Below are 288,358 nucleotides of genomic sequence, written 5' to 3'. Positions count from 1 at the left end.
GCCTCGGCCGTTGAGTTGGAAACTGTTTGCTGTTTCTTGCTGTACCATGAGACTAGCCTGCTTCCTAGGAATTGACAACTTCCTGAGGTGCTTTTCCTATCAACAACACTTCCTGCGTAATCAGAATCTGTATATCCAACAAGGTTAAAACCAGATTCTTTAGGGTACCAAATACCTAGATTTGGTGTTCCCTTAAGATATCTTAAGATTCGTTTAACAGCAACGAGATGAATATCTCTAGGATCCGCTTGGAACCTTGCACATAAACATGTAGCATACATAATATCTGGTCTACTTGCAGTAAGATAGAGTAACGAGCCAATCATACCTCTGTAGCTTGTGACATCTACCTTAATGGAGTTTTCACATGGTCCAAGCTTGACAGCTGTAGTTGATGGAGTCCTTGCTGATGCAGAATCCTCTAGATTGTACTTTTTGAGGAGTTCCTTGAGATACTTGGATTGACAAATAAATGTTCCATCTAACCTTTGATTTACTTGTAATCCAAGAAAGAACTTCAGCTCTCCCATCATGCTCATTTCAAACTTGCTGTGCATTAACTTAGCAAATCTCTTACAGAGATTATCATTAGTAGACCCAAATATTATATCATCCACATAGACTTGGACTAATATAGTATCCTTCTTATGTGTTTTAGAAAAGAGAGTTTTGTCTATGACACCTCTAATAAAGCTATTTTTAATAAGAAATTCAGAGAGAGTGTCATACCATTTTCTTGGAGACTGTTTTAGCCCATAGATAGCCTTGAAAAGAAAGAAGACAAAATCCAAATGATCTGGATCTTCAAAACCAGGAGGTTGCTCTACATATACCTCTTCATCCAGATTTCCATTCAGAAAGGCGCTCTTGACATCCATTTGATAAACTTTAAAGTTTGAAAATGCTGCGAATGCCAGAAATATCCTGATGGCCTCAAGTCTAGCCACTGGAGCATAGGTTTCATCATAATCAATGCCTTTAGCTTGAGAATACCCTTTAGCTACCAGTCTTGCCTTGTTTCTTGTAACCACACCATCTTCATCTAGTTTATTCCTGAATACCCACCTAGTACCAACAGCTTTCTTGTGTACAGGCCTAGGTACCAGTTTCCAGACTTGTTGACTTTCAAACTGATTGAGTTCATCTTGCATAGCAATCACCCAATCTGGATCAGTCAGTGCTTCTTCAATTTTCTTAGGTTCCATCTCAGAAAGAAATCCTGAGAACAGACACTCATTTTGAGTAGCACGTCTAGTTCTGACTCCAACATCTGGATCACCAATAATCAACTCAAAAGGGTGAGCTTTATTCCAGACAGTCTGTCTTGGAAGATTTGATCTTGATGATTCGCCTTGAAATTCATTGTGATGTTGTGTCCTACTAGATGATCCTTCAGCATCTCCCCCTGAGTTGTTGCCATGTTGACTTGAAGATTCTCCGTCAGTACCAGTGGTATCTCCATTATTGCCAAAGTTTCCATCACTATTACCTTGAGTATCATCAGGATTAACAGGTTCTTCACCAGCAACAACCTCAGGTACTTGACCATGTTCTGATTCTGAATCTGACGTATCATCAAACTTCAGTTTCTCAGAAGGATCTTCAGTTTGGATACTAGGGAGTTTAGTGTCATCAAATGTAACATTGACACTTTCAGTTACTTTGTGTTGATCAATGATATACACTCTATATGATCTTCTTCCATATCCAACAAAAATACCCTCATATGCCTTTGCCTCGAACTTACCACGACGATCATCTCCATCCTTGAGCACGAAACATCTGGCACCAAATACATGAAAGTATTTGATAGAAGGTTTCTGTTCATTCAAAATCTCATAAGGAGTTTTAATGAAGTCTTTGTTGATTAGAGTTCGATTCTGAGTATAACATGCAGTATTGACAGCTTCAGCCCAAAAGTACATTGGAAGACCTGATTCACTTAACATCGTTCTTGCAGCTTCAATCAATGTACGATTCTTCCTTTCTACCACTCCATTTTGCTGAGGGGTTCTAGGAGCTGAAAATTGTCTGGTAATCCCTTTGTCTGTACAGAATCCATTGAGAAGTGCATTCTTGAATTCTGTCCCATTATCTGACCTTATTGCTCTAACAGGGACGTTAGAATCTAACTCAATCATCTTGATATGATCAATCACAACTTGTGGTGTTTCATCCTTAGAGTGAAGAAATAAAACTCACGTATACTTGGAATAGTCATCAACTATCACAAGACAGTAACACTTCTTTGACATAGAAAGGATATTAACTGGACCAAATAAATCCATGTGCAATAATTGCAGAACACCAGTTATGGAAGATGTGTCAGTGCCTTTGTGACTTGCTTTCTTTGACTTTCCTTTCTGGCAAGCCTCACATAGTCCTTCTGGAGAGAATTCCAGCTGAGGCAGACCTCTTACCAATTCTCTTTTGACAAGAGAATTCATTGTTTTGAAATTGAGATGAGAAAGTCTCTTGTGCCATAGCCAACTCTCATCTGACGATGCCTTTGCATAGAAACAATTGACTTCAAGATTGCTTCCAGAGTTCATGTCAGCTACGAACAGATTTCCTTTCCGGATTCCCATTAAGGAGGGTTTTTCACCTTTCTTGTGCAGAATCTGACACTTCAGCTTGTCGAATAAAACATTGTAGCCGTTGTCACAGAACTGACTAATGCTAAGCAGATTGTGTTCAAGTCCTTGCACAACATATACATTTTCAATGATAACATTTCCAGCTAGCAAACAGCCATATCCCTCCGTTAAACCTTTGTTGTTATCTCCAAAGGTAACCACTGGGCCTGCTTTCTCAACCACATTTGATAGCAGGGCTCTATCTCCGGTCATATGTCTTGACGATCCGCTGTCAAGAATCCACACTACCGGTTGTACCTGTTTAATGCCCTGCAATACAAATGGATTAGACCTTCTTCGGAACCCAAGCTTGGCTGGGTCCGGCATACTTGTAAAATTGGCCTTTATCAGGCAAAACAACATTCTTAATTTCAATATTCTCAACGTTCTCAATGACTGAACATTTGACCTTGTGAACAGCCTTGACAAATTTCTGTTTAGGCTTAGGCACAAATGTCTCCTTTCTAGCTTTAGGAGGACTAGCAGTCTTAGACCTATCATGCTTTCTATTATTCACATGCTGACGAGGAGTAGTCTTATCATTAGAAACATGCTTACCATTAAAATAAGCAAACAACAGATTAAAAGCACAAGACATACAATCAGGAACACCACATGCTTTATGAGAAGGATTAACAATAGGCAACTTATGCATGGTAGACATGGCATTTGTGTTATCCAACTCATGTGTGTCTGAGTTAGTCTCAGTTGCTTTCACAACCTTGACTGGAACTTTTGACACACTTGACTTGGAGACAGCTTTCCCATTAGCATTATCTTCAGCACGGATTTCTTCTTGAATAATAAAAGAGGTCTCATCAAATGGTTCAGCAATTGATTCTTTATAGAGGGGTTCATCAACACCCTTAAGCACATGTGGTACTTCCCTGCCTTTAGCACATACATGAGGAGGGGAGTTTATGCCTAATTTTCCAATAGCAGCATTGTAATCATAACCTATTCCATGTGTTTGATTAACAGCTTGCTTATTGTAAAACTCTTTAGACTTCGAACAAGAATTAAAGTAAGCTTTAACCTTAGCCTCAAGACCGGTGATCTTGTCTTTGAGAATAGTTTCGAGTTGTCTATAACAGTCAACTCTATTCTCTAGAAAAGATACTTGTTCTTTTAGTTTATCTTGATTAATGTGCACAAGTCTTAATTCATTGACCTCTTTCTCAAGGTCTTTGATTTATTGATTTAACAATTCATTATCACGACGAGCACAATCTAAGGAACCTCCTAGATGATAAACTAATTCAGCATCAGTAAATTTTACCTCTTTTCTTGACGATGAGGTGCTTGCATTACTAGCCATGAGAGCAAGATTCCCAACTTCTTCATCTTCACTGTCAGTATCATCCCAGCTTCTTCCCTTTGCCAGGTACGCCCTTTCAGATTTACTCTTCTGATTAGAATCGTAAGAGTTCTTCCTAGCTTGTTTTGGCTTTCTGCATTCTGTGGCAAAGTGTCCCAACTCATTACAGTTGAAGCATCGAATGGTGCTTCGATCAACCATCCCTGTTTTATACCCACCACTGCTGGTGTTAGAGGATGAAGATCCACCTTTCAGGAATCTGTTGTAGTTGGACTTGTACTTGAACTTGGGATTCCTTTTGAATCTGACATTTGAGAATCTCTTGACAATCAGGGCCATTGACTCATCCTCCAATTGCTCCAGTTCTTCCAAGGAATAATAATCATCTCCTGATTGGTTTGTAGTAGGAGAATCAAATTCTGCTACTATCACATTATCTTCAACCTTGGAAGACTGTACCATTCTTTCTGACTGTTGAGATTGTTGTTGATATTGTGGTTGTTGTTGTTGTTCATCAGCTACTAGAGCAGTAGACGTGCTGACCACTCTTCCTTTCCCGTAAACTTCCTTCTGCTGAATCTGCTCCAACTCATAAGTCTTTAACACACCATAGAGCCTTTCCAAAGAAATCTCACTCAGATCTCTTGCTTCTCTTATGGCAGTGATTCTATGTTCGAGATGAGTTGGCAGTGTTAAAAGGAACTTTTTGTTGACCTCCCTGATGGAATAGTATTTACCATTAATGTTCAGGTTGTTGATCAATGCATTGTACCTCTCAAACACTTCAGTGATTCCTTCTCCTGGATTGGATTTAAAGTATTCATACTCAGAGGTTAGGATTTCTAGTTTGTTCTCCCTAACTTCCTCTGTGCCTTCATTAATAATCTCAATAGTTTCCCAGATATGTTTGGAATCTTTACAATTCATCACATGTCTATTCATCAGGGGATTAAGGGAATCTACTAAGATTAATTGAAGGCTAGCATCCAGGGAAGCTTCTTCTATTTCAGCAGGAGAGAAGTCCTCAGGATCCTTCACATAAGTTCTCGCTTTGGTGATCACCACATCATTTTCTATTACCTCTGGTTCCATAACCATAGGAATTTTTGGACCCTTCTTCAACACTTGCAAATATTTGGGATTAGCAACCTGTAAAAACAGTAGCATCTTCTTCTTCCACATAACATAATTTTCTTTATCGAAAAGTTGAATTTTAACGGTTCCAACTTTTTGTGTAGTCATTATGAATTTTTTGAGTGAATAAAAAATTCAAGAAGTGAAAGAAACACAAAAGTCTAGGATCTAGATTTGTACGTTAATCAGAAGGCTCTGATACCAATTGTTAGGTCCCAATTTGTTTGTAGAAGGGGGGGGGTTGAATGCAAACAATACCGTTTAGTCGAATAAAATGCGGAATAAAATTGTGAAACAAAATTCAAGTTAAATAAAACTTTTATTAAACTTGAAAGGTGTTACAACTACGGTATCGGTTACAAGGGATTAATCTCAAATCAATTATTACAAATCTAGAATAAATTCGACATGAACTTTTTCTATTTTTGTAATTAAAAGATCAAATGCTAAATGCGATTTGAGATTAAGTTCTAGGGATTTTAATCCGCTAGATTGATACACAAGAACAAGATAAGTATTTCTAGTTGATTGGATTTAACTTTACAATCTAGAAATTGATCTTGAAATTGCAGATGAGATGAAATATTTTTCTGCTCCTTTTTCTTTTGTTCTTGAGTTTGTGTTCTGCCTTTTTTTGATTGATTGTGAAATAACAGACTTCTACTCCTTTTTATCAAACAGCCGAATGTAAACATGTACTGGCATGACAATCTCTTTGGCCAGCAAGACTTTCGGTATGACAAAATTTACAACTAGCAAGACAATTAAAATGAGCTAGCAAGACTTTCGGTATGACTATTGATTGTCATACCGATTGTCATATTAGTTCAAATAAATTGTCTTGCTGAATTAATAACAGATTTTAATCTAAACAGAAATTCTAATAAGACAATTAAATGTATTGGCATGACTTTCGGTATGACTATCAATTGTCATACCGATTGTCATACTAGTTCAAATGAATTGTCTTGCTGAATTTAAGCAGATTTTAAACCAATTAAAATCTTGTAAATCCTTAATATTAATTCTAAATTAATTAATCAATTTAATTCAATTAATCAATAAATTAATCTTTGCAGATATAATTTATTTTCTTAATTAAATTATATGACTTAATTAATTAATAGAGAATTAATACTAACCCTGAGCAGCATCCATTCTTCTGACAATCTTCTCAAAGTCACTGAGACTTATGAATCAATTCCGCCACTTCAATGCTGACACTCGATGTACTGTCTGGTTCATGAGTGACTAACTTCCGTGACGTTTCTTCATGTCTTGACTTTGATATTCTGATTGAATCCTTGTAATAAATGATACCCTGACGAGATCTCTGTCACTTGATTAAATCCACGATCTTGATTTATATCACTGAGGCATGATCAAATTCTTGAACTTCTTCCAGTGAATCTTCAAGTCTGCAGATGAACAATGTTTCTTTCTTCTTTGACAGATGTTACTTTGTGAGATCTCTCTGATGATAGATCCACTATTTACTTATTACATTCTTATTTGAGTTGAGTTAAATACTCGAATAAACGAGTAGGCTATGACATATGCCTTTCAATCTCCCCCTATTTGCTTGGCCAACTGAAAGCAGTTAAAAATTCTTGATCTTGGAAACAACAAAATAATTGACAAATTTCCACTATGGCTAGGTAGGCTTCCGGATCTTCAAATCATTGTCTTGCGATCAAATTGATTTTATATTAAGTTAAGTGTTAGCAAGATGGAACGTCTATTCCCCAAGTTGCAAGTCATGGATCTCTCTCACAATCTTTTTAGCGCCACCTGCCAAACAATTTTTTTGACAATTTCAAAGTTAATTTGAATCTTGATAAACTTGTGGATACTGAATTAACAAATACAGGTTGAGGTTCTTATTATGAAGATTCTATTTTGCTAACAATTAAGGGACAAGATCTTGAAGTGAAGCAATAAGTTCATTGGGGAAGTTCCTGAGGTCATTGGAGAACTCAAATCCGGCTTTTTTTTCTAGACATCTGATCACTGGTTGGTTTTAGAAGAAACAGCTTTGTAATTCTTGAAAAGTTGTGCGTTTTGTCCGTTTGGATAATTTAAGAAGAATTGAATGTTAATTAGATACTTTGGTGATGGCTTAGAATCTGATTAATGTAAGTGGGCATTGGCTAATCCTGTACTACTGAAAGCTTTTTTTGTTAAAAAATTATGAGCTAAACTATCTATTACTCTACTGTTCTTCAGTTACATATGAAGTATCCATGCATCAACATAAGAACTCATTAAGTCAAGTTTCGTCCACAAAAGACTTGCATGCCATCCCCAAATTCCATTTTGACAATTTCCTTGACGGTCTCGCCAAAATGCATGACAATGACAGCTTCAGTTAGTCGAAACCAAAGCACCTCACCCTGCGCACTCTCTTCCTCTCCCACCAAATTAAAGCAAAATGTGTTCCGTGCTTCTTCTCCTTCTCCCCCTCCTCCTTGAAATTCCTAATTGACGATTATTGGATGTGAGTGTGTCAGTGATATATTAACTGTCCAATCTAGTACGTTAGCTTCTAAATCTGCCTTTTCTTTAAGTGGTATGGTTATAAATGAAAGAATAAGCCATTTAAATCCACAAATCTTTAAAAGTTTGCATTTGCTTTAAGGATCATCTGGATGCGAAAGAAGAATACAAGCTATATAATTTCAATTCTCAGGGCACGGAAGTAGGGGATTGTACTTTTTAATTCTCTCAGCGTCTTTATTTAGACCTAAAACAAGGTTCAGATTAAGTCCCTTGAATGGACTAAGCTAGTCTGTTTCTGACATTGAATTTTGAAATTGATTTGATTTCTTTCAGTTGAATTTGTTGAAATTTTCAGTTGTATTTGATACCTTCTATTGCAGGTTTTAAGTTGTATTTCAAATCAGTTCTTAAATCAATGGAACTTTATTTTAAGTTCCATTGTTTCTGAGGTTTCATAAAGATTTATACACGATCAGATAGCTGAGCTGCAAATTTTTTTAGAAAAAGCCCAGGCCTAATAATTAAAATAAAATATAGCAAGTGAGTTATTTGGACATGTAGTTTTCAATTGACGAGTCTTCTTGAATCTTTAGATTTCTCTTCCAGTTGACGGGTATTATTCCTTGGTAATTGACTAGTCTGACATTTCTTTCGGCCTTGAACCTCTCAAAAAAACCATCTTTCTGAGCAATTCCACAAGACAATTCAACACTAGTAATGAGTCATTCATAGTTAACTTGGCCCTATGTGGTGTTCCTCTGAGGAAGAAATGTAAAAATGATGAGTCACCAACACGAAAAGTAGATGGTGATGATCACACAGAAGAAATGTCTGGGGGTTACATTGTTTTTACAGTGTCGAAGACTAAAGTGTTTGTGATACTCATTGCAGAAGCTCAGCAAAAGTTGAGTAGAAGATACGGGAAGAACAAAAGCCGAACATTTTTCTGGTCAGGTCAAACTGATTAATGGATAGTTATGGTTCAAGCCAGGCCATACTGATCACTTCTCGAACAAAGTCTTATACTCCCTCTTTCCATTTTTTGTTTTTTTTAATTTGTTTTTTCAATGTTACTCCGAGCTGGAATTTGGAAAATGTAGGTACAAGGAAAAAAATGTGAACTAATTAGTGAAAGTTCATTTTGACAGAAGACGAGGAACAGAAGTTAGAATCCAGTATATGTATATTCAAGTTGATTAGATTCAGAATGGTCCATCATAATCCGAGAGATTTTTGGAGCTGAATCATATAACGCGTCGCCATTGGAGGCCTGTCACAGATGTAATAAGGTGTCCGTGCTGCTTCAAGGTCTACGTTGGCTAGTGGCGTATTACTTTCATTAGTTTAAGGTGCTAATTATGTTAAATAAGTTGTAGAGCAATTATCAGAAGAATGATGAATGTTGCAGATGATGGAATTGCTAAACTGAATGGAATTTGGATTGCAGAATTTCCTATAAATTTTCTCATGTCTGCACATAATATTGAACTACACGAGCCTCCACCTAAATTTGAGCTCAAAGTTTGATTATTTTACCGGATTAGCCTCTCAAAAGTCTTTAAATTTGGATTCTCAAAAGATTTTAAAGCTTGGATTAATTTAAACTTTGCATAGTAAGGTTTAAATAGTTATTTGCAAAATGCATCCCTTGATTTGGCCCAAATGCGTTTTTTATCTATATTTTATATAACTGCACTTTGCATCCCCTAACTATTTTTGGCGCGACAAATTGCACCATTTTCGTTAATTTTGTTAAAATTTTTAGGGGTATTTTAGGAAATTAAAATATTTAATAATTTTTAAATCTTTATTTAAGGTTTTTAACCCTCTAAACGATACATTCTGAAAAAAATTAAAGAATGAAAGTTGCAGGGAATGAAAAGATTTTCCTTAAATAAAAAGGTTCAAAACTGAAATATTTTTTTTATAATTCTTTTTAATAAATTCATTAAGTATAGATTTAATTTAATTTTGGCTTCGTTAAATTTTTGATAATTTTTGAATGTTATTATTTTGAAAAGATTTTTTCGTTCCATACAACTTCCGTTCTTTAAATTTTTTTGAAAAATATCATTTAGAGAGTCAAAAAGCTGAAATAATAATATAATTATAATTTAAAAAATTAATTTCCTAAAATACCCCTGAGAATTTTAACAAATTTAATAAAAAGGTGTAATTTGTCGCGCCAAAAATAGTTAGGGTTGCAAAGTGCAGTTATATAAAATATAGATAAAAAACGCATTTTGGCCGAACCAGGCTATACATTTTGCAAATAACTCAAAATTTAAACCAATTGACATGTATTGTTCCTTGGCAATTGACTAATCTGACATTTCTTTCGACCTTGAACCTCTCGAAAAACCATTTTTCTGGAGCAATTCCAAAAGGGAATTTGACACTTTTAGTAACGAGTCATTTACCAGTAACTTGGTTTTTATGAATTCCTCTGGAAAAATGTAGGTATGATGAGTCTTCAACACGAAAAGTCGATATATGGATGATGACGACAAATGGTTTGAATGGAAAATAATGCTAATGGATGTGGACTGGAATTTGGTTTGTTCATGAATACATTTTTTCCACGAGACAGAATCTCCAGAAGTTTGAATCTGCTACAATTTTACTACTGTTACTGAGAGAATAAAGATCTGGGAGTACAACTCTCAGTTACGGAGAAAAGAAATCGAATCGTTGTGTCAGTACACTTATTCTCCGAGATTAATTACAGAGCTGAGTGTGTGTGCTATGATGATGAATGTCATCTGTGATTTGTGAAGTCAGGGCAATGGAATATGATCTATGAATCCAAAATTTAGTTAAGCAAACGCATATCTCCACATAAAATAGAACCCTGTATAACAAAACTCAGTGCTGGTAGAGAAGTCATTTTGCAAAATCTACGGTACTCCCGTAACATTAAAAATTTAGTAGCCGAGCAGCTCAACAAGTTCTGCCTCATTGCCCTCAACCGGGTGTTGCATTTCTTCAGCTGAAGTTATTAACACGCCAGGAAATTTTGTAGACAAGTTACAGGCTGCAGTGTCAAGAATGATAATACAGACTGCACTGGGGTACTCTTTTTTGTTTATAAATATGGCTTATAGCGAGGGTCGAGCGCAGGAGATGGAACGACAGATCGGATAAACTCTTAACTACTTGCATATTCAACCGTGCTCGCACTGGGTTACTACTTAGTGTGCGCGCTAAGCTTAAACCAATATGAATTGAGTTAATCACGATAAAAACCAATCAACTGAGCAACATTGCTGGATCATGATAGGCTTATAAATTGCTCAGTATTTTATAAATGGAGATTATTATGATTTATTTAGATTTAAAGGCTTTTATCATCATTTAAATTTTCTTTGGGATGCCCCGTATCGGGATATATAAAGAATACTCCCTCCGTCCCGTTATACGTTTCCAATTTTGACTTCTGACACTATTCGTGGTAAGCGATTGACTATTAATTTACGTCTAATTTATAAGATCAAATATAGTCACGAGTGATCTTATTAAATTCGTATTTATGAGTAATTTAATATAATGAAGTTTTTATATTTAATACTAATACGAAATTAAAGATATTAACAATCAAAAGTGTGCATTGGCAAACGTGTCCAACACAAATAGAAAACGTTTTTAAGGACGGAGGGACTATCAAAGTACTCTCTCAATATTTAATTACTTAAAAGCGGATCGAACCCTTCACCTCTGACGAAAAAGATCACTGCCATCGAAATATTTCCGGGTTAGCAATGATTATGGAAAAAAGATCACTGCCATCGAAATATTGTACATGGCTATCTTGTTTGTAAGAAAATTCAGAAAGTTGACCTCACCATATTTTCAAAGTCAAGTGTCATAAAATTCACGATGCTAAAATCCAAGTTTTATTTATGAACTTGATGTACAAGTAATTATGGCTTCAAGTATGAACTTGTGGATTGATATTGATAGTCTCTCCTAGCGTCAGAGATGACCTCAAACCCCAGCAACATATATAGCATACAATTAGGAGAAATTTTTTATTTGCTCAATACGAAATAATTGAGTATTTGTATAATATTACCATTATGGTTCCAGATTTCAAAAACCGGAACTAATCGGTTGATATACCAATATTAATAACTTTATAATCGTCATAACTTTTCAACTTTTCAAGAATACGTTACACCAATATTAATAAATAATTTACTATACCAAGTGAAATATTTTATGTCAATCTAGAAAATATAAAACGAATTTAATAGCTGAAACAATTAACAAGACACTAACAAATATTGACAGCTTGACAGAAAATATTGCACGAACAAATTAGCCTTTACGTAAGTCTAGTCAAACACTTCGCTAGTATTTGACCACATTCATAACAAAGCAAGCCCCTAGAAATTTCAAATGTTTGAATATTAGTTGTGATTTGCTTACTTTCCATTTCCTTCCACACTTATGCTCCCACCATATCCATTTTCCTCCACCACCATCAGTTCTGCATCCCCACTTTGTCACCCTGGATTCCTTAACATGTCGATGAGGTCCGTAGCCAGTACACAAAATTCCCGCATCATGTCGAAAACAACTCTGAATTCTCTCGAAATCCTTGCTGTTTTCTTCCTTATCACCTTGCCTTTCCTTGCCAACTCTCAGCAAACTAACAACTATGAGAAAAACATTTTACTACAACTTAAACAATTCTGGTCAAATCCAGTTTCACTTAATCACTGGTCTGCTTCTAAATCCAGTGATCATTGTACCTGGCCGGAGATCACGTGCAACGAAAACTCTGTTACTGGACTTGACCTATTCAGCAAAGATATAACTGGAAAAATCCCACCTTTTATATGTGACCTTAAGAACCTCACTGTTCTGGATTTTTCGAACAATTTGATCCCCGGATTATTCCCAACAGGCCTTTACAATTGTTCCAATCTTCAGCACTTAGACCTCTCTGATAACTACTTTGTGGACATAATCCCTGGAGATATCAACAAGTTGTCTCAACTAAATTTTCTCAATCTTGGAGGGAATAACTTCACAGGAGACATTCCTGCAGCTATCGGACTCCTTTCGGAGCTTGTGACTCTTAAACTGTCTGCCAATCAGTTCAATGGCTCTTTCGCGCCAGAAATTGGAAACTTGTCAAATCTTGAAGCTCTTGAATTTTCAACTCTTACTAAGTTACCACCTTGGACACTGCCTACAAATTTGTTCACCAAGTTGACAAAACTGAAGAATCTTTTCATGACTGGATCGAATTTGATTGGAGAGATACCTGAAAGCATTGGCAATTTAGCTGCTCTGGAAATTTTGGATTTCAGCGACAACGATTTGAGTGGGAAAATCCCAGACAGTTTGTTTTTGCTAAAGAATTTAACTGAATTGTATCTTTACGCTAACAAACTTTCTGGGCCTATTCCTCGGCCAATAGAAGCTCTGAAAATGGAGGTACTTGATTTGTCAGTAAATAATTTGACTGGATCAATCCCGGAAGATATTGGAAAACTAGCGAAATTATCAGATTTGTCACTGTTTTGGAATAAATTATCAGGTGAGATTCCGGTAAGTATTGCTAGACTCCCTTTTTTGACAGATATAAGACTTTACAACAATAGTCTATCTGGAGAATTGCCACAAGATTTTGGTAGATTTTCGATGCTGGAGAATTTTGAAGTTTCTATAAACAATTTGGTTGGGAATTTAACCGATAATCTATGCTATAATGGGGTGTTGAGAGGTTTTGTTGTTTTTGACAACAAACTTACTGGTGAAATTCCAAAATCACTCGGAAATTGCTCTAGTTTGAAGGTTTTTTATGTTTCAGGTAATCAGTTTTCTGGTAAACTTCCAGATGGTTTGTGGACTTCACTGAATTTAACACAAATGATGGTAAGCCGTAATTCATTCATTGGCCAGCTTCCTGATAAAATATCTTCGACTTTACTTTTGCTCGAGATTGATAGCAACAAATTTTCTGGTGAAATTCCTGCTGGGATATCTTCCTGGAAGAATCTGAAGGAGTTTGTTGCGAGCAACAATCAGTTCAGTGGTTCAATTCCTGAGGAGTTGACTTCACTTCCACTTCTGGAGAAGTTACAGCTTGATAGGAATCAATTTACTGGATTTCTACCAAAAAACTTGATATGGACATATCTGACAATGCTAAACCTCAGTCGAAATCATATTTCTGGTCCAATTCCAGCTCAGTTAGGTTCGCTGTCTAGACTTGTAGACTTGGATTTGTCAGAGAATGAGTTTTCAGGTACAATTCCAAGTGAACTCAGTCGTTTGATGCTACCCTCGCTTAACCTGTCATCCAATCATCTAACCGGAAAAATCCCTGGAGAATATGATAATGGAGCCTTTGTTAGCAGCTTCTTGAACAATACTGATCTTTGTTCAAATGACCCATCATTAGGCATCAAAACTTGCAATTCCAGAGCTAAAACAAGAGAATCTAATGGAACTTCACATAAATTCAAGACCACTATCATATTTGTTTCTGTGACATTGTTTATATTAGCTATACTTTTCTCGCTATATGTGATTTTGCTATATCGAAGGAGAAGGCAAGTGTCAGATTCAAGGTGGAAGCTCACTTCATTCCAGAAATTGAACTTCACAGAAAACACCATTCTGTCTAGTTTGACAGAAGAGAATGTAATAGGAAGTGGTGGATCCGGGAAAGTTTATCGTGTTCCTGTCAATCGTTCAGGTGAATATGTAGCAGTCAAGAAGATTGGAAACAGCAAGAAGTTGGACAAGAGGCTCGAGATTGAATTCAATTCAGAAGTCGAGGTACTAAGCACAATTCGACATGTCAACATTGTGAAACTTCTGTGTTGTATTTCAAGTGAGAATTCAAAACTTGTTGTCTATCAGTACATGGAAAATGGTAGTTTAGATGAATGGCTTCACGGAAATAAAAGAGCAGCCAAACACGCAAATGCAATGCCTCAAATGATCTTAGATTGGCCTAATAGGATGCAAATTGCTATAGGAGCAGCACGAGGCTTGTGTTATCTTCATCACGAATCATCTTCCCCTATAATTCATCGTGATGTCAAATCCAACAACGTGTTGCTGGATGCCGAGTTCAATGCTAAAATTGCAGATTTTGGATTAGCCAGGATATTGGAGAAAGATGGAGGTTCCAACTCTGTCTCGGTGGTGGCAGGGTCTTTTGGATACTTAGCCCCTGGTAGTCCTATAACTGACAAACTCGAGTATACATATAATTTTATGATGCCCTGGGACTTTTAATTGATTCTTGTTTTTGTTCTTCTTTGCAGAGTATGCTCATTCAGTACGAGTGAACGAGAAGATTGATGTATATAGTTTTGGCGTGATTCTTCTGGAGCTGGTGACCGGAAGAGAAGCAAATGAAGGAGACAAGGACATGACACTTGTGGAATGGGCATGGAACCATATCAAAAGAGGAAAGCCGATGATCCATGCTATTGACGGGGATGTTAAGGAGCCTTCTTACCTCAACGAGATGATAAGCGTTTTCAAACTTGGGATCATCTGCACAGGCACATTGCCGTCGACCAGGCCGAGCATGAAAGAAGTTTTAAAGATCTTGATACAAACTTGCCATTCAAAAGGATATGGTGAGATGAACAATGTGATTGAGGTAGACTCTTTCCCCCTTCTCAAGAACTCGTGATGTCGCAGCAGAAAAAGACTCGAGTAGAAGATGATAGTGAGCTCCAGGCCTTAAGCTAGTCACACCATTCACTTACAAGCTTAACTAGTGTTGATAGTCTTTAGTAAAGGGGCTTTGGCTAGTTCTACAAGTATAAATGCATACAAGTATAAATTATTAGTTCCAAGTATAAATACATACAAGTTCCTATAGTATAAATAACTCCTTGTAAACCTAAGAACTTCCATATAAGGACTTAAATATTAGATGCATGTTTGATCAGTCATCAGTCTAAATTATTTGGCAACAAAAATAAGCTAAAACGCCTCCATCAATCCCACAATTTTATTTCTCCATGCTCAAGAAAATTAACTTACATATGTACCATCCCCCTTGGAAGGGGAAGGCAGGTATGTCTTGGCCAAGTTTTTCTGCAAAATCTTGCTGCGCTCTACTCTACAACAGCATATTTAAACACACCGGCTTGGTTACAAGCTCATGCGATCATAGATCAAGGTTCTGGCATGATTCTTAACTAATGAAAGATACACATTGAAAGCTCGGGGGGTTATGAAGGAAGTGGGAAAATTTACAAGAACCAAATGTAAAGCTTCTTCCTTTTCAAGTAAACCGGCCCGAAGATTAAGGCTCCTCAACTTCAAGGTATTGTGAATGAGAGGCTGCTAGGAGGGCAGCTCCGATGCCCGAACCATCATTAGAATGCTCAATGACAATGGAATCACCAGCCTCCCCGAGCAACTCCTTCAAGGTGCTCTCCATTGTATCTCTGAATTTGGCGTAGTGTTCAAATAGTCCTCCATCTAGTGATATTACTGAAGTAGGCTTTTCCCCATCCTTTACTACATCTCTTCCTAGCTTCTTGAGGATACCCAAGATCCCAGCAGCTGAAAGGCGGGCCCCTCGAGAAGCAACAATATCACAGACCTCTACAACTACTCTTCTTGTTTTCAAGGATGTATTGGTAATCTATCACAAAAAGAACAATAATTGAGTAAAGGAGATAAATAAGTTGCATTGTTAAACAACACACAGATGTATTGTACAAGACACACCGCCCAACAAAATAAATTTAATACAGGTATTGCCAGGGACGGAGGCAAGGGGTGGCAGGTGGGTGCGGCCGCCACCCCAAACCCCAGTATAATCATGAAATTAGTATTAAAATTTACAGAAAAAAATTATATATTAATATATTTAGTATCAAAATATCGTTATTTCTAAATTCTGCCCCCTCAAAAATATATAAATTTTATAAATATAGTAGTAAAATTATTGATATTTACAATAATTATGAATTCAGATACGTGAATTCAAATATATTTGTACATTGAAATTGTTAAAAATAACTTCTATTGATTTATTTAATATATTATCAATTATAAAAATATATTAGTTACACCGAAAAAAATTTCGCCCCTGCAGCCTCTCATTTCTGGCTCCGTCCCTGGGTATTGCATGTCATGCATAAAATGGCATTCTAACGCATGTATTATTTAAAAAATTATACTTCTATTAAAATTGATGATTATACTTGCAAACGGCTTTATTGATACCTGAACCAGTTCATTATTAATAATTAAAAACTGCTTATTAAACTTTTTAAATCATGAGCCAAGAGAAGGGAAATTTTAAGAGCCAGCTTTCACACAGATACAAGAATTACAGTTTTACTTAAGCATGTGTTCACTCCAAGTGTCATCAAGTATCTGATCTATATCATCCTAGCTACTACTTAAATAATTATAACTTGTATGTGTATGTAAGCTACAATATATATTTGAATCATTATAATTATGATCAAGCTAATATGCTTACATATCTACTTGTTCCACGATAGATATGTTGTAACCACATATTTTTTAACTATGTCTATAAGTTTTTTCTTTTATCTGTATGTATCTTATTCTTCAGTATTGTACAATATGATTCATAAAATACAGGGATAAGGTTATGAGGTTCACAACTTCACCCCAAGACGGTTGTGGTCAACACAGGGAACTCACCTCTAAAATATCCTTGAGCTTGGTCCCAACCACTTTGAGATCAGAAGATGAGTCGTGATGCATCGCAGACATGACAGGAGTCCTGCACATATAGTTATAATGTTGGTATAATTGAAGATCAATGTGTAATGGTCAAGCAAAGAACATGCGAACTTTTTAGAAGTTAGGATTGAATAGTAAAAATACACATTCAATGGAACATCATGTGCAAGACCACTATAATAGATGCACGCTAACAATGACTCTATATCTTCTGTCAGTATTTATGAAAAGTATTCATATATAGGTTACAAGTATTATAACATGGAATGGGTAAAGAGGAAGAACTCTCCATGGACTCAAATATGTAAAATTCTTCATTCTTACTATCAAAGCTCCTTACGTTTACAAATTTACAGAACATAGTCAGCAGTTCCGACTACAGGCCGAATACAAGTAGATTAACTGATTAATGTACAGATTGTGGCAGTGTAAATTTGAGCGGCAAGTCATAATATCAGATTTAGCATGATCAGGGAACTAGGCTTATACACTAGCAGTAAAGAATGATAAAGACAATACCGCAATATAAAGGGAGTCCTTAGTTTTGGAGGTACGATATCACCAAAAAAGGCAGCTTCTTCAGCCATCCTGCACAGGACTCTGCGCACAATCTCTCCCAGATACATGCCAGAAATGATTTTTTCAAATATCTGCAGCAAAAAGTCATAGAGGACTATCAGAGTGACATCAATTTCCATTGATACAGAAAATCATGTAATGGCCTATAAAACTTGAGCAAAGGGCAACCTGTTCGCCAGGATTCAAACTCTCAACATCCAAAGCATGATCATACTCTGTAAGTGGAAGATGTGATGCCCGGAAGTTACCCCACTCCATATTAATAACCTTAAATTAAAAGGTAATCAAATAATCAATGACCAAGTAACAGATACATGGACCTGGTAGATGTCTGAAGCACAAATAGATAATATGCTTACTACAATAAACAAAAATAGTTTTGATAACTGAAAACACCTAACCATCTCTCCAGATTTAGGCAGCAGACCATGCCACTTGGGTATTGCTTGAGCCCGCTCTACATATGCTGCATTAGTTCCGGTACCCAAAATCACAGCGGCAATGGCATCTGGGTTGTTGTATCTTCCCCCTGCTAAGGTTCCAATTGTATCGTTGACCTGTATTACAAAGAATATATATAAACATAAAAATGAAAATATGTGCAACTGGAAACCATGGTATACATTACAAAAAAGCAGCGAGGTACTGAACAGTAATTTGGGATAAGAACTTACAAGAGCAGCCACACGCATATCAAGACCAACTCTTTCAATTGCTTTTGATAACTCAGCCACAATATCCTCTCCGATCTATAACATTGCACAGGAAAGATAATATTAGGATACAGAGATGTTCAAAAATGACATGTAGCACGAAGTCAGATAGCAAAACCCATAGAATCTTATATAAAGAAATACTGGAAATTCAGCTTTTAGAGGACCTATAGCATACATTTTTAGTAAAGCTCAAGCTTCGGTTATTACAAACAATGAAACAAGTACTACAAGGTTTCAGCTTTTTTAGCACATACAGTTCACTTTGCATGCTTCTCGATGCTTATAGACTAATATAACAGACAATAACGAAAACAGTTATACGAGGATCACATGAAACATCCAGTATCAAGCGGACCAACACAAGATGATGTATAGATCAAATTTTCAGCGGATCACATGTTTGGTGGTGCCCACTAGCCACCCAGGAGGCTTATTCAACTCCAAGCACAATTACGCATGCTCCGATACCAAGTACCTTGCTATTCTATTTTCATTTTTCTACTCAGCTCCATTCTCTAGTGTCATTTCTCAATGTCATTTTGTCATCTGGTATGAACTAAAAGTAGATCCAGAATACATATTTCTTGGGCAGAAACTTGAAACTGAAGCTGTTATAGTTAATATAGGAAAAAAATCTACAATGTAAACAGACATTGGCTAAATAATATACCGAAACAAAGAATTTAACATGATCAATTCATCTGCATATACCCCACATTTATCTCTGCTAATGATATGATTTAATCAGATCTTGAATTTAATGGTGGTACTTAAATGTTCTAAAGCAAAACAATAGAGCATAAAACTACGCAAAATAAAAAAGATAAATGGAATTTAACCGCGTCTTCTATAGAAAAGCCTTTTGTCCATGTAATGAGAGTTCCCGATGCAATTGACAGTTGTTTAACTGGAAACGAAAAGGTAAAACCCAGCTCTCTTTGTCTACCAGGGGATAGATGAAAATCTTCACCTTCAGTGGCAACAAATTTCGCAAGCGCAGTAGCAATAAAATCAAATAATGCCTGCCAATCACTGAAATGTTCAGTTCATAAATCAATCTGCAAAGCCAAACATCTTATCAACAACTAGGTAACCAGTACTTACATCAGATGTCCCGACCATTAAATTTGGAGGAATCGAGACTTCATCAAACTCTTGCTTAACAACACGCTTTTCCTTCCCACCCAACTGTACACGAAGAACGCGGAAATTTGTCCCGCCAAGGTCCAGTGCATAAAATAATCCTTTCTCATCCCTGGATAGGAAAAGGTAAAGCTCAGAGACACATTTAGAGTAAGCATTTTGCACCAGATTTAGGTATATGAAAATACAGGTAGGCAAAGCGCATTGGTGTCACATAAGTATATTAGCCCAGGTAAAGAAGGAAATAATGACGAAAAATTAAATCATCACCATGAACAAGAGATAACAGATGATTATTACTTGTTAAACCTAATAACAGAAATTGAATTTGAATAGTCATTCAAATTCAATTTATGTGTCAGCTCCATGAATTGAGAAATCGCCAAATAGTAAAAATTACCAGTCTACATACACAATAGACATTTAACAATTCATTTTACATTATGTACTAGCAATTTTCTATTGTGATCACATGGAAAGATTAGCAAGACCGAATTTGTTTTCACTAAACTCAAAGATCTTCCTAAAATTAAGTAAAAAAAAATTATCATTTAATTTGACTGTCGGTAATGATTACTTCCACATTTTTTCCATTCAACAAGATGATGACTTCTCTTCACAGTAGACGTACTCCCAAGTCATGGCTTCCATGCTTATCGTTGTATATTCTTCTCGTTAAACTCGTGTTGAGAGATACAGTAGCTTAATGTTAATATTACATGCATGTCGAGAGAGAATGATAGAGTGTGTATGTATGCTCACGCACTACATGCCAAAAAAAAACAAACAACGAATAAAAACGGAAAAACAGTAGGGTAATCTAAGCCAAAAACTGAAACAGATAAAATCAGATCTCTCTCTGTCTTTAAGAAGTCACCGTAACATAATTAAAAGTCCAACATAAAGTTATATCATTCCATTTGCTACTTTTAAAGTATCTGACCCCGAATTAATGAAGTTCCATGAATAGTTCAGCCCTCTTGTCACCTCGATAATTCATAAAAGTAAACATTTTGATACCTTTATTTTAAATCGCCGCTTGAATAATCTCAAAAGGATGTTCAGATTTTTTTTCCCAGCTAAAAAATTGTACTAGGGTCTAGACCTCTAGGGTTCGACATAAAATATCAAAGAACCCCCAAATAAATTCTGAATCTTACATATATACACATACAACAAAATTGTAGGAGCCTGCCATTGCACGAAAACTTTTTCCCACTTTTCAGGGAAAGTCCACACAAAAAAAAATATGTTTTTTGTTGAAGTATCAACAACATTACGTAAAAGGGTTTATGTTTCAAGCAAATCCATACTAAGAATTTCAAAGGTTATCCATACAACTTCTACTAAAACCAAAATCATTAACTTTAACTTCTTTTATCATCATTATTACAAAAAAAAAGAATCTATTAATAAAAGTACATACTCAAACCACTTTACATCAAGATTCAGCAATCTTAACTAAACCTAACTACTCATCACAAAACCAAATCAAACACATTCACACACTATAAACACATACATATATATACAAAAAAGCACAAGCACCTTTTTCTCCCTTTGTTCTAGGAGAAGTTCACATATCAAGAAAATATGTTCAAGGTTTACCTTTCAATAAAAACCAATCCGAACATATTCCAAATTTATCCCATAAAATTTCAAAAAATGCAGAATATAAAACTAACAATATGAATTAAAACAAAGCAAAAAAATAACTAATTTCACAGCACTTCAAAATGAAGAATCTTAATTTCTAGGCTAAAATTCTTAACTAAATTTAATCCTTCAATACAAACTCAATCAACTAAAACCACCACAAAACACATGAATTCACATGCTTCCTAGATTATCAACCTAATCAAAACACCCAAAATTACAAAATTCAAAGCACTTCAAATCGAGAATCGTAATCACTTAAAATACAACAAAAAAGATTCTTAACTAAACCTAATTCTTCAGCACAAACTCAATCAATTAACACCACCAGAAAACACAAACTTTCACACACTCACAAGATTTTCGACCTAACTAAAACGCAAATTACAAAATTCAAGCACTTTCAATTAGGAATTTTAATCACTTCACAAAAAAGAATCTTAACTAAATCTAATTAATCAACATAACTCAATCATATCAATAACAACACAAACTTAAACATTATAATTAAACACATTCATTTAAACACTTTAACACACACATACAAATCCCAAAAAGCTCAAAACTTACAACGCGATAACCAAAACCAACACACACCCACATACTAAAACACCAAAACACACCCAAAAACAAAAAAAATATATACACACATATATCCATTCAAGGAAATTGAAATTTGAACAAGACTAATAAGCATCTTAAAAATCCATAAAAGCTCAAAATATACAACGCTATCACAAAAACCAACACAAACCCACATCCTAAAACACCATAACAAACCCAAAAACACACAAATATACACACACAAAAAAAAATCATGAATTATCAACAAGACTAATAAGCATCTTCTAAATCCAAAAAAGCTCAAAACTTACCACACTATCACCAAAACCAACACACACCCACATCCTAAAATACCAAAATAAACCCAAAAACACAAAAACATACACACAAATATACAAACAAAATAATCAAAATTTGAAGAATCTTACCCAGTAGGAAGATTATCAACAAAACTAATAAGCATCTTCAGCTTACTTCCACCTTCTGAAGCAAGCCCAGCATGCATCTCCACACTCATCGCATCCGCCACTTGCCGGAGCTTCGACGCCGTCGTCTCCATATTTTTCGCCAGCTCATCAAGTATCGCCGCCGTCTTGGCGTACTTTCCGGAGCTCTTCATACGGTGCCGGATTATAAGAACGGCGGCGGCGGTAGCCGCGGCGGCGCAGAGTATGGTGGTAGTTGCCGCCAGCTTGCCCATCGGAGAAAGATCGGAAAAGTCGCCGGAGAGAAAGTGTGTGTGTGTGTGTGTGTTTGTATGTATAGGTGTGTGTATAGGTTAGGGGAGTGTTTGGGTGTTTTTTAAGTGTGTCTGAAAATGAGAGAGTGTTTTTAAGGAAATTTATTGAGTTTATAAATGTGTTTTTTTTCTTACATATTTTTGTCTTTATATATTAGAAGAATAATTAGGTAATTAGGGATGATTGAGATGATTATAATATTAAATTCAGTTTTAGTAACATAAAATTGGGGATGTTGTCTAATTATCCATTTCATTCGGAAAGGGGTGCTCAAATAACTATGGAAAACAATTTTGTCTTCACAAATATGTTTTAAAAAATAGATCTAAATATCTTGTTAGGGAGTTTATCTGACATATTTCATTTTAATGATAATGTTATAATTTAAAAAAAAATTATAATTATATTTATTATCTTCATATATTCACATTAAAAAAATAGTTACCTCAGTTATGTAATTACGTACGTAGAAACATTAAATTCATTTTTTTAAATATTATTTTCTTAAAAAAAATAATTTAAATAATATTTTTCAATTTCTAGAACTCGGTAGAGAAATAGTTGATAACAAAATCCCTCCACCAAAATTCTAAAATTATCTCCCTTACTTCCATCGACTCTTAGTGGCCGAAAGTCTCGACCTCTTTCTTTTTTATTATTACTAGCTTTACAACCCTGTACGGGTATTTATTAATATTTTTATATTATTTAAAATTATAATAAAAAAAATTGGATCATTAAAATATTATTTATATATTTTTTCATAAATAAAATATTTATTTGAAATTATTATAAAATATAATTAATATATATAATTAATAATACATATAATTAATAATACATATATTATTTATACATATAATATTATAAATATACTATTTTTTCCGAACTGAACTCGAGCTTAATGAACGAACCAAACTCGAGTCGAAAAGAACCGAACTCGAGTCGAACACCTTAAAAGTTCGGTTCGGTTCGTTAAGATTATCCGACAAGAAATGTTGTTCGAACTCGAGTTCGAGAAGCTTATTGGACGAGTTTATCGAGTTCGAACTCGAACGAATCAGAAGAGTTTAACGAATAATTCGATTTGTTGATGTTAGTCAAAAAAGTTAAGAGATTATTAGAGTATCTCTAATATACTCTCTAAACAAATTCTTAAATCAAGATATAAATAGTATGAAATAAGATAGAATAAGATCTTAAATCAAAATATAAATAGAGTTGAAAGAAATAGAGCTTCAACGAGCTCTTAAATTCCCAGGGGACTCTTCTCTCCCCTATACAGCCATTACATAACTTTTAAAATATCTACTTGCAGATATTTTTATTTAAATTTTTGTTATTGAGAAATTTTAAATATAAATATTATATAATTTAAGAGTCCGGATAAATAGTATTATTGGAGTTATACACGAAAATCTATGCAATAACTTGTTAAAATTCGCATAGTTTATATTATATTTAAGTACGAACTAGGTGACCGTTGAAATGTACTTCTTTAAAAACAAAGACAGTAATCATTTAAAAATTCAAAAAATGAAATAATTATAATTTTATATTATTTTAATTAACGATTTTAATGGACACTACCTGAAATTCTCTGTCAGTACTACGAAAGTAAAAATTTATTTTCTGGTCATTATTAAGTTTTGTTAACAATAAACAAAATTCCCATAAAATATAATTTGAGAATAAATACTGTCAATTAACTTTTACGACACGTGTGTTTCTAGTTACACGTGTACCACAGAAGGTACCACGTGTATATCAATTAGCTTGGGACATGATTTGGATTATGAATCTATTTTTCCTTGTTCTATTTTCTATTTTCTATTTTCATACACTTTATATCAAATTTTAATTCTTTTGGTGAAGATATATATTGCAAGTAAAGGTCCCCCAGGCTCGAGCATATACAAAATGTCAATTTGTCATTTGTTGAAAGCCAAGTAGGGTTCGAAACTTCACATCATCAATTACTAGTTAGATTTGTTCCTCGTTGAGCCACCGACGGGATACAATGCTAGGAAAGTGTCGCATATTAAACTCGAACTCGATTCTTAATCCGCTTTACTGAAAAAATAATAATTGGGACTTCGAACGTGTTAAACTCAAAAACTGATTCAAAATGAATTGTTATTTTTGCTAAGTACATTTTATTTAGTTTTTAGATGTTTTTAACTTGATCTGAAATTGTCTATCTTACATATACGAACACACGCTTCCTTGTTAACTGTTAAGTAGACAGTCTATCTTATCATTTTTGACACTATTCCTCAATCGTAAGAATATATTTCACTACAACTGATAATGACAAATATAACCAATATCAATATACATAAAATCTCCTTGAGCTCTGATATCATAATAAGTAACTAATTCATCTAAAAATTTAAAATAATAAAATAAGTTCCTAATAAAATCTTATAATTTTTTTAACACCTGCGGCCGAAATTGTCAATCCCTCCTTTATAGTTAGCTCAATTATTTAACTATTTTAACTAAATCAAGCTTGATGCTAACTTTCATGTGCTAAGTTAAACAAATGGCCGAACCTCATGTACATATAATTGTACAAAGACTATTAACAAATGCGACAAAGACACCCACATGTGTTTGGGTCCAATTAGTAGGATCCATCTTGTGTCATTATTTGATACTCCCTCTGTTTTTTATTATATGATATTTGACTTTTATACGCACACTTCTAAATATTTTAAGTATAGTTAGAATAATAATTTTTAATTTTTTCTTTTTGTGAATAAAAATATATAATTAAAATTTTAATTTAGAAAAAAAAAATAAAAAAAAATTATTTTATATATACAGTCAAAAAACTTAAAATTATGTGCAAAAAAGTCAAATGACACACGTTAAACAGTTGAATAATACAAGAACGAATAAACTTCCTTAAAAGGGTGGAATCTGCACGAGTGATTCATACCATTCTTTGCATTTTAAATTCATATGGAATGTGAGAATATGAATTTTCTTTTTGCCTACACTCGTGATCGTAAAAATTGGTAATCGGTACTAATCGCTCTAGGTACTGATTAGGATTAATTGACAAATCGGCTATTAATCAGAGAGATTATTCGGAACAGAAATCGAATATATTTAGATATTTTAATAATATTTAATATATTTACTTTATTTATTATGAAATATATAATTCAAAAATAATTTATAAATATTAATCAAATTTCAAAAAATAGATCGGCCAAATATTTTTTAAGAATTAATCGGGGATTAATTGAGATTTTTTTAAAAATCAGGAATTTTTAAAACACTGTCTACACTCTACATATTAGGAAATATACGTAGGATACAAGATTCGAAATATACTATCTGAAAATGGAATATACGTAATATCCCATTTTAAAGTACAATATCTCATTCGAAGTAAAATACGAGATCCGAAATATAGTTTATACATCGGATCACTCTAAAGTAGGATACGAGAGAGTAGTCGCATACCTTACCTCTACTTCGAACACAAAGAACCTTTTCGAAGGGCAAAATGGAAGGTATAGTGTCATGCATATATTACTCTATAACTTGTACATAAGGGTTTGAGAAAGAGAGGAACCAAAAAACAAAGAAGCCTGATTGAGAGGTGCAATAATATTGTCTCTTTCTCTGATTTGAAAACTACTACTAAAGGACTTGATAGATATGTTCCAATAATTCCATCTCCTTGAAAACATAAATTGTTGATACCGAACAACCATGTTATTATAGGAGTACTATTCTATAATTGGAGTCCATGAGTAGAGTAGGGGTGTACGCGGTTCGGATCGGATCGGTTTTGGGGTAAAAGTTAAACCAAATCGCGAAGAGCGGTTTTAATAAATTGTCATCCGCAACGTTGCGGTTAACCGCGTCATTTGCGGTTGCGAATTTGCGGTTATTGCGGATCGATTTGCGGTTCAACCACTTATTTTAAAATAATTAATAATTTATAAAAAAGTAAATTCGAAATATTAATAAATTGAAGTTTAAGTTACGTGATAAATTACATTTAAAAATAAAATATAAACTAATGTTTCGTGTGGAGTAAAGATATTAAAAACATACAAAAATGTGGGGGCGAGAGAAAAGAAAAAAGAAAAGGATAAAAAAAATTACATTTTGATTATATTTTTCATTTGTTTGGTTATATATCTTATAATGATTGTGAATTTTATAAACGAATTCTTAACATTAATCTAAGATTAGTTGATAAATGTGTATACTTATTAATTTTTATGATATCAACTATATTTTTGGAAATATATTTTATTATAAATATATGTTGTGAGTTGCGGTTGCGGTTGCGATTTTGCGATTTTCAAGAATTTAAAACCGCATCCAAACCGTGAATGAGCGGTTTTTAAAATTTAAATCCACAACCAATCCGTATTTCGCGATTATCCGCAAATGCGGTTCGGGTGGCGAACGGTTCAACGGTTGGATGCGATTGAGCGGTTTATTTGTACAGCCCTGTCATGATGACACATTCCAAACCTTTCTGGTTGTCCACATTCAAAACTACTATAATGGTAACCACCACAACTTGCAACCTAATCATGTGATATGTTGTTTGTATCTCACATTTGCCTGATTGTCACTATTTTCAAGCATGACACAAATCATTATACATAGGATAAGCAATAACATATGAAAAATAGTACTCCGATTCCGGCCAATAGTCACCGTTTCTAAAAGAGTGCCGACACGCATTTTAATATGAATATAAAATATAGTTTTATTATTTTTTAAATTTTTTTTTTCTGAATAAAAATAAAATATTTAAACTTTTATTCAGAAAAATAAACTTTTTTAAAAAAAATTATAAAACTATATTTTTTATTCATTTTAAAATGTGTGCCGGACACTAAACGATAACAATTAGGTGGGATACAGGGAATATGAAATACTAATGTTGCACCAGAGCTACAAATGTCAGTGAACAAAACAAAATCATCATTTGACTAATTCATTATACTAACAATGAAAGTGATTTCCTACCAACTTTTCTCACTATTTACATATTTTAATCTGATTTTCCTAATCCTTGCTTTTTCATATATTTAAATCTAATATTAGCAAGTCTAAGATTTATTACATACATGTATATATGGTCGCGCTCTATGAAAAACATATTTACGGTATCTGCACATTTTTATATTCTATTGTTCTCCACTATACTTTTTAAAGAGCGCAAAACAAATGTTCTCCCAATAAAAACTTTCCTGATCAGATTCCTATTTATATTTACACAAACAGAGGACATAGGTCCAAATCAGAATGCACAAACGTTTCGAGCTATTAAAGCTGAACTCCTTTCAAATGACCAGAGTTTTGTCAATATTTTACAAGGTGCTAACAATGATATAATTGGTCATCAGCCTAATCTTAAAAATCTATCAAATACCAAAATACAATAAGTGCATAGTAAAAAGGGAATACAAGGTCAACTAACGATATCGTATATACTGGAAACAATAACATAGAAAATTGCTGAAAAAAACTACAAAAATGGGATCCATAGACAACTAAATTATGGTCACAAGTAGCCAATGACATTCATTTTACACTAAAATGAGTAAAATGAGTAAAATGTCCAAAATGCAGGTTTGACAGATTAAAAGAAAGAAAACTATCTGCTGAGTTCCTCACGTGTTGGAATTACTGGAACAAGAAAATTTCCAAATGGAGAATCGAAGATTTTGAAATTTCCCATGCAACTGTCCTGTTGTGCCTGTGCTACTGCACAATCTCTTGCCTGTTGGATTTTTGGATCGATGCCCCTATTTTGAACCACATTAGTCTGTGCATGATCATCGACGCCCCTATTTTGAACCACATTAGTCTGTGCATGATCATCAACTCCCCTATTTTGAACCACATTAGTCTGTGCATGACCAATTGCATAACACAACGTTATTGGATTACTTGACGGTTATAACTAAAACTGACAAAATAAAAAACAATACCGTTGGTCTTCTTGGTGGTGGTGCAAATGATTTTTGCTTTTCAGCTGATGAAGATGCAGTCCTGTAACACGAAAACTTGTCAGCTCTACATAAAATTACATTTGACGGTAGCAATTGAACTGCAAGAAACATAGTTACCAACATAGATACAACTTCAGGAAATTTATGCACACAACAAGTGGATCATTCCAGTGTAAGTTGCTTGTTTTTCTGGATTTGAATAAGATTTTGTTGGTCGAAATCTATTCAACTAAATTGCTACTGAGCACTGCCTATGTCAAACAGCGAGACATTAAAAAAGGCACAATATTTGTATGGACTTAAGAGGCAAAATATAAGTTCATCTTCGTAAAAAATTCTATTGATCCTTCACTTGTTAGTTACATAGAAGGATAGGCTACACTATTAGAAAGTTCTAGGGAAAAAATAATTTGTAAACTGTTCTAGCTTTGGAAAAAAATTAACTCGGATAACTATTAACTCTTTTCATTCTGGTAAATCAATACATTACTACCTAATAGTCCACTAACAGATTTATCACGTAGATCAACACATAGTACAATAATATTATTACTGCGTAATAATACTCAGGCTGCCATGCTTTTCCACCCCACTCACCTAAAGCTTGTTCTATTGGTTTTAAGAAACGAACATCAAGTGAGATGTTACTTCATTAATTCATTTTTTTTAAGAAGAATATTAATTTCCACTAAAGTTTGCAGCGGAAGTAACTGAAACAGTATCTACCACTTTAAAGACTGCCCTTGACGTCTACCTCTCCGTATTAAGAATCCCCACATTATTCCGTAAAAGAAACTACAATAAATATCAGAATAAGAGATTAGGTTGATACTATAAAAAAAGAACTACACGATCATAAAGCAAATAAAGCGGTGATATCACTTTGATCTCTAGTAAGCACAATCAAACCAACACTAAATCAAGGACACTTAAAACAAATATCACTTTTGAGCTAATTTTAGTCCTTAGGCCTAAACATAACTTTTGAAGATTTTAAAGTTTCCCACGCAACCGTCCTGTTGTGCCTGTGCTACTGCAGAATCTTTTGACTGCTGAATTTGTGGATCGACGCCCCTATTTTGAACCACATTAGTCTGCGCATGATCAATTGCATAACACAATGTTAATGGATTACTTGATGATTATAACTACAACTAACAAAATAAAAAACAATACCATCGGTCTCCTTGGTGGTGGTGCAAATGTTTTTTGCTTTTCATCTGATGAAGATGCAGTTCTGTAACACGAAATCTTGTCAGCTCTACTTTAAAATTAAATTTCATGGTAGTGAATGGACTGAAAGAAACATAGATACAACTTCAGGAAAATGGTGCACATAACAAGAGGATAATTCTGGTGTTGTTTTTCTTGATTTGAATAAGATATTGTTGTTCAAAATCTATTTAACTAAATTGCTACTGAGGACTGCCTAAGTCAAACAGTGAGACATTAAATAATGCACAATATTTGTATGGAAGTAAAAGGCACAATATAAGTTAATCGCTGTAAAACATTCCATTGTTCCTTCACTAGTTAGTTGTTATGTAGAAGGATTGGTTACATTATTAGAAAGTTCTAGGGAAAAAAATAATCTGTGAAATGTTCTAGTTTTGGACAAAAATTATCTCAGATAAGTACCAACTCTTTTCATTTTTGAAAAATCAGTACATTACTCCCTAATGGTCCACTAACAGATTTATCACGTGGATCAACACATAGTGCAATAGTATTATAACTGAGTATAATAGTCAGGCTGCCATGCTTTTCCACCCCATTCACCTAAAGCTTGTTCTACTGGTTTTAAGAAACGAACATCAAGTTAGATGTTGCTTCATTAGTTCAGTCGGTGCCTGGTGGTCAATCCTTGCCTGAACTCTCAAACAAGAATATTGTTTGGCAATAAGCTGAATTTCCATATGCTCTTTTTATTTTCATTTTCATTTTCATTTTATTTTTTATAAAGAAGAATATTAATTTCCACTAGGCAGTGTCTGGTATCTACCACTTTAAGGACTCTCCCTAATATCTACCTCTTCGTATCAACAATCCCCATATTATTCCGTAGCTAAAGTTCAAAGAAAAGAGCAACTACAGTAAGAATCAGAAGAAGATATTAAGCTGATACTATAATACACCAGAATACGAGATATATGATCATAAAGCAACTAAAAGCTGTAACATCACTTTGATCTATAGTGAATACAATCGAACCAATTCTAAATCAAGAACACTTGAAACAAACATAACTTTAAATCAAGAACACTTGAAACAAACATAACTTCCGAGCTAATTTCAGTCCTTGGACCTAAACATTAGTACTGCTACACACATGACTGTCGCCATTGCACACATGTCCAGTACATCCTAATCCGACCCCTATTTCTGCATTATAAGCGAAACTTCCCGGCATTTTCCCTATAAACCCTTTTAAAATATTGTACTACAATTACTTTAGCAACACCTTCTAGTAAATTCACCAATTAACTAAATTGTTCTGCATTCAATAACCGTGGCAAATAAGTACTAAATCCTAAAACAATCGAAACACAATTAAATTAATCGAACAAAACATCAACCCCCAAATTTACACAACGACTTCAAATTTTCTTGATTACTACATTACATACAGATATATATATATATATATATATATATATATATATATATATACATATGAAACCCTAATATTTACCACAGCCTATAAAATCTAAACACTTCATAAAACAAAATTAAAAATTACAACAATTCAAAAATTAATATAGAAAATTACAATAAATAAATATATATGTATGTATAGGTACCTGCGGGAGGGTTTATGATCGAGCTTTCTCCTCTTGGGTTCACCTGCCATTTCAAATTCAACCCGGGAAGATTGAAGTTGTTAACGTGGATATTTATATATCCCAAGTTCCGGTTTACGCAAAATTTTCGATACAATATTCGTTTACATAAATCAATAAAAAACAGGATATTTTGATTCAACTTAAATTTTTTTACTAATTTGACTTAAATGATGTTCTAATAAATCTCGGGTCAACTTATAATCTGGGATGACAGCCTTAATTTAACATATTTGTTTGGATACATAGTTGATTCAACTTACATGTTTGGATATATAGGCCCATGTTTTGTTTTGGGCCAAGATGAGTCCAATTTAAGTTGGGCTTTGGATTGTTTATTTAAGCTTCTTTTGGGCTAATATTTATCTCATTCTTTTTTCAGGCTAATATTTATCCATGGCCCCCTTATATAGAACTTCGTAATGAAACATTATTTAAAATTTGTTATAAATTTTAATTATCAAATTAAGAATGAAGTTGCACATCTTTTTATATTAAAAAAATCATTAAAATTTAGTGAAATAGTTTAAAATTGGTTTTGTAGTAGAATTACATTAAAATCACATTTATTAAAAATTATTTTATAGTAAATCAAATTAATTTCTTTTTTCAAATTTCAAATTTTAAACTTTTTATTATATTCAAATCTAATTAATATTCTACATTGGCAATTAATTTCATATTTTTTGAAATAAAATTTTATAATTTTTGATGAAATTTAATAATAAAATCAAATATTTTTCGTAGTTATCCATATAGGTTTTCCTTAAAAAAGGCCTATTTATCTATTTGCTTAAAATGTTTAAGTAGAGGGTGATAGTATAATTTAGTGAGTGTTCTTAGAAAAAATATTTATTTGTAAGGTATTTAAATATAATTATTAGAAAAAAAAAATTGTTCAAGAATATAATATCAATGTTTTGAACAAATGTTATAATTACTTGGTAACACTAGTTAAGGCGTCGTTTGAAATATGAAATTATAATCAAATAATTGAGTTTTGAAACAGTACTTACTGAAATTTTATTCGCATTAATGAAAATGTTCTTTCTGATTTTTGTATTTTTTGTTTAAAAGAATGTATTTATAATCCTATTGGGCTAGGATTTCTATTTTATTAAATCTTTGACTCAGGAATCTTGAAAGCATCACTTTACGGCCCAATATATTGATAATGTAGCTGGGCCGAATAATTAGTAACCAATAGGTTAGATTACAAATTTATTATTACTCAATTTAGCATTATAAATTTATAAAATTACCAAGGTATTTGATTCACCACTACAATTTTTTTGCCAAAAGAATGAATGATTATGTTTAGCATTATTAGTCATAGAATCTGCAGGACGATTCTCCAAAACCTCCACCATTGTCATTCATTATCTAATTTAACCAAATTAACTTTAATTAAGTCAAATTGATCATGGGGCAATCCAAGCAAGAATATGAAATATTAGGAGTAAAGATAATATTATCAATGATCTGCTAATTGGTACCTAGATGAGATCTGTGCGATATATATATATATATATATATATATATATATATATATATATATATATTTCTGTATATTACTCTCTTCGTCCTATTTGAATTTTTTTGACTAGCACGTTTTAAAAAAAAATTGAAATTGACTTTAATATTAACCACAAAAATAAGATAAAGAGTGTTAGAGTAAGTGTTTATATGAATATGTAGTTGTGCTAATTTTAAATGAAGGCAAATTATCCACAGATATTGGCTTATATACAACAACCGCAATATTTTATTGCAACAGTTGCAATAAAATATTGCGAAAGGTAAGAGCTACCGTAATAAAATATTGATGCTGATATATACCGTCCAATCATTGCTGGGAATAAAGTTGCTTAAACGAATGATATAAATAAAACATGTTTATATATATAATGGGACAGAGAGAGTACTTGGTAAATTTATTAATTGTTCATAAAAAAAACTTTTCGTTAATGCGTTTACCATTAATTGCTAATCAGGGATCACCATGGACAAGCTCATTTTAATCCGAAAGAATAGTGAAAAACAAAGTATAATATTTTTATATGTCAGTAAAAGTTTTTAATTATGAAACTCATAATAGTATATTTCTTAGTTGTATAATATATTCAACATTACATTATATTGAATTCAAAAAGAGAAAATGCCCCTTATAAGTAACGGATTATATGAGTATACATTGTATTTTTAATGATAAAATTTTAATTTTTTATTTAAATTTTGAAATTACAAATCTATCCCTGCATTCACATTAAAATTCATTTACATTATATTTAAACTAAGATATCCAAGGTTGAACTTGATGCTTTAGCATATCCAAGGTTGATATTTAAAATGGTTAGTTAAATGATTATTATCTAAAATTTTAAAATCTGGAAGAGGTCGTGCTACAACGGTATTAGCTATAATTATTAACTATATTCAATAATTTTATGTTATTATTATTTTCAAATTCTTATATATATATATGTGTGTAATATTATATGTTGAAATAAATATAGTTTATATTTAATTGAATACAAGTGAAAATAAAATATAGTTATTTAATAATATGATCATTTAATATATATTAAAATTGAAATATTAAAATATATTTATAAATGACCAAACACAACTAATAAACATTACTTATATATCTATTATAAAATATAAATATTTATGGTAGATTAATTATATTTTATATTAGATTTATTAATCTTTATATAATTCTGCAATGTATATTAAAATAATTATTAAGGTTAAAAATATTAAATATAAAAAAAGAACTTTAAAATATATTTTAAATGTAATATGACTATACGTATGTATTAATCCGTAAAATTAGTTTTAGTTTTAAATTAATTACTACACAATTAATAAATATATAACACGAAATATAAAATATGTAAAAATATTGTTAACAAAAACATCTCCAATATGGTTGACTATAATTGTTGACTAAATTGGACCGATATTTAAAAATAATATGTTATTAATATTTTAAAGTATTATAAATAGAATATATCACGTAATAAGTAATAATTTTACAGATTTGTTACAGTCATCCATAAGAGGTTGGTTATAATTATGATAAGTGATGAGTATGTTTGAAGTGTGATTTTTTGAAGAGCTCAGCTAGATTTTTTTATTTTTGATATGTCAATTTAGTTTTAGCTAAGGATTATTCATGGTTAGAGTCACTCTATCTTTGTACAGTGATGGTCGTAAATGCTCTTATATATAATTTGACAATCCTGACAGTCTCAAATTCATGCTTCAATAGCAGAGGAAATTAGTGTGATCGCTGGGATCCCCAGAATCAAACCAAATCATAGTGCCCGAGACACTTGTAAGTTTGATTCTATATTCAGCATGTTAGTTTACATGATGTGACCCAATCGAATCTTACAGAATCAAGCTCTAATGATTCTGAAGTTTGATTGATTTGATGGCAATGGATTTGTAAAATCATTTTCTAAGGTACGGCTTCCAAATTGCCAACATAATAACATAGTTATAGTGCAGCATAATCACATAGTTTGATTAATTTTGTTAATGGTTGTTGTTGACTTATGTGTTCATCTGATTACTTGAGTAATCTTTTATTAAACATTTTCTGCACAAGATTATTCCTTCTAAATTCAATTAATCACCAAATTTTGGAGAAATACACAATGCTCATTTCTTTTATTTTTTAAATCTATCGGGTCGATTAATGGAATTTTAAAGTAAATCTTAGACAATCAGAATAACTTTTATCGTGAGTATATCAGAAATACAATTATTTTATTGCAAAATAATATTACTCTGCATTTCTTAATGTACATGACAATTTAACTTATATTTCTTACAATTAAATATATGTTACATAATAGTAGTTATGAAGATCTGTTTGTTTCCCACTTAAAAGTCAACTTATGACTTATAAGTTCATAACAACTTATCGACGAATGTTTGTCGACTCAACGTATCAGTTGAATTTACAACTTATAAGTAGATAAGCTGAATTTTAGTAACGACGTACTTTTTTTCAACTTATTTTGATTTTTCTCCTTTTTATTAACTTTACTTTCAAAAAAATTATGTTTTTAAATATTAATCTAATTTAAAATTCATGAATTAAGATAATTTTATTTAATTTTTTTTATTTTGATTCATTTAAATAAAAAAATTCTGACTTATAAGTAAAATTAACCAAACACTTATATAACTTGTAAGTGTTCATCTACTTATCACTAAAAGTTACTTATTCATTTTAAGTTATAAGTTACTTATTTTAAGATTTTCTAAACGTACACAATATAAGCAAACCAAGCCGGCCCTTATCTTTTAAGGATTACACTAACATTTGACTTGCAAATTTATGGGATTCCCACCGAGAAATGGTCAAGAATATAGCTAGCTTTACAAAACCATAATAGAAATATAATATCCTGGACAGTGGACAGTGGACAATTACAATCGTTGCTTTGATTAAGGAATCCTAATTATAATTAAGGTACGACATTCTTAAGTTTGATAAAAAGGTCGTAAAAGCACGGTTATTATTTAAGAGAGCATATGTAGTGTGTTAAGGCATCTGTGTTTAAATTAAAGTTCGTAACAAGTGAATGGAGCCAATTTTCTTAATTTGTTCGACAATGTATGTTCTCAATAGACTGGTAATCACTTTTAGTGTTTGACACGTGTCATTCATGGAAGGGAATCCGGCAAAATAAGTGCAGAACCTTGAAAATAAACTACTAAACTTTTAATGGTAACTGAGTTCATAGATTTTCATAATATACCCTGTAACGACCGGGATTTTTCGCTATGAATAAAATATATTTTTGTGATCTATTTGCGAATTACGTGAATTTATGAATATAAAATATAAAATTATATAATTATGTGATTTATGTGTAATTTCTGTGAAATAGTAAAAAAAACGTAAAATGTCTCGTTCCAGTTTGATGAGTCAATAAAAGACATAAGCTATATTTTTGTCAGGCCGTTAGGTAGAACGAGACCCATTATGCAAATGAATGACTTAATGAAAATGATTAAGAATGAGATAATATGTGGATTATGTTAAGATATGGAATATTAAATATTTTCGTGTATCTATTATTGTTGGATTCGAGCTGTGAAATTGTATCGTTATTTTAAAAGTGTCGGATATTTAGTATCCGCATCCAGACAATTATAAAATAGATATTTTTGTGTAAAAGTGTATGATCATAAGTTGCGATTGGTGTTATTATGTGAATATATGTTTACGTTTGTGATTCGGGAGTTTTAAATATTTTTAAAAGATTTTATTTGGTAAAATAAGGATTATTTGATCCTTACAAATTTTTATAAAATTATTTGAATATGATCAAAGTGTGAAATCTGTTTTATTATCTCTAAAATAGTCCTAGAGACTTTCTCAAAATGATAGATGAATTTATGTTGATATTCTGGTATTTTAAAATGATTTTTCAGAGTTTATTTTGTTATATGTGATTTATTTGTAAAATCTATAGAAAATAATTCGTTTGCTCAAAATATTATTTTAAAAATATGGGGATAGAGCTAATTTCATATTCTTTATTTTAAAAATAATTTTTTGACAATTTTCAAATTTTACAAAGCTGATTTATATTATTAAATTGTATTTATAAAGTTATGCATAAAATTAAAAGCAAAAGAAAAAAAATCAGAATTTAATTGGGAAATGACCCTTCTATCCTTGACCCCACCTTATACCTCCACCCCCCTTCTTTTTCTCCTCTCTCTCTCTCAAGTTCTCTCTCTCTACTCGGTAATTCTCTCTCGATCCTTCATATTTCTTGTTAAGTAATTAATCGAGTATGTTAAGTAATGATTTTAGATTTTTAAGAATTTTGAATTTCCATTTTTATTCAATTTTGGTTCGAATTTTTGAACAATTCGGTTCGAATTATGTGAATTTGTGTGATGTACGAATTGAGTTATATGCTTGAATGGAATTGAATGCACGAAATGTGGTGTTTGAATATAGAATGTAAATTATACTCGGTTTTAAAGAGAATGAGACTCGAGTCCTTGAATTCGAGTCTAGTGTTATAATTTGAATCGATATGTTAGGTCGTTAGCAGTAATAGTATAAAGTGAATTGCATGTTTCATTTTATAAGTTTAAGTGAATAAATGGTTGATCGATTAGTAATGGTATAATTAGAAGTACAAATAGTAAGTAGGAATTGATTGGGATGGTTGTTGTTGAGGAAAAGTTAGCGTATTTACGAATACGTCATGCCCAATTTTTGAAAGAAATGAAAGATATGTATCAGGATTATAGACGATATGATTTAATGAGATTTGGTTATAAGTGAAGTGTGTCGGAGTATGTGAATACGTGATTACTTGCTATGTGTAAAATGATAAGTTAATCGAAGGTATAAAGTGTATAAATGTGCTAACCTATTATGTGTTATGTGTGATATAAGTATAATAAGAAACATGAATAATACGTTGGGGTCGAAAGTTAGACGTTCTGAGAAACGTCGGGAATTGATATGGTTTCTAATTAGGTTTCATTTTGTATTGTAGATTTGGAAAGCGAAGGCATTCAGGCTAGGAAAGGAAAAGAGGTCTTAGGTGGCAGTAGCTCAAATCCCGTGAAAAAGAAAAGATTTTTGAGGCAAGTAACCCTGCCTTCGATTGTGATTTGATTATAGAGAGATGTTGATTATGCATTGAGAAAGTAAAAGATCTTCTTAATATTGTTATTGAACCTCGTGATAAACCCTTTTATTAGTTCATTTATTTCAAGTACATATACCTTGTCTTTATTTCTTATTACCCTTGAGATCCTTTGACCCTAAGTGATGTAATGAATCTTTCTTATCCAATACCTTGTTAACCTAGATTCTTATGGTGGTAAACTTGTGCCTTATTAACGTACCATTCCTTAAAACTATCCTGATAACAACCTTGTTAATACCCTGCTTGATGATTGATCATTTCCCCAACTTACGTTCCTTTCATTTCCAATTTGCTTACCCCCCTTGAATTCTTGAATAGAATCTAAGAATGATTTTCGAGTTCAAAGAGTCCAAATGATTTCACGTACTGGTAATGTTAAAATGAATTTAGTTAAAACTTCTGTGCTTTCCAATATAAAGGTTTTTCAATTGAATTCCTAAAGATTGAATAAAGACGTAAGAGGCTAGTGGGACTAGTCCAGTCACGTAGGAGGCTAGCGGGGATAGTCCAATATATAGGCTGAAATAATGCCATAGGTGTAACGGCCTCAACCCCGGGGTCAGGAGTTGACATTACGAAAAACAATAACAACAAACATAATACAACCCAACTCAATATAAATACATAAACACAACCCCCTTTTTCTCAAAATCTTTGCCAGGTTTAAGTATGACTTAGGTTACAAAATTATACAACCAACTTTATTTAACAAGTCTGACACACTAACTTATTACAACAACTCATCAAACCACATCCGGTCTGACACAACTACCTCCGAGGAGCCGGGTACGGGAGGAACTGGAACTCTGCCATGACTATGACAGATGGGTCTCCTAGGCATCTACAATATATATATATACAAAATATTTTGTAAGGATGAACAATCAATTGCTCAACAGTACCACTATATAAATAACAAGTAAAACATTTTATGATAAACAGTTGTAGGAACAGAAATCATAAATCATTTATGAAAACAAGTCAAACATGTATAAACTGGATATCAACAACTAGCATGCTCTGTAAAACAATAACATCATTCGCGTGTTGTGCAAATTACCAGAGTTCAATTTTAGCATGCTATTTTCATTTCCAAAACCATTGTTCCATTACAGGAACCATAAAACCATCTGTTTCGTTACGGGAACCACAAAATTTAAAATCAGATATATATTAGATGTTATCTAGGGACGGCTGATCAGGCCTCCACACAATTTATCTAGGATAGCTGATCGGGCTATCACACAATTCGTCTAGGAAAGTTGATCGGCCTTTCACACAATTCCTCTAGAAAAGCTGATCGAGCTTTCACACAATTCGTATCGGATCCACAGAGACTAGCTAGGTCTCTGATAAGTTACGCTGGACTAAGCGGTGTAAATCGGGCGCGCAACCGACTTAGCCGCTTACGACCGTTATCCAATGTCTGATTCGTTTTATCCAATTTTTAAAACCACTTTTACCTATCTCTTTTTAAACAATTCTATCACAACACACTTTCCAAAACCTTTTTCCATATTAATCACCATTTATAGATAGGAATTTTCAAAAGTTACTTTTCCCCAAAACATAATTTAAACAAACATTTTCAAATACTAGGATACGTAACTTAAAACGTTTTGTTCCACTATATAATTTAAATAAACAGTTATTCACATATTACTGAACCGTAAAAGATTTGTTCAGGGGTACTTGCCTTGCTGAGCTTTATCGACTAAATACTAGACTATTCTGGGTCCGACTTCAACACTCAGGTCCATCGATTGGAACCTTGTTGTTGCTGAGCTTGTCGACTGACCACTAGGCTATCCTTAGCCCGACTTCAACAATCGGGTCTTCTGACTAGAACCTACAGAATCGAAATACTCCACGTTAGACGACTAGCTATGCTTGACATATCTTTGCTATTAATTCTACCCGAATGATATCAAATCCCGACTCGTAATTACACGTACTATTATAATACACAGAATAACTAGGGGTCTACATATTCAAAATTCGGTTCGATAATCATTTTCAGAAAATACATATACCCGTCGTTTCAGAAAATAGGGGTGTCGAATATTTTACAAAATATTTTATCACGATATGCAAGTAGGCTTCGTAATATACTATATATATTCGATCGACAATTTCAATAATTACAGGATACATCCCCGTATTCCCGAAAATAATTTTTCGGAAATCGGGCAGCATTTCCTTTATTTATCGGACTTCCCGTCGAAACATAATTGACGTAACAATCACCAATTCGCAACCCAATCCTCGATATGACTCTTAATAATAAACATCTATTTTTCGTCTCGAAAATAATTTTACAAACTAAATTATTACTTTATAATTGTAGGACTAATAATAAATTATCACGGTCCACCGTTGACTCGCCGAGGCTCATCGTCGACGGCGGTAAAATTCGCGGGTGCCCGATTAATTCGGGTTTCCGACACGAATCCCACCGATTATCTTTTATAATTTCCTGCACGAAAATATTTATTCATATCACGAAATTACTCAATTAAAATTCTGCAGAAAGTATAAAAAATTCGATTAATAATCGCATAAACGGAAAACAACACAACACAAATTTAGAAGGCAGGAAAGAACAAGTCGGAACTAGCAAAACAAAGGGCAACAGTACTATCACCAACACTCACATAACCCGTACATACACGCACACACAGTATCACACACATAACGCACACACAAACGTGCACGCGTACACAGGGAGGAAACCAAGACAACAGACCAAGGGGGCGGGGTAATTACCGGGGAAAACACCAGGCGGCGACTAGGCAATCAAGAAGAGAAAAGAAACGGGAATAAAAGGGATGGGGGAGGAGAATTAAAAGGAAAGAAGAGAAGATTATAGATATAGAGAGAGATCGAACAGGGGAACAAGAGAGAACCGGGAGATATAGATTACAGGGGAGGGATAGGCTTGTTTGCTCTTATCTGTATTTTATTTTATTTTCATATGAAAAAAACAACAACTTAACATAGAAATTGGAAACAGAAGTAGCTGCCACGTGACAATTGATTTATAGGAGCGCGACACGTGTCCTGGCCTGCCCGAAAACCAATTTTTTATCCCAAAATTTACAATTTAACGAAGCAAGTTGCGGTTAAAATTAAACCGAAAAATAACCAAATACATTTTAAAGTTCTCAGAATAATTAAAAACTAATAAAATAAAATTTTTGAAAATTTTAAATTATTTTTGAATCACACAACATACCCTCATTTTATGATTTAACGAACAAACGTGAGGGTGAATTTAATCCGAAAAATTTCTGAAATAATTTTAAAATTCTCGAAATATTAAAAACTTAAGAAAATATGAGTTTTCACAATTTTTGAAACATTATGGAATTTAATACTAAATTTACACTTAAAAATAATCAGAAAATCATTTAGGGATAAATAATATATGAAATATTGTTTTATAAATTTTATAAATTCCCAAAAATATCTATTAAAATTAGAACGCAATGAAAATAATTTTAGAGACGATTCAAATATTTATGAAAAATAAATCTTCAATGAAACCAGTTTTAACAATAAAAACAAAATAATACGGCTTAACAATCAATTATACAAATAATCCTCATACACCAATAAGTCACACACAATTAATAATAAGTGTATTTTGTGCAAGACATGCATGTACTATAACATGACTAAGTCAAACTGACAACCCTAAGTAAGTTGTATGATAATCTAAGTTTGCATTTTGTATTGTAATACTAAAGTCTGTAAAAATGAAAATAGATTAGACTGGAGTATTTCTCTGTAAACAGTCACAAGCCTAAGAATAAACTCTGGAATAAGATCATGAAAATCATGCCTCAGAGAAAGTGTGGAGAAGCTTTGAGTTGAATAAATCTGTTTTGGGAAAAATATTCCAAGTCAAGAAATCCACAAGTCACAAATTAAGTGTTATAGAGAAGTCATTCGAGAACTTCAGAATAACTTATCGAGAAGTCAAGTAAAGCTTATAGAGAAGCCTCAGGGATATCGACAAGCCAAATTGAAGACATGAAGATTAGAGATATCGACAAGTCATTTCTTTACTAGAGAACTCTGAGATATCGACAAGCCAAAATGTGACTAGAGAACTCAGAGATATCGATAAGTAACTTCTACATGCAAAGAAATGAAGATCTCGATAAGTCAAGTTCATTCGAGGACTCAGAGATCTCGATAAGTCAAAGTTCATTCGAGAACTCAGAGATCTCGATAAGTCAAGATTATACTCGAGAACTCAGATATCTCAACAAGTCAATTTCACATTCGAGAACTTAGAGACTTAAATAAGTCATATCAACTATAGAATAATGCGAGATCTCGATAAGCCATTATACTTATCGAGATGTCTAGTTCTCTATATGACTAACTGGAGATCTCGATGTAAAGCTCAAGTACAACATCCAGATCAGTTTAAAATCCAAGATTATCAATCAACAAACAAATCAATCAATAATTTGAAAAGTCTACAAAAGCAGCTTGAAGAGTACAAGATCAAAGGCCAAGATTAACTGACAAAGTAAAGTCACAGACATGCACGATTTGCAAAGATACACTAAGCCAGAAATAGAAAGTTTTATTTAACTTAAAGTAAGGTTTAGTTTATGCTATTGCATGCTGTGTAAAACCAGTGGTTACTACTCTATAAAGTAAACACTGGATGCTTTATTTCAGTTGTAATATATAAATCTGAAAAAACTTGTAACTCTCAAGAGAGAAACTGAGTTCTTAACATAACAAGAACCCATAAATTTATAGCAAAACACATACATGATTTTAATACAAAATTAAGTGAGTTTTAAAAGATAGTGTGTTCTTGTGCATGCTTTATCATTTCTATTGAAACATATTATCTCTACAAACTAGATTACTTTGTCACCATACAAAAATAGTTCATAAAGATTTAAATTGTCAAAAACACTTCCCCCCATGTGTTGTATTCATTACCTAACAAGTGGTATCAGAGCAAAATCTGAAAGTAAACAAATTAAAGATCTTGGAAGAATGAATACACAGAAGCTAAGTAATATCATGATCCCCACCTTTGACAAATCTAACTATACAATATGAAAGAAGAAAATACTGCTGTTTATCAGAATGGCCCATCCATTATACATTCAGATCCTAAAAAATGGGCATTTCACTCCCATGGTAAGAGTTGAGGAATCTACAGATGGGGACATGGTTATTTTAGCACATTATGCTCCTAAAGATCCTTCAGAATATAATGAAACTGAAAAAAAAGTCTCTCTGGATAATGGCTTGCAGCTGATCTTAATAGAGTCACTTGACAATGTGATGTACAACAACATTGTCAACTGTGACACATCCAAATAGATCTGGGAGAAAATAGAGATCTTATGTGAAGGAACAGAGGAGGTTAGATCAAATCAAATGAGGATTCTGGTTTCTCAGTATGAGGGATTTATGGCTAAACCAAAAGAAGGAATAACTGAAGTTTTTGAAAGGTTCAATAAATTGATAAATGACTTGCAGCTACATGATAAATATTATGAAGCTGAGGAGGTTAACCTAAAGTTCTTGTTAGCTCTTCCTGACCATCTTGAACAGAAAATTTCAGCTATCAGAGAAGGAAGAGATTTAAGCAGAATAACTTTGGAAATTCTATATGGAATTTTGAAAACTTATGAACTTGAAATGATGCAAAGGAAATCATTAAAAGCACACCATGGTCATGTTGTTGATGGTTCAAGTTCTTTGATTGTTAATGACAAAGAAGAAAGTGAAGATGAGCAAGATGATCAAGTTCCAGTTACACTACTAGAAAACCTTCAATAGACATCGGCCAAAAACCGATGTTAAAAGTTTTCCTGACCGATGTCTATGCGGGTGTAGAGAAAGGTACCCCCATATGACATCAGTTGTGAATTGATGTCTAGGAACAACTTTAACTTCGATTCCAGATTAAAACCGATGTATATTCTCTGTTTTTATACAAAAACTGCATTACAATCTTTCCTAAATAGCTTGTATATGATCTAATTATGAACCTCGACTATTAATTTACAAATTATAAATCAATATTTACATCGTTTATAGAAATAAAACTGATGTCAAAACCTGCTTTAACATCGCTTTCGAACAACAGTCGATGTAAGTTCTTATTTTTGACATCGGTTATAGTTTCTGACCCGATTTGTTTTTTCCTTTTTAATATCGGTTTAGTTTTGGGAACAGTAGTCTGACTACCTATGTAACATCAATTTTTAACATTTGACCGATGTATTTTTTAAGTTTACATTAACTTCTTTGTAGTTTTGTTTAGGAACTAATGTCCATATACCTTTTTTAACAACAATTTTTAAGAAATTTCGTGTAAGACATGATGTCTAATCATATTTTGGACATCTGTTTTTAGAAATTCTGTGTAAAAACTGATGTCTATTGGCCTTAAATTTAGCCTAAACACTAATTGTATTATATGCACCTAAACATACCAAATGCCAAAACAAAAAACTAGCTAAAACGTAAATACAAAACCAATAAATTGAAATCTCCATACTCTGTTTGTAATTATCAAACCATATATCGTCTAAGTTCATAAATATTTCAACATCACTAATACACATAAGTTTGAAAATAACGGAAGCAAATGAGTTAGCTACATGAATCCTTCGATGTATATAGCCAAGAGTCTCCGTACGAACATCAAGATCCTTGTTATCGTAGGATTTCCGAATCTTGATGGACCACTATGAACATCCATATCATTCATAATATATTTCTAAATATATTGTGAGTCCTAGGTGGTATGCAACAGTATCTTGGCACATGCCTCTCATCTCCTGGCCAGCAGCTTTAAATGCCCAATCTGGTACCATAATCATGTCAACAAACACCTGACAAACAAGATGAGTATGGACAGTACGGTCAAAAGATACCATATTCAATAACCTAAAAATCAACGTACTTGGAGAATATAGTAGTATAAAATGGCACATCAGATACATTAACAATCTTACTGCCAGTAAATGATTCCCAACAGAGATATGTTAAAAGATCTAAACCTATCAAATAGAATGGGTCTCTGCCTAGTTGTGACTAGAAAGACACAAGTTGACAAAACCCATGATCCTCATCAACATATTTTATATTTCTATTTACGTTTATAAGCTCTGCACATTCCAGGTTTGACTTGTGTGTAAGGGTGATACAGAAAAAATACACAATATTGTCTATGAGTCGTACCCCAAACTGTGAGATATGTATCCCCTATTGTGCATGCAGTAAATGAGCTTGTCTCCTTGTTATCCACTGCAAAATTTTTTTTAAAACAAAAACAGTTTAAGCATATAACATAATGATCAAGCATAAAATTCATAAATAATCATACTTTACGGTTTATCATATTTGTGAAATGTACATAAATCTTTCAACTTGGATTTTTTTATCTCTTTAAGTAGTATTAAATAGAGAAAATAAACCTTCCCAATGGACATGCAAGCAATGCAGACGAGGCCACGGTAGCTAAAAAGCAACCAAATAAGGAACCCATACTTATGACCTTCTTCTGGAAACTGTAATATGTTTTTAAAACATCTACATTAAGTCTTTTTAATATACCCGCAAAAGGAAGGAATTGAAGTGAGAAACTTACACAACTTCTTGCACTAGTGAACCACATAGTACCAATTATATTTCATGCCCAGAGGAAGGGATAAAGTAGTAGCAATAGGATTGAAAGAACTACTACCCTTCCACAAAACCGAGCATATCTCTGCTGGAAACCAAAATCCCTGTATCGTAAAAGATAAAGAAATGCAATATCATGTATGATTATATATATTAAAACCGCTATTAAAAGAACTACAGTCAACTTTATAAATTAAAGCACTGAAACATCTAATTTCATGAGATTGACTTCCAACTTTTATAAGTTATATTCACATAAAGTAGTTCCTTGAATAAGATTTTGAATCTGGATTAAAATTCTTTTATAGGCTAACATATAGAGGTAATCTCAGTATACCTCGCATAGTTTGATAATCATCAGTGTAATGTAAAGAGGCTCGGTCAGCAACGGCACAATCTAACAGAAATTCTGGTTGAGGATGGAGCATAGACATTCAACGGATAGTGTCTGCCTCAAGGAGAAAGAGTACCCCCACTATATAACGTTATTAGGTTCTTCTAGTTGTGTGTAGCCATTATGTGCTCCACTTATCTGCATCCAAATAAAATTCAAATAAAACCAATATAAGAAAGCACAATTGCAGATATGAAATTGTAGAAATGAATAAGCATTTAAAGCGGGTCCATTTAGTTAGTAGTTGGTAACTGATATAAATTTTTTTGCATCTCTATCATTTTTAAAAATAATTATTTCACAAAAACAGAGTTACAATGGTTGTTGATGACAGCTTCTTCACATAAGTTTTTACTAAAACAACAACATAAACGATTAAGCTCTTTTTACATCAAATCATCAACAAAGAGAAGTGCATTATAAATTTTAACAAAATTTAGAACGGCACAGACAACAGTGGACATAAAATTGATAAGATGTTACATAAACCTAACATGTAAAGTATAATCATTCACGGTCACAATTGGTGGCATATCAGACATGAAATAGCTATTTTTATTGAACTGGAACTAGAAATGATTGTGATTTGTATTAAATTATAATTAAAAAAACATTAAAACAAGCCAAGTAATGAAAAAGCAAGCACGATGAATGGATACCATACCGAGCAAGAAATGCGGAAGCGGGAGGAGGTAGCAACTCTACTGCTTGTTCAGGCCGCGCAAACAACATTCAAACTGGAATCTCCTCTTCCCCTTATCTGTATCTATATATCACCACCCAAAAATGAAAATGATTCACTGCCACATTCTTTACAATTCGGATTTTCATTCTTCCTTGCCAGTATACTTAGAAATCACACTTACTGTAAAAACTGGAAAATTCTTCCTTGTCCATAAGATCAACCAAAACTACAAACTTGAGTAATATTTTTAAATATGGCAAATAAAAATCACAGAATATTTAGGACAACAAGTTACATTACATAAAAAAAATAGAAGTGAACCGCATTCTTGGAAATCTTGAGCACCCTAAAAACTCAATATTCTCTAAAACCTATGATAAATTTCCTGTTATTCTAATTTAATAAAAAACAAATGCTCACGGAAAACATCAAGTATATATTAAAATCATACATTACCAAAACAAAAAATGACACAAGAGTCTAAACATATCATATAACAGATTTACCAAGTGAGTAATTTGTTTTGAGGCTGACCCAAGTTCCCTCTGCAAGTAGAACTAATCAAATGCTTTAAACTTAGAGGTGTTTACAAACAGAGGCGCTCATATCTAAAAATAGGGTGAAGGCCCAGATACAAAAATTCTAACCTACAAACATTCAAAATTCGCTATGTAAACCTCCAAAATTCACTATATATTAGAAAAAATTCATCACGGATTTAGAAAACCCAAAATACGTTTTATCATACATAAATACACAAAATACACAAAACCTCTGTATCAATATCAAATTATTTAAAAATCAAAACCTCAACTTAAAAAACTAGGGTTTAAAATTGAAACCCTTAATTTAAAAAAGGTGTTTAAAGTATTTATAAAGCTTATCCAATCGTAGCTTTGACCTCTGCAACCTCCGACTTGTACATCTGAGTAATTAATTGAACACCTTCTTAACCTCTGACCTCAGATTTGAAGCACAATCGACAAGTTTAAGCACCTATTCAATTGAACGAGCACATTCAAGAAATCTTGAGTAGGATGAGCACATGTGAGAGCTTGAATTTTTTCATCATCGAGAACCGAGAGCTGAGTGATGAGAGTCGATGAGAGAGAGGGGGAGAGAGATGTTCTTCAGCTGTTGGGGGAAAGTTTTGTTCTGAGTTACATTTTCTTGATATTTTATGTGTTGGTTTAAAATTTGTTTAAATTTTAATATTTTAATGTTATGTGTGTGTAAAGTCGAAAAAAAGGAGGGATAGTTGAAAATTTTCTTAAGGCATGGGAGGTATTTTTAAGAGGGAGTGAAAATATTAAAATTTGGTTAAGGGGAAAATGAAAGAGGAACCGCGCTGTTCCTTTTTTTTTTAACACAAACCTAATACATTGGTTAAAGGATAAACTGATGCATACTTTAGTAAAGAAATTAGTTCTTGTATAAACGGTCTAAAAGAGCCCTTTTAACATCGGTGTCATTACAAACTGATGTCTAAAGGGCGAAGTCTAATGCACTTTTTCTAGTAGTGTTATTCAGGCCTTGGAACAAAAGAACAAAAGACCTCAGAAGAAGTTGTGTTGGAGCTGGAGGAAGATGAATATTACACCTTGAATGAGCTAGATGAAATGGATCAGTCCATGGCTTACTTGGCTAGAATTTTTTTTAATATTAGAGTCAAGAAGCCAAGGTTTTTCAAAGGAAAGGGACAATCTTCCAACAACAACAATTGGAAACCAAATACTTAGTACAATTCAATTAGTAAAGGTGGCTACAAAACAGGATTTACGGACAGATCAAAGATAAGGTACTTCAGTTGTGATGAGTTGGGTCACTTTGCTGCTGAATGTGGAAAACCTAAAAGGGTGAAGAAAGACAAAGCCTATCTTGAGCTAGAAGCAAAGTATGAAGCTCTCTTGAAGAAGTAGTCTGGAAAAGCTATATTGTAGAAGGAAAGAGTTGGGATGATACTGATATTGATGATGAGGATGAAGAGGTTAGAAACTATGCAATTATGGCTTTTGAGCATGGAGAAGCATCCACTTCTAAATCAAAGGTACCAACTCTAACCACTATTGATTTAAATGTTAGTCAATATAAGGAGACTGTGGAAAAGATGAGTGTGAAGATGTTTCATATACAAACTAGCCTAGCAGCAGCTACTGAGGAAGTCAATAGGCTAATAAAGGCTAATGGAAAGCTTGAGAGTGAAAAGCAAAAGATGGATCTACTGCTTGTGAAGCTTGAGTCAGTCAAGAAAGAAAATGAATACCTAAAAAACAAGTTGAAGTGTGCCAATCAGATTGAAGCCGTGTTAAGAGAGAAGATTGAAAAGAATGAAGTTAAACTGAAATCTTTCAGGAATGCATCCGGGTTGGTTGGACGGTATCATGAGAAGAACAAGCCATGCGCTAATATAGCTATTTGATTATGATGCCTTGAACAACAAAAAGAAAGATATAGGTGGTAAAGGAAAAGCAACAGAAAATGAAGATGTTCCAGCTATACTGAAAAAGGTTGATTCACCTATGTTCAAAGCACGTGAAGTAGACTTCAGTGAAGAAGAGTTATTCATAAAGCATAGAAATTGATGATGAAGACAATGAGAAGAAAAATGCAGAAACAACTCCATCTTCTAAAACTGAAAAGAAGCCCATGGTCAACCAAGATTCCAAGACACCTGTCAAAGAAATGAAAACTGAAGATGCAAGAAAGAAAAAGAAGAATAGAAATGGAAAGATTGGGATTAACAAAAGCAACAATTTTTCTTATATTGCTAATGCTCCAAGAAAACAATGTCAGAAATGTGGCTTTGTGAATCATCTAACTCACCTTTGTAAAAAGATTGTTAGCAAGCCAGTAGAAGGAGCATGCAAGTGCAATGAAGCAAATGCAAATGATCCCTACTCATTCCGTGACAAGTTTGATTGTATCCCTTGCAACTTGAAAGTGATGAAAAGTTACCACAAGCTGAGAGTAGACCTCAAAGAAGTAAAAATTGGGTCTACATCAAAAAGGGAAAATGCACAACAGTCAAAGAATTCTATTTTATCTGAAACAAGTCATTCTTATTCTGCTCACTTTGTTAACAAGCAGAAAGTACCCAACACTGCTTGGGTTGCTAAACATACTTAAACTCATTGTGTGCAGGGCAAAAAGAAGAAAGTCATATGGATCATAGACAGTGGATGCTCAAGACATATGGTGATATGGCCCTGCTATCACAGTTTGAGGAGAAGACCGGTCCATTAGTGACATTTTGGAGACAACAACAAAGGCTTCACAATGGGATATGGCAAATTGATTTCTGGAAATATTGTCATTGATGATGTAGCACTGATAGATGGTCTTGAAGTGAATCTTCTTAGTATTTTCCAATTTGCAGACAAAGGTTTTAAAGTTTTATTCAACCAAGAAGAATGCACTTTTATCAGCAAGAAAACTGGTGAAGTTGCTCTGAAAGGAGCAAGGAAAGGAAGCTTATTTGTTGCAGACTTGGACTCAGCAAATAAGGATGGAATGTGTTGCTTCTACACCAAGGCATCTGTAGAACAAAGCAAGCTATGGCATAAGAAGCTGTCTCACTTGAATTTAAGGCAATTAACACTCTGGTCAAAAAGGAGTTAGTGAGAGACATGCCTAATCTGGAGTTTGCTTAAGATGAAGTCTGTGATGCTTGTCAAAAAGGAAAAATGAAGAGATCAAGTCACAAGAGTAAAATTGTGAATTCTATAAGTGCGCCTTTGCAACTTATTCACATGGACTTATTTGGACCAGTTAATGTCCAATCAATTTCAAGAAAAAGATATGCACTTGTGATGGTGGATGACTACTCAAGATATACATGAGTAGAATTTATGCACTCTAAAGATGAAACTCCACACATCATAATTAAACACATCAAGAAGATTGAGAAGCAGGCTGAAGATCAGAAATACGTGAAAAGGTTGAGAAGTGATAATGGAACAGAATTCAGGAATGCAACCTTAAATGAATTCTGCAAAGACAAGGGTATTGTTCAAGAGTTCTCAGCTTCTAGAACACCTCAAAAAAATGGGGTAGTTGAGAGAAAGAATAGAACACTAGTAGAGGCTGCTAGAACAATGCTGCAAGATGCAAAACTGTCAACTAGCTTTTGGGAAGAAGCTGTGAACACTGCATGCTATACTCAAAACATATATTTCATTAACAAGAATCTTGGCAAGTCACCTTACTCAATCTTGTCTAAAAGAAAGCCTACTGTGAAGCATATTCATGTGTTTGGAAGCAAGTGCTATGTGTTAAAGGACAACTCAGAATATGTGAGAAAATTTGACTCTAAAGTTTTTGAGGCAATTTTTCTGGGATATTCATTGGAAAGAACTGCATATAAAGTCTATGTGATTGAATAGAAGAAAATTATGGAGAGCACAAATGTTACTTTTGATGATGACAAATGTCCAGGCTTGGAATGCCTTGAAGAAGATGAAGCTGAAACCCTTAAGTTTGAAAATCTCAACATTGATAGTGATTCTGATGATGGAGCTGAAATCAACATAAACCACAGGATTGAAGAATAGTTTACTCAACAAGTGAATCATGAGAATAAAATCTCATCTCAAACACCTGAATTTGATAGCACAAACTCAGGGGAAAAAAAGGAGAAAATTCTGGAAGTCATGTCAGTAATGAAGAAGAAATAGAAAACACAAGTCAACAAACTCACACAAGGAAGTGGGATAGAAGTCACATTAGAGAAACAATTATTGATGATCCAACTGCTGGAGTGAGGAATAGAAGTACAACGGCAAATGAATGTCTTCATGCATGTTTTCTGTCACAAATTGAGCCAAAGAAAACCGAAGAAACCCTTCTTGATCCTGATTGGATATCTGTAATGCAAGAAGAGCTAAATCTGTTTGAAAGAAACAAAGTTTGGAAATTGGTTCGGCACCAAAGAACAGAAGTATAATTGGAACAAAATGGGTGTTCAGGAACAAAATGGATGAAAATAGAATTGTTACCAGAAACAATGTCGGGCTGGTTGCAAAAGGCTACTCACAAGAGGAAGGAATTGATTTTGATGAAACTTTTGCTCCAGTTGCAAGACTTGAAGCAATAAGGATTTTCCTGGCATTTGCTGCACATTCAAATTTCAAGGTATATCAAATGGATGTGAAGAGTGCATTCCTTAATGGTGAGTTGGAAGAAGAGGTTTATGTGCAACAGCCACCTGGCTTTGAAGATCCAGAATTTCCAAATTCTGTATACAAGCTGCTCAAGGCTCTCTATGGACTTAAACAAGCACCTAGAGCTTGGTATGACACACCGTCATAATTTTTGATTAAGCATGGATTCACTAGAGGTACCATTGATAAAACTCTTTTCTACAAGAAGCATGGTGATGATATGATTCTAGTACAGATCTATGTGGATGATATTATCTTTGGTTCTACTAATGAAAAGCTTTGCCAAAGATTCTCTAAGTTTATGCAGAGTGAATATGAAATGAGTATGATGGGGGAATTAAGTTACTTTCTTGGACTTCAATTCAGTCAAAGAAGTGATGGAATTTTCATCAGCCAAACTAAGTATGTCAAAGATTTATTGAAAAAGTTTGGCATGATTGATTTTTCACCTGCATCTACACCTATATCTACAACAACAAAGTTGGATGAAAGTAAAAGGGCAAGAGTGTATATATTTCAAGCTATAGAAGAATGATTGGATCATTGCTTTACATGTTTGCAATATGTCTGTGTGCAAGATTTCAAGCCAATCCAAAAGAATCATATTTGATGGCTGTAAAGAGAATTTTCGGATACTTGAAGGGGACTCCAAACTTGGGATTATGGTATCCTAAGGGTACTAGTTTTGAAGCTGTTGGATACGCAGATGCAGATTTTGCTGGATGCAGGGTTGACAGAAAGAGTAATAGTGGAAGCTGTCAGTTTCTTGGACAAAGACTTGTATCCTAGTATAGCAAGAAATAACAATCTGTGTCAACTTTCACAGCTGAGGCTAAATACATAGCTGCTGGAAGTTGCTTTGCTCAAGTGCTTTGGATTAGAAATCAGCTAATGGATTATGGACTAGTGTTACACAAAATTCCAATTATGTGTGATAATACTAGTGCTATATCTATTGTGACTAATCCAGTTAATCATTTTAGAACAAAGCACATTGATGTAAGGTACCATTTTATTAGAGAACATGCTACAAATGGTACCATTGAGCTTATTTTTGTTCCAACAGAAAAATAATTAGCTGATATTTTTACTAAACCTTTGGATGAAGCAACTTTCACTAGACTTGTAGGTGAAATTGGAATGCTTAATTCTTCATCCTAAGGCAAGAACTCGGCTAATGTTTTACATCAGATTAATTTCTAGTAAATCAAAATTCATTTAATTGATCGAAAATTAACTGAAATATGAATTATAAATATTTAAGAAATCTTTGCATATTTATTTTTCAAATTTCAAAAATCAGCTTGGAATTTTTCAAATTCTAAGTAAACTGTCTGATTGTTGATTTGCATTTTCAATATGTAAAATTATCACAAGGTAGAATCAAAGTGATCAAAAGTATATAGAGAACTGAGTTCTCGATAAGTCTAATTGCCTTATCGACAAGTCATTTTAAGACTTCTCGAGTGAGTTCTCGATAAGTCTATCTCCTGACTTCTCGATAAGATTTATAAGTTATTATAGAGTTCTCTATAAGTGTTAACTCACAGAGTTTTCTACAAGTATAGTTTTAGACTTATAAATAACTCAGAACTGAAATAATTTAATCCAATAAATTATTTTGGTAAAATACTTTTGGAAAAAATATTCTGATTTTATTTTGAGTTATTCAAATAAAAATTGGAAACAATTCAGTCCATTTTGGAAAAACTGAGTATTTATTTGACATCTCGATAAGTTTATTTTCTTTTAAGTACTTACCGATAGGTTTTTCACTTTTCAAAATGATTTCTCGATAGAAAAATTCCAAACGTCTATTTTTGAGTTCTCGACAAGTCATTTGCTTTTACTATAAATACTCAGACGTCGCGACATACACATACTTACGCCTTCGAGAACTCTAAGTGACCTAGCCTTTTCAATTCTAAACCGATTTCTCTCTCGTCTCAAATCCTTTCTCTCTAATTTCTTTTACCCATTAATCTTCACATACACAACAATGGCATCAAACACTATTGTACCCTTCATCCCAAAGAAGACCTACTTCCTTGCATTCTTAGATGCCAATCAAGCTCCTGAAGCTTTCAAAAGCTTTGTCAAGTTCTTATCTGAAACTTACCTTGTTGGAGCTCTTACAACTAACCCAGTTCTCTATCTGGATGTATTGGGGGATTTATAGAACACAGCTGTAGCTAGGATAGTTGTGCATGAAGATCAATCTTCAACTATAGTGGTTAACTGTCAAATCAAAGGACAACATGTTGAGATAACTAAAGCTGATATGAATCTGGCCTTGAACATTCCAACTGACAAGCTAGTAGGAATTCCAACTCAGGAGGAGCTGTATGAATTCTTGGATTTTGTCAACTACTCTGAGAAGGGAGTGGTTTTTTTGTTTGATTATGTGATAAGAGCTTTCACATGCAGGAAATCAGGATTTGACAACATTTCTAGTGTTGTTCAGAAGCTGGTCTACTCAATGGCTCACAACAAATAGATTAATGTAGGACACTACATTCTGAAGGAATTGAGCACCGTCATTCTGGAGGAATTGAGCACCAGGCTCATCATGCCATTAACTTCAAGAGGTAAAGAAATTTTCCTTCTTAGATTCATTTTGTCTGCTTCAAATCATAAAGTAAATGACATACATATGCTTGAAGGTGTAGATAGGTCATTAATAGGCAACTGTAAGCAAGTGTCAAAAATCTTATTTGGATCACTTACTACTAAGAATAAGGTACATGTGGGTCTTAGGTTAACATCTTTAATGATTGAAAGATTTAGGACCTATCCATACCCTATGCCTGACATGAGGACCAATGAAGTTCAGTCTAGTGCAACAATGGTTCCTGAGCCTATGGAAGCACAAACACAGGCACACCCACAGGGACCTTTCCATGTTGAGCCTACTTCTTCAAAACCAATAGCTGCTAGGAACCACTTCATCCTCTCAAAAGGGTGAAGTGAGTGAAAAGAAAAGAAAAGAGGTAACCCTTACTATTTTGAATGAGAATGGTGAGGAACAAACACAACCTGAGTCACCTCTGGTCAAAAGAACAAAAAAGCAAAACAAAACTAAGTTGACCACTCAAGGCACCTCTGCATCCTCTCAAAAGGATGTAGTTGTAAACAAGGGACTTGAACAGAATATAGGGGCGTCCTTTCAACAGGGTATCTCTATTGAAAAGAGCATTTTCCCAAATTCACCTTGTACAGAGTCTGCATATGCACTTGACAAAATTCAAGTGTATGAAAGGAGGAACAAGGATGACACACACCAGGAGAGCACATCAATTGAAGCCCTCATCTATTCAGGGGGAGCTGCCAATATTCACTACTGAACAACAATTCTTAATCTCTCAAATTTCTTCTTCACATACTAAACTTGAATCCAATCCTCAAGTGCAAGATCACTCAAGCGAGAGGCTATTAGCTGGGGTAGACCTTGATGACACCATCACAAATATGAGGGATTCATCAGTTCTTACTGAAGACCCCATAGTGATCACAAATGCACCTTCATGTGCAAATCATCCTTCACAGGCTATTAGGTTTGCGGGTAGTACTCCTGAGGGGGAGCTATCTAAATCCTCTCCAATTCAATTAGAGGTTTCTATTCCAGGAATAACTCCCCTCAAAACCCTGGCTGAAATTGCTCTAACAATTGAAACTGAGAGTACAATTGCCAATGACCCTGCTATGGGAGAGGCAAGTATATCACATTTATGTGACAGTGCTTTGCAAGAAGCACAAGGATTTAAGGCTGGTGTACATAACAGTAACCCAGTCAAATCCCCTCCAATTCAATTGGAGGTTCCCACTATATGTGGAGGACAACACATTGTCATAAACTCAGAGAAATCTGTGAGTCAAACTGTGACTCCTATCACAGGTGGTTCTGTTACATTGTCACCTTCTCACCCAACAAATCAATCCTCAACTTCTCAACCTCAACAACCTCATCTCATCTCCCAGTGGCTTCAAGAAACTGCAGATCAACCTTCAACCATTGAAGATCTTGTAGTTGACCAGATTGGAGGCCTTGCACAAATCTCACAACAGCTGCTCACATCCAACATGTCAAATCAGGACTACCAAGCTATCATGCTCACCTACCAGATAGATGTTGAAGATAATTGTTAGTCTCTAAATACGCACTAATATTACACGAAAGTATACGAGTTCGCAAGTAGTATAAGATATAAATCAGATTCGATCCCACAAAGACTGTATTGGTTAACTAATTAATTCATGCACCTAAACAACAATGTATGGTTATTATCCAATGCTAAGATGATAACAAGTTGAGGTTGTTTATAACTAAGAATTAAACTAATAATTATAACTATGAAAATAAGATAAATTGAATTAAAATATATGACAGACATGAGATTCTAACTTCATTAAATACTTCATTCAATGGCCTTATTATTCTTAACCTTTGCATGCAATGGTGATGACACTAATCAGACAACACGAAACTGATAAACTCCAACTTTCGTTGCACGGGTACCATTCTACCAGACATCCAAAAAAGAGATAGAAGCTGAATAGGCACCAATTATATTGAGACCCTATATGTCTATAGAATTTGACAACATAACGGTTTAAGCACAAGTTATCTATCTTGATTACACAGGGCAAGTAAGATGGTTAAAATTACCTACGAATCATGTATACAAATACATGAACCTATGTTAGCATGGCAAGTTCTAAATCATTAAATTCACTTTCGCTTCATTAAGAATTAACACACTATCTTATAAGTTCGTGACGCTCACAAGACGAATAAGCACAAACAATACTAGGATATCATACAATCACCACATACTAAGGCATCAAACAACTTAACTAAAGAAATCCATAAATAAATCCGTTAGAACCCCACGATAATGATTAGCCCATAGTCGAACTCATCGCCAACGTGGGTTCCAATGAAAACATTATATAACAAACGTAGTTTTTATATGAATAATTAAATCAGAGTACAAAATAAGAATAAAGGTTCAGCAAAACAAGAAACAAGCATCCAAATTACAACTCAAAATAAAGATTCACAAGAATAAACTAGATCGTCTTCGCCTTTGTTGAATTGTGCTATAGGTCTCTTGTCATCTTCTCCTCACTTGATTGTCTTGATTCATGATAAAAATGACCTAAGTCATGTTTATATATAGCAGTCCTTGCATCCCAGGAGTCCAGCAAATCGAATTATAATAGAATCAGGATTTGTTTATCCCGACCCAGCGTGGCCGCGCGCTTCACCAGCGCGGGCGCGCTGACTTACTGCTCTCCCGGCGCGGGCGCGCGCAAAACCAGCGCGGGCGCGCCTGCCTTCTGCCAAAACTTTATTTTTTCTTCTTCTTTATTCCTTGCAGCTTTGAGCCAATCTTCCGAGCTTCCATTGCAACACATCCTAAACACCATATTAGCATAAAAATAATGTTAATTCACCTGATTCACGAAGTAAAGCCTGAAATACAAAAACACTTGAAAACACGTTAAAACATAAATAACTTGAGTACAAATAGACGAACTCAAAGCTTACTAGAGCATAAATAAGTGTCATAAATGCCACTTAACACACTCCCAAACTTGAATCGATGCTTGTCCTCAAGCATAAACAGACTCAAAGAACAAGAAATAAAAATGCATGAATGCAACTAATATGAATGCAACGATCCCCAGAGAATAACTAAACCAATCAACCAGCAACACCTCAGCAAATGCAATTATTCACATAAAGATCCATCAAATCTCACAAATCAATCTACACACCAGATACGTGCATGTGTGCAAATGCTTACAGATATACTATCGCCACTAGATCAACAATCAGGACTCACTACTTATTAAGACAATCGCAAGTTTATAAATAGAATAAAAGCTAGACTCAAAATAACTTATAACACTTCAATTCTTATATCGAAGTTAATCATGGATACATGCTTTTATTCACACTAAAATAACACAAATATGCTTATTTGATCGTGCAATGAGTGAGGTCCACAAAAGACTTATATAATAGCACCCATGTAGCGAGCGTTAGGTTAGCGGATCCCAGACTATAGAAGCCTTAGGTCACTAGGCACAAGTCCCCTAAGAACTTAATAACTCGAGCATTAAAGAGCCCACTCGTGATCAGTTATACATAACACTTATGCTTTTTTTCTCTTTTTCTTTTTCTTTTTTTTACAATTTCTGAATGAGTGTGTTTCGCTCCATCTCATTCAACCCTAGACTACTCATATAAATACGAGCCGGCTACTAGCCATTTGACACCTAACCACACAACTAGCAATGAAATCCAATTTTCTCCAATTTTTAAAATTTTCACGTCTTTTATTATTAAGAGAATACCCTAAATTCCAAATATAAACAAGCGATTAAACCTAGACAAATTAAACAAATCATGACTATGATCTAGCACTATAGCAACTTATAAGACTTAGTGAAATACAAGTGTCTATAGCATGCAAACCAATTCAATAAGACTCCACATCACTAAATACGACATCACTACACTACCATCAATATCACCAATTAATCGGTAAAATCATCTAAGGGATCATGCTATAATGCAAATGCATGAAACTATATAAACAATTATAATAATAAAAAAACTATATGGCAAAATATATGCAACTATATGGAATAAAACTATCATGAGCATTCAAACTATATGAGACTCACACAAACTACATTCCTTCAACTACTACCCCCAAACTTAAAATATTCACTATCCTTAGTGAAGGTAATAGTAAGGAATCAGACATACCTATTGTGAATCAGAATCATCACCCTCAACGGGTGGAGTGTCAGGCGTGTCTGGAGGTGGATACACCGAATCCTCACCAAAAACTGGCCACTGAATGTCAACCTCGGTGGCTCTAAAAGCTATCCCAAGTGCCTGGGTGAGATCATGTGCCAACCGACTATGGATGTCGTGCATCGCATCCATCCCCCTCGTGAGACGCCTATACTGCGTCGAGCTCAAACTAGTTCCCAACTCTGCTCCTGCTTCCTGCAGCTGCTGTTGTGACGAACCAGCTTCCTCTCCATACCGAGCCCTCCAAGCTGCTCGACGGGCATGCTGAGAACCTCCTGCTGTAGCTGCCTCCATAGGCACACCACCTGGAAGATGAGCATAAGAGTAACCAAGCCCCTTAGGATCGGGTTTCCCTCTATACCGCTCGACCATGCTGTGCAGCATAGAACTTTCAATAGAAGCGCCGGGATTCTGAAGCTGCTCATGTGCGGGCCAATGAACACCAACTGCCACATACAACTTCGTCACAATGGACGCATACGGAATAACCCCAATAGTACTTCCCCTAAAAAACCTCAGGATCCCCTGATATATCACCATCCCCAGATCAATGTACATACGAAGATGGCATGATATTAGCACAAATAAAAGAGTTCCAAGCTCGTGCAAACCTGTTCATGCACGACGCAGAAAACGTGGAGTAATCAGTAGTGCCCCTCTTGAACTTCCAATAAGTCTCAGGCACACAGAGAGTAGCCACAATAAGATCCAAATCAAAGTCCTCCGGAGACTTTTCGTTCCAAGTATCCTGACCCACCTTCCTCGCAGGCTGCTCAATCACCGTCCTGATAGCCTCATCACTGTACTCAACAGTCCGCCCTCTCACCACCGTAAAACCTTTCTTCTCCGCCTTAGCGTTGGCGTAGATTTCCCGTACAACACTCATAGGCATAGCAGCGGGTACCTCACAAAAAGGAACCCAGCCCATCTCCAAAATCATCTCCAATAGCTTACCATCATTTTCTGATGGCAGAAATCCTCTCTCCTTAGCAATAGGCTTCGAGAGAAACCTTGTGTACTCCTCCTCAGCCTCAGGAGTAGAGAATTCGGGCCTCACACCACTCGCAGTAGAAGAATCAGTGGTGCTGCTTCCAACTTGAGTTCTCTGTCTTTTGGGTGCCATCAGAACTAAATAAGAGTGAATAAAAACTTAAGTGTTTAGAGAGAATGTGTGTTTGAGAGTTTGTGAATTGGTGGAGAAGATGTATGTAATTTATAGGTGGGGGGGGTTGTGTGAATCTGATAAGGAATAGAAGTGGGAATTGATTATGGGAATCGTGGAAATAATGGAATTGATTGGGAGAGGGAATTATGGGATGTGGAAGAGTAAAAATCGGGTTAAAATTGATTTTGGAATTAAAACCCCGATTTTCTCTTAATAAACTACTGTTTTATTTTATTTTATTTTTTTAACAGGGACCCAGCGCGGGCGCGCGCTAGGACAGCGCGGGCGCGCTCACATTCTGGAAAACCGGCGCGGGCGCGCGCTAGGACAGCGCAGGCGCACTTAGTTACTGGAAAAACGGCGCGGCCGCGCGCTTGATCAGCGCGGGCGCGCCCAGCTTCTGTAGTTGGCCCTGAATTTTTTCCTTTTTCTGATTTTTTTGTCATTTTCTCTTTTCTCCTTGTTTCTTCCACTTTCGAATGTACAACAAACTTGGGTTGCCTCCCAAAAAGCGCTTCTTTTACGTCACTAGCTCGACGTAGAATCAAATGGACAATAAAACGGCATTAACCACCTCACGGTTTGCCGTGTCACCAAAATAATGCTTCAACCTTTGACCATTTACCTTGAATGCTTGGCCCGGATCATTCTAAAAAAATTTCACCGCTCCATGTGGAAACACAGTTTTGACAACGAACGACCCTAACCATCTTGACTTCAACTTTCTAGGAAAAAGACGGAGCCGAGAGTTGAACAAAAGAACTCGTTGCTCTGGCACAAATGATTTGAGCACTAGACCCCTCTCGTGCCACCTCTTAACTTTCTCCTTATACATTTTATTGTTCTCATAAGCTTGAAGTCAAAACTCGTCTAGCTCGTTTAACTGAAGAATCCTCTTCTTACCAGCTACATCCAAATCCAGATTCAATTTCTTCAAAGCCCAATATACCTTATGCTCCAGCTCCACAGGAAAATGACACCCCTTTCCATAAACCAACAGAAATGGCGGCATTCCCAATGGAGTTTTATATGCTATTCTATATGCCCAAACAGCTTCATCAAGCTTCAAAGACCAATCCTTCCTAGATGGACACACAACTTTCTACAGAATGCGCTTGATCTCTCTGTTAGATACCTCAGCTTGACCATTCGACTGAGGATGATAAGCCGTAGCAATGCGATGATTCACATTATACCTTTTCATCATAGAAGTGAACTTGCGATTGTAGAAATGCGATCCCTTATCACCGATTATAACTCTTGAAGTACCAAACCTTGTGAATATCTGCTTGTGAAGAAAATTTAAGCACCACTTTCGCATCATTCATTGGCAATGCCTTAACTTCAACCCATTTTGATACATAATCAACCGCCAATAAAATATACTGATTGTTACAAGATGAGACAAATGGCCCTATAAAGTCAATCCCCCATACATCGAAGACCTCAACCTCGCGAAGCACATTAAGAGGCATCTCATCCCTCTTAGACATATTACCCACACGTTGATATCGATCACATTTCAAAACAAACTGATGAACATCTTTAAACAACGTCGGCCAAAAGAAACCTATTTGGAGAACACGAGCTGCTGTCTTTTCTCCACCATAATATCCTCCATAAGCCGTTGAGTGGCAATCTCTAAGATCCCCCCTCGTTTTGATGTAAGGAATACATCTCCTGATGATCTGGTCAGCTCCTTGTCGAAAAAGAAACGGCTCATCCTACATATACCACTTCACCTCATGTTAAAACTTCTTCCTTTGAGCATAGGGTAAGTCGGGAGGCATCACATTATTCATAAGGTAGTTCACAAATTCTGTAAACCACGGTTCTTCTTTTTGCACTCCAAATAATTGCTCGTCAGGAAAAGACTAATTTATCAACGTCCTATCCAATGAAGTAGCGCTAGGATTTTCTAAATGCGAGAGATGATCAATGACTTGATTTTCAGTTCCCTTTATGTCCTTGATCTCTAGTTCAAATTCTTGGAGTAAAAGAACCCATCTAATCAATCTAGGCTTCGAGTCCTTCTTTGAGACGAGATAGAATTGTAGCGTGATGAGTGAAAACTGTCACCTTAGTCCCAAGTAAATAAGATCGAAATTTCTCAAACCCATAGACAATAGCCAAAAGCTCTTTCTCCATAGTAGTATAATTCAGTTGAGCACCATTAAGGGTCTTACGAGCATAGTAGACCACACGGAATATATTGTTCTTCCTCTGCCTAGGAACTGCTCCAACTGCATAATCACTTGCATCGCACATCATCTCAAAAGGCTCATTCCAATCAGGTGCGGTTATGACCGGTGCCGTGATTAAACTCTTCTCCAATATCTCAAAAGCTGCAAGGCACTCGTCATCGAATTTAAAAGGAACATCTTTCTCTAACAGACTGCACAAAGGCTTTGAAATCTTCGAGAAGCCCTTGATGAAACGCCTGTAGAAACCCGCATGACCAAAAAAACTGTGAATCCCCTTGACAGAAATAGGTGGATGAAGATTCTCAATGACCCCCACCTTGGCCTTGTCCTCCTCCAGACCCTTATTAGAAACCTTGTGCCCGAGAATAATGCCCTGACGCACCATAAAATGACATTTCTTCCAATTGAGAACCAGCTTGGTCTCAACGCAACTCTTAAGAACTTGTCCCAGATTCTGCAAGCACTCATCAAAAGAATTGCCAAAGACTGAGAAGTCGTCCATGAACACCTCCACATTCTGGCCAGTCATATCAGAAAATATGGCCATCATACATCGCTGAAATGTGGCTGGTGCACCACATAGACCAAAAGACACTCGTCTGAAGGCGAAAGTACCAAATGGATAATTGAAGGTAGTTTTCTCCTGATGTTCTGGAGCGATACAAATTTTATTATAACCAGAATACTCGTCCAGAAGATAATAATACTCATGACCTGCCAATCTGTCGAGCATCTGATCAATAAAAGACATGGGGAAGTGATCCTTCCTAGTAGCTTTGTTCAGCTTCCTGTAGTCCATGCAAACTCTCCACTCTGTGACTGTTCTAGTAGGAATAAGCTCATTCTTTTCATTTGCTACCACAATAATTCCACCATTCTTCGGTACACATTGAACCGGGCTTACCCATGAACTGTCAGAAATAGGGTAGATGATCCCTGCATCTAGCCACTTAAGAATTTCTTTTTTTACTACTTCCTTCATGATAGGATTAAGTCATCTTTGCTGCTCGACCGTGGGCTTGCTACCTTCCTCCAGCAGAATTTTATGCATACAATAAGAAGGGCTGATTCCCTTGATATCTGCTATAGTCCATCCAATTGCTGACTTGAACTCTCTCAGAATCCTTAAAAGCTTTTCCTCATCACTACCTGAAAGGTCAGATGCAATAATAACAGGCAGAGTAGATGCATCACCTAAAAACGCGTACCTCAAATGCTCAGGTAAAGGCTTAAGCTCAAAAGTAGGAGCTTCCTCAATAGATGGCTTGAGGTGTTTAGGAGCCTTGCTCAATTCCTCCATTCCAAGAGATTCAAACGACATGTCAATCTTCCTTTTCCAGGGATAAGCATTCAAATACTGCAATTGGTCTTCACCTTCGTCATCTTCACTATCCGAATTTCCCAAGAATGCTTTTTCTAAGGCATCGGACCTTAGCAATTGATCAAGTTCCGATGTCACCACCAAATTGCCCAACTCCACTTTTAAGCACTCCTCATTATCAGTAGGAAATTTCATAGCATTGAACACATTAAAAGTAACATCCTGATCCAACACTCGCATTGTAAGCTCACCCTTCTGCATATCGATCAAGGTTCAGCCAGTTGCCAAGAAAGGTCTTCCCAAGATAATGGGAATTTTCTTATCTTCCTCGAAATCAAGAATTACAAAATCAACAGGAAAGATGAGTTTATCAACCTTTACCAAGACATCCTCCATAATACCTCGCGAATATGTAATAGAATGGTCGGCCAACTGCAAGGTCATATACGTCGGTTTAGGATTAGGTAGATCTAACTGGTTGAAGATAGACAAGGGCATCAGATTGATGCTAGCTCCCAAATCACATAAGCAACTGTCAAATGACACTTTCCCAATAGTGCACGGAATAGTGAATCTTCCTGGGTCTTTAAGCTTCGGAGGCAACTTCTGTTGCAGCACAACACTGCATTCCTCCGTGAGAGTAACTGTCTCCAAATCATCTAGCTTCACCTTCCGCGAGAGAATACCTTTCATAATCTTTGCATAACTAGACATCTGCTCGAGAGCCTCGGCGAAAGGTATGTTGATATGAAGTTTCTTGAACACCTCTAGAAACTTCTCAAATTAATTATCCAGCTTTTTCTTCTGCAGCCGCTTGGTAAAGGGAGGTGGATGATAGATCTGTTTCTCCCATGTATTACCCTCAGGCGGAGTGTGCTCAACAGTAGTCTTCCTTGGTTCCACTTCTTTATTCTGCAGCACTATTTCTTTTTCGGCCTCAGCTTCTTCAGTCAACTCTTGAGTGTTTTCGGGATTCGCAACACTTCCAGACCTTGAAGTAATTGCCTTTACTTGCTCCTTAGCTTCCCTCTTTCCTGGAACTTCAGTGTCACTAGGTAGTGTACCAGGCTGACGATTTAGCAAGGTATTGTCAATTTCACCAATTTGATTTTCCAAGGTCTTGATAGAAACAGCTTGACTTTTGCACATAAGCTTTAACTCCTCGAGTTCATATTTTTTGTTGGATTGTTGCAGCTGGAGCTGCTGTCTAGGTGCATACTGTGGTTGCTAAAAACCAGGGGGTTGTACTGTTTAGCTGTGTACTGCTGATAAGGCTGTTGAACCGCATTCTGAGCATTACTCCAACTGAAATTAGGATGATTGCGGTTGTTGTGATGATAGTTGGCTGGCACTGGATGCTGTGAACGCTGAAAGTTGCTCATAAACTAAGCCGATTCACTAGAAATTGTGCACTGATCAGTCTCATGGGCACCAGCACAAAGCTCACAGACACTGGTGATTTGATTAACTCCATATTTAGCCAAAGAGTCCATCTTCATCGTCAAAGCTTTAAGTTGGGCAGCGATAGCAGTTGCTGTATCCAACTCCAGAATTCCTGCGACTTTTCCATGAGTCAGCCTCTAGGAAGGATTCTGGTACTCATTAGCAGCCATCAGTTCAATAAGTTCATAAGCCTCATCATAGTTTTTTGCCCACAAGGCTAAGTAGCACCCAACCCATTGTAGAAGCAATTAATAATCATCCAATCAGGCATGCCATGGTGTGGGCACTTCCTGAGCATCTCCTTATATCGATCCCAAGCCTCACACAGAGATTCTCCAGTTTGCTGAGCAAACTGAGTAAGAGCAATCCTGATTGCAGCAGTCTTCGCCATGGGGAAGAATTTAGTGAGAAATTTTTGAGCTAGATCTTCCCATTTAGTGATAGACCCTGGTGGTAGAGAATATAACGAGCTCTTAGCCTTGTCCCTTAGAGAGAATGGGAAGAGTCGCAGCTTGATAGCATCTTCAGTCACATCATTAAATCCCTGATGTGCATGTTGGGATCTTCCGTAGGAGAACCTCCAAACTGAACTGAGTTCTGTATCATTTGAATCGTGCTTGCCTTAATCTCAAAAGTGTTAGCCCTGATGGCTGGTCTGACGATGCTTGACTGAATGTCATTAATCTTAGGTTGAGAATAGTCCATCAAAGCCTTCGGATTTTCTGCTTGATCTCCCATCACTACTACAACTGGCTCTTCGACTTTCTCTTCTTCTTCTACCTTATGTTGTTCCTCAACAACTTCCCTACGAACTACCACAAGTTCTTCCTCGGCTTTATCCAGTGTTCCCTTATGAGTACGCGAACGCGTATGCATACACCTTCGATAGGGTGCCTGAAATAAGACAAGGAAACAGATAAGTAACAATGTTCGAGTCAATGAACTTTAACGACCACTGATGGAAAGCACATAAACTATCAATTAACACTGCAGTCCCCGGCAGCGGCGCCAAAAACTTGTTAATCGCTAAATATGCGCTAATATTACACGCAAGTATACGAGTTCACAAATAGTATAAGATATAAATCAGATTCGATCCCACAGAGACTATATTGGTTAACTAATTAATTCATGCACCTAAGCAACAATGTATGGTTATTATCCAATGCTAAGACGATAACAAGTTGAGGTTGTTTATAACTAAGAATTAAACTAATAATTATAACTACGAGAATAAGATATATTAAATTAATATATATATGACATACATGGGATTCTAACTTCATTAAATATTTCATTCAATGGCCTTATTATTCTTAATCTTAGCATGCAATGGTGATGACACTAATCAGACAACACGAAACTGATAAACGCCAACTTTCGTTGCACGAGTACCATTCTACCAGACATCCACAAAAGAGATAGAAGCTGAATAGGCACCAATTATATTGAGACCCTATATGTCTATAGAATTTGACAATATAACGGTTTAAGCACAAGTTATCTATCTTGATTACACAGGGCAAGTAAGATGGTTAAAATTACATACGAATCATGTATATAAAAACATGAACCTATGCTAGCATGGCAACTTCTAAATCCTCAAATTCACTTTCGCTTCATTAAGAATTAACACAATATCTTATAAGTTCGCGACGCTCACAAGACGAATAAGCACAACCAATAGTAGGATATCATACAATCACCACATACTAAGGAATCAAACAACTTAACTAAAGAAATTCATAAATAAATCTGTTAGAATCTCACGATAACGATTAGCCCATAGTCGAACTTATTGCCAATGTGGGTTCCAATGAAAACATGATATAGCAATAATCTTTATACGAATAATTAAATCAGAGTACAAAACAAGAATAAAGGTTCAGCAAAACAAGAAACCAGCATCCAAATTACAACTCAAAACAAAGATTCACAAGATTAAACTAGATCGTCTTCGCCTTTATTGAATTGTGCTATAGGTCTCTTGCCGTCTTCTCCTCGCTTGATTGTCTTGATTTTTGATAAAAACGACCTAAGTCATGTTTTTATATAGCAGTCCTTGCATCCCACAAGTCCAGCAAATCGAATTGTAATAGAATCAGGATTTGTTTATCCTGACCCAGCGCGGCCGCGCGCTTCACCAGCGCGGCCGCGCTGACTTACTGCTCTCCCGGCGCGGCCGCGCCCAATACCAGCGCGGGCGCGCCTGCCTTCTGCCAAAACTATATTTTTTCTTCTTCTTTATTCCTTACAGCTTCGAGCCAACCTTCCGAGCTTCCATTCCAACACATTCTAAACACCATATTAGCATAAAAACAATGCTAATTCACCTCATTCACGAAGTAAAGCCTGAAATACAAAAACACTTGAAAACACATTAAAACACAAATAACTTGAGTATAAATACACCAACTCAAAGCTTATTAGAGCATAAATAAGTGTCATAAATGCCGCTTAACAACAATCAAGCTAAAATTGTTGATGAAGCTGGTCAGGATGCAAACTATGATGCTTGGCTAGATAAATAATTTTTTATTGAAATGGATGGTGTGCTAGCTAAGTTCAGGGATGAGTATATCACTATTCTGGGAAGCAATGCTAAATCTCTAACTCCTCAGGATGTGTATGATGCCATCAATGATGTATACTAGGCTCAAATCAAGGCTTTCCAGAAATTTGGAAAAGCACTTCAAATTACATTGACTGGATATCAAGATAAAATAATGAAGATGGTGAGGAAAAAGATGGATCAAATTATCCCTTCCCAAACTTAGATAAAAAACAAATTCATAAACTTTGCTGACCATATGTCAAGGTATGATCTAAGTGGAATGGAAACACATGTCAGGAATCTCAAGACCTCATTTGTGGTCCTGAATGAACAAGTTCAAAATCATATTATTCAATCTAATGATACAAGACTGAAGCTGGATCAAATGCACTCTAGAAGATAAACTCCTTCAGCCTTGCTCATGGATGAAATTAAGAAGGTTGTGCAGGACACTTTTTGGGTTTCTACTTCCTCCACATCTCAATCCTCATCCACACTGCAAGTTCAAGGACTGCAACACCAAATATCTTCTCTCAAATCTTCCAATGACTCACTGAGTGCACAAGTACAAGCTCTTACATCCTTGGTACAGAGTCAACATACAGATATCAAAACCCTGGTGGACTCTCACAAACATCTCCAAATGCATAATTCTGTTTCTTTGGGAGCCATCATGGGGAAGCTCAACATACCATTGCCCTCACTACCTGAATATATAAGGCCAGAATTACCAACTCCCCTACTCATGCCTGTCACCAAGACTAAAAGGGAAATTCAGGCTAGGATTCAACAATCCAGGGATGTTAAATCTAAATATAAAGAGCCTATTCAGGTTGGCCAAAGTTCTTCACAAACTCAACAATTTCAAGATGTGGGAAAAGAAAGACTCATCAAGGCTGCAGAAGGACCAAATCAAGATCAAGAATTCAGTGAACTTCTTGCAATCTTGAGGATGTCTCTTCAAAATAACTACATAACATACAAAATAGCATTGGACAAGACTATTAACTCTGTCAGGGCAGTGGTTATGAATGTTGAGAACTACTTAAAGAAGAGTTAATGATGGTGGTGTAGATAGATGTCTTCAAGTATCTCTGTCAAATCTCAGAACTTTAAGGGCATCTGAGCTAGATGTTGTGATTGACAAGGTGCATGTAGTCATCACAGAGGACACTTAACTTCTTCATGAGCTTAAAAATGCATAGTTAGCAGCTTTTCCTTAAGCCTATCTATATCCAAATAAAGGAGTGGCCTACATCTGCCCAAGAACCAAACAATGCAAATAACTTATTGTTCCTAAAAACTGTGTTAGATCAAATATGAGGACAATCATGACTATTCAGTCTCATCTAAAATACAAAAAGAACAATAAGGTTGGAGATGTGGATATGATAAAGATCTTAAATAGATACCTACTGAATCAAGACACCATGTTGCCAACCACTCAATTCAATTTAAAAGATGACAAGGATGATGATGAGCAGAAGCATGATGAGCAAAAACCTTCTGGCTTAAATCCAAGTCAATCTTCAAGAGAAACTGGCAGCAAGGATGAAAAGAAAGATGAGAAGAAGGATGATGATAAGAAAATAGGGGATGAAAGAAGGAGGAAAAAGAAGGAAGACAATTCAGGACCACAGTAACAGACCCTAAATATCCAAATTAACCAAACTCAACTCTCTAAGCCAACAAACTCAAACACTAAACCACCTCAAACCTCAAAGCCCAAATACTTGTACAAACAAACTGCTAACACCTTTCTGAAAATACCAATCACATCAAACCAAACATTTCTCAAGAAAATCTCAATCCTACCTTTTGTCAAGGTATCAACCAAAATTCACTACAAGTCTGTTGGGAGAAAACCTAAGAAAATGCAAGTTACTGAGAGGGTTATATGGAACCGTTACAATCAAAGTGATTTTCTACTAAACTGGTGCATCTCAGATGAAGACCACTTTTAATAATTAGCTGAAAAAATGGTCAGAATTTGGATTGTAACACTAAGGGAAGTAAGAATCTACTATCAGGATGGGTCATTCACATTTCTTGGCAGCAATTTAATGGATACATTTTTACTCACAGAGATCAAAAGAGTGATAAGCTTGCTGAAGCATAAGGATACTGCAACTAAGGCATGCAGATCTGTTTTGGTTGAATGGTTGGTAGAAAGAGAAGAAAGAAGAGCAAGGAACAAAGCTGAAAGTGAGGAGAGGAAGAGAAATTATGATGAGGAGATAGAAATGCACATTCAAAAATCTGAAGACCTCAAGGCAAAGGGGATGAGTAGAGTTACCAAGGATGGAAGATTTCTAAATGTAAAAGTTAGCACAATATCAAGATTTAGGATTGAGTTACTGAGTATTTATTCAATATATGACAAACTCAAACTTGTTGAAGCTCTAAGAGGAACACCAATCATAGAGGAACTTGAAATTCTTGTACAACTAAATGACCTTATTAGAGAAGAAACAGGAGATGAGACATTTGTCTGATGTATATATCTGATGAACTCAAGAAATCACCTGATGCATAAATGTTATATTTGTGTCAACTTGTATGTATAGTATAATTTTTCATTATAGCTTGGGGTTAGTCTTGTTAACAGGCATTAATTTGTGATAAACAATCTTCTCACAATTTGGGAGAGATTGTTGCGTAAGACATGCCTGTACTATAACAAGACTAAGTCAAACTGACAACCCTAAGTAAGTTGTATGATAATCTAAGTTTGCATTTTGTATTGTAATACTTAAGTCTGTAAAAACAAAAATAGATTACACTGGAGTATTTTTCTGTAAACAGTCTCAAGCCTAAGAATAAATTCTGGAAGAAGATCATGAAGATCATGCCTCAGAGAAAGTGTGAAGAAGCTTGAAGTTAAATAAATCTGTTTTGGGAAAAATATTCTAAGTCAAGAAATCTACAAGTCACAGATTAAGTGTTATAGAGAAGTCATTCGAGAACTCCAGAATGACTTATCGAGAAGTCAAGAAAAGCTTATAGAGAAGTCTCGGAGATATCGACAAGCCAAATTGAAGACATGAAGATCGGAGATATCGACAAGTCATTTCTTTACTAGAGAACTCTGAAATATCGACAAGCCAAAATGTCACTAGAGAACTTAGAGATATCGATAAGTAACTTCTACATGCAAAGAAATAAAGATCTCGATAAGTCAAGTTCATTCGAGGACTCAGAGATCTCGAGAAGTCAAAGTTCATTCGAGAACTCCGAGATCTCGATAAGTCAAGATTATACTCGAGAACTCAGATATCTCAACAAGTCAATTTCACATTCGAGAACTTAAAGACTTCGATAAGTCATATCCACTATAAAGTAATAAGAGATCTCGATAAGCCATTATACTTATCGAGATGTCTAGTTCTCTATATGACTAACTGGAGATCTCGATGTAAAGCTCAAGTATAGAATACATATCAGTTTAATATCCAGGATTATCAATCAACAAACAAATCAATCAATGATTTGAAAAGTCTACAAAAGCAGTTTGAAGAGTATAAGATCAAAGGCCAAGATTAACTGATAAAGTAAAGTCACAGACATGCACGATTTGCAAAGATACACTAAGCCAGAAATAGAAAGTTTTATTTAACTTAAAGTAGGGTTTAGTTCATGCTATTGTATGCTGTGTAAAACCAGTGGTTACTACTCTATAAAGTAAACACCGGATGCTTTATTTCAGTTATAATATATAGATCTGAAAAATCTTGTAACTCTCAAGAGAAAAGCTGAGTTCTTAACATAACAAGAACCCAGAAATTTGTAGCAAAACACATACTTGATTTTAATACAAAATTAAGTGAGTTTTTGAAAGATAGTGTGTTCATGTGCATATTTTATCATTTCTGTTGAAACATATTATCTCTACAAACTAGATTACTTTGTTCACCATACAAAAACAGTTTATAAAGATTAAAATTGTCCAAAACACATTCACCCCCCTCTGTGTTGTATTCAGTACCTAATAGTGTAGCACACAACTGACAGAACCACAATACCTTATATTTATTTAATTATTTAATAATTACACTTTAATAATACAAAAGTACAAGTCGTTATAATAGGTACCGTTATGACCGGATGGAGGTCAGTGCAGGCTGATCACCCGTATTATATTTAAAAGATGGATATTCCAATCATGGGTTCTTTGTTGTTAAAATATAAAAGTGAAAATTTTTTAATTGTGCAACGAGCGTTATTCATTGCTTTTGATTTGAAATTGAATAGTTTGTATTGAACTTCTTAAAGTTGTGAGAAAACTTAAACGAGAACCCTGTAATTCTATTTTGACATTTGATATTCAAAGCTTAGTTTGATTTTCCTAAAGTTGTGAGAATCTCTCTGAGAACCCTATCGTTTGATCTTGAGAAATATTGATTTACAAAGTTTGAATCTTGAAAGCCTTGAAACCCTCTTTTGAAACTCTTTCCTAGATATTGATAGAATAGTGCCACCTAGTTTATTGAGAATAAGAATGCCTCTATTGTATTTGATATTTAGAAATGTTTAAATAGATACTTGTTGAGCATTTTTTCTAATTTATTTGGGTTGATCTAACCATGGCAGTTAAGCAATAAGATGGTCAGACTTAGGCGCACCACTCGTAAAAGCGTTCCTGGCGGTCCTTTCCGTACTGTCGAATTTCAGGTGCCAGATCAGGTAGATGTTGTGTAAAGGAAGCGACGATAACTGGTGGGAATTGTAATAGCTGGATCAGATATTTTTGGGTTATCTGTCGATTCCAACTCAGAATCGAATAATTTGGATTTAGTTATAATAAGGGTTGTAATTATAATATCCTGGTTGGTAGTTGTAATATTGTATCATACTTTATCCTGTTTAGATCCTAGTAGTTTTCGGGGTTTATTATATTTCCGCGGTTATATTTCCAATTAGTTTATTAGTGTTGTGGGTCCTAATTCCTAACCCCGATTTTGAGGGTGTCACATACTATGTTACGGTTCATAATATAATTCGTATAATTTTTGGCACATATCTCAATACTTTAAATATATAGTTAAAAATATTTTTTTGAATTGAAATATATATGTTACATTTTAATTCAGAATTCTTTTCTTGAAAAATATTAAATATAAATATATTTTCAAAACTTCTAAAAATACATGAAAAAAGTCAATTACATGGCTATTAAATTTTAAATTTGACATAAACCGAATTACTTTAACAGGTAAATGAAGAGAAAAACAAGATAAAATTTTAACAGGTAATATGAACTAGCTGAAAACCCGTGCGCTGCACAGATCACATATTTTTTTAATATTATATTTTTAAAAAAAAATGAGTTAAATTCTTAAATTTGTTCATTTAAAATTTTAAATTATACGACTTCATGATAATTATATTAATATATCTATAAGTTCATAGTTTTTTAGAACATTTAAACCTATTAAAAGTAATAGTCTCGGTACCCTGAAAAAATGTTATTTTTATTATTTATTTAAAGTACAAATACAATGTCTCCTAGGACTTTAAAAATAAGTTATTTTAGCGAGTTATTACTCAATCGATTGACTATAAGAACTATTTTAAAAAGACAATATTACTAATTGAACGATACAGTTTTATTAATAATTCTATGTGACTATGTGTGTTTTAAAAAAATAGTAATCATGTTTTAATTAAAAGTTAATCTTTAATTCAGATCTATATGATACGAATTATGCTTAGTCAGACATTAATTTGATTTATCCTGAATTAGTGGTTTATATTATTTTAATTTAGTCTGAGGCCCATTATACCGACAAAATTCAACATATTATTTTTTATTTAATTTTAATTTTTTTAAGTCCATATCTATAAGATAATTTTATTTTAGTCCGCATAATTATTATATATTATTTTATTTTTTAGTTAGTTGAATTATATTTTAATTTTAATTTTGTGTGTGTTTTGATCAATTTTATAATATATTTTTTCTAGAAGAATAATATATATTATTTTGTTTATCCTAGTTCAATAATATAATTTTATAGCCGGATCAGTAGTATTTATTATTTACTTCTTAGGCCGAGACCAATTATATTAACAAAATCCAATTAATTTATTATATTTAGTTTGTTTAAATTTATTTTAGCCAAAAATATCAATTAGAATAATATAGAACTCGATATAATAAAATTTAAATTGGTAGAAGAAATTAATTTAAATTGGTAGAATAAGTTGATTTTAATATCAATTATAGTGATATAGAGTTCGATATAAAAATATATATTTTTCGTGGAAGAATAATATATATTATTTTGTTTATCCTAGTTCAATAATATAATTTTATAGCCGGATGAGTAGTATTTATTATTTCGTCTTAGACCGAGACCCATTATATTAGCCAAATCCATTTCATTATATTTAGTTTGCTTAAATTTATTTTAGCAAAAAATATCAATTAGAATAATATAGAACTCTATATAATAGAATTTAAACTGGTTAAAGAAATTAATTTAAATTGATAGAAAAAGTTGACTTTAATATTAATTATAGTGATATAGAGTTCGATATAAAAATATCATTTAAATTGATTGAGGAAACTAACTTTAATATAAATTAAAATTAGAATTGATTGACCAACACCAATTAGAATTAAAATAAATAGGTAAAGGTAGATAAGTAATTTCAGTCGGTACCAACTGACCGACTACCAAATTTTTAATATTTCGTTTATTATAATATAGTATAGTTTTACAATTGTTTTTACTATAAACTTTATAATTAAAAAATGAAAGATGATGTGAACTAAAAGATTCCTATTTTCACATAAAATAGTAATACTATCAACAAGCTTAAAATATTAAATTCTAAAATAAACAGAAATTCCACTTGTCATCAGCACCTATTGCCATGTAGATTTCCATTACCCCATATAAAATTAGTTACATCTAACAATCTGACTGGACAAACAAGGGATCCAGCACAAACATTTGTTGAAGCTAGCTAATTGGTTCCCACTAATTATGATTCACTTTTTCTTTCAATTTAGTTTCTTTTCATCACATGTAAATGAATCAAGTGTAGTATACGTGTCAATAAAGAAGCTGAGCAGGGCCAAAGTTGGCCATGTCATATCCAGTCAGCAAACACTTGGGAACTGAGCAAAATAGTAAGTTAGGTTGGAAGAGTTATGTTGACCATACCTAAACTGGAAATGTATAGATACAAAAACCATGTGATCTAAATGCCTCCTAACATGGGTTGTGTTATGTGGGTGTGGGTCTTAAACAATTTGATAATACAGCTTTCTTTTTTGCCTTCTATATTTTCCGCTGTTTTCTTATATATCTAGACTACGTAATTAAACATATTCAATATATCTCTCGCTTAATAATTAACAGTATTGTATCATGATTATTATTCTTACCTTCGTGTCTCGTCTATATAAATTAAACATATTTAATATATTGGAATCACGACTTAACCCGATTTTTGAAAAAAAATCGGAATTGACTCGATTTATCACATATGATATCAGTGGTCTGTTCAACAGGAAGTGCAGCTTTTTAGTCCGAGTTCCGTATATGTATTTTTAAGATCGACAAAGACGTCGATCCTAAAAGGGAGTATTTGTTACATCCTAAATCGATAACAATAAAAGTGTTCGTGATCTTTATATATATATAAGTTAATAATTAATGTATATCAAATCACTAATTTTTTCGAATTAATATGTAATGAAACCAAGATAAATGAAAAAAACAATATAAGATCGGGAATAAGATGAGACCACAAATGATTTTCTTACGGAAACTATTTACTTTTTCAATGGATAATATTGGATCCGGTATATATTCAACCGTAAATGAATGTTAACAAGTTAGATCGATATTTTACCTGAGTAAAGTGCATGTATTGCATTAGGGTTATCAATCTTTATACTAATCTTCAAGTCGAAAGTACAGAGGTTAAGGCTTTACTTTTTATAAAAATAAAAACCTCATGCTCGTAAAGATTATAAAAAATAAAACTTAGCATGATACATTTTAAAATATCAAGCTAGTCGGTTCTTTGCCGGCCACACAATTTCGTTCTTTATTTGCTTTATGATTTCAGATGAAACAACATTAAATTAAAGTAGAAAGTTTCAGAGATAATTTTTTTTTTCTACTTTCCACTTTTAAAGTTAAAGTTAATTAATTAATAAATTAGTTGCTTCCTTGCTAATTCTGGAGGTTTATATGTCTAAAATTTTAAATACTGTAACTAGTAAAAGGTTTAGGTTTAACTTTATACATGTATTAATTGATGAAAAGATCGACCTAATATATAAAAGTCTAATTGGATTCACTTTACATTAAGCAAAGTTAGATCTTTATGCATCAGATGCCAGTATGCCACTGCCCGTACCCCCTTGGATGTCAATGCCTATAAAATACTACTCCCTCGGTCCAAAATGATCTTCCTGTTTTGACTTTTCGTACTGTTCATGGTAAGCGATTGACTACTAATTTACGTCTAATCTATAATATTAAACATCGTCATGAGTAAATTTGTTGGATTCATATTAATGAGTATTTTAATACATTGAAGTTTTTATATTTAATAATAACACGAAATTAAAGATATAAACAATCAAAAGTGTACATAAGAAACATTTTAAGGGACGGGGGAGTATCACATTATCATAATATAATACACATCTACCTCTCCTACAGCTCAACTAGTTCAGCCCGAGATTTTTAATACCGCAATGTTTTTGGTTCAGTTTTAGGTGAACGTATGAATTTTAGAGAGTCAGGACGATTACGGTTAGTTGTGGCGTGCGTAAACTGACCCGATAACTGTTTATCAAAAAAATATAATAGACATATTATGTCTCTTAATCGACATCCACATTGATAGATAAGTTTCTCTTAATATCCATGGTTATTCGATTAATCTTGGACGATATCTTCACCTATTAACTAAGATTCTCATTTTCAAAAAAAGCTAGTATTAAGTATATATAAGAAAAGAGTGATAGCAGAATAACTAAATTTGATACCAAAAATTGTAATAAAATGAACCAGAAAATTCAGTGATTTAAGTAAGATATCTTGGAGACCTTCGACCCCCAGTTTTGCCCCCATATAGCCGAATTAACAAAGCTGACAAAGAGCTCAAAGGCACCAAAACCATGGGAGAAGTACTGTCAACTGACGTGGGTCAACCAGTAACACACAAACACACACTTGCACAATAATCATGGTCCATAGAAATAAACAAGTTGGTGAAGTGATAAATTGTCAGTACTGTTGTAGTATTAAGTAAAACTAGTTTGAAGGGAGTTGGGGGAGTGGAGAGATGAGCTGTGCCTGCGAGGGATGTAGCTGGAATTTGCAAGACCTCATAATTCATGTGCTTTTACTAGTTCATTTGTTCCCAGACTTTCTACATTTGTTTAAAGTAACTAGATACTGATATGGGCACATATACATAAATTAGTTTAATATGTGTGTGTATATATTGACAATACCACAAAAGGGAAGTGTTTGAGGTTCCCTTTTATATAGCATCTGCAGGGAGCTTCATCTTCACACATGCATGCACAGTTGCACACAGACATACACGTTATTACAGGGAAGATGAATGCTTATATTTATGTATAAGCTGTACTACATCATGAGATATGCCCAGTTGCATGCCCACTAAGCTGGGTTTTGCATATGTGCTTTACTTTGTTGTTTTTTTTAAATTCTGATTCCTAAGCAAGTAAACTGTAAGAGGAAGAGATTCGCATTTGACAATAGAGGAAATAAAGTCGATAAAAATGCAAAAAGTATATATTCTAATAAATTTAAGGGTGAGGCGAACAAACATAACCAGCCGTATATGAGTACCAACTAATTAGCCAGGATTGAGTCAGAAACCGGAGTTTGGGTGGGAAATTTGTTTTTGGGAATAACTGATTTTTTTTTAATTTCTTATATATTAAATTAATTTATAAAAAATATTTTTAACAATTTCAATGTATAAATATACTCGAATTCGTGTATCTAAATTCATAATAATTATAAATATCATTAATATTAGTACTAAATTCATAAAATTCATATATTTTTGAGGGGGCAAAAATTAAAAATCAGAATTTTTTTATACAAAATACATGAATATGAAACTTTTTCCTCTAAATTTTATACTAATTCTATGACTATATATAACTAAGTTTTGGGTGTCGCCTCACCAGCATGCCATCCTTGCCTCCGTCCTTGAATATAAGATACCAATAAATATTTAAATTAAATATACTGGGTGAGAGAACTCGAAATAAAAATTACTTCCTAAATCTAGTTTTAAATCATGTTAAGTAACCTGTTTTTATAAAATTTAAAGTACTATTAAGATCCCGTCAAAATTTAAATTATATATGAAATGGACATTATAGATTACTCATTATATATACTATTTACCGCACACCGTCTGAAATAAGAAATCATTTGTTATCAAACCTTTATACTTTCGGGAAGACAAAAGTTTAACTACTAAATTAACCATTTGTTGGAAAAAACTTTGTTTATTTATTGTAATTATTTTTAATTTGGTTGACGTGGATGCTGTTTGGTGGAGAGGTAAAGTTAAGCAAAAAGTCTATCATAATAACATTCAATTTATCAGTTTATAACTTATAAATTAGATTTATAAATTGGATCTACGAACACTTATATATATATATAGTAAGAATTTATAATCACTAAGTAACGTATAAGTTATTATACAAACAGGCCATAAGTGTATGGTTGACTTTGGCCATATATCCTCTTTGGGACATCCCAGGACTAACTACTAAGCTATCTCTGTCTCTAAACATACACACATGCACACATGAGGATGCAACTCAATGTGCTTCATCTTCCAACAGTTTTACATGTTTTAATGTATCATGCATTATTAAATACCATAATAATTTACATGATAACGTTAATAATATCTTTTTATTATATTTGAATTTGACTTTTTCTTCGGAAAAAATATGATAAAGACAACTAGTCAAGTAGCACTTGGTTATATATGTGGTAGGCTCACTACGTGAATCGGTGAATGGGACTTATTTGGATTTTTTGTTTTTTTTTTATTAATTTTGGTTTTAAAATTTATGTTTTTTAGTGTTAATCTAATTTAAATTCACGAATTTGGATAATTATATTTAAAAATTATTTATATTAGTTCATTTAAGTTTAAAAACAATTATTTAGCAAAAAATACATTTTTTTAAAAAATCTACTTATAAGTAAAGGTATTCTAACACTTATATAACTTTCAAGTATTCATCTACTTATTATTTTAAGATACTTATTTATTTTAAATTATAAGTTAATTACTCATAATAAAGATTTTCCAAATGTGCACTTAATCGACGGGTCATTTCACTCATCACTTGTCATTTTTTGAATCAGAATAATACAAATAAAATTAGTACTATTTCTTTTTTAAAATTAACTCACGCACACCAGATCAGGCGATAACCTCCTCCAAACAATTAAAAGAATTATGTCATTTAATCCGCGCTTTAAGTAAATTTTGTATGATTTTAGTTTTTCATTCTAAATTAAGTAGCTTATATGTCAATCCATAGATGGTTGCCTTAGATAGAGCTCTGTAGAAAACCATTAGTTAAAAGATCTAAATACATAATTTATTTAGTTTTTCATCATATATAGTGACAAATTGTAATTATCATTTTTTTTTATTTAAAAAATCATTGAAATTTGATGAAATAATTTAAAGTGGTTCTGTAGCAGAATCACATTAAAATCACACTTATCCCACATTATTCCGTAGTAGAATCAAATTTAAAATCAATTATATTTTTCAAATTTCAATTGGTAAACATTTTATTATATTTAAATATAATTAATAATTTACATTAACAACGAATTTGATGAAATTCTATAATAGAATGAAGAATTCTCTACGGTTTCAACGAATTCCCATGATTGATATGTGCTTCGGCTAGTGTCTCACGTGTTGAGATTTCTCAAGTTTGGGCTCACGGGACTGGGCAGTTAGGACTGGCAGTGCGCAGGACTAAACTGAGTTAGGAGTACATGACTAGTACTTCTAGGAGTTATATGGAGTTAGGAGTCCGGGACTATGCTTTGCAAAAGCTGTATGTACTATCATTTATCATCTTTAATTTTGAATTTTTTTTATGAATAGACCAGGGTAACTTGTATGTAACTTATATATATGGTCCATCACGTTTAAATAATTAAATATATTATCATAAAAGGAATGCTAGAGGCACAAAAAATTGTACAAAAATTTGTTACAAAATGACGTGTCATGACTGATGTGGCAGTATAGAATAATTTTATTGGTGTTTTTAATGTAAATGCAGGGGGTACATTTTCATATAACCAATAAAATCCTTACACGTGGCATTTTATAATTTTTTTGGGAACGAATTTGATACCCATAGCATTTTCCTTGTCATAAACACTCTTTTAGCATTCTCCCGGTCAAATATCAGAGACATCATTGTAATTCAACTTTTTAAATACTGTCTCTTATTTCTTAAACCCTAATCTCTACAATCTGGTCTTTACTTTTTCATAAAGAAAGGCTAACAAAATTCTTTTCTTACAATAAAAATGTAATTTGTTTAGAAAAAATTATATATATTATATACTTATATATTGTTTTTTTTCTGAAAATAACTAGAGCCCCAAACTCAAACTTTAGTACTTCACCATATATCATTATCAACTGAAGAATAATGCCACACATGGTTGATAATAAAAAAACAGGCACTCAAATGGGGAACAATGAAAATTGATGATGTTTGTGTAGATCTAGAGACTGGAGACAGACACATATATGGACAGACAGGTCTCATTTTCACCAACTCATGCATGCACGAAGACATATGCAGAGAGATTGATCCATCATGTGATCCTATATCCCTGAGCTTCAAGAAGGGTCGGATAGATCCTCTCAGGAAAACACACACACATGTGTGTGCATTAGTGCATACATATCAGGGCACTGTACCAATTTTAAAAAAGATAAGATACTCTCTGCATGCAGCAAAATGTATAGTGGGTCCTATCCACTAGCTAGCAAACTCCGGTACGTATGCATATGAACAATGTTATGAGACGGAAATCGGCATTATTGGATATAGAGAGACTTTTAAGTGAATGAAGAAGTCTGAAGATATTGCCTAGGGAAGCACTGTGCAGTACTTTCAATTCTCTAGCACTAGTAGTATAAATCTACCTTGAAACTAGTATTGTACATTATCACTTCAACCTCTCTTTTACAAATGGCAGTAATTATATATTAGACATATGTTCCCTAAGAAAAATACAGAATTACACGAAGTTGATGAAAAAGTAGCACATGTGTGTTAGTAGTAAGAAATAGTGATGGTCGGTTCACAATCGTACACACACTGACCCTATCTTTGAAGTGCTGAAACAGATCCACCTATATTACAGGCGAATCCAGCAACTCAAAAAGATAGATTGTAGGTATTATACATAAAAATGCTAGCTATCCGAATATTGTCATATTTTTTTTTCGTCCAAATATTTATGTGTGTATTGTCTAGGTTTAAACGAGAGTCGCTAACCAAAAACTGTTTGAAAAAATTTAGGAACATTTTTGGGATATGTAGCATTACTCCATTTGAAAAAGGAGAATATTTCGGTTTTAAAATGAATATTTGATTGAGAGCAGATTTTAATAGGATAGTGCTCGATGTTCGATTTTTGACCTAAATTATTATTATTATTTTTTTTTTTTTTATCGTAGGTAACCCGCAGCCGCTACCCTTCGGGTGCGCACTGGGTAAACCTACGGGCTCACGCAATAGCCTGCAAACCACATGAACCAAGGTAAATCGCATTTAAGCGACAGACTCTGACTCAGGAGGCATAATCATAAATTCTCCTCCCGTGGGATTCGAACCTGTAACCAAGAGGATAGTTTTCCTCTCTTTAACCAGCCGAGCCAGCCCTTGCGGACAAATTATTTGGTTATTTGTTATTTATTTTTAAGGAAATAAGTCAGACACGTTTGATTAGTTTGTAACAGTTGAATAGGTCATTTAGTGTTTGAGAATAAGTTAGAGATCGGTAGAGAAATTATGGGAGTAGTTGTTAATGTGTAACTACCCGTAGTTAATTTAAGTAATCAAACATTTATTTTTTTTATTTTGGATTAAGTCTCATATATAATTTCTTTCTGCAGTTTCAATATAAAACGAGTTCGCTCATTCATTGGGTTTATTACGTTTATCTACTTGTTTTTCTTCAATTTGGTATTCGAGTTAGACCCCAGTCAAATACATGCCCAAATCAACATCCATGGAATCAAACAAACACAAAAAAAATTCAGTTGGTCTCAACTATCCAATGCTAATGGAAATGAACGACACTGCGTGGTCCATAAAAATGAGAGTATTTATACAGGCACACGGTGTATGGGAGACTATCGAATCAAAGAATCTAAAAGCGACTATCGAGTGAAGATCTGACAAGTTAGCATTGACTGCGATATATAAAGATGTTAGGAATGTATGTGCATTAGTTTGATGATATGTTTAACAAAATACTTAAGTAGAAATTTAGTGTCTGTAGCCTCAACGGATAAGACCACTTTGGCTATCCGTTGATGGTGTAGCTTTACTTAGAAATAAGTCTAGTGTTGTAGCATATTTCAGTCTCTGTATTTAAAATGTAATTCTTGAAAGTTGAGAGAAACTATGAGTCATGTTGACTACTAGATGATATGCAGATAGGAAGGCCAATTGTAAATACTTCATGCCTTGTAATTTTGTATAAGTGAAGTGGTATCAACGGATGACTTAAAGACCTTCAACGGATGAGAAGCTAAGCTTCAACGGATGTCTCTAAAGCTTCAACGGATGAAAGCTTCAACGGATAACATCCTTCAACGGATGAGTGCATCAACGGATGAAAGCTTCAACGGATAACATCCTTCAACGGATGAGTGCATCAACGGATGAAAGTTTCAACGGATGTTCTGATGATTAGCCGTTGATAAGAGGTAGTTGTACCTACAAACAGAGGCACATGGGTTGATAGAGACAACTGAGATGTGGTAGCCGAATTTCAGGAACAACAGAAAAAGCAGCCGTTCTTCTCTGGTACAAAGATGCAATAGTCAACAAAGTACTGGAGTGAACAGGAAAAGAAGCAAGTGAAGATCTTATTTTATTACTGTATTTTATATTGTTCTTCACTTGTACTCTTGGTAATATATAAACCAAGTAGAAGCTAGTAATTAGATGTGAGATTTTCCAGAGCTGTTTAGAAAAACATTGAGAGAAAATTCATCTAGTTTGTACTAGGATGCAGCTGTGATCAACATTGTTTAATCACAGATTTTCTAATATACCATCTCTGGTGGAACAATAAATCCACCAGAAAAGTTTTTAAGGTCTGTTGTGTTCTTTACATTTGTGCTTGAATATATATCTGTCTGCATTAGCTTAAAGCAATTCACACACTTGTTCTTCTTGAACACACAACTTTCATAAACTGCTCAAAACTTGAAAAAGTTTTGAGATTTACATTCAACCCCCCTTCTGTAAATCTCATTGTTAGTCCACTAGGAATAACAATTGGTATCAGAGCAGGCTCTTGACATACAAAGAGTTTAAAGATCTTGGAATCTAACAAAGATGAGTAAGAAGGATATTGGAGTAAAGATCCCAGTTCTTGACAAAGACAATTATCACCATTGGAAGGTGAAAATGCACCTTCATCTACTCTCCCAAGATGAAGGTTATGTAAACTGCATTGAGAATGGTCCTCACATTCCCCATAAAGTAGCCACAGTTGCTACAGCCACAGTTGCTGTTGGTCAATCCATTCCAAAACCTAGAGCAGAATGGACAATGGAAGACACAGAAGAAGTCCACAAGGATAAGAAGGCTATGAACATTTTGTTTAATGGTCTTAACATGGATATGTTTGATAATGTGATAAATTGCACAACTGCCAAAGAGGTTTGGGACACAGTTCAACTACTGTGTGAAGGTACAGAACAAGTGAAAGAAAACAAAATGCAGCTTCTCATTCAACAGTATGAATACTTTCATTTTGAAGAAAATGAATCTTTAAATGAAACATTCAATAGGTTCCAAAAGCTGTTGAATGGACTGAAGCTGTATGGAAGAGTGTACCAGGTGAAGGATTCAAATCTTAAATTTTTAAGATCCTTGCCAAAGGAATGGAAACCCATGACTGTCTCCTTAAGAAACTCTCAAGATTATAAGGACTTCACTCTTGAAAGATTGTATGGAATCTTGAAGACTTATGAACTAGAGCTGGAACAGGATGAGGTATTGGAGAAGGGGAGAAAGAAAGGAAGTTCAGTTGCATTGGTAGCTGAAGATGAGAGGAAATGCAGACAAGAAACTGTGAGATCTACATCAAACTCCAAAGATGGTATAAGAAGTCAGGAATCAAGCAAGGGGAAAGAGCAAGTTGCTGAAAATGAAGACAACTCCAGCCAAGATGACTCAGATGGTATTGATGAGCATCTTGCATTTCTGTCCAGAAGATTTGCAAAGATGAAATTCAAGAAAAACACTAGAGCCACTAAACCTCACAAAAACACTGTGGACAAATCCAAGTTCAAATGTTTCAATTGTGGTATAAGTGGACACTTTGCAGGTGAGTGCAGAAAGCCAACTTCTGAAAAGAAGAAATTTGAACAAGTAGATTACAAAAAGAAATATTTTGATCTGCTCAAGCAAAAGGAGAGGGCTTTCATTACTCAAGAAAAGGACTGGGCAGCTAATGGAGATGAAGAGGATGAAGATGTGGAGTATGTCAACCTTGCTCTCATGGCTGATTCTGAAGAAAATGAAGTTAGTTCATCAAGCAATCAGGTAATCACTACTGACTTAACACAGCTTACTAAAGAAGAGTGCAATGATGCCTTTAATGAAATGTCTACTGAATTGTATCATTTGCGTGTATCTCTTAAATCTCTTGCTAAAGAAAATAGTAGGATTAAAGAGAACAATCTGTTTTTAAGTAATAGAAATGCTTTGTTAGAAGATAAGATGATTGACCTAGAGAAAACTAAGTTGCATTGTATATCTGTTGAAAATGAACTAGCTGAATCTGTTAAGAAAGTAGAAATACTTTCCAATCAATTAGAGAAAGAGCAAGAGGTGATTAAAGCCTGGAAGACATCTAGGGATGTAAGTGCTCAAATTGCTAAGGTCCAAGGAATTGAATCATTCTGTGAAACTGTCTGGAATAAAAATAAAAAGAAACTAGAATTAATTGATGGACTGTCAACGGATGTGGAATCAACGGATGATGAAAGTGATCCGTTGAAGGAAGAAAAGGAGCATCCGTTGAAGGTTCCTCAATTAAAACAGGCAGATGTTTCTAAAAGAGAGAATCTAAAGAAACTCAACAAAAAGTTTGGTTCAACTTCAAAGAACTTTGTCAAAGAAGAAGCAAGCACATCCAAAGATGTCAGTAAGGTGAATGTAGGGCACATGACCTTAGAACAGTTAAATAATAGGCTCAAGATGGTTGAGGATAAAAAGGAATCTAAAAGAAAATCCAACAGAAATGGGAAGGTAGGAATTAATAAACACAACAATTACACACCTGATAGGTATGCTCCTAGAAAAAGCTGTGTGCATTGTAGTAGTGTTAATCATCTATCTGCTAATTGTAAATCCATTAAGAAGACTCCCATAACTGTACCCTCTTCTATGCCTAATATGTCTGCATCACCTCTGCATGCTATGCCTGTTATGTCTCAACAAAATCCTTATGCACATTTTGTAAACATGCCATATTTTAACAATCCTTATCTTGCTGCATGTAGTATGCCTCAAATGCCATACAATATGCCCATATGGAATAACATGTTTGCACAATCAATGCCTAATAATTTTACAAATGTGCTAAATGATTCTGTGACTAACCCTACACCTCAACCAACTACATCTAAGACCAAGGTTGACTCAAACTCACCTAAGTCTAAAGATGCAGGAGGAATGAAGTCTAGGAGAAAGGCTAACAAGAATGGACCCAAGGAAACTTGGGTACCAAAATCAAATTGATTGATTTTATGGTGTGCAGGGAAATGAAAGAAATCTATGGTACTTGGACAGTGGTTGTTCAAGACACATGACAGGAGATTTCTCCCTGCTCACAGAGTTCAAGGAGAGAGCTGGCCCTAGCATAACCTTTGGAGATGACAGCAAAGGGTTTACTATGGGATATGGCTTGATTTCAACAAGGAATGTCATCATTAATGAAGTTGCATTAGTTGATGGTCTCAAGCACAATTTACTGAGCATCAGTCAACTATGTGATAGAGGGAATACAGTTTCCTTCAATTCTGAAGCCTGTGTTGTCACTAGTAAGAAAGACAACAAAGTGGTTCTAACTGGAGTTAGAAGAGGAAATGTGTACATAACTGACTTCAACTCTACAGATGCAGAATCCATTACTTGTCTCTTCAGCAAAGCAAGCTCAGTTGAAAGTTGGCTATGGCACAAGAAGCTATCCCACTTGAATTTCAAGACAATGAATGATCTAGTCAAAAAGGACTTAGTTAGAGGAATCCCTCTAGTTGAATTCTCAAGGGATGGTTTGTGTGATGCTTGTCAGAAAGGCAAACAAAGGAAAACATCATTCAAAAAGAAGCTTGAAACAACAATTGATGAACCATTACAGCTGCTACATATGGATTTGTTTGGACCAGTCAATGTATTGTCTATTGCAAGAAAAAGATATTGCTTAGTGATTGTAGATGATTTCTCAAAGTTCTCATGGGTCTATTTTCTTGGATCAAAGGATGAAGCAAGTGAAATCATTATCAATCACATCAGGCAAGTCAACAATCATCCTGACTTGAAGGTTAGAAATATCAGGAGTGACAATGGAACTGAGTTCAAGAATTTGACATTAAGGCTGTTCTGTGAGGAAAATGGAATAATGCATGAGTTCTCAGCTCCAAGAACACCTCAGCAAAATGGGGTTGTTGAAAGAAAGAACAGATCTTTAATTGAAGCTGCAAGAACAATGCTTGAAGAATCAAAGTTACCAACATATTTCTGGGCTGAAGCTGTTAATTGTGCCTGCTTCACTCAGAATATTTCTTTGATCAATCAAGCTAAAGGCATGACTCCTTATCAGTTGTTCAAGAGAAGAAAACCAACTCTAAACTTTCTTCATGTCTTTGGATGTAAATGCTTTATACTGAGGAATCAATCTGACCATAAAGGGAAGTTTGATGCAAAGGCTGATGAAGGGATATTTGTTGGTTACTCAGCTGGAAAATCTTATAGGGTCTACAATCTAAGAACCAACATTGTTATGGAATCTGTGCATGTTGTGTTTGATGATAAAAAGATTGATGGACTAACAGATGAGGGACATAATGAGAGACTCAAATTTGACAACATTGAGATATATTGTGATGATAGTGAAGAGGAGACTGATGGAGATGACACTTCAAAAGGGATTCAAAACTTGCCCTTGGATAATGCACAAAATACTGCATCCGTTGATAGAGGCAATGCAGTATCCGTTGAAAGACATAGTGCATCATCCGTTGAAGTACAAAATGAAGCATCCGTTGATCATGGTTCATCAACGGATAATCGATTTACATCATCAGTTGATAGAACTCCAAGTTCCCTGCAAAGGACCAACAACTCAGGGGGAGTTTCAACTAGTCAACACTCTGTCTCACATCATGACAATACTGAGGCCACCTCATCTAGAGCACATCTTCCACCACAAAGGAAATGGACCAAGAATCATCCCTTTGAACTGATCATTGGTGATGCATCATCTAAAGTGCAAACAAGAAAAGCCACTCAAGATGAATGTCTGTATAGTGGTTTTCTGTCTCAGGAGGAACCTAAGAAAGTGGAAGAAGCTCTATTGGATCCAGATTGGATATTAGCTATGCAGGAAGAGCTGAACCAATTTGAGAGAAACCAAGTATGGAAGCTGGTACCCAAACCAAAGAACAAGAGTCCTATTGACACAAAGTGGGTATTCAGAAACAAGATGGATGAAAATGGCATTATCATAAGGAATAAAGCCAGACTGGTTGCTAAAGGCTATTCTCAGCAAGAGGGAATAGATTTTGATGAAACATATGCTCCTGTTGCAAGACTTGAAGCCATCAGAATATTTCTAGCCCATGCAGCCCATGCCAATTTCAAAGTCTATCAAATGGATGTCAAGAGTGCATTTCTAAATGGGAAATTAGAGGAGGAAGTCTATGTAAGTCAACCTCCAGGATTTGAAGATCCAAATTTTCCAGACTATGTGTATTATCTGTTGAAAGCACTCTATGGACTGAAGCAAGCACCTAGAGCCTGGTATGAGACCTTATCAAAATTTCTTTTGGAGAATCACTTCACTAGAGGTACTGTTGATAAAACTCTCTTCTTTAGGGATGTTAATGGCTCTAGTATACTTGTTCAAATTTATGTAGATGACATAATATTTGGTTCTAAAGATGACAAACTTTGCAAAAAGTTTGCTAAGCTAATGCAAAGTAATTATGAAATGAGCCTAATGGGAGAACTAACCTATTTTCTTGGTTTACAAGTTAAACAAGTTAGTGATGGAATTTTCATTAGTCAAACTAAATATATTTATGATCTTTTAAAGAAGTTTGACTTAATGGAATGTTCATCTGCAAAAACTCCCATGGCCACTGCCACCAAACTTGAATTAAATAAGACTGAAAGGTCTGTGGATATTACAAGTTATAGAGGCATGGTTGGTTCACTTTTATATTTAACTGCTAGCAGACCAGATATAATGTTTGCTACATGTCTATGTGCTAGATTCCAAGCTGATCCTAGGGAGTCTCACTTAATTGCTATCAAAAGGATTTTCAGATATCTCAAGGGTACACCAAATTTAGGTATTTGGTATCCTAGAGAATCTGGCTTTGATCTAATTGGTTATTCAGATGCAGACTATGCAGGTTGTAAAATAGATAGGAAAAGTACAACAGGCTCCTGCCAATTCCTGGGAAACAAGCTTGTATCATGGTTTAGCAAAAAGCAAAATTCAGTCTCTACTTCTACAGCTGAGGCTGAATACATTGCTGCTGGAAGTTGCTGTTCTCAAGTGTTATGGATGAGAAACCAACTCCTTGACTATGGACTTCATGTTGATAGAATTCCTATCTTTTGTGACAACACAAGTGCCATAGCCATAACAGAGAATCCTGTGCAGCACTCAAGGACCAAGCACATTGATATCAAGTACCACTTCATTAGGGAGCATGTCATGAATGGTACAGTGGAACTACACTTTGTTCCAAGTGAACAACAAATTGCTGACATATTTACCAAGCCACTTGATGAATCAACATTCACAAGATTGGTAAGTGAGCTAGGTATGCTTAATTACTCTTAAAATTCATGTCTTTATTGCAATTTGAATTGAAGCCTGAAATATATTAGTTGCTAAGAACAAATTTGACTTTTAACATAGTTTATTCCATCAACGGATGTTCCCTATCCGTTGAAAGTCAAAATTGCTCTATCAACGGATAATCATTATCCGTTGAGAGACAAATACATTTCTGGAATTTTTATCCGTCAACGGATAAAACTGAAGTACCTTTCAACGGATGACAATTTGCCTTATCCGTTGAAATGTCACATCAATCGATTCAGGTGTTTAACAGCCGTTGATTCTATTCTCTTAACCGTTGATACTCATACATACATCTGTATGTATTGGTTTTAAAGGTAGTTTTTAGAATACTTACAGTTTATTCTTAAAACGGCTGAAAATCACTAACGCATATTTATTGATAAATCTTTATTTTATATTTCTTAATTTGAGAAAGCATATAAGTCCTTCTGATTGTTCATTTTTACTTTACGCTTTCTTAAAATTTCAAGCATTTACCATTTTCTCTCAAGCATTTCAAGTTATTCTCTGCAATTTCTACTCACAACAATGGCACCAGTCGTGAAGATTATGTCTCAATCTGGGTTCATCTATGAAAAGAACAATTTCATAGCTTTGGTAGAAAAGAATGAAGCCCACTCAGACTATCACAAAATGATGGACTTCATCAAAAACTGTAAACTTAGCTATGCAATGCTGGAAGCCCCAACAATTTTCTGTGAAGTAGTTGAGGAGATTTGGACAACTGCTGAGTTCAACTCCATGGATATGACTATCTCCTTCACTCTCAAAGGTAAAACTCACTGTATTAACTGTGATGATTTACAAGCATGTTTTAAATTGCCTGAGAACAATGCCATGGCACCACACACTGATAGTGATGTATCCAGCATGTTAGATTCCATAGGTTATTCTCTTAACTCTGCTAATTTAGGGAGTATTAGAAGAAAAGGCCTTAGGAAAGAGTGGAGTTTCCTTGGGGATGCCTTTATAAAGGTTTTCTCTGGGAAAATTAGTAATTTTGATGCCATAACTTCATCTCTGGTTAATATGTTCTATATGCTTGTTTCTGATAGGTATTTTAACTTTAGCAACTATATGATGCTAGAATTAGGTACTAGATTAGGTAACAAAGCTAATAGACCTAATAACATCTATTATGCTAGATTCTTTATGTTATTGGCTAACCATGTTGCTGAAGGTTTAGTCATAATCAATGAGAATAATAAACTCAAGTGCTGGGCACAAGAGAAAAGAGTTCTTGCAGACTTGAAGAGAATGGATCTTAACAGCAGTGTGCCATTGGTATATTTACCAATCATGAATGCACCTCAGGTAGGTGAGGTAATTGCTTCTACAACTCCTACTTCTTCCAACCCCTCTATTTCTTTATCTTCTAGTGTGGCCATGAAATCTGTGATGCCCCAACAGATTTCTACCAAGGTCACCAAAACTAAACTTTCAAAATCCAAGACAAAGAAATCCACCTCTGTTGTTTCTCAAAAGACAACAGTTGTAACACCAACTATTAACCCTGAGGTGAGTGAACAGGGTGTGAGTGGTGAGGGGAGGGGTGAACATCAAAGAAACCCCCAGGATAAGGAAGGAAAGTTGAGTGCTTCCCAAGCTAGCCAAGCCACAGTTTCTCAAAAAGCTGTGGTGGTTGAAAAGGTATCTAGCACATCCCTAGTAGCATCCTCCCAAAAGGATGTTACTATTGAAAATAGTTCCCAACCAGGAACACAGAACAAACGAGGGAGGGACACTAAAGCCAAACACTCACCAACAAAAGCCTTTATTAGAAGAAAGAAGGCCAGAACCCAATCTTCTACACAGGGTGCACACACTGCACAGATACATCCATCTGTATCTATGCCTTCTCAAACTCAGTTTGATGTGACTCCAATAAATGTGGAGTCACAGCCCCATTCTCTCACAATAATCACACATCAATCACCAAACACTTCATCACCATCTCTGGATGTGGATATGTTATTCCCATCAATTCCTGATTCTCCCTCTTTACAACTCAGGGAGAAGCCCCACTCAAATATAGGTGATCATCATCTCTTGGATGATTTGTTGGATCACCCGCAAATTCTTTCAGATATAATTGGAGGATCTGTGTCACCACATCTCAAATCAATCTACACAGATTCAACAGTTATATCACTTTCAATTTCAACTTCTTTTCCTTCTTCAACGGATATCACTCATCCGTTGACAAGTGGTTGTTCTTCAACGGATAAGCTTAACAGCAGTTATCCGTTGATAACATCAGTTTCACCTTCAACGGATATTCCACATCCGTTGACAGTCTCTACACAAATAACTGAATTAATCCCAAGTGTAGAAGACATGAATACTGTGCAATCACTCTTAGGATTGAGGGAAGGGAGTGACAATTTGAGTGAGAGGCTGGGTTTCTCCCAGGCAAAAGGAGAGATTGAGAGCTCAAAAATGCATGCTATTTCTTCCAGCATGGCAAAAGTAAGTGAGTGGAGTACCACCTTAGTAGGTGAAGGTGAGGGAGTGAGTTGTGTGAGCCAGGGGGAGCCCCTGATGCAAGAACATAGAGAAAAAGAGAGAAAAGAAGGTACAGTAGATACAAGGGTGGAACCAGCCATTGCTAATGAGTCAATGATTGTGGATGATGCTGAAAAGGAAAGACAATTTCAGCAACATTACAAAGCTGTAATTGATAACATTTCCTTGGATGCTGACACTTTTACTCATCCTGTGACAGCCTATCAACTGTTGGCTGCTCAGGGCAATGAGAAAGCAGAAAGGTCACTAAATCTAGTGCACACAACAGAATCTCTTCAAAGGGATAAAGCTGCCATTAACAAAATGCCTTCTACAGCTGGTGAGCCATCTGAGGAATTTGGAGCAAATTCTGATGATGATGACTCTATTTCTTTTAATGGAAGCATGAACTTAGGGGGAGATGAAGGCCCTAGTTCAATTCCAAATCTACCTGAATGGGCCTTGACTAAGGAGTACAGATCAGTGGAATTCAATGTCTCTTTAGTCAAACAAATCAACACTATTCAACAGGCCATTCAGAATACTTCACATGCAAGTATCAAGGCTATCCTTCAAGCTCACCTGGACTCACTGCATCTCATGAAGCTGCAGCAAGTGAAGCAGAATCTGAGTATGGATGATCTCAGGAAGGATATTGCTGACTTGAAAACCTATACTTCAGAAAAATTGGATTCAGTCATGCCCTATGGTACATTGCAGGACTTGGTTTTGAGATTGAACAAAGAATCTGTTACTGAAAAAAGGTTGGCCAAGTTAGAAGACAGAGTTCAAGTTATTGAAAATTCTGTGGCCACCATTCTTCACAATCAACAATCTCAAACCAGTCTCCTACTGCAGCTGGCAAAAGCACAAGGCTTGACCCCTCTCCTTGATGATAACAAAAAGGGGGAGAGTAAAAGGGAAGGGGAAGGAGAGCCATCTACAAAAGTCAACATATCTAAAGTGCTAGTTCCTGCCATCACTACTTCTCCAATCATTCAAATCAAGGACAAGCCTGATGGAATTGATTTGATTCAGCTAGCAGCAGCTGAAATTCAAGTGAAAGAGCAAAGGAGGAGAATTGATGAAAGGTTGCAACTGTTGTTTGGTTCTACACAAGACAAATCAACATCTGTGAAATACAGCACAAAAATTGAACCAATCAACATGGAGCTCATGCCAGTAGGGAGTCATAAGGATGGAGAAGCTTCTTTCAAAGAGCTACAAGCTATAATTCTCAAGCCCAATGAAAGATCCAATAAGGACTCAACAAAGAATCCTTTAAAAGAAGTGGACTTTCCTTCTCCAAAAGCTGATGAGAACAAGATTTTAGGCAGAAGTATTGCTTATCTCAAAAAGACCATGGATGAGGCTGTAAGGAGAAATAGAGCTATTATCATTAGAGAGGGAAAGAGCATATGTGTGATGCAAGGACATCCCAAATTCTCAATAGCCAAGAAGGAAGAAGACAAGCAATTAAAGGCTGACAAAAGAGCACAAGCAAAGCTTGAACAACAGCTAAAGTCAAGTCTAGTTGAAAAAGAAATTGAAGTCAGGGGTGAAGACAAGACTACAAACCTAGATGAGGTTTTAGGGAGTATATTTGGTGAGAGTGTGGAAGAAAGAGAGGAATGGCAGAAGGGAAACAGAAGAAAGGTCAAGGCACATAGAAGGAGTGGAGATAACACTGAAGTAACCAAATCTATATCTAAACCACTAACTTCCATACCTGAACCCCTTGTTGCTGATCCCACAATAAACATCCATGGTGAACCAATCATTCCAAAAGAGGAACCTATTGATTGGGACACTATCAAATTGCCTACCTTTCTAACCACTCTTCCACTACCAAAGAAACAGAAAAGAAAACCAAAATCTACACCTCCCATAACCTCTAAGAAATTCACTCAAAAACAAAAACCTAAGCCTAAGTCACCCATTTCTAAAGATGATTATGTTCACATCTGTGACATAAAAGAAATTTCAGACATTGAACTCTATCTGGATGAACTGGAGGATGTAAGGGGAATAGCTGCCTACAGACAGTTACCAGAGAGATTAGTATTCAGATATAAAGGAGCTGGGGAAAGAACATGGCCTCTCCACAGGATTCTGGATGAAGGCTACTCTACCTTGATTAGAGTCTATTCAGCTATACAAAAGGATTCTGGCTTTACCAGAACTGCCAAGACTGAAATTCTCAACAAGATAGCCAATATAAGGAAAACTTGGAGGGAGCCCAATTCTTTACCCAGGACTTTACTCATTCAAGAAAGGGAAATGAAAATTCACAAATCACCTCATTGGTTGATGGAATTTAGAGATGATAAAGGAGTCAGAAGATTTTTCAGACTTGAAGACCAACTCAAGATTGCCAGCAATGAAACTCTCAAAGAAATGCAATCTAAGTTGGATGTCAGTGTTGAAGATGAAGCTGAATTCTTCAGACAACTCCAACTCCAAATTGAGGAAAATGACAAAAGGCTAGGAAAGAAAACCAGGGAACAAAGAAGAAAAAGATGATTTGCTCAGACTAAAGGAGTGTCCTTGGAAACACTGTAAATCTTCAATTATCTCCTAGTACATACACTTTTGCAGCATTTTTAAATTTCTACTTAGTTTCAATTCATATATCTGTTAAGTATTTTGTTATCATCAAGTTAACCCTGAATTTATGCCTACAATTCTTATAGACATAAATAGGGGGAGATTGTTAGGAATGTATGTGCATTAGTTTGATGATATGTTTAACAAAATACTTAAGTAGAAATTTAGTGTCTGTAGCCTCAACGGATAAGACCACTTTGGCTATCCGTTGATGGTGTAGCTTTACTTAGAAATAAGTCTAGTGTTGTAGCATATTTCAGTCTCTGTATTTAAAATGTAATTCTTGAAAGTTGAGAGAAACTATGAGTCATGTTGACTACTAGATGATATGCAGATAGGAAGGCCAATTGTAAATACTTCATGCCTTGTAATTTTGTATAAGTGAAGTGGTATCAACGGATGAATTAAAGACCTTCAACGGATGAGAAGCTAAGCTTCAACGGATGTCTCTAAAGCTTCAACGGATGAAAGCTTCAACGGATAACATCCTTCAACGGATGAGTGCATCAACGGATGAAAGCTTCAACGGATAACATCCTTCAACGGATGAGTGCATCAACGGATGAAAGTTTCAACGGATGTTCTGATGATTAGCCGTTGATAAGAGGTAGTTGTACCTACAGACAGAGGCACATGGGTTGATAGAGACAACTGAGATGTGGTAGCCGAATTTCAGGAACAACAGAAAAAGCAGCCGTTCTTCTCTGGTACAAAGATGCAATAGTCAACAAAGTACTGGAGTGAACAGGAAAAGAAGCAAGTGAAGATCTTATTTTATTACTGTATTTTATATTGTTCTTCACTTGTACTCTTGGTAATATATAAACCAAGTAGAAGCTAGTAATTAGATGTGAGATTTTCCAGAGCTGTTTAGAAAAACATTGAGAGAAAATTCATCTAGTTTGTACTAGGATGCAGCTGTGATCAACATTGTTTAATCACAGATTTTCTAATATACCATCTCTGGTGGAACAATAAATCCACCAGAAAAGTTTTTAAGGTCTGTTGTGTTCTTTACATTTGTGCTTGAATATATATCTGTCTGCATTAGCTTAAAGCAATTCACACACTTGTTCTTCTTGAACACACAACTTTCATAAACTGCTCAAAACTTGAAAAAGTTTTGAGATTTACATTCAACCCCCCTTCTGTAAATCTCATTGTTAGTCCACTAGGAATAACAAAAGAAATTCCTGAAGATATCCTATTATCGTTCCTTGAGAAGAAAACAGCAAAAGAGACCTGAAAGGCAATAAGGATAGTGTGCTTGGGTGAGACAAGGAGAAAAAGGCGATAGCTCAAACATTGAAAGCATGAATTGAATCATTACACATGAAGGAGACATAACAGTTTGATGAGTTTTATATGAAACTGAATGGTTTGGTTATGAATATTCGAGTTTTAGGGGAGAATGTCGAAGATGCTTACATAGTCAAGAAGCGGCTCAGGGCAGTGCCCTCAAAATTCTTACAAATTGCTTTAGTCATCGAATAATTCAGGAATTTAGAAGCGATGTCTGTCGAAGAAGTCATTGGTTCTCTCAAGGCCCACAAAGAAAGATTCTGTGGACATGTTGAAGTCAACGAGGGGAAACTCTTATTGACAGAGGAAAAGTGGACAAATAGGAAAAATACCGAGGGAAATTTTTTACTCACTAGAGAAGAGTGGTTAAGAAAGACATGCAAGGAGGGAAATCGAAACACTGGTAATACCCGTGATAGAGATGACAATCGTGGTGGACGTGATAGGAGTTGAGTAAAGTGTTTTAACTACAATGTCTATAGAAATTACGCTGCAGAATATCGTAAGCCATGATGAGAAAGAGAACAGAAGGCTGAGATAAATCTAACTCAGACTAATGATGATAAACCTGCATTACAATTGGCTGAGTGCAGAGATGAAGAACGAAATTCGTACTGTTAAATGAAGGAAAAATAACTCCAAAAATGGAGAAAATTTTTGGTTCAAAAGAAGATTCAAATGTTTGGTATTTGTACAATGGATCGATCAATCATATGAATGGACAACGCTCCAAGTTCAAGGAATTAGATAAGAAAATTTCTAGACATGTCAAGTTTGATGATGGCTTCATTGTGAACATAAAAGGGAAAAACACTGTAGCTTTTAAATGCAAGTATGGCGAAATATGGCTTTTAAAGAGGTATATTTCATTCCAACGCTATGTAACAATATAATAAGTCTAGGGCAGCTGTTTGAAGATGGAAATAAAGTTATTATTGATGGTGATCATTCGTGGGTCTATGAAAATAGTGGAAAGCTATTAATAAAGGCTAAAAGATCATTAAATCGCATGTACAAGTTAATTGTTGATGAGGAGAAAGGTACATGTATGCTAATAAAGGCAGATTAGGCTACTTGGTTGTGGCACTCACAATTGGGGCACGTGAATTTTCAAGGGATGCAATTGATGTCTAACAATGATGTCACATGAATTACTAGTTTTGTGTCATCCAAATGAGGTATGTAAAGGGCTCCTTCTATCGAAACAAACTCGCAAGCCTTTTCCCGCGCAATCAGATTTTTCAGCAAAGGAAGCTCGTGAATTAATTTATGGAGATCTTTGTGGGCCAATAATACCATCAACTCCAGCAGTGTTTTATACTGTTAGTAGACGATTTCAGTCGAATGATGTGGGCCTTCATGATCAAGACCTGAGATGAAGTTTTAAATGCATTCAAACAGTTTAAAAATATTGGTCGAAAAAAAGTCAAAACATGAGATAAATGTGTTTAAGACTAATAGAGGAGGTGAATTCTGCTCTAAAGAATTTTCAGCATATTGTGAGTCAACAAGGTTTTAAAGGCATTTTACAGCCCTATATTCATCATAACTAAATGGGGTCGTGGAACGTCGAAACCGAACTATAGTTGCCACGGCAAGGAGTATGCTGAAAGAGAGGAATATGCCAGCTTATTTCTAGGGAGAAGGAATATGTAACACAATATATGTAAAAAACAAAATGCCCACACAGGCACTGTCAAAGAAGACACCACATGAAACTTGGACAGGTAAAAGGCCTCACTTGAGAACTCAAGGATTTTTGGTTGTTTAGAATATATGAAAATATCTACAGTGCATATCAAAAAACTAGACGATAGAAGCAAACTATTGTTTATTTGGGATATGAGCCAGGCACTAAGGCGTATTGTCTATATAATCCAAGTGCAGGTACAATACATGTGAGTTAAGACGTTTTTGAGTAAGAAAAAGGGTGGCACATGAATGTAGCTGAGATAGAAAGCACACAGCAGGTACCAAACACGTTTTTACTGTGTTTGGTGTTCCGAAAAAGATATCAGATAACACAGAAGATGGCATGGAGACATAAGAGGCCCATATGCCAAACTCTCAGCAAACTCCTCAATTTGGTATTGCAAGTACTTTCAACTTATACACAGATGGGAACAATATGTTTGGTAACCGAAGTAACAGTAGCAGTGAACCACAGAGATTCGATTGGTGAGTGAGGTTTACGATAAAACTGAGGAAGTAGAAGCTGTAGATAAACTATTATTGTCAGAATTTGATGAGCATGTAATGTACGAGCAAGCATCCAAGGAGACGACATGGAGGGTGGCAATGAATATGAGATCGAAGCCATAAAGAGAAATAACACCCGGGAGCTGACATAACTACCTATAGGTCACAAAGCTATTGATTTAAAATGGTGTTCAAAAAGAGGGATACTAATTAAAAATTGGCCTAGAGGTACGGGGCTGATTATGAGGAGGTGTTCACACCTGTCCCAAGAATGGAAATGGACATTTCTTATTAGCACTTGCAGCAAAGAATGGGTGGAAGGTCCATCATCTTGATGTAAGTGATCATTTCTATATGAAGAGTTAAAGGAGGGGGTCTATGTTAAATAACATAGAGGGTGTAAAAAAGAATGTGAGGAGCATAAAGTGTACAAGCTATCTAAGGCTCTTTGTGGTTTATGCCAAGCACCACGGGATTGGCATGCTCGACCAAGCAAGTATTTAACTTAGTTTGGTTTCACTAAATGCACATTCGAACATGTTGTGTATATCAAGCACGAGGGTAATAAAACTCTGATTATCGGAGTGTATGTAGACGACCTCCTGGTGACTAGCATAAATGTAGTGAAATTGAAAGATTCAAGGAAGAAATGAACAGAGAATTTGATATCAGCAATTTGGGAAGGCTAACATATTATATTGGAATTGAGGTCAATCTGAGAAAAGACTATATCGAGATCAAGCAAGAGACATATGCAAATCAAAATACTAGATAAAACTGGAATAACAGGTTATAATCTTGTGAGATTCCCAATGAAACCCAAGGTGCAGTTACATAAAGATATGAATGGGAAACCGGTGAATCCAACTCAATTTAATAGCATGATCGGAGGGTTGAGATATTTAGTGCATACCAGACCTGATATTGCATAATATGTTGGTGTGGTTAGCAGATTTATGGAGAAGCTTACCGTGTTGCACCAAAAAGCGGTTAAACGAATATTACGATATGTTAATGACACTCGAAATTATGGCTCGGTGTACACCAAGAGTCAAGGAGATTATTTGTTGTCTGATTTTTATAATAGTGACTTTGCAGAAAACATGGATGGTTGGAAAAATACATGTGGTATGACATTTTATTTTAACGAGAGCCTAATCAATTGGCTCTCACAAAAATAGAAATGTGTAACTTTATCCACTTGTGAAGTTGATTTTATGGCCGTGACTGCTGCAGCGTGCCAGGGTATTTTTAAATAGGAGAATATTGGATTTTTAATCTAAACTATTTGATTATTTTGTTATTTATTTGTCGGGAAATAAGGCAGACAAGTCTTACTAGTTAGTAGCAATTGAATCAGTTATATATTGTTTGAGTATAAGTAGGAGTTCGGTAGAGAAATAATCGGGGTAGTTGCTGAAATGTTTGCTGAAATGTAGCTGCCACCATAGTCGAGTAGTTGGTTTAAGTAAGCATGTATTCACTCATTTAGGATTAAGTTTAATATGTAATTTCTTTCTACAGATTCAATATAAAACGAGTTCAGCCCATTTATTGTGTTTATTACATTTATCAATCTGTTTTTTATCACTGGAGCCAAAATTTGGTCACAAATGACGTGACATTGATGACTTGAAAATTTAAAATATTTTTATTGGTAAAATTTATGTGAATGTAGGAGTCAATACCATTAATTGATTTACGTGACGTTTGGATCCATTTTGCTACCAATTTGATACCTCTAAAATTATTTATTTTAATAATATAAGATGATCTTGATACATCTAACATTACTCCCTCCTCCAAGGGAGTAAGATTTTAACAAATTATAGGTCTTTTTTTAAATTTTAATCATTTCTGACATTTTTACATACTCTGATGAATATTTTTGATAGCTGAAAATCTCTTGGTATAAAATTATAATTTGCTTAATGTTACACCATAAAATCATCACGGGTATTTCATCGGATCTTTAAGGAAATGTTTCGGATTATCACCGAGGAAGAAGATGGACGAGCTTCGGAGAACGCGTTTCCGAAACCTAGGGCACCGCCTATAGGGCTCACCCAATATGGGGGTCACTTACGACGACTATTGACGACGAAAAGTTATAACGACGATTGGTGAAATTATATATAAAGGTTTACAATGACCATCACGACGGGAGATTACAACAACTATAGTGAAGGAAGTTCGCGACGACCGCTATGACGATGATACCACGACGTTTGCTATAGTAGAAGACGACGACGAAGAACAAATATTGATGGGAAGTCTGTAGAGGATGATTTTAAGCCAATGGGGAAAGAGTGAAACGATCAAGTAGCGAAGAACGACCCGTGCTCCAGGTAAATTTCCCCGGACCCTCCTAGGGGGCGGCCCGTGCTATATGGCCGCACGGGGTGGCCGCTCCGCAATATAAATGAGATGACGAGGAATAATTAACGAGGAGGTTGTTACCACAACTAAACTGGGAAGTAAACAAAGAACAAGAATCACACAAGAGAAGAAGAGGAGCCCCGGTGGAGCTCTCCAAGCTTAGGGCGTGCCCTAGGCATGGGAGAGGACTCCGAAGGACTCCAAACCCTTCATAGGGCGCACCCGAAGAAGGAAAAGGGGCCTCCGGGATCCCAACATCCCGAAAAAATGTAACCAAGGCGTCGTTCTATAGTCTTGCGAGTTATCCTCGTTGGTGAATGATCGTAAATATCTAGTGTGTGTTTTGAGAGCCATGTCTACATATTCGGTGGGTTGTGCTCGGTGGGAGACTCTGGGGTTATCTCGCACTTTGTACTTCTACGCTTGGGATCACTTGTCCTGTATTCTGGTGGGTTATCCTCATCGGGGGGCAAGGATGCGCTTTGACATTTGCGGTAAGTCATGGCTATACTCACGGTTATAAACGACGGAAGTAGCGGTGGTCTATGGGGATATCCTTCAGCCGGAGAGTTTCCTTGTCCGTGAAGTCCCAAAGTCGTAATTGAGTCTTGGGCCTGTGTGACTAGGCCACATGTCGAACACTCTTAAAGCAAATCAATGTTTGAGTTATAATAGGAAGTTGGTTCAACAACTCCTATTGGGCCACAGAATGAGAAGCCAACTACATCTAGATTTCTTGTTCCCCAAGAACTACGTCCGGCTTGATCCTCTATAAAAGAAAGTACGTAGACACATTGTGGGGGTACCTGTTTGAGAGATCTGAGAAGGCAAATATAAATCCTAGCAATCTCATCCGTTTCTTAAGCATAAATCAACGCACTCCAGTGATTTCCCTTATCACCGACCACCCTTGCAGATCTTGATTCTGGTCGCGAACCTCAAAGCTTTGTTAACCAAATTTCTCCATTATCAAATTGGAGATAGAAGGAGAAGATTGAATCACATCGAATCTTAGGAGGAAAAGATGTCTAACAATGGTCAAAACTCACACGACAACGACTACAACTCTGATGAAGATGGACAGGAAGGTTGTCATCGATCTCATGACAACGAAAGCCATGGTTCTCATGATCTTCAAAGGAAGAAACCTATTGGAGATGGACGGGAAGGTTTTCATGGATCTCAAGACAACGAAGGTCATGGTCCTCATAATCTTCAAAGGAAGAAAACTATTGGAGATAGATGGGAAGGTTGTCATAAATCACATGACAACGAAGGCCATGGTTTTTATGATCTTCCAAGCAAGAAAGATCTTAAATATGGACAGAAAGGTTGTTATGGATCTCATGACAACGAAGGCCATGGTTCTCATAGTCTTCGAAGTAAGGAAGTTATTGAAAATGAACGCAAAAGTCGTTATGGATTTCGTGACAGCGAAGGTCATGGTTCTCATGATTTTCAAAGGAGGGAGGCTAATGAGGATGAACACTTCAAGTAACAGAATGGTGTGTGCTTTAAGAAACATGAGGATAGACACGTTAAGCGACAAGAATATGCACGCTTTCAGCGACAAGAAGATGGATGCACCAAAAAATATGAGGATAAACAAGCACTGTTATACTTCACCAACGATGGTTACTAGAACAACTCCATCCAGATAGAAGTGTCTTTAAAACACTTCAGGAGTTGCTTAGGTCTAATAGAAAGTGGCGAAAGCCAACATCACCCTCTAAAGTATCATTTTGAAGAAAGAACGATTGGCGACAAATATAAGTGTTAGATAATGAATTACACACAGAGGGAGGGGGGTGAATGTGTTTTTGTGTTTTTATGCTTCTCTTGAAGTGTTTATGGTTATGAACAAAGTAAATTAAATCTTGTAGTGAGATGTGTTAATACTGAGATTAAACAAGCAATAACAATGAACACAAATCTTTCAAAACTCACTTAATTTTATATTAAAATTAAGAATGTTTTGCTACAAAATTTCTAGGCTCTTTGTTGCTAAAGAGCTTAGCTTCTTCCTTGAGAGAATACATGATTTTTCTTATCTAAATTGTTACTTCTAACAAAGGACCAGTGTTAACTTTATATGATAGTTAATTACTGGTTTACACAGTGTATAATAAGATATGCTATTCACTTTAGTAAACTGTCACTAATCATTCCATTTTAGGAAAAGCATATCTTCCATTCCTGGCTTATCTTATCTTTGCATACTATGTTAACTTAGATCTTCCTTTGTCAATTAATCTTCACCCTTGATCTTGCACGCCTCAAGCTTCCTTTTGTAGACTTGTCAATCCAACTGATTGGATTGTTTGTTGATCGTTAATCTTGGATATTGAACTGTTCTGCATTTTGTACTTTGAGTTTTACCTCGAGATCTCCAGTTTGATATATAGAGAACTTGACATCTCGATAAGTATATTGGCTTATCGAGATTTCTAATCACTCTACAGTTGCTTTGACTTATCAAAGTCTTTGAGTTCTCTATAAGAGAGTTTGGCTTGTCGAGATCTCTTAGTACTCTATAGTTGCTTTGACTTGTAGAGGTCTCTGAGTTCTCTATAAGAGAATTTAGCTTGTCGAGATCTCTTCACTTCATGTCTTCACTTTGGCTTATAGATATCTCTGACTTCTCTAGTGACTAATTGACTTGTCGATAAATCAGAGTTCTCTATTGATATTTGACTTGTCGATATCTCAGAGTTCTCTAGTGATATTTGACTTTTCGATAACTCTGAGTTCTCTAGTGAAGAAATGACTTGTCGATATCTCCAATCTTCATGTGTTCAATTTGGCTTGTCGATATCTCTGAGTTCTCTAGTAGCTTTCCTGACTTCTCTATAAGTCATTCTGGAGTTCTCGAATGACTTCTTTATAACACTAAATTTCTGACTTATAGAGATCTTGACTTAGAACATTTTTCTCAAAACAGATTTATTCAACTCCAAGCTTCTTCATAATTCTTCTGAGGCATGATCTTCTTGATCTTCTTCCAGATAGAATTCTTAGGCTTGATACTGTTTAAAGAAAATGACTCTAGTATGCTCTTTGACATTTTTACAGACTTTAATGTTACAATACAAAATGCAAACTAAGATTACAATACAACTTACTTAGGGTTGTCAATTTGACTTCGTCTTGTTATTGTACAGGCATGTCTTGCACAACAATAAGGAAAATTGTGAAGAACAAAATAAGGAAGATCGTGTATTCCACGATAAACGTTTTGAAGGGGTTACACCCCGTCGCTTACAATACACTAAAGATGTTTCAATTTTAAAAATCCCATACTATGAATAAAGGCTTTAATTGGAGCCAAATCAAGAAAAAAGGAGATTATCTCGTTTAAAGGCGCATCTTTGCATCCAATTGAAGGGTTTTTAGCACATAAACGCAACGAAAACGTAAATTTAAATCTTAAAATAACGAAACCCTCCGCATGATCCATGCAAAAAATAATATTTAATTCGTAGTTCAGTATGTTTACCTTAAGAAACTTTACGTTAATGGAAAGATGGAGGTCTTGAATGATCACCACGTAGCCCGTCGCTGGAACGATATACGCCTTGAAGGTATCCACACGAATGATTGCCCGGAGGATGGGTGTGTACTAGCACTTTCTTGAGGCCGCCTTCTTGCTCTCTCTATCTCTCTTCAAGTTCTAGGGTTTATGTTTTATCAAATAAAACATGTAACCCTAATTCTATTAGAAAAAGATATTATATAGGCAAGAGCTAATGGGCCTCCAACCCTAAACTTAATTTTAGAGTTATTATTATTATTAAATTCTAAATTCTAATTATTGTATTATTAAGTCTCTTTTAATCATCCAATAACTTAATTTCAAATTTAATATTAAATTCGAATTTCCTATTTATTTAATTAATTAAGTCACACTTAATTAATAACAAATAATTCGAATTACTTACATTTAATTTAAATTCGAATTTAAATTAAATAATCCTCCAATCATTCTTTGTGCGACCCTTTAGGTTATTATTACATTGGCAATAATTTTAAATCTAATTTAAAATCATAAACAATGAGCGGCATCTAGTAATACATCATTGTTATCCAAGTAATAATAATTAAATCGGTGATCGATTAAACCTTTTGTGTATAATGTACAATGTACTATAATCCTTTTAACCATATATTATAGATTAAACTCGAGGCATGTAATGTGTCATCCTCTTCATAATTTAATCCAGGTTTCCTTGATCGATGAGTAGACTATAACATCAAATCAACATTTGAGCATGACCATGCATTTCATAGTCTAACTCAAACAAGAGGCCAATAATATCACTCCTAAAATAGGAGGGTTAAATCCTTTCTAGATCATTCATATTTCTCATATGATTCATAATATAACCAATATACACTTTTATCATCACCCGGTCAAAGGTAACTTTTAATGCAACCAAAGTATATTAATTCTCATATAGAAATATAATGATTTCAAGTCTAAGGACCGATACATCATTATCACTGTGAGAATTACTTATGACACAACAGACATGTAGAATCTCATATTGGGTCTTCAAGCACCATATATATAATACATGTGCCTGTGTTTTGACTTTAGTATCACTATACCTATGATCAATGAGATGTGATCATCTGTCAACGTTCACACTAGTCTTAATGCATTATTATTGTCCCTTAATAACAATACTCGACTAGGGATCTTTAGGAATATCGATACTATTCTCATAATCTTATTTATAAGTCACGTACTTAGAGATATAAAATTACATATCATATTCCAAGGACATTTATTAATCTAACATCTTATCGCAGAAAATAAAGATATAATAAATTACTAAAGAATAATTCATATAATCAGAATTAATAATCCAAATGTTTCATAATATAAACATAATAGTGTTGTCTCTAGGGCACAAACACTAACACCAATTATGCAACAAAGATCTGAAGACGCTAATTTTGGTGACACAAAAGAATGGAGATCAACATGAAGTAGGGCTTCATTAGCATGCAGATATACCCCTCACAAGGGAGAAAAAGTTTCAAGACAGTAAATACCCTCCTCTGGAACAAAGACAAAGACGATTTAAATATAGGAGAAGGGAAAAAGAACCCAAAGACGTTAGCCGTAAGAACCATAACTGGGGAAGAAGAAGCGATATTCGAAGAAACACGAGCAAGGTCAAGGAGACTTCGCATCAGCGACGATTAATAAAGAAGAATGAGCATGCTCTCATCAGGTTAAAGGTGGAGAAATACCACCGGGGGAATATCAAAGATCGGCAGACCAACAAGAGACTACCGCTCAGGATTCTATATGGCCATAATCACAAGTAGTAGTTCCACTACAGCCACAATGTGTCGCACCATCGTGGTAATGAATCATGATTCAACCACAAATCGTTGTGCCACCGCAACCGCATGATGTGACGCAAACTCAATTTCAAATAGCGGCAACACATGCGATCTTGCCACACCCTAATATTCAAACATACCCGGAGTAGGAAACATCAACGTGGATGATTTGAAAAAGCTGTTGTCACACTTGGAAGGTGGGAATGTCATGGTATCCGCATAAACTACGTCGCTATTCACTTCAGTGGTTAGGGAAACACCCCTACCCATAGGATATAAAAATATCACTCATGACTTACGCTTTCATGGAAATTCCGATCTGGTGAAATTCTTGGGAAGGTTCAATTTTTAGATGGATGTGTACCAGGTGCAAGATTTGGCATGATGTAGGCTATTGGCGGCAACTTTCAGTGATAACGCTCAAAATTGGTTTAAAAAGTTGGGACCTGAGATGATTTTGTCATGGGAACAAATGAAAGTGAAGTTCCTGACTCAATTTCAATCTGCAGAGACACTACACCAAAAACAACCTCTTTGTGGGGCCCATAGTGGTGATGTGGCATGTGGGCCCCATTTTTCTCGTATATTTTTAGTACCTATGGTAACACTTTAGTAGCTATTGTAAAAACTTTGAAAAGCCACTGTAACATTTGTACATAGGCTATTGTAATAATTTAACAGCCTATTATAACACTTAAACAGAGAAAAAAAGAAAATGTTGATACTGAAAATGGAACAATCCCAAATTATTATTACATACCATAATGTACTGTACCCAAACCAACTCAATCTACATAACTAAACCATTACAAATCTAAAGCTATGGCAACTACAATATGGTAACATAAAATTATTGGCTTTTTGTATACTATCTCCGCTTTTTCTCCCACTGCCTCTCTGATAGCATCCAAAATGGTTGTCCCTGACAATGGAGGTTCATTAGTCAAATATGCAGAGCAAACAAATAATTAAAATTGTCCACCTTATGTCCTCTTTATAATATAAGACTCTTAAAATTATGTGGCAATATATTTGACAAAGAACAAAATCAGATGTATAAAATGTTTCCTTTCATATCTCATCTTGTGCAGCAGTAGTAAGTGATTTTCTTGTGCAGCAATATGAATATCTAATATTTGCAAGTATACCTTGCAACAAATTAGCTTGCCTATAGACAAGACATGACTTAACAGATCTATCATGGGTTGAATTTATGTATTTCTTATGAGCTTCAACAATCAAATTTAAGCTATTGCTACAAGAAGATCATGAAGTACTTAAAGTAGATTAAACTACATCGGAAGCTTATACAATGATTCTAAATGATCCGACTATATTCTATAATAAGCTGTAAAAGAATTCTAAATTACCTGACTATCTGTATATAACTAGCTGGTGTTCTTTTATATGTATTAAACAAGTACCTTACAAATCAAGATTTTTAATTCCAGTAATTTAAATGTCAAACTAATTATCTGCTTATATATATCTTATAACTTCCTTTTGTGTATTTTTTTTTATACCGCGTCCTTTTAATTTGGGTCTGAATAGAGCCAGACTAAAGCATTTTTCTACAGAAGAAAAAATTTACGCATATGGAGGGAAGTTTATTTGCAAAAGATGAAGTAAAGACATTGCGGATGATAAATGTTGAATTATTCACGAAAGATCGAAGGACGTATAAGAAGATTTTCCACTTCATTTTTTAACAAACTAGAAAATTGGGGGTAGTTGTTATACCATAAAATCGTCACGAGTATTTCATACGATCTTTAAGGAAATGGATCGGATTACCGCCGAGAAAGATGACGGACGAGCTCCGGAGAACACATTTCCGGAGTCTAGGGTGTCCCCTATAGGGCTCACCTTACATGGGAGTCGCTTACGATGACTATATACGATGAAGAGTTATAACGACGATTGGTAAAGTTATATAAAGGTTTACGATGATCATCACGACGGGAGATTACAACGACTATAGTGAAGGAAGTGCGTGACGACCGCTGCGACGACGATACCACGACGGTCGCTATAGTAGAAAATGACGACGAAGAACAAATATTGATGGAGAGTCTATAAAGGATGATTTTAAGTCAAGGGAGAAAGAGTGAAACGATCAAGAAGCGAAGAACGAACCGGGCTCCGGGAAAATGTCCCCGGCCCCTCCTAGGGGGTGCCCCGTGCTATATGGCCACACGTGGTGGCCGCTCCACAATACAAGTGAGACGACAAGGAAGAATTAGTGAGAATATTTCTCTCACAACTAAACTCCGAAGTAAACAAAGCATAAGAATCACGCAAGAGAAGAAGATGAAAAACTGATGGAGTTTTCCAAGCTTAGGGCGTGCTCTAGGGATGGGAGAAGACTCTAGAGGACTCCAAACCTTTCCTAGGGCGCGCCCGAAGAAGGAAAATGGGACTACGGGAGCCTGACATCCCGGAAAAATGTAACGAAGGCGTCGTTCTGTAGTTTTGCAGATTACCCTCGTAGGGGAACGATCGTAAACCTCTAGTGTGTGCTTTGGGAGCCCTGTCTCCGTATTCAGCGGGTTGTCCTCGACGGGAGATTCTGGGGTTATCTTAAACTTTGCACTTCTACGCTTGGTATCACTTGTCTCGCAGTCTGGTGGATTATCCTCATCAGGGGGTAAGGATGCGTTTTGGCATTTGCGATAAGTCATGGCTATACCTGCGTTTACGATCGATGGAAGTAGCAATAGCGTATGAGGATATCCTTCGGCCAGAGAGTTTCCTTGTCCGTGAAGTCCCAAAGCCGTAACCGAGCCTTGGGCCTTTGTGAATCAATGTTTGAGTAATAATAGGAAGTTGGTTCGACAACTCCTATTGGGTCGCGGAATGAGAAACCAAGTTCATCTAGGTTTCTTGTTCCCCAAGAACTACGTCCGGCTTGATCCTCTATAAAAGAAGGTACGTATGCAAATTATGGGGGTACGTGTTTGAGTGCTCTGAGAAGGCAAACATAAACCCTAACAATCGGAGACGTTTCTTAAGCACAAATCAACACACTCCGGTGAATTTCCTGATCACCGGCCACCGCTGCAGATCTTGATTTCAGCCGCGAACCTCAAATTTTTTTAACTGAATTCCTCCTTTAACACTTAACAAAAGCACTCAATTTAGAGATTTTAATATATTAAATTATATACCTGGCAAAAGATAGTATGCAGCTGAAAATCTCTTGATATAAAATTATAATTTGCTTAACAAAAGCAATCAATTTAGAGATTTTATATATTAAATTATATATTTTGCAAAAGATAGTATACATAGATTATTATTAATTGTAATAAGTGGAAAAATTTATCTCTCGGAGTCTCTAAATTTCTTACATATACTCATATTTTATATTAGCCTAACTTTAAAATATAATGAAAAAAATGTTTTTTTTTATTATTTGGGAAAACATTCAATAGAACTTGTAGAAATACATTTAACACAACCAAAAAAGATGAAGGTGCTTCTCACAATTTCCTAAAAGAGTTATATATTACATAAAGCCAACTCTTCATATTTTTCAAACATTTTTCTAATTGTACTAATTAATTGTAAATATTTATATTGGGTTATATATTTTGTCAAATACATATAGATCACTTAACTTTTAAATAATTTAATAAAATATAAAATTTCCATTTTTTGTTATAAATCAAAAATATATTCGATTAAAAAATTTGATGAGTAAATTAGAATTTCATAATTTCATTAATATATAGCATGGTAATTTTTATTATGTAAATTGTTTCTAATTAAATATTTTAAACAATCATTTTAAAACTATTCTCCATATTTGAGATGCCTTCTGTAAAAGGAATTCTAAGCTATGCAGGGCGGGAGTCAACATTTTTTCAGTGTTTTTTCTTTATTTTGTATTGTACATCAAGTTCACATGTAAAAAATGTGAGAGAACCACAAGTTATAGCTAGACAACTGTACTTGTAATCATACTTAATTAGTTATACACACCATTGCATTTGTAATCATGATTAATTAGTTACAAACACATCATTTTACCAAATTGGATTAGGTCCTGAGGTCTTGAAGCAGAGGATATAATTTTAAGAATCAGCTAATATATTTGAAGAATTTTTTAAATTTATTCAACATTGGAGATAATAACATAATACACCATAATTTAATAATAATGTATGATGTCCACACATTTGTATTTAAAATTTAGTTCATATTTATTTGATTGCATTATTATATTACATATATGACTTAAATATTCAATGTCCCACAATATAATTTTAATACCTATATAGTAAGAGGAATATATTCCTGTACAAATAAAAGTTATCTATTTAAGTAGATACTAGTCGGGTTTTTAGCTATTTGTTAGTACACGAATATAAGAGCAAGTATGCAAAATGATTATAGTTATTGCTATAATTTGGCACCAAAAAGTGTTTTTTGGTGCTAAAATAAAAGTTGCACTCCAATGCTAATTTCATAACTATTTTCAAATTTTCATAAATTTTTTAACTTTTATTTAATTTAATATTATTTTGATACTTTAAGATGTACAAGATAACAATTATTTAACTTTTCCCCTATATTTGTACTAATAGATGATATGGTAAGTATGCATATATGCATCCTTGATTTCAAATATAGAACCAAGGATGTATATTTGTATCTAATTATGACATATTTTGGGGTTGAGTTTTTTTGCATTTTCTGCTATAATATAGAAATAATACCAAACATAACATTGTATTGGACTTACTCTAACAAGATTAAAGTTGTAATTTTGTTCGATTTCAAAATTTTAGCTCTCTTGCAAAATTTGTTAAAAATAGCAAACACTATCGTCACATGCATTAGCTAATTGCCTAATTTTAGTGATATCAAACGTATGATGTTGATTGTTGAGTGTCCTTTCGGATTTCCAATGTATTTGATTTTCAAGATTTGGAAATATACACACATGTGTACAGGAGTACATTTTTTTTCTTAGAAGATGATAATTTTTATATATTAAAAAAATAATAGTACCTTATCAACTTGATTGAAAACAAGTACAATCGAGTACACGTACTTCTGACAAATTTGTTTTTGCAAACATCGTTGCTATCTTTATTTAGCCAAACATGAAAACTTTGATTAATAATATTAATATAAGTATAAATATCTATGAACTTGCTAAAATTACTTCATCCTTTAAATGGACTGATCTTCTCATATGAAGGTGGGTATTTATCCATAAGAACATTGATCATATTTATCATTTTTAATAATTTTATGGTAATTCATTACATGAAAGTAATTTCATATTGTAGTTTATTAAAATTCTTCTAAGATTTCAACTAGAAGAATTCTTGTTGACGTAACTTAAGTACTGCAAGTTAAATCTCGATAATTAAGTAATAATTGATAAAATCATAATCTCGATATATAATATTATTTTTCAGTCCCAACACTTTACTCTCAATAAAATAATAAACTCACTAAAATAATATTTTTTCTCAATCATAACCGTATTACTTTAAAGAGATTTTACTTTATATGTCTATTATATATAATATTATTGATATAATTCATAAAAAATTGTCATAAATGTTATATTCCACAAGAAAAAGTTAAAAAATAATTATTTTAAGGACTTAACTAAAACACCTTTGAACTTGTGTAAAATGCAAAAATAAAACCTGATTTTGAAAAAGTATTTGACTCATAATTAAACGGAGGATCCCAATTGTTATGTCAGTTAGGCAGGATTGCAAATTGTGTTTCTTAGTCAAACATATTTTCGCCTTTGTGCCACATTCAATTTACATTTATTGAATATTGTAAGTTGTAACTTACATGTTATACATTTTGCCAAATGTTTCGGGTATTTTATTAAATATGCATATTTTATTAAATATATGCATACTATGTGTTTTCAATAACTAGACCAAAGAGTTGTGTGTCGGAGTCAAAGAAGTAACTTAAACTCTTTTAATTGTCGGAAATTGAAATCTACCTTTACAAATTTTAACGTCTCCTTATTTGAACCACACAAAGTCATAAATTATTATATGTATGTACTCCTACTTTCTCTAAAGAAACATTACTCTAGCATGCAAAAGAGAAAGTAGGAATATATTCAAAAATGGCCCATTCCGCGCAGAAGCAAATCTTGACATTTTTTAGGAATCATTTGGTAAATTTGAGTACTTATTTTTGTATTTTCTATGTTTTACAAATTTATTTAGTTTAAACTTGAAATTATAAGTATCCACTTTCTACATATGTCATTAACCGTGTGAGTGGGCACTGGTTAAGTAACATGCTATTTTTGGTAAATTATTTGTCCGTCAGAAATTGTGCTAATAATTAAAGTTTATATTTCTATTTCAGGCAAATTATGTGTCACTCAAAAAAAACTCAGCGAATAATTAAAGTTTATAATGCGGTCCTACATTTACATCAATTTTGGGCGCGAAATCTATTAATAAAACTTTTTAACGAATGAATGATTACCGCAAAATCTATTAATAAAACTTTTTAACAAATAAATGATTACCGCAATCGATTATTAGGAACGGAATAATGAGTTCTTTTGCATTTTATAAAGTAGACAAAAGATATATGAATGAACTATAATTAAAATATATACAACCCACCTCCTCCATCTCCACCTCTCCTATTTATACCTATCCTCGTCTGTTACGCTTAAGGAGTCAATCTATCTATCTACATCTACTTGCATTTTTTGATATACACAACTTTAGAGTGCTCTTCATTAGAGTATCTCTCAGTTCTCACCACTCCTTTAATCTCCCAAAAATATCTTAAATTTTCTTCACTATGTGTAATCCGAACAAAACTCGCGCAATCACTTTCAGTGATAATTACTATTTCAATCTCTTATCGTTACCTCTTTCAACAAAATCAAATGAAACAGCACCGAAAGAAGAAACATCACATGTCCTCTCCGAGACCAAGTCTCTGATCAAGCTTGCATCGCCTATAGCTCTCACCGCTCTGATCCTTTACGCGCGTTCGATAATTTCAATGATTTTTCTCGGTCATCTCGGTGACACTGAGCTAGCTGCAGGCTCTTTAGCGATGGCTTTCGCGAATATTACAGGCTATTCGGTTCTGTCCGGTTTAGCACTTGGCATGGAGCCACTGTGTACTCAGGCTTTTGGAGCTCAGCGTCCGAAACTTTTGTCACTAACATTACAACGAACGATTTTGTTTCTGATGGTTTTTTCTATACCTATCATATATTTGTGGCTGAATATTTCGCATGTTCTGCTATTTTTACATCAAGAACCGAATATTACAGCATTAGGGAGGACATATCTTGTTTTTGCGATACCGGATTTAGTAACAAATTCGTTTATCCATCCTATCCGTATTTACCTTCGGGCGCAAGGCATCACGTATCCTCTAACGTTTGCATCATTTGTCGGAACGATCTTACATTTGCCCATAAATATTTTGTTGGTGTCGCATCTCCGGCTCGGCGTGGCTGGCGTAGCGGCTGCATCAGCTGCATCCAACTTGGTTGTTCTCGTGACAGTAGTTTGTTACGTGTGGGCCTCGGGTATTCATGTGCCAACTTGGGCTGCTCCGACCCGAGAATGTTTAACCGGGTGGATGCCACTGATCCGACTAGCCGCGCCTAGCTGTGTGTCCGTTTGTCTCGAGTGGTGGTGGTATGAGATTATGATTGTTTTGTGTGGGCTCCTTGTGGACCCCAAAGCCACCGTGGCTTCTATGGGTGTTTTGATTCAGACAACCTCGTTGATTTATGTGTTTCCTTCTTCTTTGAGTTTTGCGGTTTCGACTCGGGTCGGTAACGAACTCGGGGCGAACCGACCCGATAAGGCTCGGGTTTCGGCTGTGGTTTCGATTTTTTTGGCAGGGTTGATGGGCTTTTGTGCCATGTCTTTTGCTATACTAGTAAAAGATGTATGGGCTCATATGTTTACTAGTGATTCTAATATTTTACACTTGACATCTACTGTTTTGCCTATTCTTGGATTATGTGAACTCGGAAACTGTCCGCAGACCATTGGTTGTGGAGTGGTCCGGGGCACTGCCCGGCCATCTACCGCGGCCAATGTCAATCTCGGGGCATTTTATCTCGTTGGTATGCCCGTTGCCATTGGACTCGGATTTTGGTATGATTTAGGTTTCTCGGGGCTGTGGCTAGGGATGCTTGCGGCCCAATTTTGCTGTGCTGGGTTTATGTTGTGTGTTGTCGGATCTACGGACTGGGAGGACCAAGCAAAGAAAGCACAAGCTCTAACATGTTCCGAAAGCAAAGAGACAAAGGTGCCTAGTGGAGAAGGGAAAGAGACAGTGATATGCATAACGGTGACATGAACGAAAACAATGAACTAGTAGTAGCTAGATCAGAGTAGGTTCCGGGATTGTAATTTTTGAAATGGTTTTTTGCTATATTTTTTCAATCAAAGTTTATCATGTGAAATAAATAACTTTTTGGCTAGAAATGAGAAATTTTGTTTCTTTTTCACCTTCTCATTTAACACATACATTGATCATACAAACACTCTTTGCATATTTTTATAATCATCTCTCTTTAGTTGATAATATAACGGATGTTCTCTCATCAAGAAAGTCGAAAACTTGTTCTTGCTACAAATGTGTACGGTTACTGGAGACTCCGAGAGGCATTATAGATTAGACAAATAACGAAAGAAATTCTAGCCTTACCATGATCGACGGACACAAATCCGGATATATATTTTACCTTTAGGAAATTCTTATCCCCATGTATATACTAATGTGAGGATTCAACAAATTACAGACAGTCACAAGTCTAATACTAGAGAACATGGGTGACCAAGTGATCTGGGGATGGAAATACAACATGTTGTTTGGTTTCTCTCCTCATGATATGCATATTAAAACTATGGCTAGCCATTAGATTGAAATAGTAATCAGCACATCTACCAGTCCTATACAATAACCAGTCTTTGGGAGGAGCACTTTACGAAAAATACAAATTTCTTACCGAATGAAAATGTTTATAAATATATATATCGAACATAAGGATAAAGACATTAACGAAAAATACAGAAGAAAAATTGCAAGATACAATGTTGGCACCAGGGAAGTAGCTGGATATTGTAACTGTAGTTGATGTAGGAGTTTTTGTATATATTTGGGGTCATATCACTCATCAATCACAATTATTAGATATCAGTTATTTCTATGTGATAAGCAAGGAAATGTTGCAGATGCTTACGTTCTTGTCAAAATTTGCTGCTAGCCACAAATTTTAACTTTGAGTAAAATAAAAACTTGGACCTGTGATCTCTGTGACAAAATAGTTGATTATATGTAGTTTTATCCTCGGTTACTATTTTTTTAGTATATTAATCTATAAAAATTATTCAATTTTTTCATTTTATAATATGTTTAAGAAAATAGCAAAATCATGTATCATATATTAATAAAAGGTGAAGTTAATTAATTAATTTAATATGCACATAGATATATGATTTTTTCAAACTTGAGATGATATATTAGATGTTAGTAAATATGTTTATTTCCACAATAACCAATAAGTTAAGTACATACAAAATTTTTATATATTTAAAAATGATACATTCTAAATTTTATTTTCTAAACATTTCTTAGCACTCAATCATCTATAAAACAAGTGTCAATCATCATCCTTAGATGGTTATGATTCACAAGTGAAATGTTTTGATTCTTCCCTAGTATTTTAAATTCTTAAGAAGCGATATTATTTGTTAATTAAAAACCAAGTTCAATATGCAAGGTAATTTTGAGAGTTCTTATTACATGGATATTATCTTATCTTACCATTCACAATTCAAAAACATTGTCCACCACATTATAAGAATCTTATCTTATCTTAGAGCAAAGACATTGTGACTTTCTATGTTCCTCAGATGCAGAAGCCTCAGGTCTTTTAATATCACTCTCATTATCTCATGCTCATGTAAGTGTGTGATATAATGACACTTGATACCTAGTTCCTATCTATTTAGCTAGGTAGCTAAAGAAAATCAGGATGAAAATGAAGCCCCAAAGCCATATAATTAGCTTTTGTCCGCCTTACAACCAACAAGCCAACACTAGAAAACTCCAACAGCACCATTTCCTATGTCTTCCCTTGCTTCTCATCATAAGTGGTAACGGCCATTCTCAGAAGTTTAATAATTCTCTCTATCGACTTGCTGTGGCTATCATCAATCATCAAGCACACTTGCTGTCTGTGTGCATGTTTACTGTATTTTTCCTCGAGACAAGTTTGTCATGTTCCTTAAAGAGGACATATAATTTCCTACACACATGATTATGTGTGGCATTTTCATTTCACTACCATGTTAGGCTACTCTTCTATCATCTTCCTTTCCCTTTTAGTGTGGACATCGGATGACCCACTGTATAGTTTCAAATTCAACTTCTTATTTATGATACGTTAAACTATTAACATGCATGCAAACACACCCTGTTTGTTTTCATTCTTTATATTATTATCTAATTATCTAGTAAATTTAAACAACTTGAGTCTGTTGTTTCACAAACCTGGCCTACTGTTACTGCTGGTGTTGATGCCAAACACAAACAGTATGGCTGTATGGGCACAATTTGTCTGCTTGCCTCTGTTTGAATCTCTCAACAGATCAGTTTTTGATTTAATTAATCATTGCCTCGCCACTATCGCTATTAGACGTAATGGATAAATTCTTAATAATCGAATGTGTCTCAGACTAACTTATTTTGCATTAGGAACATGCTGTGTTTGGTCCAGTTTACACTCACCTCGACTAGTTTTGGAGAGGGCTAGCACAACATCTCACCGTAATGACCTTCTACTTAAATTCAAGCGTCCACCGGATCATCTGAAACCGGACCTTGGATGAAGAAGATAAACTTGCAGTATTTAGATATTTTCAATTATGCCTAAAAGACATATTTGTATGTAGCAAGTCATGAAGCACTGGACATTGAGCCAATTGACATCCGCTCTATATTAAACCCAAGCAGACATATTCAATTTATCAGGTACTTGGTGAGGGATCCGATCCATTTTTAAAGTAGTATAGTGTATATCTCAATTTCTTAATTTAAGAGCAATAAATTTGTATCTAAGGTTTACTTTCTATAAACTTTATTATTTGTATGATGGTTCCACCTAAAAATTTATTCTTTCCTTCATTTCTAAAAATTGATTATAAAAAAATTCATACTATTATCAATTTTTCTCCATATTCCACCAAAAATGAAATGAACATTTATTATAGGCTTAATGAACTTCTGAAACTCAAGATTTGCATCAATATATCCATATGTCCCATTACTTCAAAGTTGTTCCTGAATTACTAAAAACGTACCTTTTAAATCCTAGACGGCCCCACACCAGGTTCTTTACCGGTCCAAGTTTAAAAAGATACTCGCTCCGTCCCCCTTAGATATTTACGTTACTATTCAGCACGCATTTCGAGATTTCTATAAAGTATAGTTTTATAATGTTTTTCAATTTTTTTTTTAATAAAAGTTTAAACATAAAACTTTTATTCAAAAAAAAATATATTATGAAACTATACTTTAAACGAGCATTGAAAAGTGTGTCGAAAAGTAACGTAAACAATCCAGTGGGACGGAGGGAGTACATTTTAGGTACTTTAAAAAAAAACAACTTTTAAACACGGAACATATGAGTCCTAATTCTTTTGCAGAAGACTCTGTTTGCGAAAACAATTTATTACTGCAAGTTTTTAAGAAACATATTTTTAACATGGGAAACATTAAATTTGGATCTGCCCTTCAGATGGATGGATTGCTCCCCAGGCCCAACTTGATATGTGCATAGTTAGTAGTCTTAATTGTTTATGCATATCCAATCCATAATATAAAGAAATTTGGGCCTAGGTAAAGTGTCCAATGAAATGACTAGCATTTCAGCCTGTTAAAAGTACAGCTTTACAATATGATTGGGCCTCGTTAATAAGATTATTCAAAACCTAAACTATTTCCTATTACTCAAAAAACATTAAAATGATCATTATTTTCATCATCGAGAATAATTTTAATGAGATTATTTCGGGAAAGGCGGCAATTTACTAGTGTAAGTGTTTTTTTTGACTAATTAGGTTTATATATCTTAGAATTTGAATATATGTTCTCAGAATTTTGGGGTTGAGCGAAAATCGAACCATGAAACGCAAAAATAAACTCTAAATATCTCACCGCACTCGGTGTAAGTATTTTCTAAGTATAAAATAAGAATGAAATTTTTAAAAATGTTTATAATTTTTTATAATTACAATAATACCAGATGTGAGGTAATTCTGAAAAACTAAAAAAATAATCTTTTGCATTTCAAATAATCCAAACCAAACACAGCGGACAACAAATTTGTTTCTGTTCTAATGTGTATAACTGCAAATTATAAAGAATAGTAGCAAAAACATACAAATAAATTAAATATGAAAATGGTATAAAACAAAAGTAATAAAGAATGTTACTCGTCCCTCCCATCTGTTTACACTTTACTTTTTGGGATGTGCCTTCCAGTTATTTACATTTCAAAATTTTTCAAAAATAGTAAAAATTTTATAATATAAAAAGTAACTAAATCCATTAATTCTCTCCACCATACCCACTTTATACATACTCCCTCTGTTTTCTTTTATATGTCGTTTGACTTTTTTGCACACAATTCTAAGTCATTTGACCGCATAGATAAAATAATATTTTTTAAATTTTTTTTTTCTAAATTATAGTTTTAGTTATATATTTTTATTCACAAAAAGAAAAAATTAAAAAATATTGTTCTAACTATACGGTCAAAGCACTTAGAAGTGTGTGCACAAAAGTCAAACGTCATATAATAAAAAACAAAGGGAGTATAATCTTAATCGGTCTCACTACTTTACTTACTTTTTTAACTTTCCTCCATTATTTTATCATTTTTTTTAAAATTCGTGCCCAAACGGAAGGAGTAGCATTTACGAGGTGACAGAATGTTAATGACACATCGGTCCAGAAAGAAAGTAGAACTACAAGTGTGATTTCGTTTTCAATTTTGTTGAGAGAAGAGAAAGGTTGATTCGTACATATACACTATACACTATTCTCAGTTTCTGATTGGTCCTCATCAATAATATTAATTAATTATTAATTATTTCACTTTCTTTCTACAGCCGCTTTGTTTTTTCCTAGCTTTTTTCATACTTTAGCTTGATTCTTTACTAACTTTTGCATTCATGTATGCTACATTGCTACTCACACCTGCTTTCGGCAAGTTTTTCATCTCTACAGTCATGACATGACGATTGTCTGATGAGAGGCTCTTTTTTAGCCAAGTCCAAGAGTGTACTAAAGATACCTTAAAATATTATAAAATATAATGTTTTAATAATTTAGGACAATATTTTAATGTATGCACTCCAACGACAATGTCTTATAGTTGTGTCTTACCATTAAAATAATAGTATATTTGAATTATATTTGGAGGGAATGGAAAAGATGAGAGAGAAGATATGTGTAAAAAAAGAGGGAAACAAATTTTTTATTTAAAAAAATTAAAATAAGGCATCCCTAATAGAGCCTTAAAAATGAGACATTTGATGGATGTCATAGTATTTTAAAGCATCATTAGAGCATTGTTGAAGTATCTAATTTAATCAAAATATCTTAAATTATAGTTTAGGACAACAATTTAAAATATTATTGGACTTGCTCTAAATTTGTTAGCACCGGGGTAAAAATATCCGACACGCTCAAATTTTTGTGAATTTCTTATACGAGTTGGTGATTCTGAAAATCATATGTAGCCAACCTTTTGATTAAAATTTTAAGTAAATTAATATTATTGAATTTCGATAAATTTAAAAAGATATTGAACCCTAACCCAACAGTTCCTCTTGGTATTGCGGTATAACTTGGTGTTTTTAAGAAATGGCGGATATTCAAAATTTGTCAAATATAAGGTGAATATGTGAATTTGTTTAAGTAGTTTAAGTAGTAAAATAAATTTAACTAATTAAGTTCATATATTTTGTCGTCCCAGATTTTGACGATTAAAATATTTGACACGATCAAATTTATGTGAAATTTATACGAGTTCGTGATTCCTAAAATCAGCTGAAGCGAGCCTTTTGTTGAATTTTAAGGTATTTAATATTACTGAATTTCGATAAATTTAAAAAAAACTTAAACCTATCCTAACAGCTCTTAGTGTAGCGGTATTTCTAGTTAACTTTCCGTAACGTGTAGTATTCAAGAATTATCGAAACATAAGAAAAGTGTGAGTTTGTTGTAATTACCACAAGTAATACTCACCTTGATGCTATTTCTGCAAATATTCTTGATCTCTCTCACTCTATATATCTATGTAACCATTTACCAGATAACACCACATGTTTTCTGAATACCTCGGCCGCACCTTCTTGTCATGTAGCAATGCCATGCTCACGAGGTCATGATAGTACAGATTCAGTTTGAAAACTACAATAATGTAATCTTGTGATTTTCTAATATCTTCTTCATTCTCCTTCCATAAATAAATTAACTTTACTAAAAAATTATTATTTTTTCATTAACTTTTGAACAACAGAAACTTTGCAGTCCTTTTGATAATATAGCAACTTTTGCATAGTACTTGTCAGCTGTAACAAGAATATTGACTGCAAAAACTCTACTACTAAGGTTTATAAGGAGCCTCTTCTCTCTCACTCTTTTGGTTGCATCATTCCCATAGATATCTATTTTCTCTAATTTTCAAATTATTTCATTTCAAATCTTCAAGTTTTCTTCTGTTTTTCAACTTGTTTTCATCATCATTATTTGGATTTGTAACTGTCCATTCAGCTTGAAACTGTAACTCCTACTGTCATTAATTCTGTGAGTTTGTTTTTGACTTTTTTCACATATGCATGCATTTCAATTATGTTTTTGAAGTTATCTATATCTCTTCACATTCATTTTATGGATAATATTGTGATTTGTAGCAGTTCTTATTTGTAACGTAAAATCCATTTGTAATTTAAACACTACATCTCCCTCCAACCCCCCAAAACACACACACACACACACTTTCATTTCTGTGCCATTATTGTCATATTTCTTTCAAAGATGGGCAAGGCAACAAGGTGGCTGAAGGGTTTGTTTGGGATGAAGAAAGATAAAGACCCAACAGAAAACACAAATTCCGGTGACCGGAAAAACAAGAATGGCCAAAATGTTGGTCACTCCGGCAGAGGCTCAACTGGGCTACTTCACAATCCAGCCACAATACCACCTAACATAACTCCAGCGGAGGTTTCATGGTTAAGGTCCAACTTCTTCAATGACTCCGACACTGAGCAGACTAAACATGCAATTGCAGTGGCTGCTGCGACGGCTGCAGCAGCAGACGCAGCGGTAGCTGCTGCACAGGCGGCAGCGGAAGTTGTTCGGCTGACTAGCCGAGGTAACAAGCTGGGCGGTGGCCGCGAGAGGTTGGCTGCCGTCAAGATTCAAAGTCTTTTCCGGGGATACTTGGTAATTAACTATAATGCAACAGTTTCGATACAAATTTTTAAACTATCTTACCTTTTTTTTTGTTTTAAGTATTTATCATTTTATGTTAAAAATTGTAATTGAAATGTTTACAGTCGAGAAAAGCACTCAGGGCATTGAGAGGACTAGTGAAGCTACAAGCACTTGTCAGAGGTTTTCTTGTAAGAAAACAAGCTACAGCTACACTTTACAGTATGCAGGCTTTAATAAGAGCACAAGCCACTGTACGTGCCCATAAAAGTAGTGCATTTATCAGGAAGGACGGTGAAAGATTTCAATCGCTTTTTCGAGCTCGAAAATCCATCGTAAGTCTCAATTTCGGGGTCATGTGTATTTGTTGTGTTATTATAGTATATACTTTTGCAAGCGATTTAGTGGAACTGTTTCTTAATTTGAAGGAGAAATGTGATGAAACGAGGAGTGAACATGCAACATCAATTCACAGCAGGAGACTTTCAGGAACATTTGATAATGCAATTGATGAAAGTCCAAAAATTGTGGAGGTAGACACAGGAAGGCCTAAATCAAGATCCAGAAGAAGCAACACGTGGGTTTCAGATTGTACTGAAGACCCGCATAGCCAAACACTCTCCTCACCACTCCCATGTCGGGTTCCATCACGGATATGGATACCTGATTGCCGTAATTGTCGTGATTCTGACTGGGGGCTCACCGGAGATGAATGCCGGTTCTCCACAGCCCAAAGCACTCCTAGGTTTGCTAATTCAGTCGGGTCAAATGCACCAATTACACCGTCGAAAAGTGTTTGTTTGGACGGGCTTTTCAGGCAATGTACTAATTCTCCAAGTTATATGGCAAGTACACAATCATTCAAGGCAAAGTTGAGGTCTCAAAGTGCTCCAAAACAGAGGCCAGAGACAGGGCAAGGGTCAAGAAAGAAGCTCTCACTTAATGAAATGATGGAGTCAAGAAGTAGTTTGAGTGGGGTTAAAATGCAAAGGTCATGCTCTCAAGTTCAAGATGTGGTTACTTTTAAAAATGCTATTATGGGCAAGTTTGATAAGTCTTCAGATTTTGTTAAAGCCCCAATGAAAGATTGCTACATGTAAGGAAATTGAGAATATTTTTGAAGGCATGGAGCCACAGTAGGACTCTGTGTGTGTGTGTTTATTTTTCTTTGGGAGTGTTAGCAAGATGTGTAACAAGAAATGGGACAGGGTTGATGGGACAGGGTTGTGATGGATGAGAGGAGTATCATGTGTAAAAAAGCTATAGCTAAGATGTGACCTAGGATGTGATGTATTTGTAGACTAGTAGCAGTAGTCTTGAAGATTATGTAATAGGTTGTGGAATATTTTATTGCTAAATTCTAGAGAAAAAACAATTCAGTGTCATGATTTCAATAATCAGTTAAACTTTTTCCTAACCATTTTTATTTCATTTTGATTAACCACTCCCCTGAGGTACTACTTCAATTTATTTTAACATATTTTTTAAATTTAAATAAATATATCTCACTCTTAACAGTAAGCTACTAAAAAACATGTACATTAAAATATTATAAACACGTGAAATAACATTAAAATAGTAAAAATTTAGGACGAAAGCTACACTTCGTACTTCTTGTCTCAAATTAAGGATCATCTTTAAGAATCATAAAGTTGGCACTAAATCTCTTGTCCCCTTCTCTGTGTTTCATCATAACTGGTCAGGTGGGTTGGCACACTATTAAATTATTTACATTAATTTGGTCGCTCTAATACTCCTAGAGAACTTGTAAAAGCTATTTTTTATATCAATTCTAATCACAATAATATCATACTTAACCACTTCTACCATCTCAAACATTTTATCCCCATAAAGAAAAGTACTTGAGTGGAACAAAGAGAGAATAAAAATGTTCTTGTAATATTCATGTCTCGACTCGATATCATTGCTATTATCTTATAGTATACTGCGTTAAGTATATAAATGACAATACTCAGTGTTCATACTTCATTATCACATGCATGAAGTTCAGATTTATCACACAAATATAGAGGGGCAAAAGTAAAATATTCTGTACCAGAAGTGATGTAGATGTTATAATGCTTTAATTTAAATTAAATACAACTACAAGACCAAGGGTATTGTCACAACACAGGCAATATATTGTCTTCATATAGCAAGGTGTCAAAAGTAGTACTGATTTCTATAGCTGGCAGGGTAGTTATTTCGATTCCTAGTGTTTGTTTTTTGCATCTTACCCGTGTCAGATATTTTCTCTTAAGGTAGAAATGATTCCTTCTGTTAAATTTACTTCTTCCACACTATTTTAGTATTAGGTCAATGATGGAAGAATTAAGAGATTTCAAATATATAAATTTTACGAAGAAAATTATGATGAACTACATAATTACTGTCATGCCAATTTAATTAAATTTTCTAGTCCTAAATGTAGACTAGGTTTTTCCATTTAGAAAATGGAGGAAAACTATTCATATTTCTATCACAATAAGAAAAATTATAATCTGTCCTAAAAAATTAGAACTTTTGATGTCTGTATGAAAGTATTATGTAATCATCGTAGTATCACGAAAAGGAAAAAAGGGGTTATTTATCTTTTCTCAACGGTACCAAATATTCAGTTTTGATTTCAAAATCTGGAGATAAACCTCTAGTTCAATGTTCAATCAAAGGCTCTCTTATCATATAAACTCTGCACCATGCATATTCACAAGAAAATAATTGAAGTGCTTAAACCTTTGATTATTTTGCTTCAAAGTGATTATATTGTCTTTGTAGTTATGAATTGGTAGATGTCACTTAGTAGGTATATTAGCTTCTGAGAGGAAGCTTATCTTTTTATTTAAATACAATAATGTACACTTTTTTTCAGGCTAATCGAAAATGTACAGCTTTAATCATTACTAACCTGTTATGTACATATTAACTGGATGCATATACATCATTACTTCCAAACCTTGATGGCTCCATCTCTGCTGCTCGATATCAGAAGTCTCTGGTTCAATTTGACTGAAGCCAAAGAAAGGATAGAGTCACGATGACAACCAGCAGAATCAGTAGCAGCAGCTGCAAGAACTGCCTTTCCTGTCAACTTAGTTGCTAAAGGCCGTCTCTTTGCCTCCTTTTTGCCAAAAAAAAAAAAAGAAATAATATGTATAAAGAAATTACAAGGGTATTTAAGCACCGCAAAACAAAAGTAAGCTAGCTGACGATTCACTTGAATTAAAAACATTATGGAATATCAAATTGGTGATTGGATTCAACAGCAATACATTCATGTCTAAAAGGGGAAAAAGAATTCTAGACTAGTTACAATATGAAATAAGTTACAGGTTCTTACTGCAATATATAAATTCGAGCCTCTTTCCATCCAGGGATAAGAATGAGTTCACAAATATGTCACTTAATGATACAAGTTATTATAAACATGTGAAAATGATATAATAAGTTATCAGCCCTAAAACACTCTTCTTAAAATTTTAAGCTTTAAGCTTCTGATACAAACTATCTACAACTTAGCAACTCCACGCAAAGCAGGAAAGTAGTAACAGAACGTCCTGACATACCTGGACAACTTGCACCCCAAAACTGGATTTTGTTTCGTAAAAATCATCATTAGCAACTCCCTTTATAGTTGGTCCACAAATGCAATAACTTTGATCAGGGCTGCAGCAAGGAAGATTGAGGCCAATTGGATGCAAGTATATGGGCAAAAAATGAAAGAACTACAGACAATACACAAAAACCTGTAATGTTCCCATCGACGAATTTTCAAATCTGTACCCCCCGTTAACAGATCTCCACCTGGTAATGGGAGTAACGCACGGATACCAGGCAACCGCGGAGGAGGTTCATTCAGCTCATCTACTTTATACTTAGGATTAACATTCCTTCTAAAATCTGCTTTACAGTTTGACTTGCTGGAAGGTCTAGTCAAGGCCCAAGGTAGATCAGATGTTTCACTATCATGGTCGTTATTAGCCACCCTCAAGATCTGCAGAAATGAGAATGACATGTAAAGTAATACATATGATACTGCAGATTTTTATTAGAATACAGAAAAACAGCTCAGCCCAATTATAATAAACTTGTACCCTGTAGTCCATCACAACAAACACTAGCAATGTAAAAGTATCTAGACCACCTACGGTATAAAACAAAATGGTTTTTACCTTTTACCAACCATACACTAACCTTAAAAAATCTTTAAAGAGAAAGATACAAAAATATAACTTCACCCTAAAACCAACAGACACTTGAACCATGTACCTGATGACAGCTCCCATTTTCGGCATTCCAGAGAGAAACTTCATTACAACCTGCTGCGATATATACAAGGGGCCTGGCTAGAGTGGATATGGAAGAATTTACAGAAGGGACAAAAAGACACATGTTTTCTACTGGGCAAGCTGGAGAAAACTGCCATGAGTTAACAGGAATACAGAACCGAAGATCCCAAAGAGTAAGCACACCCCTGGAAGACCCGGAAACAAACCAATTCCCACATGGGGATGTTATCAAAGACGAAACATAGCCTTCTACAGGAAAAACTTTATAAGTCCATGCATCTTTACTTGTTCTAATGTCCCAGAGATGAATCCCACAATTTTGGGTACTAAAAAGAATCATTTTAGAGGCACTGTCATCTGCAGAGTAGTTAACTAAGCTAGTTATGGAACCTTCTCCAACACTCTTCTTTTTAACATCAACTATGCCTGAATACTTCTCTACCACATTTCCAAGCCCCCTGGAAATGTGATCAACAGAAAACATATGTATCATGCCGTCAGAAGCTCCAACGATGACTTGAGCTGAACCTTGGAGCATTGCAGTACATAGTGCCCGGCTTCCGCCTAGAGAATAAGTAAGCCTTGACCTAAATGAGATGTCCTTCTCCAACTTTCTAGAATCCCATACCTTTACGGTGGAATCATCTGATGCACTTACAAAAAAGTTCTGGTCAGTTGAGATGGCAATATCATTGACAGCCGAACGGTGTTCTTGGAGGTGGGCAACCAACACACCGCGAGGCCTCCAGCCTGCATCTTGAGTTGCTGGTGTTCTTGCAAAGGGAGGTAGTCCTGTCACTTCAGCTGCAGCTGAGATATCCTTGGAAACGGAAGAACCCCCTTTCACAGGAACAGACACTCCCATATCTTGAAATTTATTAACATAGGCTGCTTGCTCTGTTTCCCTGTCTTCTACCTCATGCACCACTCTGTGAAGTTGTGGAGAACTATTCCCAATGCTGATTGAACCTGAAACAAGCTTAGGAGGTGGAAATGAGCTACCTAAACTAAAAGACTTAGTTCCTACATCCATCCAGGGCATCGATGATGAACCAAAACCTAAAGAGCTCAATGGTGATGGAGAATCAGTGGCTGGACCAATTCCAGCTCCCCGATTACTGTCGTATTTAAAATAGTACAAAGGTATTCCTTCTGATGGTTTATCAGAACTGAGGCTGTTCACTTCATTTATTTGTGGAGACATGAAACCAGAAAACTGTAATTTGTCTGAAAACAAGGGATCCCGTGCAACAACGCTGCCAGATGTACTGTGAATAAAACTTCCAATAGGCCTCAATCTAGCTTTATTACTGTCTTCACTATGATCCAGGTTTTGTATAGCATTTCGAACTGATTTAGAACCCTGAACATCTTGTTGCTTGTCCGGCCAGTACTTCACTGAGTCTAATTCTCCCGTCCCTCTTTGAAACAAATCAAGAGATTCCCATTCTTTGGACTGCGCTGATGAACTATACCATATCTTTCTCTGCCTCTCTAACATGTCAGAACTCCTCGAATTTTCTAAGAGTTGGTAAAATACCTGTCTTGAGACTGGAGGGTTAAGACACGAAAGAAAAGCTTTTTCTGAGACTAAAGATGCTGGTTGTCTTCGAAGAAAAGGACGTATTACAGGGACCAGGAAAACATAGGAATCTACTGCACCCAAGTTATCACTGCTAGCAGCAATAAAAGCAACCGCAGACCTCCTCACCCATTGACTGGGATAACACAACAATGGAAAAGCATGTTCTATCATCTCAAGGAGTATCCTTTTCCGCAGAAATCTGCTTTTACACAAAATTGTCAAGCAATCTAAAGCATTGACGATAACAGCCTCAGTTGCATCACCTAAGGCCTGTTCAATGTATGGCAACAGATATTCCTCAACACTTCTTTGGCCCACAAAGAAGCAGACGTAAATGATCTGTCCATAGAATACTGACCTGAGCAGCTCATCTCGATCATTTAAAAAAGCTGGGAGAATAGGTAACAAGACATCGTTACTCTGTTTCTGTCCAAAGAACCAGCAGAGGTTGCCTATATCCTGCAAGAGTGCTCTCCTAATATTTGGAGTTTGCTTTGGACCCATTACTAGTTCTTGAATGACCTCGGCTATGGATTTTCTCAAATGTGCAAGCTGCGTATCTCTATTTTTACTCTGCAATCTTCCAGATATCTCAGAAGACCGTGTTAGTGACTTGGATCCCAAAGCTGATTCATTAAGGACCCCTGCCTCACTCAAGCTTATTGAGTGAATTAAAAACCCATAAGCTGTTAATGCAAGCTTGGATATATTACTAGAGTAACATATCCGTACACTTTCCTCCGGATCATCAGGAAGCATGGAAAGCATTGGCAGAATATACTCTGGAAAGATTTTAGCATCACTGGGGGGGAAATCTCGTATTAAAGGCAAAATGTCACACACAGTCTCCAAGGCGGCAGAACGTACGATGGCAGCTGGATCAGAAAGCATTGCAATTACATACGGAAGCACGCGCTGTAACCTATCTTCGTCATCAATATATAAAGAACATGACTTCAGTAAGAGTATAGCACCCCTCCTCATATGGGGCAACTTGACATTGCGAATACAGGAACAGAGCAGTGAAGCAATCAAAACCATACCTTCACAACTCATACTATCTTGAGGTAATGGTAAGAAAGGCATTCCAAAGGTATCTGACTGGTTATCATAATCAGACAAAAGAGAATTCATATCATTCATCGTAATCTTTTTAAGGAAGGGATGGTGATTCCTCTTAAATACATTTGATATATTTTGTAAGAGATTATCAGGAACTGGCATGCTACACTTTTCATGCACCTGAAAACTTATTGAACTAGAAAAATTCTCCTGCCCCGTCTTTGCACCAAAATAACTGCTACTTTGTTTTACATCCTTAAGAAGTGTAGTGATATCTCCAGGAAGCTCAAATCTACCATGAATCGATCCCTTTTCCAATTCTGTTTTCCTGAAGGAGGTTGTCGGATCCACACTATGCTTCGCCTCAATCTGTCTAGAGGATTCAGCATTTAAAGGGTTTGAGGTTAATGTTAGATCCAAACCAGCCTCCTCGCCTGCTTTAGTGCTCATCATTTGCTTGAGTATCTCATGAAAGGAGAGCTGGCATATTAGAACCTGTAGCATACCAAAAGTTTCCAATAAGCATTTATTAACAACTAGAAAGAATCTATCTTAAAAAATTAGACATATAACAGTTCCTCACCCTAGAATCAGAATTGTATGGATTTAGCAGCGAATAGAATTTGTGTAAAAATGGTGAAAAGTAGCATGGGAAGACAACACCAGCATAGCTCTGCAAGTAGCTCTCAGCTGAGCATCGAGAGTCTGGATCCAGTTGAATCATATGAAGAATCATCTTGCGCAAACCTGAATCTGGGATCTGTCTTGAACAGTTAATTTGATGTATAGTACAACTAAGAAAAAAATTGTAATACACATTTCAAATTAACTCAACACTATATTTTAGCAAAATTCTTTTGATACATTAGTTTGTTAATAATAATTAAGCTACTAATATTTTCGGTAAGACTATATTTTATGTATTAAACGTAGTACAGTAGTGCTAATATAATGGGTATGTGTGCCATATTGATTATGCTACAAAATGTTTTGCTTAATTAATATAAGTTTGTTCATTTGATCAAAAAAATAAAATAATAATACACAAGACTGTTAGCTTAAACCATTACTTAAAATAGAGTAATATATTACTACAATAATATTAATAATGATTATTGTGATAAGCAAAAAAAGAGGAGTAAAGGAGAATTGAGTCAAATGATTGCTAATTATTTAGGGTATGTGGCTACTAACTTCACGACACTTTGAAATTAATTAATTAATTAATATTATAAAATAGTATAGTATAGTTAAAGTGGTTGTACACTTGTATATAACGAGCCTAGGGGGTACTCATTTTCATTCTACAGTTCCATTTTACAATGAATTAGAAAGGCAACCGAGGAAGTCTTTCTCCCTTCATCTTCATTTTAGTGTATTGATTTAATATATTTATCAACTTGTAATCAAGGCCTAGTTCTTATATATATAACTGAATTAATATTAAATAACATATCTTCACGTTCATCATATTCCGGACAACTAAAGGTATTCGAGTGAGACTTCCAACTAGTGTGTGATTTTTTTTCATTTCCTTTCAAGTAAATAAAAGTCCGATACTTTAAAATTAAATGATTTATTTATGAGGTCTAAAATCTTTACATAATGTAATCTTGTAAGTTTATGTTAATATTTTCAAATTAAAATAGTTATAAATAACATTATTTCCAGAATATTTATGTTGATTCATTGGATTACATACAAAGGCATAACTCATTTAAGATCAAATATTAAATCTTGCATATCAAAAACTATGTGATTCTATTTTAAAATGAGTATACGATTTTAGCTGCATGGCCCCTGGCCAAAGATGACTTATATTAGATGAGCGAGCATGAGGGCCACGTAGTATGACATCTTTGGCATGTCACGTGCAAAGTTAATTGCGTTCAATGAAGTGTTTACTGATTGTCCCACATTTCAGCATGAGTTATAAAAGTGGTAATAAGGCAGAGATTGACAACGGGTCTATTTTACTTAATAAAGTGAAAAGCAACTTCAGAGCACTAAAACCTAGATGGGTAGATAGGTGATACAGTAGCTGGAATTGTAAGTAGTTTTTGTTAATTATCTTGAGGTTACCTTCTCCAGATGTTGGCTTGGATCATATTGACCTCTGCGATAAGCAAGTAGTTGGGACAATTCAAATAGTGGTTGTCCCTCGAGGAAAAGCTCAGCAATAACACACCTAAAATAGAAAATCCAAAATTCATAAGCATGCATGATTGAGAAACTCAAATGCCTGATACTCAAATAGCATTAATTCATTTAACAAAAAAACGCATACAATTTAAATGTCTAATATTATAAACTAACTAAACAGCAAGAATTAGTATAAAGCCAATACGTCTTACACCCGTAGATATATCAAGCTAAGGTTTCACAATTAAATAATTATAAGATCATACGCAGTAATTAAGCACTGAGCTGAGATACTATTATATAGTTATTATCTTGAGAACTGGGACCACAAATGTCATTTGTAAGGACAAGTATATTAAAAGACCTAGATAGATATTTTTAAGCTAAAAGCACGTAATAGTAATAATTCCACTCATTAGTATTTTTATTTATTATATGTATCACAAGTATACACTAGCAAAGAATCCTCAATAACAAATCCTCTTAAAGTTTGAAATGTGACGAAACTTGTCTAAATGTAAACTAATAACTTAAGTGGGTAACTTAGCATTATAACCAATACTGTCATGTCTTGATAGGAATTATATTGACAGGAACATGGGATTTGACTGGGAATTCCCTGGCCAGCTTAGTAAAAAAAATCCAAGTACTAGATAGCAGCAAGTTGTTAACTAGAGACAGCACCTAAGAAGTAAGATCACAAATGGCCATAGAAATTTTGGAGTAACGATAGATGATTTCTAACATCACCAGAGAATAATATTTTGATAGCAAACCATGAGCAACTGTCACTGTGTTTTTTATAGGTTTCATATGTTGTAACTTCAGAGAATGCATTTGATCAGGTTTGTACTTGTGCAATACTATTGAAAGAAATTTATAAAAAAAAATACCATACTATGTGGTTTTAACTTTTACTTGCTGTAGATAAGTATATACTACATATCAAATTGTTCAGGGCATTTGTAAATACCCTTCCCCGGAACAACTATTTATTTTTTCACATTACACTGTAAATCAGCAGCTGATTCAATATATTCTATGCAATATAGTAGTTGCTATGTCATAAGTTCTCACCCTGCAGCAAATATGTCCATGGATGGCCTCAAAGGTGCTTCATGTGAAACTTGCATCTCACCTCCATGCTCATAAAATCTCTGAAAGTAAGATACAAGCTACTAGTTACAATATAAGTCAAATACTAGGACAAAAAAATAATTTAGTGACCTGTCTCCTGATAACAGGAAAAAGAAATTACGTAAGAATTCAGTTACTTGACAGAATGACTACTCGTCTAAGGAACCACTCTAGGAAATTTGAGAATGCAAATTACCAGAAAATGATAAGAGTTTGATAATCAAAACATATAAAATGCTAGTGTCTGCATCAGCTTCTTGAAAGTATATAGCTGGTAATCACTTCAATGACATTATACCAAAAATGTATTTACATACAATTAGATAATAGCACAGCTCTTATTACTCTAGTAGAAATAGAACAGCCTACAACGAAGGGTGCAAACACATTTAACTACTTAAGTTTCAGCGCCACCAGTCTAACTGTCTAAAAGTTATGAACAGAAATTAAGCACTTAATTTATCATAGTAAAGCATAAGTAAGCATTCTGTTTTAATAAATGAACAGCAGAGAGGGTAGTAGAACGGGGGTTAAATACAGCATGATAAATTACCTTGGATACATTCAGTCAGACGGCATTAGATTTATTTAACAGGCATTAGTTTTGGTCAAAATGAAACCAACATATACAAATGCTATTGGCAGCAATAAAGCTAGCTGTGGTAAAACCACTTGCGATTTAAAGTACTGATTTTGTCCTGAAAACCATGTGACGGTGGCAATATGTTTAGTCTCGTATTAGAGAAATTTTATCAGGGTAATAAAAGAGAATCAAGGATAAAGGTCGTTTACTGTGGCAACGGAAACACAGCAATACTCAATAGAAATGGTTTAAGTCGTGGCCATTGTAATGAAGACCATCACTATGTAAAAGATAGGAGCCTAAACCGCAAGTACACGATGTTATTTGCTTATAAATGAAGAGAAAAAATAAGGATGCTATTTACAATTTACCAATCACACTCGGAAATGAAGAAATTTAGCAGTCTGGATAAAGGAATATTGAAAATTTGATCCTTTCATATGTCCATCAATTCTATGTTAGCTTAATTTAGGTTCTTTAGTTATCTCAAGGCAAGCTCCAATTGTTTCCAATGCCCCTAATTTAGTTATTAACATATTATTGTGAAATAGATTTTTCATAGTAATTTCACAAAAAGAAGTCAGCAGGAAATACGGACAGGTTCCATTTTTAGAGAGGAGACACCAGGAATATGACAAGTTATGCAATCAGCCTCACCTATCCTATGAACGTCCACACAAGGCGAAAATTTTGTTTGCTGCATATGCAAATGAAATGGCCATTTCTTAAAAAATTAAGAGTCATTATAGTAAATTAAAATAGCCATGTTCACCACATTAAAATAGAGAACAGAGCACATGACAGGAAAAAAAAGGATCATCACAAAGAATTCGCAACCAAATAAGATAAAGGATCATCTTATCATCCAAATGCAAACTGAAAAAAAGGCCAACAAATATTTATTAAAGGGCAGTGAATTGGCAGTATTTAAAAGACTTCCTTGTCTACAACTACATCTCTGAATCCTCTCACATGTCCACCTAAAATGTGCCTCTAGTGGATTAGTTAAAATTCGTTATAATCCTCAAGACACCCCAAATCCACAAAACATGCAGCCTTGATCTATCACAGATATAATCAAAGATTGTAAATTTTGTATCAGGTACCAGGTGTCAATGGATTTAGCTACTCGGCTGATATGCTTTCATGCACGATCGACAAAGGTTCAAAATTTAATACTACATAGCACCATAAACTTGCAACAAGAGGGATATGACAATTGAAAACACAAGGAAAAAAATGTGAAATCAATGAGATTATAACATGCACTACCTTATGTTAACTTGAGCCAAGTATTAACATTTTATCTAATACTAAAATATGCTCAAAGCCTCACGTTAAAGTTATTAAAACAATAGAGAAAACTAGGGGTCAACCTCTGGTGCTAGATAACAACGCCTTCTTCCCCCGGTGTCAAAGAAGAAAGAGAAATCTGAAGGGTCATCATGTGGAATATATGTAGGTTTGAAAGAAGCAAAGTCAGCAAGGTAAAGCCAATTCCAAGAAGTGACCAACACATTCTCACACTTGATATCCCCTGCAAAATTTTACACATATTAGACACCGCATCACATTTCAACTGAATCCAATACCCTGAAAGCTCGTGCTCAACATCTCACCATGACAAACCCCATTCTCATGGCTCTGTTTTACCGCATAGAGCAACTACATAAACAAAATAAGCTTCTAAGTTTAAGTTTATCAATACGAATTATTGAATTTGTAAATTACATACGTAGAGAGGAAGGGGATAATTACCTGATAAGCCAACCACTTTTTCTCAACTAGACTCAAGAAAGGTCGTGTACTCAAACGATCATGAAGATTATTGAAGAAGTATTGTCTCAAGAGATAAGCAGCTTTATCCGTTTCAAGCCAAAACTGCATCACATGTCATTCATATAGATTAATATGTTTTACCTAGCATCTAAACTGCTCTATCAAGTCATTCAGTATTATCTTTCCGACAAAACCAATTTAAACCTACTTAATTCAGTCTCACGTATTCAGTCTCGCGTAATTAATTCAGTCCCACGTATTCTCGCACAAAACCTAATTAATTCAGTCTCACATATTCTCACACAAAACTATTCTCGAAAACCTAATTAATTCAGTCTCACGTATTCTCACACAAAACTATTCTCGAAAGCAACATCAATTCTAGCAACCTACTTTCAAAACCTAAGTAAACGCATATTCAACAATTCAATCTGATGCATTCTCACGCTTAACTGTTCTACAGAGCAACAACAATTCTAGCAACCTACTTTCAAACCTAATTAATTCATTCTCACATCTTCTTGCACTAAAACTATTCTCGAATGCAATATCAATCCAATCACTCTACTTTCAAAACCTAATAAACACTTCAATTCAATCACAACAATTATCAAACATTTTTTCTCGAAAACAATACCTGAAAAGGCCAAACATGAGGCTGCTCAAGACCGTTAAACACATGGCGAATACTCGAAAGATCACGCTCATACTCCTTAAGATCAATCGAATCACCGCGCTTAAAATAAACCTTAACTAACACCAAACCTTCATCGTGTTTACACAAAATCGATTTTAAAAACCTTCCGCGGCCAAGCACTTCTTTGAGCACTAAATTATACGAAGAAGGCAAGTCGTGGAGATAATACTCTGTCGCTGATGCTTGTGTTGTGCGTGCGATTTTGTTGCCCATGAGGTGTTTGTGTTTATGTTTGAGAGAGAATGGAGTTTGATTATGTGTTTGCGATTGAGGTGATTTAGCCGGAGGTTTGTGCCGGAAATTGGTTAACTCCGGGAAGTTGATCGGCGGAGAAGTGGCGTGAGGGAGATGTTGCGTTTTTAACTTATTTTTACCTGAAAAATTACTTATAACTAATGAGTGTAGACTTCGAACTGTTGAGGGATAATCTAAAAAATCGGTGAATTTTAATTTTATTTAAATCCGGATTTATATCTAAAGAGTAAAGACCTTTTGTTTAACGAGGTGAATGTTGAGTTATTATTTATTACTAACTCTATAACCCGTGCAATGCACGGGTATGTTCTATATTTAATATTTTTAATTATTGTTGTTGATGGTATATTCGTATTATTTTCCGATAAATTAATGACGTTAACGTATTTTTTTTGGTTATATAAGTATTTTTTGACTTTTTTGGTGTGCATAACATGTTTTTTAACATTTAACATTAAGCTGAAATAATAGAGGTCTGTAATGGTATTCATAACGTGTCCAAGTTACGGGCATTTGCAAAATGTGAATACGCAATTTTTTTAAATAACTAATGTATTTAAATGTTAGAAGTGCAATAAGTGAAGTACTTAATTGATGATATTCACAAAATTATGTGTTATTAGATTAATGATTCCTTAGTTCCACGAGCATGTTCTAGATAAAACGTTTTAAATTAAAGTTGTTAACGGTATATTCGTGTTGTTTCCTGATAAATTAATGATGTTAACTTATTTGTTTGTGTATATGAATATTTTTTGCCTTTTTTGGGGTGTAATTTTACGGTGCATAAATATTTTTCGACATTTAACATTAAGATGAAATAATAGAGGTCTGTAATGGTATTTCTGACTTGTGCAAGGCATGGACATCTGTAAAATGAGAATAAATAAATTTTTTACATAATTAATATATTTAAATGCTAAAAGTGCGATAAATGAAATAATTAAATGTTGAATCTTGACAGAAGTATTGTGTTATTAGACTAATGATTCTTCAACTCTCGATGTGTTATTAAAATTTATGATCCTCGAATTTTTTCTAACTGTTTTTTTTTATACTTGTATGGAAGTTTGATGCTTGTTATTTATAAATATGGTTAAAGATTTTTAGCGTTATATCATATATCTTTAAAAATTTTAATATAAATCTTTGTTTACGTGCAGTTTTAATCATTTTATGAAAACTATATTTTTTAAATAGTTACCCATATTGTTAGAATCAAGAATAAATTTTATTATCCGTGTTTAAGTCTTCATACACTAATCTTATTTTTTCCCTTAAAATGTATTTAATCTATCTATATATAACTATTAATTGTTAATATTTATTAAATAATGAAGTAGTATTAAATACACGTAATAATGAGATAAAGTCTTAATATATATATATTAAATTAGATTTAATTAATATATGCATATTAAATTAGGATAATTAGTAACATACAATTATGAGGGGCAATTTAGTAATTTCAATATGAATAAATTGTCTCACGAACCCCCTACTTACTCTATTATATATATAATAATAGATTATGGTCTTTCTTCCAGAGAGGACCCTCTTATATAGAGAACCGTAGAGAACCCTTGATTTTATTATGGAATTTCATCAAATTCGTTGCTAATGTAGAACGTTTAACAATTGAAATTTGAAAAAAAATAAATGATTTTAAATTTGATTCTACTGTGTAATAATTCTGGATAAGTGTGATTTTACTGTGATTCTACTACAGAACCACTTTAAACTATTTCATCAAATTTCAATGATTTTTTAAATAAAAAATTGTCCAACTTCGTTTTTAATTTGGTAATTAAAATTTGTAACCATATATGATGAAAAATGAAATAAATTATGTATTTACATTTTTTAAATAATGGTTCTCCATGGATCTCTGTCTAAGGGAAGCCTTCATGGATTGCCACCCATTATTATTATTATTATATATAGGCCTTTTTTTAAAAGAGAACCCTTTTAAATTGATAATCGTAGAGAATCCTTAATTTTATTATAGGATTTCATCAAATTTGTTATTAATGTAGAATAATAATTTTATTTAAATATAATAAAATGTTTAACAATTGAAATTTGAAAAAAAAATAATTGATTTTAAATTTGATTATATTGTGGAATAATTTTGGATAAGTGTGATTTTACTGTGATTCTACTACGGAACCACTTTAAACTATTTTATCAAATTTTAAATAATGGTTCTGTACGGACCTCTATCTAAGGAGCCCTCCATGGATTGCCACTCATAGGGTGGTACAGCATGCTGTACCCTTTTATATAGAGAATCGTGAAGAATCATTATTTAAAAAAATGAAAAATATAATTTTTTATTTTTCATCATATATAGTTATAAATTTTAATTATCAAGTTAAAAATTGAAGTTATACCTTTTTATTTAAAAAATCATTGTAATTATTGAAAAAGTTTAAATTGGTTCTATAGTAGAATCACAGTAGAATCACATTTATTAAAAATTATTCCCCTGTAGAATCAAATTTAAAATCAAGTAATTTTATCAAATTTTAATTGTTAAATTTTTTATTATATTTATTATTCTAGATTAGCATCGAACTTTATATTTTTTAAAATAAAATTTTATAATTTGTGATGAGATTTTATAATAAAAACAATGGTTCTCCACGGTTCTCCATATAAAATGGTTTTTCATGGAGTAAAACCTATATATATATTCTTCGAATTATTAATGTGTAATAATGTGAAAGTGAACGAGAAGAACTCTGAAAATATTTACATATATATTACCTTTAAATAAAAATTAAAGGGGTTTGCGCCAAGGAATATAAATATTGATTGGAAATTTTGGCAAAATATACATATGAAATCACTTTTGAACAAATCATAAAACCAGTCATTACGGCTCGTACCGATGGTAAAAGCGTCCAAAAAAAATTTGACTTAAATTTTTTTTAACATGGTAAGGAAAATTATGTGGATGGCCTAAAAAAGTAATTATATGGCAAACAATTATGCTCGCCAAATTTAGTAAATTGTACCGCATTAAAGGGGCGCTGGCACGTTAATAGTGAGATAGTAAAAGTATGGATAAAAAAAACATTTGAAACGCATCTTAATGTCTGAAAGTTAGGATAGGATATTTTTTTATCTAATAATAAAAATGGAAATAGCCCTTCGTCTAAAGGGCTTCTTACTTCCCAAACATATCCTCCTAAATCTTCCCCGCAAGGAGCCCTTTTTCGCCTTCCAGACAAACTCAGGGCACGCCCTGCTTGTTTTCACCAGGAGGAATGACTTGGAGAGAGACGGTCGTATCAACATTAGACACGCCTTTATCCTGAGCATCATCATCTTTAGACGCGCATTCAACATTGTCATCTTCCTCTAAACCTAGCTGCACTCTCCTTTCCTTGATTTCATCTGCATATTCCTGCTTGAATTCAATCATCTCAGAAATAGCCTCCTCACCAAATTTCTCAAATGAGTAGTCAGGGTCGTTAACCACAAACCCAACACGATAATGATTGATAGGTCCATATTATTGCATATTATTAATACCTATTTTATGTCTGTTTTCGTAATTTTATTAATAAATAAATTGTTTTACTTTGTTTTGTAGGAAAATAAATAAAATCAGAATTTGAGTTGGAAAAGGTGCAAAAAAGCAAGGAGGTGGACTATTCTAGAAGCCAAAGGAATTGGAAGATAAATAGAATACTTTTTGGAGAAAAAGAAGGAAATACTTTAAGAATCCTACTTGTATTCCAAGACCCAAACCCTCATATTTTCCATATATATATGGGTCTTCCCTCTTGTATTTTACACATTCCAACACCCAAGACACCCAATTAGTCATTTGTTTTGTTCATATTTTTATCATGTGTAGCTAAATTTGTTCCCTAGGATGAAGATGAAGTTAATTTAATTGCTTTGATATCTTCTCGTTCCTATTATTTGGTTCTCATGATTTTTCTTGGTGCTTAATTATTTAATTGACAAAGTGATTTTGATATATTATTGTTACCGGATTTATTTTTCATAGCTTATGCTTGCTCCATGAAATTTTGATGGGTTATTGTTAGATAACAAGTTTCATAGTATATGCTTGTCTCGTTAATTAAAATTTATTTGTGAAGAAAAGAGAATTGATTTTAGGGTGAATTGTTATTAATTGTGATTGATTAACGAATTCGGATTCCTAGGTTTTCCATATTATTAGATCTATTTGCTAATTAGGTTAATTCAAACTCCTCTCAAATCTTATTGACTAGTTTGCCTGATTTAAATTGTTAGGGTTTTGAAAATTTGTAGTCTCTGTGGATCGACCTGTAATTGCTACAACTAAACAATGTACGCTTGCAGTTCTTATTATTTTACACATCAATGGTAAAAGCCACGAGCGAAGACTTCATCAGTTATCGCCCTTTTTCTCGTCAGGCCAACCAATTTTCTGTTGATATTTAAGATATTCAACCCTCAGCTTCAGTGCACCAAGTTCTGTATGTAGATTGCCAACTGTCTCATTGACCAACTTAAGCTGAAAACCTTGATTCTCAAGTTCGCCCTTTAGAAAGGAAATTTGAGAGTCTTTGGCTTTGATGTCCTTAGAATGAAGAAGATCTTTATCCTTAAGATTGTTGAAGAATGTTACATCTCCCTGAAGCCTATCCAGGCGCGCCTTCTCTTCCAGAATCTTGTCCATAGCATGGGTGGAATGGAACATGAGTTGAGCTGAGGCCCTAATAAAAGCTTTGGTAGACTCCTCCAAATTCATAGCCTGCCATTCCTCGACATCTTCATCTGTGATGTAAACAGATGTCAAGGGACCCAAATGGCTGAGTGCCTGAGATATAGCATCAGAAGGTGCGCCATCAGTTCTAGGATTCTTGGACGCGCCTTGACTCTCAGTCTAGTCAACCACATTCCTTTTTAGCACAGGGATCGACTGATGAATGAGAATATGAGTTGGAGTTGGAGTTAGAGTAGGAGCTTTTTGTGCATCCTTCTTTTGCACTTTGGTTTTTAGCTTGTCCCCAGGGCGAGCCCTAACGGACTTGGAAATTCTAGGAGGTGCCATATCTGCAAGACACACATGAATAAATATATTAAAGAAGTTAAGCAATTGGGTGCGCCCTATGATTAGACATTGCCTAAGACATGAAGCATGGTGTATAGGCATTGATGCATCATCATTGTACTACGGATGAATAGTAATGAAAAATAATACAACTGAAACAAAGATAAAGTATGACTACTAAAGTAACTACAACAAGGCAACAAAGTGATAAAAATAAGTGATTGATTAAGCAAAGAGAAGTAAAAGGTGCGCCCTATAGGCTGACCAAAAGAGGACGCGTCCAAAATGACATTCTTATCTTTCTCTTAAATCTTTTCTTCAATTTCTTCCTCATCACTGTCAACATCGATGACCCGGAACATTGGGACATCTTTTCTGAACTTAACATAATTACATTTTGTCCCAACCCAGTCAGAAAGAAAACCTACTCGCATTAAGTTAGACTAGTGTCACTAATGCTTTCAAATTCCACTTTTCAGCAGCAACCTTCAAAAGAGCCTCGACCCTCACTTGAGGCGCGCCCTCAAATTCCCTTTTTGAAGGTTTATCTAAAAGACACAAGGAATATTATAAGAAATATATAAAGAAAAAGGAAAAATAAAGGATGAGGAGACAAAGTACGTCCTTACTTGGTTCTGTGTTGAACTGAATTCTAATCCAGGGAACATCATATAAGTAGAAAAAGTTCTCTTTCCAGCCTTTCTCATGGCTAACCTTACCACATGAGAATCCCTTCTTGTTATGCTGCTTGTATACAACTAAGTAATAATAGCCATGATCATACTTCTTTAGGTTAAAGAAATGGTTCACTTTGTCCATAGTTGGATGGGGAAAATTCAAGTCCATATAGAGGATATACAAGGCCAACCCCAGCTTGTAGTTATTTGGTCATAGTTGAAGAGGTGCTAAATCATACAACTCAATTACTTCCATAAGGTAAGGATGTAAAGGCGCGCCCACTCCAAGGGATATTAGCTTAAGATTGGTGACCATCCTTGGGATTCGAAAATTTTTCCTGTAGTTGAAAAGATGAGGGTGCGTCATACTGAGAGGGCGTGCCCAAATTCCCTCCATGTCATAAAATTTCATCAACCACTCAAGCTGTTCATCAAGACAACTTGATGAAAGTCTAACACAAAATAGCTTGCCTTGCTCCTTTCTAAAGCGCCTCTTCACGGCTTATGAGCATTTTTCATACTTTATCCAATCAAAATCTACGTCGCTAAAAAGTTCATCTCCTGGCGAAGAACATGCATTTTCTCACTAGGCGCGCCCTCATGAGAATCATGGGGAGATTTTGGCGCGTCCTGAGTAGATGGTCGAGGAGAGTTGGACCTATAGTTCACAACAAATGGCCCAACACTCACATTGACTCCAGCTTCAACATTTTTATATATGTCTCTATTTAAATCCTAAAACTAGGTGTTAGGACGAAAACACACGCTAATAATACACGCAAGTATACGCGTTCGCAAGTAATATAAAATTATTTCTAGTTCGTTCCCACAGAGACTTTTTTGGTTAACTTTAAGACTTATGCACTTATGCAACAATGATATGGTTATTATTCAATGCTAAGACGAATAACAAATTGAGATTGTTTATTACTAAAAATTAACTAACATGCAATTAATTAAGAGATTTAAGGGTTGAATTAATTTATAAGACAAACATGGAATTCTAACTTCATTAAATACTTCATTCAAAGTTATTGTTCTTAACCTTATCATGCAATGGTGATGACAACTAATCAGATAACACCAAATTGATAAACGCCAACTTTCGTTGCACGAATACCATACTACCAGACATCCACAAAAGAGATAGAAGCTGAATAGAAACCAAGTATGTTGAGACCCTATATGTCTATAGAATTTGACAGCACAAAGGTTTAATGCGTAAGTAATCTATCGTGATTACATAGGGCAAGTAAGATGGTTAAAATTACCTACGAATCATGCATAACAAATACATGAACCTATGTTAGCATGGCAAGTTCTAAATCTCTAAATTCACTTTCGCTTCATTAGGGATTAACACGTTATCTTATATGTTCGCGACGCACATAAAACGAATAAGCACAACTAATACTAGGATATCATACAATCACCACACACTAAGGTATCGAAACAAATTAACTATTGAAATCCATAAGTAAATCCGTTAGAACCCCACGATAACGATTAGTTCATAACCGAACTCATCATCACCGTGGGTTCCGATGAAAGCATGCTATAATAAACTAGTTCTTAATAACTGAATAATAAACAAAGTACGTAATCAAGAGTAATAGGTTCAACAAACAAGAAAACTAGCATCCAAGATTATAACTTAAAACAAAGAATCACAAGAATAAACTAGATCCTCTTCGCCTTCGTTGAATTGTGCTATACGGTCTTCTCGTCGTCTTCTCATTAAGCTCTGTTGTTCAAAACGTCTTTAGAGTCTCTTTTGATAGCAGCCCAATCAATTCAAAAGTCCATAAATCAATCATCTAATCAAATCAGGAATCTCAGAATTCGGCACGGCGCGGCCGCGCGCTATCCCAGCGCGGGCGTGCTGTATCTCTGACAAACCGGCGCGGGTGCGCGCTAACACAGCGCAGGCGCGCTGATCTTCTGGAAAAAATTATTTGCTTTATTTTATTTGCTAGTTTCTGATGGCGATCAACACACGAACATCTGAGGCACCTTCCTAACACCAATTTAGCATCAAAAAAATGTTAAACCTCATCCTTCCTCCAATTATGCCTGAAATGCAAAAACACTACAAAACACATCAAAAATACAAATAACTTGAGTACAAAATACCAATTCGAAGCTTTATAAAGCGTTATAAGTGGATATAAATGCCACTTAACATACCCCCAAACTTGAGTCAATGCTTGTCCTCAAATATAACAGACTCAAAAACAAGAAATAAAAATGCATGAATGCAAACTACATGAATGCAACGATCCCAATAGTATAACTTAATCAATCAACAAGCAACATCTCAACAAATGCAATTATTCGCAGAAGTTCAATCAAATCCCACAAATCAACTCACAAGCTAGAAATGTGCGTGTGTGCAAATGCTTAACATATATACTATTGCAACTAGATCATTAACCATAACTCACCACTCATAAGGCAATCACAAGGTTATAAATAGAATAAACGCTAAACTCAAAATGACTTACAACACTTCAATTCTTTTACCGGAGTTATACAAGAATTCATGCTTTTATTGCTAAAACATAACAACACATATATGCTTATTTGATCGTGCAATGAATACGGTCCACAAAAAACTTATGCAATAATACCCATGTAGCGAGCGTTAGGTTAGTGGATCCTAGACTATAAAAGCCTTAGGTCACTAGACACAAAGTCCCCTAAGAACTTAATAACTCGAGTATTAAAGCGCCCACTCGTGATCAATTATACATAACACAATTTTTTTCTTCCTTTTTCTATATATTTTTTTCTTTTTTCTTTTTTTTTCAATTTCTGAGCAAGTGTGTTCCGCTCCATCTCGCTCAACCCTAGACTACTCATATAAAATGAGCCGGCTACTAGCCATTTGACACCTAGCCACAACTAGCATTAAAATCCTATGTTTTTCTCCAATTTTTTTAAAAATCCATGTTATTTCATCATTAAGAGAATATCATACATTCTAATTATAAACAAGTGATTAAACCTCGACAAACCAGCAAACCATGATCATGATCTAGCATGCAAGCAACCTATAAGACTTAGTGAAATAATCTTGCTTCTAGCATGCAAATCAACTCGATAGGACTTAACATTCCTATATACGACATCACCACACTCGCATCAATATCACAAATCAATCAACAATTAACCTAAGGGATCATGTTATAATGCAAATGCAACTATATGCAACATACTAACATGCAAAATAAAAAACTATATGATAAATATGCAACAATATGAACTAAACTATCATGAATATGCAAACTATATGGACTCACACAAACATATTCCTAAACTATCACCCCCAAACTTAAAATTTTCACTGTCCTTAGTGAAGGTAATAGCAAGGAATCAGGCATACCTACTCGGAATATGGATGGTCATCACCCTCTGCGGGTGGAGTGTCAAAAGGCGGGTACACAGAATCCTCACTAAAGACTGGCCACTGGATGTCTCCCGTGGCTCTAAAAGCTATCCCCAACACCTGGGTGAGATCATGTGCAAACCTACTATGGATGTCATGTATCGCATCCATCCGCCTCGCTAAGCGCCTATAATGCGCTGAACCCCAAACCAGCACTGTCCTCTACTTTCTGATGTTGCTGCTGTGACTGATAGGGACCGGCCTCACCCAACTGATGTCTCCATACGGCTCTGCTGGCCTGATTCGTACTACCATCATATGCCTGATCAGCTGGCCGTCCACCTGGCAAGTGATCATATGTGTAGCAAAGCCCCTTCGGATCAGGCTTCCCACCGTACCACTCCTGCATACTCAACATCGTAGAACTGTCAATAGGGGCACTAGGTATCTGAAGCTGCTCGTGTGCGGGCCAATGAACTCCAACCACCACACAAAGCTTCGTCATAATCGACGCATAGGGAATAGAACCCGTAGTGTTCCCACGAAGAAACCTCAGAATACCCTGATAAATCACCGACCCGAGATCCACATAATCTCCCTAAAGAATCCTCCACAATAACCATGCACTCTCCACAGTAACATCATGCACGTGAGAAGATGACATGATGTTGGCACAGATAAAAGAATTCCATGTGCGTGCAAACCTGTTCATGCACGAGACAGGGAAAGTGGCATACTCGTTTGTGCCCCTCTTGAACTTCCAGTGAGTCTCTGGCACACACAACGTAGCAACAATCAAATCCAAGTTAAAATCATCCCCGTTTTCGCATTCCAATCCTCCTGCTCTGGCCTCCTCTCGGGCTGGTTGATCACCCTCCGAATAGCCTCAGCACTGTAATCCACCGTCAACCCCTTCACCACAGAATATCCATTCTTATCCTCCTTCACGTTTGTATAGAACTCACGAACAATACTCATGGGCACAGCAGCAGGTGCCTCGCAAAAAGAAACCCAACCCATCTCCATAATCATCTCAAGCAACTAACCATCCTTACCCGATGGCAGAAAACCCCTCTCCTTCGCAATCGGCTTCGTTAACAACCTCGCATACTCCGCTTCAACCTCCAGAGTAGCAAACCTAGGCCTCGTACCATCAACACTTGAAGAATCGGTAGTGTTGATGCTAACTTGAGTCTTTGTCTCTTGGGAGCAATTGAATGTGAATAAGTTTGAGAAAAGAGAAGTGTATAAGACAGATTTAGGTTTGAGAATTGAGAAGTGATGAAGATGATTGTGTATAAGTGTGTGTATATATAGGGAATTTGGAATTAATTTTGGAAAAGAAGTGTGAATTGATAATGGGAATAATGGGAGTAATGAGGTGATTGGAATTGATTTGGAGAGGGAAATATGGAAGTGGAGCGAGTAAAATTCGGCTGGGGTTTATTTTGTGTTTGAAATTTTCGTTTTCTCTAAAAAATATTCAGGTTCAGGGAGCCAGCGCGGCCGCCCCGCCTGGCAGCGCGGCCGCGCCGTGCTACGGGAATTCCAGCGCGGCAGCCCCGCACACCAGCGCGGGCGCGCGCAGCTACTGGAAGTTCAGCGCGGCCGCCCCGCTTCTCAGCGCGGGAGCGCCGTGCTACTGTAGTTAACACTGAATTTTTCCATTTTTTCCATTTTTTTTATTTTTCTTCTTATTTTCTTCTTCCTCTATCTACTAATGTATAACAAACTTGGGTTACCTCCCAAGAAGCGCTATGTTTACGTCGTTAGCTTGACGTAGATTTCCCGAGATCAAGTTGCCAACAAAACGGCACTAACCACCTCACGGTTTTCCGTAACCCCATAGTAATGCTCAATCGATGTCCATTTACCTTGAATGCTTGGTCTGGATCATTCTCAAAAATCTCCACCGCTCCATGTGGAAACACAGGTTTGACAACAAATGGCCCGGACCATCTCGACTTCAATTTTCCAGGAAAAAGACGGAGACGAGAGTTGAACAAAAGAACTTGTTGCCCCGACACAAATGATTTGAGCACTAGACCCCTATCGTGCCACCTCTTGACTTTCTCCTTATACATTTTGTTGTTCTCATACGCTTGAAGTCGAAACTCGTCGAGTTCATTTAATTTAAGCATCTTCTTCTTACCAGCTGCATCCATATTAAGGCTCAATTTCTTCAAAGTCCAATACGCTTTGTGTTCTAGCTCCACAGAAAAATGACATCCTTTCCCATAAACCAATTGATACAGTGACATGCCTAGCGGAGTATTGAATGATGTTCGATACACCCAAACAGCTTCATCCAGCTTCAAAGGTAAAGGTAACTAAGAGATATGTAAAGGAAAGTTTATTTAGGAAATATAAATTTGTATTAAAAAATGAAGTGGACAACTAAATTAAAACAAATTTTTTATTTAAAAGTGGACATTTAATTTAAAACGGAGGGAGTAATATGTAAAAGTTAAATTGTATGGTTTGTGTGAAAATTAGGAAAAAGAAATTTTATTTCTATATCTTAATATGTGTGAAATTTATAAAGTGAACTAATTAAAATGAGGGTGGAGGGAGTATATAAAATCTGTTATTCTGACCATTTATTAGTGGTTAGAAATGTCCGTTTTTCGTATTGAGTGTGCTTGCAGATGAAATTAAGAAGGCATCACTTGATTCATGTCATCATGCTAAACGACAATTAAGAAGGAATAATGTTGACATTAATATGTTTTGTCATCCTCGATCGATATAATGTTCACCTTGGATCTTCCACTAGTAAGTTATCTTTTTACTCAAATGCAAGTAGGTGTTGGCCAACATTTTGCGTATAATCGACATGATAAGGAGGATATATATTTTTATGCTTGTTAATAGGTCAAGCTTAACTTCACTTTAATAAATATGATTATATAGGTCGGAGACTTGCCATGAACATGCATGGCCTCATAAAAAGGACGTTCACAAAAATTGTTGTACGGATACTTACAAATGAGCCAAAGATTTGGCATGATGCCCACTCATATATGTGGACTTTGGTTCTCTTAAAAACTTTTGTTCGTATAAAGGAGTTTCCGTGTTGTTAAAAATTAATGCACAGATCTATGTATAAAACAGTGTGTGAAAGTTTATGTGTATATATTTGCTGATCAATGTAAGAGAAGAAAGAACTCTTGTATTGATACTTGTCAGGCTTGTTGTCTTTAATACATGAGAAGAACTGATTTATAGACTACAAAGCGTGTAAAGTAATATGTTCCTTATTGAATAATGCTAGTGAACTACCCAACTACTAGTTGTTGGACAGCTACTGCTATATACTATGGTTAGACTTTGTGTACAAAGGAAATAGCTGTAGAAATATCATGTTATATTTAACACCCCCATCAAACTGAAGATGGTTGAAGAACCAACTTGAGTTTGGAAATATAATTATGAAATTTTCCCAGGAGGTTGAGCTTTCGTGAAAATATCTGTACTATTATCAGCACTCGAGACACTCTGTAACCGAACAGTGCCTTTGGCAGCTTGTTGACAGACGAAATGACAGTCGATCTCTATATGTTTAGTGCGCTCATGAAAAACGTCATTGTGAGCAATGTCAATGGATAGAAATGGCTGAAGAATGAATTACACTCATATCTTCAAGTAACCATCGTAGCCAAATTACTTCTTGTGTGGTATCAGCAAGAGCCCGATATTCTGACTCGGCACTTGATCGAGAAGCAAGAGATTGTTTCTTACTGTGCCAGGAGATAAGCGAGTCACCAAGAAAGAAACAGAAGCATGTAGTTGAACATCTGGTAGCAAGATCACCACCCCAATCACCATCTAAGTAGGCATGTAACTCAAGTGGAGAGTCAAATGAATAATGTAATCAGTGAAATATAGTGTCTTTGACATATTGAAGTATGTGAAGAATAGATGTGAGGTATGGCGTACGAGGAGCTGCCATGAATTGACTAACAATGTGCATGGCATGAGCAATATCTGGATGAGTGATAGTAAGATAAATTAAACTTCCCACCAATTGGCGATACAATGTAGGACTGGAAAGTAGTTCACAATCTTCTGCAGAAAGTTTAACCTCGTACTCCAAGGGTGTAGAAGCAATCTTGGTATCACTGATTCCGGATTTTAATAACAGGTCAGATGCATACTTTACTTGTGAAAGAGTATAGCCAATAGGAATATAAGAAACCTCAAGACCCAAGAAGTAGCTTAGTGAACTAAGGTCCTTCATCTCAAATTGTTGGCTAAGAAATTGTTTGAGTTCAGAAATTCCTGCGATATCATCTCCAGTAATGATCATGTCATCGACATATAGAAGAAGTAAAATAATTCCTTGTTCTGATCGTCAAATGAAAAGGGCATGATCATATGGACTTGAAGAAAATCCCAATTGTTGGATTATTGTGCTGATTTTTCAAACCAAGCTCGAGGTGCCTGTTTAAGATCATAAAGAACCTTGTTAAGCTTGAAAAATTTATTTGGAGAGTGGGGAAAACCTGAAGGTGGTTTGAGATAAACTTCCTCATGAAGGTCCCCATTAAGAAAAGCGTTCTTGATATCCATTTACCACATATTCCGGTGTTTTGATGCTCCAACAGCTAGTAAACTTTGAACAGATGTGAGGCGAGGAACTGGTGTAAAAGTTCCTCGTAATCAATGCCATACTCTTGAGTAAAAGACTCTAGCAAATAGACGAGCTTTATATCTGTCAATAGAGCCATCAGACTTTGTTTTAATTTTGTAGATCCATCGGCAACTCACTGCAGTTTTACCAGGAGGCAAATTTACCAAATCTCAAGTGTGAGTTATGCGTAAAGCGTGGAGTTCATCTTCCATTGTTTTCTGCCAAAGAGGGTTAACACTTGCCTCTCTATATTTTTTAGGCTCATGTAACAATTGTATAGCGGAATAAATATGATAATCAGTATGTCGAATGAAAGCTTTTCTTACTCGAGTAGAGCGAACAAGATCATCTGAATGAGATGGTAGAGTGGCAGGCTCAACATCAGAATCCTCATAATGAACTTATGTTGATGGAACATTGATAGTAGGAGATGGTTGAGTGAGCTCAATTAAAGGGTCTCTTGAATTTGTGTTAATAGATGTCGAAGAATTTATATAGTCATATGTGGGATGTAAATCAACAAAAGGATCTGTAAAGTTAGAAATGCTGGTTGAAGTGTCAATTTTAAATTGAGACATAAATGAAAATATTTTGTGTTCCCAAAATGTCACATTACGAGAGACTCGTAAACGTTGGGAGATAGGATCCCAACAACGATATCCTTTTTGAAAAACGTCATTGTGAACAATGTCAATGGATAGAAGTGGTTGAAGAATGAATTACACTCATATCTTCAAGTAACCATCGTAGCCAAATTACTTCTTGTGTGGTATCAGCAAGAGCCCGATATTCTGACTCGGCACTTGATCGAGAAGCAAGAGATTGTTTCTTACTGTGCCAGGAGATAAGCGAGTCGCCAAGAAAGAAACAGAAGCATGTAGTTGAACATCTGGTAGCAAGATCACCACCCCAATCACCATCTAAGTAGGCATGTAACTCAAGTGGAGAGTCAAATGAATAATGTAATCAGTGAAATATAGTGTCTTTGACATATTGAAGTATGTGAAGAATAGATGTGAGGTATGGCGTACGAGGAGCTGCCATGAATTGACTAACAATGTGCATGGCATGAGCAATATCTGGATGAGTGATAGTAAGATAAATTAAACTTCCCACCAATTGGCGATACAATGTAGGACTGGAAAGTAGTTCACAATCTTCTGCAGAAAGTTTAACCTCGTACTCCAAGGGTGTAGAAGCAATCTTGGTATCACTGATTCCGGATTTTAATAACAGGTCAGATGCATACTTTACTTGTGAAAGAGTATAGCCAATAGGAATATAAGAAACCTCAAGACCCAAGAAGTAGCTTAGTGAACTAAGGTCCTTCATCTCAAATTGTTGGCTAAGAAATTGTTTGAGTTCAGAAATTCCTGCGATATCATCTCCAGTAATGATCATGTCATCGACATATAGAAGAAGTAAAATAATTCCTTGTTCTGATCGTCAAATGAAAAGGGCATGATCATATGGACTTGAAGAAAATCCCAATTGTTGGATTATTGTGCTGATTTTTCAAACCAAGCTCGAGGTGCCTGTTTAAGATCATAAAGAACCTTGTTAAGCTTGAAAAATTTATTTGGAGAGTGGGGAAAACCTGAAGGTGGTTTGAGATAAACTTCCTCATGAAGGTCCCCATTAAGAAAAGCGTTCTTGATATCCATTTACCACATATTCCGGTGTTTTGATGCTCCAACAGCTAGTAAACTTTGAACAGATGTGAGGCGAGGAACTGGTGTAAAAGTTCCTCGTAATCAATGCCATACTCTTGAGTAAAAGACTCTAGCAAATAGACGAGCTTTATATCTGTCAATAGAGCCATCAGACTTTGTTTTAATTTTGTAGATCCATCGGCAACTCACTGCAGTTTTACCAGGAGGCAAATTTACCAAATCTCAAGTGTGAGTTATGCGTAAAGCGTGGAGTTCATCTTCCATTGTTTTCTGCCAAAGAGGGTTAACACTTGCCTCTCTATATTTTTTAGGCTCATGTAACAATTGTATAGCGGAATAAATATGATAATCAGTATGTCGAATGAAAGCTTTTCTTACTCGAGTAGAGCGAACAAGATCATCTGAATGAGATGGTAGAGTGGCAGGCTCAACATCAGAATCCTCATAATGAACTTATGTTGATGGAACATTGATAGTAGGAGATGGTTGAGTGAGCTCAATTAAAGGGTCTCTTGAATTTGTGTTAATAGATGTCGAAGAATTTATATAGTCATATGTGGGATGTAAATCAACAAAAGGATCTGTAAAGTTAGAAATGCTGGTTGAAGTGTCAATTTTAAATTGAGACATAAATGAAAATATTTTGTGTTCCCAAAATGTCACATTACGAGAGACTCGTAAACGTTGGGAGATAGGATCCCAACAACGATATCCTTTTTGAAAAACGTCATTGTGAACAATGTCAATGGATAGAAGTGGTTGAAGAATGAATTACACTCATATCTTCAAGTAACCATCGTAGCCAAATTACTTCTTGTGTGGTATCAGCAAGAGCCCGATATTCTGACTCGGCACTTGATCGAGAAGCAAGAGATTGTTTCTTACTGTGCCAGGAGATAAGCGAGTCGCCAAGAAAGAAACAGAAGCATGTAGTTGAACATCTGGTAGCAAGATCACCACCCCAATCACCATCTAAGTAGGCATGTAACTCAAGTGGAGAGTCAAATGAATAATGTAATCAGTGAAATATAGTGTCTTTGACATATCGAAGTATGTGAAGAATAGATGTGAGGTATGGCGTACGAGGAGCTGCCATGAATTGCCTAACAATGTGCATGGCATGAGCAATATCTGGATGAGTGATAGTAAGATAAATTAAACTTCCCACCAATTGGCGATACAATGTAGGACTGGAAAGTAGTTCACAATCTTCTGCAGAAAGTTTAACCTCGTACTCCAAGGGTGTAGAAGCAATCCTGGTATCACTGATTCCAGATTTTAATAACAGGTCAGATGTATACTTTACTTGTGAAAGAGTGTAGCCAATAGGAATATAAGAAACCTCAAGACCCAAGAAGTAACTTAGTGAACCAAGGTCCTTCATCTCAAATTGTTGGCTAAGAAATTGTTTGAGTTCAGAAATTCCTGCGATATCATCTCCAGTAATGATCATGTCATCGACATATAGAAGAAGTAAAATAATTCCTCGTTCTGATCGTCAAATGAAAAGGGCATGATCATATGGACTTGAAGAAAATCCCAATTGTTGGATTATTGTGCTGATTTTTCAAACCAAGCTCGAGGTGCCTGTTTAAGATCATAAAGAGCCTTGTTAAGCTTGAAAAATTTATTTGGAGAGTGGGGAAAACCTGAAGGTGGTTTGAGATAAACTTCCTCATGAAGGTCCCCATTAAGAAAAGCGTTCTTGATATCCATTTACCACATATTCCGGTGTTTTGATGCTCTAACAGCTAGTAAACTTTGAACAGATGTGAGGCGAGGAACTGGTGTAAAAGTTCCTCGTAATCAATGCCATACTCTTGAGTAAAAGACTCTAGCAAATAGACGAGCATTATATCTGTCAATAGAGCCATCAGACTTTGTTTTAATTTTGTAGATCCATCGACAACTCACTGCAGTTTTACCAGGAGGCAAATTTACCAAATCTCAAGTGTGAGTTATGCGTAAAGCGTGGAGTTCCTCTTCCATTGTTTTCTGCCAAAGAGGGTTAACACTTGCCTCTCTATATTTTTTAGGCTCATGTAACGATTGTATAGCGGAATAAATATGATAATCAGTATGTTGAATGGAAGCTTTTCTTACTCGAGTAGAGCGAACAAGATCATCTGAATGAGATGGTAGAGTGGCAGGCTCAACATCAGAATCCTCATAATGAACTTATATTGATGGAACATTGATAGTAGGAGATGGTTGAGTGAGCTCAATTAAAGGGTCTCTTGAATTTGTGTTAATAGATGTCGAAGAATTTATATAGTCATATGTGGGATGTAAATCAACAAAAGGATCTGTAAAGTTAGAAATGCTGGTTGAAGTGTCAATTTTAAATTGAGACATAAATGAAAATATTTTGTGTTCCCAAAATGTCACATTACGAGAGACTCGTAAACGTTGGGAGATAGGATCCCAACAACGATATCCTTTTTTACCACTACCATAACCAATAAAGCAACAGAGACAGGCACGTGGCTCTAGTTTTGTTCGTTCATGTGGGAGAAGAAGAATAAAATATGATGAACCAAAAACCTTTTGTGAATCATATGATGGGGGTTCTTCATATAACTTTTCATAAGGAGTCAAGTTATTTGTAATAGAAGAAGGAATCATATTGATTGTGTAAACAACAGTTAATGCAACTTCCCCCCAAAATAATTCGGGATAAGAAGAGGAAATGAGAAGAGCTCGAACTGTATCAAGAATGTGTCTATATTTACGTTCAGCACGACCATTTTGTTGTGATGTGTAAGGACAAGAGCTTTGTGCAAGAGTGCCATAAGATGCCAAAAATTTGTTAAGTTCTGATTCTTTGTATTCTTTGGCATTATCGACACGAAAAAGCTTGATTTTCTTTTTAATTGAGTGTGAATCATTGTGTCAAAATTTTTATAAGTTTTTCATAATTCTGATCAATTTTTCAAAATATATATCCAAGTATAACGAGAAAATCATCAACAAATATCACATAGTATCTTGACCCTTCCATAGTAGGAGTGAGAGAGGGACCCCAAATATCAGAATGTATAAGATCAAAAGTAGATGATGATTTTTCATAATGAATAGGAAATGAAAATACATGTTGTTTTGCCAATCTACATGAAACACAATCAACTACGTCTGCATTAACACTTATCTAGATGACCATTGAAAATAAGACTACGTAATGAGAAGGAGATGGATGACCTGACCGGGAATGCCAAATGTTGGTTGTAGTGGAAAAGAACCAACTAGATGATCGGATGATGATTTTGGTGTAGGAAGAAATGAGTTCAAACAACCTTCTGCATCTACGTCCTGTCCCAAGAGTCTGTCCTGTCTGAGGATCCTGTACATGACAACCAGAAGAGGTAAAGATAATATCAAGATCGAGATCACATAATTGATCGATGGAAACAAGATTAAGCAAAAGATTAGGAACGAAGTATGTGTTAGAAAGATTAAGATATTCCGTAGATACGGTTTCAATATGTATCACTTTCATGGTAGAACCATCGACAATTTGAATATTTGGAAGGTATGAACTCTCTGTTTTCATTGTAGATATGGATGAATCATTTATCATATGATTAAAACATGCTGAATCAAAATACCAAGAAGTATCTGAAGTAATGAAAAATACAGTAAAGGGAGAGCTGACTTTAAATAAAACCTGTTTGAGCAAGGATTCTATCTCTCTAGTAGATGTGGTTAGAGATTCAGAAGTTGCTGCAGCGGAAGACTGAGTAAACTTGTTTGAATTAAATGATGGCTTTCTCTTACAGAACCGAATAGAGTAATGACCCTTTTGATGACAATGTTGGCATGTATGATTACGTAGTGATATGCAATCCTTTGTAACATGACCATTTTGGTGACAAAACCTGTAAAATGGTCTGCCAGAAGTAAGTACTGGAGATACGGCTATGACATTGTCAACCACAGATTTGATTTTTCCAATGCCAAGTCGAGTTACCTCATAAATAAGTTCAGCAACAGAACTTTCCAATAAGGGTAGTGGAACTCTATGAAGAAATGCAGCTCTAACTGGTTCAAAATCTTGAGTGAGAGCTATAAGAAACTGAATGAGTTGTTGCTGGTCACGATATGTGTGATAAAGTGCAACATCTTTTTTATGTGGCCATTTTGGTTCAGATAATATTAACTGATCCCAAGTGATTGAATCTAAGAGAGAAAATATGCAATAAATTGACCATGCTCTTACTTTTTCTTACTTAATGAACTCATTATTTGATATTGGTGAGAAGGATCGGATGTAGTGTATCTTGATGCCAATTACTCCCAAATTTCTTTTGTAGTGTCATAGTTTCCTAACCGTAAATTAATTTTAGAAACTGAAGAGTTTCTAAAAAATGTGATAACTTGATGATTTTTGACATCCCAATCTTCAATGTGGTCCTTGAATTTAGAGTCAGTTTCATCTTTTTTTTTTGTCGGAATAGTAAAATCCCCATTCACATATCACCAAAGTCTTTTTCCTTTGAGAAAACTGCGCATAGCTTGAGACCAAGTTATATAGTTCGAGCAATTCAAAATAGTTTGAGTCGGTGAACTATTCTCTTTCTCCATGCCAAAAGAAGTCAAGTGCAAGGACTAAAATGTAACGTACAAAATGTGAAGGTTCAAAGTGCAAGAAGTGATAAATGTGAGGGTAGTAAGGAATAATTTAGCTAATTTATGTTAACCAAAAAAAATAATACGAGGTTTAAAAGAGATGTAAATCTTTGTGGTTAAATTAGCTTACACACTGCACCAGGAACAAGGATGGCGCTATCCAAGATGACTCCAGAGACATTCGAAGACCTTGATATATTTTAATCTTGAAGTTTTATCACCAGAATTGATGAACTTCATTAATGAGTGTGTTAGGAACTGAGTCGAGCGAGTTGATTGACTCAGTATGTGAACTCGGTGAACTCATGGGGAGGACCAGGTGAGTAACTCGGTGAACTCAGTATGTGATTTGAGCTTTGTAAGAGAGAACAAGATGAGTAACATGTTGTGCCTGGTTTATCAATAGGAAGCACCAAATGTTTGTTGAAATGCCTGAACGAGGTTATATCACCAGAACCAATGGTTTTCCTTGGAGGCGATGACTGTGAAATATGGAGGAAAAGATGCGTCTTGGGAAATTTGTGGTGGCGTGTATTTGTCTGTGTTGGGTCTGCACACAAATTGTTTGTTAAATGATAAAGAGAGATCCTATTAAGAGAAAGATACCAGAAAAGATGACGGTGATCGGAAATAATGGAGGCAGCGTAAAAATGGTTGGAAAGGGGCCTAAAGCTCTGATATCATGTTAAAACTTAATGCACAGATATATGTATAAAACAATGTGTGAATGCTTATGTGTATATATTTGCTGATCAATGTAAGAGAAGAAAGAACTCTTGTATTGATACTTGTCAAACTTGTTGTCTTTGATACATGAGAAGAACTGATTTATAGACTAAAAAGCGTGTAAAGTAATTTGTTCCTTATTGAATAATGCTAGTGAACTACCCAACTACTAGTTGAACTACTAGTTGTTGGACTGCTACTGCTATTTACTATGATTAGACTTTGTGTACAAAGGAAATAGATGCAGAAATATCATATTATATTTAACATGTCTGGATTAGACAACCACACAAAGTTAGTCAGTGTCAATAGTGCTTCCTTACCAGATGCAGGGGCAATTCTAAAGGAGAGCTCACCGAGGTTCCGCTGGGTGAAAAATGGAAGGTCAAAAGAATAAATATATTTTCTCTGGGTGAAAACGAGCATCATGTGATGAAATAATAGTAAGAATAACACTTCAATATGCTCATTTACACCCGTTCACCTGTTTGCAATCAAAGATTTATGTACATGTATGTATTGGGTATTGGAGGGCTAGTATTTGCTTACCTTTGAGTGATTTACATTTCTTACGAGAAATGCATTCTTATTGTTTGATATGATGCACCAAAAAGGTTAAAATTTTGAGATCACATAAATTGTTTTTTGATTTTTTTTAAGTATAATAATAATGTTCATTAAGAAAAAGTCGTTGGACAAGTTTTCTTAGCTAATCCGCAATTGCACACATACAGAAATACAACTTGAGTCGGGTGGCTCGTGATAATTTGGGAGGGGGCATTGTGTAAATCTGGTTGAAACAATTGGAATAGAAGAACCAACTATGGTTTAAACAATTTGGGACCGTGAGTTGCTTACATAATACAAAGATATAGAATGTTATAATTGTAAAAATCACTAAGTAGAGATGTAGGAAAGGGGCTTGAATACATCAGCATCATATGTTTTTTTATTAACCAAAAATTGCACATAGATTGCTTACTTGTTTAGTAAGAGCTCCAACGGTAACATCTAAAACTGATAGCTAAAATTGAACCTATAAACATTTTTGCTGCAGTATCATTAGCTATAATCATTAGTTATATTCATAATATTATTCTTTTTATTAATTTTAAATATATAAATAAAAAAATTTAATTATTTCTTTTTTTGAAAAGGAGTTAACAATAAAATATTTATCACACTTAATATTACATAACATTTTTTTATAAATATAAATACAAGCATTACATCTATACATATAATAATTCTGAAGATAAATACATCATTTTTATATTATAATATTATATATTTAAATTTTAAACATGTTATGAAAAATTATAAATAATAAAATTTAGAATAAAATTTAGGCTAGATTAGGGTTAATATAGGAAGGAGATGAGGTATGTGACGTGCCCTAATATTGTTTTTACATATTAGGTATAATAGGGTGACACCTAGATACCTAACGGGTGAAGAGCTTTGGAGATGCTCTAATATTGTTTTTTTGAAATTATTTCGAGTATTAATATTTTTTATTTTACGAACACAAAAATATTTTGAGAAAAAAGGTGCAAATAGAACTAGACACAAATTAATTGGAGATTATTGAAAATATATTAAATAGAATAGTGAAAATTCACCAGATTATATAATCTACAGGATGGAGTGCTATTATTAATCAGAATCATAAATCTCGGCATCAAATTCATAGTCTTCTGTTGAATCCCATGGGAACCTCACATCCTTTATCTGTCGATCAATTCTTCTTTTAAGATCAGAATATTCGAAGAGTACTTTCCTATGCTGTCTTTGACCATATTTTGTTTTAGGTTCAGTTTTTTTCCTCAGTACTTCACAAAGGTTAAAACACTGCCGAAGATCAAGATATTGAAGATAACGACAATTATCAAGAATGGCCATCAAACCAACAACTGTCATCCTATTCCCAAAGAGTTGCAAACTGCGCAACCCGTGCATGTATTTTGCAATAGCAATAGCCTGCCAGTCAATTTCTCGAACCCAAGGGAAACAGAAAGTTCTTTGGTTCAATGTGAATGACTTGAGGTGAGGGCAACAACGTCCAGCATTTTTGATACCTTCTTCACAGATCCTAGTGTAGGGAAGTTGTAGATCCTCCAACAATGGAAGATATCTTAACATTTGACTCAGCCCATCATAATGAATATTGTCATCATCCTGCAGTTTACCATCATCATACCAAACAGAGCACTCTTCCAGCCTTAAACGTCTGAGCTTGCTTGATCTGCAAAATGTAGTTTTATAACTAACGGGGAGATGCTTAGGTTGCGGGGGTTTGTAAATTTCAACATATTTTATTTGATCAAATCAAAAAAATCATAAAAAAATAACTACAAAACAGGTATGAGTAGGTTAGACTTGTAGTTAAGTCTAACCTAACATTCTTAGGTTGCGGGGTATGAGTAGTTTAGGCTTATAGTGTCTTCTAAGAGAGCACTTTTCTATCCTTAAACGTTTGAGTTTGCTTGATCTGCAAAATGTAATTTTATAAAAAAATCATAAAAAAATAACTACAATTAAAACAGGGTACGAGTAGGTTAGGCTTAGAGTGTCTTCTAATATTCTTAAGACACATCTTGTTTAAATCCTAAAGACTCTTTATCAAATTTACGACATTTTATCTAGAATTAGCGTAAAATCAAAATCAGATATAATCTATTAAAATCCATGGATTATATATAATTCATTAAAATCCTAGTTCAATATACCCCGCAACAAATAAAAGAAAGGAAAACAAAAGACATTTACCGTTGATAAATATACTGAAGCAGATGATTGGAGCCAAAACCCTGAATACATAAATCTACCAACTGTCTAGAGCTCAAGTCCACAACCTGCATAGCCATCTTCTGCAAGATCTTTCCCGCCTTTCCATAGATGCATGCACCAGCGGGAAACTCTTTTATCTCTCGAATCTTGTCTGACAACACATCTCGCCGTAATTCGATAACCTGCCATACATGCGGGTCTTTGCAGAGAGTGTGCCAGGATTTGCAAACAAATTTGGCATTCAACAACACATCAGAAGTACCTACACGTTGCAGAATCGACACTATTACTTCTGGCGGAAGATCTAGCCAGTTCCTCATAGATACAGGCACAGGACGACGTGATTTTATTGATGAGGAAGACGGGATTACTTTCAAGCCATTCAGTAGTGCCCTTCTGTAATCCATGTTGGCGGCCATGGAATGGTAGAATTAGGGTTACTAATTAGTAATTACTATTGCCTACTTATTATATCCATTTTACATACATTTGGTATCCGGCTTACACCACGCCTCACCGCTGCTCATTTAAGATTTGAGTCGGTTACAAGTTACAACTAATTAATTTATACACGATTTACATAATGATTCAATGTTAATAACCTATTTTTTGCTTAATCTATGGAGTATCAAAGTATCAAAATATCACATGATATAAGTTGACTTCTATTCTCTACAAAACTTTGTTTTGAACACAAATAGATTTTTATTCTCTTTAAACTTTATTTCTTATTAGTTAGTGTACATCTAATCGTCTATTCACTTTTGTAAAATAACAAATATTTTTAAGCAAATTTATGAATTTTATTAAAATTTTATAAAGTTACGTTAAATTAAGTAAAATAACATATATTTACTTTTAATTTGAAAAACTATTGACTACTAAGTAAATTACTAACACAAATTCACTTCTATTCTCTTTAAACTTTATTTTCTACTATTAGTTAGTGTTCATCCTAGCGTCAGTTTACTTTTAAATTGGATAAAATTATTTTAAAAATAATTAAGTAATAATAAATGACTTTAGTGGCATTTATTAACTTTTACACTGAAAATTATTGATTTAACGATTGTATTTGTTACTATACATCACGGCGTTAAATACTTTTATGTTAAAAAATAATTTTTTAAGTAACAAATTTATGGGTTATATTTACATTATATTAAATAATATTAAATTATGTATTTAACAACTATTTTTTTTAATTTGAAAAACAATATTTATCAATAATTAAGTTATATTAAATAAACTATATTTAAAAGCTAATTATAAGATATTTATCAAATAAATTAATATTAAATCATCTAATATAACAAATATTTGGTTAATAAGATAAATATACAATATGTTTAACAAAAATAAAACTAATATGTTAGATTTCTATATCAAGTAAAACTATGCAGAATTAGAATTATACTAGGAAATTTTATAAGTGATTTGATTTTTTTAATCACGTAACTATTCTTTGCAAATATCAATTTAATACTTGATATTAATATATTAATTTCAATCCGTATTTTGCATGGATTATGAATTCAATTCTCTAATTCGATATTTTTAATCTTGGGCCCGTACTTCACACATGTTATCAACTATCTATACTAATAAATGAAATTATATTTTTTAAAAAAATACAAAAGTACCAAATCTTAGTATTCACTAGAAAATTATACTAACTATATTTAAAATTTTATGCAAATATCAATAATATTTAATGTAATTAAATCTCTAACTAACACAAATTAACTTCTACTCTCTGTAAACTTTATTTTTACTTCAATTTTTATTTGTTACTGTACATCCAAGCGTCGGTTTATTTTTAATTAATCGATCTGTATTTCGCATGAATTATTAGGTTCAATTTTATACAAATAATAATTTGACATTATTTTTAATTTTGGGTATGTGTTTCGCACGGATTACCAACTAGTATAGCATAATTGGTTATTGGTTAACAAATTCCAAAAAATTATCTAACACTTTACGGGAAGCATATCTTTTATTTAAAAAATAAATAAATTACGTAAAGAATTCTAATAAACACAAGTAATTCTTGATTGAAACACTAATGTACAAAAACTCTACACTTCAATTGATGAACAAGTAAAACCATATATGCACAACAAATATAATAAACAAACACTAAAGTCTGTCTTATGGCTTATGTTACCTAGTCCTGCCTTATGGCATGGTAAGAAAGTCTGTCTTTTGTGTTTTATTTTATTAATATTAATTCAGATAAATAATCTCACCATACTCATCCTCCAACTCAGCACTGAATCCACTAGTATTAGCTGTTATTTTATTTATAGAAATGTAACAAAATTGTTATAATTGGTTAAAAATTTACATTATATATATAGATAAGAAGAGTATACGCAGGAGGTTAGAAAAATAGATTGAGAGCTGCACAAAAACTAGATCTGAGAAATGTAACGGTGACCGAAAAGTTCTTCAAGCTATTGTACAGTTTTATACATTTACAATTCAAAATTTCATGAAAAGCCTCAAAGTTAACATGGTATCATAGCGGTTCGTTAACGATTGATATATTGATCATCTTCTTCGTTTTCACAGCTGTGTTGTTACCAGACGTCATTTTCCGATCATCTCGGCGAAATCGTTTTGTTTCAGAATCTCTTCTTCTCGTTGTTCTTTCTGTTTCTGAAGAATCATGTTCTCCAAGGTGTTTTCTTATCTCTTACTGAAATTTACATCTCTATCGTGTGATTAAAGCTACAATCGCTTTAATTTTTATTTGATCTATTGATTAACTACTGATAATAATGATTTACCTCTGTGTTGTTATCAACTGATAACTAATACTTCGATTTCTTTATATTCAAAGTTCATATCAATAGAAATTGTTCTATAAAACGTTGAGTGATTGTTATCGTCTTTGAATCTTTGTTCTTAATCGAATCTGTTTACTAAAATAAACGCAAAAATATCTACTCAAGATACTACTACATCTAATAATACGATAAATCCTGATTCTTCAAGTATCTACTACATTTATCCTTCGGATGCTAGTATAACTCAATTAGTTGTCGTTAAATTTAGCGGAATTAATTATAATAACTAGAAATGTTCAATGATGCTCACACTTTCATCCAAGAACAAGTTAGGGTTTTTTAATGGTACAATTATTATGCATGAATCTGATTCACCGGAATTTTTCGTTTAGGAAAGATGCAATGCTTTAGACGTCCTGGTTACTTTTCAGTCTTGATGAAACAATAGCACGAAGCGTGTTATTTCTGAAAAGTGACCGTGCAATTTGGAAAGATCTTGAGGACAAATTTGGATGTCCTTCTATTACTGAGATGTATTCTTTGGAGTTGCAACTAGCTAAAGTTACTCAAAAAAGTCAGGTTGTTTCTAAATACTATACTAAAATCAAAACTTTGTGGGATTGTAGTGATGATATTTCATCTCTGCCTGTTTGTATATGCATAAAATATACATGTGAGTTAGGTCATAAATTTCAACAGAAACAACAAGAGCAACGCTTACTACAATTTTTGATAAAGTTGAATGACAAATACTCTGCAGTCAGGACTCATATCATGATGATGCAGCCACTCCCCTCTGTTTTTCAGGCTTATCATTTAGTTGCACATGAAGAAAATCATAAGGATATTTCTCAATTGTCAATTCAGTCTGAAAAATATGGCTTGCTTTGCAGAAAAGAGGTTTCAGAAACCTTATTTTCCTTCTCATGGTTCTCAGAAATCATATCCTGTAAATCAATTTTTTAGACCTCACACTAATACTAATATCAGAACTAATCCTGGAAGTTCTTGTTCTAGTGTTAAAAAGAGTCAAAAGTCTGGATCAAACTACTACTGCACTCACTGTAAGATACAGGGACACAACATTGAAAGATGTTTCAAAATACATGGTATCCACCTAGTTTCAAGAATTTCAGAGACAAGAAAGCAATGTTATCATGTACCAATGCACCAGAAGATTAAGTATCTATTCTGGCTGCATCTCAATGTTCATACAATTCTTCACCAATCACAATGGATCAATATAATCATCTCTTAAGTTTGATCAATGCTCAGAATCAGGATTTCTCCCCGTCTGCTACCACTCAAAGTTCAGAATCGCATGCTTTACTTGCAGGTAATATCTGTAATGACTACCACTAATCATGGTTTGATTTTAGATAGTGGTGCTATTGACCACATCTGTCCAGATATTACCAAGTTTGTGCATGTTAAACCTGTTATTGAGCCTAGTTTTATCACCTTTTCAGATGGTAGGAAGATTTTAGTGTAGAATATATGAACAATTCATCTAACTAATAACATTATCTTGCATAATGTCCTTCATGTTCCTGATTTTCAGTTTTAATTGATTTTAGTGCATAAACTCTGCTAGGATTTAGATTGTAAATTGGTTTTTGATTGAGATTGCTATGTTCAGGACCCTTCTCAGAACAAACTGCAAATTGCTCTTGGTAGATTGAATGCAGGACTTTACACAGTTTTATCATTGAACTCCAATCATGACTCTTCTCAAAAGTCTCTAGCTATACTTGTTTCTCAGCAGTTGATCAAGCCAAACTTTGGCATACAAGAATGGGTCACTTGCCATTTTCCCAGTTAAAACTCATCCAACCTGATTGTGATATCAAAACTTGTAAAGATCGGGTCATATGTTCCATATGTCCTCTTTCCAGGCAATGTAGATTATCATTTACTCAAAGTAGTGTCAAAATGACTGCTCCTTTTGCACTTTTGCACATTGACGTATGTGGTCCATAAAAAGTGAAAACTCATTCTCATTATAGTCAGTTCCTTAAAATTGTAGATGATTACATTCGTTATACCTGGATTCATTTGATGCAACATAAGTCTGATGTTTCTTCTGTCTTTTAAAAAATTGTGGCATATGCTGAAAAGTAAATTAATTGCAAAATTTTATATGTGCAATCTGATAATGCTTTAGAGCTCACTGAGGGTACTTTAAAAGAATTCTACTCACGAAAATGAATAGTTCATTACTCATTTTATAGTTACACTCCTCATCAGAACGGTGTGCTCAATAGAACAACGTCGTTGAGCATAAGCATCGCCATTTGCTAGAGACTGCTCGTGCTCTATTTTCCCCATCTAAGGTTTCAGCTCATATTGGGGAGAGTGTGTTATTTGTGCATCATATCTAATAAACAGGATGCCTTTGCAGAGCTTAGGTAATCTTACTCCTTATTTAAACTCTACAAATCTGATGCTTCTTTGGATCACATTAGCAATTTTGGATGCTTGTGTTACATAACAACTGTTAAATCTCATAGGACTAAATTCGATCCCAGATCAGTTCATGCTGTTTTTCTGGGTTATAGTTCCTCTCAGAAAGCATATAAAGTTCTCAACTTAAACAGCAATCAACTTCTTGTTTCAAGATATGTAATCTTATTTGAGAATCACTTTCCTTTTCATCTTTTTTCCACTCATGCATTTTCATCAATCTACTTGCCTACATTTACTTCTCATCCTGATATTTTTTATGATACAATTTTTTCTAATTTTATTGCATCACCTTCTAATTCTATTAATTCTGATCCTATACACTCATTATCTACATCACAACAGTCTTCACCTTTTCAGCAGCATTTTATATCTTAACCACAAGCTTCTACTACTGATTCTAATCACACAATTCCTTCTCTTCATTCTTTATCTGATATTATTACTTCTCATCCTGATTATTTAATTGACATCAGTCTAGCTAGCAGACAATTTGTTCGACAACGACATCCTCCTGCTTATCTCAATGATTACTAATACAATTTCAATTCTGTCACTTCTCAGTGGTATTCTTCATTTGTTTATGATCAGTTTAACAGCACCCACAAGGCATTGTTATCAGCCTTTGTCTTACAAGGAGGCTTCTACTCATCTCTTATGGATTGAAGCCATGTCTAAATAAATTCAGGCTCTCAGTAACAATCACACTTGGGATATTGTTCCTTTACCTCCTAATAAGAAATTGATTGGCAATAAGTGGATTTATAAAGTCAATTTAAAGGCTGATGGTCCCTTAAATGTTAAAAGGCTCCATTTGTTGTAAAATATTTCAACCAAAAGTACGGTATCGATTATGAGTAGATCTTCTCTCATATGGTCAAAATGACTACCATACGTTGTTTAGTTGCTTTAGCTGCCTCCAAAAAATGGGATTTGTATCAACTAGACGTGAATAATGTGTTTCTTCACGGGGACTTAATTGAAGAATTGTATGTGAAAATTCATGATAGTATTCCTACTGCTCCTAATATGGTTTGTCGACTACGAAAGTCTATATATGGTCTTAAGCAGGCCTCCCGTACTTGGCTTGAAAAACTTATTCATATATCCCTTGATCAAGGTTTTGTATAGTCAAAAAATGATTACAGTCTATTTCTCAAAAAATTTGATTCTCAAATTACTATATTTGTTGTTTAATCTGGTAAATTATTGTTACGGATTTCGAAAATCAGGAACTAATCATTTAAGTTACTAGTTTGTGATTTATCGATAATTTTTTAAAAATAAATAACTTTTGAGTAATTTATCACATTGGTCAAGTATTTGTAAAGGATTTGTTAGCCTAAATAATAGGTTGAATTCTATAACAATTAATAAAATGAATAAAAATTTTAAATAATATATCTTGTTTCAAAGTTAGCTATAATATGTTTCAAAGTTAGTTATTTGCTAATAAATTGGCAGATTAAACTTTTGATCAGATAAATTATCTAACATTCGTTTTTGATAAATATCGAATTTAGACAATAGTTTAACTTAGTCCATTAATTTTTAAAATACTATTGAAGAAGTTTTGTTAGATGAAATATAAATAGCTATTTATCAAAAAAATTATTCAAAGTGGTTTAATTGAATTCGTTCGTAAAAAAAAATTAACAAGTTTATTCAAAAGGTCAAATTTAAATAATTTACTCAATCAACTACATAACGTATGCGATGTAATCCTGTATCGCTAAAAGCCAATCATCACTGATTTTAAAAGGGCTATACACACTTTGTGCGTTGGACAATTATATGAGATTACTCACTCTTAGGGTATAATCTTCTTATCACCTTATGCAAACTAATGTGTTCTGAATGGATTACTTTTTAGCTTTTGAAATGTTTTATCTCAAAAAACTGGCAGCAATACATGAGAGCAATTCGATTTTGACAGGTTTATCTCACCAATTATGTTGATTTCACAGATAGCATTGCAATGTACTCTAATTTGTAACTAATGAGTAACAGATCAATAACTAAAATCGTGCAGTTGTCTGGCTGTCCTTCAATTTATCTAATTATACTAAATTTGACTTATTTTACATATCAATTTTAAAAGTTAAAAATGTAAGTATTTAATTTAGACTAGTGTACAAAAATATGACAACAAATGTTTATGATCAAAGCTATCAACATATTCTCTCTTATGGCCTCTGTGAATTATGAAGTTTAGACTGTTGTGACATGTTACGATGTGATTATTTAGTATACCTCAACCCGTTATAATGTGATGCCAAACAGATAATTGATAAATCTGAAGGAAAGTTTTCAACAGATAATTTATACAACTAAAAATGGGAAAGGCACCCAAATTTTAGAGAAGAACATCTCTAAGATAATGTCCAATAATGTATAAATTTGCAATGCCTATAAGAGGAAGTCCAATGCAATGCTATAAGTGATGTCATTTCCATAATTTGAAACCAAATGCTAAAAATTTCAACTCCAAAGGAGTTCTATCCTTGGATGCAAATATGCATATATGCATCATTGGTTCTAAATTTGAAACCAATGATGCATTTATGCATCCATGCCATATCATCAAGTAACCATAAATGACATGCATATTGATAAACTTTAATTAAGATATAGGAGGGAAAGACAAAAATCAGTTAAATTTGGAATTATTTGGTTTCAAAATGCAACTAGCATTGGAGTTGAAGTTCTATTAGAGCAAGTCCAATGAAATGCTATAAGTGATGCCATTTCTATAATTTGAAATCAAATGTCAAAAATTTCAACTCCAAGGGAGTTCTATACTTGGATGCAAATATGCATATATGCATCCTTGGTTCTAAATTTGAAACCAAAAATGCATTTATGCATCTAGCCACATCATCATACTACTACAAATGAGATGCATGTTGTTGTACTATAAATCAAACTTAGGGCAAAGTGACAAAATTTAGATAAATAGGGAATTATTTGGTTTCAAAATGCATCTAACATTGGAGTTGAAGTTTTGTTTTAGCACCAAAAGACACTTTTTGATGCCAAATTATAGTAATAACTATAGTTATTTTGCATCTTGCACTGGACTTGCTCTTATAGCACCAAAAAATACTTTTTGATGCCAAATTATAGCAATGACTATAGTCATTTTGCATCTAGCATTGGACTTGCTCTAACAAGTCGCAAGCTTATACTCACACATGTGTTTGGCACTAATAATGCTGAAATTGCACATGAACCCTTACTTTCTCGAATATAGCCCTTTTTCAGTAGTTCCACCACTTAGCGTTGCAACTCTTCGGCTTATTTAAATTGAAACCATACACTCGTCAATGCGATAAACCTGCTTCATGAATAAGGTCAATGTGATACTGACTTATAGGTGGTAGTCCAGGAGGAAGATAATCGGGCATCAAAATCAGAAAATTTCACCATTAGTTCATGCACCTCCATTAGCAACTCATAATTCTGGACGGGTGCACTGCCATTACGGGCAGCAAGGCATAAACCACGCTACACGCTCAATATGGTCCATAAACTTGGACATACTGAGTAGGTATTAACAGTATCCAAGATTGTTTGCCTACTAACACATTTGCACCAGCATCTCCCTATTACATATTGACAGGAGTTAAAAATTTACTTATAAATTAATGCAATAAAAAATGAAGGTTCAAGCACAAATGTTTGAGATTGTAACCTGCGGTAATGAAATAAACTAGATTCCAACAAGGACTAAAGGCGTTAAGAAACTTCATTAAAGCACCAGGCTTCTTTGGGGAAACAAACCGGCAAAATAGCTCGTTCTGTACCCCTGAACGTGCTCCCATCTGGAAAAAACCTATTATTTCACCAACCACAATTCAAACACAAAATTATCCGAAACTTAAACAACACAAATATATAAAAATAATGAATAAAAACACTATATCAACACAACCAACTTTAGTGGCTCAAAGAATCTGATGACTACTATTTTAATACAATAAAATCATTTCTTTTTCATCTAGGCATTTCATCAAACACCTAGTGTGCGTTGACAGCGGTGACGAGATTTGTTAATAATGCTACTACTACCGCTGATGTCGCTGCTATTATAACGTATACTTCCACATCTGCATATACATACGCATATACACACTGATTAGAGAAAAAGGATTTATCTCAGGGAGCAAGGGAAGAGAGGGGAAGAGAGAGAGAGATGCAAGCATTGCGGGTACATGGCCAAAGATTGTTATTCCCTCGTCCCATTCATTTCTATACATTTTCCTTTTTTGGATGTACCATTCAATTTTATACATTTCAAACTAATCAAAAATAGTAAAAAATTTATAATATAAAAATCAACTACACCCACTACTTTCTTCCGCTACACTCACTTTATTAATTAAATAATGAATGGTCCCACCACTTTAACCAACTTTATACTTTTTTCACTAAATTACACATTTTTTTCTCTCTCATCCCACTATCTTAACAAAACTAATATTATTTTATTATGTTTCTTATCCTCCGTGTCCAAATCATTTGTATATAAATAGCTGGGACGGAGGGAGTACAAACTAAGAGATGGATACAAGGGAGAGAGAGAGGCAGAGATATAGAGGCGGGGAAACAGAGGCAAGAGGAGGTTTTTTAAGAAGGAACGAAGGTTTTTAGCATTTGATTTACTGGGCTTCAAAATTGGGCCTTAAGTTTTAGCTTTTAATTTAAAAAAATATTAATTAAATTAGTGATTGGTCCAAATTAATTTTCTAAATGAATAAAAAGAAAGAAAATAAATAGAATTAGTTTTAGGTCTTTAGTTTTTTTTAAAAAATAAAGAGTTATTAGTTTAAATTGTTAAATCGGCAGGGGGTAAAAATGAGGTGAAAATATATTTTGGAAGTAAAAATTGTTTTAATTACACATGACTAGTGTGTATAATTTTTAAAATTTATTACACAATTATATATTTTTTTAAAAAAACCTATGACTATAATTTTACTAGTTTTATATCAAAATAATTTTATTTGGTTTGTCATTTCAAAAGTCAAGCATCAAATTGACTCGTACAACTAACTAGTGTTTATTCCTGGATTGGTGTTTTGATTTTTTAAAAAATATTTTTCATCGATCCAACCGTATGGATGTCAATAAATAAATATATTAGTAATATAACCAAAGTTTAATATTAAAATAATTTTATTTGATTTGCCATTTTAAAAGTCAAACATTAGTTTGACTTGTACAACTAACTAGTGTTTATTCTTGAATTGGTGTTTTGATTTTTTAAAAAATACTTTCATCGATCCAATTGTGTGGATGTCAATATATATATATATATATATATATTAGTGATATACCCAAAGTTTCATATCAAAATAATTTTATTTGGTTTGTCATTTTAACAGTCAAGTATCAGTTTGAATAGTATAACTAACTATTGTTTAGTCCTGAATTGGTGCTTCCATTTTTCTAAACATATTTTTCATCGATCCAAATGTATATATGTCAATAGATTTATATATATATATATATATATTTGATATAACCAAAGTTTCATATCAAGATAATTTTATTTGGTTTGTCATTTTAAAAGTTAAGCATCAGTTTGACTAGTACAACTAACTAGTTTTTAGTCCCGCATTTGTGCTTTCATTTTTCTAAAAATAATTTCCATAGATCCAACCGTATGGATTTCAATAGATATATACATTTGTGATATAACCAAAGTTTCATATCAAGATAATTTTATTTGGTTTGCCATTTTAAAAGTCAAGCATCAGTTTGACTAGTAGAACTAACTAGTGTTTAGTCCTGAATTGATGTTTCGATTTTTTAAAAAATATTTTTCATCGATCCAACCGTACGGATGTCAATAAATATATATTAGTGATATAACGAAAATTTTAGATCAAAACAAATTTATTTGATTTGCCATTTTAAAAGTCAAGCATTAGTTTAACTAATACAACTAACTAGTGTTTAGTCCTGAATTGGTATTTCGATTTTTTTTAAAATATTTTTCATCGATCCAACCGCACGGATGTCAATAGAAATATATATATATATATATATATATATATATTAGTGATATAACAAAAATTTCAGATCAAAACAATTTTATTTGGTTTTCCATTTTAAAAGTCAAGCATCAGTTTGACTAATACATCTAACTAGTGTTTAGTCCTGAATTGATATTTCGATTTTTTTAAAAATATTTTTCATCTATCCAACCGTACGGATGTCAATAAATATATATATTAAAGATATAACGTAAATTTCAGATCAAAATAATTTTATTTGGTTTGCATTTTTAAAAGTCAAACATTAGTTTGACGTGTACAACCAACTAGTTTTTAGTCCTGAATTGGTATTTCGATTTTTTAAAAAATATTTTTCATCGATCCAACCGTACGGATGTCAATAAAAATATTATCTCCAATATTCATAATTTCAAAATATTCACTACCATTTAAATAAGTTTTTTTTATTAAAAATTAAAAATTCTGAAAAATTCTAAATACAACCGAATTCCATTGAAATATAATTTCGAAAAAGGGCGGGAAATTTCCCACACTTCTTTTCAAAAAATTTAAGAGTATGAGCAAATTTCCCGCCATTTTTAAATATAAAATTTGATCGAAATCGGTTGAATTTAGGAGTGCCAAATAAAATATTTTGCAGAAAAATTCCCTCCACTTTTTTTATTGGGGCTAAATTCGACCGAAAAAAATTTGGTTAGAAGCTAAATTCGACCGGTTTAATTTTGAACGTTTTAATTTCAATCATTTTTGGTTAAAATTGATTGTAAATACGACCGTTTAAATACGACCGCTAGAATTCGACCGAGACCAGTCGAATTTAGCCGTGTCCAAAAGATTCGACCGTCTGCGGTCGAATTTAACCCCAATCGAATTTAAATCAGTTATATTTAACCCTGTTTTCTTGTAGTGGGGATTATTATCCGGAAAATGCTTAGTGTAGAGAATTGTGTACATAATGACATGTGGTAGATTTTAATTGGAATGAGCCTCTTATATTTACATCAACAACATCAATTAAAACCCCACAGCAATTGTCATGTGCCCATGTCATTCTGTACAATTTTTCTGTACAAAATTCTGTACACCTAGCACTACTCTTATTATCTCCATATTTCATGTTTACGAGCTAAAATGATATTTTTCCTTTTATGCGGAGAAAATGTATTTTTTTGTCATCATGTACGATATTATGATGATACTACCAAGGTCGACCCAACGGAACATAACAATCATACATTTTCAAAACATCACATATTGCATTGTCAAAATATATTTTTTTGAATGAAAAACGATAAAAGGCATCTCTTATCAGATGTTACCTCGCTACCTTGAATGAACCATGATAACTTGCATGACCTTGTATTATCATAAAATTGTTATTTTTGTTAAAAAATTCTGAAAACTTATCATTTTGTATATATGATTTCTAATATATGCGCCTTCTAATTTATGTTTATTTTAAATTAAATTTAGGAAAAATGACAAATTATAACTTTTTTCGGAATTTTATAACAAAAATAACTATTTTATAAATCCAAACTCAATGCATCAGAGATAAAATTCGGAGGGATAATATCCCTCTCCAAGCACGCTTGAAATCATATGGGATGCTATAGCTAATTTATGAGCTATCCGAAAACAAACTTGACAAACACATCCTCGAAATGCTTAAATAATTTACGAGAACGTTTGAAAACTTACATTTCATTTCAAATGAGAGATTGCAAATGACAGGATTTGACTTCTCATTTCAAATTCTCATATTTATACTAATATTTGAATATACTGGATTTCAAATAAAATCCAAATCCAAATTCTCAAACAGCTTATTTGATTAAATCCAGAATTTCAAATAAAATACAGTTTTCCAAACGGGTCATAATATAATTTGATATAATAATATGAAAATATGCACGTCCTTCTATACCCTGCAATCTTAATACACCGTATAACAAATGCATATTTTAAAAAACGTGAAAATGTTAAGAACCGTCACATCACATATGAATTGTCCACAACATTAATAATAGAATGAATGCTTATTATAGTGAAATACACATTCAATGAATACTTATGTATTATAAACTCTAATCCCATCTTCATATTCAGTAAAGAATGTAAATATATTACAAATTACTCCTTGAACGAATGCATATTGTGTAATACCCCCTATTCTAAATGTGTACCTTGACGGTAAAAATTGACCAATTTCTTTAAAATAATTAATTTTGTTAGTTTTCTATAAAAAATAAGTTATTCTTGTCATTCACTCTTGTAAAAGCATCTCCAACCATATAGAATTCTTAGTTAAAAATTATTAATAAATACTATAAATAAAAATATAGATATTATATAAAAAAAATCATCTTCAATGATACATTCTCTTATTTATAAATATAACCAACCTCTTGATGTTGACTAGATTTATTGAACCACTACAGACCTGTAAGAAATCTGTAAAAAAAAATTAATAATTTATTAACATATTGAAGTAATATGTTTTATTTATAACAACATAAAATTTTAATAACATACTATTTTTAAAATATAGCTAACTAATATAGCCAATACTATTGAAGTACAATATCTTGCAGATTCAACAAATTATACATATTGTTTTACATATCCAATTTAGCCAATTAATTATAGGCAACACCGTTGGAGATACGGAATCTAGGTGTCTGAGGTATACGTTGTAATTCATGTTTTGTCCGAAACTTTAGTTATTGGACTTTTTCTCATAATTTATTAATTCTACTACCTTTAACTTCATTTTGATTACATTTTTAATTTTTTATTAAGCTTTTAAAATTTGTTTATTAATTTTTATTTCCTAAAATATTAAATTTCAATAATATATACATGTTAAAATATAATTGTACCTATTAGACTATATACAAGTTTATTATTATTATTATTTAAGGGTCGTGAGGAAAATTACTATTCTTTTTTTACTAAGATATTTACATTTAAGAATAGTAGAAAAATTATAAGAAAAAAGATAAACATACACTAATATAAATATTAAAAGAAATTCGATAAAATAGTTTGTAATTGTACAATTTTTTTACAGAATTTATTCGTTATCATAAATATTTTTATTCGAGAGAATCGACACAATTAACTTAGTAAATACATACAAATATAAAAAAATTGATACAAATTTTTATATTAGTCACATTTTCTAGAGTATATATCGAACACGCATATATTATATAAATTATTCTAATTAGTACAACTATTTGTAATAAATTTGTATCATTTAATATTTTATACAATAAATATATACTAAGATAAATTGTGAAAAATCTTATGTTAATTAAGTTATGGCAAAAATGGTGCAATTTGAAGCGGATTTCAAAGTAGGGAGATGTAAACTGCAATATTTATGAAATTATGTATACAAAATTGAATTTTGGCCAAATATAAGGGTGGAAAATGCAATTCTCACTTAATTTTATTCAATTATAACATTTTCTATCTATTTTTATAAGGGTAAAATGGCTATTTGGTCACTGTAGTCAGTAGTAACTTACAACTGAGTCACCAAGTTAAAAAAGCTTTCAGTCAAATCATGAAGTATTATAAAACTTACAAATTCATCATTGCTGTTAGTTCCGTTAAATTCCCTAACGGAAAAATGACGTGGCATACTCTCAACCTCATCTCAATTTTCAATTAGGTCATTAACTTTATCTTAATTTTCAATTAGATCATTAACTTTATCTCAATTTTCAATGAGGTTATATATGAGTTATATAAGAGTTAAAATTTAAATGTGGGACATATTTAAAATTTCTAACTAAAATGGGACACATTTACAAAGTAACTTATTAATATTAGATATATTATACAAATTCCCTAAGTTTAAAATTGAACATACTCATTTATTTCGTATACTTAGAAAAATATCACAACTTTCAGTTTAATTATTTTTTTTTCTGAATAGTTGCACTACACTTTAATTAAATTTAAATTTGCATAACCATTTAATTTATATTTTAAATTTTTTAGTTTTTTCTAAAATGTTACCCTTTCAATCCATATACTTATAATCGATACAAGTGAACAAATATTTAGATAATATGTTTATCCCAATAATTTTGTTTACTCCATTAATAGTGTTGATGTTTTTTGTATAATTAAAATATAAATAAATTTAGAATTAATAAAATATTTAAAATATCTTATTTCTAAATTTAATATTTCTCGTAGTTAAAATTGATATCACTGATGAATTTGAAAAAAATCGTTTGTTATATTTTCAATATTCAATTTTTTACCCGTAAGTGACCTAATCGAAAATTAACACATAATTTAGTGATGAATTTGAAAATTTAAAGATGATGTTACACAATTTAACATTCTCCGTTAAAGGTCAACACATTTTTAACGACGGTGCAAGTATTCTGAACTTCAGTGATGTGATTGCAAGTTAATTACAAGTTCATGATGCGATTGAGAACTTTTTTAACTTGGTGACTCACTTGCAAATTACTAGTGACTACAGTGACCAAATAGTCATTTTACCCATTTTTATAAAAATTGAGTTTGGTCAACAACCAACGGGCTAACAGTTTGGTCCACGACAATATGATTGTCGGTTGAATCTCGAGTATGGTCGAAAGATTTTTAGTACTCGCGGTTTCAGAGTACTTACCTGGTCGGGGCACGTTTACTTGCCTCCCAAGCAGAAGAACTCCCGCACACTTTATATGCATACAAGGTTTTAAAATTCGAAAATCGGATCTACTCAGTTACGCCACTGATCTGAAATTGTCCTGCGTTATTATATTCACTTCCCTGTAACAGGTACTTTTCTCTACTACTAATATATGTACATGTCTCTCCTCAATACATGCACAGAATCATATGATATGTTTGTTTTCTGTTGTTACTGGATATGCTACACGTGTTTCGGTCCGGTCAGGCGCGGATCTAGGTATCAAACTCGGGGGGACACGGTCTATAGTTTATGAATATACCCTTGTATTTTTTGAATTTCGGGGGACACTTTGATATATTTTCAAAAATTTTATTAGTGAAAAAAGTAAAATTTTATTTAGATCCTCCCCCAGGTCGCGTACATGTTTTAGTCTGAACAGTGAATCACTTGTATTTTTCCTATTCTCCGATCAGTGTTAGGCTGATAGCATCCGGTTTTAGTTATTAGGTGGTTCTCTCAAATTATTTAGCCTATTATTGGGCAGATTTATAAATGAGAATATTAGGATCAGATAGAATCGAGATACTTGAAGTTGTGCTTAATTCGATTATGGATTTGTCAGGATCCCAAATCTCTAAGAGGATTATGGAATTTAATCATCTATCTGCATATATGAAGGCTAAATATGTATTGTGAGTCTAGCATTTCTTTGAATCTAGTTATTTTATAATGTGTATGTTCTGGAGGATCATAAACCCTAAAACTTAGTTGTTGGTACTATTTCAACTCAGGAATCTTTGTCATTGTCTTTTGATGAGAGTAACATTGCAGAATTCAAAAGTTATTTTTAATTAGTCTTGTTGAATACTTAACAGTTGGTGGAGTTCTATATATTGAAATCTCATTTAATCTGGATGTAGCAGCTATGCAAGTTTTTCTTACATAAAATAGATTTATAGGAAGCCCATATAAAGACAGCTGAGTCCTTGGTATACTCAAGTAACTCTACAAGGCTGGTATGTACCAAAAATGTATAACAAAACAGTAAAACTTAAATATTAGAATACCGGACAATCAATTTATAACCTTGTAGGTTTGTCCTCTGCGGAACTGCAGCAACCTCTTTATCAAAATTCATGAATTTTGAAGGAGGAAGATGCCAGTTTAGTAATCAAAAGTTAAAAAAGAAATAAAAAAGGAAAGAAGAAAGTATTCCCAATAGCAGTGCAGGATTATGTGATAAAAAGGGCCTAGAGGCCCTGCTCTGAAAGATAATCTCCCAACCTCTCAACAATCAGGTTACACTGTCCTGGAGTCACTGGTTCTTCAAAGTCGACACCATTAATATCATATTTTACTTCAAAATAAAATTGAAGTAAATGTGAGTCAATAATTAATGATTTGAAATAATCTCTTCAGTAAACTCTGATTTTATAAACTCTGTAATGAGAAGTTCATGTAGTATATATTTTGGATTTTTTTCATTGAACATAGTTTTATTATTGATATGCACAGACCACAGTTGGTTACTGTGATTAATCTTAGTTTCTACTGTAAAACTAGGAAAATATATTTCGAGCAACTGGAAGAAGGTTTCATCTAGTTACTGGAGAAAAGTTGATCTCAAGCATGGCGTTGGTAAGTTCCTTTCAACTCAATTGTACATCATCCTGTGTTATATGTTTTTGAGGGAAAGCATGCTATGTTGGTACGGTATATTCTTCGTGTATCGACTTTGTGATATTCTTGTAACCTAGTGTATTATGTGCCAGGACGAAGAAAATGTTGCTAATCTTAAGAAACAATTAGAAAAACTATTTACAGCATCCCTCAGAGTAACTGTCCCTGATGAGCTCGATGTTGAACCACTAATAGCTGTTTGTGATAAAGAATCCGGTGATTACCAGTGGTAAGATGTTTCTTTATATTATTCACGATTAATGTTATATGTTGTATACTTATATTATGTTACGATATTTATCACGAAAAGGCCAGGGCACTTTTATCTCATTCTTTTTTTAATATTTTTATAATTACGGTATTAATCATCCTTCTTTTGTCAGCAACAATGCCATGAAGTTATGGCCAAGATTAGAGCGGAAGGGTACTGAATTTACAAGCACACAATCTGTTGCACAGGTTGGATGCCATTTTCTTACTGATCTCTGAATTTTGTGTTTTCGTTAGTGTTTATGAGAGCAGTTTGATTTCTCTTTTCTGATGGTAAAATTATTTGATTAAAACCGGTCACCTCAATTTTAGGCTCTCAAAAACAATCTTCCAGCATCAGAGATGGTCGAGTCTTGCAGTGTAGAACAGGGAGGCTTTTTGAATATCATGTTGTCCAAGCAGTGGGTAGCCAAGGTGCACATATTTCTTTTGTAAAAATTGGAAAGCAAAAGTGATATATTTTGCTTAATCTCAATACTTTTTTCTGATGGAATATTGTGATCTTTTATGTTATAGTTGATTTTTCTATTGCAATCTTTTTTATTGCTGTAACAGACCATCCACAAGATGCTAATGGACGGCATTGGAACTTGGGCACCAAAGCTTCCGGTTAAAAGGGCTGTGGTCGATTTTTCTTCACCCAATATAGCCAAAGAAATGCATGTTGGTCATCTACGATCTACCATAATAGGAGACACAATAGCTCGTATGCTCGAGTTTTCAAATGTAGAAGTTCTACGTAGAAATCATGTTGGTGACTGGGGTACTCAGGTGCATTCCCATCAAGCAGTAACTTGTCATAACAACTTGTTCTTAATTGGTGTATATTTTCTGCCTATTTTTCTGATTACAAGTCAGGTTATCAAAGTATAAACTGCATAGAATGTTCTTCATACTGTATGTTGGTGACCATAACCCTACTAATTTCATAAAACATCCTTATCATATTCATCAGCATCCAGCTTCCACATTGTTTTTACCTGCCTCAACTCTTTTCTCTCCCGCGTTCTTATTTTGGTTATTCTTTAATGCGAACTTTTAAGCTTTTGTGCAGTTTTTGATATGGATATGTCATTTTCTATTTCTGACTACAGAGATATATTTACTAGATTTTTTCCATAATCTTATATAACCCCATTACTTTCTGTTATGTTTTGCAGTTTGGTATGTTGATTGAGTTCCTATTCGAAACATTTCCAGACTGGGAAAATGCTAATGATCAAGCCATTGGTGATCTTGAGGTGAGTTTTTGGAGCTCTATTTTTTTTATTATTATGCATAATCTCATATTGAGCATTTAAAGATATGCTATAAGATTGGGAGCTATTTAAGTTTTATTGCTACTTAATCTACCAATAAGACTTTCAGCTCCTCATTTTTCTACATGTGCATCTAGTCTTTTGGCTGTATGTTTCTGTTTTACTTTTCATACTAGTAACAACTGAATGATCTCATTAAAGCTCATATTTGTAAACATTCTTATATATATACTTGTCTATATTAGAATTAGTAATTTTATTGAATTTAAAGGTGAATACGAGATAAGTAGTTTGTATTTACTGAACTTTTATCATTGAATATTCCATTATAAGTTTTAATTAGTGTCTCAACTTGAAAATTACTTGGTTAGGCATTCTACAAAGCGTCGAAGAAGAGATTTGACAGTGATTCTGATTTCAAGGAGAGAGCTCAGCAGGCAGTAGTCAAACTCCAGGTAAGTGATTCATAGCTAATTACATATGTTGCCATTTGTCTGACTGCAATTGAGATTAATTTTTTACCCTCAACTTGTATGGTTTCAAATTGAAGAGTGGCGAAAACAAGCATCGGAAGGCATGGCAACAAATTTGCGAAATTAGCAGAAAGGGTTTCGAGGAAGTGTATAAAAGACTTGGAGTTCGTTTAGAGGAGAAGGTACATACCCTTGACCAAATATTATTCTTAAAACTTAAGTTAGTGGTGGTTAATATTATTCTTCAACTATCCAAATTGTAAGTTCTTAGGTTCTCATTCTTAATGTTTGCCAAATAAATTTAAATCTGGTTTATTAGTATCCCCTGCTTTGCACAGCACATGTTCTATTTTTGTAACTAATATGCCTGTTTAGCCATTTGTGCATGATGACTTAAGTGGATATCACTCTGGTAGCAGTACTGCGTTTAATTCAAACAAGCACCCAACTGTTTCACCTCCACGACATGGTTTGTAGCTCGATAAAATTATGTTTCTTTTCTTTTACTTGCAGGGGGAGAGTTTTTATAATCCTTATATCCCCATGGTCCTGGATTTGCTGAATGAGAAGGGACTTGTTGAAGAAAGTGAAGGAGCTTGTGTGATCTTCATTGAGGGAAAAAAAGCACCACTCATTGTAGTTAAAAGAGATGGTGGATTCAATTATGCTTCGACTGATCTGGCCGCTTTATGGTTAGTTAACTCAGATCGTTTTTTTTTCAAGCACATTTAAAATATATGTCTACAAAAAGAAAATGCATTAATGCCTGTTATGTTCTTTTGTAAGTTTATCACTTAAAATTTTTCCTAAATTTTCACCAAGTGCAATGAGTGGTCAGGTTTTCCTCTGTTATTTTCTAATTCCAATTTTCCTTTACTAGTTTGGAAGGCAATTTAAAAACTGCTCTTATCTACATTGAATGATTTATGATTATAATTTAGTTGCATGGACACTGGCTTTTAACACTACTTAGTCATGAAGGTACCGTCTTAATGAAGAAAAAGCTGAGTGGATCATATACCTTACTGATGTTTCCCAAGGCGGGCACTTCAATATGGTTTTTACAGTAAGTATTAATCATCACATGTACTTGTTATTTGTTCTAATATAAGGGTATGAATTTAAAATACTCAAATTATTGTATTGCTAATTGATATCCTAAGAAATCATGTACTTCCAACACTACTATTGCAGGCGGCTAAGCGTGCAGGTTGGCTTTCAGCTGAAGGCAGCAAGTACCCTAGAGCAGATCATATACACTTTGGTCTTGTTAAAGGAGAAGATGGTAAGAGAATGCAGACTCGCAGTACTGAGGTGGTCCGGTTAATTAATTTACTTGATAAAGCGAAGAGTATCTGTATGGAAGCTCTTGTTTTACGAGGTATGATTTTTGTTTAACATACTAGTCCTTTTATGTATTTCTTTCTTCGTTATTATAATAATGTTTTCTTTACATTGCGAAGAAATCTACATCATTACCAAAATTAGTTCCTTATTGTCCAAGCCTAGGTTTACTCCTATATTAGGATATATGCAAGTACTTATTATTTAGATTATTGAAACTGACATTATTATTTTCTTCTAGGCTGCATCTAAACAAATTTCTCTCTTACGGTTTAGAAATTTGGTTTACTGTGACTGAGTCATCTTAGGTGCAAAGAATTTTCTGCAGTTAGTCGACAAACTTGTTTTGTTATTGTTTATCTTCCATAATTCCTTGTTTCAAATTATTTCCTGCGACATTTAAGAATTGCCATAATCTTAAATGTTATTTTATGGTATTTTATTATAGTCAAAACTCAATCTATCTTGTTCTTGAATTAAATTTAAAATTTGATCAGGTCAAGATAGAGAGTGGACTGAGGAAGAACTTATGCAACTTGAACAAAGCGCTGAAGCTATTGGATATGGTGCTGTCAAGTAAGCTACTTCTAATGGAACATACTTATATACTAATGGAAGCTGATAGGCGATGAGTAGTCTTTGTCTGTTAGCTTCCACTTAACTGAACAGATCATTTATAGCACTTGCATACTCTATTTTTGCTTCTTTGAAACTATATTGTTCTATAATCCGTGTAGCAGAAACCATTAGTTTATGATGATTAAAAGTAAGATTTTGTTGCCAAATGGCCAATGCATCAGGGCTGATGTTCCTGGCAGGATCTTAAATTCAGGTCCTGAAGAAGACATTGTAGGTTTACATGTTAGATGTACCATAATTGGGAGTAAAAGATTTGTATAAACTTTTGTTTGGAGTTAGGGCAGATTGCGTATTTGCATTATTCGTCACTTAAAAAAGGTCTGATGTTTTTTGTACTATGTTTTAAATTTTAAATAAATGCTATGTGTAACAGGTACGCTGATTTGAAGAACAACAGAGAGACCAGTTACACATACCAAGAGAAGCAGATGCTTAATGATAAGGTAATTGTGTACAGTAGGATGGGTATTGTTACGGAAAATAACAATATTGAATCTATTACAGTTCTTTTGCTTCATTGCCATATTTGTAGAACGTAAATCTTATAAAAAAATGTTCTTCTACAAGCACCATTGGGTTTGAGATTGTTTCCATTGCAATTGGCATGCTGCTGGATTTCTCGTTATGACATGCAGAAGCTAAACTTTTATAACTTTCACCAAATCACCCTTTTCCTGTTTTTTTTCTTCTCCGAGCAGGGAGATACTGCTGTATATCTGCTTTATGCATATGCTCGAATCTGTTCAATCATCAAAAAGTCTGGTAGAGAAATCAATGAATTGAAAAAGGTAAGATCATTCCTTGAACCTGTTTCCGGGTTAGAATCATGAATGAGTTCATTTTCATTGCCATTGTGAAATATGTCTTTGATGTGAGCTAGAAAATGCTGTACTCGAAACAGTTATGTTTATAAGGCTAATCCTTTTATGGTTTACTATGCTTGGATGATTTACGACTATGTACTTGTTATGATTTTATGGAACAGAGAAAGTAGCATGAGGTTTGTTTGATTGGGGACTTAAAATGATTCCATTTCATTTAGCAAAAGGAAAAATATAAAAAACGCCATTTGGTTATGGGAGCTTAGTTCATCATAGTTAGTTATGCGCCGTGTTCTAGTTTAAAGCCAAATGCTTTACGTTTCTGTATCAACTTGTACCATTAGAAAAGGGGTACAAGGTTTAGAATGTGACAGTGTTTGAACGTTAGTAATGGCCTATACAGCATAGAATGGGTTCGTAAACACAGTATTTAGATTGAGGTGGTGTTTCAGATGTGTATGTTTTGTACATTTTGGTAACTCATAAAATAGCAAAGAAAATAAGTTCTTGATTCATCTGTCAAATCTGCTTCTTAACTATGAGTTACATTGGTTTTGCATAATTTTATATACTGAAGCAATGTTCTACTTGTTTAAATTTCGGTTCTACTTAAATTAGCACATCAGCTTGCACCTTCTTAAGAGATATGCATATTTGAATCAGGTTGGAAGTATTGAATTAACTCAAGATGCCGAATGTGTGCTAGGACTTCAATTGCTCCAATTTGCGGAGGTGAGACTGCATCCTAGACGAAATTCCAATCCTGTGAAATTTGAATGCTCTGGTGAATACGTGTGAAATCTGAATGCTATTCTGTAATTACTTCTCCCCCTTGTTTCAGGTTGTTGAAGAAGCTTGCACCAAACTCTACCCAAATGTGCTATGCAAATACTTATACGGCTTATCTTTGGCTTTTACTGGATTTTATTTCAACTGTCAGGTACTACTGATTACGCAGTCTTTGACCTCTAATTAGTTATTTAAGTAGACCTCACAACAGCTTGGATGACTAGCTAGCCTATGTTTTCTTGGATGCTACTATTCTCTTCCTCTGCTATCTAACTCCCGAATCCTGTCAGGTCGTTGGATCCGCAGAGGAATCTAGCAGACTCCTGCTATGTGAAGCCACCAGAGTTGTTATGGAACAATGCTTCCATTTACTAGGAATCACACCCTTGGAAATAATTTGATATTGATTGACAATTTTCGGCAGAGGTGGAAAATTTTCATTTACTCTCTGTATGTACTTCCTATTAAGCTTATCTCTCCAGATTCAGGTATTCAACTCTCAGTTTTTAGAGCCAGAAACTTGAATACATAATATTATTAGTTAGATCTATATGTGACTATGTTTTTCTGTAAACTATATAAATAAATTAATATATAACAATGTTATTAAGTTTTTACTTGTTATCCTGGGTATGACAAGTTTTTGATACATAAAAAAGAACACTGAGAAAGCAAAAAGAAAAAAACTACTTCAATTCTCTGAATTTACAAGTTAAAAGTGCTTTGCAGAACAGATATAGAAGGTCTACAGCTACTAGTACTCACAAAAGTACCTCTTTTTTCTAGTAAAGATACAAAATTAGATCCCTTTGATGATCTTGAGCAAGACTTCTTTGCTATAAAGGCCTTTGGTCTGTATCTGTTGCATGGTTTCACTTTCTTTTTGTAAGGATTTTCTTTCTTTGCTAGATCTTCAAGACTCTTCACACTGGCCAATGATGTAAAAGACTGAGACTTCCCTTTGAAAAAATTTGAAAGACCCCTTCTGCACAATTGAATAGATTTCATGAGTACAAAAACACAAACAAAAATTTAATCTATGTATCCATGCATAACAACAAAAGCTATGAACCATAGCTTCTCGGTACAACGGTATCTCTCTCGCTATCTTTTTCGAAGAAAAAGAAAACAATATAAGAATTAAGAAGATATGATGAAGTACATACTTGATTGGAAGGTGGTCCATGAGTTCAGATAGTTCATATAAAGGACCAGAAATAGATGATGTTGATGTTGATGAAGAAGTTGCATCATCATCCTCTTCAATATCTGATGATAAAGATGATAAACTAGAATCCTCATCTACAGATCCATTAGATTCTGTATCAGAAACCCTATTTCCAGTTTGCATGAAAACCCATTGCACATGCCTGTTCAAGACATCTTCAGTATCATTCTTCAAGCCCAAGTCACCATAAATTAGCTTTTCTCCATCCATTTTATGACCACTGATCCAATATTTACCAAGAACAAGAAGAAAAGGAGGTATAAGCTATTTTGAGTTGCAAGACTTTTGAACTAGATAATTTATTAGGGCAACCAAATATATGTAAATGGTATGGTTTAGTGACATACAAGGTTGAGAATGAAGTATATAAATAGTATATCCAAATTTATGTGTGTATTTATAAGGATTGATATTATCCTTGAATTTGTCCTCTTCTTTATAGTTAGAAATTTTAGTTGCCTTGTACTAGGAGAGAAGATAAGGTCCATGTAGAACACATCCAAATCTGACTCATCACTCACTTTTCTTGTTAACTAAACTGGCATGCATGACACTTTTGCCTCCCCATAAAGTGGGGACAAACCAAAAAAGACCATTATTTGGTTTAAATTTAATTTTTTACACATCTTTTTAAAGTTTTATCTATATCCTAAAATTCAGATTATGCAGATGATGGCAATGGAGCATGTATAGATATAACAGAACAGTTTTAGAAATACTTGGTGGATGTAGGTAAAATACACCATCTCTTGGTTTAGGAGTTTGTCAATTTTCCAAATGGTTAATTTTTTCTTGTTTTTAGTTTTACATTAGCTAAGTTAGTTAAAATTTACATTTAGGTCAGTATCAAGTTGAATTAAACAATTTTGAGACAACCAATGGTTTATTCTCTAGTGTATTTTATTCTATGTTAGTTTAGCAAAATGAGGAATGCGTTATTTATGAAAATTGGTAGTTTAAGATGTATAAATGTAATTCCAGCCGGAAAAAATAGTAAATGTAAATAATCAGTATATATAATTATTTTTGTATGAGTAGTACCGAGTGTTTCAAGAATTTTCTAAAAAACGTTACATTACATTTGATTCATTCAAATGGGCACGTATGATATAAGTGCTAAAAAAGTTACCGATATTATATTATTTGAATAGTCATTATTTGTGAAATTTTTGAGGCAACAATTAAAATACTTAGCATTTTTTTTAAACTTAAAGAGTCAGATATATCATTTGAGAATTTTTACGAGATATTTAGCACGAATAAATAAAAACGAGTCGCATATATGATTATCTTAAACGAGAGAGAGGTATATGATATACTCTCTTTTTTAACATATGATGTTTAACTTTTTACCACACATATTTAGGAGGATTGATCACATAGCTATTATTATTTTTAAGATTTTTTTTTGAATAAAAAGATGAGATCAAAAATTTTATTTTAAAATAAAATTTCAAAAAAAATTATTTTAATTATATGATCAATTATCCTAAACATGCATGTCAGAAAGGTAAACATCATATATTAAAAAATAGAGAGAGTATCGTTCTTCCTACTTACAAGAGACAACAAAATCTAAAACATATGTCCCAGTTTCTATCAAAATCTATTAGCAAAATTTAAAATAAACAGAGACCACGAGAATTGGAAGTGAGGATAAGGAGATTGACTAGGAAACAAGTCATGCTACCTGTTTCATTTCTTGCCACATTTTCTTTTGCTCCATTTTTGTGCTGTTGGTACATGTGGCAATCTGTGACTTACAAAGTCAATGTATAATTATTTCCTATTTATTTATTTATGATCTTAATTCTTATCCGATTAGTTACTTTTTTTAATGACTGTGTTGTATTATCAAACATAGAACCACTTCAATTATATGTGAGCTAGATCGGTTTCCAGGACACATACCCGGTTATATAATATTTATTTAATGAAAATAAATATCATAAATAATTAATTTACATTTTTTATAATTTCACAAATTAATTTATATGTCTTAATAGACACATTTTATATATTATTTAAATATGTTAAGTAAAGATTTACAATGATATTGAAAAATAAATGAAAATATAAGATATTTAAGAGATGTGAAAATGAAGAACAGAGAATTAGTGAAAAACAAGAAAAAAAATAAGAAAGAGAGATATTTTATTAGGACCGAAGTCGAGGAAGAGAATCGCTTGAAGTGTCTAGTATGGATTGATCCGAGATGTATAATGGATTACCAAAAATTTGGCGATGTTATGGCTTTTGATACCACTTATCGGACAAATAGGTATGCAATGTCATTTGTCCCATTTACCGGAGTCAATCATCATTATCAATCGGTAATTTTCGGGTTTGCATTGATGCGGGATGAACACGCGTCGACTTTTGAGTGGATTCTTCGTACTTGGCTTGAAGGTGTGGGGAATAATCCTCCATTGACTATAATCACGGATCAAGATCAAGCCATTGCAAGCGCTATTGCGGTTGTACTCCCGAATACTACCCATTTATTGTATTCTTGGCACATTAGTCAAAAATTCCCCGAGAAATTAGCTCATTATTATTCGTCTTTTCCGGAATTCAAGACGGACTTCAACCTTTGTATTTATAAATCTCTCACCGAATGTGTTTTTGAGGCTAGATGGGCGTCGTTTGTGGAAAAGTATCACTTGCAAGATCATAAATGGTTAAATGGGTTATATGAGTTGAAGCACAAGTGGATTCCTTCATATACTAGAAACAAATTTTCGGCGTTTCAAAATAGTACATCGAGGAGTGAGTGGATGAATTCTTTCTTTGATAAGTATGTGAGTTCGGCAACGGGTTTGAAGGAATTCATTGAAAATGCCCAAAAAGCATTGGCAAGGCAATTCATGAGGGAGAAGGAAGAAGATTATGTCACCATTAATCTAAAACGTCCCCTGAAATTGCATACCACATTGGAGTATCATGCTTCTTGTATCTACACTAAGGAAGTGTTTAGAAGATTTCAAGATGAATTGGTTGAGTCTTCAAAATACTTTGTTGAAAAAGACCGACGAGCTAGTGAAGAAGGGGAGGGAATGGGGGATGTTTATACGTACTATAGTTGTTATAGGCCCATGTCCGAGCCTACGAGAAGAAATATTTATTTTGTGGCATTTGAGAAAGCAAGCTCTTTGGGAATGTGTACGTGTAGAATGCTTAAACATTCGGGGCTACCTTGTAGACACCTATTGGCGGTCTTCACTAAGAAACGGGTTTCAGAAATTCCCCTGTATTACATAAACCGGAGGTGGACAATGCATGCCAATAGAGTTGATGGTGTGTTGCCTTACAATTTGGATGTTGGACAAAGTCATGAGATGACCTCAACCGATCGATTTAATAGCATGACAATGTTAATTATGAGTTTTTGTCAAAGTAGCATTGCATCCAAGGAACGGTATGATTATGTCGTTGGAGTGATGAATCGAGAAATACCAATTCTCGAAAGAATGAGCGTTGATGGAATTAAATCTTACGAAAGCAATTCGCATGCTCCAAATGCAAGTGCTCATGAAGAACCAATTCTTGACCCTATTATGTCCCAAACTAAAGGGAGGAAGAAGGACGTTCATTTCAAAAGTCCCATAGAATCGATTGGTAAAAAGGAGAAGCCGCCAAGAAAGTACACCTATTGTCAAATGGAAGGCCATGATAAAAGAAAGTGTGCTAGTAGACTAGAAGATCTTAAAAATGTTCAAGAATCGCAATATAATTAGTAGTGTAGCACTTGTAACCGAATGTTGTAATCTTTTAATGGATTTGAATTTTTAGTGTTTAACATTACTTTTTTTATGTTTTATTGTCATATAATTGCCAATTATTGTCATATAATTGTGTTTTATTGTGATAGGTAACATGACTAGCGAGTATAGTGGTGACAACAACTCCGATCATAGTTGTGATTCAGTTTCCCATGTTAGCAACACATTCTCGGACTCCCTACCAAGCGACTCGTGGTATGAGGACAATGACGAGGAAGATGTGGTCTCACCAACCTTTAGTGAGATGGAAGATGCATGTGCCGAGTTGATGCTCCTTGTGGACAATGACGAGCCGCCCCATGTGGAGGAAGAGGAAACGGACTTGTACCCACCCGATGAGGAGGCTTATAGGGCCAAAAATTGGATCGAGGCATGCAATTGGATGGAGGGTACTGAACCGTGGAGATTGGTGAACTCTCATCCGGATCCGTACTTCCTTCCGATCTTAAATTTAGGCAACAACACGCCCGATGGAAAATGGAAAAAATCCGGATGGAATGGCGGTAAGCTTGTTAAATGTGATCGGATTGCCGATATTGTAAACTTGAGGCCTCGTGAGGGTTGTAATATGGACCAAATACGCATCGAATATGTGAAGGGTTGGGTTTCACACCTAACGGGAGGGACGGAGAGGGAACGCGAGACATGTTTTGCAAGATTTCGTCTCTACACGGGTCGAATACGATTCCCGTTACCATTTGGAACGACTCCAACCCTTACCCGTGGAAACTTACGGAAGGGCATATCTGTGAAGGTTGTGTACTTGTTCTCTACCATATTGCATGCTTCGTGGATACTACGCAAGGACTTGCTCAACACCGGTTATCCGACGGTCTTTCTAATATATTAGGTATTTTTGGTTAGGATCAATAAATTTCGTAAAATTCAGTGGATTGTATTGATCGTGTAATTTTCATTCGAACCTATGTATTTTATAATTTTCATTGAATTTGAGCGACAATTATGTATTTTCTATGAATTAAAGTATGAAATTTGAGATTGAAAGTGTACCTATAAATTTGAGATTGAAAATTAAAATTTACAAGTCGAACTATACATTAGAAATTGTTATGAAATGTATTGAAAAGTTTTTTTTAATATTTGGACAAACGTTGACTTTTGTTGACTTTTTTAAGGAATTTTCAATTTAATGCAAAAAATGAAAAAAATTAATTTTTTTTTGAAAATCACTCATTACCATATTTTAACACTTTTGAGAGTGGTTTGGAATTTTGGAAGTTAGTTTAGGACCAACTTCCAAAAATTAAAAAAATTCAGCAGAAGGTTACTTAGCATACTCTGTTTTCCCCTGTGTTCTGCTCTGTTTTTGGGGGCAGAAAACTAAACTCATGGACCGCGGAAATTTTCCGCGGTTGGGTAGGAGAGGGACCGCGGAAAATTTCCGTGGTTGGGGTCTGGAATTTTTTTTCCAGCCTAAAAACAGAGCATATTCTAGCCTGCGAATTCCAACCCAAAAACACCAAAATCAGATTCCAACCTGCATGCAACCCAACCAAATCCAAATTCGCAACAATCCACCAAATTCACAACAATCCACCAAAATCCAAAACAATCCAACAATAGCCACCAAATTCCAAAAAAATCCACCAAATAAAATCCAACGACATACGAAATAAAATCCAACGACATACGAAATAAAATCCAATTACATACGAAATGAAATCCAACAACATACGAAATAAAATCCAACTACATACGAAATAAAATCTAACTACATACGAAATGAAATCCAGCTACATACGAAATCCAATCCAACCACAGAAGTACTACGAAGCTTCGTGACGCCTATGCATACGAATCCCGGGAATCCCCCTTGCCTTCCCTAGCTGAAGCTCCCTGGCTATCCGATACCTAAAGGTATCCACCTCCTCCTGCGACCAATTCGGTACCTCGGCTAAGTCATATCCTTGTGTGAAGTAGTCCATGTACTTCATCACATAAGCACCGCAATCATTAGAGTTTCGTTGCTTTGGCATGGACGGTAGAGCTAGGTTCTCGGCTGAAGTAGGGTCACGCCCCTCGACTGGGTGTATCATATGCAATAGCCTCGGCAACAACCATGAGTGCAATGAAATTATGATCCGAGAATGAATATAATATACAATTGGTAAGGACTATATAAAATACAGTAATAGTAGAGGAACATACCACCACTCGTATATCCTCACGATAATCTGGCTCGTCATTCATTGAATCTATGATAAGACCTTCAAATCGTCTAGTACCGAACATGAACAAAACCCAATGCACATCTCCGACACAACATGGGATGAATATGTAGTCCACCTCGAGAACAGAAGGACCAACAGTAGCACTGGAAAAACCAGTAAAACTACGTAATGCTTTATTCCATGCCCTCTGCAATGTATCTCCACCAACCCTCGATGCTTTTCTGATTTTCTTCACATGTCCTTTCCCAAGAACCATGAAGTAGGGATCCATGAAATAATAGACGGGTTTCCTCTCTCATATACCTCTAGTGTGAATCTCCTCCTCCCGACTCCTTAGCAATCCCTGAAAATATATATGAATGCAACAAGTAAAATAAATGCAACAACTAAAATGAATGCAACAACTAAAATGTATTAGACAACTAAAATGTATTAGCAACGAGTAACGAACAATACCATATAAGTGTATATGATCATGTCATCAACCCATGTTCCTGGAGCCAGATTTTGCATAGCTGATGCATGGGCGTGATAGTCCTGAACACTAAGACCACCGGGAATCCTCGGCGCCATCCCAAAGCCCCATCCCCAATTTGAATATATAGCATTCTTCTTTGTCATGCTGAGACTCTTAGTGATACTCCACTTCTCCTCTTTCATCCTGCGGAATGCAAGCTTCGCGGGCCTACTAGATGAGGCAATAGCCTGGGGTGGCTGAGACACATGCTGGGATGGTTGTGTCATGTCAACGACATCCTGGGCAGGAATGTCAAAGTCGTCAGCCAAAGGTGCAATGAAATCTGATTTTATGTTCTGAAATGTGGGAGGTCTGTAGGCGGGTCCTTAGATCTTCTTCATCAACCGAGATAATGGTGTGAGGAAGGTACCAGAAATCCTCCCAAACTCCTCCACAAACTCAGGAGGAACCCTAGCATCCAGCTGCTTCAACATATTAAGCCCGACAACCATCTACAAACAAAAACAAGCAAACATTTTTTAATTAATTTCGCAAGGATATCATATCATCAAGATGAAATACGTGTGAATGCAAATTTTATAGTGTGTGGTGGTGTAATGTGAAATATGCATATTTATAAAATACTTACAACTTCATATCCCTCGAGGCTATCATACAACTCCCTCGTCTTGTAATGCTGCTGAGGCTGTGGATCGGGCTTCCCTATGCGCATACGAGATATATCAGCATACCACGTCATGTAATCAGCCTCCAAAGTTATGTCTACCGAGTTATCAACAAGTCCATCCAAATCTGAACAGAACCTGGCCCATTTGCCAATATCAATAAACCACCGCACCAGCCAATCCTCCCCTGCAAACGTGGCATCCCTAGCCCCCTGTAACCAACCATGTTCAACGGTGCCCGTGGAATCTGGGGACTAGAACCAAACGGTCTCGACACCCTGTCCGGATGCTGCCACTCGACCACGTCATAATATACAAGGGGAACTCGACCGCACCCAACTAATTGTGCCTGTATCATCTCACTGTCCATAACATCCTCGAACCTAGCATCGGCCTCCAGACCACCTCATCACCAGCAACACAATCAAACTCACCCATATAGAACGGTAAGTTGTGGTGAGGACCTGACATCCTGCGCTTCTTCGAAACCCCGACATGAGTATCACTAGAATAGACCCATCCCTCAGTAACCGGATAATCCTCCTGACCGGGAGATCGTAAAGGCACACAAATACGAGGAAATCTCTCGTAAGACCAAACCTGTAACACCCAGACACAACAAGCAATGCTCTTGTTGCCCTTCCTTGCAGCATTCTCCAAACCCCGGTATATATGAGCTAACACAGCTGCACCCCAAGCATAATAAGGAATCTCCCGCATATTAATCAATGGTTGCATATACCGAACATGAACAAAAGACCAGTTGATGCTGGGGAAGAGGATACAACTCATAAGGAATAGCAGATACGCCTTAGTATGTACAACCGTGACCTTCATATTGTTCTTCTCAGGCTTCTGTGCACCATATCTCTCAAACAACCACCCTAGCTTGATGTTATTCCGATACAAATCCTCCTTCACCTCCTCCTCGGTCAAAGGCTCAAACCAGTTATTAGCAAAATACGCAGCCTTGTTCTCTATCACCCCACAAGTCAGTGCATCCCCTGAACTGGCAACCCTAGAATAACCCTACATCCTCCAGTATAACAGTCATCTCCCCCTGCCTCGTGAAGAAAGTGTTGGTCTCAGGTCTCCAACGCTCTACCAAAGCAGATATCAACCGAGTGTCAGTAGTCAAGACAAGAGCAGGGTCTGCAAAAATCCCAAACCCAAGCATGTGTAGAAATTCCCGCTGTGGTCTCCTTAACTTCCACAAGTGCAATGACTTGTTCCCCGAATAACTCTGCAACTCATCTCTCCCTGCACCATCCCAAACATCCTCACTAACATGATACCGATTATCCCAAATAATATTATGCGCGTTCGGACCCAACAACATATTCCCGAAATCACCAAAATTATCCATACCTGAAAATATTGTCAACATAATTCATCAATCACCACAATAAAAACACCACCACGTTACACAATAAAAACAATCACCACATATATAAACACCAAGTTCACAATACATTCAAAATAACTACCCATAATTTACAACAAAATCATATGTTAATTACATCCATACTTTTACACTAATATAATTCGAATTTAACACAAATTTTATCATTATAAATTCGAATTTTATCATACAACTTCATCATTAAAAATTTAAATTTTACACTAACATAACTCAAATTTAACACTAAATTTATCATTACAAATTCGAACTTTGAAAAAATTATGACGAATTATCCTAAAATTGTAACACTAAAATTCGAATTATAAATAATTTAAGGTTTAATAATTCGAATTATCCTAAAAATTATCCTAAAAATTCTAATTTACTATTTAGCACTAAAATTATCACGAATAATCCTAAAAATTATCCTAAATATTCGAATTATCACTAAATTTAACACTAAATTTATCCTAAAAAATTCATCCATATTTTTCATTACATTAAAATTCGAAATTTATAATAAATAAATCTAATTTAATACACAATTATTAAAAATTCGAATTAAAATTGTGAATATTATTACGTTAATTCGATTTTATATACACTAAATTAATTCTAAATTAACACTAATTTATCCTAAAAATTAAAATAAATCAATTCCAAATTATGAACCCTAGAAATTCTAAAATTTTGAATTTAATCATACTATGATTCATATGTCAATTCATTTACAAGGATCCATACATTAATTAACCCTAAATATTTGAATTACATACACAAAATCAGATCTACAACAAGAAAAAAATATAAGTTTATATCAATAAAACTGTAAATAACATAAAGGTATCGATTATATACCTTGATAACGAAAAAGAAGACTGATTTTGCTGGGTGTTTTGCTTTGTTATGGGTGTTGCTCCTGCTGTGATTTGCTTCTGCTCTTGATATACTCTGTGCGACTGCTGTTGTTGTGTTTGTGTATGTTTGTGTTTGAGAGTCTGTATTTGATAGGGATTAGGCAAACAAAAAACGACCCCAACCGCTGAAAATTTCCTCGGTCCGTGCGGAGGGGTAATTGAGTAATTACCTCCAGACCGCTGAAAATTTCCGCGTTCCCCTTGCTGTTGTTTTAATTACCAGCCGTTAGATCCACCATCCAACGGTGGAAAATCAGTTTGTTGTACACTGGTCTACAACAAACGTTTGTTGTAGACCGGCCCACATCGAGAAAATGAGAAAATATTATTTTCAAAGAGACATTGACGTGTGTACAATTTAATTACAATTTAATAAGAGAGTTCTTTTAGTACTAGACTATATTAGTTCCCGGAATGCTCATTTTAATTAAATAAATCTTTAAAAGTTAATATATATATATATTAAAAAATAGATTAATAATGGTATGTTATATATTTATGAAATAAAATATACATAATTATATACTAAAATATATTATTTATAATTTGATATTAGTATCTATATGTCTTAATACACATATTTTATATTTTATTCAAATATGTTAAGTGAAAATTTATAATGATGAGGACAACTGAATAATATTTTTTTTGTCAAATTTAAAACAAATTTTATTAATAACTTGAAAGAGATTCAATCGGGACAAACCCCCAACTGATCATGCAATCAGGTTAAAAAATAAATAGAGCTAAATAATTAGCCATTTTGTTTCCGGATTGCTTAACAAACTGAATACAAATGTTATGAAAATTAAAAATAAAGATAATGGTTTCACGAGCAATACAACATGCATCTACCCCAAAAACAGTAGTTTCAAAATTGATTATCACATTAATTTCATTGATAATGCAATGTTCAGAGGACACCAGTTATCTAGATGTCGGACACTAGTTATAAACATGTCGAAAATGTTGTTGATCCGAGATATCTAGATCTCCCGATACATCGTCAAATTCATTTTCAACGCAACCATCACATCGCACAAAGCGAGACACATCACATAAACCGAGTCAATCAAACACACATATAAGAACTTAAACAGAACAATACGAAAAAACCCAAAATTCAAAAATCTCGGAATAACACCCAATTGTAATATGTTGTTAGACCAGAGATTTTGAAATCCAAAAACTGAATTTTATTATAAAATTCAAGCTCTTATCTTATTAGATATGAAAACTAAAGTGAAGAATTATAATATATTTTTTCGAGTTTTATGGAACAAATCTCGATTTTATTGAAGAAAAAGTAAGTAAAAGGAGGAGATGTAGATGAATAGGGAGTTAGAGATGGGTAGATATGGTGAAAAAGAAAGTAGGGCGGCTAGGGTGAGAAGAAGGTAAGGCGGCCGACTCCTGTGCGAGAGAAAAAAATGTTTTTATTTTAATTTTTTAATTTACAATTGAATAATTTAAATGATTATGAGTTTATCCTTTATTATTTCAGATCTTGATTTCGATTCTGGATCACTGTGAAAATTTCTTAAAATATATACTCACAAGCTATATTAATCGACAGTTTTATAATGATAATGAATAAAAGTTAAGATAAAAAAGGAATTAGAGAGATATGAAAATGAATAGAAAAGAAATGTAAGAAGGAGAGATGAGTGGAGAAATGATTTTTTTTTAAAGGGTAGGAAAATACTTTAATAAGGGAAAAACATATGTCTACTTTAAAACAAGAGTGACACATGTTCAATTATAATCTTCTTTTTTATTATTCTTAAACTTAAATTTTATTTTTTTAAATATAAAATAGATAATTTAATAATTGTAATGTGTAATTTTAGATAGGAAATGTAACTTGATAGTTGCATGTTGTATATATAAGTAAGAAGTGTCAATTGGTTTATAAATACATGGAGCTGCAAATGCATGGAGCTGGTCCGAGTTCTGTCCGATCCGAGTCAAAATTATTTTTTTTTAAAATGAGCTGAGCCGAGCCGAGTTTAATAACTAAGTGGAAAGGATGTTCAAGCTCGACTCATTATAAACGAGCCGAGCCCATGCCGAACACAAGTTTACTCACGAACAACTGAGCTGAGCCGATATCAAGTCGAGTCGAGTTATTTACTAATAATTTGCATATTTTTTCAATCAAATAACCTTAAATTTATAATTTTACAAGTTGTGTTAAGATCAATTACTAGTCTTTTCTTATAATTATATATGCACACTCATACTCTACACTTGTTTCTTAATTTATATTTTTTTTTCAAGTCAATTTTTAAAAATATATTAAATTTTATTTTTAATTATTAAGACATTCGTAACTTTATAAATCGTACATTACTTTTAAAAATGACGATGTAAAAAAATTATCATGTTTAGTTGTTTTAGTTAAATTTGGTTTATGTAAATTACTTGTTTTTAATAGTGTTTATTAAATATGAAGAACCGGAGACGAATGTATCATGATAAAATTTTGATAGTTTTCTTACGAAAAAATTAAGTGTTAAATTTAGAAAATAAACAAAAATTCTTAATTTAATTAATAAATGATGAAAATTGTTTTAATGAAAATATTTAAGTGATCGGTAACAATTTATTATTTTTAATACATATAAACTTTATATGAGCCGAGTCTGAACCGAGCCCGAACTAAACGAGTCGAGTCCACGGGAACAAACAAAACGTTCGGCTCGACTCATTTATTTATTCGAAATCATTTACATGTTCAAGACCGGCTCGCTTAAGAAAATGAACCGAGCAGAGTTCATTTAAATGAGCCGATCCCGAGTTTTATTCATAAACAACTCTATTTATTTGTAGCCCTATAAATATATATGTAAGGTAATATTTAGATTTGATAAATAATTTTGAAATAACATTGAAAATGGTTACAAAATTGAAAACTAAGAAAAAGAGAAAATTAGTGGGACGAGATAAGAAGTTATAAATAAGTTACTAAATTCTAGTGACATTAATGTTATCATGCCACCTAAGCAAATATTTTAATGAAAAAATAAATATAATGCCAAGTGTTCGGGTTAATAATCAGCTTTTATGTGCTTGTGAAGTTTAATCCCGAAAACACGGTGTTTGACATTTGCTGTTGTGTTTAGTGGCTTTGGAGAAATTTCAAGAGTCACCGAGTATTATCCTCGTAATTATTTTATTAAATGAGCAGTAAATTAAAATATATGTGCTGGACTGACAACAATTCTTTTCAAATTTATCTTTATTTATCTTTATCTATTTTTAATCTACTTTGTGAACAATACTTGTGTAAATTAAAGTTGAGAAAAGTGAGACATGTTAATAAAAAATGGAGAGAGAGAAGAGAAACTCGTAAATATGAGAAGAAAATGTTGGCTCTTAAATTTTGAGGAGCGTTTAAGAGTTTAGGAGTTTGTTGGAGTAAATTTTTGATACATTCTTTTTAAATTTTAACTTAAAAAATGATGTAGGGAGCTTCTTGAACATAATCTTAGTGCTTAATTCATTCAACAAGCTAAACTAAACTTTTAGTTGAGGAGTCAAAGGCTGAGAATCAGTTGAAGAGAAGTTCGTAAGAGGAATACTTTTGTAATAATTCTCAAATCTTTATATATTCGAGATTGGTTGTCTAATTTTTTTGTAATACTTCATTTGTTTACGAAGCATGAACGTGCATAATTACACGATAAAAAACCGTATTAGAAATATAACCAAAGATAATACTGGGATTATTTTATATCCCTCTATTTAATACTAGACCAACTATTTCCGTTCGGCACGTATTTTAATGCTCTTATATATTATAGTTTCATAACTTATTTTTAAAATTATTATTTTTTGAATAAATGTTTAAATATTTAATATTTATTCAGAAGAAAAAAGTTTTTAAAATAAGTTATGTAACCATAGTAGATAAGAGACTTAAAATTTGTGTCGAACACTCTATTTCAAATATTAACAACCTAAAGGGACGGAGGGGAGTAATTAAACAATTTTTGCTCTAAAAAGACCAATTTTTCGTGTTTGATTCCAAAAAATCGTGTATAATATTTATTTAACTCAATTATTGTCAAATTTGAATAATGAAATTAGACACGAAATTTTTTAATACGATATGGAAACACGATATGAAAATTTAGTGTTTGTATTTGCATTATGAGTACACGACACGAGATACACGACTGAGATATTTTGTCGATTTTGTGATAACCTTCGGATGTACGACACAACACGAGTTATACGAAATAAATATATTTTTTACCAAAATATTAATATCTAAACTAAATAAATGTAAATATAAACATATATAATTATAATAAATATTTTTAAAATAATGCATAGTTTTATAATATTGTATGTATAAATTTATATAATATTGTATATAATTTACCTAAAACTTCAATATTTATATTTATTTAATTAATTATATTAATATAAATATTTAATTTTACACGAAACAGAAGTACACGAATACAAAAATACACGAATCATAATCGATTTTGTGTTTGACATTTAAATACACAAATGTTTATAAAATATAATGTTATAGTCAGTTTTCTGAAACTCGGTATAAGCGATGCTTTATTTATCACTAGGTAAAGATGAAATGTAACGACTCTAAAGTAGTAACATCAAATGACACTTCTTTACTAAAATTAATGACCACTAAATCTAATAACATCGAATGAAAGGGATGGCAGATGCTCAATTTTTTCTATTTCAGTTTCGATTTTTCAAATGCTTCTTACATGTGACTGTGTTTTACAGGTATTTTTGCCCGTTAAATTTGGTCGTATCTTAAAAACATACAAATATTGAAGTGCAACAACTGTTAGATTTGCTAGTCAATTAATTTTATTTTATTATAGTTTTCATGCGCATCGAAACATGCTCGTATCCAGCGAACATGATAACCCGTTCTTCGCATTTGTTTATATTTGGGTTGGGTAAAGAGGTTAACAAAAATAATAAAATAATAAAGCAAAATTAAAAAAATGAGTCTAGTAGTGGGATTGATTAATATTATATTTATAAAGTGGATGTTATGGAGAGAAGTAACGGATGCAATTACTTTTTATAATATAAAAATCTTACTTTTTTTTTTTTTGAAAAATAAATAATTGGAAGTATATCCCAACAAAAAGAATAAACAAATGGGAGAGACCAAAAGTGTACTTTATAAGCTTTTATTCAACCAAAAGCTGCAGAATCAACAGTTAAGACAAATTTATTGAACCCCACTTAATTATTCTTATGTAAACAAATTGACACTGCACTGAGGCTTTGAAGAACAGAAATTGAGGTTTCAAGATCAAATGACAAGAGGGTTCAGGTTCAAGCTCATTTTTGCAGCTTCTTTGCTGTTAATGCTTTTGGGTATGTCTTAAATTTCAAGATTTTGTTTCCCTTTTGTTGGATTGTTTTTTCTATGTTGTTTACATTGCATACATTCAGTTTTTGTACATTGTAAAGACTTCAAGTTCTTGAAATTTGAGGTACTGTAGTGAGCATTTGAGCATTGAGCACTTTGAGTTATTTCACTTGTCATTATATTATACACTTTGTTTCTGATGTGCAAGTAGGTTTTGGCAATGGCAGTGGCTATAGCCTGGTACTTATAATTTGGGAAAGTTTGGCTTCTTATTATTGAAAAAGAAGAGTGGTATTCGCTAGACTACAATGTCGTCGAAAATAAAAAACATCAGAGCTACTAGGTTCCAATAAATTCAGTTTCGGATAGCTTAGGTTTGTATTGGGAGATATAATACACGAAATCGTTGTGCTATGTTGAAAGGTACATAGTTTCTTGTTTATAATGTGTGAAATGTTAAATGTAGGCTTTTCCGGTACCAATATAATAAAAACCTATGTTTTTCTATAACTAGATATCGTGTTTTTAATTATCTCCGAGTCAATAATAAGGAGTGATTTGTCTAATTTTCCAAATGCAGGCAGCGTTAAATAGATTTATATTAGTTTTAAATACATAACTTCCTAATCGTTTCGACAGGAAGAAATTTTTTTGGATAAAGTTGGAGCACTTGTTGAGTTTATGGACTGCATTCATATATCTAACCTTTCACAGCAATCTAAATTATTATATATTTTTAGTGCTTCACATCGTCTATGTTCCACATTTGGTTTGGATTAAACATCAAGATTTAATGGTCTAATAAATGGTAACTGTTGATCTGGTATGCGTTGTGTACTACTCACTTTAAGAGGAAGAACTTTCTGCTGTCAGTATTTTCCTAAGCTTCCCTCTATAGATTTGTTGGTTCCCCCATAGTTAGGCGTTCTACTATGTATTTGAGTAATCATCATGGAAATGATGGAGCTTAAAATTAATACCAAGGCTGTGGAGAAGTCATCAACCTCTTTAGCTACTAGTCTACTACAGAGCTTAAAGATGTAAACTGGATATTCATGAAAGGCCGCGTATATGACTTTTTACTTATTGCTTTGTTACCACGTACATTGTGATGTAATTTTTCACCGATAAAAAGGCAAGCTTGTGCTTTTTATACTCTAGCTGCAGATTAAGTGCTAGCACACAGTTCTTACAATTGCTGAACAACCCAAGATTCAAGGATTACTCACGATTTGTAGCGTGGGATGTGATCTTTTAAAATATTTGAAATTCACATCTAGCCGAATTTAAAACATTTTTCTAGACTTACAGGTCGCACGTCCCTCTTAAGTAGCAGAAGGTAATAGACTAATAGGCACATATTTATTGATATCTCAAAAACACTACAGTTGTAAGTTATGAAAATCTGTTATCTTCAAGTCCACCCCAGTATGTGCACATCACTTCTCAAATTCAGAAATTTTGTTCCTGTTTCCTCTATATGATATTTGTTGGCTGTATTCTTCGGGTCTGTAGTCTTACTTTGATCGCGATATGTGTGGTAGGTTCCTGCATTGGAAGTTCAATCGGGATTTGTTACGGAAGAAATGCAGATGACCTCCCTACCCCAGATAAAGCATCGCAGCTGGCCCAACTTCACAAAATTAAGTATGCAAGGATATATGACTCCAATATCCAGGTCCTCAAAGCCTTTGCAAATACTGGCATAGAACTGATGATCAGTATTCCAAATACCGATCTGCTGCCAATTTCCCAGTTCCAAACCAATGCTGACACCTGGTTAAAAAATAGCATCCTCCCATACTATCCAGCCACAAAGATCACATACATAACCGTTGGTGCGGAAGTCACAGAAGCTCCTAATAACATATCTGCATTGGTTGTACCCGCCATGAAAAATGTTTTAACAGCTTTGAGAAAGGTTGGTCTGCAGAGGAAGATCAAAGTTTCTAGTACCCATTCTTTAGGTGTTTTATCTCGATCCTACCCACCTTCAGCAGGTGCTTTCAATAGCAGTCACGCATTCTTTCTCAAACCTCTTCTGGATTTTCTTGCTGAAAACCAATCGCCATTCATGATAAATTTGTATCCTTATTATGCTTATAGGGATTCCCAAGACAAAGTCTCTTTGGACTATGCTCTTTTTGAGTCTTCTACTGAAGTGATTGATCCAAACACTGGGCTGCTTTACAAAAATATGTTCGATTCTCAGATTGATGCTATTTACTTCTCTCTGATGGCTCTGAACTTCAAAACAATCAAAGTAATGGTCACGGAGACAGGCTGGCCTTCAAAAGGGTCACCAAAGGAGAAAGCTGCAACTCCTGATAATGCTCAGACTTACAATACCAATTTGATTCGACATGTAATCAACAATACTGGGACACCAGCAAATCCTGGAGCTGGTTTGGATGTATACATTTTTTCCCTATTCAATGAGGATAGGAAGCCTGGGCTAGAATCTGAGAGGAACTGGGGGTTATTTTATCCAGACCAGACTAGTGTCTATAATATTGACTTTAGTGGCAAAGATTCAGTGCACATGACACCAGAGACAAATATCACTAGCTCAAATGGAACGTGGTGCATAGCCTCATCCACGGCTTCTGAAGAAGACTTGAAAAATGCTATAAATTGGGCATGTAACTCTGGGAATGTTGATTGCTCTGCAATTCAGCCTAGTCAACCATGTTATGAGCCTGATAGTCTAGAGTCACATGCGTCTTTCGCTTTTAACAGTTACTACCAGCAAAATGGAGCTACTGACATTGCGTGCGGATTTGGAGGATCAGGAGTTAAAACCAATAAGAATCCAAGTATGTCTACAGAAATACCATTCTTCTGACAGAAAAAACCTTTAACATTTTGGTCATCTCAATTATTGCTCATCAGTCCTGCAGGACTATATATGTGCTAACTGATTGATGATTCCTAGAGAATTTAATTAATTGATTTTACTGATCAATATAATCATACTGAATTATAAACAAGATAGTTGTAAATCATTTTTCTGCTTGTTTCTTCATTACACCTTTTATCAATTTTTTATGTGCTGAGTGAGTGACGACTCCTTGTGATTCACATATTTAAATTTACGGATTAACATAATTATTCTGAATTATAACAATAGTATTAGTATTACACCATTTTTCAATTTGTTTCTTCATTATACCTTTATCAATAAATTTTTGAAGAGCTCAACAAACTGTTCACACGAAGATCTTCTTTGTCACTTGCAGGCTATGATAAGTGCTTGTATATGACAGCAGGGTATGTTCTCACCATCTAAAGCTTTAGTTAATTACAAGTTTTTACATTTATGGTGCCATGTTTTGTCTACAAATATGATATACCCCATAATAATCAATATACTTAAATGCATAACCTACAGGAGCAATAGAACTGCTGCAAATAATGTCCCTGCAAAACCGTCAACTTCATATTCCACACATGATGAAGTTTCGATGTTGGGGTTTAGTTGTCTGCTGATGATTTCTATCTCGTTCTTCTGAATTTAAGGTAAGACTTCAGACACAATCTTAGGAGTAGCATTGCTGCTAGACAATATGTCATAGCAAACATCTGGGGGTGCAACAAGGACTAATGTATCTTTAGAAAAGAAATCTACCCTAATTTGTTATGTTAGGAATATGCTCTTTGATACTGGATTTATCACGATCCCAACCCTTTAAGAGGATTATGGAATTTAATCATCTATCTGCATATATGAACTACGAAGGCCAAATATGTGTTTCGATTCTAGCATTTCTTTGCATCTGGTTATTTTATAATATGTATGTTCTTGAGGATCATAAATTGTAAAACTTAGTTGAACTCAGGGATCTTTGTCAGTGACCTTTGGTAAGAGTAACATTGCAGAATCAAAAAGTTATTTAATCTTGTGCCAAGCTTCTATTACATTGCAAAAAATGCTTCTGCCTACATATATATATTTGAAGATGAATATATAACAGTTGCTGGAGTTCTATATATTTAAAACTCATTTAACTTGTGTGTAGCAGCTATGCAAGTTTCTCGTACAAAATATAGATTTATAGGAAGCCATACAAAGACAGCTGAGTCCTTGATATACTCAACTCTACAAGGCTGGAAAAATTAATATGTACCAAAAAAAATAGCAAAACAGTTGAACTTAAATATTAGAATACCAGACAATCAATTTATGACCTCATAGGTTTGTCCTCTGCAAAACTGCAGCAACCTCACTATCAAAATTCATGAATTTTGATGGAGGAAGATGCCAGTTTAGTAATCAAAAGTTAAAAAAGAAATAAAAAAGGAAAGAAGAAAGTATTCCCAATAGCAGTGCAGGATTAATGTGATAAAAAGGGCCTAGAGGCCCTGCTCTGAAAGATAATCTCCCAACCTCTCGACAACCAGGTTACACTGTCCTGGGGTCACTGGTTCTTCATAGACACCGAAGAGTAGAGCTTGAGCTGTCTTCTTAATGGTTACACCCCCGGATCCCTGCATATATTCATGTCCAGGTAAATTTCACATAGGTTTGAAGCCTGACTAGGGATTTGATAATATTAAATGAAATTCCTCCCAATATGCTTTAGGGGCAAGGTACCCGTGCAAACAAAATCTGAGCCTATATTAAGATTTCACCTAGCCTAGCAACCACATGAGCTATTTTTAGTTCTTCAAATAGCATCATAAAACAGGAACAAAGGAGCCTTCCATAGTTTAATATCATGCTTCATAGTTAAGATCTTGAGATCACATTCATGTCATTTCTAATATAACATGCATGCCTTAGTGTGTGTGTGAGAGAGAGAGACGTGGGGGGGGGAGCACCTTCTTTCCACGGATGACAGCATTAGGTTCACCTTGAATGACCATGTACTTGGTGCCACCAAGATGTAAACCTGTTGGAGCAAGGTGCCCTGGTTCATCAAAGTCAGTCATGATCCCTTTCATCTCTTCTGGCGTAACCTGCACACATTCTCAGAAAAAAAATACTCAACCAATTAATTAACATTACCAATACAAAAGTTCTATGAAACAGAAACTTTGAAACGCCTCACAGAACATATCTGTATAGATTTATCACATGTACTTTCAAAATTTCAAATCACACATTATTTATGAATATTAGTTTGACAATGTACTACACTTCAACATGTCTCATGCAAAAATGTATGTGTAAACGAAACGACGCATGGATAGCCTAGTGGTAAAGACTTGTTTACGTAGTTTTTGTTTCAAGTCTTTTTTATTGTGAATGCTACAATGACAATGTCACCAAATCAAACTTCAAATTATCACTCCTCCCTCCTCAATACTATGTAAGCTACCCAGAAAAGAGAGACCTGCGGAAACGAAGAACTCTGAGCCCAGACGCTACCATCATGGCCAACAATAGCAGCTGCAGTAAGATGATGGCCCGTGCCATCGATATCACACATCAAATGCTCATCCACGTAAGTTTGCCACGACATTTTAAATAAATTTTACAGGGTTGAGCTGGTTAATTCCTCTGTGCAACAAGTACTATAATGTAAGTCTGTTAATATTGTTCTGAGTTCTGCATTTATCAAGTGAAATTTTAATGTAGGATGATGGATTTATATTCTTGATTTTCTTTGGTCCACCTTTACTTGTGGATCAAACATCCAATTCAATGACTGCCATTCATGTCCCGCCTTTTCTCAAGGACCTTAATTTCCTAACCACTTCTTTATTTCCATTTTCACCTGTCATTTCATAATTTTAGTGATAGCTTGTTTTTTTTTTCTAAAGAAAAATATTTGATGGTTATTGAGGTTTGTCAACGAAAGGCATGTATATAATATTAGTATATAACCTGTGCGATGCACACGGTCGTTTTTTTATCATTATATATTATAAATTATAATTTTAATAATATGTTGTTTGTAGGATTCGATCTTATATCACTTAAATAATAATTTCTCATCAATTTGATCAGACGGCTCTAGATATATTGAGTGGCCAAGGATCAACAACCAAACTTTAATGTTTCGTCTTTAATATAATAGTACAGATCTATCCTATACTATATCATAATCATGGTTAGATTGAAATTTTTGGTATAGTTATATGTTTCTTTTAATTTTAGATTAAAATTCAAAACTTATAAAAATTTCGCACCATAGCACAGGCTTTGTTCCAGTGTGATAGAAGTAGATAAGCGGTATCCCAAAATAAATTATGTGCAGACTTCTTTGGGTCTGCGGTAGAGCTGAGCATTCCGTCGTCGTTTCAGTTAGAACCCAAACCGAACCATAAAAAACCGTATTATATACTAGAATAGAATCTAATTATTATATTTAATAATTTTTTAAAATTCCGTGTACAAACGTGTTTAAATGGAGTAATTAAGAAAAAACTTGAAAAGAAAATTGTATCTTGGGCTACTTATTCCATAACTTCATGTTATGGGCTACTGGTTAACTGCAGCCCAATGACATAAAGTACATTCTTCTGACTTAATCAAATGATTTATCAAATCTTTAACCTTTTTTCTGGATAATTTACATCATATGTTTCACCTAATCACCTAATTAATCATCATTATGTCTACGCATGCTTTAATAGTTGGGATAACCGGGATCTTTTATAAACCATAATTTGACTCGTAAGTTGGGTGCATGTTACAGCGACACGGGCATGCCAACATGGGCATACCATGACGTCATTTAGCCAGGCATGCATTTTCATGATTCGGCATACCTTTTTACTAATTTTTTTTTTTTTTTTTAATAATTATTTTAATATTAGAAATATCCAGAAATAACAAATATAATTTTAAAATATTTACATCTATACTATACTATAATAACCGAAATGGAGTATAATTTGGTATGCCTTTTTTTGGTTGGTTTGGTTATCCCCATTTATGACCGTCAGATCTTTTTAATTAATTGATAAGGATCGTTCGATTCAATACTAAAAGAATATACACTACTCAAACTCCCATGTTCGAACTTCGCCAACGACAAATATTTATATTATTATTTATACAATACTAAAACTCTCAAGTTCGAACCCAACGAACAACAAACATTTATATTATTATTTATACACTACCCAAGATTCAGGTTCGAATCCTGCCAACAACAAATATTTATATTATTATTTATAAATATACTAATAAGGTAATGATCCAATTTTTTTTTATTATAATTTTAAATAATATAAAAATATTAATGAAGACCCGTGCATCGCACGGGTTGTAAAGCTAGTATATTTTAATATTTAAAAAGTTACTAATTTAAATGAGTATTATGATGGTATTTGGTTGTTACTGTCAACTAACTTTAATTTTATATTCAAATTCACTGTATATTAGTATAATAATTATTTATTAAATTTTATTATATTTAATTGATAAATGGCATGCCATTTGGGCATGCCTTTTTGCAAAAAGCATGCCTTCCGGACAGGTACCCTACTTGTAAGTTGTAACCCTAGCTTTATTAGCTAGCTGATTGATTACACTTAAATCTCGACAAATGAATACACTCAGGACCGGAAAATTTATTCATTTAACGAGATTATTCATTTATTGAGGTTAAAAATACAATGTATCTATTATGTTAATATATTGAGAATGGAAAAAATTATTTATTTAACAAAGTTATTTGTTTATCGAATATTCATTTATCGAGATTATACCTTAGTAGGGGATGAGCTAAGAAGGTTGAAACCGGCTAACCTCTGAAAATTAATTAGTATTCAAATTTATTCTATTTTTTCTCGTCAAATATTGAGAAACTATATATTGAATGGTATATTTTAAATTTTTAATTACTATGAACATCAAAATAATTAATTATAAAAATTTAAAATTCAGGACATAAACATTAAGGGGTCGTTTGGTTCGTTGGGTGGTATCGGGTTGGAATCAGGAATCGGGTTAAGCTGGTATGAGTTTGGAACTTGATACTTGATATCACCTGTTTGGTTCAAAATAGGATAAAAATATATCTCTTTGATAAATTAATTGGAATCAACAATCAAAAGACATTTAATTATTATTTTTTGTTAATTCATTATTTTATTATTAAAATCTAAAATTATACACGGTCACTTGACAATCATAATTAGTAAGGCTAAAAATATAATTTTTTTGAAAAATACCTAAGGCTAAAGATATTTTTACAAATATACTATAATTTTTTTAAAAAATTGCAAAAATACCTTTTTATTTTAAAAAAAATGCTATTTTCCAATTTTTTTACGAAAATACTGTTTAATGCAACTTGATTCAATTAGATGCAATTTTCGACGAATTTATGTCACTCCATGTAACCTCAAATGCAACAAAAAAAAACTTGATTCAACTAATTGTATGTCTGCTTGATTTTGGTTGATTGTATATTTTTGCCAAAAAAATTAGAGGATAGTAAAATTGCAAAGAGATATAAATAAAAAAAAGCTAGTATTTTTTATAATTTTTCTTATTAAAATATGAGTTTATAAATCTTTTTACGTAGTATTTAAGAAAATTAAATATACATTCACATTTTTTATTCATCAATATTAAAACTAGAGCTAAAAAAAGAATTATACTTTAGTTAAAAAGAAAGACTAGAGAAAATAATGAAAATGATACCAAGAGTTTGATTTAGCTCATACCCACCTATTCACATGGGTTTCTAAACCCCATAACTCATGAGTTTCAGGAATGGGTTTTAAAACAAAATTTTTTTAACCAAACACCTGGTATGGGTTTTCTCCATTCCAACCCCATACCTCATACCCAGATTTATTGAACCAAACACCCCCTAAAATGGAAAATAAAAGAAATATATAGATTCGGGAATTGGTCTCGAATTCGGAAATCGGGGCGGAATACCCTAATTCCATCCCCTAGTTTTATCAAATTGTACCTTTGTCTACGGTCAGTAGGGGTCTACTCGTCACTTTTGATTATTTACATTTTTTAGAGAGTGTTCAATATACATTTTAAAGTGCATATAAAGTATAGTTTTGTAATTTTTTTTTACAATTTTGGTTTTCTAAAGAAAAAGAAAATTATAAAAATAAGTTATATAACTATACTTTTTATTCACATTAAAATGCGTGTCAGACACTTTCTCAGAGGACTGAGGGAGTAATAATTTATGGTTTCGAAATTATTAGTTTGAATCATGATTAATTAAAAGTTTGGTCGTTATGATTATTGTCAAAGGTTACTGATCCTTGACAATCTGTACAGAGATTGGAGAGAGAACTATTGTGTATTTATGCATTATACATATACACACTTAATTATTGAAACTTAAGAAAAAACATGCATGATTAGTTGTTGGTTTAATATGTATATAGCTCTGAAGTGATATTTGGAATGTTTTTATATACGACATTCCAGATGGGCAATTTAGCGAGGGTTTAATAAGAACCATATGTGTTGTGTGGCTTCATATACTTGCTTAAAGGACAAAACAACGTATATGTAATATACTCTCTCTGCCTCGATACGTTTACTATTTACACGTGTTTCGAGATTTTTATAAAAATAAAGTTTCGTAATATTTTTAATAAAAATTTTAAAATAAAAATAAAAATAATATAATAAAAATATACTTTAAAGGAGTATTGAAAAACGTGTCAAAAAGGATATACAGAATTTAATTGAATAGTGGGAGAATGTATTAATACACAAAACTTCCAAAATTTAGAGGTGTTGGAAGTAATAGGGTCATTGGGTTATACTCAAACTCGAGATTCCTATTTCAATCGATCATAGGTAATTTAACATAAGTAAACCCGTACTCATTCTATCCTATTCATTTTTTACACTTTTTTATTTAATATGTCACTCTTAATTCTCTACATTACAAAAATATTAAAATTTTATAATATAAAAATCAATTACATCTGCTCACAACCACTACTTTTTTCCAATATACTAACTATATACATTAAAAATTGATCGATCTCATCACTTTACCCACTTTCCTTACTTTTTCTCTCACTAAATTACATTTTTTCTTAATTTCCGCACCGAACTCTCGAGATAGAGAATTCGACAGGATGGAGGAAGTATTTATTTGGCTATATATATTGCCTGGTCAAAAACTTCTCACAGGGAGAGTGTTAAATAACATAAGATTGTACAAGTGAGTGGGAGCGTTCGTGTTGGGGCTCTCTGACATCTATATGAAACGTATCGTCCGGAGTGTTGGCATGTCGTTTGGGCTTTTGTAGACACCTCAGTCCTCATTATCACTGCAAATCCTCAATATTAAGGTAGAAAACTGAGAGCTGGCATATAACTTGATAGAGGTTCAACACAACGCCCTTGCACAAAGAATACATAATGATGCAGTGCATGAGTATGATGAGAAAATAGTAGAAGGGAAATGGTGTTGCTGTCATGTATGGCCTTGATATATGCATCTGCATGCCTCATGTTTTGGTACCTCCGCACAATATCCAGTCAGAAATAGGCTAGTGGCCCCCTAGATTCTTGGTTTTTCTTCCCCCTTTTCTAGCTTTGCTAGACCATCTTCCTTGCCAATAAGATCTTTCTTTTATATTCCAAATGACATCTCGTATTAATGTATTATTGAATCTGATGTAACATATAACCTATAGTCTAGAGACAATAAGATTTTTCGGCAAATTTAGATGGTCATCGAGTTTGTATATGAAGTTATATGTTTTTATTTTGAATTTTCCTCTTTTTACGGACTTAATTTGGCTCCTCCTATAAAGGGACTATAAATGTGACACTTTATAGGCTAATCGCGGTGCGAGTGGTGCGGTTTGATCAAATTTTCAAAACGCACTCGCATCTCGTAATCTCAAAAAGCGCATAAACTACATCACGAAAATATGATGCGGTATAGTGCGGTTTATTTAATCAAAAAAATTAATATTTTCATACACATATAATAAAAATTTAGCTAATAAAAAGGTAAAAATAATATATTTTTTATTAAAATAAAAAAAATGTTGATAATTTGTACAATGTAAACCAGTATTTATACAAAAAAGTATAGTAAATAAGAAATGAATCTATAATATATTATAAATTATAAATAAAATTATATTTATATGAAACTGCGGTGCGGGGCAGTTTAAACAGCATTGCTAAAATGTCAAATCGCAAACCAAACTGCCCCGCGCGATTTGTCAAAAACTCAAACCGCAACCGCACCAAAAAAAATAAAACCGTATTTTGCGGAACGGTGTGGGACGGTGCGGGCGGTTTGTGCGGTTTGATGATCACCCCTACACTTCAATATTTAAAAATTAAATTGTTCCAATTTTTGGGATACCAAATATTATTGGGGTTTTTTTTAAAAATATATATTTTTTAAAAAAATATTTCAAAAATATAGTATTTTTTAAAATATTTTCAGAATACTGTTATTTTTAAATTTATTTTCAAAATTACAATTTTTAAATCTTATTATTTCAAAATACAATTTACAAGTCTCGAAGATGTCATGCTAACATCAGCTATAAGTACGATAATTTGATGTCATGCTAACATCAGCTATAAGAACCATAATTTTAGTTTGAACTTTGAAATTCGATTTTTATGCGGAGGAGGAAAAGTTAACAAAGTCCGTTCATAGCTATGCTGGCCGCTAGGGATGACAATTTCTACCGAACCGATAGATATCCGTGTACCGAACCGATAGATACCCGATTCGTACCGATCCGATTGGGTTTTACCGAATTCGAATATTTCGGGTTTCCAGATCGGGTTTGGGTATAATTTTTAAACCCGAACTCTTTTCGGGTCGGGTTTAGGTTTAAGGCATACCGTTTTGAACCCGACCCGAAAACCCAAAAGCAATTTCGTTCCGACCCGAACCCGAATCAGAATCGAAACCAGTATTAATATATAAATAATATTTTATATTTTAAAAGTATTAAAATAATTTATGATATCATATATTACTAATATTAGTAGTAAAAAGATTATAATTTGTACAAACTATTACGTTAAAGTCTAATATTAGTGAACTACTATCGTTAAACATTTTTTCAGTAGTAGTGTTCGATACAAGTATACTCTAGGTGAAGATTGTTGCATTTTTTAACCCACAACTTCATCCTTAAAATTCTGATCCATTGCCTACTCTGAATCCTATAATTCAGCCCAAAAATTTTAATATCGTTAGATCTATGAGCCCTTTGCTCGAATAAGATCCTATTAATCCTTCAATAAAAAAATAAAGTACAATTTGGTACAAACCCGAATCCGAACCGAACCCGCATAAAACCCGATCGGTTCAGGTTCAAGTTTTATAATTCATGTTTTTTCGGGTTCAGATTCGGATTTGACAAAGATAATTAAGTTCGGATTTGATATTTGCAAAACCCGTTTCGACCGACCGACCCGATTCCGATGCTACTGGTTGCTGGATGGATACGTGCTGAGTCTGCTGACAGACGAAACTGAGCTGTTTGTGGGCCCTCTAGGGGTTTCGCTTTTAGTGGGTCCACATTCCATTACTTCATAGGAGTAGTACGTAATTCATGGTGAAATATATTTTCTTTCGTGTGGATTTACGGTCAAATAAAATGTAATATTCTTATTATTTTTGTTTTTATTTTATTTTCTATTGAAAATTGTCTGAACATCTAAACAATAATTTAGCTTCTTCGATGGTTCGTATACATAATAATAAAAAAATAATAATAATAATAGTACTAAAAAATATATAAAAATAAAAATACCACTTCAAAAAAAGAAGAAATAAAACGTAAAAATGACCCAATCAAGTATCACAGTAAAAATTGAGTTAAAGCATTTTGGAAATATAACTTCGGGCATAATAAGTAATATTAATAATTTATTACCTATCCTTCCTTATATAAAGAAACGTGGAGAATTATTATATAAAAAATAAAAAAAATATATAATTTATTTTATTTTTCATCATATATATTTATAAATTTTAATTATCAACTTAAAAATTGAAATTACACAATTTTTTATTTAAAAAATCATTAAAATTATTGAAAAAATTTGAATCGGTTCTATAGCAGAATTAAAGTAGAATCACACATTTTAAAAATTATTTCACTATAAAATCAAATTTAAAATCAAGTAATTTTATCAAATTTTAAATATTAAATTTTTTATTATATTTATTATTCTGTATTAGCATTGATTTTTATATTTTTAAAATAATATTTTACAATTTGTGATAAGATTCTATAATAAAAATAATGGAAAATGGTTCTCCACTCTTCTGTATATAAGATGGTTTTTGACGGATTAAAACCTATATATCATAATATAACCAATTTTTTGAGTGGTGCTAGATCTATAGAATTGTGTAAAAAATTCGTAAAAAATGATATGATAATTAATTTTGAGATATTATAATTGGGATTGTTAATACATACGTAGTACATCAAACATTTTCCGTTCTTTTTTAGCCCGAATGCTCAGCACGACAGAAATGTACAAAATTCTTATATAACCTGATTTGGGAATCTTGTATGCTGCAAAAATAACAGTGTACCTGAAACAGATAAACATAGAAAAAGAATACAAGATTCTAATTCTCCCAAATTAAAGAAAAATTAAGTTGAAGATGCGAAACTAAACTATGAACGGTTTTTGTAGTGTGTGCGCACTAAACTATGAACGGTTTTTCTAGTGTGTGCACAAGGACACATGCTAAGAATCCATGTTTGATGAGTTGTCAAAATTTTATTGGTGAAAATTTTTGTGCATGAGTCCATCATTTTTAATAAGCTCCCCACTAAACAATAAAATTTTGACAACTCATCACGCACGGATTCTTAACATGTGCCCTCACTAGAAAATTCGAACTATGAAAAAAGAAAATGGTAGCTGTGGTGTAATTGACCTTATTACATCACAACCGACACTAATAATCATCCATCCATTTCTAATATCTTATGTTCTCTATATATGCTTTACATGTTTGCATTCCTCCCTCTCTGTCACCTTTCCTCCACCACCTTTTTCAACCATTTCCTTCATCAATTCTGCACACACTTATAGTTGACAAAATAGAGAGAGAGATAGATAGAGAGAGATAGATAGAGAAAGATAGACAGATAGATAGAGAGAGAGAGTTACACAACAGAGAGAGAGAGAGGGAGATTTATACAAGATTAGCCAGAGAGAGAGAGGGGGAGAGAGAGAGAGAGATTTGAGAATCAAGAAATGGATCCATGTCCATTTGTCCGTTTAATAGTAGAATCACTTTCCCTAAAACTTCCCCTAGCAACCAAACATGCAGGCTCAGGCATTCACCCCTCCACCACTCCATGTTTCGGTAAGCTAAAAATCAAGTCCTTCCCATCCCAAACAACTCTCATTCCACTCTCATCAGGTGACACTTCCCCTCCAGACTCTCCCACCTCATTCACTGGCTTCCACCTTGACATAGCCACATTTCGTCGCCTTTTCGACAAGCCCATCACCCTAAATGTATCTGTTTACACCGGAAGAATGGGCAACTCTTGTGGTCTTACAAGTGGGAAATTACTAGGGAGTATTAGTGTTTGTGTAAAGGCTAATGATGTTGTTTCGAAGCCAGTTGTGTTTCAGAATGGATGGATGAAACTTGGGAGTGATGTGGGGAGTTCTTCTGCAAAGTTGCATTTGGTTGTTAGGAGTGAACCTGACCCGAGATACGTGTTTCAGTTTGGAGGTGAACCGGAGTGTAGTCCTGTGGTTTTTCAGATTCAGGGGAATATAAGACAGCCTGTTTTTAGTTGCAAGTTTAGCGCTGATCGGAACTCGAGATCACGGTTAGTTTTTTCTTTTTTTACCCCTGCATTTTAGTGTCTTTGATGGTATTATGTGCTGAATGTGTATCTTGATTCTTGCATTAATTTACACATAACATGTGTTTATCAGGCTATGAATAGTTGTTTGGATCATGAGTTTTCAACTCTGTTAACGACAATGAGAACGAGTTTTTAATAGTTTTGTAGGTTCATGAATGGTGGACTACGTTAAAAACAGATGTCGAAAAGGTTTCAATTTTTCTAAGATATGAAGTTTAAGTTAGCTGAATCGCCTAAGGCATGAACCACTTGGTGCTGCATATGTTAAATCTAATCTTACAACTTTGGTTGTTTTGTGCCTCATCAATGTAGTTTATGTGAATTTTACACCACCTAGTCACCATCATGTGAATGACACTCTAATACAGTTCTCCAATCTTATTTTATGACAACTAGTAAAAATCATGTGTAGGAAGTATCATAACTAGGAAGTATCATAACTAGTTACTGCTTGTTTCATATTAATAAATCATTTGAAAACCGTCCTCTGCTGCTTAAGTTTCTCCAAGAAAACATTGCCTATGCATTTCCTAGTTCAGTTTGACTATACAACTTTAATCCATCCATATCTCACTGAACCCGCTTCCCTTAATCGAGAAAGGTTCAAGTATCAGTAGAGACACGAGCTTCTTGTCCGATTTCACTAGAAACTCAATGCTTCTACCTGGATAATGATCAATGCTCCCTTAATCGAGAAAGGTTCAAGTATCAGTAGAGACACGAGCTTCTTATCCGATTTCACTAGAAACTCAATGCTTCTACCTGTATAATGATCAATGCTTTAATGATCAGGGACAGCTCCATGTAGCTCATAACCCCATTTGCATAATTGCATGTATAATTGTTTGTCCTTTTACATTATATCATAAACTTATAAATTCTTAAATATATGATAATAATACAGCCTCTCTGTCTCGCTACCTGGTCAAATCATAGAAAGTTCTGTTAATGTACCAACCGCTTAGACAACTACCTTTTGATTGCTCTCCCATGTGCAAAGATTTTGCTGCTCTATTTTTCAATTTATTGCAATATATATCATGTCAACATGTCTTTATTCCATTGCAATTGCAACTTGCAGTAGTTTAGTCTGCAGACTAATTTCCCATAATTTTTTTTGGAATTTAAATGAATTGACATTGATGTCTTACCAGGTCTCTCCCATCGAATTTCACAACCAACACGAGGGTGTGGATGCGGACATTCTCAGGAGACAGAGAAAAGCCTGGCAGAGAAAGAAAGGGGTGGATGATAACTATTCATGACCTTTCAGGCTCATCTGTTGCAGCTGCTTCAATGATCACTCCTTTTGTTCCTTCTCCAGGGTCTGATCGTGTTTCACGATCTAACCCTGGTGCATGGCTTATCCTTAGGCCTCATGGAGTTTCAATGAAACCGTGGGGACGTTTGGAGGCTTGGAGGGAAAGGGGACCAATTGATGGACTGGGTTACAAATTTGAGCTGGTCACTAGCACTGGTATAACTAGTGGCATTCCCATTGCTCAGGGAACCATTAGCTTGAAAAATGGTGGACAATTTTGCATTGACACCAATAGTAAGGACAGTGCTGCATCAGCTTCGTCTTTGTTTCCTGATATTCGAGGATTTGTAATGGGATCATCAGTAGAAGGAGAAGGAAAAGTGAGCAAGCCTGTGGTTCAAATTGGAGTAAGACATGTAACCTGCATGACTGATGCTGCCCTATTTATCGCGCTTTCTGCTGCCATTGATCTTAGCATGGATGCTTGTAAGCTTTTCTCACGCAAGCTAAGGAAGGAGTTTTGGCTCAATGATCACGACACATTTTCTTAAAATCGATCAAGCTGCCTGCATTATCGTAAACTTAAATTCCAGAATTTCTCCTTCAATTCTTTTATTCCTTCATAGCTGTGACAACCTTTAAGTTAAGCCCTTTTCTTTGGTTTGAGCATGGTTTTTACTAAAAACAACACCTTGTTTCAACATTTTCTTTGTAGCTATATTGAGAGAATTGATTATATATTAGACATATACATTTTGTAGCATCATTTTCCCCTTGTGTATGCGTTTGTTTTGATCTATAATAACTTACCTCTTGTAGAAGTTGCAGCAAGTTCATGTTGGTTTTATTGTATTAATACTTTTCGCATGAATCTTATCTATCTATTCACTTATTAGAATTAGCACCAAAAAAGAAATAGTAATATCATGACACTAAAATGCACCTAAGAAGAAGACTAATGGAAAGCCTGCACCGCCTGCGACTCAGACTTTAGACAGCCAACTAATATGCCTCGCGATTCATCTGTGCATCCGAATTTCCCAAGAATAACTTCTGATACAAGTCTGTAGGAAACTACAAGTATTGTTGTTTCAAGTATCGTGCTAACATTCCCTGAATGATATTGATCCTCTGTTGCGTTGGAGAAGATGAAACCAATATCAGCAAACGAAGATATAAATTCTGTCCAGGTGTGATGGCTTTTCGACTTTGCTTAGGGGTCAACTTGCACCATAAAAGCTTTTCTGCAAGTTCTCTTCTAAGGCTGTGTTCCCGAATCTAGGTTAGAAAAGAAAAGAATAGAAAATAACTAATTTTCCTTTTTCTCCTAATCTTTCCAAAAGTGGGAAGAAGATTTTGGAGACAAAAATAAAGAAAACTTCTTCCCAAATCTGCAGTTTTCTTTTCCTTTCTTTCATAAAAGTTGTTCGGGAACAAGCTGAAGAAATGTATACTTTACATTTCTTTTCTTTTCTCTCCAAAAAAAGTTTCTGGAACACAGCGTAAAAGGTTAGGCTTATTCCCCGGATTTACAAACTCATTGCAGAATCAACCTTTAATCACTGACAATGCCTCACTGGCGCAACACAAACCTTTAATCACACCTTCCCAATTCCTCCAAAACTATCCAGATGGTCCTCATTAAAAGATGCATCGCAATAACCAACCTGAACGAGACAGAATCGACCACAGACTTGGTCTTGATCGAGAGAGAATCGACCATACACTTGGCAACGAGTAAAAACAACAAAAGACTGCTATAACCGCCCACAGCAGCAACAAAAAATCGAACAAATGAAACTTAAAACAAGTTAAAAAAGAAAATGCAGAGATTATGCTAGCAACAAACAATAAATCATCAAAATGATCAGTAAAATCCGCTCCAAATCTAGTAAACCAACGAAAACTTGCAGCCCACAACGATAGCAACAAGAAAACACGATTTAAAGTTCTCAAAACCCTGAGAAAAATCGACAAGCATGTGTAAAACAAATCTAAAATTAGCTGTAGCAGAGCCATAACCAACCTCGCCACAAATGAAAGCATAGATCCTAAGAAGAAAACACGATTTAAACCTCCCAAAATCCATACCAAAAACGACAAGCATGCGTTCAACAAATCTAAAATTAGCTGTAGCAGACCTGTAATCAACCTCACCACAAATGAAATCATAGATTCTAACCAAAATTCAGAATCAGGAAAAACGCGATATGTTTCCAGCAATCAAAGCCCAACACAGGCTCCCTAGCACGAGAACACGCCTCTAGCCACATCGATAAATCCTAAAATCAGTTTAATAAAATAAAACTCAGAGAAACTGGATCACTCATAGATTAAAGTCCTGAAAGACATAAGTCTTGATACATGCATTTCGCGCTAGAGAGGTCTTTCGTTTTTTTATTTTATGTAGTTCGAGAAACTGAAAATTTGGGGTTCGATGTCAAATTATTGAGAGCAGTGTGTTCATTAACCAAATGTTGAATACTCCAGGAACCACAAAACTTTAACTATATTCAGCTCCAAAAATTCTTCCATTTGTCAACTATAAATAGAAAATGGTACTAAATTAGTAAAACTAATTTCATATAAATAATTTTCATTCAATTGCAATGCAACAGTTTTACATAGCAAAAAACATTGCACTCCAACCCAAATTCAAAAGTTCGTTTATTTGTTGGTGATCTTCTCAACCATAAACCGAGAAAGCACGTGTGCTTTCTCGGTTTTCAGGCATGGCATCCAGCCGCAACATTATCGTTCTTCTCTTCTTCGCCTTTTTGTCTAAGACATTTTCTGAATCAATTATTCAAATGCACCCCGTAGCACACCGAGCCAATGCAGACGACAAAGGCTCGGGGTACTACTGCGAAAGCTGGAGATATAGCGTGGAAACAAATGATGCTGGAGAATGGAGAAACATTCCAACAAGGTGCATAGATTTTGTGAAGGATTATATTACAGGGGAACGATATCGGTCGGATTTGGAGATCGTTGCCGAGAACTCGTTGGATTTTGTCAAGAATGTAACTATGATTGGTGATGGGAAGGATGCATGGGTTTTTGATATTGATGAGACTTTGTTGTCCAATGTGCCTTATTATGCTACTCATGGATTTGGGTAAGTCTTTTTCGATTCTTTTTTGTAGATGACTTTTTTCGAAAAATTTCAAGATTCTAGTCAAAATTCGGGTCTTTAAGGAAACAACTTCTATAGTTAACGCCTGCATTATATATCTCACTTGCTGCTGGCAATACTGATCAACTTCTGATAATGATTGTTCATTGTTGTTTGTCATTGAATTTTTTTTTGGCTGTTTTTTTTTCTGATTAGGATTGTCAATGCATGATTATAATGTTTATTTAGGATCTAAATTAAAAAGATTTTTTAGGCATCAGTGAATTTGACATTAGGTCATTTGATAATGTTCTGAGACTTCTAGCATTTTCCTTATTTCATTCTAGAGTTTCATTCTCATCTACGAGAAAGCCAAGGATTGTCAAGTTTTTATGAGCTATGATGATAGGACATGTAAATGAGACGCGTATCTTGGAATGAAAACCGAGTTTTGTCTAGTGAGCTCCAGTTTAATTGCAGTCATTCAATTGTCACAAACTCATGCCTCCATTTGGAGCTAGGAAGCAAGGACACGGGTGCGGGAGTGCGAGTGCGTAGTGCGGGGATACGAGAATTCAACAAATACAATAATATGGGGATGCTGAAAAACAAACACAAAAATTCTTATATATTTTATGTTAAACATAATAAAACCTACTAACAAAACCAAAACTTGCATGAAAAATGAATCAAATGCATCATTTATTGAATCTAAAACACAAAAATTCAATTAAAGGTTTTAGTTCATGCAAAAATGGATACGTTAATCATTACTTTTGTAGTACTAATAGACATGAATACTTAATTTTGTGATTGTAGCTTTACTAAAATAGATTTTGACTACAATTTCTGAAGATAAAAGTTCAGGTTAGTATCGTGGAATAATCCGTGTGTCCAATACGGGGATCTAAGAATCTGATACGGGGACTCGGCATACGACCCAAGTGTCCCTGCTTCTTAGATTTGGAGGCTTGAAACATTCAAGCTCTTCGTAATTTAAAGGAGGGGAATATATGGTTGAATTGTAAAAATACTGACATACAAATATGATTATGGGAGTTGCACTTGGAAGCCATTGCAATTTGCAGAGCCCAAATCATATGTTTCAAACTAGCTAGGGGATCCTAGATGGACACTGCACATCTTTGTAATAAAACCATCATGCCAGTTTGGTGCTGGGAATATTATACTTAATGTAACCATTGTTTCTTTACTTGTAGTCGTAAAAGAAATTAAAATCGCGACAGATCATCTTATTGAGGCTTTAACAATGGACTGCGTTTACTTTTTGCACCATATACTATATGTGTGCTATTAGCATGCTCTCATAGTTGATGAAGGATTTTGTATGCTGAAACAGCTCACAATCGTTCAACGAGAAGTCTTTCAATCACTGGGTGGGCTTGGCTGAGGCACCTGCCCTACCAGCAAGTCTGAGATTGTACAAGGAGCTCAACCAGATGGGAGTTACTTTGATCTTGTTAACAGGTCGGGAAGAATTTCAAAGAAACGCCACTATCAAAAATTTGCTGGATGCTGGATTTAGCCACTGGAACAAGCTGCTTTTGAGGTAAATGATCTACTACTTGATAATTACTATTCGGTAATAATTAACAATATATTGATGGTTCTTTTTGGATGGACCAGGGGACCTTCCGATAAAGGAAAACCAGCAACCACTTACAAATCCGAAAAGAGAAAGGAAATCGAAAATGAAGGTTACACCATTCACGGATGTTCTGGAGATCAGTGGAGCGACCTCAGGGGGTACGCGATGGGTATACGATCATTCAAACTTCCAAATCCAATGTACTACATTCCGTGACAAAAGTTAGGATAAAAAAGAACTAGTCAATCTCAGAGAATGTTCTGTAAGAAACTATAGATGTTCTTGAAGAGTATTTTGTGTACATTTGTTGTTACATTGGTGTCAAGTCCCGTACTTATTGGTGTCAAGTCCAGCAAGTCCAGTACTGAGTTGTAAGTTGTAACATTAATCATTGATGTTTAATTTCCTAGGAGCTTTGAGGGTATATGTAGTATGGTGACTTCTTAATCTTGTATTTGATATATCAAAGGCCAATTATGATTATGTAGAGATGGCAAAATAACCTGATCAAACGGATACCCGATCCGAAATCCGAAATTTTGAATTTACCAAACCCAATTTTTTGGATTTGGATTTGGATATGGATTTAATTTTTAAACCCGATTTTTTTTGAATTTGGATTTGGATATTAGGTACGGATCCGAAACCCGATCCGAAATCCAAAATTCTATCCGAACCCGATCCGAACCCGAAATCCGAAAAAACCCCGAATTATTATATATATTAATTATATATATATAATATTAGAATTCTATATATTACACATTATTATATTATAATATATATATATATTAATAATATACATTATACATATTATTATATAATTTTTAGAACATATATTTTTATATTTATGTTAAAATTAACTAATTATAAAGTTTAATTAAATATAATTATTCAATCATTTAAACGGGTGATAAGGTTTATAAGGTTAACAAAACATCTTTTAGTAATAAATCTAAAAAACTGGATATAAATTGATTTTATTTTTTAAATATTAGCTATACATATAATAATACAATTAATGATGTGATGTAGTGGTTGAGGATGACACGTTAAAACTCTTTCTCTACAGGTCACGAGTTCGATCACAAGCACTTGCAATATCAATAATTATACAAATTTTCAGATTTCAGGTTTGGGTTCGGATTTCGGGTATGAATATCCAATTCAAAAAATTTCGGGTTTCGGGTATACCCGAATTCGATCCAAAATCCGATGGATCGGATTTGGGTATTCATTTTCGAGTATTTTTCAGGTTTGGATATGGATAACATTTTCGGGTTTGAATATGGATTCTGCAATATATCTGACCCGATTGCCATCCGTCGATGGCTTTAGCTTAACATTCATTAGGTAAAGTCTTTTTGAATGTTTTGGCTTTGAAAAGTTGTCTATTTTTGCTATAAAATATGAAAAATGCTGGGTGCACATAATTATATACAAAATTTTATACATAATGATATGTGCTTGTTTTTAATTAGAATGAGCCCAACAAATTCAATTAAAATATCTTACATCAATTTTCATTCTCTACAAATTTTGTGTACACAATTATATACACAATTTTTTGTACACCTAACATTACTCATAAAATATTGATTTTTCATAAAATATTGATTTTTATGTGGGTGGCATGTGCTAAGCACAAAATTTTATAAATTTACCTTATTTTAATTAACTTACACATCTTGATAATGGTGAACCCATGTATTCACAACAACCAAACCAATTAAAATACACCAAAATTATAAATTTCAGTGCAATGTGCCAAGGCACACACTACACAATATATATATATATATGTCTTTACTCCGTGGAAAATCATTGTTTTTATTATTGAATCTCATCACAAATTGTAAAATTTCATTTTAAAAAATATAAAATTCGATGCTAATCTAGAATAAAAAATATAATAAAAAATTTAACAATTAAAATTTAATAAAATTACTTGATTTTAAATTTGATTCTACAGTGAAATAATTTTTAATAAGTGTGATTTTACTGTGATTCTGCTATAGAACCAATTTAACCTTTTTTAATAATTTCAATGATTTTTTAAATAAAAATTTGTATAACTTCGATTTATAACTTGATAATTAAAATTTATAACTATATATGATGAAAAATAAAATAAATTATATATTTTATATTTTTAAATAATGATTCTCCACGATTCTCTATATAAGAGGGTACTTCATAGAGTGCTACCCTATTTATATATATATATATATATATATATGAAATATGTTCTAACATTTAATCACACAATTAATTAATTTTAAAAAAAATGTTTAACCGTATATTTAACTAATAATAATCGGAATTATTGATAAAATATCTTAATTTAGAATAAAAAATACATTCGGATAACAAATTTATTTGTGATAATCCAATATCACATAAAAACCAATTTTCTCTTAAATTACCCCTAAATCCATTTTATTTATTTTTGTGGACATGATAATCACTTATTTGACACCATTTTGCTCGCCACGTCAGCATTTATGTTGAAGATAAACATCATAAATTCCCTATACATTACAATACCGACTCCATTTCTTCGATGTCATAATCGTAATAATCTCCAACCACAAGCCCTTATTATTATCCTTCCTCTCTCTCTTCCCCCCTCATCTCTCTCTCTCTCTCTCTCTCTCTCTCTCTCTCTCTCTCTTTCCCCTCATCTCTCTCAATCTCTCCCCCTCACTCATCTCTCTCTCTCTCTCTCTCCCCCTTCTCTCTCTCTCTATGGCATATTCTTCAGAATCTGTTAAATCATCATCGATTTTAATTCTCTCTATGCTTAATTCACTCTGTTTTCTTTGTAATTGATTCTAAAATTAGTTCAGTGTTACTAGACTTTTTGATCGGTGCGTTTGTGTTGTTTGAGATTTGGTTGAGATCGGTGACATGAAGATCGAAGATTACGTCGATGATATTGATTGTACGGATAATAATCAGAAACAGATTGTCGCTGTTGATGCGAAACGAGTGTTAGTTGGAGCGGGGGCTCGGATCTTGTTTTATCCGACTTTGTTGTATAATGTTTTTAGGAACAAGATTCAGGCTGAGTTCAGGTGGTGGGACGAGATCGATCAGGTCTTCTTTGTAATTAGTCTGTTTACGATATCGTAATCGCGTTATTTTATCAATTGATATTTGAGAAATTGTAATTGATCATCGTGTTAGGTAGTTAGTATGTTTACGATATGATATACGTGTTATTCTATGAATTGATAATTGTGATAAAGTTGTAATTGATCATCGTGATCAGTGTTACAGATTTCGGAAATCGGAACTATTCGGTTGAGATACCGATTTACAATTTATCGGACGATTTTTAAAAAATCAGATAATTAATCGGCGATTTATCGGAAATCGGTCAAATCGGATAAATATTTTTAAGCGATTTATCGGCGATTTTTGAAAAATCGGCTGATTTCTATAACAGAGATTGTGATAGGTAATTAGTTTGTTTATGAAATGATATTCATGTTATTCTATGAATTGATAAGTGAGATAACTTGTAATTGATTTGTTATGTTATGTATTTCACGTGTTTTTGGTGGATTGCGATTTGTGTACTATGCGAGTTGGTTGAATGAGTGTAGAGCTGGATACGGATACAATAATTTTTTTTGCGTGCATAATTGTGCATAATTGTAATCACGATTACTTGCACTTTGTGAGTAGGTGTGAAGTCAAGTAGGGAAATAGTTTTGAGAGGTTTTTAATTTGGCAGTGAAGCTTGAGTGAAAATCGGATTTAAATACAACTTTCGTCTCTCCCTCTTTGAGTTCATACCTAATCCGACAGGTTTCTTCTTCAAGTTTAGTAGTTGATGTTCCCGAGGAGGAAGAGAAGTAAGGGTGTTGTCGAACTTGGCTGATTGATGTCTAATGATATCTTTCTAATATGTTCAGGCTACGTCACTTACTGTTATTTTGTTTACTGCTTGAAACAGCAATTATTTTTGTTGTTGTGTATATGTTTAATTGCGCTTCGCGACTTGGACTTGCTAGACGTCTTTTGGGTTTTTATGAGTATGTGGCTTTGACAACAATGGTGTGTAGGAAAAACGGTATAAAGAATCTGGTTCCTTTGTTGCGTATTGGATTGTCAGTGGCTATCAGCCACCTGAAAAATGCTAGGAGTATTATGTAGAATTATAGAATTGTGCAAGTTCATCAGTCTTACTTTGATATATCTAATTTAATTGGAGAAGTTGGAGCTGCAAATTTAAGGGCATACACTTATATTTGTATTCGAACACAATTGAACTGTTTTATATGTTTTCATTTCCTTATTGATCATAATTACTAGAAACGAATTTTACAAGAATCTTTTACTGTTATATCTACTAATTTGTTGCATTGGTTATCTTCTCAGTTCCTTCTTCTTGGTGCTGTTCCATTTCCTAAGGATGTTCCCAGATTAAGGCAGCTTGGTGTTGGTGGCGTCATTACCCTCAATGAGCCTTATGAAACTTTGGTTCCGACCTCATTGTATTATGTAAGTTATATCTGCACACCTTATTATTTTTCACATTAATCATTTCTTAGGGTTTAGAAATGATAGAAATTGAACCAAGGTTAAATAGATTAGAATTTTTGCAGGCTTATTGGTTCACTCGTGTATAAATTGTAAAGTTGAGAACTAGTGATAAAATTGTCATTCTATTTAAGAAAGTTTTTTTTTATACAGGGTCAATGTTATGATTCAGCAGGTCTATTTGTTTGAAAGTGAACTACAGGTTTTTAATACCAGAAAGCTAGTGTGTCTAGTCTCTTTTAACACTCACCATGCTCTTTACAGGCAAAGTTCTCATGTGGAGTTAATCTAGTTAAAATTTTGGGATTACATAGTGTGCAGGATCAGTAGGGTATTGCTTATCTTTAGTATTTTTTTTCCGTGCCACAACAAGGGCCATCAGTTGTAGAATCTGTTGTGCATTAGGTAGCGAAATTGGTAGCATGTTTATGTAGACAATTGCTCAACTTTCCTTCTTTTTTACTTGCTTGCTAAATATGTTTCATTAACAGTAAGCTTTGATTATGATAAAGATTGTAAAAGTAATCCAGTAATCTGCTATTCTATATTTCCTCTTATTTCTTAGCGGCATTTACCTTGAAACGAAATATTTGTTCAGAAAAGTTATAGATGTACTTTTTTTGTAGATCTTACCCATCTTGTCATTTTCTTGTATTTTAAATTCTTAAGTCCAACTCCTTGTCATAATTTTTTTATGAACCCTTTTCTAAGCTCACGGATTTTGTAATTACAAAGAGAGGCTGCCTATTTACTGAACTGACATATACAGATTGTTACTTGTCTATTGTTTTGGTATTTTGGAGTCATCATTCTTATCATTTTTTTAAAAAATTTGTTTAGGCGCATGGAATTGAACACCTTGTTATCCCAACGAGAGACTACCTCTTTGCTCCTTCTTTTGTGGATATTACACGAGCAGTAAATTTTATTCATAGTAAGTCAGTTTCCTCTAATGTTATTCTATTTTGTGGTTTTAACCTTTAGAGATTATGGTATTGCATAATGCATGTTCTTACTTCATCTTTCTGTTTGGAATGATGGCAGGGAATGCATCTTGTGGTAAGACTACTTACGTTCACTGCAAAGCTGGAAGGGGAAGAAGTACAACTATTGTCCTTTGTTATTTGGTACACTCTTTTCCTTTCATCGGGCAAGTAGTATTCTAAAGATAATTGAAGTCTGAAACTGTTCCATTGGCAATCGAGAAATTTGGATCAGATTAGTGCTTTTGCAATGTGCAGGTGGAGCACAAGCACATGACTCCTGCTGCTGCGCTGGAATATGTACGTTCTAAAAGACCTAGAGTGCTCTTGGCTCCCTCTCAATGGAAAGTAAGCAACAAAAATTCCTCAATATGCTAGAAGTTCAATTATCTAAATTTTCATAAGCCTTCTGTGCTGCATACTCATTACTATTGCTGATAAGCAGGCAGTTCAAGAATACAAGCAGCATCGGTTGGCATCTACCTGCCAGTCTCCATCAGTGGATGCTGTTTTGATTACAAAAGCAGATTTGGAAGGCTATCATAGCTCTTGTGACATTGTCGTTGGCAAAGAGCTGGCAATTATCAATAGAGTGACAAGGAGCAGGCCTATGATCGCAAAACTATCATGTCTCTTTGCATCCCTGAAAGTTTCTGGTGGCTATACACCAGTCACCAGGCAACTCACAGAGGCCCGCGCTTGCTAAACCCACTCTTGTAATTTTTTTTCTTGTATAGTGCAACCATCATAAAAATAAAAGAGTGATGCATTTCCTGTGCTTCCGGCTATCTTGTGTTGAAAGAGGAAAAAATGGGGAAAATAAAGAGTGGAAGATATTTAGAAGTTGTGCATTCTGAGGAACACTTGCCCTACAATGATCTATGTATATGTATCAGCTTTTGATTATGTTTTTTGACTCTCGCTCTTAGACTATACTGAATGATTTGGTACTACGTCGCTTAATCTACTACCATGCGAATGTTGACTAAGAAAGTATATATGTAGTTTTTGAATTATTTATAGATGCTTTGTTCTGGCAAGTTTTTCTTTAGCTTTGTTCTTCCACTAGCAACCAAACATGCAGGCTCAGGCATTCACCCTTCCACCACTTCATGTTTTGGTTAGCTAAGAGTCAAGTCCTTCCCTTCCCAAACAACCCTCATTCCACTCTCCTCAGGTGACACTTCCCGTCCAGACTCTCCCACCATTCACTGGCTTTCATCTCGATATAGTCACATTTCGTCGCCTTTTCGCTAAGCTTATCACCCTGATAATGCTCCTGACTCCACTCTACCGAAATTACCCACTTCCATTAATGTTTTGATGGAGATGTGGTGTAGCTATTGGGGAATATGCAAAACAATGCCCGACCGGGGGTGGTGGCCGTCAAACACCTCCGACATGAGAGTAAATACCTGATGGTTGAGAATAACAAGAAACGATAATCGGAAAATAAATACTTGCTGTCTGAGAGTTATTATGTCTGTGCCAAATGAATGCTAAAGTGGTGCGAGTAAATGTGAGAGTAAATGCGAAAATCAGACTGCATGTAAGAGTTCGAGAGTCCATGCATTTGTGTAACTTACATAGGTATTTATATGGTGTTAACTCCTGTTACCTCCTAATCCATATGTTTGCTCTTTCTTGGTGACAGTCATGACATGTCTGTTTTTATGACTTGTCATATTAACTACTCCCGGGGAAGCTTTCTCTTGTCCGTGAGTACTAAAGGATGGAATAACTTCAGCCCAAGAGATAAGAGTCTACTGGCAGGAGGGTAACATCCTTGACCCGAAAGATGGTATGGTGGAAGAGTAGGGTATCACTGGTGAGGTAAATCATTACCTTACTTCACATTTATTAGTCAACTTTGTAAATATGATAAATTTGCCACGTGATGACTTGGGGCATGGTTTGACATGCATGATAAAATGGTGAACTCAAGGAGGGTATTATCATTGCCCCCACTCCTGCAACTTACTTTAGTCAGTTGGAGGAGTAAATGTATGACCTTGATGGGACTTGATATTTGTGTCTTTAATTATTTTTCCTTGCGTTGTAACCTTTCCCTTGTTGTACCTTTTTTAATTTGTATCCCAATGAGGACTTGAGCGGTATGTGCTTCATCAATCCTCATTGCATTGTAATATCTTTCTGAGGAATGAAACCTGATTTTTTTTTTCTATATTTACTAGTGAGAATTTTATTTTAAGTTGTGTTTTCCTCGGGCATTACTAATACGTTGTGACCACTAGTGATAGCCTTGGAAATAAAAGTTGAAACTTGTCTAGGTATTTGGAGGGTGGGAGATGTGTTTGGAGGAAAGGAAATGAAATTTGGTGTCTCCCTAAATTTCAACAAGTTCAAATTGATGCCCTCAGACGGGTGCTAGCGGGTAGTGCCCACTAGTGACGGCCTTATAAGTAAAATTTGAAATTTGTGTAAGTTTTTGTAGGAAATAGATAATTTTTTTGTGACATCCAAATATTTAACCAAGTTCAAATTAGTGCTCCCCCAGCGGTGCTAGAGGGTACTACCCGCTAGTAATGACCTTAGATGTGAAATATGAAATTTGTTTTAGTATTTGTTGGAAGTAGATAATTTTTTGTGACCCCCAAAAATTTGACCAAGTTCAAATAGGTTTCCCTTGGGCGGTGCTAGCGGGTAGTGCCCGCTAGTGACGACCTTAGAAATAAAATTCAAAATTTTGTTTATATGTTTGTGCCTCCTGAAATTTTGGTGGTGAGTAGAAGGGAAGTAAACAAATTTTGGTGCCTCGTAAAATCTTTTATGTGTATTTTGGTGTTTGGAGGATGGTACTTGAAGGAGGGTAAAACATTTTAATGCCCTCTTGAAATTGCACTGAGTGTGAAATTGGTTCCCTCCTTGTCATTTATATGTAATTTGGAGAAGGGTAGTGAAAGAGGTAAAAAAATTTAACGTCCTCTTAAAATTGTTCTAAACATAAATTTGGTGCCCTCCTTGAAGTTTACATGTATTTTGGAAAAAGGTAGTGAAGGAGGGGAAAATGTTTTAACACCCATTGAAATTGTACTAAGTGTGAATTTGGTGTCCTCCTTGTAGTTTATACTAGCTTAAATCTCGTGCGATGCACGGGTTCCCGTTAATATTTTAAAATTTTATTTATCCCGTTATATTCTAATTTTGAAAATATTTTTGTAAATATATAATAATTATAAATTTATAATAAAAATAATGGATAACTTTAGTAGAATAAGTAGACTCCGTCTAGTGTTTTAACAATTTAGTAGTTTAGCGGATATATAACACTATTTATTTATTTTTTTAATAATAGAATATGTTGTAGTCGTAGTTTAGTAGGATAAGTAGACTATATCTAGTTGTTTAATAATTTAGTAGTTTAGCGGATATATAACACTATTTATTTATTTTCTTTAATAACTAACATTAGAGAATAACCGTTGAACCAAATTATATCCCATTCCGGTTATAATAGTATAATATAGATGTATTTAGGAGGAGGGTAGTGAAGGAGGGTAATTTTTTTTAAGGGGGATATTGAAGGAGGGTAATTTTTTTTGACACCGTCTTGATATTGTACTAAGCGTGAATTTGATGCCCTCCTTGAAGTTTATATGTATTTTGGAAGAGGGTAGTGAAGGAGGGTAAAATTTTGACGCCATCCTGAAATTGTACTAAGTGTGAATTTGATTCCCTCCTTGTAGTTTATATGTATTTTGGAGGAGGTCAGTGAAGGAGAGTAAGTTATTTGAAAGAGGGTATTTCATTTGTATTTTGGAGGAGGGTACTTTATATATATTTTGGAGGAGGGTAAAATTTTGACACCCTCTTAAAATTGTACTAAATATGAATTTGGTGCCCTCCTTGTAGTTATACGTGTTTTGGAGAAGGGTAGTGAAGGAGGGAAATATTTTTTGGTGCCCATCTGAAATGTATTAAATTTGAACCTGGTCCCCCAAATATTTTATATGTATTTTGGAGGAGGGTACTTGAAGTAGGGTAAAATATTGGCACCCTATTGAAATTGTATTAAATCTGAATTTGGTGCCCTTATATGTATTTTGGAGGAGGTAGTGAAGGAGAGTAAAATTTTTGAAGGAGGGTAAAATTTTTTAATGCCCTCTTGAAATAGTATTAAGTGTGAATTTGGTGCCCTTGGTAGTTTATATGTATTTTGAAGGAGGGTAAAATATTTTAACGCCCTCTTGAAAATCGTTCTAAGTGTGAATTTGGTGTCCTACTCGTAGTTTATATGTATTTTGGAGGAGGATAGTGAAGCAGGGTAAAACTTTGAAGGAGGATATTGAAGGAGGGTAAAAAAATTTGCCCTCTTGAAATTGTTCTAAGTGTGAACTTGGAGCCCTCCTTATAGTTTATATGTATTTTGGAAGAGGGTAGTGATTGAAATTGTTCTAAGTGTGAACTTGGTGCCCTCCTTATAGTTTATATGTATTTTGGAAGAGGGTAGTGAATAAGGATAAAAAATTTAACGTGCTCTTGAAATTGTACAAAGTGTAAAATTGGTGCCCTCCTTGTAGTTTATATATAATTTGGAGGGGGGTAGTGAATGAGGGTAAAATTTTTAATACCCTCTTAAAAATGTTCTAAGTATGAATTTGGTGCCCTCCTTGTTGTAGTTTATATGTATTTTCCAGGAGAGTACCCGAACGAGGGTAAAACATTTCGAAACCCTTTTGAAATTATACTAAGTGTGAAATTAGTGCTCTCCTTGTAGATTATATATAATTTGGAGGAGGGTAGTGAATGAGGAAAAAAATTTTTGACGCCCTCGTGAAATTGTACCAAGTGTGAATTTGGTGCCCTCCTTGTAGTTTATATGTATTTTGTAGGAGAGTACTCGAAGTAGGGTAAAAACTTTTAACGCTCTCTTGAAATTGTTCTAAGTGTGAATTTGGTGTCCTTATTGTAGTTTATATGTATTTTGGAGGAGAGTAGTAAAGGAGGGTAAAACTTTGAAGGAGGATATTGAACTAGGGTAAAAAAAATTGACGCTCTCTTGAAATTGTTCTAAGTATGAATTTGATTTCCTCCTTATAGTTTATATGTATTTTGGAGGATGGTAGTGAAGGAGGGTAAAATTTTTGAAGGGGGTATTTTAGGAGGGTAAAAAAAATTTGACGCCCTCTTGAAATTATACTAAGTGTGAAATTGGTGTCCTCCTTGTAGTTTATATGTAATTTGAAGGAGGGTACTATTTAGGATGGTACTGTGAAGAAGAGTAAAAGTTTTGGAAGATGGTAAATTTTTTTGACAACCCTCTAAAATTGTACTAAGTTTCAATTTGGTGCCCCCTACGTAAAATCTGACTATATGACTTTTGAAGGAGTGTAGCCTTTTTGAGGTCTCTTTGAAATTTGACGAAGTATGAATTCGGTGCTGGTCGAGTATTGGTAGCGAGTAGTAATATGTTGGAAACAAGTACAAGAGGAAGTGAAGATGAATATTATGAAGCGGGTATAAGGTATAAGATATAAGATACCTGGCATAAGGTTTTTTTTTCTAATTGCCCTTTTTACCATTTATAGCATTAACATGTGGAAACAGGTAGGTCTTCAGTCTTCTTATGATATTTCTTTATGAGACGGTTACATGCTAGAAGAGTCATATGTACCCATTTTGTTGCTTATACTATCGAAAGCGTTATAGAATTACGTCAGCTTGTGAGAGGTTTTTGCCCGAATGAAATAAATGCATGAAACAAATATCTTGTGAAAGGATAGTTGTGACAAGACTTTGCTTGTTCTTGTGTCCGAAATGATTTTGCTTACTTTGTGTCGGAGTAGATCTCATGATATAGGTATGCCTTTAATTGTTAAAGGTGTATTTTTACTTTTCTCAGAGATAATAATATTACTTGTTTATGATTTAATGTAGCTTCTGTCAGAAGTGGTGTTACTCCTGTGGTGTTACATTTCTAAGATGTTGTAATTGTGTCTAAGGTACTTTGTGCGCTTTGTGTTAGTATGATACCCATGGGATAATAATTCACTTAATTTTGTTTGAGATAGTTGTCTCTGAGGTGTTGTAATTGTGTCTGAGATACTTTACTAGTTTTGTGTTTATATGAAACTCATGAGATGATATAGTTCACGTAATTATGTCTCAGATATTGTATTTGTGTTCGAGATAGGGTGTTGAAAAGGCTCATATAATATTGCCTTCAACACTTCGATGTCTAAGAAAAATTATATAAACTTCCATTCTCAAACCAAGTGTTTTCGGCCTATCTTTCATCCAATCTCTTTAACTTGTATAGGCCTGAGTGTAGCATTTTTATCACCTTATAGGTACCTTCCCATTTAAGCATGAGTTTACCCGTATGATGCAGGTTAAAGGCTGCCGTTGTTCGGAGTACTAAGTCTCTTTCATCAAATTTTCTGATCTTTGTCATCTTATACTTTTTGACCAAACTTTGCAATCCTTAGTTAGGGTGAGCCAAAAATATGTTTGCCTTCAAATTTTGTGAGCAATAGCCTTTTCTTTCATGTGATCTCCGTAAATCCTCTCATGAATTTTTATCATGCAATATAAAATCTTCTCAGGGTTAATGAGTTTAAGAATTGGGAGCCGAAAACATCTTCTATAGGATAACACAACCTAAGTAGTTAACAATGGGTTCCATCTAAGTAGAGTCTTCAAGGCTAATCTTCATAAATTATCGGCCTTCAATTGCAAGTACCTTTAATTCTTCAAGATGGACAAGAACTGTGTAAATTATCTTTTTTGACTCGACCAACTTGGAGAGAAAGGATGGTGTGAACAATGTCTTATGTGGCATATTCTAAAGTTGTTTGACTTACCAAAATCTAAAAATCACTGAAGATTAAGAGAAGTTTGAACATAGAGATCAGATTTCTTGTCAGGTTGAGGCATGCTATGAGTGCTTGACATTAAGCTCAGTTATTAGTAGACTTGAAAATCTTATGACTTGAATCAATTGGAAGCCTTATAACAAATTGATATTAGCCATGCTTCGCTTTTTGTCGAGGTGGAGTAGTCGTCCATACAGAGTTCTCATGTTGGATTGTGGGCAATAATGTCTTCTTTGAAAGAGGGTATTTCGAGAAGGAGGGAATTTCTTCTTCGTTGCCAAATGAACATTTACCAATGTAATCTATAAATTTTGAAATGTGATGATTTTTCTAGGTTTTTAAGAAGTTGTGAACCGATTTAACTCCACGATCCAGCTGATCAAATTTTGGGATCGTGAATAGTTTTGCTTTGAGATGATTGTCCCTCACCCTTCAAGGAGACGACAAGATGAAAGATGGAGTTAGAAAACTTCTGAAGTAGCAAATTTTTTCTATGAGAGGACCCTCCTCACCCGCTAATAAGGCGACAATTGCGAGAAAAGAGGTTAGAGAGTTTTGAAGTAGTAAATTTTTTGAGATTTTGGAGACAATAATTGATGTGCTTTTAGATTACCCTCTCTCACCCGCTAGTAAAATTTCCTGATTTGAGATTACATTTCCTCACTCGTCAAGGAGGCGGCAAGGGTGAAGAAAGAAGTTGAGAGAGTAAAACTTTCTTCTTTGAGATTACCCTCCTTCAGAGGCGACACAGGTAACGAAATGAGTTACAAAAATTTTTGAATGTGTAAAATTTTATTTTCATAGGTGTTCTTCTTGATGGATACATGTCAATTAATTTAAGGCTTTAGTTGATCTTGATTCACTGAAATTTACCATCAATTTTGTTAAAATGTGAAGTTGAACTGATGGAGGATTTTCTTAAAAAAAGACCCATCCTTCTAGCGCCAAATGATAATGCTCCTTGCTCTACTTTGCCGAAATTACCCTCTTCCATTGATGTTTTGACGGAGATGTAGTGTAGCAATGCCCGACCGGGGGTGGTGGCCGTCAAGCACCTCCGGCGTGAGAGTAAGTAAATGGTGGTGGAGAATAACAAGAAACAATAATTAGAAAATAGATGCTTGGTGTCTGAGAGTTATTATGTCCGAGTGAAATGAATGCTAAAGTGGTGAGAGTAAATGCAAGAATCAGAGTGTACGTGAGAGTTCGAGAGTCCCTGCATTTGTGTAACTTACATTGGTACTTATAATATTTGGTGTTAACTCCCGTTACCTCCTAGTCCATAGGTCCGCTCCTTTCTTGGTGACAGTCATGACATGATGACATGTCTTTTTTTATGACTTATTATCATATTAACTACTTCCGTGGAAGCTTCCTCTTGTCCGTGAGTATTAAAGGATGTAATAACCTCAGTCCAAGAGATAAGAGTCTGCTGGAAGGAGGGTAACATCCTTGACCCGGAAGATGGTATTATCATTGCCCCCTACTCCTGCAATTTACTTTAGTGAGTTGGAGGAGTAAATGTATGACCTTGATGGGACTTGAAGGGCCAATGTGCCTAGAACACCAAATAAATTAAACAAATCCTCGTAGGGGCAATGTGCTTAGAACACCAGATAAAATAAAACAAAAGGCAGAGAAATATACAGATGTGCCAATCAAGGGTGAACGCGGGTCGGGTTGGGCGGTATAGAGAAAATAAATCAAACCAACCCAATTAATTCGATTTTTAAAAAATGAACCCGTTAACCAAAAAAATTATTTTCAACCCAATCCTACTCTTTATTCATTGGGTCGGGTTGGTTCGGGTTAAAACTCGAATAAAACTATTTAAATATTTTTAGGAGTCAAAATTACAAATAATTTTAATCAAAAGTTAAAGTGTATCCCATAATTTAACAAAAGATAAATATTAATGGATATTATATGTATCGTGTACTCTTCTAGTTTAAAATTAATAACTTAAAGTGTGTTACTCGTAAAATAATTATTTTATTTTGAATATATTATTTATTACAATAAATATATAAATTAAAATTTAAAATAATAATATTATAATTAAAAAGTCGGGTTGGGTTGGCTTAGTAAGGGTTTAAATTTTTTGAACCTTGACCCAACTCAGTATGGGATTGTGCCGTATGACTTTACTGTATTATATGACCAAGAGTTTTTCCCCAAAGATATGTTAACCCCTTACCAGCTAACCAAAATTTACATTTGGAAAGCCTAAAACGGAATAAATAATAAATGAGATATCATTTGGAGATTTATATTTGTTAAGCATATTGCTATAATGTCTTTAAAGTTGGATATGGAAGATAAAATCAAAACTTACTAAATCTTTTGATAGTTGGTATATGATTGAGATACTGAATACAAAACCAAAAAAATATAGCCTTTCGTGTGTTTGAGTATGATAGAGATGATGAATGTAAAAAAAATTAGAATAACATATGTTTCGGCCATTCTCCTTTTAGAAAATGTGAACGGACTTTTTCAATAGAGATTATTTTGGGAGTTTTGGAGATATTTGAACATAAACCTCCATTCTTTTATCCTGATTCTGTGGAATCAAGAAAAGTGTATCTTTTTTCACTAATAGGAAAAAACCCCTTTTCTTCTAAAAAAATGCAATCTAATTGCGAAGCTTCATACCTTTCCATAAAAATTTAAAACCTTGATATAAATTGGATAAGGAATCACCTTATACATACATATAATATTATTTCAATGTAAATCAATGCAAGAACTTCAAAGTAGATCAGAATCTGGTTCCAATTTGATTAAAATGTTAAACATCTTTCTTTAAAATATGAAAGGGAGAACATTAATCAATGAGTATTCCGTTATCCTCTAAACTTTCTTTATTCTCGATCTTTATATATATTCTCTATTTTTTAATCTAAAATCTGATACTTTATAAACGAGGGGTAAAGAGGAGAGATGACAGATATACCAGATGCAACATCAAAGTTTCCAGATGTACCTGAACACTCCCTTTGCCTCAGATTGCCTTTCATGGCCCAAGATTAATAGCTTAGAACACTTATCAAGTCCAAACAATATTGGGACTTGCCATGTGGAACCGACTTGGTGAACACATCAACGGGATTATCAGCAGTACCCACTTTCTTCAACTTAATCCTCTTCTCATTCCTTGAGAAATGATATCTCACATCTCTGTGTTTAGTCCTCTCATGATATACTTGATCCTTGGCTAAACATATTGCACAGATACTACTGTAATACACAACACCCTGATCATGATTCATACCAAGATCACTAACTAGTTCTTTAAGCCATATTCCCTCTTTAACAGCTTTAATCAACGCCATGTACTATGCCTCAGTAGTAGACAAAATAATTGTAGGCTGCATAGTTGCCTTCAAACTAACAACTGAACCGCCCAAAATAAATACATAACTAGTCATAGACCTCCAACTTTCAGCATCTTCAGCATAATCAGAATGGAAATAACCGGTGACTAAATATTTTGTATCATTCCCATAAATGAGACCAACATCAAACGTGGGTCAAAGATAACGAAAAATCATCTTCAAAACTTGCCAATGTTCCTGTACCCAGTAATAAGATAATTTTTTAAGGGGGTTTGGATATAATTATTTAAATAATTTGATATCAGGATTAAAGAACAAATAAAATCAATATCAGTTTATTAATTCCTGGTATAAATTGTTAAAAAACTCTCTCAAGGAATATTGATGTTCTTGAGAGCTTCTAGGTTACAAAATACTCGAGTAATGCACACCAATAATGGTGACCTATTATGTGTTTATATACTACACAACTGCTATCAATCTCTATCATTAAAAGATATGTTATAATGATAATTATCATATTTCAATACATATCTAATTTAACAGCTTTGATCCTATAAATCAGGAATCGATAATAGAATACTCCTCAAATGTTGGGACTGTATAAATCAACAGATTCTGATTTATCATGTGATCTAGTCATATCCCGACAGTCTTCATCCTGATGCCAATCTTGATTGCATGCAAATCTTGACGGTTATGTAAATCCTGACGGCTTGACAAATCCTGACTGACATGACAGACGCTGATTGACTTGACAAATCCTGATCCCAGCAAATCCTGATTTTGACTTAGACAATTTCTTCCAATAATCTCCCACAATTTATGCTTTGTAGAACATGCATAAATTATGTTGTCTGATGCCAAAAATAGGAAGACAAAATGTAGAGTAGAAAGTTTGTAGAGCATAATCAATTAATGATGTTAATTTTATGGTTCTTGATAAACCCTTGAGTATCTCTGTACAAATGCCTTGACCCTTTCATCAATCTTCTTTCTGAGCAGTTGCTTCATCCTATTCTTCAAGTTTCTTTCATAATCAGTTTTATCAGACAACTGATATATGGAAACTCTTGGATTTCTAGTTGGAGTCCTTTCAATCATAAGCTCATCAAGTAGTACATAACAAGTTCCCAGACCATCAGGATTTAGAGTTAATTACCTTGAAGTGAGGACAGTTTCAAAGACAGTTGAACCCCTTCTCCTATTTACTTCCTGATAGTTGTTGTTCATGTATATGGGAATGTAATGTCTAAAGTACTCAAAGCCTCTGTCTAAAATCCTTCTTCTGATGGCATAAAAGATTAAATCTGACCAATCCTTAGAAGTTTGATTTTCAACCATTAGTAGATAATGAATATATTTCAGCTCTTTGGTTGACATCATCATCAGCTCATCATAAGAAAGTACTTGGACTTGATCTCCTTGCAGCATTAGCAATATCTTTTCTTTTGGTTATGAGCCATCATGCTTGTCAATGATAATTTTTACAGCTTCAAGCCTGTTAAGATGATCAACTCTAATTTCCTGACCAGGTCTATCAGCTAGTGTAAAATTCACCATTCTTGAGTTCATAAATTCAGCTTCATAATGCCCAATTCCAGCTCTTGTATATGGTCCTGACAGCCTGAGAGCTTCAGCTTGTCTTAACCATGAAGGTATGTTTTGTCTGTTGTTGACAACAGGCTCAACTTGTCTTTCCTCCCTTATTTCTCTAGGAACAAAGTTCAGGCTTCCAGTACATTTCACCTCATCAATTTTCTTCCATTCGTAGTCAAGACTTTTAGGAAAGTAAGTCATTTTCTTCTCTCTTTTCTCAAGCTCTCTAGGATCTGTAATTCTCCATCTCTCCCTTCCAGATCTCCATAACATATTATTGAACTCATTACCTACCATGTTCAATATTTTTCTGACTTTTGCTTCCTCTATTCTTTCTTCTTCATCAATTTCAGCATTCCGAGAATCAACAAAGACATATACGATTTGAATATTCAGTTGATGCAGATACAACATTAGAATTTGACCTTGTGTCAGGATCAGGAACTAAACTGTCAGGATTAATAGTGTCAAGATTTGACTTCTCAATATTTGTGTTGTCATGAGCTGCTTCAATTTTCAGTTTCCATGATCTTTTCACCAACGACATATTTGAATCTTCACTTTCCACATCAATATCTGGATTTATCAGTCTGATTGCATTTCTTCTAAGTTCAGGATTGAGAAATTGAGGATCAATGAGAATTTTTGGAACTTGAGACTGAGATGTCTCAAGAATTTCTTTAATCCTGACTCCACTAGACCTTGTCCTTCTTTGAGAGGGAATAATGGATTGACTAGACTGTTGAGTCCTTCATCTACCTCCTCTTCTACCACTTCTAGGAACTTTAGTCCTTCTTCTTTCTCTAGATGAAACTACAGTTTTAGCTTCCAATTGACTTAAAGTTTCTTCCTACTATTTTAGCATTTCGTCTTGAGACATGTCAGGAAATTCTTTGTAACAGCCCGCACTTCCGGAATAATAATTCTAAATCAAAAACTAATACAAAATCCAATTATTAATCCAAAATTCTATTACAGATTGACTATACGAAAGCGCAGCTAAAAGCGGAAGTCCAAAAGTCAATCTACTCCGCTAAAAGCGGAAGTCCAAAAATCAATCTACTCCAAATCTAAGTCCTCGAATTCCAATTCTATCCAAGTCGAACTCTTAGATGAAACCTAAAATTGTAAGTAATGAGCTATACAACCTAGCAAGAAAATAATCGATCCAACTAGTAAGCTAAGTAACACATATAACAAAATACGATAACCTATACAATACGATATACGAAACAAACACTTTCGATACATATTCTTATTCTTACTTATTCGATACATACGATACACATAACACATAAAAAACAATAATTCAAAACCTATAATCCATGCCACGACCACTTCAACCCAGTGATAACGGTCCTAAATTTTTAGAAAACTGTCACTACAATCCGGTGACTACGGTCCTAAGTTCTTATTCGATGTTTTCACAAACCATGACACAAATCACAGATCCAAAATTATCGTTTAGACATCACACATGTACACAACAATACATATACTGTAACACATCATACTTTTAAATATATAATCACTTAGCCCATATTTTGATAATCAAATATACACGCATAGTACACAATTTTGAAAACACTAGTAAGATCGATCAAAAACTTACCTCTAAAACTGACCAGATCTGAATTTACTCTTTTTGAACCTCTAAAAGATGTTATCTTGGAAAATACAAAACACGAAAGTTGTAGAGAACGAAAAGAGCTTTCCGAAAAGTCCAGAATCAATGAATTCCGACTTATGATGAATTTTCTACGAATTTTACAAGACTGCTGATTTATGAGAGAAAAATGCCTACGAATTTTGATATAAAACATGAGGTATACGATTAGGATATATTTATAACGATACAGAACCCTATATCTTAACCTACAAGTTATCCATATTAGAATCTGATCCAAATTTTAGGTCCATTAGTCTTATTCAATTTTAAAATCATAATCCTTATCCAATTTTACTCTTTTTTTATTCTATTATTCTATTAATAATCTAATTCTAAAAATTACGGGATATTACATACTACCCTCCTTAAAAAGAATTTGGTCCCCAAATTCACAATAATTCTAAAATTCATGACACGTCTACCCCTTGATCTACCAAAGGTCAAACTATGGTCCACAAGATCGAATCCTAGGGAATGTACTAGTCCCATACCTAACACATTCCGAAAGATAGCCTGCTCTAGATACCAACTGTAACAACCCGCACTTCCGGACTATTAATTCTAAATTGAAAACTAATACAAAATCCAATTATTAATCCAAAATTTTATTACAGATTGACTATACGAAAGCTCCGCTAAAAGCGGAAGTCCAAAAGTCAATCTACTCCAAATCTAAGTCCTCGAATTCCAATGCTATCCAAGTCGAACTCTTAGATGAAACCTGAAATTGTAAGTAATGAGCTATACATCCCAGCAAGAAAACAATCGATCCAACTAGTAGGCCAAATAACACATACACATATAACAAAATACGGTAACCTATACAATACGATATACGAAACAAACACTTTCGATACATATTCTTATTCTTACTTATTCGATACATACGATACACATAACACATAAAAAACAATAATTCAAAACCTATAATCCATGCCACGACCACTACAACCCGGTGATAACGGTCCTAAATTTTCAGAAAACTGTCACTACAATCCGGTGACTACAGTCCTAAGTTCTTATTCGATGTTTTCACAAACCATGGCACAAATCACAGATCCAAAATTATCGTTTAGACATCACACATGTATACAACAATACATATACTGGAACACATCATACTTTCAAATATATAATCACTAAGCCCATATTTTGATAATCAAATATACACGCATAGTACATAATTTTGAAAACACTAGTAAGATCGATCCAAAACTTACCTCTAAAACTGACCAGATCTGAATTTACTCTCTTTGAACCTCTAAACGACGTTATCTTGGAAAACAAAAACATGAAAGTTGTAGAGAACGAAAAGAGCTTTCCGAAAAGTCCAGAATCAATAAATTTTGACTTACGATGAATTTTCTACGAATTTTATAAGACTGCTGATTTATGAGAGAAAAAGGCCTACGAATTCTGATATAAAACATGAAGTATACGATTAGGATGTATTTATAACGATACAAAACCCTATATCTTAACCTACAAGTTATCCATATTAGAATCTGATCCAAATTTTAGGTCCATTAGTCTAATTCAATTTTAAAATCATAATCCTTATCCAATTTTACTCTTTTTTTTATTCTATTATTCTATTAATAATCTAATTCTAAAAATTACGGGATATTACATTTTTCAGCCAAATGAGTGAGAGCTTTTCTGCCAAATAGCTCCTCAACCCTTTTATCTTTGTGATAGAGAGTGACAATCTCACCAGCCTTTTTTTTTGTAGGTCCTATAAAACTTTGGGCATCATCATTGTCATTGATCACTTCATCTGCATCAGGAATTACATATACAGTTTGCCTTTCTATCTAGTATCTGAAAGTGAGTCATTGTCTCAGTTCTTATAGTCCTTGCACCATATTTGGAGACATGAGTTGGATGTGTGGTTTGTGTTTGAGTTTAAATTCCAGCTCTAGATTGTACCACCACAGCATCAGAGCTCCCTGTGCCAAGATTTCCACCATCATTATCAAGATTGGCATCATCCTTCCTCAATACTAATTCAGGCGTACATTTTATCTGAGCTACTATCTCTCCATTTTTTGCATCAAGACTCTGTAATAAGGAGAAATTAGCATCCAGTTTTTGATTTGTTGCATGTTGATTGGCTTCAATAGCAGTTAGTCTTTCATTCATCAGTTCCTGATTGGATTCCACATTCATCATTCTTTTGACTAAGCCATTGTGCTTGTTGGTACCCTTGATGGTCGCATAAAAGTCAGAAACTTCCTCCTTCAAATCAGTATTTGCATCTTTGAGAGTAGAGAGAGAAGAATGCATCCCTTTAGCCAACACAATAGTAGCTTTTACAATATTTTTGAGCTCAGGATTTGTAATAGTATTGACAACATGATCCACTAAAGTGTGAGCTGCATTATAAGATATTCTTTCACTTGCAATCTTCCAAGAATGATTCCATTCATGAGCCCTATGAGCATTTAGAGCAGCATGTCCAGATGAAGACCCAAAATTTGAATGTTTAGAAGCTTCCAGGGCAGCCTTAAGCTATGCTTCATCAGGATCATCACCATCAGAATCAGAATCACTGCTAAACACTTCAGGAGCATCAGGAATATCAGGAACTGGATCTTCAATTTTACTTTGAAGTTTAAGATCAGAAGACCAGTACCTTTTAATGAACCTGGAACAAGAGAACCAGTAACACCTAAGTCTCTCTGTTCTTTTAAAGTGATCTCATCACTTCTCACACATATATTACATTTAATAGTGTAATAACCCAAATTTTTGGAAATTTTTGAAACCATGATGAATAGTAACTTTTGTTGATATTGCTGATTGAGTAAAATTATCAGACCATCCTATGTAGGGGTTCTTTAATGGATATTCTGAGATCATATTAGTATTCCATAAATTAAATGAGTGTATATAAAAGTCGTTAGAATTCGAATTCGAACACTTTAATTTTTCCCAAAAATCCACCAGATACCGAAAGAATTGAGTATAAGGTTACATGATTAAAAGGATTTTAATTCAAGGATTATAGGAGAGGATCATTAAAGGAATATAAAATATTAAGAAAGGTTTAGGAAAGCCCAAGTAATAAGATCCTGGATATGATCCCTCAAACGATTAGCGAGGACGAGAGTTAAGCGAACCGTAAAATAAATAAACGACCAAGGGGCCAGCACATGCAAGTAGCATGGGAAGGAAGCTTCCAAGAGAAGCTAAAACATGTGGTTGTAAGTAATGACACCCTCACACCATGAGATTGTGACATGTGGCAAAGGAATGATGCAAGCAATGACATAAGCAAGTGATGTCATCACTTTATCAAGATATTTGCTCAAGAATTATCCTCCATGTTAGATATATTTGATAATGTCATGGCTAATATGTTTTATGTTTAGCTTTCAGATCTTATTTGAACAGGATAAATCAGTACTTAACTGTTGATCAGTACTTATACTGGAAGTCAGGACTTAAGGATATCAGTACGTATGTTATCAGGAGATAATCATCAGAAGATAGATATTAGAACTTAAGTGCTGAAGGACAATCAGATAAGGACAGTAGCTGATTAAAGGAAAGAAGATCAAGATAAACATAAGAAGAGATATGCATGAAGAAGGAATTCCGTAAAGAATGGAATACTTGGAAGAAAAGATATCTGATTGATATATTTTAGGAAGCAGAATTATATTCCATATCAATTAGCGATTATCTTGTAACTGTGTAGTATATAAACACAGATATAGGGTTTACACTAAATGTGTTATCATCATTAGAGAAGATTATTCATTGTAACCCTAGTAGCTCTCGTGATATTTGTTCATCACTGAGAGGTAACAGTTCCATACTGTAACAGAGTTTATTGTTTCAATAAAGTTTGTTTTCTGTTACTTAAGTTCTTAAAGTTCGATTTGAGTGTACTATACACTGTATTCACCCCCTCTACAGTGTGTGTGTGTGACCTAACAATTGGTATCAGAGCCTATCTGTTAATATACATACAGTTAAAGATCCAAACACAATCATGTCGGACACAGAAACTCCAACTAAGCCTACCAAAACTGAGGAATCACCAAAGACACAAATTCAGAGTCGGTATGAGACCATCAGAGTTCCCATACCGAGACCATCTGAATATCCCATATGGAAGGTAAGGATGACCATGTTCCTCGAAGCAACAAATCCAGAATACCTTGATAGAATCAAGGAAGGCCCTCACAAACCAACCAAGCTTGCTGTTGCAGTTGCAGGTGAAGCAGCAAAGACCGTACCAAAAGAGAAGAGTGATTATACTGCTGAAGACATAACATCAATTGCTAAGGATGCTAAGGTACGACACTTACTGCATAGCGCCATTGATAATGTAATGTCAAACAGGGTAATCAACTGCAAGACTGCTAAGGAGATATGAGATGCTCTGGAAACAACGTGTCAGGGAACTGACACAATTAAGAAGAACAGGAAGACAATACTCACTCAAGAGTATGAACACTTTGACTCAAAGACTAATGAGTCATTGAATGATTTATATGATAGATTTGTCAAACTTTTGAATGATTTGTCATTGGTTGATAAAGAGTATTATCTTGAAGATTCAAACCTTAAGTTCCTGTTAGCTCTTCCTGAATGCTGGGATTTGAAGGCAACGACAATAAGAGACAACTACAATCTTGATAAAACAACTCTTGACGAAATCTATGGAATGCTCAAGACTCATGAGCTGGAGATGGAACAAAGAAGCAAGAGGAAAGGAGGAAAGTCAAGGACAGTTGCTCTTAAGGCTGAAGAAGAATTCCCCAAAGCAGCTTCCTCAAAGAAAGACAAGGGTAAAGCTCTTTTCATAAAGTCTGATACCGAGTCATCAAGTTCTGAGAGTGATGATGACTCAGATTCTGAAAGCTTGCCTGAGACTGATGCTGATGAGGAGATGATGAAGCTGTGTGCTCTTATGGTGAAAGGAATCACAAAGATTGCATACAGGAAGTTCAGGAAGGGAAAGAAGTTTTCCAGGAAAGGCATAAGTTCTGATAAGAAGAATTTTAGAAGATCTGAAGGCAGAGGAGGAAAGTCTGACAAAGGAGATTACACCAATGTTAAATGCTATAACTGTGGTGAGAAAGGCCACATATCTCCTGACTGCAAGAAGGTAAAGGGTGACAAAGGCAAGGCTCTTGTCACAAAGCAGAAAAGCTGGACAGACACCTCAGACTCTGAAAGTGAGGAAAACTATGCATTGATGGCAAATGCTGATAAAGAAAGTGCTGAGAGCAGTTCTGAAGCTGCTGAAACAAAGGTACCTCAGACTACTTATGCTTTTCATACTGATGATATTAATGAGTTGAGAAGATATCTTAAAACCATGTTTGTTAGTTATAGAGATCAAACTTTAACATGTGAAAGATTAACTTCTGAAAATCTTGCATTTAAGAAAAGAAATGATTTCTTAGAAAAAGAGTTAGTCATGTTCCATCAAACTCAGAAGGATAGAGATGATGCCTTTTATGTTAGGAATGAAGTGCTAAAATTAAATAAATCTCTAAAAACTGAGTTAGATAAGGAAAGAGAGATTATCAGGACTTGGACTAACTCTGGCAAAACAACTCAAAATTTGCTAAGTAGTGGAAACTGGAAAGAGGGCTTAGGTTATGGAGAAGATAAGAAAGATAAAGGAACTGAAGAAATTAAGTCTGTTGATAAGCAAAAGCCAAAATTAAAACCTGTTAAGTTTGTAACTGTAAAGTCTGAAAATGAAAAATCAGAAGTTACAAAGAAATTAGCTTCTGACAAACTAAAACAGGAAAAGACAGCTGAAGTGAACATAGGCTTAATGACAAAGAAGCAGCTTAAGCATAAGCTGAAAGATGTCAAGAATGCAAATAAGGTAAAATCACCTAGGAAAAATAGGAATGGAAAGAAAGGTGTGAATAAAAGCAATGATTATAAACCTGTTCCTGATGCTCCTAGGAAAACATGTCATAACTGTGGAAGTTCTAACCATCTGGCTTCTTTTTGCAGGAAGAATAAGAATATTAACTCCTTACCTTCAAAATCAGGAGTTAAGAGTCAGTCTGTTAGATACAAACCACAAAATCCTTGTTTTCATTGTGGTAGTTTATGGCATTCCATTTATACTTGTAAGGAATATCATAGTTTGTACTATGATTATTATCAAATAAAACCTTCTTTGAAGAAAGTTTCCATTGTTCCTTCTAGTGTAAATTCTGATTCAAAGTCTGATAGTGTAAGTTCTGATAAGAAAAATGTTAACATAAACTCTGATGCTAAATCCGCTGCAAATGTTAACAAACTTAATAAGGCCAAAGGATCCAAGCAAGTCTGGGTCCTTAAAATTAATAATTAGTGGTCTTTGTGATTGCAGGGCAACATGAAAAATATTCTAGTTCTGGACAGTGGATGTTCAGGACATATGACTGGAAATAAGGCCCTGCTATCAGACTTTGTGGAGAAAGCTGGCCCAAGTATTTCTTATGGAGATGGCAACATTGGAAAAACATTGGGATATGGCAATATCAATCTTGGAAGTGTCATAATTAAACAAGTAGCTCTAGTCTCAGGACTTAAACACAACCTACTGAGTATAAGTCAAATATGTGACAGAGGTTATCATGTTGATTTCTTTGAAGAACACTGTGAAATTGTGAGTAAATCTAAAGGCAAAGTTGTTCTGAAAGGATACAGGCGTGGTAACATTTATGAAGCTAAGCTTTCAACAAGTACTGATGGTTCTGCAATCTGTCTGATGAGTAGAGTATCAATTGAAGAAAGCTGGAATTGGCATAAGAAACTCTCTCATTTAAATTTCAACAATATAAATGAACTGGTCAAGAAAGATCTTGTGAGAGGATTTCCAAACACAGTATTTGCTCCTGATGGTCTTTGTGATTCATGTCAGAAAGCCAAACAAAGAAAATCTTCATTCAAGAGCAAGACTGAATCATCAATTCTTGAGCCTTATCATCTAATACATGTTGATCTATTTGGTCCAGTAAATGTCATGTCTATTGCAAAGAAGAAGTATGCGTTGGTCATAGTGGATGAGTTCACCAGATACACATGGGTGTATTTCTTGCATACAAAAAGTGAAACTGCATCAACCTTGATTGATCATATCAAATATCTGGATAAAATGGTCAAAGATTCTGTGAAAGTTTTAAGGAGTGATAATGGCACTGAGTTCAAGAATTTGATAATGGAAGAGTTCTGTAAAAGCCATGGAATAAAGCAGGAATTTTCTGCTCCTGGAACTCCACAGCAAAATGGAGTTGTTGAAAGGAAGAATAGAACTCTCATTGAAGCTGCACGTACAATGCTTGAAGAAGCAAAGCTTCCAACCTATTTCTGGGCTGAAGCTGTGCAGACTGCTTATTTTACTCAAAATGCAACACTCATTAACAAGCATGGAAAAACACCATATGAGATGGTGAAGAAAAAGAAGCCAAATCTGAAATATTTTTATGTATTTGGATGCAAGTGTTTTGTTCTCAAGACTCATCCTGAACAGCTATCAAAGTTTGATCTAAAAGCTGATGAAGGAATCTTTGTTGGATATCCACTTTCCACAAAAGCCTTCAGGGTCTATAATTTGAGAACAAAAGTGGTCATGAAATCTATCAATGTCTCTTTTGATGACAAAAAGATTACTGGTCTTGAAGATTTCATTGACCATGATCAGCTGAGATTTGAAAATGAAGACTCAAATTCTGATACAGAAAATCCTGACAGTCTAAGTCCTGATACTGTAAACTCTGATGGATTAAACTCTGATGTTATTGAAACTGTGGAGACTACGTCAAAGGAAGATGCACCTATGCAGGGGGAGCATACTCAAGATCCTACCACATCTCAAGAAACATCAGAACATGCATCTGGCTCTTCAAGTTCTGATTCGTCAAGTTCTGATAAGCAAAGTTCTGATAGTGCTGAAAATCTAAATACTGAAGAATCCAACTCAGAGAGCATAGTTTCAGGGGGAGCATCAGAAAATGCTAATGAAGACAGCATGGATCATGGGGGAGCATCCAGTTCTAGAGAAAACCTTCCATCTGCAAGGAAGTGGACAAAATCACATACACCTGATTTGATAATTGGAAATCCTGATGCAGGTGTCAGAACTAGAACAGGTACTTCAAATGAATGTCTTTACAATTCTTTTCTCTCTCAGACTGAGCCAAAGAAAGTGGAAGAAGCTCTTCAAGATGCTGATTGGGTGCAAGCAATGCAGGAAGAGTTGAATGAATTTGAAAGAAACAAAGTCTGGACCCTAGTGCCAAGACCAAAGAATAGATCTGTTGTTGGTATAAAATGGGTATTCAGAAACAAAACTGACAGTGATGGCATAATTACAAGGAATAAGGCAAGGCTGGTTGCAAAAGGATATTCTCAACAGGAAGGAATTGATTATGATGAAACATTTGCACCAGTTGCTAGGTTAGAAGCCATAAGGATATTCTTGGCTTATGCTGCTCACAAAAAGTTTACTGTCTTTCAAATGGATGTGAAAAGTGCTTTTCTCAATGGAGAATTGGAGGAGGAGGTATATGTTGAACAACCTCCAGGTTTTGTAGATACCAAACATCCAGATTATGTCTACAGGCTTGATAAAGCACTTTATGGGCTTAAGCAAGCTCCTAGAGCATGGTATGAGACTTTAGCTCAGTTTCTTCTGGAAAGTGGATTCAACAGAGGGACAATAGACAAAACATTGTTCTACCTCAACCATGGAAAAGACGTACTTCTGGTCCAGATTTATGTTGATGATATCATTTTTGGATCTACAAATGACAAATTTTGCAAAAAGTTTGCCAAACTAATGCAGTCAAGATATCAGATGAGTATGATGGGGGAACTTAGCTATTTTTGGGGCCTTCAAGTCAAGCAGAATGAGGAAGACACTTTTATTTGTCAAACCAAGTACACCAGAAACTTGCTGAAGAAATTTGGAATGCAAGATTGTTCAAGTGCATCCACTCCAATGGCCACTGCGACAAAACTGGATAAGGATACCGGTAAATTAGTAGATATTACTGACTACAGAAGTATGATTGGCTCTCTACTCTATCTAACTGCTAGTAGACCTGATATCATGTATGCTACCTGTCTTTGTGCAAGATTTCAAGCAGATCCAAGAGAACCTCACTTAACAGCTGTAAAAAGAATCTTTAAGTATCTTAAAGGAACAACTGCTCTGGGATTATGGTATCCTAGAGAATCAGATTTTAAACTAATAGGTTACTCAGATGCAGATTTTGCAGGTTGCAAAATTGACAGGAAAAGCACAAGTGGAAGCTGCCAATTTCTTGGAGGCAGATTGGTTTCTTGGTACATCAAGAAACAAAAGTCAATTTCCACATCAACTGCAGAAGCAGAGTATATTGCTGCAGGAAGCTGTTGTGCACAGATTCTTTGGATGAAGAAACAGTTACTGGATTATGGGTTAACATATTTCAAAATCCCTATTTACTGTGATAATCAAAGTGCTATTGCTATGACAGGTAATCCAGTTCAACACTCAATGACAAAGCACATCAGCATCAGGTACCACTTCATCAGGGAACATGTGGATGAAGGTACAGTGGAATTGCATTTTGTTCCCACAGATCAACAACTAGCAGATATCTACACAAAACCACTGTGTGAAGCTACTTTTACAAGATTGGTAAATGAACTTGGAATGGTTTCAAGTTCTTTCTCTAAATCTGCTTAGTCTTGTTCTGTGTTATCAGACTTTATGCTCAGTATTTACAGAATTAATCTCATTGTGTATTCTGTGCTTAATTGATAAATGTCTTTAAGTACTGACTATTGTCTGATATATGGTTCTAAACTCTAATAAGTGATATGTCTGTTCAAGTACCTATTCTATCCTATGAGGATAACTGTGCTAGATACTGACCTAGTAGTCTTCAATAAACAAATGATTCCATATAAGAAGTAATTATTTCAGTGGAAACCCTATGACACTAGCAAATTCTGATAATTGAGCTTAGTTAAGTTTACTTTGTATATCTTATTACTAAGTCACAAATTAGAATAATGCTACTCATCTGTTAAGTTCTGATACTAGTAAAACTGCTGAATGTACTAAGTGCTGATAAACCTCACTTATCAAAAGAAAAAGCAAAAAGATCAAAGAATAAAATCAGGTACTCCTTTGAGATCTAGAGTAAAAATGTGGAAGGGAAGACCCAAGTGCATTGCTGGTATTAAGTAGATATGCATTAGAAAAGCAAAATATTTTCTTTGTGACTTTTCACACTCTATGATTACTGGAGAAATACTCTGATAATAGCATAAATTCTGATAAACAGTCGTGACTCACTTACACTGAGAAGCCACTGTAAAATAGAATTTCAAAAGATGCATAAAATTAGCACAAAATAGTTGAGGTGGACTCAAGCATGAACTCATTCATCAGTAGGTTTCAGGACGATGACAGCTCTTTAGCAAAATTTTTGTTATGCCTTATTTCTAAGATGTACTGAAGTGAATCAGACTTTACTCTTTGTCTGTTATTTAGCTTAATGCACACACTAATCACTCCATCTGAATGATGAAAATTTCTGTGGTGGTCTATGTTATTTTAGATAAACAGTCATTGTGTCATTTTTGCACAAATTCCGAGGACAAGTTCTAGTTACACGTTAATGGATGATTAAGTTCTGAAGTCTATAACTCAGAACTTGTATGAGGATTTACTGAGATGGGCATTCCTTTTTCGAGTTAAGAAATTATGTTCTGATGACTGTTAAGTTCTGGTATAGGTCTAAGTTCTGATTTCTCAGTCTAATCCTTTACTTGGCTTATCTGTGAATAAAATTTGATAACAGTCTCAGTTCGAACTAGAATATATTGAAGTGGAAGATTAATAGTCACTATGATTAGGATTAATGGTATTCGTACTTAAACAGTCCACTGTTTCTTGTTTCTTGTGCGTTTTAAACCATGATTCCTCTTTCCAATGAATGTTATTCTTTTTCAAAGTCTAGGGAGACGAGGTAGAATTAATTCTACCTGTCAGCATTCAATTTCTTTGCGTCTCCTGGCATTCTCTTGCCTATATAAGCAGCCACTTCACATCAGTCTTTCCATCAAATTCTTCTCACACACTTATCTTCATTCTTCTTCTTTCAAAAACACAATGGTCAGATATAACATGTTTTTGAACTACCAAAACTTTAATATGGAGCTAAGCTGTGCCGAGTGGCAGCAGGAATGGCATGTCACAGCCATTCCTGAGGAGATATGGGACTCTGTCCTACAGGAGGTACTGACACACCTTCTGTTCTTCTATATGGACTACCATCGCCATCTGGAGCGATTGGAGGAGGAAAGGATGGAAGCTCTCCTCCAGCAAGAGCGAATCATCAGACTCGCCATTCTGTTTGTCGAGAGTAGGAAGAAGAAGATGACTTAATCTTGTCTTCTTCCTATTTTTCTTCATCATCAGCTTTGCCAGGCTTCTTAGCTAGGACTAAGGCTGTTGATGTTAGGTTTAGAAGCTTAGGGAAAATCTTGTATAAGTATTGATGTAATTTCCATTTCATAAATGTATTGTCTTGATATATTACTGAAAGTTTTTTTTACTTCAAGATTTTGTCTCTGAGTTATTTTATCTTGTGTTGATAAATCCTGATTGATATTCTGATGACCATATAAATTTTGTTTTATATTAAGTTCTGATTCATTTTCAGCACTTACTTATCTAATTTATCTTGGTCATTTTCATGTGATGTATTTTCAGAATATCAATGATGCAGTGAAAAATAATTCAATCAGTCATAACGGTTTAAATTTTGAATTAAAACTGTTTCTCTTGATAAATGGAACGGTTTTTCCTTGAAACTAGGCAAATGGGTAAGTAATGATTCCTGTTTTCTCGAGCCCAGTAACTGTCCGTTATTACTGCATGTCTGACAGGTGTCCAACGGTAACATTTTTGTTCAGAGTATAAGTACAACAGAGAGAAGATTTCTTTAATCTTTTATTTTCTTCATATTTTATCTCTCTCCTTACTTTTACTCTCTTTCTCTTTATTTCTCACGTTGGTTTTTCATACAGACATTATCTCAAACACCTAACAGGCATACTTGAATCTCATTTTTTTTCACATGGCACCAAAGGATTTAATCATTGATGGAGCTAAGTTTGTCCCCAACAACTATACTGCAGTTCTTGATCACACTGAAGCTTCATCTGAATTGCACTTTGTGCAAGATCTTCTTGCACATAGTGAGGTTGGGTATGCATTAACACAGCCTGAATTCTTTTCAAGCCAACAAGTTCTGAGGTTTTGGAGGACTGGACTTTTTGATGATGGTGGTCAACGTGGAACTCCCAGTACGCAGGGCTTTACATCTTCCAGAAGATTGTACTTTCTCAATTCCAGAGGACTCAGCCCTTTGGGAGTTAATGGCTGAATTGGGATATAAAAAGAGTCTGACGAAACTTGGACAGTTGAAACGGGCTAATATCAGAAGAGAATGGAGTTTCTTCTTTGATTGCATCACCAAAGCTTTTGGGAACAAATGTTCAGATTTTGATGCTATCCCAATTCTGAGTCAGCACATAGGGTATACTATTATTCATCAAACTCATTTTGATTTTGCAACTGGAATAATTGGTTTTATTGGGGATAGGATGACAGAGGATCGAGATGTTGTTTATTTTGCTAGATTCTGTCAACTTATTTACACTTACTGTACTGATGAACCTCATTTAGTCAGCACTCAAACCCCACCTTTTAAGGTTGCAAAACGATACTTTAATGACCTGGTAAATGCTGATACTAAGAAAAAAGTGGTTAGACCATTACAGATTCCTAAGTCTGTAAAACAGATCCTGGTAAATGCTGATCCTGATACTTATAGATCTGTTTACTCTGATGTCCAACCAACTCCAAACACCAAAAATCCATCAACCTCAGTACCTACCTCTCATTCTACTCAACCTACCCTCAGAATATATCTCAAATCCTATCTCTCCACTTCACAGACTGCTCAACCTTCATCTTCCAAGCCAAAGAGGACAAAGAATGTTCCTCAAACATCTCAAAAGAGAAGGAGGATTGCATTGAGAGATGAATCTGATTCCGAGGAACAAATTTCTTCTAGAGAACCTGTTGTTTCTGAAGCTGAGAAAGAGATTTCTCAGAAGGATTCTGAAATTGGGGGTTCTAGGCTTCTCAAGAGGCTTAGACGAATGACAGTTCCTGAAACTCCCAAGGAATCCAAATCAACAAGGAAGTACAAGAAACAGAGGGCACAAAGGCTAGTTTCAGATGATGAAGAGGAAGCAGCTAAGGAAGGGGATCAGGAATCTCTGATCTCACAAGACAAGGAATTTGCTCCAGTCACTTCTTCTCCATCAACTCCATCTCAGGAAGCTGTATCTGACAAGGCTAACTCACCATCTGTGTCTCTTGTTGATCCAGGCACAAGTGCTGATATTGATGTTCAACACTTGGTTGTGTCTGAAGTATTTCTCTTAGAAGCTCCAACAGCAAATAATCCTTCCACAACACCTGTTACTGATGCTGTTCAAACTCCAGAATTATCAACAACACCTTCTCTGCATCAAGATGCTGATGATCAGACTTTAGGTGAGCATCAGGATATGGCTGTTGATCAGAACTTAGTATCAGATCAGCAATTAGAGGATGCTGAAGCCTCCATTGCTACTCACACTGTTGTCTTATCAGAAGATATTGATTCTTTAAGTTCTGATGCTGCAAATGCTGGAGATACTGGTGATGTTGCTCCAACTGTGATTGCTGATGAAGCAGGTCCTTCAGGACATACTCCTCAACAGACTCTTCCTAAGTCTGAACTGGTAAAGGAGTTTGTTATCGGGGATGCACCAGTACCTTGGAGTGAAACTCCTGCAGGTCAGGAGTGGACTAAGGAATGGAACTCAGTTTCATGTGTTCCAACTGCAATACATCTTGCTGAGCACTTGACTAAAGCTGATGAAATGTTAAATTCTGATGATTTAAAAACCCAGCTTAGAGTCACTGCATTGAGTATTAAACATCTACAAGGTCTTCATTCAACTACTCATCCAGAGCTACACAAGATTCAGGAGAACTTTATCAAACAATAACAAGTTTGGAAAATTGATAAGAAAAAGTTCTTTCAACCTACCATTGACAGGATTACTTATATTGAGAAAACTCAAGAGAAACAACAAGCTCAGATTGATGACATTTTGACAAATCAAGTTTCTCAGCAATCGCAACTTACTGAAATCCAATCCTCAGTGGAATTACTTATCTCTCTTTTACTACCTGCTGATGCCAAAAAGGGGGAGAAGGTAATTAAGTCCAAATGCAACACTAACAAGACACTGCAAGGAAAGGATGATGGAAATGATGATCAAGGATACTCTGGAATGAGTAGCGGTCATAGTCAAGGTAGAAGGTTTACATCAAGACAAGCTAGTCACAGGACAAGTTCTGATACTGGGAAAAGAATAAGTTCTGCTGCTGGTAAAAGGATAAGTTCTGATGAACTTCTAGATCTTGATGAGGAAATGTCAAGACAGTTATTTCTTCAAGAAAATCCAGGAATGGACTTGGAAAGTTTAAAGGAAGAAGAAGCTAGACTTAAATCAGAGAAAGTCACATCTAAATCTGAAGCTTCTGGTAAAAATTCACTTCCAAAACTCAAAGGCATTGTGATCAAAGAAAGGACACATACTGAAGCAACGCTGGATAGATCACAACCACAGATAGATCCAAGATCCAAGGGTAAAGAAAAGGTTGGTGAACCTATCAAGGTTTATGTACCTCTTGAGGAAGAAGAAATTACTGATGAAAAAAATGATCTTGCTCTGACTTCAAGAAAAGTTCTTAAAACAACCTCTGACATGGCTCAAGTTGTTCAGAGTCAAGAAATTGTAAGTTCTGATATTCAGAAGAAGCAAGTAACCTCTGACAGAGCTCAAGTTGACTTGATATCAGAAAATAGATCAAAGACACTCCTACCAGGATTCACTAAAGCAAAACAGACTCAATCTTTGAAGACTACTGCAAGTGGTTTTGAAGCAAGAGTAGTTACTGGAAAGGAAGCTAGAGATAAAACTGGATTGGGAAGTGCTGATGAAAGAAGAGTACACAACACTACCAATGATCCAACTTCCTTGAGTGAAATAGGTATTGGAGCAACTCCTGAGAGATTGAATCAACTGGAATCTGTACAGATGGTTTACCATACCTACTTGAAAGAATACATCATGTTGTATTTCATGACAGATGGTAGGGTTTATCATATAAGACAAAATGCCATTCCATTGAAGTATTTTGAAGAATTGGAGCATGTACTTTTCTTACTTCAAGTGGATGACAGAATAACAGAGACTGCTGCAAACTACTTAAAAGAACAGATTCAGAGACAGAAAAGGCTTTATTCTGTTAAGTCTGACAGCATATATGTTCCAAAGTACAGAGATCACAATGGTGATATTGTTGATATGAAGCCTAATACTGCACAGATCAAAACATATCTTGGTATTAAGGGACTTGAATTCAATCTGGAGTCTAACAAAGCTTATGTCATAAGACTAGATCAGGAGTTGAGAAAAACAAAGATCAATGATCTCAGAGCTGCAATCTTTCAAACTGGTGAAGATACTGCAGAGCTTAAAGATGTTAAAAGGAGAATGATTGATGAACTAAGATATGCTGAGAAATGTTTGTTGAAGAACTATCTCAGAACAACTCCTGACATCAGAGAGATCAGAAAATGATGAAGCCAAGTCAAAGATCTACAACTGCTTAAATACTGATATTTATACAGACTGAAGTTGTTATCAGAAGTTGAAATTGGTAAAAGCTTTAAGGACTGTAAGTTGTAGTTATCTAGTCTAATTCTCATGCATTTGTACTTAATGTTTTTGACATCATCAAATATCTGTTAAACTTGTATATTACAGTAAAACCTCTGTAAATTAATACTCGATTAATTAATAATCTCTCTAAATTAATAATTTTGTCCGGTCCCGACTTGGGCCAGTTCAAAAAATGATCAATTTCGATAAGATAATAAGATAATAATTTTTTTGAAAACCCTGTATAAAAATATGGTCCCAATAAAACTATAAATTAATAATTCCCTTATATTCATAAAAATATAGCTATTACATCTTTGTAAAATATGATTCAATTGTAGTTTGCTTTTTCATATAATTTAAATCAACATGAAGCTCATCCCTAATCTTCCTTATTGCATCCAAAAGCTCGGGTGTGGTGCTTTCATGTTGCATCAAAAAGTTATTAAGCATTTTTGATGCCTTGAGTGCTTCTTTACGTGTAACTTTTAGTGTATTTGATATTGTACCTTGACTAACTTTTAGATGAAACTTATTCTCGAGCCACAACTGGAGATCTTTTTGAGTGCATGATGAATTTTCTCTTTTATATTCACATAATGCTTTTCTTGCTTCATCCGTCATTGTTGATTTTGTGACACCTTTTAGATGAGAAGCCATTGTTTTGTTTGTATAATTTTTCCCCCAATCTAGTATATACAGTATATATAATATATTTTATGACTACACATACATTGAATACTTTCTATGTAAAATACAATGAATTAAATTAATTCATGTACTTTGAATTTTCCTAATATACATTGAATATTTTCTATGTAAAATACAATGAATTTAACTTATACACTACATGGACTTTGAATCTAATATATTGTACATTACATTGACTTTCTAAATTCATATACATTGAATTAATTGAATTAAGTATAAAATATAAATTGTACAATTCATTTTATTTAAATTTATGTAAATAAAAATTTAATCAAAAGTTAATTTTGTTTGCTACCGAAAATTCTCTATAAATTAATAATTATTAATTTATCGATTAATTAATACCTCTCTAAATTAATAGAATTCTCCGGTCCCAACTATATTAATTTATAGAGGTTTTACTGTATGTTAATTTACAAGTTGGGGGAGATTGTTAGATATATTTGATAATGTCATGGCTAATATGTTTTATGTTTAGCTTTCAGATCTTATTTGAACAGGATAAATCAGTACTTAACTGTTGATCAGTACTTATACTGGAAGTCAGGACTTAAGGATATCAGTACGTATGTTATCAAGAGATAATCATCAGAAGATAGATATCAGAACTTAAGTGCTGAAGGACAATCAGATAAGGACAGTAGCTGATTAAAGGAAAGAAGATCAAGATAAACATAAGAAGAGATATGCATGAAGAAGGAATTCCGTAAAGAATGGAATACTTGGAAGAAAAGATATCTGATTGATATATTTTAGGAAGCAGAATTATATTCCATATCAATTAGCGATTATCTTGTAACTGTGTAGTATATAAACACAGATATAGGGTTTACACTAAAGGTGTTATCATTATTAGAGAAGATTATTCATTGTAATCCTAGTAGCTCTCGTGATATTTGTTCATCACTGAGAGGTAACAGTTCCATACTGTAACAGAGTTTATTGTTTCAATAAAGTTTGTTTTCTGTTACTTAAGTTCTTAAAGTTCGATTTGAGTGTACTATACACTGTATTCACCCCCTCTACAGTGTGTGTGTGTGACCTAACACTCCACCAAGCATTTCTTTCTCATTTCCCAAGGCAAACCAAGCAATCAAAATCTCTCCCCCATTTCCTTCTTCTTCCATTCGACCTTTTCATAGAAATAGTGAAATAGATTTTTAAAACTCAAGCTCTAGGCCATGGAAAATTACAAGTTTTGTTTCTTTGTATCCTATATTTCATAACTTAGTTATGCTAAAGTTTGAAGCCAAGATTCCAAGGATTCTTTAGTTAAACAATTCCTCAAAGTTCTTGATGAATAGTGTTTTCAAGAACTAACATTTTGTTTTCTTATGTTTTCTTTAAGATCTAAGCTTGGTAGAGATAGTTAGAGGTTCCTAGAGGCTTGTTAGTAATTCTCTGCTTTTCAAGGAAGGTATAAACTCTTGAACCCTTAGTTTTAAATTTGGTTTGTTTGGATGATAATGGTGATTAGGATGTTGGGTTATTTTTGGTTGATGTTTGGATTGTTGTGGTTGGATTGGTAATAATTCGGTGTTGGTAAAATTTGGAAATCGTTAGGTTATAGTCGTCGTAATGCCCGATTTTCCTTAACTGTTTTGTGCATAACTTTTGGACCCGAAAACCCACTTCTAAGAACTAAAAACTTCCATGCTTAGATAGGTTGTGTTTTAAGCTTCATTTTGATATGTGGTTCACTTGGATCCGATGTACGGTTTAGGAGAAACAACCGTTTTAAGTAACGGCGTTTCGCGAACAAACCTTTACCCCTCGCTTAACTTTGACCTTGTTTAAGTCCCATAAAAGACTAATTGGATTACGAAACAATTATGTAAGGTTAATTAGTCAGTTGGTAGAGTATTTGTGAAAGAGTCGCCTTAAAATAGTTAACGGTTAATTTTATAAAAATGGTGGAACCGAGGGTACTTGAGCGACTAATATAAATCGTTAAGCGCAAAAGCGAACATTAGGGTCTAAGTAGATAATGTCTAGTTTCATAAGAGACTGTGGTTAAATTTCGGCTTATATGTTGTTTATAGGTTATCAGACTCACACCAGACATTTTACCACCCCCGATCGCTAAGGAAAGTTTTCTACCCGTATACTGTTGTCGTGATGTAGATATATTTATGCATTATCTTGAGATAAGTGCATGGTTGTTATTAGCAAGTCTTGCGATATATTGGAGCATGTTGATATGATATATATATATATGCATGCCTGTTTCGTAATCTTGATTTCCCATTGATGATTCAATTGTTTATAAACTGCATAATACCTATGCTAGAGATATGCATTATTTGCGTATACCCTTAGTATGGGGGACCCAAAGTTTAACATTTTTCTAAACTGGGAGGCGATGTTCCCGAGTATATATATATATATATATAGTTTTCAAAACTATTAATCGAATAATATTTATTCGATAGTTTTAAATAATAAGTGAATATTAGTTTAATATTCATTCGAGGACTTATGACTCCGTTTATTTTATTAAATAATATTTTTTATTTTCTTAAAGAATAATGTTTCGTTATTCACCAAGTATTCGAGAAATGATTGATATCGTCAATCATTCTTACCTTAAATATTTTCAGAAAGTTATTTTCAAAACTTTTACTTTATTTGCTTTGATAAAAGCTATTCGTTATGGGAATATTAATTATAGCATAATATACAGACATTCTTTGATTATCTTGGAATTGATTTATTCTATCAAATCATCCTTATTCCAAACGCTTTCAAAAATATTTTCGAGTTTTCAAAATGATTTTAAAGGCTAGAGCGGTTCCCAGAACTTGTTTTTAAATTTAAGATTTTCCTTTCGAAGGAGATTTAAATACTCGCTTAAAAATCTGAGGGATCCGGCTTTGTGGTGTATTTTATATTCGCAACGAGGTTGCTATTTTGATAAAAGAATTTGATGACTTGCTCAACGTTCGGGAAGTAAGTCCATCTAAATGAGTCAGCATAAGTGATAGGTCGTGGTACGGTCTATCAAGGTGTAAGAGGCTGGGTGACAGTCCATCAACGCGTGAGTGGCCGGGTAACGGTCTAGCGCAAGGTCCTAATACGGCCAGGGTGATGATCGGCGAGGAATTCATCCATCTACTAGTAGAAAAAGTTACTTATTTGGTATCTTTGCCTGATCAGCAAGATATCGGGTTTATGCCAAAGTTTTCTTCTTTCCGAATTTATTGGATATTACAGCTTTGTTTATACTTTTCATAACAGAGGTTTTCAAAGAGTGTGTGAGATATATATAGGTATATATATATATATATATCGGGAATTAATGAAGTATCTCATAACTTCATTTCTTTTATTTAATATTTCAAAGATTGATTCTATTCAAGTCTTATCTTGTAGTCTCATCTATGTGATGAACTTTTGACACTTATTATTGAAGGGCTTCGAGCATATAAACGCAACGGAAACAATAATTAAAACGTGAAAAAACCAAAAAATTTTGAAATCCACCGCAGGATCCATGCGAAAAATAGATATTTAATTCGTAGATCAGATTGTTAACCTTAGAAAGCTTACAAATTGGTTGACTAATGGAGATCCAAAGCTTGTTTAATCACCACGCATCCCGCTCTCGCGATCTACGCTCTATCGGTATTCATACGAATACTTGAACTCAAAGATTGGATGTGTACTAGCACAAACTCGTTTCTTCTTGCTCTCTCCATCTTCTCTCTTGGTGGCTAGGGTTTTAGTAAAATTATTGCCCATAAAATTATATAGAGAGTAGAAAAAGAATTATAACTCTTAACTAATTAGGAGTTATTATTAATTTGAAATTCCCATTTGTATAATAATTAAGTCACACTTAATTATTTAACAACTGAATTTCATATTTACTATTAGTAAATTCGAATATCATTATTTATCTGATTAATTAAGTCATACTTAATTAATATTATAAATAATTCGAATTACCTTAATATAATTTAAATCCAATTTAAATTAAATAATCCTTCAAGCATTCTTTGTGTGTGACCCTATAGTTTATTATTACGTTGGCAACGAATTTTAAATCTAATTTAAAATCGTAATAATGAGCGGCATCTAGCAATACATCATTGCTACCAAATTAATAATAATTGAATCGATGATCGATTACACCTTTTGTTAATTATGTACAATGTAATATAATCCCTTTAACCAAATATTATAGATTAAACTAGAGGCATATAATGTGTCATCCTCATCATAGTTTAATCCTGGTTTCCTTGATCAATGAGTAGACTATCATATCAAATCAACATTTGAGCGTGGCCACGCATTACATAGTCTAGCTCACACAAGAGGCCAATAATATCACTCTTAAAATAGGAGGGTTAAATCTCATATAGATCATTCATATTTCTCATATGATTCATAATATACCCAGTGTCCATTTTTATCATTACCCGGTCAAGGATAACTTTTAATGGAATCAATGTATATTATTTCGTATAGAAATATAATGACTTCAGGTCTAAGGGCCATTACATTATTATCATTGTGAGAATTACTTATGACACAACAAACATGTAGAATCTCACACCGGGTCTGTCCAACACCATGTACATATACATATGCCTGTGTTTTAGATTTTACTATCACTATACCTATGATCAATGAGATGTGATCAACAGTCAACAAACACACTAGTCTTAATGCATTATTATCGTCCCTTAATAATAATACTCGATTAGGGACATTTAGGTATATTGATACTATTCTCATAATCTCATTTCTAAGTCACGTACTTAGAGATATAGAATTGTATATCATATTCCAAGGACATTTATTAATCTAACATTTATATCGCAGTAAATTAAGAATTAATAAATTATAAAGGAAAAAATCGATAGAACATAAACATTAATAATCCAAATGTCTTAAACTAAACATCATAGTGTTGTCTCTAGGGAACAAACACTAACAATCTTCCACTTGCACTAGAGTCAATCACCCATGTATCTAATACTCATGGAACTAGTATGACCATCGTGCTTCTGCTGCGACAAAGCCTTAGTCAGTGGGTCTGCAACACTATCATTACTATACACTTTACAATTATATCTCCTTGATCATTAATCTCATTAATAAGGTGATATCGCTTAAGGACATGCCTAAACAGTCTCCTTAGTTGTTTCAAAAATATCAATATATTCGGCTTCCATTATAGAATCATCAATATTCATGCTGTGAACTATTCCAGTTTACATCACTTATATTTAGACAAAATATAAAATAGACATAAACACGTAATCATCCTTGTCTGTCTAAAAATTAGATTCAAAAACTAACATCAGTGTAACCCTTTACAACTAGTTCCCTATCTTCTCCATACACAAAAAATAAATCTTTATTCCTCTTTAAGTACTTAAGAATATTCTTGAAAACTATCCAGTGACCCTCACCTGGATTAGACTGGTATCTAATCATCATGCTCAAAATATACGAAACATCAGAATAAATACATATCATTGTACACATTATAGATCCAATTGCTGACGCATCTGGAACTTTCTCAAACGGCCCTTATCATCTAATGATTTAGGGGGAAATTATCTTTTGAAATCACTATCCCGTGAGACATCAAAACATATCCTTTCTTTATCTCTTGCATCATAAAATGATGTAATACTTTATCAATATATGTACTCCGACTAGGTCGATTAATCTCTTCAATCTATCTCTATGGATCTTGACCCCTAATATATAGGTAGCATCACCTAAGTCTTTTATCGAGAAAATATTTCTCAACCAAGTCTTAACAGCCTGTAGAGAAGGTATGTCATTCCATATCTGTTATATGTCATCTACATATAATACTAGGAATGTCACATGGCTCCCACTAACCTTCTTGCAAACACATGGTTCATCTTTATTTTGAATAAAGCCAAACTCTTTGACCGTTTTATCAAAATGAATATTCATTCTCCTTGAGGCTTGCTTCAATCTATAAATATATAGAAGCAACTTATAAACTATCTTAGCAAACTTTAGATCGACAAAACCCTCAGGTTGTATCATATATACATCCTCTTCAAGGCTCCCATATAAAAAAGCAGTTTTGACATCCATTTTCCAAATCTCATAGTCAAATTAAGCAACTATTGCTAACAAAATCCTGATGGACTTGACCATAGCAACTGGTGAAAAAGTCTCATCATAGTCTATACCATGACTTTATTTGAAACCTTTTGCCACAAGTCGCACCTTATAGTTCTGTACTTTACCGTCCATGTCAGTTTTCTTCTTGAAAACCCACTTGCTCCCTATAGGTTTTATCCCTACGAGTGGATCAACTAAAATCAATACTTTATTTTGATACATGGATTCCATCTCAGATTTCATGGCCTCCAGCCATCACTCGGAGTCTGGATTGTTCATAGCATCTTGGTAGGTGAGAGGCTCACTATTATCCATAAGCATCACATCACCACCTTGAGTCAAGAGAAATTCATATTATCTCTCAAGCTCATGGTGAATCCGACTAGATCTACGAACAACCTGTGTTTCCTGAATAGGATTACTTTCAACATTTTTATGTGCATCCTGATCTCATTCCAACTCTGGTTCAATGTTATCATGTGATTCTCGATCTTCATCGAGATGTATTATCCTCCCACTGATTTTCTTAGAAAGTAGTTCTCCCTCAATAAATACAGCGGTCCGAGCAACAAACACTTTGTTCTCGGAAGGATTATAAAAACTATACCCTAGTCTCACTTGGGTATCCCACAAAATAGCATTTATCTAATTTTGGTCCAAGCTTGTCAGAGGCTAAACATTTTACAAACGCTTCACGTCCCAAAATTTTCATAAATGACATGCTATGACATTTATAACTCTATATCTCATACGGAGTATTTTGAACCGCTTTAGTCGGAACTTGGTTAAGTGTATATGTAGCCGTTTCTAAAGCATAACCCTAAAAATTGAATGGAAGATCCGCTTGACTCATCATCAATCGCACTATGTCCAACAAGGTACTATTTCTCCTCTCAGAATCTCTATTCCATTGAGGTATTCCAGAAGGAGTAAGTTATGATACACTATCACACTACTTCAAGAAACTCTTGAAATTGAGGTTTAAGTATTCTCCTCCACGATCTGATCGTCGAACTTTTATACTTTCCTCTGTTTGCTTTTGTACTTCAGCCTTATATTCTTTGAACATTTCAAAAGAATCAGATGTGTTCTTCATAAGATATACATTTCCATACCTACTGAATTCATCAGTAAATGTTATGAAGTAGTATAAGCCACCCTTTGCCATCATACGCATTCAACCACATACATCATTATGTATAAGTCCCAATCGTTCGGTGGCCCTTTCACCTGATCAGGTAAAAGAAGCTTTAGTCATTTTGCCAATGAGACATATTTCGCATCTTCCGTATGATTCCAAATCAAACTTATCCAAGTATCCATCTATATGCAACTCAAAAATGCGTTTCTCATTAATATGGCTTAACGACAATGCTAGAGGTAATGTTTGATTTGAGTCATCTTAGAACATATAAATTATTAACTAATTGTGCAACATTATAAGCCTTATCATTAAAATATAATAAACAACTATTGTTTATTTAATTAAAATGAAAACGTTTCTTGTACTGACAAGAAATTGATTTAATGTATCCGTTAAAGGCAGACACGTAATAACAATTTATCAAGTTCTCAATCTCGCCTTATGGGAAAAATTAGGTATAGAGTTCCTTCAACTAGAGCAACAACTTTTTCTCCAATTCTAATCCAATACCTGAAGCTTGACCATTGCTAGTCTTCTTCTTTAGATCTTCCAAACAAGCTCGACAATTTAACTTCCAATCATCCAGTTATTTCCATAGAAATGACAATCATCTCCTTTAGCAATACCACTATTAGGCTTCAAAAGCCCTTTGAGATTGGACTTGGTTTAACATCGAATAAGATCAAATCTTCACCTTGCCTGTCCACTTTCCTTGCCCATTTGCATTCCATGTGTACATCATCAATATAAACGTAATTCATGCCTTTTGTTCTTAACAAACTAAGAATAGAAGTTGTTCAAAGATTGTTTGATCAAATCAAGCTGATTCTCTAGACCATTCTTCAAACCCAAAATATCAAGGTATATATACCTATCATCTTTTGAACATGTGGTCCAACCGGATATCATTCTCCCATTAATGCAAAAGTATGGTGCCTTATTATTGTCAAATCTTTCTGATGAGCCTATCCTTCAAACATCCTTTGAAGGTGCTCAATCATATTATAAGCATCATTATGCTCTTGTTGCTTCTAAAGCTCAGCACTCATAATTACAAGCATGAGACATGAAACATCATTTGCATAATCAATTTACTTCTGGTAAGCATTTTGTTTAGCACATGTTTCATTCTCAGCTATAAGAAATAAGGGAGGGGTTCGAGTGACATTGTTAGGTCCCAAATTATCGTAGAAGGGGGGGTTGAATACGATAATCACTAAATTAAAAATTCTTTCGAATCTTTTGCAGATATAAAATTTAGTGTTCGGTTAGTGGTTCCGTGTTCTTGAGGTGAATAGTGTTTGGAACAATTAAACGAGGAACACAAGATATTCGGGGAAATATATATTCATATATAAATCCGTGAGGGGTGTTGCTATACTCCGGTAAATAAATTAACCGGCTACAATCTAAGAACAACAAAGTTCCTAGCTACTACAAAATCAACAAATTAAATCTTATACAATGATCTAGCTTTTATTTGTCTAAGGATTTAATTACCAGGTAACGATTATAATGCCCCTATGAATATACAAGAGTTAAATCGGGCATTATAACGTTACTCCGGTGAGAAGATTAACGGATATAGATTTGTGTATATATCTCCTCTGTATCTCTTTGCTTCAGTTCTTCACCTCTTTTGGGAGAGAAGATGAAAATAACAAATTCAATCTTATTGCTGAACTGATCTGCTGCTGTAGTGTAGTCTTTATATTCAATTCAAATATGTGGCTAAAAATGAACCACATAAATAATTGATTGTACAATAAAGTAGTGGCTGAGGAGTTAGTTGCGACAGGTCTTCTATCACTTACTTGCGCACACATAGGGAGTAATTTGGCACTTAGTTTATTTTGTCTGTACTTTACTTGCGACCTACAGATACGAGTACAAGAGTTGTACTTAACCAAAAACAAGCAAACTTACTTGCGACTTGTGAGGTCGCAAGTAACTACCAGTACATGAACTTAATTTAATCAAAACAAGTACATGCAATGTTTCCTTTTGTTTCTTTGTTTTTTTTTATTTTCTTTTTTTTTTGTTTTCTTTTTCATTTTTTTTGTTTTCTTTTTCCTTTTTTTCATTTCATTTTCTTTTCTCTTTCTTTTTTTTTGTTTTCTTTTTCTTTTTGTTTAAGTGTTATTCCTAGAGGACTAACAATGAGATTTACAGAAGGGGGGTTGAATGTAAATCTCAAAACTTTTTCAGGTTTTGAGAAGTTTATTAAAGCAGTGTGTTCTAGATGAACAAGTGTATGAATTGCTTTGAGCTAATGCAGACAGATATATATTCAAACACAAAATGTAAAGAACACAACAAACTTTAAAAACTTTTCTGGTGGATTTGTTGTTCCACCAGAGATGGTATATTAGAAAATCTGTGTTCAACAATGTTGATCACAGCTGCATCCTAGTACAAACTAGATGAATTTTCTCTCAAGATATTTCTTAACAGCTCTTGAAAATCTCTCTCTAATTACTAGCTTCTTCTTGGTTTATATATTACCAAGTGTACAAGTGAAAAACAATATAAAATTACAATAGTAAAATAAGTTCTTCACTTGCTTCTTTTCCTGTTCACTCCAGTACTTTGTTGACTATTGCATCTTTGTACTAAAGAAGAACGGCTGCTTTTTCTGTTGATCCTGAAATTCGGCTACCACATCTCACTTTTCTCTGTCAACCCATGTGCCTCTGTTTGTAGGTACAACTACCACTTATCAACGGCTAATTAGCAGAACATCCGTTGAAGCTTTCATCCGTTGATGACTTCATCCGTTGAAGGATGTTATCCGTTGAAGCTTTCATCCGTTGATGCTCTCATCCGTTGAAGGATGTTATCCGTTGAAGCTTTAGAGACATCCGTTGAAGCTTAGCTTCTCATCCGTTGAAGGTCTTTAAGTCATCCGTTGATACCACTTCATTTATACAAAATTACAAGGCATGAAATATTTACAATTGGCCTTCCTATCTGCATATCATCTAGTAGTCAACATGACTTATAGTTTCTCTCAACTTCTAAGAATTACATTTTAAATACAGAGACTGAAATATGCTACAATACTAGACTTATTTCTAAGTAAAGCTACACCATCAACGGATAGCCAAAGTGGTCTTATCCGTTGAGGCTACAGACACTAAATTTCTACTTAAGTGTTTTGTTAAACATATCATCAAACTAGTGCACATATATTCCTAACAATCTCCCCCTATTTATGTCTATAAGAATTGTAGGCATAAATTCAGGGTTAACTTGATGATAACAAAACACTTAACAAATATTTGTATTGAAACTAAGTAGAAATATAAAAGTGCTGCAAAAGTGTATGTACTAGGAGGTAATTGAAGATTTACAGTATTTCCAAGGGTGCTCCTCTAGCCTGAGCAAATCATCATTTTCTTCTTTGTTCCCTGGTTTTCTTTCCTAGCCCTTTGTCATTTTCCTCAAATTGGAGTTGGAGTTGTCTGAAGAATTCAGCTTCATCTTCATCACTGATATCCAACTTAGATTGCATTTCCTTGAGAGTTTCATTGCTGGCAATCTTGAGTTGGTCTTCAAGTCTGAAAAATCTTCTGACTCCTTTGTCATCTCTAAATTCCATCAACCAATGAGGTGATTTGTGAATTTTAGTTCCCCTTTCTTGTATGAGTAAGGTTCTGGGCAAAGCATTTGGTTCCCTCCAAGTCTTCCTTATGTTGGCAATCTTGTTGAGAATTTCAGTCTTGGCTGTTCTGGTAAAGCCAGAATCCTTTTTGATGGCTGAAAAGACTCTGATCAAGGTAGAGTAGCCTTCATTTAGAATCCTGTAGAGAGGCCATGTTCTTTCCCCAGCTCCCTTATATCTGAAAACCAATCTCTCTGGTAGCTGTCTGTAGGCAGCTATTCCCCTTACTTCCTCCAGCTCATCCAGATAGAGATTAATGTCTGAAGCTTCTTTTATGTCACAGATGTGAACATAATCATCTTTAGAAATGGGTGGCTTAGGGTTAGGTTTTTGTTTTTGAGTGAATTTCTTAGAGGTTAGGGGAGGTGTAGATTTAGATTTTCTTTTCTGTTTCTTTGGTAGTGGTAGAGTGGTTAAAAAGGTAGGCAATGTGATGTTGTCCCAATCAATAGGTTCCTCTTTTGGAATGATTGGTTCACCATGGATATTTATAGAGGGATCAGCAACAAAAGGTTTAGGTATGGAAGGTAGTGGTTTAGATATAGATTTGGTATCTTCAGGGTTATCTTCACTCCTTCTGTGTGCCTTGGCCTTTCTTCTGTTTCCCTTCTGCCATTCCTCTCTTTCTTCCATATTTTCACCAAATATGCTCCCAAGAACCTCATCTAAGTTAGCAATCTTTTCTTCACCCCTGACTTCAATTCCTTTCATTTCTTCAACTTGGCTTGACTTTAGCTGTTTTTCAAGCTTTGCTTGTGCTCTTTTGTCAGCCTTGAGTTTTACAGCTTCTTTCTTCAACCTTCTGGTTTCTTCCCTTTTGGCCTTTAGAAATTTGGGATGTCCTTGCATCACACAGATACTCTTTCCCTCTCTATAGATAAAGGCCATGTCCATTCTCTCACCCTTGTCCTTGGTCTCCTTCTTCTTTATGATGCTTGCACTTAGAACTTTGTCTCCATCAGGTTTTGGAAGAGGAAAGTCTACTTCCTGCATCTGAGCAAAGTCTAGGGGATTCTTTGTGGAGTCCATACTGGATCTAGTGTTAGGCTTTAGAACCATAGGTTTTAAATTCTTGAAAGAAGTCTCTCCAACCTTATTTCTCCCTACTGGCTTGAGCTCCATGTTGATTGGTTCAATCTTTGTGCTAAATTTCACAGATGTTGATTTATTTTGTGTAGAACCAAACACCAATTGCAACCTTTCATCAATTCTCCTCCATTGTTCTTTCATTTGTATTTCAGCTGCTGCTAGCTGAATCAAATCAATTCCATCAGGTTTTCCCTTGATTTGAATGATTGGAGAGGTAGTGATGGCAGGAACTAGCACTTTAGATATCTGAATCTTTGTAGAGGGCTCTCCTTCCCCTTCCCTTTTATTCTCCCCCTTTTTGTTATCATCAAGGAGAGGGGTCAAGCCTTGTGCTTTTGCCAGCTGCATTAGGAGATTGGTTTGAGATTGTTGGTTGAGAAGAAGGGTGGCCACAGAATCTTCAATTCCTTGAACTCTGTCTTCCAACTTGACCAGCCTTTGTTCAGTAACTGATTCCTGTTTCAATCTCGAAACCAAGTCCTGCAAAGTACCATAGGGCATGACTGAATCCAATTTTTCTGAAGTGAAGGATTTCAAGTCAGCAATATCTTTCCTGAGATCATCTAGACTCATATCTTGCTTTACTTTCTGCAACTTCATGAGATGCAGTGAGTCCAGGTGAGCTTGGAGGATAGCCTTGATATTTGCATTTGAAGTGTTCTGAATGGCCTGTTGAATAGTGATGATTTGTTTGACCAAGTGGACATTGAATTCACCTGTTCTATGCTCCTTAGTCAAGGCCCATTCAGGTAGATTAGGAATGGAATTAGGGTCTTCATCTCCCCCTATGTTCATGCTTCCATCAGAAGAAATAGAGTCATCATCATCAGAATTTACTCCAAATTCCTCAGATGGCTCACCAGCTGTAGAAGGCATCCTGTTAATAGCAGCTTTATCCCTTTGAAGAGATTCTGTTGTGTGCAGTAGATGTAGTGTCCTTTCTGCCTCCTCATTGCCCTGAGCAGCCAACATTTGATAGGCTGTCACAGGATGAGTAAAAGTGTCAGCATCCAAGGAAATGTTATCAATTACAGCTTTGTAATGTTGCTGAAATTGTCTTTCCTTTTCAGCATCATCCACAATCATTGACTCATGAGCAATGGCTGGTTCCACCCTTGTATCAACTGTACCTGTTTTTCTCTCTTTTTCTCTATGTTCTTGCATCAGGGGCTCCCCCTGGCTCACACATCTCACTCCCTCACCTTCACCTTCTAAGGTGGTACTCCACTCACTGACTTTTGCCATGCTGGAAGAAATAGCATGCATTTTTGTGCTCTCAATCTCTCCTTTTGCCTGGGAGCAACCCAGCCTCTCACTCAAATTTTCACTCCCTGCCCTCAATCCTAAAAGTGATTGCACAGTATTCATGTCTTCTACACTTGGAATCATTTCAGTTATTTGTGTAGAGACTATCAACGGATGTGGAATATCCGTTGAAGTTGAAACTGTTGTTATCAACGGATAACTGCTGTTAAGCTTATCCGTTGAAGAGCAACCACTTGTCAACGGATGAGTGATATCCGTTGAAGAAGGAAAAGAAGATGAAATTGAAAGTGATATAATTGTTGAATCTGTATAGATTGATTTGATATGTGTTGATACAGATCCTTCAATTATATCTGAAAGAATTTGCGGGTGATCCAACAAATCATCTAAAAGATGATGATCACCTGTATTTGAGTGGGGCTCCTCCCTGAGTTGTAAAGAGGGAGAATCAGGAATTGATGGGAATAACATATCCACATCCAGAGATGGTGAAGAAGTATTTGGTGATTGATGTGTAGTTATTGTGAGAGAATGGGGCTGTGACTCCACATTTATTGGAGTCACATCAAACTGAGTTTGAGAAGGCACAGAGACAGATGGATGTATCTGTGCAGTGTGTGCACCCAGTGTAGAAGATTGGGTTCTAGCCTTCTTCCTTCTAATAAAAGCTTTTGTAGGTGAGTGTTTGGCTTTAGTGTCCCTCCCTCTTTTGTTCTGTGTTCCTGGTTGGGAACTCTTTTCAATAGTAACATCCTTTTGGGAGGATGCTACTAGGGATGTGCTAGAAACCTTTTCAACCACCACAGCTTTTTGAGAAACTGGGGCTTGGCTAGCTTGGGAAGCACTCAACTCTCCTTCCTTATCCTGGAGGTTTCTTTGATGTTCACCCCTCCCCTCACCACTCACACCCTGTTCACTTCCCTCAGGGTTAATGGTTGTTGTTACAACTGTTGTCTTTTGAGAAACAACAGAGGTGGTTTTCTTTGTCTTGGATTTTGAAAGTTTAGATTTGGTGACCTTGGTAGAAATCTGTTGGGGCATTGACACAGATTTCATGGCCACACTAGAAGATAAAGAAATAGAGAGGTTGGAAGAAGTAGGAGTTGTAGAAGCAATTACCTCACCTACCTGAGGTGCATTCATGATTGGTAAATACACCAATGGCACACTGCTGTTAAGATCCATTCTCTTCAAGTCTGCAAGAACTCTTTTCTCTTGTGCCCAGCACTTGAGTTTATTATTCTCATTGATTATGACTAAACCTTCAGCAACATGGTTAGCCAATAACATAAAGAATCTAGCATAATAGATGTTATTAGGTCTATTAGCTTTGTTACCCAATCTAGTACCTAATTCTAGCATCACATAGTTGCTAAAGTTAAAGTACCTATCAGAAACAAGCATATAGAACATATTAACAAGAGATGAAGTTATGGCATCAAAATTACTAATTTTCCCAGAGAAAACCTTTATGAAGGCATCCCCAAGAAAACTCCATTCTTTCCTAAGGCCTTTTCGTCTAATACCCCCTAAATTAGCAGAGTTAAGAGAGTAACCTATGGAATCTAACATGCTGGATACATCACTATCAGTGTGTGGTGTCATGGCATTGTTCTCAGGTAATTTAAAACATGCTTGTAAGTCATCACAGTTAATACAGTGATTTTTACCTTTGAGAGTGAAGGAGATAGTCATATCCATGGAGTTGAACTCAGCAGTTGTCCAAATCTCCTCAACTACTTCACAGAAAATCGTTGGGGCTTCCAGCATTGCATAGCTAAGTTTACAGTTTTTGATGAAGTCCATCATTTTGTGATAATCTGAGTGGACTTCATTCTTTTCTACCAGAGCTATGAAATTGTTCTTCTCGTAGATGAACCCAGATTGAGACATAATCTTCACGACTGGTGCCATTGTTGTGAGTAGAAATTGCAGAGAATAACTTGAAGGTTTTGCAGAGAGAAAATGGTAAATGCTTGAAATTCTAAGAAAGCGTAAAGTAATAATTAACAATCAGAAGGGCTTATATGCTTTCAAAGAAAAAGAAATAAATAAAGGATTAATCAATAAGTAGGTGTTAGTGAATTTCAGCCGTTTAAGAATAAACTGTAAGTATTCTAATAACTACCTTTAAAACCAATACATACAGATGTATGTATGGTATCAACGGTTAAGAAAATAGAATCAACGGCTGTGAAACACCTCAAACGTCTGATGTGACATTTCAACGGATAATGTAAATTGTCATCCGTTGAAAGGTACTTCAGCTTTATCCGTTGACGGATAAAAGTTCCAGAGATATACTTGTCTTTCAACGGATAATGAATATCCGTTGATAGAGCAATTTTGACTTTCAACGGATAGGGAACATCCGTTGATGGAATAAACTTTGTTAAAAGTCAAATTTGTTCTAGCAACTAATATATTTCAGGCTTCTCATCAAATTGCAAAGAAGACATGAATTTTAAGAGTAATTAAGCATACCTAGCTCACTTACCAATCTTGTGAATGTTGATTCATCAAGTGGCTTGGTAAATATGTCAGCAATTTGTTGTTCACTTGGAACAAAATGTAGTTCCACTGTACCATTCATGACATGCTCCCTAATGAAGTGGTACTTGATATCAATGTGCTTGGTCCTTGAGTGCTGTACAGGATTCTCTGTTATGGCTATGGCACTTGTGTTGTCACAAAAGATAGGTATTCTATCAACATGAAGTCCATAATCAAGGAGTTGATTCCTCATCCATAACATTTGAGAACAGCAACTTCCAGCAGCAATGTATTCAGCCTCAGCTGTAGAAGTAGAGACTGAATTTTGCTTTTTGCTAAACCATGATACAAGCTTGTTTCCCAGGAATTGGCAGGAGCCTGTTGTACTTTTCCTGTCTATTTTGCAACCTGCATAGTCTGCATCTGAATAACCAATTAGATCAAAGCCAGATTCTCTAGGATACCAAATTCCTAAATTTGGTGTACCCTTGAGATATCTGAAAATTCTCTTGATAGCAATTAAGTGAGACTCCCTAGGATCAGCTTGAAATCTAGCACACAGACATGTAGCAAACATTATATCTGGTCTGCTAGCAGTTAAATATAAAAGTGAACCAACCATGCCTCTATAACTTGTAATGTCCACAGACCTTTCAGTCTTATTTAATTCAAGTTTGGTGGCAGTGGCCATGGGAGTTTTTGCAGATGAGCATTCCATTAAGTCAAACTTCTTTAAAAGATCATAAATATATTTAGTTTGACTAATGAAAATTCCATCACTAACTTGTTTAACTTGTAAACCAAGAAAATAGGTTAGTTCTCCCATTAGGCTCATTTCATATTTACTTTGCATTAGCTTAGCAAACTTTTTGCAAAGTTTATCATCTATAGAGCCAAATATTATGTCATCTACATAAATTTGAACAAGTATACTAGAGCCATTAACATCCCTAAAGAAGAGAGTTTTATCAACAGTACCTCTAGTGAAGTGATTCTCCAAAAGAAATTTTGATAAGGTTTCATACCAGGCTCTAGGTGCTTGCTTCAGTCCATAGAGTGCTTTCAACAGATAATACACATAGTCTGGAAAATTTGGATCTTCAAATCCTGGAGGTTGACTTACATAGACTTCTTCCTCTAATTTCCCATTTAGAAATGCACTCTTGACATCCATTTGATAGACTTTGAAATTGGCATGGGCTGCATGGGCTAGAAATATTCTGATGGCTTCAAGTCTTGCAACAGGAGCATATGTTTCATCAAAATCTATTCCCTCTTGCTGAGAATAGCCTTTAGCAACCAGTCTGGCTTTATTCTTTATGATAATGCCATTTTCATCCATCTTGTTTCTGAATACCCACTTTGTGTCAATAGGACTCTTGTTCTTTGGTTTGGGTACCAGCTTCCAAACTTGGTTTCTCTCAAATTGGTTTAGCTCTTCCTGCATAGCTAATATCCAATCTGGATCCAATAGAGCTTCTTCCACTTTCTTAGGTTCCTCCTGAGATAGAAAACTACTGTACAGACATTCATCTTGAGTAGCTCTTCTTGTTTGCACTTTAGATGATGCATCACCAATGATCAGTTCAAAGGGATGATTCTTGGTCCATTTCCTTTGTGGTGGAAGATGTGCTCTAGATGAGGTGGCCTCAGTATTGTCATGATGTGAGACAGAGTGTTGACTAGTTGAAACTCCCCCTGAGTTGTTGGTCCTTTGCAGGGAACTTGGAGTTCTATCAACTGATGATGTAAATCGATTATCCGTTGATGAACTATGATCAACGGATGCTTCATTTTGTACTTCAACGGATGATGCACTATGTCTTTCAACGGATACTGCATTGCTTCTATCAATGGATGCAGTATTTTGTGCATTATCCAGGGGCATGTTTTGAATCCCTTTTGAAGTGTCATCTCCATCAGTCTCCTCTTCACTATCATCACAATATATCTCAATGTTGTCAAATTTGAGTCTCTCATTATGTCCCTCATCTGTTAGTCCATCAATCTTTTTATCATCAAACACAACATGCACAGATTCCATAACAATGTTGGTTCTTAGATTGTAGACCCTATAAGATTTTCCAGCTGAATAACCAACAAATATTCCTTCATCAGCCTTTGCATCAAACTTCCCTTTATGGTCAGATTGATTCCTCAGTATAAAGCATTTACATCCAAAGACATGAAGAAAGTTTAGAGTTGGTTTTCTTCTCTTGAACAACTGATAAGGAGTCATGCCTTTAGCTTGATTGATCAAAGAAATATTCTGAGTGAAGCAGGCACAATTAACAGCTTCAGCCCAGAAATATGTTGGTAACTTTGATTCTTCAAGCATTGTTCTGGCAGCTTCAATTAAAGATCTGTTCTTTCTTTCAACAACCCCATTTTGCTGAGGTGTTCTTGGAGCTGAGAACTCATGCATGATTCCATTTTCTTCACAGAACAGCCTTAATGTCAAATTCTTGAACTCAGTTCCATTGTCACTCCTGATATTTCTAACCTTCAAGTCAGGATGATTGTTGACTTGCCTGATGTGATTGATAATGATTTCACTTGCTTCATCCTTTGATCCAAGAAAACAGACCCATGAGAACTTTGAGAAATCATCTACAATCACTAAGCAATATCTTTTTCTTGCTATTGACAATACATTGACTGGTCCAAACAAATCCATATGTAGCAGCTGTAATGGTTCATCAATTGTTGTTTCAAGCTTCTTCTGAAATGATGCTTTCCTTTGTTTGCCTTTCTGACAAGCATCACACAGACCATCCCTTGAGAATTCAACAAGAGGAATTCCTCTTACTAAGTCCTTTTTGACTAGATCATTCATTGTTTTGAAATTCAAATGGGATAGCTTCTTGTGCCATAGCCAACTCTCAACTGAACTTGCTTTGCTGAAGAGACAAGTAATAGATTCTGCATCTGTAGAGTTGAAGTCAGCTAAGTACACATTTCCTTTTCTAACTCCAGTTAGAACCACTTTGTTGTCTTCCTTACTAGTGACAACACAGGCTTCAGAATTGAAGGAAACTGTATTCCCTCTATCACATAGTTGACTGATACTCAGTAAGTTGTGCTTGAGACCATCAACTAATGCAACTTCTTCAATGATGACATTCCTTGTTGAAATATGTTATTCCATATGGGCATATTGTATGGCATTTGAGGCATACTGAATGCAGCAAGATAAGGATTGTTAAAATATGGCATGTTTGCAAAATGTGCATAAGGATTTTGTTGAGACATAACAGGCATAGCATGTAGAGGTGATACAGACATGTTAGGCATGGAAGAGGGTACAGTTATGGGAGATTTCTTAATAGATTTACAATTAGCAGATAGATGATTAACACTACTACAATGCACACAGCTTTTTCTAGGAGCATACTTGTCAGGTGTGTAATTGTTATGTTTGTTAACTCCTACCTTCCCATTTCTGTTGGATTTCCTTTTGGATTCCTTTTTATCCTCAACCATCTTGAGCCTATTGTTTAACTGTTCTAAGGTCATGTGCCCTACATTCACCTTTCTGACATCTTTGGATGTGCTTGCTCCTTCTTTGACAAAGTTCTTTGAAGTTGAACCAAACTTTTTGTTGAGTTTCTTTAGATTTTCTCTTTTAGAAACATCTGCCTGTTTTAATTGAGGAACCTTCAACGGATGTTCCTTTTCTTCCTTCAACGGATAACTTTCATCATCCGTTGATTCCACATCCGTTGACAGTCCATCAATTAATTCCAATTTCTTTTTATTTTTATCCCAGGCAGTTTCACAGAATGATTCAATTCCTTGGACTTTGGCAATTTGAGCACTTACATCCCTAGATGTTTTCCAGGCTTTAATCACCTCTTGCTCTTTCTCTAATTGATTGGAAAGTATTTCTACTTTCTTAACAGATTCAGCTAGTTCATTTTCAACAGATATACAATGCAATTTGGTTTTCTCTAGGTCAATCAACTTATTTTCTAACACAGTATTTCTATTACTTAAAAACAGATTGTTCTCTTTGATCCTACTATTTTCTTTAGCAAGAGATTTAAGAGACACACGCAAATGATACAATTCAGTAGACATGTCATTGAAAGCATCATTGCACTCTTCTTTAGTAAGCTGTGTTAAATCAGTAGTGATTACCTGATTGCTTGATGAACTAACTTCGTTTTCTTCAGAATCAGCCATGAGAGCAAGGTTGACATAATCCACATCTTCATCCTCTTCATCTCCATCAGCTGCCCAGTCCTTTTCTTGAGTAATGAAAGCCCTTTCCTTCTGTTTGAGTAGATCAAAATATTTCTTTTTGTAATCTACTTGTTCAAATTTCTTCTTTTCAGAGGTTGGCTTTCTGCACTCACTTGCAAAGTGTCCACTTATACCACAATTAAAACACTTGAACTTGGATTTGTCCACCATGTTCTTATAGGGTTTAGTGGCTCTAGTGTTTTTCCTGAACTTCATCTTTGCAAATCTCCTGGACAGAAATGCAAGATGCTCATCAATACCATCAGAGTCATCTTGACTGGAGTTGTCTTCATTTTCAGCAACTTGCTCTTTACCCTTGTCTGATTCTGGATTTCTTACACCATCTTTGGAGCTTGATGTAGATCTCACAGTTTCTTTTCTGCATTCTTTCTCATTTTCAGCTACCAATGCAACTGAACCTCCTTTCTTTCTCCCCCTCTCCAATACCTCATCCTGTTCCAACTCTAGTTCATAAGTCTTCAAGATTCCATATAATCTTTCAAGAGTAAAGTCCTTATAATCCTGAGAGTTTCTTAAGGAAACAGTCATGGGTTTCCATTCCTTTGGTAAGGATCTCAAAAATTTAAGATTTGAATCCTTCACCTGGTACACTCTACCATACAGCTTCAGTCCATTCAACAGCTTTTGGAATCTATTAAATGTGTCATTTAAAGATTCATTCTCTTCAAAATGAAAGTACTCATACTGTTGAATGAGAAGCTGCATTTTGTTCTCTTTTACTTGTTCTGTACCTTCACACAGCAACTGAACTGTGTCCCAAACCTCTTTGGCAGTTGAACAATTTATCACATTATCAAACATATCCTTGTCAAGACCATTAAACAAAATGTTCATAGCCTTCTTATCCTTGTGGACTTCTTCTGTGTCTTCCATTGTCCATTCTGCTCTAGGTTTTGGAATGGATTGACCAACAGCAATTGTGGCCGTAGCAACTGTGGCTACTTTGTGGGGAATGTGAGGACCATTCTCAATGCAGTTTACATAACCTTCATCTTGGGAGAGTAGATGAAGGTGCATTTTCACCTTCCAGTGGTGATAACTGTCTTTGTCAAGAACTGGGATCTTTACTCCAATATCCTTCTTACTCATCTTTGTTAGATTCCAAGATCTTTAAACTCTTTGTATGTCAAGAGCTTGCTCTGATACCAATTGTTATTCCTAGAGGACTAACAATGAGATTTACAGAAGGGGGGTTGAATGTAAATCTCAAAACTTTTTCAGGTTTTGAGAAGTTTATTAAAGCAGTGTGTTCTAGATGAACAAGTGTATGAATTGCTTTGAGCTAATGCAGACAGATATATATTCAAACACAAAATGTAAAGAACACAACAAACTTTAAAAACTTTTCTGGTGGATTTGTTGTTCCACCAGAGATGGTATATTAGAAAATCTGTGTTCAACAATGTTGATCACAGCTGCATCCTAGTACAAACTAGATGAATTTTCTCTCAAGATATTTCTTAACAGCTCTTGAAAATCTCTCTCTAATTACTAGCTTCTTCTTGGTTTATATATTACCAAGTGTACAAGTGAAAAACAATATAAAATTACAATAGTAAAATAAGTTCTTCACTTGCTTCTTTTCCTGTTCACTCCAGTACTTTGTTGACTATTGCATCTTTGTACTAAAGAAGAACGGCTGCTTTTTCTGTTGATCCTGAAATTCGGCTACCACATCTCACTTTTCTCTGTCAACCCATGTGCCTCTGTTTGTAGGTACAACTACCACTTATCAACGGCTAATTAGTAGAACATCCGTTGAAGCTTTCATCCGTTGATGACTTCATCCGTTGAAGGATGTTATCCGTTGAAGCTTTCATCCGTTGATGCTCTCATCCGTTGAAGGATGTTATCCGTTGAAGCTTTAGAGACATCCGTTGAAGCTTAGCTTCTCATCCGTTGAAGGTCTTTAAGTCATCCGTTGATACCACTTCATTTATACAAAATTACAAGGCATGAAATATTTACAATTGGCCTTCCTATCTGCATATCATCTAGTAGTCAACATGACTTATAGTTTCTCTCAACTTCTAAGAATTACATTTTAAATACAGAGACTGAAATATGCTACAATACTAGACTTATTTCTAAGTAAAGCTACACCATCAACGGATAGCCAAAGTGGTCTTATCCGTTGAGGCTACAGACACTAAATTTCTACTTAAGTGTTTTGTTAAACATATCATCAAACTAGTGCACATATATTCCTAACATTAAGTTTAAATTGTAACTAAATTAATTTATAAACTAAACTTAAATATAACTTATATAAATAAACTAATTTAGATTTATAAAATAAACTTATTTAAAGTTTATAAAATAAATCATTTTAAGTTTGTTAAATAAATTATATTAAAGTCCGTAAATAAATTTATTTAATTTATCAATTAAACTTTGAACTTGGTCAATCCCTCGAGCCGCTTAGCTGTATACCCTGTGCAATTCTTCTTGTACTTTAGCAGAAAAACGTTCAATCCAAGTATGTTCTTCAACTTAACAATTCTTCTAAAATTAATATCCAGATTCCTTTCACGTGCTGTTGACGCCTAGTGCAACTGGTCTGGTTCACAAACGACTAATCCCGATTCAGGTCTTCGTATTATAGCCTTGATTACATTGTTAAGCTTGCAACAACTTTATCGCTTCAAACACTGACTGTCAATAAACAATTGTACTTTCACTGGAATCCTTTCTAGTACTTTAGACAACGTCTTCATTGCTACTACAATCTTGAATATTTCATTCACTGTTATTCACCGACGCTAGAACATATAAATGAACTCCTGTTAGTGAGTATAACTTCAAGACCGCAACTGTCTTCTTTAACCTCTGTCTATACCCTGTCTTCAATTCTTCAGATTCCTATGCTTCATACACTATCTATCTTCAATCAGTGCCAATACACTGAAATCTTCTGGTAGCACTTATACACCGAATCTTCATCATTTATGGAACCCTGAAAGTCTTTAACCTTTATTCTTCACTGAGGCATGAACATATTAATGAACTTCTTTCAGTGACCTGTAAACAGACTTCAAGCCTTCTTCTAATCTTCTGATTCTTTGTATTTGCCTTGTCTTCATTTCTTCTGATTTCTTGTGTAGACGTAGTATTATTAACCTGTCATGTTCTAGTGTTGTTCTCGTGTTGAGTTATCACGTAACTGTTCATACAGCTACACAGTCTCACCAACAGACATCCTTGAACCTGAGGACAATCCTCAAGTTCCTGTGTCATTTAAGGAAATTATTTCATGTCAGCTTGTCCTTCTCAAGGACTATTACATAGAGAAGTTATTTGTGTTATTTGTCATTTGATATTTACAATATTAAAGTGCAAAAATAACTTAGTCTACAGATGATCATTAAATTATGTTCAAGTGATTATTCATATATATATATATTCACAATATATATCTCCCATTATTTTTATCAAATCAATAGCCCTAAATATTAATTCGAAAAGAATATCTTCTATATCCTTTCTAGTGAGCCAAGATCCATATTTTACCATGCGTTAGGTCAGCTTTGGCTTTTCTCCTAAAACATGATTATTTAGGTAGACAATATTTGTCAAATATATCAACTACATAACTCTTGGATAGCTTGGTGGAACGATATTTTTTCATATTTATCTAATAAATTTCGCCAAACTCTATACCTCTAAGTTCAATAATCCTATTTTGGTAACTTAGTTAAGTCAAACCTAATAGTCAAAAAGTATCAATATAATTCTATACATCTCCCACGATAGATATGAGTACTTCGCTTTGGCAAACCCACTCCTTTTCGATCTAGGGGTTAACACATGGGACTCACTAGAAGGCATCTGATCAACTTAATATTAACTTTAGGGTTTTGTTAATTTTAAAACGATCATGATCCCATCATAAAGAGATTCTCAATTTTAACTTGAATACAATACTTTAAATCAATATTCATCAATGGTTTGATTTCCAGGTAGTGAGGGAGTCACAACGGTCTCGCTTAAAACCCACAACCTTACAAGTTCAATGAACTCGCTTTTGACAAAATCGCCCCATGTCAGAAACAAAGAAAATATGTATTTTATTCCGCGTTTCATAAACACGAGAATCTCATAATCGTTTGTTCATTTTAAAATCTTGAGTCGTTACAGATTTTATCTTCTTTAGCAAGCATGGCATGGGGTGTCGTATCTAATACATACATTCTTAATCTAATTTAGCATGCATCTTTATAAACTACCCTATACATACATTCATCATATTCACATATATATGTAAAGTGCAATAAATAAACGTGGTTGGTTATGGCTTCATCCTATGTGATCTTCATCAAGCTAATGACAAAGATCTAGGTCAATCTAAGGTGAAAAATAGATATAGGCTAACTATTACATGTATTCTTTCTTGTATTGCTTCCCTGGATGGCCTCCATGAGGGATTACCCTTCCTTGATCGTGAAATCTTCATGTCTTTGTGTACATTACGAGAATGAAACATAAAACTAATCTAATGAACTTACAAGAAGAACTCAAGTTACATTCGAGATTTAATAATTACAAGATCAAACGACATGCAAGAAAAAAACCAAAACCATTAACCTAAGGTCATAAGCCATAACCATCCATCATGCTCAATTAACACATAAGAACATGTTTGAACACATAATCTGATCTTAACATATCATACCCATCATGATCTAATCATAAAAATCAAATATGGCAAAAATCAGAAAATTCAAAAATAAATATGATAACATTAAATTGCTGATTACATGGTCTAAACGGCGTCAAACGCCTTACAGACGAATCATTGATGGCATTAGCCAACAGTTTTGTTCAGACGCTCGATTACCTATCGAATAGGGTATTCGTTTGCGAAAATCGGACACCAGACCCAGATCCAGATTTCATCAAATCCGCTGTATCCGATTCAGAATCGTATCAAATACGATTCTTATAATATGAACAAACACAAAACATGTATATATCAGTATATATACAGATTATATAATCATCATATGATTATACAACTCTCATGAATATCATATATTCAAACATATACATACATCAACGGATAAATCCATCAACGGATAAAGCACATTTTACTTCAACGGATAAATCCATCAACGGATACTCAATTCTGTGCATCAACGGAAGACCGGTCTTGTACAGAAATCTCAATTTCAGAAATACAGATCATATCTGAACCAGTCTCTGCCACTACTACATTATATGCAGTTTCAGAAGCATGTATCATATACATACTAATCATTCCCTGTTTAACAGATCATGTCAATACACCATCTGGCCAACAGTTTATATCACTATTTATAAACCAGAAATCAAACATAATATACAAATTGCACACTGATCAGTCATGGCAAATTGTATACATGTTATCATCATAAAACCAGTAAACACATAAACGAATTAAACACTTTTCGCAAGTAGCTCTGATGCCATTGAAGGGTTTTGAGCACATAAACGCAACGAAAACAATAATTAAAACGTGAAAAAACCAAAAAAATTTGAAACACAACACATGATCCATGCGAAAAATAGATATTGAATTCATAGATCAGATTGTTAACCTTAAGAAGCTTTACAAATTGGTTGACTAATGGAGATCCAAAGCTTGTTCAATCACCACGCATCCCGCTCTCGCGATCTACGCTCTATCGGTATCCACATGAATGCTTGAACTCAAAGATTGGATGTGTACTAGCACAAACTCGTTTCTTCTTGCTCTCTCCATCTTCTCTCTTGGTGGCTAGAGTTTTAGTAAAATTCTTGCCCACAAAATTATATAGAGAATAGAAAAAGAATTATAACTCTTAACTAATTAGGAGTTATTATTAATTCGAAATTCCCATTTATATAATAATTAAGTCACACTTAATTATTTAACAACTGAATTTCATAATTAATATTAGTAAATTTGAATATCATTATTTATCTGATTAATTAAGTCATGCTTAATTAATGTTATAAATAATTTGAATTAACTTAATATAATTTAAATCCAATTTAAATTAAATAATCCTTCAAGCATTCTTTGTGTGTGACCCTATAGGTTATTATTACGTTGACAGCGAATTTTAAATCTAATTTAAAATTGTAAACAATGAGCGGCATCTAGTAATACATCATTGATACCCAAGTAATAATAATTGAATCAATGATCGATTAAACCTTTCGTGAATAATGTACAATGTAATATAATCCCTTTAACCAAATATTATAGATTAAACTAGAGGCATGTAATGTGTCATCCTCGTCATAGTTTAATCATGGTTTCCTTGATCAATGAGTAGACCATCATATCAAATCAACATTTGAGCGTGGCCACGCATTTCATAGTCTAGCTCACACAAGAGGCAAATAATATCACTCACATTTCTCATACGATTCATAATTTACCCAGTGTCCATTTTTATCATTACCCGGTCAAGGATAACTTTTAATGGAATCAATGTATATTAATTCTCGTATAGAAATATAATGACTTCAGGTCTAAGGACCATTATATCATTATCACTGTGAGAATTACTTATGACACAACAAACATGTGGAATCTCACATCAGGTCTGTCCAACACCATGTACATATACATATGCCTGTGTTTTTGACTTTATTATCACTATACATATGATCAATGAGATGTGATCATCAGTTAACAAACACACTAGTCTTAATGCATTATTATTGTCCCTTAATAATAATACTCGACTAGGGACCTTTAAGAATATTGATATTATTCTCATAATCTCATTTCTAAGTCACGTACTTAGAGATATAGAATTGCATATTATATTCCAAGGACATTTATTAAACTAACATTTATATCGCAGTAAATTAAGAATTAATAAATTATAAAGGGAATAATCGATAGAACATAAACATTAATAATCCAAATGTCTTAAACTAAAACATCATAGTGTTGTCTCTAGGTCACAAACACTAACAATTATACCTTGAACGGTGATAGTTCAAGTAGTATTCAAAAAAGATATAAGTATATGGGAGTATCTTGTGACTTTATCTTTTCAACTTATATCTAGTAAAGGATTATCTTATGCATGACAAAGATTTTTAGAAAAACATTGAGACATGGTTAGATGAGATCACCTTGCAATGATATTTTTATACAGTTATAAACTGGAACTCTGTGTATATTATGCATGGAAGAGGATTTCAAAGATTTTGAAAAGTATATATACATATATACTAATTATTTTATGACCTGGTCGCGTTAAGATATCAAAATTGGTTCATTTTTGCTTGACCAAGACTTTCATGAGTACTATGAGAAGGCTAATATATTGTTAATTACTATACATGTTATTTTGGTAGGCTTGTTGCTCACCCTTGCTTTATTCTTTCATTACACAACAATAGCTAGACAAGATGAACATGACCAAGCTCCCAATTCGCGAGTGGATAGGAAATGTTCCGCAGTTTCCTGTAGGCGTTGGTGCCGCTGTAGCTGAGGTAGGAACTACCAATAGGCTAGGTTTTCAACTTTTGATGTACTGGACTTATGTATATTTATGAATTGTAATAATGGCAAAGAAAAATGTAAATTTATTCTGAAACCCTTTCGAGGTGTAATGGCTTATAATTGTGGAATAAAATGACTTGCGTTATTTTAGGTATTCATCTTTGAGACTATAACTTGTGGTGTGTGTGTATATTTTGGGGTAATAGTACACAGTAGTTAGTTGTTTATTAAGATTAAGTGTTATTAAGGGAAATGGAACTCGTGACAACCCGGATCCCCGACCCCGGATTTGAGGGTGTTACAAATAATAATACTTTGCTCACTTTTATCACTCAAATCTACCTCTCCTTTTGCCAATATAGGAGACTGCCTCTCAGTAATTCTATTTTTCACTAAATATTTTCTCTCAGTCTCACTTGAAAGGCTTAGTCCACTCACAAATGAAGAAATAAGAGATGGCTGAGAAGAGTGGTATGTAGTCATATAAATAAGGATATCCTCATGCAAAGGTCTATTTATAATCATACTAAGAGATAAAGTAGAGATTGAGTAGAAGTTGTACCTTCATTGCTTGGATCCATAGTTAGAACAAATAAAGGAGTCACCAAGATAGCACCAGTATTTCTCTGAACAGCAACCAAGTCAACATCAGGATCAGGATTTGATGCGTCAGGATTGGATGCATCAGGATCAGGATGGCCAGTGTCAAGATATTGGACTGAGAGTCAGGAATTGCAGCTTTGTCAGCATCAGTACTTTGAACTGATGGTTCTTGTGTGATAAGAGGCTTTGAAGCTTCTTCAACCCTTTGAATTGAAGGTTCATGTGTGCTTCCCTCAAATAGTGGATCATTGATTACTGCATCTAGCTGGTCCAAGTGCTCCTAATGAGCTTCCTTCTGTAGAACATGTGCTTGAACTTCAGCTTCCACATAATCAGGACCACCTTGAGCAATGTCAGGAATTGTCCTTGGAATTGATTTGTCTGCACTTTCACTTTCAGAAATTGGTTCTTGTGTGACATGAGCCTTAACAGCTCCACCCTCACTTTGAGAGAGTGGTTCTTGTGTGGTGTGCTCTTTTTGTCGAGACTGCAATTTTGACTTTTTTTCTCATGAATACAGCCTTATCTTTAGCCTTTCTCTTTCCATGAGTATCAAGACCAACATCCACTACTAGCTCTATCATCCTCCCAGCTGATACTTTAATGAATTTATGAATTTGGCTGGAGGTGATTAGAATTTGATGTGCTGTCAGGAATTGATATAACAGTATCAGGAAAGGATACCTTCTCACTGTCAGGATACAAACTTGATTGATCAGGAGTTGCATGTAGCTGTGTTTGCATCCTGACTTTTTCTTCCTTAGCTTGAAGCTTGTCAGCTAGCTTCACCAACTTTCTTTTTTTCTTTGGAACAACTTTCCCAACATCAGTCTGTTCCCGTTCTTCTGTACCAGTAGCTTCCTCTGGTTTTACATTTAATTTGAAAATAATAGGAGTTTTATCATTGTCAGTATATGAGGCTTGAACTACAACACTTCTTCCTGCTCTTATTTTCTTTTTCTTTTCTACAAGTACATGTCTAACCCTTGAGCCTGATGGTGTATGTTTCTTAGGGCCAGGCACTCTCCTTTATCCACCTTGTGCCTCCTTTTCAGTTGGTATAGGTGAGACAACCCTTGAACCTGATTTTCCTCCTAACACATCAGTTCCAGCTAGTTGTGTAGATTTTACAACTGATTCCTTTTGGGAAGAATCAGAGGTGGCTATGTGTTTGGTAGAGTGTTTGGAAACTGGGATACTTGAGTCGGGAACAGAGTGTAATGTGCTCTATCCCATAGTATCAGGATTTGATACCGAATATCTATGTGGCATTTTTCTTTGTAGAAATGGCCACATCTCATAGGTAGAACAGTCCTTCCAACAAATTTATCCTTTATTTTAGCCAAATCATGCATAAATTTTGATGTTATTTGGAAAATTGAAATTAACTCATCATCATCAAAAGATACATCAGGCAAAAGATATGTAAAAATTAGTTGCAAAAACCTTGTATAGCCTATGACACCATCTTTGTCACTTAACCTAGCTATCTGTAATTGCGGTATAGTATTTCCATAATCAAAGACATGACCAAAAAATATCCAATTTACACATAAACTAGAGGCAATGCATCAAAATTTGATACCTTATTCAGAAAGGCATGAATGATACAATCAAAATAGAAATTCCACTCCTTTCTCAGCTTGGTCCTGAACAGCTCTCTAGCCTTTGTGAATTATGTAATGTGTCCAATGTTCCTGAAAAAATCAAACAGTGTGTTTGTAGGAGTCACAACCACAGTTTTATCACCCAAAACTGGAAGACCCAAAGCCTTTTCCACCATTGCAGCTTTAATATCATACTCTTTATTAGCATGAGTGAAGATGATGGTTCCCTTGTCAAAATCAATCTTTACAGTAGTCCAAATCTCCATAATCTGTTTAAACCACACTTTTGATGGAGATGTTAAAGCATATCCAATGTGACTTTGTTCAAGAAAATCTTGAACCATATGAAAATCAAAGTGAATGTCAGCATGATTCAAAGGGGCTTTAAAATTATTGGCAGCAAAAGTACGATCATGAAGAATGTACTTAGTAAAGACAAGCTTGGAAACAGAATCAGTATTTGCCGTTTTTGAGATTTAGGGTTTCACAGAGAAAAAAATGAGTTCGAAAGGTTTGCAGAGAGAAAGAAGAAGGTGAAAAGTTGTGTGTATTATGTATATTGTGAATATGATTAGTTTTGTGTAAAACTGATAGTGATTTAATTACACTGAAATACAATGTACACATGGCAACAGTTACTTGGATGACATTATTAGTGGACCAGATAATGTGTAAAATTAGTTAATAGTGCATGATTTTTAAGGAATAGTTGTGTGTTACTGCACCTATAAACTAGCATATTCCTTAACACATTACTTTGAATTACAAACGACTCTCAAATTAAGCACAAAAATCACTCTCAAATATACTGAATTAAATCACGTATCAATTAAGAAAAATAATTGTACAAAATCACAAAATACTCATAGTTAGTATTTGAACTTATCGGGATTCGATTACCTCATCAGGATTCAACTTGTTAGGATTTATCTTACCTAGTCAGGATCTGATTATCCATGTCAGGATTTGACTCACCTTGGCATGACATGGTGTGCCAGGATTTGACCTTTCTTTGTCAGGATCTGACTGGTCAAATCAGGATTTGACTGGTTACTTCTTTTCATAGCTAACCATTCCAAGTTCATGTATGGGTTTTGCAAAAGTTGCTTCTGGTAATGGCTTGGTGAAGATGTCAGCTACTTGTTGATCAGTTGGAAAAAATAAAGCTCAATTGTTCCTTCCATGACATGTTCCCTGATAAAGTGATATCTGATACTAATGTGTTTTGTGAGAGAGTGTTGAACTGGATTCCCTGTCATAGCTATGGAACTTTGATTGTCATAGTAAATAGGAATTTTTGAGTAAGACAATTCATAGTCCAGTGGATGATTCCTCATCCAAAGAATCTGAGCACAGCAACTCCGTGCAGCAATATACTTAAGTTCAGCTGTAGAACTAGAAATAGATTTATGTTTCATGCTTTTCCATGTCACAAGTCTTCCACCTAAATACTTATAGCCACCTGAAGTACTTTTTCTGTCAATTTTGCAGCCAACAAAATTAGCATCGGAAAAGCCTATTAGATTAAAATCTGATTCTCTTGTATATCACAAACCAAGAGATTGAGTTCCCTTCAAGTATCTCAGTATTCTTTTGATAGCAATCAAATGAGGTTCTCTAGTTTTTGCCTGAAATCTTGCACACAAAGAGGTTGCATAGATAATATATGGTCTACTTGCAGTTAGATACATCAATGAACCAATCATACCTCTGTAAGTAATGATGTCAATTTTATTACCTTGATCAGGATCCAACTTAGTAGCAATGGTCATTGGTGTTGTAGAAATGGTACTTTCTTGCATGTTGAATCTAGTCAATAGATTCTTTGTATACTAAGATTGATTTATGAAAATACCCTCATCGGTCTGTGTGACTTGCAATCCAAGAAAGTAGCTCAGTTCCCCCATCATACTCATTTGATGCCTTGACTTCATAAGATCAGAAAATTTCTTGCACAACTTGTTGTTAGTAGACCCAAAGATTATGTCATCAACGTAGATTTGCACCAAAAGTATATCTTTGCCCTTATTAATGTAAAATAGGGTTTTGTCAATTATACCTCTCTTGAAACCACTGTCAGTTAGGAATTTGGCAAGTGTTTCATACCAGGCCCTTGGTGCTTGTTTGAGTCCATACAATGCTTTATCAAGTCTGTACACATGATTAGGAAATAGAGGATCAATGAAACCAGGTGGTTGCTCAACATATACCTCTTCTTCCAGTTCTCCATTCAGAAAAGCACTTTTGACATCCATCTGAAATACCTTGAATTTCTTATGAGCAGCATAAGCTAAGAAAATCCTGATATATAGCTTCCAGTGTTGCCATCAGAGCAAATGTTTCTTCATAGTCAATTCCATCTTGTTGTGAATATCCCTTTATAATAAGTCTAACTTTGTTCCAGATAATAGTGTCATCTAAATCTGTCTTGTTTCTGAAAACCCACTTTATGCCAACTACTGACTTGTTATTTGGTCTCGGAACAAGCTTTCACACTTCATTTCTCTCGAAATCATTCAACTCTACTTGCATGGTTGTTATCCAATCAACAACCTTGAGTGCATCCTCCACTTTCTTTGGCTCCTCCTTAGAAAGAAAATTATGATATAGGCATTCATGCTCAGTTGCACTTCTTGTTTGAACACCAGCATCGGGATCTCCAATAATAAGATCAGGTGTAGGATCTTTTGTTCATTTATTTCTCTTGGTAGTTCAGTCCCATTTCCAGAAGCTCCCCCTGTGTTAGTACACTCGGCTCCTGATTGAGTAGAGCTTCCATTTGGGGATTGTTCACCAAATTGTTCTTGATGTTCAGTTGAATGATCACCTCCTAATGAACTATCATTTGTTCAATTTATCTGACTTGAAGAATTTTCAAATGTGTTGTGCAAGACATGCATGTACTATAACAAGACTAAGTCAAATTGACAGCCTTAAGTAAGTTGTATGATAATCTAAACAGTCTCAAGCATAAGAATAAACTTTGGAAGAAGATCATGAAGATCATGCCTCAGAGACATTCTGAAGAAGCTTGGATTTGAATAAATCTATTTTGGGAAAAAAATATTCTAAGTCAAGAAATCTACAAATCACAGATTAAGTCTTATAGAGAAGTCATTCGAGAACTCCAGAATGACCTATCAAGAAGTCAAGAAACAGCTTATAAAGAAGTCTCAGAGATATTGACAAGCCAAAATGAAGATAAGAAGACTGAAGATATCAACAAGTCATCTCTGCATTAGAGAACTCAGAGATATCGATAAGCCAAAATGAAGATATGAAGATTAGAGATATCGGCAAGTTAATTCTACATGCAAAGACTTGGAGACCTCGACAAGCCAAGTTCATTCGAGAACTCAGAGATCTCGATAAGTCAAGATCATACTCGAGAACTCAGAGATCTCGACAAGTCAATTTCACATTCGAGAACTCAGAGACCTCGATAAGTCAAAACACTTGTAGAGAACTAAGAGATCTCGATAAGTCATTATACTTATCGAGATGTCAGTTCTCTATAGTTCAAACTGGAGATCTCGATGTAAAACTCAAAGTACAGAATGCAGACCAGTTAAATATCCAAGATTATCAATCAACAAACAAATCAATCAATGATTTGAAAAGTCTACAAAAGCAGCTTGAAGAGTACAAGATCGAAGGCCAAGATTAATTGACAGAGTAAAGTCACGGACATGCACAATTTGCAAAGATACACTAAGCCAGAAATAGAAAGTTTTAGTTAACTAAAAGTAGGGTTTAGTACATGCTATTGCATGCTGTGTAAAACCTGTGTTTACTGTTCTATGAAGTAAACACTGGATGCTTTATTTTAGAAGTAACAAAAAAGATCTAGAAAATCTTGTAACTCTCAAGAAAGAAGCTGAGTTCTTTATCAACAAAGAACCCAGAAATTTGTAGCAAAACATACGTGATTTTAATATAAAATTAAGTGATTTTTTAAAGATAGTGTGTTCATGTGCATGTTTTATTATTCCTGTTGAAACATATTATCTCTACAAGTTAGACTACTTTGTTCACCACTTCCAAAATAGTTTAACAAGCTTAAAAATAATCTAAAACACATTCAACCCCCCCCCCCCCCCCCCCGTTGTGTTGTATTCATTACCCAACAAGTGGTATCAGAGCAAAATTTGAAAGCAAACAGATTAAAGATCTTGGAAGAATGAATTTACAGAAGTTTAGCAGTATTAAAATTCCTGCCTTTGACAGATCTAACTAAACAATATGGAAAAGGAAAATGATGTTGTTCATCAGGATGGCCAATCCATTATACATTTAGATCCTCAAGAATGGGCCTTTCACCCTCATGGTAAGAGTTGAGGAATTTACAGATGGAGACATGGTCATTCCAGCACATTATGCTCCTAAAGATCCTTCAGAATATACTGAACCTGAAAAAGAAAAAGCCTCTCTAGATATTGGCATGTAGTTGATCTTAATAGAGTCACTTGACAATGTAATGTACAATAACATTGTCAACTGTGACACAGCCAAACAGATCTGGGAGAAAATAAAGATCCTATGTGAAGGAACAAAGGAAGTTAGGTCAAACCAAATGAGGATTCTGGTTTCTCAGTATGAGGGATTTATGGCTAAACTAAAAGAAGGAATTACTGAAGTTTTTGAAAGGTTCAATAAATTGATAAATGACTTGCATCTACATGATAAATATTATGAAGCTGAGGAGGTTAACCTAAAATTCTTGCTAGCTCTTCCGGACCATCTTGAACAGAAAATATCAACTATTAGAAAAGGAAGAGATCTAAGCAAAATGACTTTGGAAGTTCTATATGGAATCTTGAAAACTTATGAACTTGAAATGCTACAAAGAAAGTCATTGAAAGCACACCATGGTCATGTTGTTGATGGTTCAAGTGCTTTGATTCTGAATGACAGAGAAGAAAGTGAAGATGAGCAAGATGATCAAGTTCCAGTTATTCAAGCTATGGAACAAAAGAACAAAGGACCTTAGAAGCAAGTTGTACTGGAGCTGGAGGAAGATGAATATTACACCTTGGATGAGCTA

General features: G+C 34.3%; 16 protein-coding genes, 1 long non-coding RNA gene and 1 other non-coding gene across 27 annotated transcripts; 11 read left to right on the top strand and 7 right to left on the bottom strand.

Annotated features, from left to right (window-relative positions):
* Positions 1–11,984: 11,984 nt before the first annotated feature.
* Positions 11,985–15,426, top strand: LOC141677944 (uncharacterized). Its single transcript, XM_074484098.1, has 2 exons — positions 11,985–14,785; positions 14,877–15,426. Exons 1-2 carry the CDS (start codon positions 12,037–12,039, stop codon positions 15,251–15,253), a joined length of 3,126 nt encoding a protein of 1,041 aa, XP_074340199.1. The 5' UTR covers positions 11,985–12,036; the 3' UTR covers positions 15,254–15,426.
* A 119-nt stretch (positions 15,427–15,545) lies between these two features.
* Positions 15,546–22,793, bottom strand: LOC141677945 (hexokinase-2-like). Its single transcript, XM_074484099.1, has 9 exons — positions 22,385–22,793; positions 19,698–19,848; positions 19,433–19,615; positions 18,552–18,626; positions 18,279–18,434; positions 18,046–18,144; positions 17,818–17,948; positions 17,257–17,338; positions 15,546–16,219 (listed from the first exon to the last, which is right to left on the bottom strand). Exons 1-9 carry the CDS (start codon positions 22,654–22,656, stop codon positions 15,875–15,877), a joined length of 1,494 nt encoding a protein of 497 aa, XP_074340200.1. The 5' UTR covers positions 22,657–22,793; the 3' UTR covers positions 15,546–15,874.
* A 5,371-nt stretch (positions 22,794–28,164) lies between these two features.
* On the bottom strand, positions 28,165–31,711 carry LOC141678547 (uncharacterized). Of its 4 annotated transcripts, none has more exons than XR_012557785.1 (5): positions 31,497–31,709; positions 29,872–29,932; positions 28,813–29,789; positions 28,675–28,735; positions 28,165–28,592 (listed from the first exon to the last, which is right to left on the bottom strand). XR_012557785.1 is itself a non-coding variant. In XM_074484893.1 (5 exons), exons 1-5 carry the CDS (start codon positions 31,544–31,546, stop codon positions 28,338–28,340), a joined length of 540 nt encoding a protein of 179 aa, XP_074340994.1. In that variant the 5' UTR covers positions 31,547–31,689; the 3' UTR covers positions 28,165–28,337. The 4 variants fall into 4 exon arrangements, 1 of the variants encoding a protein (XP_074340994.1); XR_012557786.1 differs by having other exon boundaries at positions 28,817–29,789; XM_074484893.1 differs by having other exon boundaries at positions 28,675–28,737; positions 29,679–29,789; positions 31,497–31,689.
* Positions 31,712–65,388: 33,677 nt separating this feature from the next.
* On the top strand, positions 65,389–65,495 carry LOC141682188 (small nucleolar RNA R71). The gene has a single exon (XR_012559590.1). It is a non-coding gene; the product is annotated as a small nucleolar RNA R71 (small nucleolar RNA).
* A 46,616-nt stretch (positions 65,496–112,111) lies between these two features.
* Positions 112,112–113,918, top strand: LOC141676846 (protein DETOXIFICATION 51-like). Its single transcript, XM_074482564.1, has one exon. It carries the CDS (start codon positions 112,268–112,270, stop codon positions 113,795–113,797), a length of 1,530 nt encoding a protein of 509 aa, XP_074338665.1. The 5' UTR covers positions 112,112–112,267; the 3' UTR covers positions 113,798–113,918.
* A 5,924-nt stretch (positions 113,919–119,842) lies between these two features.
* LOC141678196 (protein IQ-domain 26-like) lies at positions 119,843–122,342 on the top strand. Of its 2 annotated transcripts, none has more exons than XM_074484457.1 (3): positions 119,843–120,958; positions 121,072–121,281; positions 121,378–122,342. In XM_074484457.1, the coding sequence occupies exons 1-3, from the start codon at positions 120,551–120,553 to the stop codon at positions 122,044–122,046; spliced, it is 1,287 nt and encodes a 428-aa protein (XP_074340558.1). In that variant the 5' UTR covers positions 119,843–120,550; the 3' UTR covers positions 122,047–122,342. The 2 variants fall into 2 exon arrangements, with proteins under 2 accessions (XP_074340558.1, XP_074340556.1); XM_074484455.1 differs by having other exon boundaries at positions 119,844–120,958; positions 121,375–122,341.
* A 1,328-nt stretch (positions 122,343–123,670) lies between these two features.
* LOC141681028 (serine/threonine-protein kinase VPS15) lies at positions 123,671–134,622 on the bottom strand. Its single transcript, XM_074487092.1, has 11 exons — positions 134,158–134,622; positions 133,500–133,622; positions 133,361–133,406; positions 133,118–133,278; positions 131,099–131,178; positions 129,962–130,067; positions 128,463–128,639; positions 125,213–128,374; positions 124,690–124,937; positions 124,510–124,609; positions 123,671–124,064 (listed from the first exon to the last, which is right to left on the bottom strand). The coding sequence occupies exons 1-11, from the start codon at positions 134,428–134,430 to the stop codon at positions 123,888–123,890; spliced, it is 4,653 nt and encodes a 1,550-aa protein (XP_074343193.1). The 5' UTR covers positions 134,431–134,622; the 3' UTR covers positions 123,671–123,887.
* Positions 134,623–141,825: 7,203 nt separating this feature from the next.
* On the bottom strand, positions 141,826–154,487 carry LOC141676561 (uncharacterized). Its single transcript, XM_074482232.1, has 5 exons — positions 153,870–154,487; positions 153,567–153,777; positions 153,101–153,242; positions 143,594–143,999; positions 141,826–142,297 (listed from the first exon to the last, which is right to left on the bottom strand). Exons 1-4 carry the CDS (start codon positions 153,872–153,874, stop codon positions 143,977–143,979), a joined length of 381 nt encoding a protein of 126 aa, XP_074338333.1. The 5' UTR covers positions 153,875–154,487; the 3' UTR covers positions 141,826–142,297; positions 143,594–143,976.
* Positions 154,488–156,910: 2,423 nt separating this feature from the next.
* Positions 156,911–158,451, bottom strand: LOC141679262 (putative F-box/LRR-repeat protein 9). The gene is made up of 2 exons (XM_074485766.1): positions 158,087–158,451; positions 156,911–157,499 (listed from the first exon to the last, which is right to left on the bottom strand). Exons 1-2 carry the CDS (start codon positions 158,449–158,451, stop codon positions 156,911–156,913), a joined length of 954 nt encoding a protein of 317 aa, XP_074341867.1.
* Positions 158,452–160,378: 1,927 nt separating this feature from the next.
* Positions 160,379–162,944, top strand: LOC141678666 (uncharacterized). 4 transcript variants are annotated; one of them, XR_012557843.1, is made up of 3 exons: positions 160,379–160,508; positions 160,622–162,175; positions 162,479–162,944. It is a non-coding gene; the product is annotated as an uncharacterized LOC141678666 (long non-coding RNA). The 4 variants fall into 4 exon arrangements; XR_012557840.1 differs by having other exon boundaries at positions 160,410–160,730; positions 161,237–162,175; positions 162,479–162,939; XR_012557839.1 differs by having other exon boundaries at positions 160,410–160,730; positions 161,232–162,175; positions 162,479–162,938.
* A 10,943-nt stretch (positions 162,945–173,887) lies between these two features.
* On the top strand, positions 173,888–181,816 carry LOC141678614 (arginine--tRNA ligase, chloroplastic/mitochondrial-like). 2 transcript variants are annotated; one of them, XM_074484957.1, is made up of 18 exons: positions 173,888–174,137; positions 175,555–175,629; positions 175,764–175,900; positions 176,055–176,130; positions 176,254–176,355; positions 176,497–176,712; positions 177,102–177,182; positions 177,572–177,655; positions 177,751–177,855; positions 178,187–178,365; positions 178,655–178,739; positions 178,868–179,054; positions 179,515–179,593; positions 180,030–180,099; positions 180,355–180,444; positions 181,141–181,209; positions 181,319–181,417; positions 181,557–181,816. In XM_074484957.1, the coding sequence occupies exons 2-18, from the start codon at positions 175,621–175,623 to the stop codon at positions 181,665–181,667; spliced, it is 1,779 nt and encodes a 592-aa protein (XP_074341058.1). In that variant the 5' UTR covers positions 173,888–174,137; positions 175,555–175,620; the 3' UTR covers positions 181,668–181,816. The 2 variants fall into 2 exon arrangements, with proteins under 2 accessions (XP_074341058.1, XP_074341059.1); XM_074484958.1 differs by lacking the exon at positions 173,888–174,137 and adding an exon at positions 174,661–174,683.
* Positions 181,817–181,849: 33 nt separating this feature from the next.
* LOC141678616 (uncharacterized) lies at positions 181,850–182,911 on the bottom strand. Its single transcript, XM_074484959.1, has 2 exons — positions 182,433–182,911; positions 181,850–182,251 (listed from the first exon to the last, which is right to left on the bottom strand). Exons 1-2 carry the CDS (start codon positions 182,702–182,704, stop codon positions 181,972–181,974), a joined length of 552 nt encoding a protein of 183 aa, XP_074341060.1. The 5' UTR covers positions 182,705–182,911; the 3' UTR covers positions 181,850–181,971.
* Positions 182,912–184,593: 1,682 nt separating this feature from the next.
* On the top strand, positions 184,594–186,231 carry LOC141679261 (protein FAR1-RELATED SEQUENCE 5-like). Its single transcript, XM_074485765.1, has one exon. The coding sequence runs from the start codon at positions 184,594–184,596 to the stop codon at positions 186,229–186,231; it is 1,638 nt and encodes a 545-aa protein (XP_074341866.1).
* A 10,909-nt stretch (positions 186,232–197,140) lies between these two features.
* On the top strand, positions 197,141–202,749 carry LOC141678159 (glucan endo-1,3-beta-glucosidase 13-like). 2 transcript variants are annotated; one of them, XM_074484408.1, is made up of 5 exons: positions 197,141–197,306; positions 198,846–200,117; positions 200,541–200,571; positions 200,693–200,820; positions 202,619–202,749. In XM_074484408.1, exons 1-4 carry the CDS (start codon positions 197,246–197,248, stop codon positions 200,811–200,813), a joined length of 1,485 nt encoding a protein of 494 aa, XP_074340509.1. In that variant the 5' UTR covers positions 197,141–197,245; the 3' UTR covers positions 200,814–200,820; positions 202,619–202,749. The 2 variants fall into 2 exon arrangements, with proteins under 2 accessions (XP_074340509.1, XP_074340508.1); XM_074484407.1 differs by lacking the exon at positions 202,619–202,749 and having other exon boundaries at positions 200,693–201,137.
* Positions 201,340–202,771, bottom strand: LOC141678160 (profilin-2). The gene is made up of 3 exons (XM_074484410.1): positions 202,638–202,771; positions 202,123–202,260; positions 201,340–201,789 (listed from the first exon to the last, which is right to left on the bottom strand). Exons 1-3 carry the CDS (start codon positions 202,764–202,766, stop codon positions 201,655–201,657), a joined length of 402 nt encoding a protein of 133 aa, XP_074340511.1. The 5' UTR covers positions 202,767–202,771; the 3' UTR covers positions 201,340–201,654.
* Positions 202,772–211,208: 8,437 nt separating this feature from the next.
* On the top strand, positions 211,209–214,112 carry LOC141679080 (uncharacterized). The gene is made up of 2 exons (XM_074485564.1): positions 211,209–212,049; positions 213,243–214,112. Exons 1-2 carry the CDS (start codon positions 211,460–211,462, stop codon positions 213,898–213,900), a joined length of 1,248 nt encoding a protein of 415 aa, XP_074341665.1. The 5' UTR covers positions 211,209–211,459; the 3' UTR covers positions 213,901–214,112.
* Positions 214,113–215,983: 1,871 nt separating this feature from the next.
* On the top strand, positions 215,984–218,556 carry LOC141678649 (acid phosphatase 1-like). Its single transcript, XM_074485001.1, has 3 exons — positions 215,984–216,467; positions 217,825–218,034; positions 218,112–218,556. Exons 1-3 carry the CDS (start codon positions 216,082–216,084, stop codon positions 218,287–218,289), a joined length of 774 nt encoding a protein of 257 aa, XP_074341102.1. The 5' UTR covers positions 215,984–216,081; the 3' UTR covers positions 218,290–218,556.
* A 2,104-nt stretch (positions 218,557–220,660) lies between these two features.
* On the top strand, positions 220,661–224,513 carry LOC141677186 (phosphatidylglycerophosphate phosphatase PTPMT2-like). The gene is made up of 6 exons (XM_074482962.1): positions 220,661–221,172; positions 222,463–222,585; positions 223,465–223,558; positions 223,669–223,751; positions 223,866–223,955; positions 224,053–224,513. Exons 1-6 carry the CDS (start codon positions 220,984–220,986, stop codon positions 224,311–224,313), a joined length of 840 nt encoding a protein of 279 aa, XP_074339063.1. The 5' UTR covers positions 220,661–220,983; the 3' UTR covers positions 224,314–224,513.
* The last annotated feature ends 63,845 nt before the right edge of the window (positions 224,514–288,358 follow it).

Source organism: Apium graveolens, chromosome 8 (assembly GCF_009905375.1).
Source record: "Apium graveolens cultivar Ventura chromosome 8, ASM990537v1, whole genome shotgun sequence".
NCBI classification, from domain to species: Eukaryota; Viridiplantae; Streptophyta; class Magnoliopsida; order Apiales; family Apiaceae; genus Apium; species Apium graveolens.
This window is presented reverse-complemented; position numbering and strand designations above follow the sequence as displayed.

Bases quoted from the DNA above. Each gene is read 5' to 3' on its own strand.
- LOC141677944 (XM_074484098.1), top strand. From the start codon at position 12,037: ATGCTCCCACCATATCCATTTTCCTCCACCACCATCAGTTCTGCATCC. The intron at 14,786-14,876 runs GTAGTCCTATAA...TCTTCTTTGCAG, and splicing joins TTTTGGATACTTAGCCCCTG to AGTATGCTCATTCAGTACGA.
- LOC141677945 (XM_074484099.1), bottom strand. From the start codon at position 22,656: ATGGGCAAGCTGGCGGCAACTACCACCATACTCTGCGCCGCCGCGGCT. The intron at 19,616-19,697 runs GTAAGTACTGGT...AGTGATTGGCAG, and splicing joins TAATGGTCGGGACATCTGAT to GCATTATTTGATTTTATTGC. The intron at 18,145-18,278 runs GTTAGGTGTTTT...TTTTAATTTAAG, and splicing joins TGCCTAAATCTGGAGAGATG to GTTATTAATATGGAGTGGGG.
- LOC141678547 (XM_074484893.1), bottom strand. From the start codon at position 31,546: ATGGCAGGTGAACCCAAGAGGAGAAAGCTCGATCATAAACCCTCCCGC. The intron at 29,933-31,496 runs GTACCTATACAT...TTCGTGTTACAG, and splicing joins GATCATAAACCCTCCCGCAG to AACTGCATCTTCATCAGATG. The intron at 28,738-29,678 runs AGTTATGTTTAG...TTTTCGTGTTAC, and splicing joins GAAACTTTAAAATCTTCAAA to AGGACTGCATCTTCATCAGC.
- LOC141676846 (XM_074482564.1), top strand. From the start codon at position 112,268: ATGTGTAATCCGAACAAAACTCGCGCAATCACTTTCAGTGATAATTAC.
- LOC141678196 (XM_074484455.1), top strand. From the start codon at position 120,551: ATGGGCAAGGCAACAAGGTGGCTGAAGGGTTTGTTTGGGATGAAGAAA. The intron at 120,959-121,071 runs GTAATTAACTAT...AAATGTTTACAG, and splicing joins GTCTTTTCCGGGGATACTTG to TCGAGAAAAGCACTCAGGGC. The intron at 121,282-121,374 runs GTAAGTCTCAAT...CTTAATTTGAAG, and splicing joins TTCGAGCTCGAAAATCCATC to GAGAAATGTGATGAAACGAG.
- LOC141681028 (XM_074487092.1), bottom strand. From the start codon at position 134,430: ATGGGCAACAAAATCGCACGCACAACACAAGCATCAGCGACAGAGTAT. The intron at 124,610-124,689 runs GTTTTTGTGTAT...TCCTTGCTGCAG, and splicing joins CGTCGATGGGAACATTACAG to CCCTGATCAAAGTTATTGCA. The intron at 124,065-124,509 runs GTATGTCAGGAC...TTTGGCAAAAAG, and splicing joins TTGGGGTGCAAGTTGTCCAG to GAGGCAAAGAGACGGCCTTT.
- LOC141676561 (XM_074482232.1), bottom strand. The intron at 153,243-153,566 runs GTTTTATTTAAA...TGTCATGTACAG, and splicing joins TAGAATCCTTGCTCAAACAG to GATCCTCAGACAGGACAGAC. The intron at 144,000-153,100 runs GTCATCCATCTC...TTGAGTATGCAG, and splicing joins CATTTGGCATTCCCGGTCAG to GAGTGGTACGGTGGGAAGCC.
- LOC141679262 (XM_074485766.1), bottom strand. From the start codon at position 158,451: ATGGATTACAGAAGGGCACTACTGAATGGCTTGAAAGTAATCCCGTCT. The intron at 157,500-158,086 runs GTTGGTAGATTT...TACATTTTGCAG, and splicing joins GTGGACTTGAGCTCTAGACA to ATCAAGCAAGCTCAGACGTT.
- LOC141678614 (XM_074484957.1), top strand. The intron at 178,366-178,654 runs GTTAGTTAACTC...TTAGTCATGAAG, and splicing joins ACTGATCTGGCCGCTTTATG to GTACCGTCTTAATGAAGAAA. The intron at 179,055-179,514 runs GTATGATTTTTG...AAATTTGATCAG, and splicing joins GGAAGCTCTTGTTTTACGAG to GTCAAGATAGAGAGTGGACT.
- LOC141678616 (XM_074484959.1), bottom strand. From the start codon at position 182,704: ATGGATGGAGAAAAGCTAATTTATGGTGACTTGGGCTTGAAGAATGAT. The intron at 182,252-182,432 runs GTATGTACTTCA...TCAATTGTGCAG, and splicing joins ATGGACCACCTTCCAATCAA to AAGGGGTCTTTCAAATTTTT.
- LOC141679261 (XM_074485765.1), top strand. From the start codon at position 184,594: ATGAAGAACAGAGAATTAGTGAAAAACAAGAAAAAAAATAAGAAAGAG.
- LOC141678159 (XM_074484408.1), top strand. From the start codon at position 197,246: ATGACAAGAGGGTTCAGGTTCAAGCTCATTTTTGCAGCTTCTTTGCTG. The intron at 197,307-198,845 runs GTATGTCTTAAA...TATGTGTGGTAG, and splicing joins TTTGCTGTTAATGCTTTTGG to GTTCCTGCATTGGAAGTTCA. The intron at 200,572-200,692 runs GTATGTTCTCAC...CATAACCTACAG, and splicing joins TGCTTGTATATGACAGCAGG to GAGCAATAGAACTGCTGCAA.
- LOC141678160 (XM_074484410.1), bottom strand. From the start codon at position 202,766: ATGTCGTGGCAAACTTACGTGGATGAGCATTTGATGTGTGATATCGAT. The intron at 202,261-202,637 runs GTCTCTCTTTTC...GAATGTGTGCAG, and splicing joins AGAGTTCTTCGTTTCCGCAG to GTTACGCCAGAAGAGATGAA. The intron at 201,790-202,122 runs GTGCTCCCCCCC...GAATATATGCAG, and splicing joins CTGTCATCCGTGGAAAGAAG to GGATCCGGGGGTGTAACCAT.
- LOC141679080 (XM_074485564.1), top strand. From the start codon at position 211,460: ATGGATCCATGTCCATTTGTCCGTTTAATAGTAGAATCACTTTCCCTA. The intron at 212,050-213,242 runs GTTAGTTTTTTC...ATGTCTTACCAG, and splicing joins GATCGGAACTCGAGATCACG to GTCTCTCCCATCGAATTTCA.
- LOC141678649 (XM_074485001.1), top strand. From the start codon at position 216,082: ATGGCATCCAGCCGCAACATTATCGTTCTTCTCTTCTTCGCCTTTTTG. The intron at 216,468-217,824 runs GTAAGTCTTTTT...ATGCTGAAACAG, and splicing joins TATGCTACTCATGGATTTGG to CTCACAATCGTTCAACGAGA. The intron at 218,035-218,111 runs GTAAATGATCTA...TGGATGGACCAG, and splicing joins TGGAACAAGCTGCTTTTGAG to GGGACCTTCCGATAAAGGAA.
- LOC141677186 (XM_074482962.1), top strand. From the start codon at position 220,984: ATGAAGATCGAAGATTACGTCGATGATATTGATTGTACGGATAATAAT. The intron at 222,586-223,464 runs GTAAGTTATATC...AAATTTGTTTAG, and splicing joins TTCCGACCTCATTGTATTAT to GCGCATGGAATTGAACACCT. The intron at 223,752-223,865 runs GTACACTCTTTT...TGCAATGTGCAG, and splicing joins CTATTGTCCTTTGTTATTTG to GTGGAGCACAAGCACATGAC.